Here is a 288,358-nt window from a genome sequence, read left to right as displayed (position 1 = left end):
ATGATTTGATCCCCAACCACCACAGCCATCTTCCTTTGTGTGAATGGTGCGTCTCCAGCCTGTGCTAATTTTTCCCTCTATTCCTCATGGCCTCCATTTTTCCTGTGGTTCCTTGATGCCAGTCTGTCAAATATGGCCTTGATGCCAAGGGCAGTCACTCTCACTTCAGCTTTTGAGTTCCGCTCTCCTGTCCATGTTTAGACCAAGGCTGTAATGAGGTCAGGAACAGACTGACCCTTGCAGAATCCAAACTGAACACCAGTGAGCAGGTTATTGCTGACTACATGCCATTAGCTAGCACTGTCAACAAGACCTTCCATCATGAACTCCTCACATTTGTTGGAGGTGAATGTGGAAAGGAGGAGGAGAAATAGTTGTAGGGAGTGTCATAATATACATCCAGGTATTGATGGTGTGCAGACAGGCAGTGATTGACACACAGGATGACCAGTGAGCACACAGAACACAGCAGCCAATCACCAGACAGGACACGACCACTATAAATCCAGAGGGCACTAGATTTCCCGCTCTCTCGGGATCCAGCCTCTGAGACAGTCAGAGCTCATGAGCAGCAACTAGAACAAACACCATGTGGTCGTAAGATAGTCTGGTCAGATTAGCCTCAGGTCTCCAGTCAAGTCAGCATAGTGTCAACCCACAGTTAAGCATGTATTATAGTTAGTTGTTCAATAAAATCGTGTTGCATTTCTTCAAGTGTTGGAAGCCTGTCTCTCTCTCTACTGCATCAAATGCAGTCTACATAGACCCAGCTTACCCAACACATCATGGTACCAGTGAGTAGTGCTGAAGTTTGCCAGACCTACCTTGACATAATCTGTCTCTGACCAGCGATCAGCCATCCGGTAACATGGACAGCGTTCGCCCTCCTCCGCAGCTCCCATTGCCAGCAACCTCGGTGCAAACTGGAAGATTTTCAAGCAGAAGTTCCAGCTATACCTTGAAGCCATCGACCTGGAGGCCGCATCTGATGCCAGGAAGATCGCACTCTTCCTTTCCACAGGCGGGGACCACGCTATCCACATCTACAACTCCCTCAAATTTGCTGAAGGCGAAGACAAGACGAAGTTTAAAACAGTCCTGCTGAAGTTCTACAGCCTCTGTGACATTGAGGTCAATGAGAACTTTGAACGGTACGTTTTCCTGCAGAGGATTCAGGGTAAGGATGAACCTTTTCAGTCCTTTTTAACCCATCTCCGCATCCTCGCACAGTCATGCAACTATGACTCGACAACTGATTCCATGATCCAGGATCAGATCGTTTTTGGGGTCCACTCCGATTCCCTTCACCAGAAGCTCCTAAAAGTTAAGCAGCTCACCCTTACCATCGCTATCGAAGCCCGCGTCCTCCACGAACACGCTAACAACCGGTACTTCAATATCAGAGCAGCAGAAACGGCACGGCAAAACCCACGAGGCAGGACGGGTGCAGGCCATCAAACAAATGCAGGGCCTGAGTCTGGATGAGAGTGGCCATTTCGCGCGCTTTTCCCGGGCTCCAGCGCATGCGCGCCACGACCGAGGGGATGGCGAGACCGACGACCAGCCCATGCAAGTGCGCACATCGTTCGACCACACTGCGCATGCACGGTGGCGCACGGAGCGTCCTGACGTCGGCGCCACGACGTGTTCCAATTGTCGCTCCGCCCATTTAAAGCAGCAATTTCCCGCAAAATCTCGACGCTGTCACCTGTGTGGCAAGCTTGGCCACGACGCAGCCTTTTGCAGATCTGCTCCACTGCCCAGCACACGGCGATCCCAGCCACAGCGCAGGAGCATCCGGTCAGTACAGCAACCTAACAGACTCTGACCCCGACAGTCTACCAGATCCCGACACTGAGGGCCTCAAATCCCCATTCCGGGTGGGCATCATCACCAAGCATACGCTGCTTTTCTCAACGATGGTGAAATGACTCCCAATAATGAGTGTTGATCCGGACGACGGGTGGTGTGCCACCCTTAAGGTTAACAAGGCTCACATACGTTTCAAGCTGGACACCGGCGCATCAGCAAACCTAATTTCAAAGTCTGACCTTGACATCACCCGTGTCAAGCCAAGCATTCTTCCACTGGCCTGCCAGCTCCTCGACTACAATGGCAATGCCATTGCTGCCACTGGCTCATGCCAGCTTGCGGTGTCCAGTAGGTCATCAAAAGCAACGCTGCGCTTTGAAATCATAGGAACCAACAGAGCTTTCCTGCTTGGTGCTCGGGCCTGCAAACTCCTGAACCTACTGCAGCGGGTTCACACCATGTCGTCCGCACAGGCTCCAACCTCGCCAGATGAAAAGATAACTTCCAGCCTCAACTCAATGACATCATAGCGCAATACCATAGCGTGTTCGAAGGTATGGGTACACTCCCTTACCGATACAAAATCCTATTGAAGCCAAATGCCACCCCTATGGTTCACGCACCACGTCGGGTGCTGGCACCCCTCAAGGACCGTCTCAAGCAGCAGCTGCAAGACCTCCAGGACCAGGGCGCATTTCAAAGGTCACAGAACCGACGGACTGGATTAGCTCCATGGTTTGCATCAAGAAGCCGTCAGGGGAACTTTGAATCTGTATCGACCCCAAAGATTTGAACCGTGACATCATGAGGGAACACTGCCCAATTCCTAAACGTGAAGAGCTAACCAGCGAGGTGGCTCATGCCAAATTCTTCATGAAGCTGGACGCCTCCAGGGGGTTTTGGCAAATACAGCTGGACACATCCAGTCGAAAGCTGTGCACATTCAATACCACATTTGGTCACTACTGTTACAATCAAATGCCCTTTGGCATCATCTCCGCCTTAGATGTGTTCCACCGCATAATGGAACAAATGATGGAGGGCATCGAAGGGGTGCGAGTGTACGTTGGCGATGTAATTATCTGTTCCACAACTCCTCAAGAACACCTCAATCGCCTCAAGCAGGTATTCCACAGGATCCACGAGCATGGCCACCGACTCAACAGGGCCAAATGCTCGTTCAGTCAACCAGAATTTGTCGCCCGCCACAGAGACTGAATTTATAAGCTGTATGTTGCATTACCTTGTTATCTCATCATTTACACATCTGTACATATTGTTTTTTTCTCATGTGTTATCTGCCCTCTATCTGCACTAGACATCTTCCCATGTAAGTTAGCATATTCTGTATATTGTCAGGTTTCTGTACACATATTCACTATTTATTGACCTGAACACATTTTTTTTTAAAAGGGAGGGAGGTGTCATAATATACATCCAGGTATATGATGGTGCACAGACACGCAGTGATTGACACACAGGATGACCAGTGAGCACACAGAACACAGCAGCCAATCACCAGACAGACACGACCACTATAAATCCAGAGGGCACTCGTTTTCCCACCCACTCGGGATCCAACCTCTGAGACAGTCAGAGCTCGTGAGCAGCAACTAGAACAAACACCATGTGGTAGTAAAATAATCTGGTCAGATTAGCCTCAGGTCTCCAGTCAAGTCAGCACAATGTCAACCCACAGTTAAAGTATGTATTATAGTTAGTTGTTCAATAAAAACGTGTTGCATTTCTTCAAGTGTTGGAAGCCTGTCTCTCTCTCTACTGCATCAAACGCAGTCCACGTAGACCCAGCTTACTCAACACATCAGTAAGGAGAGCAGAAAAAAACCCAAAAGGGTGATGCAGGTCTCCATCTTGCTGGGCAGCTTGTCAGTATGAGGTTTTGCCTTGACTTAAGGGTTAATTGCTGGTCACTACAAGCCATCTCAAATAACATTCAACAGCTGCAGTCTTCATTTCTGAAGTTCAGTTGGGAAAGACAACTGATTAATTGAGAGTACATTAGCCTATTAACTTATTTTTAGTTTTGTAATGTATTCCGCTATTCATTCACATATTCTGCTGTGCATTGAACCTTTCACCTTTTCAATAAATGTTTTTTGCTGTCTTTAACTCGACTAAAACTTTAATGGAACTAAATTACAATTATGTCACATAACATTTTTGCAAGTATTGGTATTATGCAACTCCAGTTACAAAAGAGTTGCAAAGAATCAGGCTATCTCTTACTGATTGTGAAAATTCAACTAAGATAAGTGCAGACTTCCCCTTGAATTTACCAGCAGAAACTGGACACATCAAATGGAGATTTTACCTCCTAATCTCTCAGAGAGAGTCATCACTGAGAAAAGTCAGACGTTCAGGAGCTGAGAAGTGAATTCAACTAAAAAAAATCAATAATTTGTCGCACCAATTCTGTGTTCATGTCTGACTTTGAACTGCTTGACAAAGAGTGGAACGAACCCTGCAACACAGGTTACTACAAATGTACCTTGACAGTTGGAAGAGAGCATTACTGTAGATGTGATGTACATTTCTATTTACTGCATGACCCATTGTTAGGAATTTCCTTGCCGATACCTATGCAAGTAAAGAGATCTCTTAAGATATTTGAGGTTGATGTGAAACTGAATAGAAGTGTAGCATTTGGTGCAATGTCATGAGGGATTAGTCATCAAAAGTATGTCCTTCTGTCCCTGCCTGCAGCCATTTGCCATGTGCTTTAGTACTAGCTCTTTCTAACTTATGCCCCCATCAATTTTTAGCACCACAGATAATTAACTGCAGCCTGAATGATGAAAAACGGAGCTTCCTACATCACTCAGAGTGCAAAATATGTGCAGCTTCAGTTCCTTAATGGTGTAATTTTGATCGCATGCTATTAACAGATTACTCCAGCCTAGGGCACTGGAGCATGTGCAACGGAAAGATAACCTTGTGTTCATAATTTAATATTAACTGTTTTCTCTATAGCACCTCTTTCCAGTACATTAACAACAAACCAATATGGCTTGTCCCCTCCAGTAGAATTCATGGACAGAACGGATTACAAGATAGTGAGTTTCTCAATATTTCCAGCGAAGTATTACAAATTGTGCATTGCTTGATCCCTAAAAATCAAGAATAAACAGGCTTAGATTCAATCAAATTTAATTCCAGCAATTTAGCTTTACCACACTTCAAAGAGAGCTGTTATTAATGTCTTGAAGGACAAATTTAACAGTCATTTTCTCCTCTTTATTGAAAGCCTCCAGTTGTGCTTAACATACAACACAATTCAAAAACCGTTTCTACAAAATATTGCAACGTGGTTTGATAAAAAAAATTTTTTGTAAACCTTCAAAGGGCAAAAAAATTCTTCATGGGATTCTTATCCAAATCCATCCCTCAGAGCTAAATGTATATCCTGTATTAACTTTCATAGTGATGCTGCATTTCTCTCCTTCTTTTGCAAGGTGTTCAGGGGAGAATGAAGCCCTATCGCTACTTACCACTCGCACTCACCAGCATTATGGGTTTATCTCATCTCCTGCAGCAAGTAGTGGGTCCGATTTATTCCTTCAGGCTACTTTCCTAATAACCTATTCCTTATCAGGGCCTCTCCACCTCAGTCTGTGATCAAAGAAGCAATTAATGGAGTGGAGAAAGGTGAAGCATTCAAATAATGGAGACAGCTGTTTTCTCTGTCCAAAAAATCCATTTGTATTGTTATCGCGGATCCCAGTTCAGCAGCTCCTGTTTAATTCAGTCTCCCTCTATTTCTGTTGCTGATAAAAAGTCACAATGAACTGCGGAAAGAACAGCAGAAATATCACTGCATTTCAACTCATCGTAAGTTCATCAGCCTTACAGTGGAAACGCAACCAGATAAGGATGGGAAATGTCTACCAAAAGCCATATCAAAACAGTTCTTTAGAACAGCTTTTCTTGATTTGGCCTTTCCTAATTTATTTTTGCTGCATTGATATTCATTCAGAAAAGCAGCTGCCCAGGTCAGTAGAAATAAAACTTATTATAAGCTCAATTCAGTAGCACAAATGAAAATTGAGTGAAAAAGGCTGCAGAACAAATCCAATCACATAAAATGGAGAAATTAAATTGGACTGCAGTATTGTCGAACAGTGTCTTTCAGATGCATTCTTACAACTTGCTGAAGAGCAATAAAGCTTCTCACATGTAGATATATGAAACCTAATTTTTATTGATTAATGCTGATCTGAATGCATCAGCGTACCAATTGAATTTATTTTTAAAGAGATGGTGCTCATTTTTACTGGCCCGCATTTTTGTTATTTTAACCCCAAGTTGAAGTTCATTGAGTAAAATCACGAAAATCATTAACGTTTGATTGCTTTTCAGAACTTTCACGTGTACTTTGTTATACAAGGACAGTGCGCTTGTGATGCAGTCTCCTTTTCTCATCTACAATCAACATACCTTTGTGATCATTCTACTCATGAGTAATTCACTGATCTGCAATTTTAAAATCAATTGATTTGATCTTGTCTCAATTAAATGTGTTTGCTTTTTCCTAGAATGTTGTTCACAAAGTTGCACCTCAATTACTGACCAGCTTTTGTATGACTTTTGGAGGAAGAATGACTTGGTTGAATCAATTTATTGCTAGATATTTTTAAAACAAATTTACTAAAATGTGAATTTTGATAAGGCCCAAAAGCTGATGTGCACAATTAACCCTTGCCATTACGTTTGATGCAGGCTGCACACAAACTTCGTATGCCTGTTCATTTACATGATTGCAGTGCTAAGTGCCCTATTGAGTGACTGCATGACTGAGCAAGGGGCACTATTTCCATGAGGAGCCAGCATGAGTTCAAAACAGCTTATGGAAACAGAAGTCAGCCTCCTACAGGGAAAGTTCATTTTGATTGGAGAAGCTGCAAAAGATCATTCGAGCAGCAAAATTCACCTGAGAAAGAGACCAGATTGGCACAACATGGCAGAGAGTGATCTCCCAGGTTCTCCAACACAGCAATGGAGGCCTTGGTGTAGGAGATCAGCAGGAAAGAGATCTGCTGTCGGCAGGGAATCTGGAGGTCCTCCATACAAACACTGAGAAAGCTGTGTGATTAGCTGATTGCCAGCAGTGTAGCCAGGAGAACCTATGCCAGGAAATGTTCACTGAACTCATACCCTTTGTCAAGGGAATGCATCTTTAAAAGCCATATCCTGATTGCTGAACCAGTAACCACTGGTCAATGGAGCATTCCTCTCCTTCACTTTCAGAGACCTATCAACAATAATCCCTATTAACAATGTCTCATACTTCACTCACCTTGCCCTCACACGATTAGCATTGCTGCAAGCCTCACTCACACACGCCTCACATCTTGTACACATTGTCAGCTATTAAACCATGACAAACACATCACTCAACCATATTTCACGACACTCATTGGCACATTTCCTGCTCTCATTCAGTATAAGTTGGTGCAAAATGCAGGCTACAGTACATAACCAGTGAGAGAGAGGGCACAGCTGCATGCCTTCACTTCAATGGAAGAGATGGTGCTTGTCATCATTGGAAAGACAATGACTGAGATGATGATCAAAGGTGAATTTGAAATCATTGAAGATAAGAGCATCCTCATTCATGATCCTCCTTCTCACATCCCACCCGTCAACATGGGGTGGGGTTTTCATGAGGCAGGCAGGATATCATGGGTACAGCCTTCCATGTGTGTCTCTTAATGGCTCTCATGCCCAATTAAGGGGGATCATCATCCTGTACCACTTGCTCTGTCTCCTCTTCCACATTCTCCTATGGTGAGGCAAGGCTTCACTCCTCTGCAGTGAGAGGAGCACATTGCAGATGACAATGATATGAGATACCCTCCCTGTGCATAGTGCAGCACTCCACTGGCTTGGTGTGAGCACCAGAATATCATCTTTAGGAGGAAAATCACGTGCTTGATCATCACTCCGGTTGACCCTTGGCAGGCATTGTAATGATGCCTGGTTGCAGTCCAATGGTTCATCACTAGCATCAGCAGGCATCTCTCCCGTGGGCATCGCTTGTCCCTGGGGATGCATAGAACATAGAACATATAGTGCAGAAGGAGGCCATTCGGCCCATCGGGTCTGCAATGACCCACTTAAGCCCTCGCTTCCACCCTATCCCCATAACCCAATAACCCCTCCTAACCTTTTTTGGACACTAAGGGCAATTTATCATGGCCAATCCACCTAACCTGCACGTCTTTGGACTGTGGGAGGAAACCGGAGCACCCGGAGGAAACCCATGCAGAGTCGGGGAGAACATGCAAACTCCGCTAAGACAATGACCCAGCAGGGAATTGAACCTGGGACCCTGGCACTGTGAAGCAGCAGTGCTATCCACTTGTGCTACTGTGCTGTCCTACCATGCATCCCTGAAGATATGCGGGAGGCTGAAACAGCTGCAAAATCTGGGAATGGCAAAGCATGTAAGCATTGTGACTATTCCCAGGGGTTGGCACACATCTAGAGGAGGTCATTAGTGAAAGATCAAAAAGTTGAGCAGTGATCAGGGAGGACTGCTTCCCATCTATTCAGCCTTCCTTGGTTGGTCACAATAAGGTTGTAAGTTTCTTTTCATGAGGTTATACCTTTTCCAACATCATTGTACAGTTAAATGTCCTTTGCTTTTCCTTGAGGTATAGATTTGAAACATTGCGACTAATTTATATTAGCTGGTTGTCAGATACGCTCAGATGTGAAAGATGTTGCAATTGTTATTAGACTTTATTCGCTGGTAGGATTCTGATAGTTGGCTTCTTGAACAGCGTGGCACGTACTTTTTTAAAAAGAGGGAGAGGGAGAGAGAGTGCAGTTTTCCATTGCTGAAACATTCCAGACACTATCTGTGCCACTTGCAATCTCTCCTCAGTAGCTGCAACCTGGCCTGTTATACTTCATCCATTGTGTATTTCCAAAGAGTCTTGGGTGTTTCTGTCTGTGAGAGCCATTGTTTCAATATCCAGCACTTTGCATTTTAATGTCTCTTCCTGAGATAGTGATGGGTTTTAACGGATCCTTAGACACTGTAGCAGTCCATGTGCAAATGCAAAAAGACCTGGATAATATCCAGGCTTGGGCTAACAAGTGGCAAGTAACGTTTGTGCCACACAAGTGCCAGGCAATGACCACCTCCAATAAGCGAGAATCAAACCATCGCTTAACATTCAGTGGCATTACAATCACTGAATCCCCCACTATCAACATCCTGGGGGTTCCCATTGACCATAAACTGAACTGGACTAGCCGTATAAATAATGTGGCTACAAGAGTAGGTCAGAGGTTAGGAATCTTGTGGTGAGTAACTCACCTCTTGACTTCCCAAAGCCTGTCCACCACCTACAAGGCACAAGTGCAATGGAATATTCCTCAATTGCCTGGATGAGTGCAACTCCCATAACACTCAACAAGCTCAACACCATCCAGGACAAAGCAGCCCGCTTGATTGGCACACCTTCCACAAGCATTCAGTCCCTCCATCACTGATGCATGGTAGCAGCAATGTGTACCATCTACGAAATGTTTGCAGGAACTCACCAAGGATCCTTAGGCAGCACATTGCAAACTCATGACCACTACCATCTCGAAGGACAAGTGCCGCTTGTCTATATGGGAAAACCACCACTTGGAACTTCCCCTCCAAGCCATTCACCATTCTGACTTGGAAATATATCGCTGTTCCTTCACTGTCACTGGGGCAAATTCCTGGAACTCCCTCCCTAATAGCACAGTGGGTGTTCCTGCACCACATGGTCTGCAGCGGTTCAAGATGCCAGCTTCCTTCTGAAGGGCAATTAGGGATTGGCAACAAATGTTGGCCTCGCCAGTGAAGCCCACAGCCTGTAAAAAAAACGAATGAAAGAAAACACTACTCTGATGGTGTCTTGATTGCTTTTTACCTTCATCTTGGAAGGTGGCCTTGCATTTTTAAGTAGTTTGCTCTGTTCAAATTCAAATTGCAAAATTTCCAGTTTAAAGTTTGAAAATAAACCCATATCTAAGGAAGGATGTGCTGGCCTTGGAAAGGGTCCAGAAGAGGTTCACAAGAATGATCCCTGGAATGAAGAACTTGTCATATGAGGAGCGTTTGAGGACTCTGGGTCTGTACTTGTTGGAGTCAGACGTATGAGGGGGGATCTTATTGAAACTTACAGGATACAGCGAGGCCTGGATAGAGTGGACGTGGAGAGGGTGTTTCCACTTGTAGGAAAAACTAGAACCAGAGGACACAGTCTCAGACCAAAGGGACGATCGCTTAAACTGAGATGAGGAGGAATTTCTTCAGCCAGAGGGTGGTGAATCTGTGGAACTCTTTGCCGCAGAAGGCTGTGGAGGTCAAATCACTGAGTGTCTTTAGGACAGAGATAGATAGGTTCTTGATTAATAAAGGGATCAAGGGCTATGGGGAGAAAGCAGGAGAATGGGGATGAGAAACATATCAGGCATGATTGAATGGCGGAACAGACTCAATGAGCCAAATGGCCTAATTCTGCCCCTATGACTTATGGTCTTATGGTCTAACCCTCTTACTGCTGTTGCTGCTGTGGTTAGGCCTCTGGCACCTAGTCCTCCCCTTTTTGTGTTGCTCCTCCTTCAGGAGGACTAGGTGGATGAGCCCCCATGGCTGTGATATCCCCCATTTATTATGTGTTGCTTTTGGAGGAAAGCACATTGCATTCCTGACCCTGTCAACTGCAGTCGTTCATCTCTGCTCATCCTGCTGGGATGCCATGATCACAATTGGAAACCCCTCAGCTCCTCAGAGCTGACCTACTGGCTCCTGCCACCAGTTGGCACTCTGGCTCCTGCCTCTCAGCTCCTCAGAACCGACCCAATGCCTCTTACGCCTCAGCTAGAGGCTTCCTGATCACTATAAAAATGGTCTCCTCTTCCCTCTCTGCCAATAGTTCAAAGCTTACTGAAGCCAGCTCTAATATGTCTGACTTCCATCTGTGAACCTGAAGCTTTGCCATAGTGCTGATGGTATTAAGCAGTCAGGAGCCTGTGATTCAAAATGCTGGATTGAATTGCAAACAGCATCATTTAAATGAGACTTAATTACCTACATAACAAACACAATAGCCTTGCTGCCACATTGTAGTGGCAACACCAGGGCAGAGCTATCCCACCACTGGGACGTTGCCAACCCAATGTTGTGCTGTTGGTTTTCCACTCCAGTGCATCCCACTCCAATTCTACCGCCCAGTTCCCCTCCCTGCAGCTTACTCACGAGGACGACATTCAATTCTGCCCGAAATGGGCATGAGAATGTCAAAAAAAGCAGTAACCTTTTAAATATTAATCATTTGCATTAAAACTAGTAATGTTGTGCAAATCATCAAAGTATCAAATGCAGTTTATTCATAAAAAATATGACATTAGTGTGGGAGGCGCACTTTATTTGCATGGTTGCTGCAAGATGGGAGTCCATGTGAAAATGGCTTCCTCTATCATAGATATAGCTTGATTTCAACTAACATTTAAGATTAGTACTGCAAAACGTACAGCTTTCTGCTCCTTTGCTTCTGGATTGATACTGCTTGCATAGATATGTGGGGCTGTTATATCTACAAAAACACCTTCAAATGAAGATGGCCTTCATTGTTGTTTTATATGCGATTAATAGCTTGTAATATGCTTGCCTATCTATCCTATACAGACTGCAGGCTTTGAAATCTCAGTTGCTTTATGTGACAGCTGTACAGTTTGTAGCACAGTCATGCAGGAGCCACACACAAAGTATACATCACCACTCATCAGTGACTGTTCAGAGACACTGATGTTGCAATCCTGTATTATTGTATTTTTCTTCTTCTGCCCATATAAGATTGTAATTATTTCAAATTGGATACAAAACTGAAAATCCGCAAATTTTGCAATTGATCATTGAAAACATATTTAATTAAATTCTTGGTTATGTTCCCATAGTTTTAAAATATTTGTTAATGCCATAGATCATTAGTACAGAGCACTCCCATTTCCGCAGCTGTATGTCACAAGAAATGCAGCGGAAACCCCGGGGTGAATTCTCCGTCTCCCCAGCTGCGTGTTTCTCTGCGGCGTGCCATCGCTGGCAGTGGGATTCTCCTTTCCGCCATTGGGATGGGATTTCCCATTGTAACCACCCCACCGGTAAACCAGCAAGCGGGGGTACACTGATAGTGGAATGGAGAATCCCACTGTCGGAGAATTCACCTCCGCATTTACACAGGAATATAGGGCAGGATTCTCCGTCCAGCGATGCTGGAATTGTGAAACGAGATTGGGCAGAAAATTGTACGTTGAGCCGAAAATCTTGGAATGCCATATTCTGATGCTTTGACAATGGCGTCAATGCATTCTACTCCGCATGTACAGTAAATGTCATTGGTATATCCTTAGCGGTCAGGCCCAGTATTCTTTGGGCTCCCGCGCTGCTCTGCCTCAGCCAGGAGAAATTGGCAATGGCAAGTTTCACTTGTGGTTTTAAAAACTGCGAAACAGGTGACGTAGCTGCTGAGGGAGAGAGAGGGGATTGGACATGTTTCCAGAGCCGCAACGTGGGCTGCAGGTCCAGCCGCTGGGAGGGCTGGATGGGGAGGACGGGTGGAGGAGGGAGGGGTCGTCAACTGCAGGGCCCGGGGAGGGCAGGGCGTGGGGTCAACCAGGGGATGGGCCGTCGGGTTGAGGTGACCCTCCCCGGGACCAGGGTGTCCAGGTACGGACCGACATTGCTGTGGCCTGCAAGGCAACCATCTTGCTGCACACCCAAGTGACCGCCCACCATGGCCTGTGACATGCGGAGAGTGACACTGCCCATTTCGGTGCCCCCATCCCACCACCCCGCGCACCACTGCTCCCCTCCCCCACAACCGAGGGCCACCCACCAATGGGGCAATACACGACCCGGTACAGAAGGGAACCGGACAGGTGCTGCAGAGAACACCTCTGGCATGGGTAGGGCAAGCCACCGATACTCAGCTGGCAAGGACAGGTGCAGGGGTCAGGGACCCCCATGGTGCCAGGGGTGCGGAGCGCAAAGTGTCAGAGGAGAGGATGTGAGGATGGGGAAGAATGGGGAGAGGGTCATGCGGGGGCAAGAGCTGCAGTGCAGGGCGGGTATAGTACGTAGCCTATTGGACCTGGTCGGGCACGGGAGTACGCATATTATTAACATGTCTGCCTGTCACCTCCTGCAGACAATGGACTTCGGAATCCAACCAGGAACTGTGGTCTTCATCTTGGCCGCCACAGCTCTAGGGCTCACACTGAGATTTTCGAGCCGGAGCTTCTCGGGGAGTACCCTACAGCAACTGAGCCTGCCCCAGAAGAACAGGAGCCCGCCAGTGAGGATGGAGAGCCGACTGCCCAACAGGACTTGGAGAAAGTGAGAAGGAGGCACCGCATCAGGCCTTGTGTGTACCTGTCATTCGAGGACCTGCCGGTTCAGGCATGCTATGGGAAAACTTCGACTGAGCAGAGGGCTGTGCGATATATCTGCAGATTCATGGCGCACCTAGAACTGCAGGGATTCTTGCACCTTTATGCCACGGGGTCCTTGCAGGCGCCAAGTGGAGACTAGTCTGGGATTTCGCAGACCCCAATGAACAGATGCATTTGCACAGTCACAGAGGCCCTATACTCCCCGATCGGCACAATCTATCAAATTCAATGAGGACAGGTGGGATTTGTGAGGGAGGGAGGCATTCTTTGCACTATGTTTATATTTGTATTTGTACCGTTTACTACTATTATTATAAAATTATAAATGCCTCAATAAAATGTTTTTCAAAAGAAAAATTCAACGTGGACCCAACGTGGAACCACAAGGCGAATGCCCTGCCATTCGCTGCCATGAGGGGCTGGTTTAGCACACTGGGCTAAAGAGCTGGCTTTTAAAACAGACAAAGACAGGCCAGCAGCACGGTTCAATTCCCGTCCCAGCCTCCCCGAAAGGCGCCGGAATGTGGCGACGAGGGACTTTTCACAGTAACATAATTTGAAGCCTACTTGTGACATGCATGTCCCCCTACAAGCATCGGCCCACGACGGACCAGACTTCACAAACTGAAAGCGGTTCCACTCGATGAAAATGCAGCTGGTGTGTGACCATGAGCTGTGGATCATGCACGTCTGCATCAATACCCATGCAGCATGCACAACTCCTTCATCCTGGCACATTAAATGGTTCTTGACACATTCGAGGTGTACCCCGCATGAGGTGTTGGCTGCTGGGCAACAGGGGTTATTCGCTGCGGTCATGGCTGATGACGCCTATCGGGAGGCCTCAGACCAACGCGGAGACCCGCCCATTCAGTGACCGGGACTTGATCAATCGGTGCATCAGCATCCTGAAGATCCGGTTGAGGTGCCTGGACCGCTGTGGAGGGGTCCTCCAGTATAACGCTAGGAGTGTCTCCCACATCATGGTGGCCTGCTGCATCCTCAACAACTTCGCGCAATAGAGGGGAGACATTCTGGAGGAGTGGGATGAATGGCAGACATTTCTCAACAAGGAGGATGCGTAGGATGGTCTGGATGGGGAGTGCACGGGTCCTGGACAGGCACAGGAGGCTGCACAACATCTACACCAGGGCCAGCGCACTGGACACTCTAATAACCTTGAGGTTCACCGGTTGGAGGCCTGGCCGATGGCAGAAACATTCCATCACACCCCACACCCCCCACCCTGCTGACCACTCCCTCCCAGGACTACCCTCGTTGCACCAACATCCCCCACCCTGCAACCCCCTCCGTGTACCCTACCTACCTCACTACAGGGTGGTGGCCCTGAGTTGGCAGTCACAGTGGGTCTGGTCCATGGGATAGAGGATGATGACAACCCGCTCTGCGATGAGCTCTGGTGCTCCACATCGTATGACAATGTCAGATTCCTGCCCACGGTAGCACTTTCCAGCGTCCACCTGGGTGATCCCTGTGGGCGACCTGGCCATTCCATCACACAGTGGGGAGTTGGGGGTTGAGAAGAAGGGAGAGGGTCGAGTTACCAGAACGATGGGCTATATCTGACCTGGGGGCTCCGGCCAGTGCCCATTTCCAACGTCCGCCCTTCTTGACCCCGCCTTCTCAGTGCCCCCTCTGCAGCCAGTCCCGCCCAACCCATCCCTCACAGCCTTCTGAAACAGCACCAAGACAGTTTAGAACTTTTGTGCACTGGTGTTTATATTAAATGTAACAGGTAACCATCTCTATAATGGTTTGTGTCCTAGCCCTTAACGTAATCCTGCCAGGCGTCAAACCAGTCACCAGATTTCCAGCTTGACCACCACCATAACGGGGACATGCAATTATCCCATTAGAGCTGTTCAGCATTTAATTGATGGGCAGGAATAACTTGCTAGCTGGAATGCCAAAGCCCTCCCAGCGGAGAGTCCCGCTAGCGTGAATTGGTGCAAGTCCAGAGGAACATGGATCGTGTGGCTTGAAGTCCGAGGAATGGTACCCTGCCAACAAATGTCTTCAGGATGCCGAGGAGGATTCTTCATGGGAACCAGGGAGGATTTTTCTGGGTAGTAGGTGCTCAGGGCGGGCGTCTTCCCTGGGATGTGGTTGTTTGGCTGCTCTCTCCATCTGCACCCTTAAACAGTAACTCACTATCTAAAAATGTTGGGCAGGAGTCCCGTTTCACAGACTAAAGTGTTGATGCTGGACAGGATCAGCGGACTTTCTAAAACAGCAAAATGGCGGAGCAGATCCAGAAGCATCAATGGGCTCGCACCGGTGCTACATGGAACATGAGCGATTCCAATGGAAAACGGTGTCTGATTTGCCGGAGTTGGGATTGCCACTCGAGATGCTGCCAAGCGACAACCACATATTTGCACTCCACTCCCCACACACACTCATTCCAGCCAACAAGATGGCACTGGTTGCGTTAGAGCCCACCCATCCCGTTGATGGGTTGGCTAGAGCCCACCCATCCCGTTGATGGGTTGGCTTGGGCCAGATGATACCTAGATGGGGAATTCACCCATATAACTTGTGGCACTAAGTTCACAGTGAGCAGTCAGCGTGTGCACTGCCACATGGCTGCCTTACAAGTTCCGGCAACGGTGGTCCATGACCATCCACCCTGACCACAGGTCCACCTCCTAGCAGGCTCTTGCTAGTCACCCCGATCCTGGCAGAAGCCCTCCCTCCAGCCAACAGCACAACTTACAGCACACCATAGCAATGTTGGACACATTTCGAACCCCCTCTCTCTCCCTCAGCAGCCATGGCACCTTTTTGCTGATTTTAAAATCATAAGTGATGTGGTAGTCACCACTGTTGTATTATATTGTATATATTGGTATTACGGTAAGGCCCCTGTACTACAGGTACAGGGGTAGATCCCTCCCTGCTGGCTCCGCCCAGTAGGTGGAGTATAATAATGTGTGCTCTCCGAACAGCAGCCATTTCACCAGCTGCTGCTGGAGGCCACATCTCTCTGTGTAAGCCTCGATTACATTCGATTACATTCGACTCTCGTCTCGCCGTAATTGATAGTGCATCAATTTATTACACAGAGATTTTTCAGAGAATAACCTCCGCATCAAGCCGATTGCCTGCAATTGCATCTCCAAGCAGGCAACGCCAAAAAGGACTTCACACATTGGCTAGCTTGCTTTGAAGCTTACATCGGGTCTGCACCAGACCCAATCTCAGAAGCACAGAAGCTCCAGATTCTGTACACGTGGCTGAGCTCCAACGTCTTTCCTCTCATCCAGGTTGCGCCTACCTACGCAGAGGCCATGGCGCTACTGAAGGAGAATTACGCTTAGCAGACCAACAAGATCTAGGCCAGGCACATCCTGCCCATGCAGCACCAACTTCCCGGTGAGTCTGTGGAAGATTTCTGGCTTGCCCTGTCCGCCCTGGTGAGCGACTGTGACTGCCAGGCAGTTTCGGCCACTGAACATTCAAACCTGCTAATGAGAGACGCGTTCATTACGGGCATAGGGTCTGACTACATCCGCCAGCGTCTCTGAGAAGGGGCCACGCTTGACCTCACGGCGACCAAGAAACTAGCGCTCTTGTTCATTGTTGTGTCACGCAACATACAGGCTTATGCCCCCGACCACACAGCACCCCCCCCCCGTGCATTGTGGACCTCGCCAGCGGTCACCCCATCAGTGACCGCCCCCATCATACCCCACACCTGTGCCACACGGCAGCCAACCAACCCCGGGGGACCCAAGTGCTACTTCTGCGGAAAGATAAAACCCCCGGCAGCGCTGCCCGGCGCAGAGCGTGTTCTGCAAGGCCTGTGGCAAGAAAAGGTATTTCGCTGCAGTGTGCCAGGCCCGCTCAATCGCGCAATTATCCCAGAACCCACCACGTGCGGCCAGTGGGCGCCACCACCTTACTCTCCTCAGACCACATGCAGCTCATTGGCGCCGCCGTCTTGCTCCACCCATGACACATGCGGCCTGTGGGCGCCGGCATCTTGCTCTACTCACAACACGTGCGGCCCGTGGGCACTACAATCTTGCTTGCCTCAGAACCAATGGGCGCTGCCATCTTGCCTGCCCCAGGACCCGTGCGGCCCGAGGGCCCGCCATCTTTCCTGCCCCAGGACACTTGCGGCCAGTGAGCACCGCCATCTTACCCGCCTCAGGACCCCTGCCTGTCGGGCACCTCATCGATCCTCTCATCGCCTGCAACCGCCGACAACCAGCCGTGTCTCGCCTCGGTCACGATTGATCAGTCTCGACCGCCAAACCTCGCGACCGCGTCGACAAAGGTGAAGGTCGACGGGCACGAGATATCCTGCCTTCAGGACTCCGGGAGCACTGAGAGCATCGTCCACCCCGATACGGTAAGGCGCTGCTCCCTCGCGGTACACCCCGCTAACCAAAGAATCTCCCTGGCCTCCGGATCCCACTCTGTGGCGATCCAGGTGTCCTACATCGCCACCCTCACCATCCAGGGCACAGAGTTCAGCGGCTTCCGGCTCTACGTCCTCTTCAACCTCTGCGCTGCCTTGCTACTCGGCCTGGACTTCCAGTGCAACCTCCAGAGCCTAACCCTGAAATTTGGCGGGCCCTTACCACCCCTTACCGTTTGCGGTCTCACAACCCTTAAGGTCGATCCGCCTTCCCTGTTTGCAAACCTCACCACGGATTACAAACCCGTCGTCATCAGGAGCAGACAGTACAGCGGTCCAGCGACTGCTGCGGGAAGGTATTATCGAGGCCAGCAACAGCCCCTGGAGAGCCCAAGTGATAGTGGTGAAAACTGGCGAGAAAAACAGGATGGTCGTTGACTACAGTCAGACCATCAATCGGTACACACAGCTCGACGCATACCCCCTCCCATGCATATCTGCTATGGTTAATCAAATTGCACAGTACCGGGTCTTTTCGACAGTGGACCTGAAATCTGCCGACCACCAGCTCCCCATCCGTAAGGCGGACCGCCCATACACTGCACTTGAAGCAGACGGCCGCCTTTACCATTTACTTAGGGTTTCCTTCGGCGTCACCACCGGGCTCTCGCTCTTCCAACGGGAGATGGACTGAATGTTTGACCGGTATGGGCTGCGGGCCACTTTCCCATACCTGGACAACGTCACCATCTGCGACCACGACCAGCCAGACCATGACACTAACCTTTCCAAATTTCTCCACACCGCCACTCTCCTCAACCTAACTTACAACAAGGAGAAGTGTGTGTTCAGCACGAACCGATTAGCCATCCTCAACTATGTGGTTCAGAATGGAGTTCTAGGGCCTGACCTCGATCGCATGCGCCCCGTCATGGAACTCCCCCTCCCCCACTGCCCCAAGGCCCTCAAATGATGCCTGGGGTTCTTTTCGTACTATGCCCAGTGGGTCCCTAACTATGCGGACAAGGCCCGCCCACTCATCCACTCCACCGCTTTCCCACTGACGGCCGAGGCTCACCAGGCCTTCAACCGTATCAAGGCCGACATCGCCAAGGCCGCGATGCACGCGGTCGACGAGACGCTCCCCTTCCAAGTTGAGAGCGATGCAGCAGATGACGCTCTGGCCGCCACCCTCAACCAGGCAGGCAGGTTTGTGGCATTCTTTTCCCGGACCCTCCATGCGTCCGAAATTCAGCACTCCTCCGTCGAAAAGGAGGCCCAAGCCATCGTTGAAGCTGTGTGATATTGGAGGCATTACCTGGCCGGCAGGAGATTCACTCTCCTTACTGACCAACGGTCGGTTGCCTTCATTTTTAACAACACACAGTAAGATCAAAAATGATAAAATCTTGAGGTGGAGGATCGAGCTTTCCACCTACAATTATGAGATTTTGTATCGCACCGGTAAGCTCAATGAGTCCCCCGATGTCCTGTCCTGAGGTACTTGTGCCAGTGCACAAGTGGACCGACTCCGGACCCTGCACGACGATCTCTGTCACCCAGGAGTTACCCGCTTTTAGCATTTCATTAAGGCCCGCAATCTGCCCTACTCCATCGAGGAAGTCAGGGCGATCACCAGTGACTGCCAGGTCCGCGCGGAGTGAAAACCACACTTCTACCGGCCAGACCGTGCGCGCCTGGTGAAGGCCTCCCGCCCCTTTGAACGCCTTAGCGTGGACTTCAAAGGGCCCCTCCCCTCCACCAACCACAACACGTATTTTCTTAATGTGGTTGACAAGTATTCCCGTTTCCCCTTCGCCATCCCATGCCCCGATATGACATCTGCCACCGTCATCAAAGACCTCAACACCATCTTTGCTCTGTTAGGTTTCCCCGCCTATGTCCACAGCGACCGGGGATCCTCATTTATGAGCGATGAGCTGCACCAGTTCCTGCTCAACAGGGGCATTGCCTGAGCAGGGCGACCAGCTACAACCCCAGGGTCAACGGGCAGGTGGAGCGGGAGAATGGGACAGTCTGGAGGGCCGTCCAGCTGGCCCTATGATCCAGAAATCTCCCGGCTTCCCGCTGGCAGGAGGTCCTCCCCGACGCCCTTCACTCAATCCGATCAGTACTTTGCACCGCGACTAACGAAACCCCCCATGAACGTCTCTTTGCCTTCCCCAGGAAGTCCACCTCCGGGATTTCGCTCCCAACGTGGCTGGCAGCTCCAGGACCTGTTCTCCTCCGCAAGCAGGTGTGGCTCCACAAGGTGGACCGTTGGCTGAGAGGGTACAGCTACTCCACGCAAACCCGCAGTACACCTACCCCAATGGCCACAGTCTCCCTCAGCAACCTGGCACCAGCTGGGTCCCCACACCCACACCCCCCCCTCCCACCGCGGCACCAATCTTCCTCCTCCTAGCGCACCCCACCGCAGCCCCACTCCAGGACAATCCGTCCTCCCATTGCTCCCACCCGGGGATGAAAGGGATTTCGACACGCTCCCGGAGTCACCGAAGACCAAGCCGACGCCTGAGTCGCCACCAGCACTGCGGCGCTCTCAATGACAGATCAAGGCGCCCAATTGTCCAAATTTGTAACCTTCTCTGTAATTTTAAAACCACTCTGTATGTCTATAGTTTCCCACCACCCCCGCTGGACTCATTTTTAACAGGGGGTGAATGTGGTAGTCACCACTGTTATATTATACTGTATATATGGGTATTACGGTAAGGCCCCTGTACTACAGGTACGGGGGTAGATCCCTGCCTGTTGGCTCCACCCAGTAGGCGGAGTATAAATCTGTGTGCTCTCCGAAAAGCAGCCATTTCGCCAGCTGCTGTAGGAGGCCACACAACTCTGTGTAATAAAGCCTCGATTACATTCTACTCTTGTCTCGTTGTAATTGATAGTGCATCAAGTGAAACTCGCTGTCAGTAATTCCTCCTGTCAGAGGCGGAACATCGCGGGAGCCACATTGAATACCGGGTCAGGCCTGCTAATGATATGCCAACCGTGTCTACTGTATAGGCAAAGTAGAATACATTGACGCCGCTGTACCCGCCCCTTTGCGCTTCCCGATTCCGGTGTTGGCCAATGGTGAATCCCTCTTAATAAAGTGAAACTGTGCTCATCTACACTTGAACCCATTAAACAGTCAGTCAGTGGATGATCTTCTCCGATACTGAGACTAAGGGGGGAGTCACCGTTCCCCGACGGCAATGTTGTAATAGGCGATCAGGCGGAGAATGCCTTCTGACCCCAAAATTGGAGACGACGCCAGTTTGATGCGGTTTTGTATCCTCTGCCCCCTCCGAAATTACATCTTCGTGTCACACGCCACACGCCATTGGAACGGCGTTAGCACGTCAGCCCTCCCCCGATGCTCCGCCCCCGATGGGCCAGATTCCCGACTGCACTGTTGACATTTGAGGCGGGATTCTCTGCGAACTGGCAGGGCAGGCCACTCTGGCGCTGAGGAGTGGCGTGAACCACTCCGGCGCAGGCCGCCCCGAAGGTGCTGAATCCTCCGCACCTTCAGGAGCTAAGCCGGCGCCGGAGAGTTTGGCGCCGTGCCAACCGGTGCCGATGTGCTCAGCGCCACACCAACCGGCGCTGAATGGCTTCCGCAGGCAGGCGCGAGTTGCCGCATGCGCTGGAGCGCTAGCCCATCGCCGTGGGGGGGGGGGCACTGCCAGCGGTCGCCAACCGGTGCGCTGCCATTCCTGCCCCCGCCAAAACCCCGCGCCGGAGAATTCCGCAGCTGGTGAGGGCGGGATTCACACCAGCACTCAGCGATACTCCGGCCCGGTGGAGGATTGGAGAATCCCGCCCGTGGTCTCAGCGGTTGGGGACCCAGCATGGTGGCGGTGGATTGTGTCCAGCACCGCCACAGTCGGGTGGGACCATGCTGCTGCCAGGGGTGGGGGGGGGGGGTCTTCCACGAGCGCTGGGGGTACTGTTGGGGGTTGGCCAGCAGGCACTATCTGACACATCAGGTTCGTGTATGGACGGCGTCATGTTTTCCAGCCACTGTAGGTCATTGCCTTGCGTATGCGCGGCCACAGACCTGGACATTCTCTGGTTGTTTACATCGTGGGAGCTGGGGGTTTTACTCAGTGGGGCTGCTAGCCCCTCACCTGTCGCAGGATTGGTGAGGGATCGGCGCAGATGTTTTGACGTAAAACACCACTGATCCACCGCACTTAGTCTCAAAAACGGTGAATACAGCCCTAAGTGTTGACGCCAAAGCAGAATTCATGGTCTTTCATGACAGCAAAACTGGCACCGCACCTGGACCGATTCTGCTCCTGTTAATGGGCTAACACCGGTGCCACGTGGAACACAATCAATGGGATGCGCAGCAAGGTGACTGCCTTGCAGGCTCAGCAATGGCCATCCGAGCCTTGACACCACCGCAGAACCCTGGGGGTCACCCAGGACCCTCGGCCTATTCCCCCATTAACCCCCCTTCCCTGGCCCTGGCAGTCCCCTCCACCCAGCCAGCCTGGCTCACGATCGCACCTCTCTGTGTCCTACCTCCTCTCTCTTCCTCATTAACCATGACACTGGTTACACGATTTTTAAAAGCACCTGCGTCCCCTGAACATTGCAGAGCAGCAGGCACTAGACTTAGGCAGTCGCCGCGGAGAGACGGTAGTTGCCAAGGTGGAGGTTAGAATCAGGCAGCCAAGTGAGCCCCCGCTGATGTCCCTATGGCACGTGTGGCACAACCCCCACTACTCCCACACCACCCACAAACCAACCCTCCACTCCCACACCACCCTACCATTCCCACATAACCCCACCACCCACACAACATCCGCCACTCTTACACCACCGCAACCCGTGATCCAACCATGTGTTATGTCTTGTGTTTTTCAGAAGCACCTGAATCCGAGGCTTGTCCTTCTGGTGTACCGCGCCCCGCCCACAACCCCAAGAAAATATCAGCGGCGAGGCAGCAATGGACAGCGACGCAAGCCCCCAGAAGCCATACCGCGACACCCTGGAGCACCAGTCCGGGGAAGACACCAGCTTTTCATCACAGCTGCCTACAACACCCTCCACCATTCCAGAGACACTCATTTTGGTTGGTGAAGAGGCTCCTGGGGCACTATCTGGCGTGCATCACACACAAGCAGCGGTACAGCAGGTGGATGTAGGTACCCTGAGATATCGAATGGGCAGAGGGTGGCTCAGCCCCAGGGACTAGCTGCCTTCGAGGCAGGTCTCGGGCATCTAGAATCAGTAGTCCCAATGTTGGAGATGCAGTCGCAGAGCTAGGGACTGCATAAGGGGTTGTCAGCAACCACCTTCAGGGGCTGGTCCAGCAAAGGCAGCTATGTACCAGGACGACCTGGACTTTGCAGCGACACTCCAGAGCATGGCCCAGTCACAATGGGTCATGGCTGCAGGCGCCGACAGCATTGCCCTGTCCTGGCTGACCTGAGCCAGTCTGCAGAGGGGATGGGAGGGAGGGGAAGGAGGAGGTGGGGAGATGGGCAGCCATTGTTTGTGGGCACAGGCCAGGGCCCCCATTTCAGGTATGGCTCATGGCCCTGGCACCCAGCACCACCTCCATCTCCACCCCGACCAACACCTCCCCCCACGCACCCGGTCCTTACCTCTGCCACCTCTGCCTCCCCAAGGATTCGATGGGACCGTGAGATGGAATGGCCAGCTCGCATGCAGGGATCACCCAGATGGACGGTGGAAAATGCTACCATGGGCAGGAGACAGCGTCATTGAACGCTGCGAAGCATCAGAGCTCGCGGCAGAGCGGGTTGTCATCATCCTCCATTCCATGGACCTGACCCCCATGTAACTGCCAACTCTGTAGTGAGACAGGTATGAATCACAGATGGGGTTGCTGGTCCAGGGAGGGTGGACATGGAAGGGGTGGTCTTTTGGGAGTGGGGGGGGGGTAGCGTGCAGGGGTGGGTAGGATGTTTATATCGCCAGCTAGGTCTCTTTGTTGGTGAACCTGGAGGTGATTAGAGCATCCCACGTGTACCGCCCAGGCACCATGCCCCACCCATCCAGGCCATCCACCGTGTTGCCGCCTGGGCACCATGCCCTACCTGTCCAGGCCATCCTCCGCATCCAACTTTTCGGACGAGGCCTAATGTTCAACCTCCTCCTCCAGCATGTCGCCCCTCTGCTGTTCGATGTTGTGGAGGACGCAGCAAGCCACCATGATGTGGTGACTCTCCTAATGCTATACTGGAACACCCCCCCCCCCCCCACCCCACCCCCCGCCCAAGTGGTCGAGGTACCTGAACCCCGACCCCACGTCCCATCCCCTGGTCAATCCCTGCTACATCCCCCGACCTTGTCGGACATTCGCCATACCCCCCACCCCCGCCAGGCATGCCAATGGCAGGACTGGCAGCCAACGGTTGTGTCTCTGGAAACATGTCCTACCACCATTCTCCCCCAGCAGCTATGGCGCCTGTTTTCCATTTTTAAAACCGCAAGTGAAACCTGGCATTGGTAATTCCTCCTTGTGAAGTAGGAGCATCGCAGAAGCCTCAGAGAATACTTAATCGGGTCCGTTAATCATATGCCAACGACATTTGCTGAACTTGCGGAGTAGAATGCATTGACGCCCCTGTCGAGGCATTGGAGCATGACGGCCTGGTGGCCGCACGGTGTGATTGGAATGCATTGAAGTCTCTTTCATGTGGTGGATATTTGTAAACATGTGGGGCTGGATTCTCCTATTCTGAGACTAAGTGCTGACGTCGGCTTGGGAACGGTGGCCTTTTACGACCGATAATAAGGCGCAAAACGGCCACTGATCCCCATCTGGTGGGGGGGTTAGAAGGCACGCAGCATAAAGCACCCGGCTCTCGCTGCCGTGTCCGTGGCCACGCATGCACATGGCGATGTCCTGCAGCGGCCACGCCATGAAACATGGCACCTGTCGCGCGTGGACCCGGCCTGCCAAATGCTCACTACCTCCGGACCAGCCCCCACCAGTGCCCCCAGCCCCTGTAAAGGTGCTCCTGACCGCGGATCGGCTCTCCCCTGACAATGCGGCGTTGAACCCAGTCCAGCATCACAAAAGCAGCGATTTCGGAGCCAACGTGGATTCTTCGGCCGATCGCTGAACTCGATTTGACGGTCGGAGACCGGAGAATTCCGCCCATGGTTTCCGCACTTAGACTTACTTATCCATGAAGAAGATCAATGGAACAAGGCTCACAGCTGCTTTGTGGAAGTTGCCACTCACAGACCACCATGAGAAATGAATGAATGGCTTGCAACTAATTGATTCGAGGGGTTAAATCACAGGTCAGTGCTGTTCTCTTTTCAGGAATGGACACACGGTACTTCCAGGTAAGTGTTACCACTGTAATTTCGTAGCCCCTGTCTGCACTGATCCCATGGGGTATCTCTATTTTGTGGATTCTCTGACTGGTCCCTCTAGTAAGGGGTACTCTGTGGGCGGGGGGGGGGGGGGTCCTTTTGTTAGTGGGCCCCTGTGAAATGTCTCCCTAGTTAGAGGGTCTCTGTAGGGGGTTTCTTTAGTTAGGTGGTCTCTATGGGGGGGGGGGTTCCGATAGTTAGGGGTCCCTGAGGGATATCCCTATTAAGGCGGTTCCTGGGGGTCACCGATTTTCTGCCTGATTGCAATTTGCGATCCTGACGCCAAGGGGCAGAGAATTTAGACCAGTGCACCTTAGAAAGATCAGGTGCTCTGTCTGAGCATTGCCCTTGCACATGGTCTTTCAAGGAAGCTCTTCAGAACAAAGAGATATCCTCTTTTTAGAAAATGCTATTGGAAAATCACCTGCTCAAAAGAGGAAGCACTTCAGAGTTAATGGACCCATAGAGCTATAAAAATAAATAATAGTAAACTTTCTTTTGTAATAGCCTGGACCTGTCATTAAAGAGGCTTGTAAATAGCAATGGATAGTGAAATTGAATGCAAACGATGCAGTTCATAATTTTAGGCTTCTAAGCATGCCCAGAAGCATGAAAACGTTAAAGGAGAATGAAATTGACTGTGAAAAAAGCACTTCAAATATTTCCACCGCATTGAAGGGAAGACATTTTACCTTCATCTGACATATCTTTGAACTTGACATGCTGAGAGGGACATCAGTGGTTTCCAACACATCAGAGATAAGACTTTAAGCTGAAACTTGACAAGTTGAAAAACAGTTTAATTATTTTCAAGGCTGCAGATGGGCAGACCAGACAAAAGAACCCCCTCCCAAGAAAGACCCCTGACCTGAGCCCCTCCAACCCATCAAAGCCCCTGACCCCTACCTCCCCTGAAGGATCCCCTTAGCACACTGGGGACAAGTAGAGAGAGGCTACTCCTCTCCTTCCTCTTCCCTTCAGAGAGCAAGTTGCCACATCCCCGCTTGTCAGTGCTTGCAACAACTCACGCCAGCGTGACTCTAGCTGGGGAGTGCTAGAGCATCCCTGGAGGCAGGTGAATCGGGCTTTCTGCCCGATAATGAAATTAAAATTGAGCTACGTTAGGTGTTTGCATGTTCCTGCTTGCTCTGGGCAAGAACCTCATCAAGGCCGGAGGGATGGGCCTGGAGACTCGCAATAGGTTTGAAGCCTTGAGGGAATGCCATTTTTGCCCTCGCGCCCGATTCGGTGGCCATAATGATCCCATCTGTGGCTAGTGGCCCCAGAGAATCACCCCACCTAAGAGTCATTTTGGGTGGGAAAATCCATCACAATTCTCCCACACTTAGTCAACTTCTTGGTACAAGGATGAAACCCATCGGAAAAGTGATGTGTGAGATCTGAAGATGTAGCAAGTCCATCCTTACAGAAATCAGGGCGCTATTTTAACAAAGCACTCCAATCTCAAAGTGAGAGAGTAGGCCCAACTCCAAAATGATTGCTGGTATTAGGGAATCGGTGCCCTTCCAAAGGATTTCCCTTCAGGTACTGTCCCATTTTAGCCAGCATCAGGCTGCAACCCCCCCTCCCCACCATTGTTGGCAACAGCCCCCTTCCCCGAGGTGAGTGACATCCTGATATGGGGTCATCAACTGCCCCCCTTCATGCTCCCCCTTCGTGCCCCCTTTCATGGACCCCTTCATGGCCATGCCCCCTTTTCAGACCCCGCCCCTTGGCAGTATTCCTTGGTAGTATTCCAGTGCCAACCTGACACTGCCAGGTGGTAATTTCAGGGCATCATCTTGCCATGCCCCTGACCTGCGGGGCCTCCAATGACTTCCAAGACCCCTCTAGCATAATCAGCACGTTTGGTCTCCGGAGATGGAGACCAGTAATTATTCCCACCAGCCTCAGGAGCAGTGACAGGGGTGTGGGGAGGATGATCCTGACATCGACCGGTCTGAGCATATTTAAATGCTCATTTAAATATGCTCACCTGGTTCATGCCCAATGAGGGCATGAATCTGATTGCGTCAGGTGCCACGGGCCTGGGCCATCACACACCAATCGGTGCCTGACACAAACCACCTTTGAGGGGCTCTTCACTACTCTCCCAGAATATCAGGACCTGCGCCGGACGCAACACAGGAACACAGGCGGAGAATCCCCCCCCCCCCCCCCCCCCCCCCCCACCCCATGTCTTCTGCTTTACACACTTCTCTTTTGGTGACCTACAATTGGAAAATGGAGCCAGAAGGGCATTCCAGTTTCTCTAAGCTCAACAGGCAGAGACATTACAAAACAAACCTACCATTCCTTTTCAACCTCCAGCCTTTTAAGCACCTGGTTGGCCACTATAAAACTGAAAACCAAAGCAAAATACTACAGCTGCTGGAAATTCCAAATCAAACGAGGTCAGGCAGCAGCTGTAGAGAGAGGAACAGAATTGAGGGAGTGGATTCTCCATTGCCCACCACTGTGAGAGCTCCTCACCACATCAAACGCAGCTCAGTGCTTTGACTTCCTCTTTTTCACAAGAGCACTTGGCTGCTTTTAATGTGATTGGGAGATGTCAATCAGAGCAAGAGTGTTTATAAACATTATGGTTAGCATCAAAGCAGGGCAATGGCGATTCATTTAAGTGCGAAGGGAAAGATAGATCAACAATCCTCCAAGCAGCTGACTCTGCAGTAATAAAAGTGTCAATCATTGGCTAATGCGATATATTGCTGTGAGAAATTGAATGGAAGATTTTTTGCCCTTTGACATGTACTTGACTTTCGAGGAAGTCTCTGGCATTTGTAACAAACAGCTGCTGCTTTAAACACTTTTTCTGAGACAACAAACCCAAGGGAAGTGTAAGTGAAAATGAAGTGATTTTCACCGTACTGCCTGGACTGCTCTTCAGCTTTCAACAGAGGTCTCTGATGGGGGTCTCTGATGGGGGTCTCTGATGGAGCTCTTATGGGGGAGGTCTCTGTTGGGCGGCTGATGGAGGGGTCTCTGATATTGCTCTCTGTTGGGATATGCTAGGGGTCTAATGGGGGGACTGATGGGAGGGTTAGGGGGACTGATGGGGTGTTTGATGGTGGGCTAGGGGTCTGATGCAGGTATCTGATAGGATGCTGGAGGGGGGACTGAAGGGGGGTCTGATGGGGGGCAGGGTGGTCTGAGGTGGGATCTGATGGGGGATTGTTGGGGGTGTAGTTGGGCCAGCCTCATCAGTGCATGCTGTGGGGGCAGTGGATGCCCCCACTTCTCAGTAGAGGAGGTGGGCAGGATTGCACATTGTGGGGGCAAGGGATTCAGACATCAGACCTCAGTATTGGGCCACACCCTCAAAATGGCACCTGATAGCGGCATTCTGACAGAATCCCTCAAGCTCTCCTCCAAACATAAATTTGCATGGAAAAGGAGAGAGAATCGCTCCTGGATGCTGCTTCTTGTTCCAACGGAGACCAGGGGCAATTCTCCACTGGCGGGACCACGTAGGGCTGGAATCACTGATTGCCAACGCCAAAATCGCATTCGGCGATTGGTGGGAGGATCCGATCTGATGCCAAAAGCGATGCCATTTCTCGGATACCCCCTCCAAAATAGCATCATCAGTGAGTATGTCGCACACCATTGGGACAACCTCAGGACGTCACTTAAAGGCCCTTCCCTGATGTTCCGCCCTCGATGGGCTGAAATCCCGACGGCATGGGGCATGGGTGCTCTCAGTTTTCCGGGACCTTGCATGCTGGCTGCGGACTGTATCCAGCGGCGCCACAGTTAGGGGGGGGGCAGCCGTTCCGCTGGCTGGGGGGGCTTCGGTGGGGGCTGGGGGGACTGGTGGGGGTTGGTCTAGGTGTGGCAAGGGGGTTACAGGGCGGCACTATCTGGCAGACCGCGTCTGCTCGCAGCCGTCGCCATCGGGATTCTCTGTTTCGCCAGCTGGTCGATGGGATTTCCCTTTGTAGGGCAGCCCCATGCCGTCGGGAAATCCCCCGGGCTGCCGGTAAAACGGAGAATCCCGACGGCGGAGAATTCAGCCCAATAGCTGCTCGTCGTCATTTGAAGCGCTATTCATCACTTCCAGACAACAATATGAGACAAGAACACAGAACAGAGCATAAAGCAGCCTTCATTAGCAAAAGGCTGAGGAAGTACAACATCGGCATAGCTGCTGTAAGTGAAACAAGGCTCACTGAGGAATCTCTGAAGGAGGTTGGTACAGGCTACACATTCTAGTGGATTGGCAAGTCCAAGTAGCAGCCTCGACAGTCGGGTGTGAGCTTTACTATTCAATCTGAACTGGAACCCATGCCTGATTCCTTTCCTATGTGTGTCAGGTATCAATCAATGGTTCTTCATTTAAGTCTTTACAGCAACAAGAATGCAACGCTCATTCATACCTGTGCGCCAACGTGTTGATGTTGTCAAAGAAGCAACCAGACAAACTCATTATCCTTGGCGATTCCAATGCCCTAATGGGCATAGGCTGTAATACATGGAGAGGAATACTAGGACTCAGGGTATTGGCAGAGCAAAGTCCAATAGTATGCTCCTTCTCTTTAACTGCAGAAAATTTGATCTAATGATTACAAACAATTTTCATGCAAGCAGAGAAACTGAAGGCAATAGTTGGCACATGTTGGATGATGTTATTGTACAACAGAGAGATCTCAAGAGCATGCGTTCTAACTTCTCCCTTCGAGATGCAGAATGCTGGTCTGACCATCAGCTTGTCAGGAATATTAGCCTGAATTCTCTTTCCACTGGGATTCTCCTTTCCCGTTGGCAGCGCACCCCTGCTGATGTGTTGGCTTGTGTAGACTTGAGAGATGAACAGACACTTCCAACACTGATGAAGGTTCAACTCAATTTTATTAACTATTTCCTACTAACTAACACACGATGACTGTGGGTCTAAATGATGCCAACTTAAACTAGAGACCTAAGCCTTGTCCGAACCAGTTGATTCTCTCAGCACGTGTTGTAAGTCTGTGCTGGGCTGGATGAGTTCTTGTTACACTGAGAGGCAGCACCCAGAATGAGCGGGAACCGTGGTGCCCTCTGCCTTTATAGTGTGTGTATTCTAACTGGTGATTGGCTGCGGTGTTTGTACATGTTAATTGGTCCCTGGGTGTGTCCATCAGTGTGTGTCTGCACCATGATATACTGATGTATATTATGACACCTGCTGGTGGGTTTCCCGGCAGCGTGAGGTGACTTCAATGGGAAATTGCATAGACAAGCGGCGGGAAGATAGAATCCCATCACCAGCGAATGGCACGCCACCAAGGAACAGGTGGCTGGAGAGCGGAGAATCCAGTCCATTGTGTTTTTGAAGATGAAATCTAAGGGGCTGGATTTTCCGTGCGTTGAAGGTTACGTTTGTTAGTGGGCAGCACGGTAGCATGGTGGTTAGCATAAATGCTTCACAGCTCCAGGGTCCCAGGTTCGGTTCCCGGCTGGGTCACTGTCTGTGCGGAGTCTGCACGTCCTCCCCGTGTGTGCGTGGGTTTCCTCCGGGTGCTCCGGTTTCCTCCCACAGTCCAAAGATGTGCGGGTTAGGTGGATTGGCCATGCTAAATTGCCCGTAGTGTCCTAAAAAGTAGTAAGGTTGGGGGGGGGGGGGGGGGGGGGTTGTTGGGTTACGGGTATAGGGTGGATACGTGGGCTTGAGTAGGGCGATCATTGCTTGGCACAACATCGAGGGCCGAAGGGCCTGTTCTGTGCTGTACTGTTCTAAGGATTCTAAGAAGGTGAAATCGTGAAACGGGATCGGCTGGAGAATCAGCTCCGACACCAAAATTGGGATTCATGCCAGTTTTGCGTCGATTCTGCATTCCCCGGATCCTCCAACTCTACAAAATCGCAGCGCCCGCCGCGTGGCCCGGAAGTACAGTACACATCTCATTATCTGCCCTGACGACCGATTCTCTGAGGCCTCAGAGATTCTGCGCCCTGAACAGGCCAATTTCCCGACGCCGTGTTTCTAACATCCTTTAAAAAATCGTGATGCTAGCTGAGGCAGCTGCGAGAAGAGGTAGGAGGTGGCGTGGGGGACTGCGGGCTCCCATATCAGACACTGGTCATACTTTCTGCTGGGTGGGGGGGCCTTGCCAGGGCCAGGGAATGGGAGAGGAAGGGGGGGAGAGGACAGGCTGAGCGGCCGGGGCACCCCCGACAGGACAGGGTGATGCCCACGCACCGAGCATCATTTTGGAGGCCACCCTTGCTGGCCACCCACCCCTGCCCCTGGGTGGTCACCGAGAAAACGGCATTATGGGTGGGTGCCGCCACCCTCCCCGGCCACCCCACTGAACATTCAACACCCACCGGGGGATCACCCAGGGCCACACCGATGGCAGCCCCAGTGAGGGCAGTGCCATCAAAAGGTGGCCCTGGCATCAGGGACGGGCACCAGTACTGGGGGCACCGTCGAAGCCGGGGTGCGGGGGTGGGGGACATGTATGGCTGGGGCATGAGGTGCCAACTGGGGCCACCATGTAGCCCACCAATGGTACCTGGTTGTACACGAGTGTATGTGCCATGATGGCATATTTTCCCCTCACCCCCTGCAGATAATCATGTTTGGTCTGCAACCAGCGATGTTGGCCACTTTTGCCATGGGCGCTGCCCTGCATGGAGCCGTGGGGCAGTGTGAGCGAAAGTGGCTCAGGGTGTTGGCGGAGCTTGCAGTAGAGGAGCGGGCTGCAGAGGAGCAGGTGGCAGCCGGTCAGGTTGGAGAACCGGCCGCCCAACAGGACAGGGAGGAGGAGGAGGAGGAGGTTGTGCCAAGGAGGCGCCGGATGAGGCCACGCATTTACCACGACCACATGTCCTTTGAGGACCTCCCGGACCGGGCATGCAGGAGGAGACGGAAGTTGAGCGGACAGACAGTGAGACAAATCTGTCACATGATGGCACACCTGGCACCGCATGGGAATGGGGGAGGATACCCACACCGATGGCCGTCAAGGTGACTGTCGCCCTCAACTTCGACGCGACAAAGTAGAAGATGTAAAAGATGCAGTTATTATGAGATCTCAATTCACCAGTAGATTTTTGGAAAAGTTGGTTTCTCTAATTGGGTGGCACACTTATTCCAAAAGAGAGAAAGGGACGTTGAGCAGCCTTCAGCCTGTTTCCTCTGCTGAAGACTTTCTTGACCACACCTGTGTCATGTGCAATCTCTCTCAAATGCCTGCCAGCTTTGTCTTTTGAAATGCGTCACCCATTGTGTATTTCAAAGATGTTGTCTCAACATTTAATACTTTGCATTTTTAATGTCTCTTCCTCAGACAGTTACGAGTTCCAATGGGTTTTTGAATTATAGTAAATGTCTCTCGCCCAACACTCCTCTGAGGGTGCCTTGGAATCTGCCCTGGCATTTTTCAGCATTTTGCCCTGTCTCAGCTCAGATATATTTCCAATAATTTAAAAGTTGAAAAATTATGGGCGGGATTCTCTGTTGCCCGACGGTGATATCATAATCAGCGATAGGGCAGTGAAAACCCTGTTTATGACTGAATCGGGGGCGGTGCCTGTTTTCAAATGCTCCATCCCTCCAGAACGGGGAAGGAAGCCATGTTGCTGGCTGTGGGGGAGGGGGGGGGGGCTTGGTGAGAGCTGGGGGGTCTGGTGGGGGTTGGCCCAGGGGTGACAAAGAGGTGTCCAGGGGGGCACTATCTGGCAGATCGGGTCAGCACGCAACCGACGCCATGTTGTACAGCGCAACCGGAACAGGTCATCGCTATGCGCATGCGGTGCCACAGACTCGTCAATTCTCCAGCATTTATATCGGGAACGTCGTGGGTTTTATGTGGAGCGGCTGTTCACCCCTCACCAGTCGGAGGATCGGTGCTGGGGCCTCGCCGATTTTCTTTTCGTAAAACCAGATACTTCCTCCAGACAGCCTCAAAAGCGTAGAATCTAGCCCCATATTTTCAAAACTAATAGGGCATAACCTCATTACAAATTGCATGCTCATAAAAAATGAAAGTAGTCCCATGATCCCATTTCACCTTCTGGAAAATGCTTCTGGCCTCACCATATGCTGAATCATACTCCATCTCAGCAGTAGCTCTTAATTGCTCTCTGAAGAAACTTCAAGGACCTTGGGCAGGATTCTCTGTTCCAGAGACAAAGTGTTGATGCTGGGGCAGGATTCGTGGACTTCCACGACAGCTAAATCGGCACCGAAACTGGACGATTTCAGCGACTGTGGAGCACCGGCACCACATAGAACACAATCAATTTCAATGAGAAATGATGCGGGATACACCGGGTTCGTGATTGATACTCAGGAGGCTGACAAGCTGCAGCCGCATATACACATTACAACTCACACTCATCCAGCCAACAAGATGGCACTGGTTCTGCTGGAGCAGGCCTATCCCTCTGTTGGGTTGGCTGGGGCCAGAGGGCACCCAGAGGGGTTTCCCTGGTGGGACACCCAAATGGCCGTTAGCTGAGTGTCTGCACAGCTGCATGGCTGCCTTGCAAGCTACAGCAATAGTGCTCTGTGCCCGTCCACACCGACCCCTCCTCCTGGCCACCCCTCACTACACCACACAGCCCCGGCCAGCAACACAACTGTCAGCAAAATATGGCGATGTTGGACACGTTCTGTATCCCCTCTCTCTCCTCATCAGCCACGACCCAGTTTCAACATTTTTAATAGCTGGTCCCTGTTTCTCAGAAGCGGGCTAGGAGCCGGAGATTTAAAAGCGGGAGAGGAGCCGGAGATTTAAAAGAGCGGGAGAGGAGCCACCTCCTCTAACCTCAGGGGTCGAGTGAATATCAGGTAAGCTCTTTTTTTCTTTCTTTTTCTTGTTTTATCCACAAGTTATCTAGAGGTGACGGCAGGGAAGGCAGTGCAATGTTCTTCCTGCAGAATGTTTGAGGTGAGGGACAGCGTAAGTGTCCCTGCCGATTTCTCCTGTGGGAAGTGCACCCATCTCCAGCTCCTCAAAAACCGCATTAGTGAACTGGAGCTGGAGCTGGATGAACTTCGGATCATTCGGGAGGCAGAGGTGGTCATAGATAGAAGCTTCAAGGATGTAGTTATTCCGAAGAATGAAGATAGATGGGTGATGGCGAGAGGGGCTGGAAGGAAGCAGTCAGCACAGGGATCCCCCGTGTAACAAGTATACCGCTTTGGATACTGGTGGGGGGGACAACTTAACAGGGGTAAGCCATGGGGTACAGATCTCTGGCACAGAGTCTGTCCCTGTTACTCAGAAGGGAAGGGGGGAGAGGAGTAGAGCATTAGTCATTGGGGACTCCATAGTTAGGGGGACAGATAGGAGATTCTGTGGGAATGAAAGAGATTCGCGGTTGGTGTGTTGCCTCCCAGGTGCCAGAGTCCGTGATGTCTTGGATCGTGTTTTCGGGATCATTAAGGTGGAGGAGGAGCAGCCCCAAGTCGTGGTCCACATAGGCACCAACGACATAGGTAGGAAAAGGGATGGGGATGTAAGGCAGGTATTCAGGGAGCTATGGTGGAATCTTAGAGCTAGAACAAACAGGGTTATTATCTCTGGGTTGTTACCCGTGCCACGTGCTAGCGAGATGAGGAATAGGGAGAGAGAACAGTTGAACACGTGGCCACAGGGATGGTGCAGGAGGGAGGGATTCAGATACCTGGATAATTGGGGCTCATTTTGGGGTAGGTGGGACTTCTACAAACGGGATGGTCGACACCTGAACCAGAGGCGTGCCAGTATCCTGCGGGGGAAATTTGCTAATGCTATTCGGGAGGATTTAAACTAATTCAGCAGGGTAATGGGAACCTGAATTGTAGCTCCAGTATACAGGAGGTTGAGAGAAGTGACGCCACCAGTCAGGTTTCAAGGTTGCAGGAGTGTACCGGCAGGCGGGAAGATAGTTTGAAGTGTGTCTACTTCAACGCCAGGAGCATCCGGAATAAGGTGGGTGAACTTGCAGCATGGGTTAGTACCTGGGACTTCAATGTTGTGGCCATTTTGGAGATTTGTATAGAGCAGGGACATGAATGGTTGTTGCAGGTTCCGGAGTTCAGATGTTTCAGTAAGCTCAGGGAAGGTGGTAAAAGAGGGGGAGGTGTGGCATTGTTAGTCAAGGACAGTATTACAGTGACAGAAAGGACGTCTGATGAGGACTCGCCTACTGAGGTAGTATGGGCTGAGGTTAGAAACAGGAAAGGAGAGGTCGCCCTGTTGGGAGTTTTCTATAGGCCTCCAAAAAGTTCGAGAGATGTAGAGGAAAGGATTACAAAGATGATTCTGGATCGGAGTGAAAGTAACAGGGTAGTTGTTATGGAGGACTTTAACTTTCCAAATATTGACTGGAAACGCTATTGTTCGAGTACTTTAGATGGGTCAGTTTTTGTCCAATGTGTGCAGTAGGGTTTCCTGACACATTTGGGGGCGATTCTCCGAGTCCCATGCCGGGCCGGAGAATCGCCGCAACCACGCCACGACACCCCGACGCCGGTGCGCGATTCCCTGAGGTCCGGAGAATCGGCGCCATTTGCGCCGGCACATTTTACGCGCAGCTGGTCGCAGGCCACTGAAATCGGCGGCGCCGATTCTCCAGCCCGGATGGGCCGAGCAGATACAACAGAGTCCCGCTGGCGCCATTCACCCCTGGTCACTGCCGGCGGGAACTCTGCGCAAAGGGCCGGTGGGCAGCCTGTGGGGCGGGGAAAAGCTATCCTTCACCGTGGGGATGGGGGTGGGGGGTGGGGTGGCCTCTGATAGGGTCTGGCCCGCGATCGGGGCCCACCGATCGGTGAGCCGGCCTGGGTCTACTTTCCTGTGAGGCATGCCCCTGAACACCGACGCCATGCTTGGTGTTGGCGGGCGCCCATTTGGCACCGGGGAGGGAAGCTGGAGCGGCGTGAACCGTGCACCATGCTGCCCTCCTGTGGGGGACAGAATCGGTCGTCCCCGTGCCGATTCTGAACGCGACGGCGTTCACGACGACGCGAACACTTGCGCTCCATTTTGGTGAATTGCCCCCAGTATTTAGATAGGCCAACAAGAGGCGAGGCCACATTGCATTTGGTACTGGGTAATGAACCAGGCCAGGTGCAAGATGTGGAGGTAGGTGAGCACTTTGGTGATAGTGACCACAATCGGTTACGTTTACTTTAGCAATGGAAAGGGATAGGTATATACCGCAGGACAAGAGTTACAACTTGGGGAAAGGCAATTATGATGCGATTAGGAAAGACTTAGGATGCATAGGATGGAGAAGTAAACTGCAGGGGATGGGCACAATTGAAATGTGGAGCTTGTTCAAGGAACAGCTACTGTGTGTCCTTGATAAGTATGTACCTGTCAGGCAGGGAGGAAGTGGTCGAGCAAGGGAACCATGGTTTACTAAAGTAGTTGAATCACTTGTCAAGAGGAAGAAGGAGGCTTATGTAAAGGATGAGACGTGAAGGTTCAGTTAGGGCACTTGAGAGTTACAAGTTAGCCAGGAAGGACCTAAAGAGAGAGCTGAGAAGAGCCAGGAGGGGACATGAGAAGTCCTTGGCAGGTAGGAATAAAGAAAACCCTAAATCTTTCTACAGGTATGTCAGGAATGAAAGAATGACTGGGGTAAGCATAGGGCCAGTCAAGGACAGTAGTGGGAAGTTGCGCGTCGAGCCCGAGGAGATAGGAGAAGCGCTAAATTAATATTTTCGTCACTATTCATACAGGAAAAAGACAATGTTGTCGAGGAGAATACTGAGATACAGGCTACTAGACTAGATGGGATTGAGGTTCATAAGGAGGGGGTGTTAGCAATTCTGGAAAGTGTCAAAATAGATAAGTCCCCTGTTCCAGATGGGATTTATCCTAGGATTCTCTGGGAAGCTAGGGAGGAGATTGCAGAGCCTTTAAAGGATCTTTATGCTGTCATTGTCTACAGGAATAGTGCCAGATGACTGGAGGATAGCAAATGTTCTCCCCTTGTTTAAGAAGGGGAGTAGAAACAACCCCGGTAACTATAGACCATTGAGCCTTACTTCTGTTGTGGGCAAAGTCTTGGAAAGGATTATAAGAGATAGGATTTATAATCATCTAGAAAGGAATCATTTGATTAGGGATAGTCAACACGGTTTTGGGAAGGGTAGGTCGTGCCTCACAAACCTTATTGAGTTCTTTGAGAAGGTGACCAAACAGGTGGATGAGGGTAAAGCAGTTGATGTGGTGTATATGGGTTTCAGTAAAGCGTTTGATAAGGTTCCAGACGGTAGGCTATTGCAGAAAATACTGAGGCATGGGATTGAGGGTGATTTAGCGGTTTAGATCAGAAATTGGCTAGCTGGAAGAAGACAGAGGGTACTGGTGATGGGAAATGTTCAGACTGGAGTCCAGTTACTAGTGGTGTACCACAAGGATCTGTTTTGGGGCCACTGCTGTTTGTTATTTTTATTAATGATCTGGAGGAGAGCACAGAAGGATGGGTGAGTAAATTTGCGAATGACACTAAAGTCGGTGGAGTTGTGGACAGTGCGGAAGGATGTTGCAGGTTACAGAGGGACATAGGTAAGCTGCAGAGCTGGGCTGAGAAGTGGCAAATGGAGTTTAATGCAGAAAAGTGTGAGGTGATTCATTTTGGAAGGAGTAACAGGAATACAGAGTACTGGGCTAATGGTAAGATTCTTGATAGTGTGGATGAGCAGAGAGATCTCGGTGTTCATGTTAATAGATCCCTGAAAGTTGCCACCCAGATTGAGAGGGTTGTTAAGAAGGCGTACGGTGTGTTAGCTTTTATTGGTAAAGAGATTGAGTTTCGGAGCCATGAGGTCATGTTGCAGCTGTACAAAACTCTGGTGCGGCCGCATTTGGAGTATTGCGTGCAGTTCTGGTCGCCGCATTATAGGAAAGATGTGGAAGCATTGGAAAGGGTGCAGAGGAGATTTACAAGGATGTTGCCTGGTATGGAGGGAAGATCTTATGAGGAAAGGTTGAGGGACTTGAGGCTGTTTTTATTAGCGAGAAGGTTAAGAGGGGACTTAATAGAGGCATCCAAGGTGATCAGAAGATTAGATAGGGTGGGCAATGAGAGCCTTTTGCCTCGGATGGTGATGGCTAGCATGAGGGAACATAGCTTTAAATTGAGGGGAGATAGATATAGGACAGATGTCAGAGGTAGGTTCTTTACTCAGAGAGTAGTAAGGGCATGGAATGCCCTGGCTGCAATGGTAGTGGACTACCAACATTAAAGGCATTTAAATGGTCATTGGACAAACATATGGATGTTAATTGAATAGTGTAGATGGGCTTTAGATTGGTTTCACAGGTCGTCGCAACATCAAGGACCGGAGGGCCTGTACTTCGCTGTAATGTTCTATTGTTCTATTAATGGGTACACATGATCCAGGGGATTGCATGATGGTGCCTCGAGGGGTTGCCCCCTGTTTGCCCCACCAGCGCCTCCCCCCCCTCCACCTTCCATTGGCAGCCCACCCCTCAGGAGCCCTTCTGCCAGGTTCACGTTTTTCAAAAGGCGTACTAATCGGCGCCATTGTGGGCACTTCCTGGGCAGGTTGCTGAATGACAGGAGATCATTGGATATAGGGTAGTTCCCATTAATTGTACGGAATTTGGTTTAAGTGGTGATAATTGTTTTTCGTCATGCTGCGGCGAGATCCAGATTTCGCTTACAGGAGCGGGTCAGTTGCATCACAAGCTGTTTGGCGTCTGCCATGGTTCTCGTTTTTCGCCTCTCCTGCTAATTACGGGCTTTGTTTCGCTTGCGTGAGAGCATAACGAAGTCGGAGAAAATCGCGCCCTCGGTTTTAGCTTCAGGTTACTTACGATTTTGGGTTCAAATGCAAAGAAATTATTGGCCACATTACAAGCCATTATTTCTCCTTTGTCAGTGTCAAACAAACAGACTCTGTCATCAGAAGTATCTTGAGCGGGATTCTTCGAAAACCGGCGGGGCGGGTAACTCCGGCGCGAAGGAGTGGCGTGAACCCACCGCCGTTGGGACGCCCCAAAGGTGCGGAATCCTCTGCACATTCAGGTGCTAGGCCGGCGCAGGAATGGTTTGCGCTGCGCCGGCCGGCGCGGAAGGGGCTTGGTGCCACGCCAACCAGTGCCAAAGAGCCTCCGTCAGCCGGCGCGAGTTAGTACATGTGTGGGAGCGCGAGCATGTGCTGGCATCATCCCAGTGCATGCGCAGGGTGGTTCATCTCCACGTTGGTCATCGCGGACTGTTACAGCGGCCGCGTAGAGAAATAGAGTGCCCTCATGGCACAGGCCCGCCCGCGGATTGGTGGGCTCCGATCGTGGGCCAGGCCACCATGGGGGCACCCCCCAGGGCCAGATTCCCCCCCTGCCCCCCCCCCCCCCCCCCCCCCCCCCCCCCGAGGAACCTGGAGGCCACCCGCGGAGCCAGGTCCCACCGGTAAATACCTGTCGTAGCATATGACGGCGGGACCGGCTGAAAACAGGCGGCCACTCGGCCCATCGTGGGCCGGTGACTCGCCCGGGGGGGGGGGGGGGGGGGGGGGGCGCAGCACGATTCCCACCCCTGCCAAATCCCCGCCGCCGGAAAACTCAGCAACCGGCGAAGGCGGGATTCACGCCGCAACCCGCCGATTCTCCGACCCAGTCGGGGGTCGGAGAATCCCGCCCCTTACTTCAACCACAGCACCTGAGACTTTCACTTATTGCACCCTGACCTGCCAGTTATCTTTCACCACAAAGCCAACATCCTACCGAACTGACCTGTGAGTTGCCTCCTTAATGAAGAAGGATAGCCTACAAATTATATGAAGCCAGTGACTTTGAGCGATGCAGTTGGAAAGCAAAAGAAATAGCAAGCAATGTGCACTACATTATTAATTGCCGTGCTTCTCTGAAAGCTCAAGTTAAATGCCAAATAATTATCGTTGAGTTATTTGAATTCTGCCAGGAAATGAACTATTTAACAATGCCCATTTGAAACAAAAGGGTCACTTTAACACGCTTGACTGCTATGCATCATGTATATTATCATTTTCTTTCAACGCAACTCTGAAATTTATACTGTGTGTCCTTACAATATTCTCAATCTTAGTTTCAATTTTCACTTTGTGAGATAAAGCCACACTAATCACAAAGAGTTGTATGCCATCTCAGTGCTGAGTGCATGTCAAAAAGCCATTGAGAATGTGCATATTTAGAATCATTTATAATTTTATGCTGGCAGAATTCCAAGTACTCAACTATAATTACATAGTATTGGTATGAGGTTTAGTGCAGCACTGCAATTGATCATGACCAATGTTTCAACATTAAAGTTAGCATGCTTGGCTACTCAGCTGCTGAGAATCTTCTGCATTAGGTCTTCATGTAATTTTGATTTGATTTAACGTTTGAGATTTTAGAAGCATGGTTTGTACCATCTAATTTGGCAGCTTTTCATGGAGCTTCTCCACTCCAAAAGGAGAGCGGCATGTCCCACATATAAATGGCTCATAACTATCAGTTCAGCATGACAATGAAGATTGTTCTCTAATGGATTACAGTACTGTGTAGACATAAGTGCACAATTCTTAACGTCACATGCAGAGAAAAACACCAGAATCATTATAATCATACATCAAGCCCCACTTCACATGAATGTAAGTATCGCAACGCTTCTCACACCAAAGCACAACCTTTCAAAAAGCACTAGGTCTAGTTATTACAATTCATGTTCAAAGCACTACCTGCAACACAGTGGAAGCTCAGTTGCAATTTCATATCCGAAAAAAAGCTGATCTGGGATCACTTAAATAGCTTCACTACATCATTTTGTAATCAAATATCTCAGAAATAATTTATACTATCAATTAAGAGTATTACCAAGAGATGGTTTCACAATTGTTACCATGTCAACTGAACGAAAAAAATTGAGCTAGAGGGTTTAAATGCACCAGCTGGTGATGTATTTATTTGATTCTAAGGACTGTAATAGAATCACAGATGTCCAAAGGTGTGGATGGAATATAATTTAAAACTGGAAACCACTGGAATTATGGAGTAGGGTGATAGGGTGTTGATGACTTGTTGTTCATAATCTAATTTAAATTTTGTCTGTCAGCAGAAAGCTTCAGGGATTTAGAATCTGTAAACTGAAGCAAGAAAGTACTTAACAAACTGATAAAATATCATTTAGAAAAAGAATGTCTTGTTGAATTTTAACATAAGAGAAAAAGATTGATTGAAATGCACATAAATAGAAGCAACTCATCACAAATACTGCTGATAGCCACCAGTGGGGTCCTGCTGTTTCGTGATATTATCTCTGTAGTGCCAGAGCTAAACAAGTAGTTTATTATTTCAAAGCAGGATTTACATAGTGAAAGCCTTTGTACCAACTGAGCATATTAAAGCAGACAGAAGGGAGGGCTGACTGAAAGTCCATTTAAGGGTGTTACATTTTGTCGGTATGCTCCTGGGATTAGCAAAGAGATCTTCATAAATGTAAAATAAACACAAAATTAACTGTGAATTGAATTACTTCGTTGTGGCTAGGTAACTATTGGAAATTCATTTGGATTCATCAGTCAAATTGTTTTTTAATTAATAAATTGTAATTAGCGGTTCGGTATTAAAGTAAAATAGCACCCGTTGCAGTCCAAGATCATCATAGATTCAAGGCCACGGCTGCCCTAATTGCTGTTCACCTTGGGAGATTCAAGATGGCTGCTTAAGCTTGTTTTCTAGGCTGGACTCTCTGCATTCAATTAAATATGTACTTGTTGTTCCCAGAAGAAATGTCACTCACTATGTTGTACAGCGCTTTAGCACTCTCATATTATTGCTGAAAAGATAGATTTTGTTGAAGCGTTTTGCCTTGCACTCAACAGCGAAGAGTAGCAATGTTGGGGGAAACAACAAATTTATAGTGGATGAGCAGAGAGTGCTCTGAAAATTGGCAAGTGGACTTTGATTGGCAGAGGCGTTGTCATAAAGAATGCATCAGTTAATGACGACTGACAGTTAACTGCCAAGAAATGTTGAAATCGAAACCAGGCATCTTGACTTTGATTGGTCACGGCATTGCCCTGAGGAATGAACCAACAAATGGCTGTCACCTGCTTTGTTTATCTAGAACAGGTGGCAAAGGTGCAGTGATGACCGCGGGTGATTTTAATTTACAAATAGATTGGACCAATCAGATTGGCAATGTAGCCTGGATGAAGAGTTCAGAGGGTGCTTGTGGGAGAGTATCTCAGAGAAGCGTATGCCAGAACCAACCGGAAAGCAGGCTATACAAGATCTGCTAATGTGCAATGAGCCACAATTAATTAACAACCTCATTGTGAAGGTGACAGTGATTATAATATGTTTGAATTTCAATGATTTATTCAAAGGTTACTATGTAAAATAGTTGTATAGGGGGTAACATGTTGGCTTGGATATGGATTGGTTAGCTGACAGGAAACAGAGCGAAGGTAAAAGTTGGTCATTTTTAGGTTGGCAAGATGTGACAAGTGGCATGCCACAGGGATCAGCGCTTGGACTTTAATAGTATTATCAACATATATCAATGACTTGGGTGACTGAACTGAATGTGTGGTTACCAAATTTGCTGCTGACACAAAGATAAGTAAGAAAATAGGTATAAAGAGGATATAGGGTAAACATTCTCAATTTTTGAGACTAAGTGCAGTGGCAGGCTGCTCCAGTCAGTGGCACCATTCCCATTTACCAGAATGGCAGGATCCGGCACCAGATTGTGTACTTGGAACCTCATTAATTATGCACAGGCGAGTTCTCTTCCAAGCCACTTGGCAGGCCAGCAGCTGATTTGTCTGCCTGCTGTCATCTGGTGGGTTTGAAGATCCCAGCACCATATTCAAACACCAGTCCAGCACACTCATATCACTCTCTCCAGCCCACCTGTCTTCACCAGACCATGCAGAAAGTCAGCAACCCAGAAGGAAATGCTAGAAGCCTCAAGAAGAAGTCTGTTCCTCGATTTAACCACCTCCCCACCCCCCCAACCCCCTCCCACCCCCTCAGCCCCCTCCCACCACCCGAGCCCAACAAGGGTACCATGCCCTACTTTGATCTATACCCACCACATCTGGAGTCTTCACGCATCTCCTTCCAGTTAAAAATGTGGGGTGGGACTCTCCGGTTTGCCAGTCCCATTTTCCGGTGCGGGGCACCCCTGCTGGCAGCGGGATTATCCATTTCCATAGCCGGCCAATGGGGTTCCTCATTGTGGCCACCCCATGCCCTCAGTAAACGTGTGGGCGTGGGTGCGCTGCCAGAGGACCAGAGGATCCTCCCGACAGAGAATTCAACTGGCGGTATCCCTTTGACCCCTTTGTTTGCAAAATGTTTATGCAGCCTTATTTGGGCCCAGCTTCCCTCCCCTGGTGTTCCCTCTACCTTCCTTGTCTTTATCAGGCTGCACCACTGCCCCCTACCCCCACTCACCTTGTACTCTTCACTGGAAGTGAAGCAAAACCACGTTTCTGCCACATTTCTAGTCCAGTTATGACAGCAGAACAGGGGCAGCTCTGAGGATATTCCTGGAAAATAATACAATTTAAAAAAGAATGAGATAAGTACTCAAAAAAGTATAGAAAAGGATACAGGGAAGGTGCAATGAATGAGTTTGGACAGCTTCAGCTGAAAACCTCGTACTAGCACAGGTTTGATAGGTCAAATGATTTTTATATATGCCGTAAATTCGGCGATGCTGTAATTCTGATGTTGAGTCAGTCAATATTCGCTCTAATCAAAAATTATAAATTTTACTAAATAGGATAAGTATCACGATAGATCACTCCAGAAAATGTGTCATTTCTAACCAATAATTAATCTCTTAATCTGTATCATTGACACAAACTACAGATGAGATAACAAAAATTAAAAGCTGGTTGGGAACATGGCAACATTTTTTCCATCCTGGTGTGTGTCTGAATTGGGTCGCCTGGGGACAGCTCACCAAGGAAAACCAGGCGAAATGGAGGACAGGCCCATAAAGAAGCCTGTCCAATTCTCCTCCATATGCTGCGACCAGGAGATCCAATGCTCACAGCTGGGGTTTGCCTTAAACAGTCTAAAAAATAAAATCACTTGAGATTTCAGTTCGTTTTCAAAGCAAAACTCTTATTCTGTGGAACATGGAAAAATCCAACACTTTAACCTTAAAATGTGATTTTCTGCACATCTGCCATGTCAGCCTGGCACCATCTGGCACACACATGTAATGAAAATTAGGGGCTGAATTCATCTGCCCCTCCTGCTGCAAGAATGCCACGGGAGAGCCACGGACAACGGAGAAGTCCATTGACCTCGGGTGGGATTCTCCGGTCGCCAGGCGGGCATGGCCGGAGAATCCCGCCCTTGAGTTCAGAGTAAGGGGCGATGAAATAGCTGTGATACCCATTTGCAATTAATTTAGTCATTTAAAAGAGCAAAGAAAGATTTGCATTCATATCATGACTTCCATGACCTTAGGATATCCCAAAGTGTTTTACTGTCAATGAAATACTTGTGAAGTATGGTTGCTGTTGTAAAGTATTGCAGCCAATTTGCACACAAGTTCTCACACACAGCAGTGTGATAATAATCGAATAACCTGTTCTGGTAATGTTAGTTGAGGGATTTTTTAAAAAAGTGCTATCTTGCCTTTTACATGCTCCTGAGATAGCAGATGGTGCCTTAGTTTAATCTCTTGTCTATCCCATCTGTAATGCAGCACCACAACAGTGTAGCACTCGCTCAATATTGCACAGACATGTCAGTCTACACTTTGTATTCATGTCCTGGAGTGGTACTTGAACCCACAACCTTCTGACTCAGAGGTAAGAGTGTTTAAACTAAACCACTTTGAGGCAAATGACATTCATTGAATTAAATATTCTACTTATGACATTGCAATGTTCAGGCATTGAAATGTCTCAAAATTCTGTAACAGGTCCCTTTTTGTTCCTGATTCCTTTGAATATTAATTACTTTGTCCGGCTGAAAACATGTCATATATTCCAGCCTTTAAAGGAGATTGGAGAGTTTTGTGTTACAACTGAATTTAGTTCAAAACGTGACATATCAAACAGGTTCCTGGAGCAATCTGAGTGCTTCAGATGTTCCGGAAATCTGAACCATTTGGTTAAAATTGATAGCAACCACGAAATAAATAGATCCTGAAGAAAATAATGAGCTATACTTTACTTCTGGAGATATTAAGCTGAAGAGCCTCCTGGATTGAATTTATCACAATCGCTTTGTATTTCTGCGGTGCTCAATCACAGCCTGTCAATCATGATGTAATTGCATTGCACATCAGGGACTGGAGATGATATCCTTTCCTGTTTTTAGGAGCTGAGTGTGGGTTGCATTAACCAATTATAACAGGAACATCCAGTTCAGAGACAAACCGAAATGTCGCAATTGCAAATGATCTTTACAATTATTCCACATCATTTTTAAGGAGAATGGTGGAAGAGTGAGGACTATTTACATCAAATGGTTAATTAGTCCCAATTTGTAAATGTTAGCAATGCTTTTCGAATGCACATGCCCCCATAACTGTTAGGTCTCTGTGCTTTCCATAAATTGAAAGGTTTGATGGCAAATCTTAGTCCAAGACATCTGTCAGAGCTCAAAATTGACTGTGGTAACCATTCCTCCAACGTTCTCTTCCGCCCTGTTGGACACCATCCAGCCTCTTTTTAGGACTGTGGTATGAAAGCTTTAATACCCAACTCCTTTGATGTAAAACTTTCTCTCCCTCATCCTTCCGATCAAATTTACCAAACAAGAAGGAACATTTTTTTTTACTAATTCCATACTATTGTTTTTTTTATTTTGCAAAAGCAAATTCCCAAAACAAAAATTAGACCACATTAAAGGGCTGGTGCTTTAAAAAGACTATAAACTCCAAACATCTTCTTGTCTTTAATCCATATGGTAGGAAAATAAAGAGTGTGGGACAAGATTTCCTCATATGGAATGAAATCAAAGAATTGCCCTTTAATATATAGCACACAGAAAAATTATTTTCCCCATGACTGGTATTTTAACGGTTAAAGATGTAATCAACATGGTCTGGACACCACAGAATCATAAAGTTAGTGTTGTTAATAATATGTCAAGATCTTTACATTTTGGCTCCTGTACTACCCTAGCACAGACTAGATTGACTGTAGGTCGTTTCACAGAATTAAACATAAAGGTTTTATAGATTTTAAACAAATGAAAACCAGTTGTTGGCAATATACGATTACACTGTGATGACTGCAAAGAAAACTATTACCATCTTGAGCTTATATTCAAAGCAGATTTTCTATCTATTTTTAGTGGAAACATTTCCAAACAAAAACATGATCAAATTGTCAACTGTTTCAGACAACTGAATAAAAAGGGAGAAAAATTATGCTGCAGAGCCCGAGTGAGACCACATCTGGAGTACTGTGTACAGTACTGGTCACCTTATTTGAAGAAGGATGTAAGTACTTTGGAAGCAGTTCAGAGAAGGTTTACCAGACTAATACCTGGAATGGGTGGGTTGTCTTATGAGGAAAATCTGGACAGGCTAGGGTTGTATCCGCTGGAGGTTCAAGGAGTAAGAGGGGACTTGATTGAAACATATAAGATCCTGAAGGACTTTGACAGGGTGGATGTGGAGGGAATATTTCCTCTTGTAAAACAATAAGGGGTTGCCAATTTAAAACGGAGATGAGGAGATATTGTTTCTCTCAAAGAGTCATGAATCTTGGACATTTTCTTTTTGAAAAGACGATGGAAGAAGAGGTTTCAATTTTTTTTTAAATTTGGTGGGGGGGGGGGGGTTTCACATTTTGTATTTCACAACTCATATTTTATACGTCACCGCGCCGGCCAGAGAGAAAAAAACAAAGAAAACAACCTCACAAAAACAAGCAAGAAATAAAAGGAGCTAAAAAGAAAGGCAGATGACCATACAGATATTTACATACAGTTGCTTTCCCTCCTACTGTGACCGTGACCTCCATTTGAATGGTATACCTTTGTTGCCATTCCCAGTTTGGCCCGGGCGCAAATTTACAGATGTCCATCTACAGTTTTAGTCCCTTGTCCCTCTCAGTTTCCTTGTGTGTCCTACCCACCCTTCCATCCCTCTCCACCCTCCTTCCCTTTCCATCTTTATCCCGTGTCCCGCTTGTGTTTGCCCCCTCCCCCTCTTTATCTATTGGTTGCTAGCAATGAACAGATCCTGGAACAAGTTGGTGAACGGTTTCCATGTCCTGCGGAAGCCCTCTTCCGCCCATCGGATGACAAATTTGATTTTCTACAATTTGAGAAATTCCGTCAGGTCGGACAGCCAGTCTGCAGCCTTGGGTGATGCTACCGATCACCAGCCGAACAAGATTCTCCAGCGGACGATCAGGGAGGCAGTGGCTAGGAAATTGGCTCCCCTTCCCATGAAGAGCTCTGGCTGGTTTGAGACTTTAAGGCCACCACTTTTGGGCATAGCTCCACCCTCACTTCCACAACCTTGTAAATGGCCTCAAATAAGGCCGTCCAGTGCCTGGCAAATCTGGGGCAGCCCAGAACATATGGGTACGGTTGGCCGGGGCTCCATGGCACCGTTTACTTTTGTCCTCCTCCTCTGGAAATAACCTACTCATTTGGGTTCTGGTTATGTGCGCTCTGTGCACCATCTTTAGCTGTGTTAGGCTGAGCCTGCGCATGTGGAGGTGGAGTTTGTTCTGTGCAATGCTTCGATCCAAAATCCTCCCCCTATTTCAATGCTGAGTTCCTCCTCCCATCTTTCCCTTGTCTCGCCCGGGGTGGGGGGGGGGGGGGGGAACATCCTCCAACAGTCACCCATACATGTCCCACTGTTTCCCTTCCCAGATTGCCCATATCCAGTAGTTTGTCGACTGACGAATGTCCTGGTATCTACGGGTACATCGTTGTTTCCTTTTGGAGGAAGGTTTTGACCTGTATGTGTCTTAGTTCATTTCCTTTTGGCAGTTGGAACCTCTCTATGAGTTCCCCTAGGGTGGCTATTCTGTCATCTTTGTACATGTCCCTAACAGTTAGTGTTCTGTTGGAGGTGGCGTCCACTGTTGCAGGAGTGAACGTGTAGTTGTTGCAGATGGATGCCATGGTGGACATTTTGGTTAGGCTGAAGTGTTGCCTCATCAGGTACCACATTTGGAGCATGGCCACTGCCACCAGGCTTCTCGAGTGCTTGTTCAGGGGGAATAGGAGTACGGTTGTGACTGGGGCTTGGTGGGACCTCTCCATGCAGAAATTCTGCTCCATCTTCACCCATTCTTCTCCAGGTCCCTTCACCCATCCACTCTTTCTGCTGTGGCCGGCCAATGGTCGAACTGTAAGTTTGGGAGGGCCAGGCCTCCCATGTCCCCCCCCCCTCCCCCCCCCCCATAAAACCCTTGATTAGTTTGTCTACTGTATTGAAGAAGACCTTGGGATGTAGATTGGAAGGGATCTGAACAGGAAGGTAAACTTGGGCTATATGCTCATCTTGAGCATCTGCACTCTCCCTGCAAGGGAGAGTGGGAGTGAGCCCCAGCTCTGCACGCCCTTTTCAATTCTTCCACCAGACTCATCAGGTTCCATTTGTGAATCTGCGTCCAGCTGTGGGCTATTTGGATCCCCAGGTGGCAGAATGTAATCTGGGCCTCTTTGAACGGCAGTCCCCCCGCTCTGTCCCTCCCCCTGCATGTTCACTGGGAAGATCTCACGTTTGCTCAGGTTACATTTGGAACCCAAGAAGGCTCCGAACTCCTTTAGGAATTTCACTATCCCTTCCATGCTACCTCGGGGGTTTGAGATGTAGAGTGAAACTCTATGTTCCTCTGCCTCCCCTTTGGATACCTCTCCACCCCTTTGCCAATTTGAGGGCGATCGCCAGTAGCTTGATTGCAAGAGCAAACAACAGCAGTAATAGTGGACAACCCTGCCTCTTGCCTCTGTGCAGTTGGAAGTAAGCGCAGAGGCGTTTGTCTGTATGCTCACCATGGGAGTACATTAACTTCACCCAGGAGATGGATGGAACCTGGCCCGAACCCAAGCTGTCCCAGTACCTGTCTGAGGTACTTCCACTCGACTCGGTTGAAGGCTTTTTCTGCGTTCAGGGAGATAATCACCTCTGGTGTTCTCTCCCCAAATGGGGTCATTATCATGTTCAGCAGGCACCTGATGTTGAATATTAGCTGCCTGCCTTGACAAAGCCCTTCTAGTCATTTGCGACTACCTCTGACACCCAGCTCTCCAGCAGGGTTTGCTAGGGGCTTTGCCAGGATCTTTGCATCTGCGTTGAGCAGTGAAATGGGCCTGTAGGACCCGCATTCAGTCGGGTCGTTGTCCTTTTTGGGTATCAGCGGCATTGATGCTTGTGCCAGTGTCGGTGGCAGGATGCCCCTTGCTAGAAAGTCTGCGAACATTTCCTCCCGGTACCGGGCCAATGCTAGCACAAATGTTTTGTAGAAATTTGCCGGGAATCCATATGGCCCCAATGCCTTCGTTGCCTGGATGGAGTTAACGCTCTCCATGACTTTTCTCAGTTCTAATGGTGTTTCCAGGCCTCGACTTTTCTCTTCTCCACAATGGGCATATCCAGTGCATCAAGGAACTGCTTCATCCCCAAGTACCCCTTGGGGCTCTAACGGCGCGATTCTCCGCAAATGCGGAGAGTCGTAAAGGCTGCCGTGAAACTGCCCGTGTTTCACGGCAGCCTCCGCGCCCCCTCTCGGGACCCAATTCTCCCCCCGGGCGGGGCTAGCAGCGCGGCCCCGTGAAGCACGGCAGCGCGGCCCCGTGAAGCACGGCATCGCGGGTTTAGCGACCGTCGCTAAGCCCATGCGCCAAGCGTCACGGCGGCTGGCGCACACGATGACGTCAGCCGCGCATGCGCGGGTTGGACGGCTCTAACCCGCGCATGCGCGGATGACGTCATCACGCATATGCGTCAAACCCACGCATGCGCGGGTCGTCATGCCCCTCAGCCGCCCCGCGGACTGATCCTGCAGGGCGGCGGAGGAACAAATAGTGCGCGGGTATCGGACCCGCTGCCCGCGATCGGTGCCCACCGATCGCAGGCCCATGCCACCCTTGGCACGGCCGTGGTGCGGCCGTGCCAATCGGTGCAATGGTTGTCCGGGACGGCACTTTGCTGCCGTTTTCACGAACGGTGAGAGCAGGTGTGTTTGCGTTCGTGAAAACGGCCATAAAGGCCTGGGAACTCGGCCCATCGGCCTAGGGAGAATCGCTGTTCGCTGTAAAAAACGGTGAGCAGCGATTCGTGCCGTGGGGCGGCCGTGGTGGGGGGGGGGGGAGAATAGCGGGAGGTCGGGAAAAATGTCGGGAAGGCCCTCCCGCTATTCTCCGACCCGTCGTGGGCAGCGGAGAATCGCGCCCTTTAAGTTTTCCAAGTATAACTGGACAGAAAAGTTGCTCATTTTCCCGGAGCCAAGCTACCCGCTATTTTCCAAATCATAACAGTCTAGTGACCTCAGCTCACCTACAAAATGTGTTCGTTTGGACGTCTCCATTAAGAAGGCAACTGAACTGATGAAGATTTTTAAGACTTCAGGCTTATGAAGTTCAAACGATACCTAGAAACTGAGTCGGAGGTCAAACAGGTCAGCAGAGCTGAAGCTGGTAACCAGCGTGAAGGTGGCTCTTGATGCCTCTGAAGTCAGCTTTTAAATCTTCATTTACTTCCTCACAGCAATGTCTGTGATGCCTACCACCAGCCCAAATCAGCCCCTCGGCTGTTTTCATTCAATTGCCTCTTCCCTTACTGACCTTTTGCAGTTTAACACAAGTTGCACAATATGGTCACACGACCCTTTCTTGAACTTTCCCTCTGCCTGAAATACATTTGCAGAGACTCGTATAAAGCAGTCAGTGTACGTCTATGTTGGGAATATCTGCCATGGTTTTCTTCATGAATTCCGCATCGTCCCAGTTGGGAGCGCACACGTTTACAATGAGCACTGGTGCCCTTTGCAAAAAGCCACTAACCATGATGTACCATCCCGTTGGACCGTAACCGTTCGCGTCGCTGCAAATGCTGCCTTCTTATTGAGCAGTATTGGCACCCCCCCCCCCCCCCCCCCCCCCCAGCCCACGTCCCGTAGCACGATTGGTACATCTGTCCCACCTAGCTCTTTCATACCCGCAGTAGGTCCTGCTCCCTAAAGTTGGTCCCCTTGAGAAAGACCATGTCGGCTTTTATATTTTGTGGTGGGTGAAGACTCTGGATCTTTTCACTGGGTTGTTAAGTCCCCTGACATTCCAGGTGAGCATTCTGTCAGGAGATTCCTGTCCCCCCACTCCTGCGGGATCAACCATACTCACCTTGGGGCTGTGCCCCTGCATTCTGGGGTTTCCCTTTGTTAGGGGTGATCAAACATGGCCATGGTCACTGTCCTCACCATGTGGCTGACCCCCTGCATTCCAGGGTTTCCCTTTGTCCAGGGTCTGGCCACCTCAGAGAGCGGCCACCATTGTGTATGCCATGTGGATGTGCCCCTGCAGTCTGGTGTTTCCCTTTGCTTGGGAGCCCTCCAAAGTGGCTGTTTGTGGTGCCTTTGTACTCCTTGCTGCCATGTGCGATCCGTCATAGCCAGCCTCGTGCCCACCCCCCCGTTGCTCATCCCTCGGCTCTCTCCCTGGGTCTGTCCCGCCCCCCACTCCTTGTCCCTACGGGTGTCCTCTCCCCCCCAGCCTTTCTCCCTCTGTTTACCCCCCACACTGTTACACCCCCCCCCCCCACCTTGAATATTGTCTCCCCCTCTCTCTGTCGAGAGATGTGCCGCGGCCCCCCTCGCTTGCACTTCCTTGTGCTAGCTCACCCGCTACTGTGGTGGCCGCCTCCAGGGCCGATCAATATCTCCCCCCGACTGATATGTGTCTCTTCCCCCCCTTTCCTCCTCCTCACCCCCTCCATCGTCCAATTGCTCTCACCTTCATCTTTCTGAGACTCAATATCAGATTTGAAGATGTGGCGATTCAGTCCCCCACAAATAGTCTCTACATTTTTGTTGACCAATACAATTAAATATCTGGTTCACTGCAGGTTTTGTTGCCGTTCCAACCCGAGCTTGTGCATGAATTCACCTGCTTCTGAGGGGCGGTGAAATAGTACTCACTGCCCTGGAAAGTCACCTAGAGCTTGGCGGGGCACAGCATCCCAAATTGCATATTGTTCTTGTAAAGGGCCGTCTTGGCTTTGTTAAATTCCACGGTAGGTCTGCCCCAATGTCCTGGTACGCACTGATCGAGTGTCCCTCCCATTTACAGGACCTAATGTGCCTTGCTCAGTTCAGGATCTTTTCACGGCCTTGGTTTAGGTGAAGTTTCGCAATGATGACCCACGGCTGCTCCCCTGCCTTGGACTTTGGCCGAAGTGACTTGTGAGTTCAGTCCACTTCTGGGGGTTTGGGAAAGTTTTCCCCTCCAACCAGTTTGCCCAGCATCTGGGCCATGTACTCCGTTGGGTTCCTGCCCTCAGTGCCCTCCATTAGGCCCATATTGCAGAGGTTTTGGCAGCGCGGTAGATTTTCTTGGTCCTCGACCTCCTCCCTTAGTGTCACTTGCATCGCCACCAATCTTGGCCATCTCTTTTTTTAAATAAATTTAGAGTACCCAATTCATGTTTTCCAATTACCGGGCAATTTAGTATAGCCATTCCACCTACCCTGCACATCTGTGGGTTGTGGAGGCGAAATCCACGCATCACAAGGAGAATGTGCAACTTCCACACAGACAGTTACCCAGAGTCGGGATCAGACCTGGGGCCTCGGTGCCGTGAGGAAGCAGTGCTATCCACTGCGACACCGTGCTGACCTTCAATCTTGGCATCTCTGACTCCAGCGAGGCGATCCGATTGCTCTGGTCGGTTGTGATCTTCTCTAGCTCTCTGATCGTTGACACCTGTGTCTCCAGCCGCCTTTCTCTATTTTCAAGCACTGCTTGCATGGTGACCAGCGCCGCTGCTACCACTTTCACTGTCACCATCATTTCAAGTTTGATTGCATCCTTGAGCTCTTGGAGTTCCTGTGTTAAGAATTCCCTCCATTCGTTCATCGGGAGGTAGCCTGGCATCTGTTCTGGCAGTCTATCCCATTCAGCTGTTGCCGGGACCTCGTCACCCCGCATGTTCACCATTGCTTCAGTCTTTCTCTCTCGGATTCTACTGCCACTGCTGTCTCTTTGGCTCCTTGGCCTGCTGTTGCTTGCCATGTTTCTTGTGTTGTGGTGGTGTTGGAGGTGGGTAAGGGCGTTTTTCCCAGGTTTAGCAGGCTATCTTGTGTTAAAAGTGCCTAATTTCAAGTTTCCAGGAGGAGAGGCACCTTTCGTGTGCCCGCTCAGCACATCCCCGTCACTGGAAGTTTTGAATATTTTGAAAGCAGAGCTGGACAGGTTCTTGGTAAGCAAGTGGATGATAGGTTATCGGGAGTAAGTGAAGTGCAGATTTCAGGTTGCTATCAGATGGGCCATGACCTTATTAAATGGCAAAGCAGGCTTGAAGGACCAAATGTCCGACACTGGCTCACTGTTCGTATGTTGATGTGTTCTGTCAGTGCAAAAATGTATCCAACTGGAGTTTGTACCTGCTAGAGGAGAGACAGCCCCAGATTTCTCAATGACCGTGTAAGAAACCAATCAAGGCCCTAATACTTTCAACACAGAGAATAGGTTCCGACGCCAAAATCGTGGCAGGTGCCGATTTGACCCCAAATCACGACTCTCCATCACCTTGACAGCGGTGTCAATGCTTACGGAATGCACGTACAGTAAATAGCATTTTCCTTTCATTAATGGGCCCAACCTGGTATTCTCTGGGCCTCCGCGATTCTCCTCCTTCGATGGTCTGAGTTCCCGATGGCGCAGTTCACTTGTGCGTTTAAAGATCGTGACACCGGCATCATGGCTGATGAGGGAGAGAGAGGAGTTAGGACAGGGACAGGAGCGACTGTGAGATGCCGGGCTGGACATTGGCTGGGCTGGCTGGAAAGTAGTGGTCCTGCCAGAGCCAGGGGAGAGGAAGGGGTGATGGAGGCACAGGCCAAGTGGCCAGAGTGACCCCCCCCTCCACCATGGGACTGGCGCTGTACCTGGGCATGGACCGCCCAGGTACAGCGCCAGTCCCTGGCATCTTGCTGCGCACCCCACTGACCACCCACCTCAGCCCCTGGCTCTGCAGAGTGACACCAGCCATATGGGTGCCCCCACACCCTCACCCCACTCACGCGCACCACCATCCACCACACCTTCCATCCCCATCCCCGCACCTCTGCCACACACCCCCCAGCCGGCCGCCACCCGCCGGCAGCCCACCCAAGGCAACACCCACAGTAGCCCCTATGGGGGCTGCAGTGCATACACCTGGTGAGGGAAGATCCAGCCAACGGTACCCCTAGTGTCAGGGACGGGCGCCAAGGCCAGAAGCCCCCAAGGTGCCGGCTATCGATGGGGCCAGGGGTGTGGGGAGGCGGGCTTTGGAGGGACTTGCGGGGGCAGAGCCCGCAGTGCCAACTAGAGCCACCATGTAGCCCAGTGGACCTGGTTGGGAACAGGGGTATGCACCATGCTAACATGTCGGTCTTGCAGACAGTGGATATTGGAATTCAGCGGGCGGTGCTCGAGGAGGAGGAGGAAGCTGCAACAGCGGAGTGTGCAGTTGTAAAATCTCAGAGCAATGTCAAGAGACACTGAACAGTTCTGAATTTCCATTACTGACAAAATAAATGCTATATTCTAAACTAAAATTCACAGCCTGTCATGGAGCCCTATAATCATGGAAGTTTCCAGCACACAAGGAGCTTGTTCCACTATTCAGAACGATCATGGCTGATATGGTTGTGATCTCAACTTCACTTTCCTGTCTTCTCCCTATAACTCTTAACTACCTTGTCTATCAAAAATCTAACTAACTCAGCTTTGAATAAATTCAGTGACCCTGCCTCCACTGCTTTCTGGGGAAGAAAATTCCTCAGTCTGGTGATCCTTTGAGAGGAAAGAATTCTCCGCATCTCAGTCTTATAAGGAAACCTCTTATTCTTAAACTGTTTCCCCAGATCTAGTCTCCCTCACAAGTGAAAACATCCTCCTGATATCTAGCCTATCAATTCCCCTCAGGATATTTTATGTGTCAATGAGAACACCTCTCATTCTTCTAAGTTTCAGTGGGTATAGTCCCAACCTCTCCTCAGAAGATAAGCCTTTCAGCCGAGGAAAGAGTCGAGTGAGCCTTCTCTGAATTGCTTCTAATACAATTAAATATTTTTTTCAAACAAGGAGATCACAACTGTACACAGTATTCCAGATGTGGCCTCATCAAAATCCTGCACAGCTGCAGTGAAACATTCCCCATAAACACCAACATCCCTTTTGCCTTCCCAATCACTTACGGTGTCTGCAAACTAACTATTATTCGAGCACCAGGGCCGCCAGTTCCCTCTGCATTATTGGGTTCTGCAATCTCTCTCCGTTTAAATAGTATGCTGCTTTTCTATTCTTCCTGCCAATGTCGAAAAGTTCCCATTTTCCTACATTATATTCCACCTACCAAATTTTTGCCCACTCACTTAACCTGCCTATATCCCTTTGCTGGCCCTCTCCCTCCTTCTGGTAACTTACTTTCCTACCTATCTTGAGGTCATTGGCAAATTTAACTACCATACGTTCAGTCCTTTCATTCAAATCATTGATGTGGTCTGTAAATAGTTGAGGCCCCAGAACTAATCCCAGTGGCACTTCACTAGTTACAACTTGCCAACTCAAAAAAGACCAATTTATCCTTTATTCCCTGCTTCCTGTTATCTAATCAATCTATCCATGCTAATATGTTACCTCTTACACCATGCGTGGGAACATCACCAGCTGCAGGTTCTCCTCCAAGCCACACATCCTTCTGATGGACCATGGGGTGAACTATAAGAGGAACTGGATTTCTTACCACCCCACTCCCACACCCTCTTCCACCAGCTGTCCCACAGTCATCTGACTGCCAATTGGCTATTCGTAGAATTGGGACAGGCTTCCACCCCTCTGGGACAGGATGTCCTGTCTCATAGAGCTGCCAATTAGATGCAATACTTTGAAACAGAGGAGTACAGCATTGCATAATGTATTGGATAACCGTGCGTCTCGCCGAGTGCCAAAATGGCAGGCCCTGCCGAAGGAGGTTTGGGTTTGAGAGACCATGGGGGGAGGGCAAACTGCGGATGTGCAACATTGGTGGGCATCATCTGATAAACCCAGTGGACCCCTAAGGAGGGAGCCCCCCCCCCCCTTCTCCTCACTGACCACCACCGGCCCCCACAGGGAAACCTTGGTGTTAATTGCTCACTTAGGGTGCTCAATTGTTCCAATGACGGGCAGGCTGTCTGCACCCATGCCACTGATATCATAGAATCCCTACAGTACAGAAAGAGGCCATTAGGGCTATCAGGTCTGCACCGACCCTCTGAAAAACCACCTTACCTAGGCCCAATACCCCGCCCTATAACCTCCCCTTAAGGAGCAATTTGGCATGTCCAATCCACCTAACCTGCACATCTTTGGACTGTGGGAGGAAACAGGAGCACCCAAAAGAAACCCACGCAGACACGGGGAGAATGTGCAAACTCCACACATAGTCACCCATGGTGGAAATAAAACCCGAGTCCCTGGCACTGTGAGGCAGCAGTGCTAACCATTGGGCCATCATGATATGCTTATGGTGGGATCCAGAGCAGGGCATCCATTGGACTTATTGAACTTTCAAACCCATTTGAAGGAAAGCATGAAATTCAGCCCCATATTTCTATTCCTTTACTATTACATCGTCAAAAACTTGCAGCTGCTTTACTACCTGCATTCTGGGTGTACCTACAAAGATGAACTGAAGCAGTTCGAGAAGGCAGCTCACCACCACCTGCTGATGCACAATTAGGGATGGGCAACAAATGTTGACATTGCCAGTGATGCTCACATCCCATGAATGAATAAGAACCAAGATGCTTTAGGAGGGCATTCCTGAGGCAGATGCTACATGGAGATGTTATTTTGCTGTACAAGGTTGATGTTATATGGCCCGCTTATCAATCTCTTCTCTACACAGTAAGGTCTATCAACCAAGAGGTCTTCTGGTCATCAGTTCCACAGAAGACTAAAATTCCTCCATCCTCCCAGAGGTAATTGGGGAAATATTTCAACTGCTGTTGAAGACCTACACTTCACTTCTCTCACAAGAACACCATTGTCTGTCCAGGCATGGTTAATACCATCTTGATTTGATTTGAAACAAGATCCTTCTGGGGAGGATTAGGAGCCTCTACCTCCCTAGTCAGATAGCTGTTCAGCATTGCATTCAGTTCTTGAATGCTGCATTCAAGGAAACTGCAGCATTCACCTAGTTCTCAATGGAAGACAACCAGAGGGAAAGAGAAAAATAAAGCTATACAGATATGTAGGGCTCTTATAGATGCAAGGAACAATTAACAGAATGGAAATGTAACCACAGTCCCAAAGACTGCTCCCCCTTTGAGAGCTGACTGGTGATGATGTAATGTGAGGGTCATCACACCTCAGGCAAGGGGAAAGGAGGGGCCTCCATGAATAACCTCAGCCTATACAGGAATTGAGCCCGCGCTGTTGGCACCGCTCAACATCATGAATCAGCCACACAGCCAACTGAGCTAACTGACCCCCCCATGGAATGTTTATTTCGTTCAAAGTCTGATTTAACTAACCACTCTATTTAATGAATAGGAAAGGCTTTCATTCTATTAATGCACAGAAAAAAATGCAATGCCAAATGCATTTTCCTCTACATCATTGTCAGATAGCTGAAGGTTGCCATATGACTATCACCATGGAACTATCCACCATACTAACCCTCATAACTCAGACATATATCACGAAGGTTGATTGGTGAGTATATATTTATCCTCTGCAGCCATGGTTTTGATTACATAGAGGGACAGCAAATTTATTATCAGAAATTTTAAGCGGGATTCTACCGAATCCCCGCGATGGCCCGATGCTGGCGTTAAAAGCGGCGCAAACCACTCCGGCGTTGGGCCGGCCGGAAGTTGCGGAGTCCTCCGCACTTCCAGGCGCTAGGCTGGCGCTGGAGGGGTTGGCGGCGCGCCAACCGGCGCCGAAGGGCCGAAGCGAGTTAGCCCATGTGCAGAAACGTCGACGTGGTTCCACGCATGCGCAGACCGGCCGGTGTACTCTAGCGCATACGCAGGGGGGTATCTTCTCTGCGCTGACCATGGCGGAGCCCTGCAGGGGCCAGCGCAGAAGGAAGGAGTGCCCCCACAGCACAGGCCCGTCCGCAGATCGGTGGGCCCCGATCGCGGGCCAGGCCACCATAGGGGCCCCCGCCGGGGCCTGATCCCCCCCACACCCCCCTGAGGACCGCACTAGCCGGCCTACCAGCCAGGTCCCGCTGAGTGGGACCATGTCCAATCCACACCGGCGGGTCTGGCTAAAAACCAACGGCCGCTCGACCCATCGGGGCCCAGAGATTTGCCGGGGGGGGGGTCGCTGCCAACGGCCCCGACGGGCGCGGCGTGATCCCGCCCCCCCCTCCCGAAAACCGGCGCCGGAGAATACGACAGCCGGCGTCAGAGCGGTGGGGTGGGATTCACGCCGCCTCCTGGGGATTCTCCGACCCGGCGGGGGAGTCGGAGAATCCAGCCCAATTCCAGGAAACAATAGGACAGCTTGGGAATTGTAGTGGCAGGTCCTGTCCATTTTAACTCTGGCCCATGATAGGGAAAAACAGGTCAAGCTTGTGGCTTGCGGAAACTGAGCAGATTGGGCACTGCCATACAAGTGGTTAAGAAAGTGTTTTGGACAGTTTGGGAAGGTTTTATATCAGTTGTGGGGTAAGCCTGGGCAGCAGGTTTTATTTGTTTGCTGGGATCATTCCTGCTCCTCCTGGCCTGTGAAAGCTAAGTTTCAAAGTTGGCTGACACTTTGTTCCCGTGGGTGTCTGCCTGGTTTGACTGTATGGACTGTCCATAGGAAATGCTCTGCCCAGTAGGCAGTGACAATTGTCATAAGAGCTGAGGCAGACAGGTGCCTCAACCACCCAGGATAACATTGATGTTAAAATGGCTGTTGGAGGGCAGCACGGTGGCGCAGTGGTTAGCCCTGCAGCCTCACGGCGCCGAGGTCCCAGGTTCGATCCCGGCTCTGGGTCACTGTCTGTGTGGAGTTTGCACATTCTCCCCGTGTTTGCGTGGGTTTTGCCCCCACAACCCAAAGATGTGCAGACTAGGTGGATTGGCCATGCTAAATTGCCCCTTAATTGGAAAAAATGAATTGGGTACACTAAATTTATAAGAAAAATAAAAAAAAAATGGCTGTTGGGTGCAAAACAAGCAGTAAGTCCACAGTTTGAATTTTAAGTCCTGTTCCATCTGGTTTCAACTGAATGGAGAGAGTTAAAATTTACCCAAATGAAGCTAATGCTGTTGTGTTATGTACTCTGGGATAACACAGGCTGCATCTGGATGCAGCTTTAACCAAAAGATACTCCAGACCTTGAAGTTAATTCAATCTGATTTATTGAACCAATAGCTCAGTTAGCACAGTTCTCTATGAGTTTGACTCTCTGCTAACCTAAGTGTGGTTACTCTGTCTGACTGGACCAGATTAGCTCTTAGCCACGTGCTGGAGGTGTGATACTGTAAATACACCCTGACTCACTCTGTAGATGTTCATCAGTGGAAAGAGGCGGAGTGTGAGCGCCTCGTGCCTTTTATAGTGAGATACCACCCCGAGTGTCCTGCCTGCTCATTGGTCATGTCCTGTTCTCTGTGTTCATTAGCTGCCTGTCTGTGCCTGTCTGTATATCATTATCTGCATATCATGACAAATGCCACCACAGATGTCATAGAGCAAACTACTGGCACCATCAAGTTTCAGCTTAAGCATATGGATAAACCCGGTGGACTGTGCAATATACTCCAGCAAAAGGAAATGGGATGAAAGAATAACTTAGCTAAGAGCTTAAAATAAACATAAAGGTGACACAGCAAAGTGATTTCATGCCTGCCTGTTCACTTCCCACATCTTCAAAATGGTCCTCACTGTCAAAGCCATGTGCTATGTTCCTTCTTGATGCACTATCAATTACCACAAAGACGAGAATAGTGGAACAATCGAGGCTTTATTGAGCAAAGATGTTGTGCCTCCTGTAGCTGGAACCAGAATGGCTGCAGCACTGGCGAGCACACACATTTATATGCCGCCTACTGGGCAGAGCCAGCAGGCAGGGATTTACCCATGTACCTCTACTATACGGTCTTACCGTAATATATGTAACACTACTCAGTGGTGACGACCACATTCACCCCCTGTTTAAAAAAAAGAGTCTGGCGGGGGTGGTGGAAAACATTACAAGTTCAGTCTGTCAGGGGCCTTAACCCTCCTCTGCGATCGCCTCAGTCCTGGTGGTTATATGGGCGCCGACGTGGTCACCTGTGACTCCGGGAGTGTGTTGTCCTCATCTTCGTCACCCCTGAGTGGAATCAGTGGAAGGACGGATCCTGCTGGGGTGGGGGCTGCGGTGAGGTTCGCTGGGGGGAGGGTGAGTGGTGCAGGGGTGGAAGAGGCAGCCTGGGAGGGGGGGAGGAACGGTGTCACGTCGGTCGCCGTGGGTGGGGATCCAGCGGGTTCCAGGTCCCAGAGGGAGGCTGTGTCCTGGCGCCCGCCGGGGTGTGCCACATAGGCGTACTGCGGGTTTGCGTGTAGGAGGTGGACCCTTTTGACCAAGGGGTCCGACTTATGGGTCCGCACATGCTTGTGAAGGAGGACGGGTCCAGGAACTATCAGCCATGTTGGGAGCGAGACCCCAGAGGTGGACTTCCTGGGGAAGGCGAACACACGTTCGTGAGGGGTCTCGTTAGTCGCGGTCAGAGGAGCGACCGGATGGAGTGGAGCGCGTCGGGGAGAACCTCCTGCCAGCCGGAGACCGGGAGATTTTTAGACCACAGGGCCTTCCAGACCGTCCCGTTCTCACTCTCCACCTGCCCGTTTCCCCGGGGGTTGTAGCTAGTCATCCTGCTTGAGGCAATGCCCTTGCTGAGCAGGAACTGATGCAGCTCATCACTCATAAAAGAGGATCCCCGATCACTGTGGATATAAGTGGGGAAACCGAACAGAGTGAAGATACCGTGGAGGGCTTTAATGACCTCCGCAGAAGTCATATCAGGGCATGGGATGGTGAAAGAGAACCGGGAGAACTCGTCAATCACGTTCAGAAAGTACATGTTGCAGTCGGTGGAGAAGCGGGCCCTTTGAAGTCCACGCTGAGGCATTCAAAAGGGCAGGAGGCCTTCACCAGGTGCGCTCGATATGGTCGGAAGAAGTGCGGCTTGCACTCTGCGCAGACCTGGCAGTCTCTGGTGACAGCCATGACCTCCTCAATGGAGTAGGGCAGGTTGCGGGCACATGTACCCTGGGATAAGGCGTCAGGGGGCTCTTTGAGCTTCCCCGGGCGATGCAGAATCTTGTAATTATAGGTGGAGAGCTCGATCCTCCACCTCAAGGATCTTTTTTTGATCTTGCCCCGCTGTGTGTTATTGAACATGAAAGCAACCGACCGTTGGTCATTGAGGAGAGTGAATCTCCTGCCGGCTAGGTAATGCCTCCAATGTCGCACAGCTTCCACAATGGCTTGGGCCTCCTTTTCGACAGAGGAGTGCCGATTTTCGGAGGCATGGAGGGTGCGGGAAAAGATGGCCATGGGCCTGCCCGCCTGTTTGAGGGTTGCGGCCAGAGCTAAGTTTGATGCATCGCTCTCCACCTGAAAGGGGAGGGTCTCGTCGACTGCGTGCATCGTGGCCTTGGCGATGTCTGCCTTGATGCGGTTGAAGGCCTGGTGGGCCTCAGCCGTCAGGGGAAAACTGTGGACTGAATGAGTGGGCGGGCCTTGTCCGCATAATTAGGGACCCACTGGGCATAGTAGGAGAAAAACCCCAGGCATTGTTTCAGGGGCTTGGGACAGTGGCTGAATGGGAGTTCCATGAGGGGGCGCATGCAGTCGGGGTCGGGCCCTAGAACTCCATTTTCCATGACACAGCCAAGGATGGCTAAACAGTTGGTGCGGAACAAGCATCTCTCCTTATTGTATATGAGATTAAGGAGTTTGGCGGTCTGGAGGAATTTTTGGAGGTTTGTGTCGTGGTCCTGCTGATCGTGGCTGCAGATGGTGACGTTATCTAGGTACGGGAAGGTGGCCCGCAGTCCGTACCGGTCAACCATTCGGTCCATCTCTCGCTGGTAGACCGAGACCCCATTAGTGACGCCGAAGGGAATCCTAAGGAAGTGATAGAGGCGGCCATCTGCCTCGAACACAGTATATTGGCGGTCCTCCGGGCGGATGGTGAGCTGGTGGTAGGCGGACTTCAGGTCCACTGTGGAAAAGACCCGATACTGTGCAATCTGATTGACCATGTCAGATATGCATGAGAGCGGGTACGCATCGAGCTGTGTGTACCGATTGATGGTCTGACTGCAGTCAATGACCATCCTGTGCTTCTCCCCAGTCTTTACTACTACCACTTGAGCTCTCCAGGGGCTGTTGCTGGCCTGAATGGCCCCTTCCCTCAGAAGCCGTTGGACCTCCGACCTGATGAAGGTCCTGTCCTGGGCACTGTACCGTCTGCTCCTGGTGGCAACGGGTTTGCAATCCCGTCGCCACCAGGACCTTGCGGGCAACCTTGATGTTCGCAAACAGGGAAGGTGGGTCAACATTAAGGGTTGTGAGGCCGCACACGGTGAGCGGGGGTAGGGATCCACCAAATTTTAAGGTTAAGCTTTGGAGGTGCACTGAAAATCCAGGCCGAGTAACAGGGCAGCGCGGAGGTGGGGGAAGGACATAGAGCCGGAAGTTGCGAAACTCTACGTCTTGGACGGTGAGGGTCGCGATTCAGTACCCTCGGATTTCCACAGAATGGGATCTGGAGGCCAGGGAGATTTTCTGGTCACTGGGTGTACCAGGAGGGAGCAACGCCTTACCGTAGTGGGATGGATGAAGCTCTCCATGCTCCCGGAGTCAAAAAGGCAGGTTGTCTCGTGCCCATCGATCTTCACCGTCGTTGTTGCGGGCGCAAGGTTGCGGGGCCGGGACTGGTCCAGGGTGATCGCGGCAGATGCTGGGAGGCCCCGGGCTGGTCAACGGTGGTGGAGGTAGCGCAGGCGATGAACGGCCAGACGAGCAGGGGTCCTGAGACGCCGTCCAAAATGGCGCCGAAGATTGCGGCACCCACGCCGCACGTGGTTTGCGGTGAAGAAGGTGGCGGCGCCCATGGGCCACACGTGGCTGGCGATGAGGAAATTGGTGGCGCCCCTGGGTCGCACGTAGTGTCCCTTCTTCCCACGTCCATTGTAGGTCGCGCTCCGTGCCGGGCAGCGCTGCCTGGGGTGTTTGTTCTGCCCGCAAAAATAGCACTCGGGGCCCCCCAGGGTTGGCTGGCTGCTGCGCGGCGTAGGCTTGCGGTGAGCTGGAGTCGGCAGCTGGTGGGGCCCATGATGCCCACGAGGATGCCGCGCGGTGGGGGGCAAATGACTGGACGTTACGGGAGGCCACTTCTAACGTGTTAGCGAGCTGCCTAGTTCCCGCAAGATCAAGCGTACCCCCTTCCAGTAGCTGCTGGCGGACATACGCAGACCTCATGCCCGTTACAAAAGTGCCTTGAATTAAAGGTTCTGTGTGCTGGACTGCTGAAACTGCCTAGTAGTCACAGTTCCTACCTTGGGTGTGCAGGGCACGCCAGAAATCGTCCAGAGACTCCCAGGGAAGTTGCTGTCTCGTGGCCAGGAGGTGCCTGGCGTATAGTTGATTGACTGGTCGAAAGTAATGTCCCTTCAGGAGCTCCATCACTTTGGAGGAAGTGGGTGCATCCCGGATGAGAGGAAAAATGTCAGGGCTCACCCGTGAATAAAGGACTTGGAGCTTCTGCGAGTCCGAGGGTTCCTCAGCGGATGCTCGGAGGTAGCTTTCTAAGCAGGCTAGCCAGTGCTCAAAGGCGGATGTAGCAATGGCTGCTTGAGGGCTCAGCTGCAGGCGATCAGGCTTGATGTGGAGATCCATCGTTTAAAAAAAAATTGATGCACTATCAATTACCACAAAGACGAGAGTAGTGGAATAATGGAGGCTTTATTGAGCAAAGGTGTTGTGCCTCCTGTAGCTGGAACCAGAATGGCTGCAGGACCGGCGAGCACACACATTTATACGCCGCCTACTGGGCGGAGCCAGCAGGCAGGGATTTACCCATGTACCTCTACTATACGGTCTTACCGTAATACATGTAATACTACTCAGTGGTGACTCCCACACTTCTTAAGACAGAAACCTATACTTCTGAACCATCAAGAACTGAAAGCATGTACAATAATGAACTCACAACTCTTATGAGCACAAGCTGTATTTATTTTACAAAATGCCATTCATCAAAATGTGCTAAAATCTCCAATAACACTAACCACAACTAATTATTAACACTCTGGAGTTGATTTTAACATGCCCTAACTGGCAGAAATCAGCCTGGCAGTCATTTCCCAATGATTACCCAATTACTGTGTTCAGCAAATTGGCAAGCAACATGCCAATGATGCCTGACCACCAGAATTGGGCATCGGGAGCCCATCCAGGAGTGCCCAGCAGAAGGTAAGTGCTCTGGCAGCTGGGGGAATGACAGGCAGATAGCCAGAGACACCAAAAATAATAACATTGCCAAAATGGCTACAGCGCGAAACAAAGGCTGAGGGCAGAATTAATAGCAGTAAGTTAGCTGCGAACCTACTCGGGTACAGATGGCGTTACTGCTCCATTGCTGAATACCAACTGGAGGGCAAAATGAGCCAATTGTATCAGACTCAGAGCCAATTCTGATCATATCCTCATTCAACATGCGCAAGAGCATTTCCCAGCAAGAGTCATAGGATCAAGAATTTGAATCTTGGCTGACTTTTCCATCCCTAATCCACAGGCACAAAAGCCAATTGCAGCATTCTTACCACTGCCCTTGAACTCATCTAACTCAACACATACTAAGGGTTGAAACCAACCTGTACAGCATAGTTCTCTCAGCAGACAGTGCACATATCAACTGAATCATTGCAGCAACATTCTTTTTTTCATGCTGAGTATTGTACCACAAACTTACAAATATTACTGCTTAATCCTCACTCAATTCTCATGTATCCTCAGAATCTGTTCCCAATCTCCTGCGCCATTTCCGTTTTACTTCATTTATTGTGGATTTGTACTGAAATGGTAAACAAATTCTGAAGGGGAAATTTCAGCAAAAGATTTGAAGAATTATTTTTTAAATAATAGGTTATTGTGAATTATATATATTTTTTAAAATACACTGGACAGTTCTTTATCTCTTATCTCAAATTCTCAGCATTCAAGATGTGGAAAAAAGTACTTTCTTATGGCTAGTGAAGTCGTACTCAGGACTATCTATAAAGGATATTCACTAATGAATGAACTTTAAAAAAATAAAAAAAATTTCCAAAGACCATTAAGTTGTGGATTTTCCAGTTTTGGCACCAAGTTTTGTGTTCTATTAAAATAAATGTTTGTTTACTTGCAAAGAGGTTTAATTTGAATCGCAATGGAACCCAAACATCTGCTGTTAATCATACAGGTTACATGTAGAGATCATTATACGGCAATAAAGAAAGCAGATGGAAAGTACTTTTACTGTAGTCCTAGACTGAGATTTTCTCTACTGGTGCCTTCACCTCCGACGACTTGATTCATGTGGGTTTTTTCTCAGGACTTTGCCCATATTAAGCTTAATTTACATTTTTCTTGCCGGCTTCTCGCAAGATTTCTACCTCTGCTCGAGAGTCTGCCACAGCAAATGGAAAATCCATGCTGATTCTAGACTTTTCTGCAGCTTAACGGGCAACTTTCTCTAGGATATAGTTTTCGGCCTCCGCAACATTCCACCTTGTGTACTGGCAGAGGCATATGGTGACTCATTCTGCAATCAAATGCAGTTCCACTGCCTTTTAACCTTTAAAAGGCTTCCACCAAATTTAGCCAGATTGGACCCATGGTGCATAAGTCCTGAGGTGCTATGGCACCAACAATGGAAAATGTGTCATTTGGTGTCAGATTCTCTTTCAATGGTAGGTTAGTTCTACTTCTCACTCTTGTTCTATGGCCCCTAATCTGCTCAGGATCCCTGGACTGGTGCTATTTCTGTTTTTCGAGCAGGAATACGATACCTATTGGTTTACTCATGCTGAGAGGAGGGAAATTCAGTGCCTTGGTATTCAAAATGCTGCAGCTGATATTAAGCATGTAGCATAGTGGGTAGCACAGTGGGTAGCTTAACAGCCTCCAGGATCCCAGGTTCATTTCCGACTTGGGTCATTGTCTGTGTGGAGTCTGCACATTCTCCTTGCCTGTGTGGGTTTCCTCTGGGTGCTCCGGTTTCCTCCTACAAGTCCCGAAAGATGTGCTGTGAATTCTCCCTCTGTGTATCCGAACAGGCACCGGAATGTGGCGACTAAGGGCTTTTCACAGTAACTTTATTGCAGTGTCAATATCTGCCTACTTGTAACGATAAATATTATTATTATTATAAAGCTGTTTTTGTTGTTGGGAGCAATTGAACAAAACAGAAACTGGTGAAGAAAGATCGGCATCATGTCGTCAGGAAGAGCATTCAGATTGCCCAATGCTTCAGCGAAGTTATGATCTGGAATGCACTGTCAAAAGGGTATTATGATGTGGAGATGCCAGCGTTGGACCTGGGTGAGCACAGTAAGAAGTCTTACAACACCAGGTTAAAGTCCAACAGGTTTGTTTCAAACACTAGCTTTCGGAGCATTGCTCCTTCCTCAGGTGAAAAGGGTATTAGAAATAGATTGAACAGAAATCTTGAAAAGGAAATGGATGCATACCTGAAAAGGAAAGAAAATGCAGGGCAATGGGGAAAGAGCACATCGGGCCAATAGGCTTGCATGATTTTTGTTCAATGATATATAGAAAATAAAGGAACTGCATTTGATTGCAGAATGAGTCCTCCAGAGGACTGAGAGCAGAAAGCACCATAAAGAAATAGAGGGATTGAGTGCAACCTACAAACCACTACAAGCACAGGAAGATATTTAATAACCTCAAAGGTTTGACCATGTTTAGTGGATCACTGTTCATCATGTTTGTTCTGTAGGAGTGATACAGCATCGGCATTTGTATCCAGTGTCACTATCTCACTGGCAGAAGAAGTGATCTACACCAAGGGAACATCTGGAAACAATAATGCACCAGGTTAATTGTATATCACTGTGAAAATTCACATTGCTTACCAAAATGGATTTGGATAGTTTTAAAGAAATAATTTTTAAATGGTTCCTGCACCTGCAAGTCTAATAAGAAATATGTGCAATAACAAAGTTTTCTAGACAGTAATCTTCCTTTAATTGGGTAAAGAAAAGATAGTACACTGCTAGCCCCAAACAACTACAACTTAATGTGCAATAATGATCTAGGAAACTTCAGGCACATGGGATATATAGTCTGAAACCTGTCGACAACCAGACAGGAGAGGCTGTAGGAGATGACCTTTGACAAGTCCCACATGGGTGGCTGATGCAGAAAGTAAAAGCCCTTGGGATTCAGGGCAATTTGGTAATCTGCATCCAAAACTGGCTTAGTAGGAAGTGGGTGATGATTGAAGGTTGTTTTTGTAACTGGGCGCCTGTATCCAGTGGTGTTCACAGGGATCGGTGTTGGGTCCTTTGTTGTTTGTAGTATACATTAATGATCTGGATGTGAATGTATGAGTAATGATAAGTAAGTTTGCAGATGATACAAAAATTGTTGGTGTGGTAAATAGTGAGGAGCAAGGCCTTAGATTACAGGACAATATAGATAGGCTGGTTAGATGGGCAGAAGAGAGGCAAATGGAATTTAACCATGAAAAGTGAGGTAATGCATTTTGGGAGGACTAACAAGTCAAGGGAATATACAATGAATGGTCTGACCCGAGGAAGTACAGAGGATCAAAGGGACCTTGGTGTGCAGGTTTACAGATCTCTGAAGACAGCAGGGCAGGTAAGATAAGGTGGTTAAGGAGGCCTATGGGATAGACATTGACAAGTGCAAGTGCAGCAGGCAATTCAGAAGTGAAATGGTACATTGATCTTTATTGCAAGAGGATTTGGGTACAGGGCTATAAGAGTCTTGCTGCAATTGTATTTAGCCTTGGTGACACCACACCTGGGGCATTGTGTTTTTGGTCTATGTACCAAAGAAAGGATATAATTTCTATGGAGGGAGTGGATCGAAGGTTCAGTGGAGTGATCTTTGGGATGACAGGATTGTCCTATGAAGAGACATTGGGCCGATAGAAAGACAGAAAGTAGGAGTTTCACCATTCAACATGGTCATGGCTGATCCTCTATCTGAACACGGCAGCACGGTAGCATAGTGGTTAGCACAGTTGTTTCAAAGCATCAGGGTCCCAGGTTCGATTCCCGGCTTGCCCACTGTCTGTACGGAGTCTGCACGTTCTCCCCATGTCTGTGTGGGTTTCCTTCGGCTGCTCCGGTTTCCTCCCACAGTCCAAAGATGTGCAGGTTAGGTGGATTGGCCATGCTAAATTGCCCTTAGTTTTCAAAAAAGGTTGGGTGGGGTTACTGTGTTATGGGGATAGGGGTGGAGGTGTAGGCTTGGGTAGGGTGCTCTTTCCAAGGGCTGGTGCAGACATGATGGGTTAAATGGCCTCCTTCTGCACTATGATAATCCTGAGCATTCCCTATACTCCTATATTCTCCCGAGATTATAAGATTGCCAGTCACCGCACAGGTTCGCAGGGCACGGATGGAAAGATTATGCCATGTCGGCTTACACGGGGGCCAGCAAGGGGAACTGCCTAAGGAGCTGTGGGCTTTTGAAACTAAGCAGCAAGAACTCAGCATGGAGGACGGCATCCTCCTGAGCGGAGCTCGGTTTTGATCCCAAGCCAGGACAGACAGGCCATACTCCAAGACCGACAAAATGTACACTCGGGGCTGTCAAAGATGAAAATGCTAGCCAGGAGCTATGCATGGTGGCTAAACCTGGAGAGCGATATTGAGCGATTGGCCCAGCAATGTATCATTTTCCAGGAACATCAGGAGCTGCCTCTCCACCCATGGGAATGGCCGGGCCGCGCCTACATGCAGATTTTGCTAGACCTTTTCAAGACTCAACGTTCTTGCTAATAGTGGACGCCCATTTTGAGTGGCAAGAAATCCATTGAATACTGTCCACCACTTCAAAGGCCACCATCGAGAAGCTATTACTCTCATTCAGTACCCATGGCAACTCAGAGCAACTCAACGGAAAATGGTACCACATTCACTAGCGAGGAGGTTGCACACTTCATGAAGAAAAACGGAGAAAGCACATCCGGACAGCCCCATACAACCCTTCCCCAAATGGCTTGGCTGAGCGAGCAGTGCAGACTTTAAGAAGGATATGAAGAAACAGGTCATGGGATTCATGGAGATGAGGCTGGTGCATTCTTTTGTTCAGCTACCGGACCAGACCACATGCTACGATCAGAGTGGCACCAATGGAACTGTTGATGGGCTGAAGACTGAGAACCCCCCCCTTCGCCTAACATTTCCCAAGTAGAACACAGACAAGACCTTCAGAGGCAGTACAGAACCAGACAGATGCAGGACAGAGGTTTCCGACCGGAGGACACAGTGTACATCCGAGACTTCGGGGAAAGGGGCTGGTGGATTCCAGGGACCTTGGTGAAACAAACTTACATGATAAAAACACGAGAATAGACGGTGCGTAAGCACCAGGACCACCTCGGGAGAAGGGAGCCAGCGTCAAGACAAACCCTGCTGGATACACCATCTTCCAGTCTGCTGGCCTGACACAAGGGGCCCTGGGGACATCATCCCAAGGGACTCCGACACTGAGATGTTTGACATGGAAGATTCAATATCTGACATGGATATTCAAGCACCCGTGTTTTCGGACAACAGTCTCATCAGATAACGGTCGCCCCCTCCCTCCCCCCCCCCCCCCCCCCCCCACCCCCAAAAATCCGGGTAGATCATATTCAGGTGAGGCCGCAGGGACTCTGATTTGATTTGATTTATCATTGTCACATGTATTAGTATACAGTTAAAAGTATTGTTTCTTGCATGCTGTACAAACAATGCATACCGAAAATAGGGAAGGAAGGAGAAACTGCAGAATATAATGTTACAGTTATAGCAAGGTGTAGAGAAAAGATCAACTGAATACGAGGTAGGTCCATTCAAAAGTCTGATGGCAGTAGGGAAGAAGCTGTTCGGTTGCTACGTGACCTCAAACTTTGGTATCTTTTTCCTGATGGAAGAAGATGGAAGAGATGTCCGGGGAGTGTGGGGTCCTTAATTATGCTGGCTGCCTTTCCGAGGCAGCGGGAATTGTAGACAGAGTCAATGGATGGGAGGCTGGTTTGCGTGATGGATTGGGCTACATCCATGACCTTTTGTAATTTCCTGCAGTCTAGGGCAGAGCAGGATCCATACCAAGATGTGATAGAACCAGAAACAATACTTTCTATGGTGCATCTGTAGAAGTTGGTGAGAATCGTAGGTGACATGCCAAATTTCCTTAGTCTTCTGAGAAAATAGAGTCGTTGGTGGGCTTCCTTAACTATAATGTCTGCTTGGGAGTACCAGGACAGGTTGTTGGTGATCTGGACACCTAAAAACTTGCAGCTCTCCACCCTTTCTTCATTCTCATTGATCACAATGGGCTAAATAGCTGGCTTTCAAAGCAGACCAAGGCAGGCCAGCAGCACGGGTTCAATTCCCGTACCAGCCTCCCCGAACAGGCACCGGAATGTGGTGACTCGGAGCTTTTCACAGTAACTTCATTTGAAGCCTACTTGTGACAATAAGCAATTTTTCATTTCATTTCATTTCACATAGACAGGGGCATGTTGTCCACTACACTTCCTGAGGTCGATGACAATCTCCTTTGTTTTGTTGACAATGAGGGAGAGATTATTATCGTCGCACCAATTCACCAGATTCTCTATCTCATTTGTCTGTCTCATCTGACTCGTTATTGTTTGAAATCTAACCCTCTACTGTGGTGTCATCAGCAAATTTGAAAATCGAGTTGGAGGGGAATTTAGCCACACAGTCATAGGTGTACAAGGAGTATAGCAGGGGTCTGAGGATACAGCCTTGTGGGGCACCGGTGTTGAGGATGATCGTGGAGGAGGTGTTGTTGCCTATCCTTACCGATTGTGGCCTGTGGATTAGAAAGTTCAGGATGCAGTAGCAGAGGGAGGAGCCGAGGCCAAGGCCACAGGGTTTGGAGATTCGTTTCATAGGGATGATGGTGTTGAAGACTGAGCTGGAGTCGATAAATAGGAGTCTGACATAGATGTCTTTGTTATTTAGGTGTTCCAGGGTAGAGTGCAGGGCCATGGAGATGGCGTCTGCTGTGGACCTGTTGCAGCGGTAAGCGAACTGTAGTGGATCAAGGCAATCCGGGAGGCTGGAGTTGATTCGTGCCATGACTAACCTTTCGCAACACTTCATGATGATGGATGTCAGAGCCACTGGATGATAGTCATTAAGGCACGCTGCTTGATGTTTTTTTGGTACAGGGATGATGATCATCTTCTTGAAGCAGATAGGGACCTCAGATTGTTGTAAAGAAAGATTGAAGATGTCTGCGAATACCCCCGCCAGCTAATCCGCGCAATACCCGAGTGCCCATCCGGGTACCCAATCTGGGCCAGTGGCTTTCCGAGCGTTGACCTTTGAGAAGGCTGCTCTGACATCTGCAATGGTGACCTCAGATACAAGTTCATCTAAGGCTTCTGGGGTGGAGGGCTTGCTCTCGCTGACCTCTTGTTCAAAGTGTGCATAGAATGCGTTGAGCTCATCAGGGAGGGGAGCATTGGAGCCGGTGATTTTACATGCCTTCACCTTGTAGCCTGTTATGTCTAGAAGAGCTTGCCATAGTCAGCGGGGGTCCGTGTGGCTAGCTTGGGACTGTCTTTTGGCATCTTTGACGGATCTCCTTAGATCATATCTGGCTTTCTTGTATAGGTCAGGGTCGCCTGACTTAAACGCCTCAGACCTAGACTTCAGCAAGAAGTGGATATCCCCGTTCATCCAGGGTTTCCGGTTGGCAAACACGCGGATTTGTTTCTTTGGCACACAGTCTTCTACACACTTACTAATGAAGTCAGTTACTGTGGTGGCGTACTTGTTCAGGCTGGTCGCAGAGTTTTTAAATACTGACCAGTCCACTGACTCTCAGCAATCTGTAGGAGATCATCTGATTTCTCAGACCAACAATGCACAACTTTCTTTGACAGATTCTCCCGCTTCAGTTTTTGCTTGTAAGCCGGGAGCAGGAGTACAGCCTTGTGGTCAGATTTGTCAAACTGTGGGCGGGCGATAGAGCAGTAGGCATGTTTGATATTTGTGTACCAGTGGTCCAGGATGTTTGGGCCTCTGGTGGAACAGGTGAGGGTTGGTGGTAATTTGGAAGTACGCTCTTGAGCTTGGCCTGATTGAAGTCCCCAGCTACAATGAACAAGGCCTCGGGATGTTCCGTTTCAAGGCTATTTGTGGTGGTGAATATTTCGCCCAGTGCGATTTTCATGTTCGCATGAGGTGGGATGTAAACTGCCGTCAGGATAACGGAGCTGAATTCCCGCGGGAGGTAGTATGGGCGGCATTTTAGCGTCAGGTATTCTAGGTCTGGGGAGCAAAACCTTGCCAGTGTTGCTACATCTAGGCACCAGGAGGTGTTGATTAGGAGGCAGACCCCACCTCCCCTTGCCTTGCCTGAGGCTGCCGTACAGTCCATTCGGTGGATTGAGAAGCCCTCTGGTTGTAGGGCACAGTTCGGTGAAGCAGGAGTGAGTCATGTCTCCGTGAAACAGAGCACACAGCAGTCCTTCAGTTCTCTTTGAGAAGTGAGTCTGGCTTTAAGTTTGTCGAGTTTGTTTTCCAGAGATTGGACATTAGCTAGGAGTAAGCTAGGCAGAGGGGCTTTGGGGCCACGTTGTTTGACTCTCACCTGCAGGCCTGCACGTTTTCCACGCTTCCTGGAGTGACGGCTTCTTTTTGAGCCAAGGAGACGGTGAGAGTATTTGGTGTTAAGGGTATAGTTGTGTCCAATGAGGTTCTCCACTCTGGTCGGTGTGTGGATGGAGGATTTGTTGCCTTGCTTGCGGTTCCTGCCTCGGAAGATGGGTCTGCGCGGTCGAGTGTTCCAGGTCACTGTCGGGCTGCGGTTTGTCTTCACAGGTCGGTGGATGTCGAGATCGCACTCTGGCGTGGGTGGGTTGAAGGCCGGTAAGTGGATGATGTCTCTTGGGTCGCGGTTGCGAATGAGGCGATGGCTGGGTCCGTGTGTTGGGGTCCGCAGGGTCCTTTCCAGTTCACGGTCTTCCTTCAGAGGTCAGAGGATCTCTTGACCTGAAGTAAATTTAAAAGAACAATATTAGTGATTGTGAGGCTGTGGGAGCTGATCTTTAGGAGTGTGGGGCGACAGTAGAGAGGGGAGTGGAGGGAGTGGTTGGGGCCTGCAGGAGGCCGCAGTTCTCCGGGTCAGTGGGGTTAGGAGCTCGGGGGGGGGGGAGGGGGGAAGAGGGCTGATGAGACCATCAATTCACGTGACACGTGGTTAGAAGTGAACAGTGGTTTCAATCGTCTTACAACAGAGCCTGCCTGTGACAAGGTGAACTGGCAGGCAGGCTCTCAGCGTCAACCTTTATACGTCCGGTTAGGGGGAGGAGCCGTGGGTGGAGCCAAGTGTGGAGCCCAGTACAAACTCTCGTACACTCCCAGTGCATCTTCACCTAGTGGCAGAGCAGCGCAACTGCTCATGTGCCGAGCTTACAGAGACATAGTACAACATGTGTAATACAGTGTGAATTACGCTACTGTGATTCACCACAAGGGCTCGAGCTGCTGGGATGCTAGTCTGGTCGTTGGAGAGCATCAGAGTGAAGGCCTGGCTTCTGTGGTGTTTTCCAGGTCTCTGGGAGCCTGCAGAGTGAAGGCCCTGGCTTCTAGGGTGTTTTCCTGGTCTCTGGCGGCCACTGAATTTGCAGAACCCTGGGCCTCCTGTAGGGTTGTAACACCTTGAGCACATTCTCCTCCATTAAAATGGCAATCAAGGGTATGCTCATAGGAAATGCCATGCCTGCTCCTGAGAAGCCCTTACAGTCGGTGGGAGTGGGATGAAGGGGAGGTGGGAGAATAGAAGGGCAGCATGGTAGCATTGTGGATAGCACAATCGCTTCACAGCTCCAGGGTCCCAGGTTCGATTCTGGCTTGAGTCATTGCCTGTGCGGAATCTGCACATCCTCCCCGTGTGTGCGTGGGTTTCCTCCGGGTACTCTGGTTTCCTCCCACAGTCCAAAGATGTGCAGGTTAGGTGGATTGGTCATGCTAAATTGCCCTTAGTGTCCAAAATTGCCCTTAGTGTTGGGTGGGTTACTGGGTTATGGGGATAGGGAGGAGGTGTTGACCTTGGGTTGGATGCTCTTTCCAAGAGCCGGTGCAGAATCGATGGGCCGAATGGCCTCCTTCTGCACTGTAAATTCTATGTAAAATCTTCCAGTGTTCTCACACTGTCAGATACAGAAGTGTAAATCCAGGTAGAATGCCAAAAATAATGTGGCGAAACGTCATTCCTAACTGTGGAAATAATTAATGAAACTCTCCGGATTCATAAACGTCTTTGTCGTCTACCTCCCTCAGCTGTCTGGGTAACACTTCTAACACATAATTCTCAGTCTCTCTTCCCATGGGCACATCGGCAGATAAAAAGCAGAAACAATGTCACTGCTACTGGCCCTCATTATAGTTGATATAAGTTAGCTTACTTGGGGCTCATTCGTCAGAATACAGGAAGGATCAAGGAATGCAAAGAAATTCAAGGGAAATCAATTTTAGGGCAAAGCAGCATACGCTCAATTTACCTACTCAGATTTTATGTTGAAAGTACAGCAAAAATGCCGTGGATTTCTTTTAGGCCTAAATCCAGAGGATCCATTTCTGCGGGAGTTCTTCCTATTGTCTACTGTAACTTTGGTGGGCAAATGGCAGTTTCTACAGATTCTCTACCAAGGTTATGGCAGGTTATCAGGAGAACCCCTGTGGAAATTTTGATAATGGAACACTTGACAGAACAGTAACTTCAAATGGACTTCCAGCCATTTTATTTTGCCAAGTCTTTTGCAGTCTGTAAAATAGAAGCTGAGTCCTACTTGTAGTTATTCACAGACAACTACTAATTTACTGATACAGTTCCAGAAAGTATAATTATAGCTTCATGTTAACAATCTTACCATTTTTCAAATCTCCAATTAACATCTGTTTAGCAAAATTGTCTAGACAGTGTGATTGAACGATAACAAATGTGCCTCATACATGTGAATTGGCAGCAGAGGAAAATGATCTTTTTAGGTAGTTGAATGCATTCTTATTTAGCCACCAAAAACCAAAGTTTTTTTTAAGGGTTATATTCTGGCAATTTTATTAATGTGCTTTGGGATAAATGTTTCCATCGTTATTTATTTTTAAAATGATGCATTTCAAACCATAAGTTATTTTAAATCTGCCTGTAGCTACTGCAAAATAACTTGTAGTACAGATTCCTTTCAGGCATTGTGAATTCAGTTACATGATTATAATGACAATGTCCTTGACCAGACACCCTCAGTTACGGTAAAGCTGAGTGCATGCTACATGCAGTCTAGAAGATTCAGTGGGCTAAGCACGTGATGCTATCGTTGTGGGATACATTCTATTGAAGCTGCATATGATACATGTCTGCCAAGTGCATTGGGATAATTTTCAGATAATGTTTCCAATGGGGAACATTGCCTTCAGGGATTACATATCACAGATTTGGGCACATGCGACTAATGATTTTCCCATCATTAATAGTTGCAAACTCATGCGTCAGATGCAAAATCTTTGATATGTACTTCTGGTGGATAAGGCTTGCTGCCAGCTGTGGAAAGAAAATTAGAAATGTGTCCTTTTTATCTAATATGTAGCTGTCTAATTCCATGTTTACTTATATCAGTGTGTGAATTGGAATACACTTTCTTAATGGTAATACTGTTTACAAAATAATCTTCGACAACAACTGAGTTTAGCTCCTACGAAAGCAAGACAAACCTGCCATAAACCAGAGTGAAAAAATGGTGCACATTTTCATTAGGTGGATTTGACATTCTGAATTCTCCCTCAGGCACCAGAATGTGGCGACTAGGAACTTTTCACAGTTACTTTGTTGCGTTAATGTAAGCCTATTTGTGACTATAATAAAGATTATTATTATTATGTGCAATTATTGGATCAGTGATTGTAGGGCCGAGATTTTTGCTCCTAAGGGTGAGCAAGGTCATGAAATCTCCAGATTAATCGCACTGGGAGGCATGGGTGAGGGATGAAGTCAGGCCTGGCGGCCACTGGTAACCAATCAGAGGCAGCCACAGAGGCTGCTGAGTACTGGGATGGGCTGTTTAAAATGTCTGCCTCGATTCTCTTGGACTTCATTCCAGTTGTTTTCTTAAACTTAGGCCTCAAGCCCACAGCCCCTCACCCACTCCCCATGCTCTTACATGCCAACTCATGCCAACTCATGCACTCAACCCACTTGCAATGGCCTTTTAGAGCCTTTATGCCAACTTGGTGCAAACTCTCCACCCCTCCTGTCCACCATCCTTTTGCCTTTATATTCTCCATGTAACTCACTCAGTAAACACCATAGGCAGATCTCAAGAGTCATACTGAGATAAAATGTAATAAAGTTCTAAAACCCTATTAGTCTTCACTGTATAAAAATACTGTAATTCATGAAAGTCTATTTATCTCCCTCAAATACTTAACATTTTACATAAACATTCATATTCATAACCGCACATCTCCCCCCCCCCCCCACCCCAAACCAACCCACCCCACCCCCACCATCCACTGTGATATTGATGGATCCTGTAAAGTAGTCAGGCATTAATAATGATATAATGATTGCACTCAAATGGCTATTGAAACTGTTGGAACAGTTTTTTTCAACTCTCAGATATAGGAAAGCAGTTTTTTTTTATTTTAAAAGGCAGTGGGTTGAAATGCTTTGAGAGCTTACAGTTCTACAGACTTTATCTGTCCTTCAAGAGCATTTACATCTAAGTCTAAAATTTCATAACACACACTGCAGGAATGGCCTATGTTGCAGTGAAAATCTGTGTGCTTGAACTCCGCATGGAGTTCAACTGACATTGCTGAGTTCAGGTGTCGCTTCCTGCCTCTGACTTTGCCAACCACCCAACACCACGCACACCAACTCCACTGTTCACCCCCCCCCCCCCCCCCCACCACTCCCCACCCCCGCCCACCCCTCTCCTCCCCTACCCAGGTCCAGGCGAAAATGGTTTCTGCCAGAAAAGGGGGCGGGCCATTCGGTTCTGGGATTTATCCACTATTTTGGATACACTGTTACACTGGTTACACTGTTGGTTTAGCACAGGGCTAAATCGCTGGCTTTGAAAGCAGACCAAGGCCAGCAGCACGGTTCAATTCCCGTACCAGCCTCCCCGAACAGACGCCGGAATGTGGCGACTAGGGGCTTTTCACAGTAACTTCATTTGAAGATATTTGTGACAATAAGCGATTTTCATTTCATTCATTTTCACTGTTAAGTTGCCATGACATTTCAAAAATCTAGACTGAGATGTTGGCGCTTCAGAAGCATTGTATGTACTCAAGGATGGGGACTTCCAGTTGTAGTGCCACACTTGGTGTCTTTCCAATCTTGGCTACCAGGTCAGAACAAACGACAATGTTTTGCTCACAGAAAAGGTAAATCTCAGATAAGATCAGCCTGCATATCTCACCGGAGCCGGAAAAGCACTGAAAACAAAGGCATGAGAATAGATTGCTTAGCCATTCCCAAGCAAAGGAACAGCTTTTTTCACAAAGAAACATGTAGAGAACTGAGCACGAATATCTCAAAATGGGAGAAAAAGTGTCATATGAAATCAATAATTTAATGTAAACATAGGCTTTTCTTGATGGCAGTGAACAGGGGAGAAATGCAGTTGAGACCCAGATTAGCCAGCTGGGAAATGGCTGACCATATGCATTGCACTCGGGCTGAAAAATTCTGGTTCAATGAAAAATCACATTTGAGACATTAAAACTCTCTGCTGCAGAGGAGCTGGGGAATATGGCTAAAGATCTGCAGATGTTGATTTCGACAACTGTCTTGGCCTAAATCAGGGACATAAAAGCTGGAATGATTGCTAATATCACCAGCTTAATCGCTGAGATGAGTGAAATAAAAGGAGCAGATTGGAGAGCTGGGTTTCCCCTTGAAGTAGCAGGGGACGCCTTTTAGCATCCTCTCATCAGACTTGAAAAAAAAATGGAACTTTTGATGGCCTGAAAAGAAAGACATTGCTTTATTAATATAGGCAATTTTGGCATTTTTGAAGAAGCAACTCAGTGAAATCTATTGGATCCTTGCTGCCAGCTGTAATGGTTCAAGATGCAAAGGTTGGGAGTGTGAGGAAACTTCATAATCCACTTTGCTTTTTTCCCCAGAATGGCAATTAACTCCTCAGAAAAGCAACGGAGGCGGGAGGTCTGGGGCGGGATTCTCCGTCCAGCGACGCCGGAATCACGAAGCCCAATTGGGCGGAGAAGAGCGCATCAGCCGAAAATCGAGGCAGCCGCCGCAAGGAATGCCATGTTCCGGTGCCTCAGCATATCATTAACAGGTCCACCCCGGTACTCTCCGGGCCTCCCACGATGTTCCGCCTTGGCCAGAATGACCGATGGCGAGGTTCACTTGTGGTATTTAAAATCGGGAAACAGGCACCATGACTGCTGAGGGAGAGAGCGCAGGTAGGACATGTTCCTGAAGGTGCAGCAATGGGCTGCCCTGTCCTGCCGCTGACAAGGCTGGCTAGCGGGGGCTCCGCTAGGACCAGGGGAGTAGCGGGGAGGGGATGACCAGGGGTAGGTCGAAGGATTGGGCACTGGGATTTTCTGGGGCTATGTGCTGCGGCTGATCTGGGGCCATGGTCCGTGCCCACCTCTAACCGTCATACATCCCCCCATCAAGCGCCCCTCTGCAGCCCAGCCCAATCCAACCTTCAGCCCTTCTGACAGAGCACCGAAGCATGTTGGAACGTTTGTGAATAGGTATTTATTGTGCACAGATGAACATGTTTCTACAGGTTTGTGCCCTAGCTCCTAACCCTATCCAGTCTGCTGCACCCATGCCAGCTAAACTGGTCTCTAACCTTCTGGCCTTACGGGCCCAAAAGCTACATTTAGGTAGTTCCCCATGTGGTACAGCAGGGATGGAGGTCGCCTGCTGCGATTCCCACCCTGTGACTTGGGCCCCTTTTGCAGCCGGCCTCTGGATCGACTGGGCCTGTTTTCATCACAAAAAGGGCCCTAATGCTTACGACCATGGACCACAGGGACTGGGCCACATCCCTCTGGAACTTTGCCACATCCCTCTGTGGCTGGCTCAGGTCTGCCAAGTAATGACGGTGATACCCGCAGCCATGATCCGCTGTGACTGGGCCAACCTTTGGAGTGCCGCCGCAATGTTCAGATGGCCCTGGTATATAGCTGCCGGTGACAGGGATGCCCTGTCATGTGCCTTGGCCACCACCTGCACAGAATCTCCCAGGCCTTGGACATCTTTCAACATGGCTGACACCTTCGACCCCAAGGCCTCCAACGCGGTTGCCACACGCTCAGTGCTGGCTTGGATAGCATGCATGGTCGGCACCACCTCCTGCCCTTGCAGACGTTTGGACTCCTCGAACTGCATTTGAAGGAACTGGATGGTTGCTGGCAACCCCTCATGTAGTCTGCGACTGCATCTCCAGCAATGATAGGACCATCCTTTCCTGAAGCCTGAGACCAGTCTGGACAGCAGCCAGCCCCTAGGGTTGGGCCACCTTCCGCCTCCTTGGGAGTTCCTACCTTCACCTGTCGTACCGTTGCAGGTGTATGCGGTGTGCCCCAGATAGTGCCCCAGGAGTCTCTCCACTATAATGCTCAGCCGAGGTGAGTGTCAGTATCTCTGGGATGGTAGAGGGTGTTGGAGACAGCTGTGATGGAAAGCTGGTGTGTCCCCGGACTGGTGCTCCGGGGTGTTGCAGGTTGGCATTTCAGGGCACAGCTTGCTGTCCAGTCCCACCTCATCACTTGCATTTCCTGGGGTTCTGGCAGGAGGCGGGAGACACCAGAAGGGCCTCGTCGCCACGTGATCCTGCAAGACACAAGTCATGACGCATGGTTGGATCGCAGGTTGGAGTGGTGGTGGGGCGGTGTGGAATGGTGAGGTGCTGGGCTGGGGTGGTGGAAGGGTGGTATGGAAGTGGTGGCGTCCTGGGGTGGGGGATGTGGTGGTGTGGGGGTGTAGGGGTGGTGGGGTGCTGGAAGGGTGGGGTGGGGGTGTGGGGTGGTGGGGTGCTGGAAGGGTGGTGTAGAAGTGGTGGGGTAAAGGGGTAGTGTGGAGGCAGTGGGGTGCTTGGGGTGGGCACTGGAAGAGATGTGTGGAGGTGGTGAGGTCATGGGGTGAGGGTGATGGAGTGGTGGTGTGGAGGAGTGGGGGTGATGGAGGGGTGGTGTGGAGGCAGCTTGATAGGGGTGGTGAAGGGGCAGTGTGGAGGTGGTGGGGGTAGAGGGGTGGTGCAGAAAAGGCAGTGTGAGGCAGTCGGATGCTGGCAGCACAGGGGGTGGTCAGCTAGTGTCTTGTGTTTGCCGAGTACCCAGCCATAGTGGGCGGTATGGGTGTTGGCATGCGGTGCAGGTTCGGAGGTGAGCAGACTGCCGGCAGGTGGGGCTCGGTCACCCTCTGCATGGGGGGGAGGGGGGAGACAGGTGTGTTGGATGGGGGTTGGTGCCAGGGACACAGTGCTGCCAACTCACCCTGGCTGTCCTGAGGACGACGTGCAGCTTTTTCCGGTACTGCTGGCCGGTCCTGGCATGGGGGTCCACGGAGCTCATGGCCTCTGCCACCTGCATCCGGGCCCGGTGTACGGCAGTGGGTGGCACCCTCCTTCCCACCCTGGAGAACAGGATGCCCGCCTCGCCTCCCCGGCATCCAGCAGGGTCTAGAACTCTGCATCTGCGAAATGGGGTGCCGCTCTTCAGGGTGCCAGCTTCTTGGCTGGAATAACTCTGTGGGGAGTGGAGTAATTATATGTGACTGCAGCTTGTCAGCCTCTCAAGTGCCAATTCAAACCATGCCAAATCAGACACTGTTGGAATTGCTCTAGTTCCACATGGCGCCGGTGCTAGCCCATTAACGGATCCTGAATTGCTCCGGAACCAGCACTTCTTTCGAGGTGGCAGAACATCACAAATTCAGACCCGGCCTCAGCACCTCAACTCTGAAATGGAGAATCTGGCCCCTGAACTGGAGAAGAAGAGAACCTTCCAATATCATGATTTACATCCAAAACGTTATGGGTCACCATATAAATTATAACCTGGTCAAATATGTTTTGTGGGATTAAAATGTTGGGTTAGGTAGGGCACCTGGCACAGCCAAGAAGCTTGATAATAGCTGCATAAAACCTGTGAGATACAATGGCTGATTTGCAACATTAAATTAAATACAGGTTGATGCAGCCATCAGTTTCTTTCCAAAAGAACAGTGAGTTGTAGTGACTGATGACTGGGCATTGATCGACCCCACAAAGTGAATCGCAGCAAATCTGAAGCTCTGAATGTAGATCAGAAGATAGAACCAAACCAATGAGCAGTCAAGTTGGGAGTGAGGACATTAGTTTTCAAATATTTAATAGGAAATTTCATTAAGTTAAGAAAACTTTTTTGTTCGAAATCTGTTCCCAATGCAAAAGGTGGTGAATTCAACAGCCAACTGAATTAAACATTTTACATGAACCAGCTTCGGCATATGCCACAAATCAAGATTAAGACTCTGGGACATCAAAGGGCTACCTTACACATCAAAAGATAAAAGGGTTTTACCTTCTTCCATTCAGGAAGAAAGAAGACAGTGAACAAGGAGTTACTCTCTCGGTTATATATGTGGGTTGTTGTTTTTTTGTTGCGTAGTCACTTTTAAGACTTTAATCAGGTGATAGTCCGTGACCTCATCGGCTACTTTGCGACTATCCCTCGGCCAAGATCAAGCATTTTCAAAGCTCACAACCATCTAATAAACTTCTGTTTCTGTTGGAAATCATATGCAGAAAGATTTCACTACTATATCCTAGCCAACAAGATTTCAGAAGATATTGGGCGTGATTCTCCGGTCTCCGACGCAGAAATCGCGTTTGGCCAGAGAATCCACATTGGCGCCGAAATCGGGGGCGGCGCTGCTTTTGTGAGGCTCCATTCTCTCCAAAACAGCATACTCTCGGACGCTACCTGAGGCCCTCCCCCTGATGCTCCGCCCGCAATGGGCCGAGTTCCCAATGGCGTTGGTCGCTCATCGTATTTATTTTCAGGAACTTGGCGTGGTGGCTGCGGACTAAGTCCAGCGCCACCACAGTCGGGGAGGGGAGGGGCCGATCCGTGGGAAGAGGGGCTTTGGCGGGGCTAGGGGCACTAGTGGGGGTTGGTCTAGGGGTGGCCAAAGGCGGTCATTATTTGGCAGGCCGGATCCGCTCGCGGCCTGCGCCATGTTGCATGGCGGGGGTACTGCAGGCCGCCACCATGCGCATGCACAGCCACGGATTCGGCAATTCTCCGGCCATATCTGCAGCTAGAGTAGGGCGCTCTACGCTGCGTGCCTGCTAGCCCCCTACCAGATGGAGAATCGGTGCCTCATTTGCGCTGTTTTTTCGGTCATAAAACGCCACCGTTCCCACGCCGGCTTCAGCACTTAGTCTCAGAATTGGAGAATCCAGCCCATTATGTTCCCTACTTTCCTTAGTACCATTGGCAGTAAAACTTTTAATTTATTCAGTAAACTGTTGCAACCCAAGAAACCCAATGATAAAACTTATTAATACTTGGTTAAAATATTAGAAAACCATTATGCACCTAAACCATTAGTAATCATGGAGCGATTTTGGTTTCACTGAAGGAATCAGCTGGAAGGGGATAATATAACACAGTTTGTTGCAACCCTAAAATGCCTCGCAGAGTATTGTAAATTTAGTGACTCTCTGGGTGATACAGTTAGAGATCGCTTAGTTTGTGGGTTGAGGAATGAGGCCATTCAGAGGAGATTGCTAAAGGAACAAAGTTTATCTCTGAGAACAGCCTTAGATGTGACAGTTTTGATAGAGCTTGCTGCTTAAGACACTTCTCAACTTGGAGCTGGCACAAGGATCCATAAACTGCTGCCACCCAAAGAAAGCCTACCCAGCAACATACATATCATTGTTGTACAGAAATGGGTCATTCACAGGCTGATTGCTGAGCAAGAATAGCCAATGCAAAGATTATGGCAGAATTGGCCAGTTTTTCCAGAGAAAAAAAACAAAGAACACATCTAAAGGAAGAAACAAAACAAATTCAACCAAGAAAATACACAATGTAGAAGAAAACATTATTAACAACAATGGAGCCACAGCATATCAATCTGATGAGGAGTTGAAGTTAAATCTACTTTCATTTCAAGTTGAAGCGCATGAGTTCTGGGTAGTTCCAAAATTTAACTGACAACCTATAAAAATGGAGGTCGATACAGGTGCTGCCGTCTCCTTAATTCCAGAGACCACCGATTAACAAAATTGAATCACCTTTATTAAAGACAGCAGATGTTTTTCTAGGGACCTACACTGAGGAAATAGTGCCTCGAAGAGGATACATCACAGTCAAAGTAGAGATAAGTGGGCAAACTACTGAACTACCAATCCATGTTGCCAAAGGACGTTTTCCAGGTCCCTTTGGTGGCTCTTGGCAGAAAAGATAAAGTTGAACTGGAGTGCTGTAAACAGCTTAGTTGATTCAAAGACAGATTTACAGACCATCTCAGAAAAATACAGTAGTGTATTCGAGAACACACTGGGTCCATTAAAGGAGTACATGTGTCCTTAAAAATCAAGCAAAACAGCCAGCCTAAGAGTCCAAGGCTAGGACATCACCCTACGCCATGTATCTAGAGGTAGAATCTGAACTTTATTAAAAAATAAATTCAGAGTGCCCAATTATTTTTTCTCCAATTAAGGAGCAATTTAGCTTGGCTAATCCACCTAACCTGCACATCTTTGAGTTGTGGCAGTGAAACCCACACAGACACGGAGAGAATGTGCAAACTCCACATGGACAGTGATCCAGGGCCGGGATCTGAACCTGGGTGGAAGAATCTGAGACTCAGAACCCGACACTACTCGCAACTGGGCAACCTCTATTGTGCTTGTAATTTGGCAGGATGGAACCAAATGCATCTGCAGAGATTTCAAAACAACCGTCAATCTGGTTCTATGCACGGATCAATACCAACCACCATTGATTGAAGATTTATTTGCTGGTCTAGCTGTAGGCCTGAAGTTTGCAACATCAACCTATCTCAGGCCTACCTGGAAATGAATGTGCAGCTGAATCTCTCGACCTGCTCACCACTATAACACATATAAGGCCTGTTCCGCTATAAGAGATGACCTTTTGGAGTAATGTCAGCACCAGCTTTATGGCAGCACGGTAGCGCAGTGGTTAGAACAATGGCTTCACAGCACCAGGGTCACGGGTTCAATTCCCCGCTGGGTCACTGTCTGTATGAGTCTGCATTTTCTCCCTGTGTCTGCGTGGGTTTCCTCCTGGTGCTCCGGTTTCCTCCCACAGTCCAACGATGTACAGGGGTAGGTGGATTGGCTATCCTAAATTGCCCTTCGGGTTCAATAAAGGTAAGGTAAGGTGGGGTTACTGGGATAGGGTGGAAGTGTGGGGATGAGGTGGAGTGCTCTTTCCAAGGGCTGGTGCAGACACGATGGGCCAAATGGCCTCCTTTTGCACTGTAAATTCTGTGATTCTGTGATGTCAACGGTCTGTGGACCTGATCTTTGCCAGTTTACAAGGGGGGGTACAGTGTTACCGTGATTATATTCTAATTACTGCTACCAATGAACAGAAACACTGACATAAACTTAGAAGCCACATTGAAATGCCTTCAGGTGCATGGTCTTCATGTGAGGGAAGGTAACTGTAACTTCTTTCAAACACCAGTCCAATATTTAGACCCTGTGATCGATAGCAACAGTTTACACAAGGCACTTCAGAAGTGGAGGCTAGAATGGAGGGTCCACGACTAACGAATGTAACAGTAAAGATCATTCCCAAGGTTAATTAACTATGTTGGGATATTCATCCCAGATCTAGTAAAACTACATAAACCATTACATACTATGATGGGTGTAAAACAAGCATGGCAATGGAAACCAGAATACGAAAAAGCAATTCAGTCAACTAAACAAGCACTGAAGAAGTCAGAAGTGTTGGTACATTTTAACCCGAACTTGCCTGTGATGCTTCACTCTACGATGTTAGAGTTTTTGTGCTGCATATCTTAATAAGTGATGAATGAAACTACACTCAGTTGGAGAAGGAGACACAAAGTCTTATTTTTGGTGTGAGACAACTTCACCAATACCTATATGGTGTCACTTCATGTTGTTGACAGACCATAGGCCCTTAACAACTATTTTTGGGTCACATAAAGATACTCCTTTTTTGGGAGCAAGTAGACTCCAGCAATAATCTTTGATTTTATCTGCACATTCCGATGAAATCAAATACTGTCACTCAGAGAGCCATGTTAATGCTGATGCATTGTCACATTTGTTTTTCCCTGCTGGTCAGATAACACCCAGTAGTGAACATATCTTCTATTGTGTGCAGATAGAACTCGTTCCAGTGATTGCAGCTCAGGTCCAATGACAACCAGAAATAATCTCGTAATGTGGCAGGTACTGTAAATAGTGTTAAAGGGGAGGATAGCGGGAAAGCATCCTGAATTAAAGTTGTATATTTCCATAAAGCTCGAGCTGACAGTACAAGGCAGATGTCTGATGTGGGGATGTGAGTAAAATTCCTCCTAACCTGCAACAAAAATAATTGGATTGTGTTCAGCTTAATAAAATTATATAGTTAATGGAAGGAGCCAGAGGCTAAAGCAGGTTCTGGAGTTTGAGTTTAGTTTAATGGCCATACGGTAGCTCAGTGGTTAGCACTGTTGCTTCACAGCGCTAGAGTCCCAGGTTCAATTCCCGACTTGGCTCACTGACTGTGCAGAGTCTTCACTTTCTCCCTGTGTCTGTGTGGGTTTCCTCCGGGTGCTCCAGTTTCCTTCCACAAGTCCCAAAATCGTGCTGTTAGGTGAATTGGATATTCTGAATTCTCCCTCAGTGTGCCCGAACAGGCGCGGAATGTGGCGACAAGGGGATTTTCGCAGTAACTACATCATAGTGTTAATGTAAGCCTACTTGTGACAATAATAAAGATTATTATTAGATTATTAGGCTCTGGGTCATTGTCTGTGTGGAGTTTGCACATTCTCCCCGTGTTTGCGTGGGTTTCACCCCACAACCCAAAGATGTGCAGGCTAGGTGGATTGGCTACGCTAAATTTCTCCTTAATTGGCAAAAAATGAATTGGCTACTCTAAATTTTTTTTAAAAATTATTATTAGATTGGGATGGGAACAGACAAGAATCTGTGCTCTCAATACATTGAGGTTAGATCTGCCTGTGGACAGACGAGCAATTTCTTTAAAAACAGTTCAGTTAAATGTTTGACTGGGGACAGACCAGAGCAGCTGATCTCAAAGCAGTGAGTTAAAGGTGTGTTTGTGAACAGAATAGGAGCAATTTCAAAGGCTTGCAGTTTAAACAGTAAGTTGAGACAGGCAAGATTCTGCAAGCTGGGTCCTAAAGGATATCACTTTCTCAAAGTGGTTTATCCAAGATATCCGTTTACAGCAAGTATTTCTGAGTCTGCTAACTGTATTTAAAAGTGGATTTTGAACAGACATGAGTTTTCTTTGAGTGGAAAAAGAGATAGCAGTTAGAATTGTTTCATTGTATTGTTAGAATTGTTTAACTGGTAATTGAAAACTATTTGGCTTTATGGTGTTGAAGTTATTAATAAAGTTTGTTTTAATATGTGTGCATGAAATCACTCCTGAAGCATTCACAGTTTTACAAAATTAGAATAAAATATTGGGATTTCTGTCCGGTATCCTAGCAACTGTTGGATCTGGTCAGGGATCGTAATAGTGATGTATTGCAACACTACACATGCGACTAATCAGACCTCTGCAGCATTACTGCCAATAAAGAGGAAGCTGGGAACTAGGTTTGATCTGCACTTACCACAGGAGACCTCTGAGATAGTAGAACGCAACCAACAGTCGCAGACCTTGAGAAGAGAAGGTGATTCGAGAAGACGCTTGTTTAGACAAGGAGAGCAAGTGTTGGCGCTCAGTGAGAAGTCATGTGATAGTCTGTGCCATCATCGGCTAGTTCGCAGGTTTTCCATCAGTCTGGATCAAGTCTTTGTACAGTTCACAACCATTTGAAGCCTCTGTAGATGCTTGTGTTCAATCCACGTGCTTCAGCGTTTCCATTTCTTTTACACTGCAAGTACAACACACAACACCCTCTGACCTGAATTCCAGTCAAACAGTTCTGAAATTGTTTTCCAGGAGACTAACTGTTATGGCCCAAGCTGAGTCATCCTTTGATATTTTTGCCCTCTGACCTCCACCTGACAACACATTAGGGACATGCCATGTCAAGAATTGTTGGCACAATCCTCTCTCCATACCACTCTGGACTTCAAATGCATTACAGTGCTCAACTGATTGAATTAGTTAAACATGGGGCGAGATTCTCCGCTGCCCACGACGGGTCGGAGAATAGCGGGAGGGCCTTCCCGACATTTTTCCCAACCTCCCGCTATTCTCCCCCCCCCCCCCCCACGGCCGCCCCACGACACGTAAAAAACGGCGAGCAGCGATTCTCCCCAGGCCGATGGGTCGAGTTCCCAGGCCTTTACGGCCGTTTTCACGAACGCAAACACACCTGCTCTCACCGTTCGTGAAAACGGCCGCAAAGTGCCGTCCCGGACAACCATGGCACCGATTGGCACGGCCGCACCACGGCCGTGCCAAGGGTGGCATGGGCCTGTGATCGGTGGGCACCGATCGCGGGCAGTGGGTCCGATACCCGCGCACTCTTTGTTCCTCCGCCGCCCCGCAGGATCAGTCCGCGGGGCGGTTGAGGGGCATGACTGCCCGCGCATGCTCGGCTGACGTCATCGTGCGCGTCAGCCGCCATGACGCTTGGCGCGCAGGCTTAGCGACGGTCGCTAAGCCCGCGATGCCGTGCTTCACAGGGCCGCGCTGCTAGCCCCACCCGGGGGGGAGAATCGGGTCCCGGGAGGGGGCGCGGAGGCTGCCGTGAAACACGGCCAGTTTCACGGCAGTCTTTACAACTCTCCGCATTTGCGGAGAATCGCACCCATGTTCTGAAATTAAATTAAATTATGGGAACTCACTTTCACAATGGTGGTATAGTGCTTGGCACAGTTCGGGATTGTAGTCCCATACAGGTCGTTTGCCGATTTAAATTTCTCAAGGCATAATTTCATACTGGCAGTATTATTGCATAAATAGTGATTCCATTATAATCACTTTGGTTAGAAAGAAAATCTTATCTATCCTGATCCACTGCCAACAACAGGTTTCCAACGTAATATGTCCAGCTCAGAAACTGCACAATCAGATCTCGCCTTATGTCAACTGAATCCTTGTGAGGAGGTTTTTCCTGTGTTGAACATTCAAATTTACTGCTTCAAGAAGTTTGTATTTCAGAGTTCATCACATTAACATTAACAGATGCTTCAGTTAGGCTACTATGGGTTTCATGGTAACGGGCAACAAAAGAATGTAACAAAACTAAATGCACACCTTTCAAAATGTGCACAATTTATTACCAATAGAACCGCTTGTTAATCTTGTACATTCAGAAATAATTGGACATTGCTCCATTCCTTTCACTTTTTGGGTTAATAATAATTCCCATCACATTCTCGACAAAAATGAATAGCTACAACCTCTCAGGTTTTGACTCAGTATAAAGTAAGACCATTTTATTATTCAGAGGAATGGCTTATCAATGCTGTCTCATTAATTTCCTTGCAATATTGCTTCTCATGATGAGTAGAGATAGCCTCAAGCACATTCTCGTGATTGACATAATTTTTGTCCAGCTCTATCAATTACACAGTACACAGAGTGTGCACATTTTCCATCCAAGTCACAAAGCTTTGGCACATACAGAAATCATAATCAAAACATTCATCTATAAAAATTCACCAGTGAAACTTGAATATAAAGAACAAAATCCTGTCCAGGATTGGAAATGCGAGTACCATCAAGTCTTGGCTTAACTTCAGAAATATCCTTCTTGTAGCAAATTACTGGTGATGTAACCCATTGCTTTTTTATTCACTGATGGTCATGTAAGGCAGAGGCTTGGCCATCCATAGGGGTTGCCACTTCATCAAAAATTAATGGGCGAAATTCTCCGCACCCGCGGAAAGTCGGCAAACGGTCGTAAAAATCGGGACCGTTTTACGACGGTCGCGAAGGCTTCGGGCGAAATTCTCCGCACCCGCGGAAAGTCGGCAAACGGTCGTAAAAATCGGGACCGTTTTACGACGGTCGCGAAGGCTTCATTTCCCGACCGATTCACTTCCTGGAAATGGGCTAGCAGCGCGGCCGCGTCAATTACGTGCGTGATGACGACGGAACGCGACGACGACACGAACCCGCCCATGTGACGCCGCCCGACGCCGTAAAAAGGCGCGGGCGACCACAGAATCTGTCGGGCAGGATGTCGGAGCCTAGGCGAGCTGCTCCTCGCTTTATTGATGCAGACGTCGAGGCGCTGCTCGATGCCGTGGAGCAGAGGAGGGGCATCATCCGCCCGCGGAGAGGGCATCGCCAACCTGCCAGCACGGTACGCCAGGCCTGGCGTGACGTGGCTGCTGCCGTCAGTGCTGTGGGGCAGACCCCTCGCTCAGCAGAGCAGTGCCGAAAGAAGCTACACAACCTCACCAGGTCTGCCAGGGTAAGTGCCATGAGGGTGCCCCCTAGTCACAACCATCCCTCCCCCTTAACTGCCCGGGGGGGGGGGGGGGGGGGGGGGGGGAGAGGGATTGGGGCAGAGTTATTTGAGGGTGGTTCACAAAGTTGTCACAGACCCAGCGCTCTGGCCCCGAGGAGAGATGCAATCATCTGATGACAACTTGCCCCCCCCAAACTGTGCCAGTATCAGAACGGACTTCTGATACCTACCGTTTTGTAATGATCTACCTATGTTCCCTCCCCCAACAGGCCAAGGCCGGTCATAACCATCGTGAGCGGCACAAGACTGGAGGGGGTTCGCCCAACATGCACCCCCTCAGCACCTTTGAACAGAGGGCACTGGACCTTGTTGGGGGGTCTGCCACCCGCGATATCGCGCAATGCGAGGTTGGCGGAACTGCAGCAAGTGAGACAAACCTCCCTGACAAACAGCCCCCCCCCCCCATCCTCTGTCCCTTCACACACCCTGCCCACTGGGACACCTCCCCATCCTCTGTCCCTTCACACACCATGCCCACTGGGACACCTCCCCATCCTCTGTCCCTTCACACACCCTGCCCACTGGGACACCTCCCCATCCTCTGTCCCTTCACACACCCTGCCCACTGGGACCGTCCAGCGGCCTGCCGAGCAAATCGAAATAACCCGTCTCATTCTCTTCCCTAGGACGTGATGCCGAACGACCAGGGCCGTCTGGCTGCAGACGGAGACACGAATCTGCCGCCACCTCACCCGGGGCCTCACAACAGAGGGTGCCCGATCAGCGGGCAGCCCTATCCGCCCCAACCCAATCTGCGGACCAGGACGCACAGAGGGTTCGAAGTCCACCACCACCACCAGAAATGGCCAGGGACAACCCTCCTGTCGCTGAGCAGCCCCACACCATGGACGAGGACCTAACCATTGAGAGCGTCGGGCTTGCGGCACTGCTTTCTCCCACCACATCCATCATCCCAGAGATACACACCCCGGCGGGCCTATTTAGTGATGAGTCTCCTGGGGCACAGTCTGGTTGGCACATCACAGATGAGCAGGTACAGCAGGTGGAGGTCGGAGCAACAGAGGGCCCGGACTCGCGGAGGCCAGACCAGGCCCAGGATGCAGCTGGCTCCCAGACGTTTTCGGAGTTCCTGGAGTTTCTCAACCCACCCGCACAGCCGATGCCGCAGGAAACCCAGGGAAACAATGACGGGATGAGGGCTTCCTTCCAGACTCTGCAGACGCTGTTAGAGGAGTCGAACCGCGTCCAAGAGCAGGGAGTGGTGCCGCTCATGGCAGAGACCCAGTCCGACACCGCACGGGTGGCATCCGCGGTGGAGGCAATGGGTCAGGTTATGCAAGACGTTGGGGTTAATGTGCACGCGTCATCCTCGGCCCTGGACAGGGTTGCCCTCTCACAGGCAGCAATGTGCCAGAGCCAAACCGACATTGCCGGCGCCCTGCGGGCCATGGCCGAGTCTCAGCAGGTCATTGGCCAGTCGCAGCAGTCAGTCGCCGAGAGCATCAACCGCCTGACACATGTGCTGGATGGCGTCGTGCACACTCAGGTTGAGATCGCACAGTCCCTGGCGGGAATGTCTAACTCCCTGGACTCCGTCTCTGCAAACCTTCGGATCCTGGTGGATACCGTTGCAGGCCTCCAGGACTGGCAGCGCCAGGTGTCGGTGGTGCGACGGGGAACCTCCCCGCTCGCACCTCTGTCCCAAAGTGAGGCCCTGGGGCCACCGGGCTCCCCGAGGGAGGAGGAGGTTTCGGGGCCCGTCCCATTAACTCCATCACGGGACGTCCCGGAATTCTCGGCCTCCCCCCGTCCCATCCCTGGTGCATCGGGTGGGCAGCAGGCAGAGCAGGGTGGCACAATGTCACCCGAGACGCCCGCAGAGCAGCCTGGCCCATCAAGGCCGGGTCGCCCCAGGAAACGCTTGGCCAAGGAGAAACGAGTCGAGGGGGGCGATTCGCAGCAATCCTCCTCCACTCCTGCTGTATCATCTGGGGATTCACTTAGACGTAGTGGTAGGGCCCGTAAGGCAACTAAGATAGACACTGAGTAAGTTGGCACGGGTGAAGGGCACAGTTTAGTTGTAGGGGCTAGGGCACCTGTAAATAATTGTTAATATTAAACGCACTGTTCCACCTTACTTGTAATACCGTGTGATTGTTCCACAGCCACAGGAATCGTGATGGTGACCGAGTGTCGCTGGGGGTGGCGGGTGGTGAAACCTCGGTGCCGGGTGTGCAGTCCCTGCCCCTACCCCCTCCCACAGCTAGCCCACGCGGGCACGTGATGGAGTGTCAGTGACGAACTCAGCGGCCACCAAGGTGGATGGTTCAGCTATTGCCATGGGTCAGACTCTCTCTAACGATTCTGAGCTCACAGCTCTTCGCAGAGCGGGCTGTCATCATTCCACATGGCACTGATCACACCCGCTGACACAGCCATCAATGTTGTGCCATTCGGTCTGGACCCAGTGATAAGCGTCATGTCGAAGTGGAGCAGTGTACACTGAGGGGGGGGGGGGGGGTTGTGGTGGTGGCAGTTGTGTGGTGACCCTCTGAATGACTAGCGATGCAGGTGGTGGTTTGGTGTTCATCGGGGACGTCACATGCGATGCGTGAACCGTGCTGCCACCATGGCGTCGCGTGCCCGCCGTCCTTGCCGGGTCCGTCGTGCCGCCTCCTGGACATCACCAGCACCTGGGTCGTGTCTGCGTGCTGCGCCCGCCACTCCGCCAGCGTCCTCCTCCTCCTCCTCCTCCTCCTCCTCCTCCTCCTCCTCCTCCTCCTCTGTGCTGGCACCACTGCCACTAGCTTCTCCCTCCGCCTCCTGCAACAGGTCATCTCCCCTCTGCATCGCGATGTTGTGCAGCGCACAGCAGACCACTACAATGCGAGCGACCCTGTCGGCCTGGTACTGCAGGGCCCCTCCGGAGCGGTCCAGGCACCTGAATCTCATCTTCAGGAGGCCAAGGCAGCGCTCCACCACACCCCTGGTTGCTGCATGGGCCTCGTTGTATCGTGTTTCCGCATTGGTCTGAGGCCTCCGTATAGGCGTCATCAGCCAAGACCTCAGCGGATAACCCCTGTCACCTAGCAACCAGCCCCTCAGCCGGGGGGGACGTCCCTCAAACATCGCAGGGATGAACGACTGCGCTAGTATGTAGGAGTCATGCACACTCCCTGGGAACCTTGCACAGACGTTCATGAACCTCATGTGGGGGTCGCATACCACCTGGACATTAATGGAGTATGTCCCCCTCCTGTTTGTGAACACGTCCCTGTCCACAGCAGGCGGGCGCATGGGGACGTGAACACAGTCGATTGACCCCTGAACCCTCGGTATCCCGGCCACACTGGCAAATCCACGGGCTCGTGAGTCTTGACTTGCTCGGTCCTCGGGAAAGGTGATGTAGCGATCGGCGATGGCATAGAGGGCGTCGGTCACATCCCGGATGCACCTGTGCACCGATGACTGGGAGATCCCAGAGACGTCCCCGCTCGGAGACTGGAAGGAGCCGGTAGCATAGAAGTTCAGAGCGACCGTCACCTTGATGGCTACCGGGATCGCGTGTCCTCCCCCCGTTCCACGTGGGGCGAGGTGCGACAGGAGTTCGCAGATATGTATCACCGTCTGCCTACTCAGCCGGAGTCTTCTCCTGCAGGTGATGTCCGGCATTGTTAGGAAAGAGACCCGGACACGGTACACCCTCGGCTTTGGTCGTCGCCTCTGACGCCGTGGCTGCACCCTCACTCTCTCCTCTTCCTCTTCCTCCTCCTCCTCCTCCTCCTCCTCCTCCCCCCCCCCCATGCTGCTCGACGACTGGCAACTCCTCGGCCCTTCCCTCTGCTGCTGCAGCTGGCCCTGCAGCCACTGCGGGTTGTGGGTGTGGATGCTGCTGCATCTCCAAATCCAGTAGAGCTGCCCCAACCACTGCGCAGAACATAGCCGTTCTGTTCCCATGCATCGTGCTAACCTACAGAAGGGTGGTGGGGGGCAGAGAAACGGGACATGTTAGACGGACGTTAGTCGACACCTCGGCAGCCGCCAGCCATGGGATACCAGTGTGTCCCGGTGGCCTGGTCGCGCTGCTGACACGCGGTCAGCCTAACCCCTGGTCACTTTCTGCATCCAACGGCCAGTAAACTATGGCCTCCTCACGGGTGCGTCAGTGGCCTGTGGCCGGAAGCCACAGGGGAACCAGCGGCCGTGTCCCCGTCACCTGCACACCATGGCATGGTGGCAGACATTTTGTTACGGGGTTGGACGGCTCACTCTCTACCTAACCCCCCCCCTCCGTCGCCCCCCACTGCCCCCTCCGTCTCCCCCACTGCCCCCTCCGTCTCCCCCACTGCCTCCCCCGTCTTCCCCCACTGCCCCCTCCGTCTCCCCCACTGCCCCCTCCGTCTCCCCCACTGCCCCCTCCGTCTCCCCCACTGCCACCTCCGTCTCCCCCACTGCCCCCTCCGTCTCCCCCACTGCCACCTCCGTCTCCCCCACTGCCCCCTCCGTCTCCCCCACTGCCCCCTCCGTCTCCCCCACTGCCCCCTCCGTCTCCCCCACTGCCACCTCCGTCTCCCCCACTGCCCCCTCCGTCTCCCCCACTGCCACCTCCGTCTCCCCCACTGCCCCCTCCGTCTCCCCCACTGCCACCTCCGTCTCCCCCACTGCCCCCTCCGTCTCCCCCACTGCCCCCTCCGTCTCCCCCACTGCCACCTCCGTCTCCCCCACTGCCCCCTCCGTCTCCCCCACTGCCCCCTCCGTCCCCCCCACCGCCCCCGTTCTGGACCCTCTCCCGTTCCCAGGGATGCCTTCCCCGTTGTGGCCAGACTCGAGCGGTGCGCTGAGCGGTGCGCTGAGCGGTGCGCAGAGTGGTGCCCTGACCTCCTCCAAGCAGTCGTCAGCCAGGCCGACTGGTTGACGAATTTAAAAAGCAGGTGTGTTTCACGACGTCCAAACAGGGCGCCATGACGTCGGGACTTCGGCCCATCCGGGCCGGTGAATAGCGGGGGGGCTCTCAGTGGCGATTCTGGTCGTGTCAGGGGCGGGAAGGAGGCGTTTGTCGGGAAACGCGTCTCCGACAATTTGCGGGGTTCGGAGAATAGCGGGAGGGCGTCGGAACAGCGTCGCCGTAAAAATTTCCGACGCCCGCTATTCTCCGACCCGTCGTGAGTCCGGAGAATCTCGCCCAATGTTTCTTATGCGACAATAGTAATTTTAAATTTAGTAATTAAGCCCATTAATGTCTTGAAAACTCTATAGAGCGTTTTGCCAAATTAATCAATACAATACGTAAATTCTGTGGCACGGTAAGACCATTTTATTATTCAGAGGAATGGCTTATCAATGCTTTCTCATTAATTTCCTTGCAATATTGCTTCTCATGATGAGTAGAGATAGCCTCAAGCACATTCTCGTGATTGACCTCACAACACCAGGGAACAGGTTCGATTCCGATGTCAGGTGACTGTGTGGACATTCCTCCCATGTCTGCATGGGTTCCCACTGGGTGCCACTGGGTGGATATATGTAGGGTACGTGGGGTTACTAGGATAGGGTGGGGGATTCGGCCTAGGTTAGGGTGCTCGTTCAGAGGGTCGGTACAGACCCGATGGGCTGAATAGCCTCCTTCTGCACTGCAGAAATTCTACGATTCTAATTGAAAAAAATGATATTTAAAGTTAAAGGGCGCGATTCTCCACTCCCCACGATGCGTGGGAGAATCACGGGAGGGCCCCCCGACAAATTTCACGCCCCCCTCGCGCCCCCCGCAATTCTCCCCCCCCCCCCCCAACTCGGCAATTATGAAGGCAATAGATAGGATAGATGCGGGCAGATTATTTCCACTGGCGGGTGAAAGCAAAACTAGGGGGCATAGCCTCAAAATAAGGGGAAGTAGATTTAGGATTGAGTTTAGGAGGAACTTCTTCATCCAAAGGGTTGTGAATCTATGGAATTCCTTTCCCAGTGAAGCAGTTGAGGCTGCTTTGTAAAATGTTTTGAAGATAAAGATAGATAGTTTTTTGAAGAATAAAGGGATTAAGGGTTATGGTGTTTGGGCCAGAAGGTGGAGCTGAGTCCACGAAAGATCAGCCATGATCTCGTTGAATGGCGGAGCAGGCTCGAGGGGCCAGATGGCCTACTCCTGCTCCTAGTTCTTATGTTTCGGGCCAATGACTTTTAATCAGAATAAGCTGAGAGATAGGATTTATGATTATTTAGAAAAACATAGTTTGATTAAAATTAGTCAGCATGGCTTTGCAAGGGGCAAGTCATGCCTCACAAGCCTCATTGAATTATTTGAGGATGTGATGAGACACATTGATGAAGGTCAGGCAGTGGATGTGGTGTATATGGATTTCAGTAAGGCATCTGATAAGGTTCCCTGTGGTAGGCTCATTCAGAAAGTAAGTGGGCATGGGATACAGGGTAATTTGGCTGTCTGGAATACAGAATTGGCTGGCCGAAAGAAGACAGTGAGTGGTAGTGGATGGAAAGTATTCTGCCTAGAGTTCAGTGGCCAGTGTTCTGTGCTGTACTGTTCTATGTTCTAGTGGTGTCCCGCAAGGATCTGTTCTGGGACCTCTGCTCTTTGTGGCTTTTATAAATGACTTGGATGAGGAAGTGGAAGGGTGGATTAGTAAGTTTGCCGATGACACAAAGGTTGGGGCAGTTGTAGATAGTGTTGAGGGTTGTTGCAGGTTACAACAGGACATTGACAGGATGCAGAGCTGGGCTGAGAAGTAGCAGATGGAGTTCAACCTTTATAAATGTGAAGTGATTCAGTTTGGAAGGTCGAATTTGAATGCTGAATACAGGGTTAAAGGCAGGATTCTTGGAAGTGTGCAGGAACAGAGGGATCTTGGGGTCCACGTACATAGATCCCTCAAGGTTGCCACCCAGGTTGATAGGGTTGTTAAGAAGGCGTATGGTGTGTTGGCTTTCATTAACAGGGGGATTGAGTTCAAGAGCTGCGAGGTTTTGCTGCAGGTTTATAAAACTCTAGTTAGACCACACTTGGAATATTGTGTCCAGTTCTGGTCACCTCATTATAGGAAGGACGTGGATGCTTTGGAGAGGGTACGGTGGATATTTACCAGGATGCTGCGTGGACTGGAGGGCATGTCTTATGAAGAAAGGTTGAGGGAGCTAGCGCTTTTCTCACTGGAGTGAAGAAGGAAGAGAGGTGACTTGATAGGGGTGTACAAGGTGATGAGAGGCATGGATAGAGTGGATAGCCAGATACTTTTCCTCAGGGTGGAAATGGCTGTCATGAGGGGACATAATTTTAAGGTGATCGGAGGAAGGTATAGGGGAGATGTCAGAGGTAGGTTCTTTACACAGAGAGTGGTGGGTGTGTGGAATGCACTGCCAGCAGAGGTGGTGGAGTCAGAGTCATTAGGGATATTTAAACGACTCTAAGACAGGCACATGGACAGCAGCAAATTGAAGGGATGTAAGTTAGGTTGATCTTAGATTAGGATGATTGGGCGGCACAACATCATGGACTGAAGGGCCTGTACTGTGCTGTACTGTTCTATGTTTCAGATTTTAGGATCCACGGTATATTTATGAACTCTTTCATGGGATGTTGATGTCACTGGTTAGGCCAACATTTATTGGCCTCCCCTAATTGCCCTTGAGAAGGTGACGGTGGCGAACCAAAGCAGTCCATGTGGTGCAGGTACATCCACACTGCTGCAAATAAAGGTGATCAGGTGTTTTCATAGAATTATCATAGAATTTACAGAGCAGAAGGAGGCCATTCGGCCCATCGAGTCTGCACCGGCTCTTGGAAAGAGCACCCTATCCAAGGTCAAGACCTCCACCCTATCCCCATAACCCAGTAACCCCTCCCAACACTAAGTGAAATTTTGGACACTAAGGGCAATTTATCATGGCCAATCCACCTAACCTGCACATCTTTGGACTGTGGGAGGAAACCAGAGCACCCGGAGGAAACCCACGCACACACGGGGAGGATGTGCAGACTCCGCACAGACAGTGACCCAAGCCGGAATCGAACCTGGGACCCTGGAGCTGTGAAGCAATTGTGCTATCCACAATGCTACCGTGCTGCCCTTTTTGACCCAGAGACAGTGAAGGAATGACAATATAGTTCCAAGTCAGGATGGTGCATGTCATGGAGGTGAATTTGCATAGTGGTGCATTCAGGTAATAGTATAGAATTTCAAGGGCAAATGGTCACATTATCTTTTGTTGGAGATGGCCATTACCTGGTACATGTGCAGCACAAATGGTACTCGCCACTTGTCAACCCAAGCCTGAAATTTGTCCAGGTCTTGAGGTGTATTGACATGGACAGCTTCAGTGTCTGAGGAGTCTGAGGAGTCATGAACGGTGCTGGACATTGTGCAAACAACAAACACCCTAACTTCTGACCTTCAGATGGAGGGACGGACATTGATTAGGCAGCTGAAGATGGTTGGGCCTAGAACTCGAGTCTATAGAACTTCTGCAGTGACGTCTTGAGACTGAGATGATTAACCTTCAACAACCATTACCATCTTCCATTGTGTTAAGTATGACTCCAATCACAAGAGAGATTTCGCATTGATTCTCATTGACTCCAGTTTTGCTGGGGCTCCTTGATGCCACACTTGGTCAAATGTTGCCATGATATCAAGGACCGTCACTCTCACCTCACCTCTGGAGTTCTGGGCCGGGATTCTCCGAAACACCGGCCAAGTGTTGATGCCGACGTCAAAACCAGCATGAGCTAGGCCCAGACATTCATCCCTTCCGAGGGGGCTAGAATGGCGCCAGAATGCTGTGCGCTTCTCCGGGACTGAAAGCCGGCCCGCCATGGCCGGTGCGGGTCCGCGCATGCCGCCACGGCTGTCTCCGCGCCGGCCCCCAGGCAATATGGCAGAGCCCTACAGGGGCCCGGCGCGGAGGAACATAAGCCCCCCACGGAATGAGCCCGCCCGTTGATCGGATGCCACTGATCTCAGACCTGACCACCGTGGAGGTCCATCCTGAGTTGGCTCCCCCCACCCCCCCCCACCAGGACGGCCCCCGCAACCAGAACGCCAAAGTCCCACCGGGTAGGACCATACGCAAACGACGCCGGCGGGTTCTCGGCAGAACTCAACTGGCGCTGTGGTGACCGCGCCGTCGCAATTGCTGCCGATTCTCCAGTCGCCGAAGAATCGGTGGCCCAGCATCGGAGCGTCGTGTTGGGAGTCACCTGCCCCCCCCCCCCCCCCCCCCCCCCCCCCCGCCGGCGATTCTCCGACCCGGTGCGGGATCAGAATCCCGGCCCTGGTCTTTTGTCCACATTTGGACCAAGGCTGTTATAAGATCAGGAACTATGTGGCCCTGCTTTGTGCTGTATTTCATAACTTGTTAATTTTCACCACAAATCTCTCTTCTCCCCTCCCACCCCCCAATCCCTCATCTGAAGGCCTTTGACACAATACTCCTTGTGGTAGAGAAAGGCATTGAGTTAAGACTTTCCTCCCATCCCTCTAACTCTGACCCATTTCCAAGTGTTATGTTTCATTGATTCTGGAGGTTGGGTTCTTGCATGGTCTCAAAGTTCTGACCTTAGTGCTGCACAATCTCTGATACTGCACCAGAAGAGGGGGCTAACACTTTAAAGGAGCAGAGAAGCTCCAAAGGATTAGGTATGTTGCAACCTCATAGGTCCATGTAGAGAGTGGAGCTTCATGAGCTTTGAGACACTACAACTATTACCCCAACACATTGCCACTTCCCACATGTGGATCATGGGACTAGCAGTAATTGGAACAAACAAAATGGAAATGGACCCAGTTGAGGGGTCCCCCTTCATCACCACTTGTTTGCAGCTGTCTTACTAGCAGCAGGAAGTCCGGGAGCAACAGGCTTTACCAGCAGATTTTTGCCCCATTCTTCACTGCGATACAGCCTCATTTCAAATGGTAGTTAGCCCAGTATATCTTTGTGGTGTTGCTGTTTTGTGGGCACTCAGCAAACTTTAAAAATGTGATCATTATTCAGTGTGAGCATTGGCAGTGAATGTAAATTTCAGTGCTCAAATAATCTGCAATGGCAACAAAGCCTATCCCTGTGAAACATCATATTCTCCTCGTTACTAGGAACATACAAATATATGAATTAAGAGCAGGAGCAGTGGCTATTGCAAGGAAGCTTCTGCTCAGGAATCCACACCTCCACCAATACCCTTTCAGATGGCTGGCGGAGTGGAGGGCTGTGACTGCCGGGGTGACCAGGATCAGGGATGTGCTGCGTGACAGAAGAGTGACGCCTCATGAGTTAGTTCAATGGACTGGGGTGAGTGTCTGGCACGTGGCTGATGCCATCTGTGACCTCAAAATGGTCGCGCTCAGACCCGTTGGCGCTCATGGTCTTGAGGCAGTGCTGGTGTGTGGTGGACCCCTGTCTGAGTAGACCCCTACTTGGGCGGAATTCTACATTGGCCCTAGGCCCCGAACCTTCCCTCAGGGACGGTGCCCCACAATCCTAGCTGCTCTGCAGAAATGCCCTCCGAGTTTTTTCGCGCTGAGTGGAGGAGTTTCCTATATGGGCTGCTGCTGCACGCCCTTTACTTCCTTGCCCTCGCTTGTCGCCCAGACATCGCCACCGGACGCCTTGTTGCTGTCCAGCGGCGGAGGTCCCGACAGGAGGTGTCCTCAATCATTCGGACCTGGGGTGGAGAGTGATACATGCATCAGGAAGGAAGGAAGAAAGAAGAAAGACAGGTGCCTTACATCCTCTTTTGCCTGGAGTGAGGCAAGGGGAGGATATTGGCTGGCATACTACTGGGTTGAAGATATAGGAGGGCTTGCTCGAGCAGTTCCTGGATGTCTTTGAAGGCCTGTTTTGTGTGTTTACTTTTGACTGTTTATTCTGTTGTGGACCTGTGGAGTCACCTGTCAATACCCCCTATGTTCCAGTGGCCCAGTCTCCACATTGGGTGGTGGTGGTAGATCTGATGCCGATACTGCAGCAGAGGAGGCCCTGAGGCCCGGCTTGACTGCGCAGCCTGGTAGTTGCGTCAGGTCACCTTCATGGACTACTGTGGGGCCGGAGTGACCCCCATCAGACTTGGGCAGTGTCGAAGCACGGACTGCCATTGTCACGGCCTGCAAGGCAGCCATCTTGTTTCGCAATCTACTGACCACCCACCTTGGCCTTAGTTCAGCAGAATGACACCGGCCTTATGGGTGCCCCCACCCCACCACCCCTGTACTGCAACCCCTCCGTGATACATACCTACTGCACTACATTGTGCGGGACTTGGGTTAGCGGGGCTGGTCCATGGGATGACTGATGATGACGACCCACTCTACTTTGAGCTCTGGTGCTCCACACCATTTGACAATGTCTGTTTCCTGCCCACGGTAGCACTTTCCACCGTCCATCTGGGTGATCCCTGCATGCGAGCTGGCCATTCCATCACATGGTCCCATAATTTCCCTGGGGTGGCAGAGGTGGGGGGTGGGGGGGAGAATGTGGTGAGCATAGGGTGAACTGTGATCCCCAAGCCAAGCCCATCCCTATTGATCGACCATGCCACCCCTCCCTGCGCCCCCTTTGCGGCAGGCCCAGACCAGCCCACTCCTCACACACCTCTTGGAGAGCACAAAGGCAGGTTGTAACATTGTGCACAGGTGTTTAATGTGAAAACATATATACAGATTTGTGCCCTAGCCCATCACTAAACTGTGCCCTGCACACATGCCAACTTAACTGGTGTCTACTTTTCTGGCCTTACAGCCCCTAACGCTACGTATAGGTGGATCCCCAGATGGTACATCAGGAGTGGAGCTGCAATTCCCGCCCTGCGACCTGGATCCTCTTTGGTGGACCACTTCCAGGGTGACTGGACCTAGATGGGCCCAGCTTCTTCTCGGGTGTCCCATCAGGATGGCAGTTACTCCCTGGGGCCCGCCCGACGACTGCCTGCCCCCTTGCGAGTTCCTACCTTCACCTGCTGTACCAGAGCAGCTGTGTGGTGCGCACCAGATAGTGTCCCAGGAGCCTCCTCACTAAAGTGCCCAAGCGAGGTGAGAGTCTCTGGGGTGGGGGAGGGTGTTGGAGACAGCTGTGGTGGGAAATCAGTGTCATCCAGACTCAAGCTCCGAGAGGTCCTGAACCTCGGGCCTATGGCTCGCGTCCGTGTCGGTGTCCTCGTCACTGGTCGGCGCCTGTGATTCAGGCTGTGGCTGGGGGACACCAGAAGGGTGCACCCCATCACCAGCAGCTCATGAAAGACAAGACGCATGATTAGACCACGGGCCAGGGGGTGGGAGGGAATTTCTCTCAGCTCACAAAACTTTCACACTCCGTGGAATCGCTCACGCTCCAGTGACAGAAATAAGTAAAATTGTAACATCGCTGGTATTGTTCCACCTGGGATCAGTTAGGTACGGCAGTAGCCTGTCAATCAAACCTAGACATTTCCTGTTTCATATGGCTCAACTAGTCACTGAAGATGCTCAATTATTGGAGCAGTGTTTTCTTTCAGTTCTTTGCAACACTAACTCTAACACATATTTGTTTGCAAAGCTGATACCACCAAAAAAATAAGAGAAACAATGATTTATAAAGTGATCTCATCTAGTTTAAAGATGTTGAGTAGAAAATAACATCCTATTTCCCTATGCTAGACAATTAATCTGGTGAAATAGTTCAGAAGATGCCAATTTCCGCAGCCGACCCTCGATTCTGTGAAGAATTCTTTCAACCATGAATATAAAGATAGGTACTCACATGGTATATTTTGTAGTTGAAGATCAGTCAGTAGTAACTGGGCAGTAATAGGAAAGAGGGACATAACCTCTGCTGGTTTAGTAGACTAATTGCCAAATAACTATTTGGCAAAGATTTGAAAAGTGCTCTCAGGATAATAAGCCATTCATCTAACTCCTAGAAACCCATTTGGGAAAATGTTGCAGCTTTGTAGTGAGATGACGTCCCATCCCATTGTCACAGGCCACATGTCATTGACCTTATCGTGAATTCTACCCCATCCATTTCACAAAAACAAGCTCAATATGAATATATTAGATGCTCAAAAGTAATTAAGCAATCTATAATCCACCTTGACATCTTACTCAAACCAACGTTACTGCCCTTCACAGGCAGTATTCTCTGTCATCTCGGTCTCAAATGATTGACTCCTTATCCTACCATTATGCCTGATAGTTCTAGACTTTCCAGCCAGTGGAAATAACCTCTCAACATCAAACCTGTTAAGCTCCAACAGAATCCTATTCTTCTACACTCTAGAAATTACAGCCATGATGTGGAGATGCCGGTGTAGGACTGGAGTGGGCACAGTAAGACGTCTTACAACACCAGGTTAAAGTCCAACAGGTTTGTTTGGAATCACTAGCTTTCGGAGCGCAGCTTGATTAAAAAGGCCCCACACCCTGGTTAATAGGGCTCTCAACCATGGCTAACCCATCTCACGTACTTCTGCCCTCCCTCTCAGAACCAGGATAGGGTTCCCCTATCCTCACTTTTCCCCCACCAGCATCTGCATTCAAAGATTCATTCTCGTGCATTTTCACCATCTCCAGCATGATGCCACCACCAAACATATGTTCCCTTCACCTCCACCGTCAGCATTCCATAGGGACTATTCCTTCCGTGACATCCTGTTCCACTCCCACATCACCTCCGATAACTCATCCCCTTCCCACATCACCTTCCCATGCAATCGCAGGGGGTGTAACAGTTGCCCCTTTACCTCCCCGCTGCTCACTGTCCAAGGCCCCAAACATTCCTTCCAGGTGAAGCAGTGATTCACTTGCACATCTTTCAATTGATTTACTGTATTCGCTGCTCACCATACGGTCCCTCCTACATTGAAGAGATCAAACGGAGACTTGGTGACCGTTTTGCAGAACACCTTCACCCTGTCCGTCAGCATGACCCTAACCTTCATGTTGCTTGTCATTTCACTTCACCATCTTGCTCCCGTGCTCACATTTCCATCCTTGGATGCTGAAATGCTTCAGTGAAGCTCAACGCAAACTGGAGGAACAGCACATCATCTTCTGATTCGGCACATTCCTTGTTGACCTTTCAACCCCTTTGTTGGTTTGAGAGTGTATGTTCGTGTATATGGTGGTTTCGGTGAAGGGTGGGTTTATTTTAATTGCTTTTCGGACTAAAAGTACTTCGATTGAAGTTTCCGAGAGGAGAGCCACTTTCCCTGCACATCCCCACCACCAGAAGTCTATTCGGCACTTTCCCGAACATTAAGTTCAACAACTTCACACCATGAACTCTATCCTGCATTTTGATCATTTGTTTCTCTTTTTTATTAATCCCCAAGCCACGACCCCCACAGGACTGGCCGGTAACTTGTTCTTATGTTTTGCTTTCAGATAGCATGTGTGGTGGTATGATTAGCATAGCTGCCTGCCATTGGTGCAGAACACCGGCTTACCATTGGCCCTGGTCGGTCATGTGCCTCTCGACCGGTTGGTTGAGACCAGTCATGTGACGGCCCCCCGATTGGCCGAGAGGCTGAGTTAACCCCGCCTCCAGGGCGGGGTATAAATACCCAGTACTCCTGGCGGTCGTCCTTCTACTGTAATCGACCGCAGGGCTAACATCTAGCAGATTAAAGCCATACTTTTGTTCAGCAACTCGTCTCGCGTTCAATTGATGGTACATCAGCATGGACTCTTGTTCTGCTCTTACACATTCTGTCATCTGACCTTTAAGCCACTATTAGCACCTGCCTTAGTCCTTTTTAGATAACAGCATAATTATCTTCTGAGTACGTCAATTAAACCTGCCCCCACTACTCTCAGGCAGTGCATACCAGAGCTTAACCACTTGTTGCGTGAAAAGGCTTCTCCTCACATCACTTTTATTTATTTTATCAATTGTTTCCAATCTGTGCCCTCTCATTCTCTCCTTCAGCAATGGGAACAGTTTGTCCACATCTGCAGTATCCAGAATTTTGAATAGCTCTGTCAAAATTCTCCTCATCTTTTGTTTCTCTTGGGGGGTAGTGCAGGGATGGTGTTGCATGGGGGGGGGGGGGGGGATGTTCTATTTTTACTTTTGTGGACCAGAGTGGCCTTTAAGAATGGTGCCCCTATTTTTAAATGAACATTGTTGGCTCTGATTAGTGGAACCTACCCCATCAATTGTTTTGACTAAGTCCTGATCAATACGGTGGGGAGAGACGCTGGCACTTTTTCTGCCCACTGCCACACTCAACAAAAAAAAAGGGAATTTCCTCACTTTGCTTCCAATTATTGAGCTGTTTCATGTATGTTAATGTAGCACTTAATGTCAAGTTTTCATTTCAATTATTTTAGTCATAACTTTCGATTTGATTTTCATCTTCAGATGTTAAACTGAAGCTCTCTCAGGAGGATGTAAAAGATTCCATGGCACTGTTTCAAAGAAAAACTGAGGAATTATCCCCAAGGCCTCCTGGCCAATATTTATCCCTCAATCAACTTCATGAAACAGATTATCTGGCCATTATTACACTGCTGTGTGAAAATTAGCTGCCGCATTTCTTATGTTACAATGGCGACACATCAGAAGTACTTTGTTGGCTGTAACGTGTTCCGAGCAGGATCGTGGCTATGAAAGGCACTATATAAATACAAGTATTTCATTGATATTTTCACTTACATCTTCTCAGTCAGCAACCACATGCGAACACCATAGCCTGGGAGCTCCTCCAAGCCACCCACCATCCTGATTTGGAAATATATCGCCGTTCCCTCAGACACTGTGTAAAAATCGTGGAACTCCCTTCCTAGTGGCACTGTGGGTGCACGTACAGCACCGGGGGCTAAAGAGATTCAAGAAGGCAACTCACCAACACCTTCACAAGGGTAAACAGGGATGGGCAATGAATGCTGGTCTAGCCAGCGACAGTCACATCCCGTAAATTAATTTTAATGAAGCAATGCTGCTATTTCTATTCAGGATATTTCAGGAGCCATTTTACCTGCAAAATCTGTCATGGACAGTCAAATTAATTATTTATCAATTCAGCCTTTGGAAAAAGTGTCCAAATACAATTTCCTAGCCTACTACTGAAGCCTAAGCAATGTGAGCCAAAACTCATTATTTGCCTGACTGTCATTCAAACCTGAGTTGCTGTCCCAACTCTGAGATCAATTCAATGAGTAAGCATTATTGGAGCTGGCTCAAATGCTGGCTCTTCAAATTATTCAACATGAACAAATTATTTAGCATGAAACACATAGGCCAGGATTTTTCGGAAGGTGGAGTGTCCCTTCCCACCATCCGAAGAGTCAGCCGAAAACACTTGCCAACCGATTCTCAATGAGACTTACTTGGCTGAAGGCAGGATCTCTTACCCTGATGCAGAGGCAGAGAGCAGACAGCCAATCTAAGCAGCCATTAATTGCCCATTTATAGGCCTCAATTGAGGCAAGAATGGCAGGGAGGGTGCTCTAGGGCTTGCCCGACCACCCTAAAACTGTAAAGAGGTCAGGGCGGTGAGAGCCCAGTGGGAAAGCCACCTAAGAATTTTATGGCCATAACTCACCTACAAAGCTGCTGGAGGGGAACATAAAATTCTGCTCATAAAATAACATGGCTTAAATAAACTATAGTCTACATTTTCCAAATGCGTACAGGTGATGAGGAATTTTGCCATTTTCCACCTGTCTTGTGGCTGAACCTGGCATAATGTCTCGAGTTAATTACCCGCACATAATACAGTAAGAAGTCTTACAACACCAGGTTAAAGTCCAACAGGTTTGTTTCAAACACTAGCTTTCGGAGCACTGCTCCTTCCTCAGGTGAATGAAGAGGTATGTTCCAGAAACACATCTATAGGCAAATTCAAAGATGCCAGACAATGCTTAGAATGCGAGCATTTGCAGGTAATTCAGTCTTTACAGATCCAGAGACAGGGGTAACCCCAGGTTAAAGAGGTGTGAATCATCTCAAGCCAGGACAGTTGGTAGGATTTCGCAAGCCCAGGCCAGATGGTGGGGGGTGAATGTAATGCGACATGAATCCCAGGTCCCGGTTGAGGCCGCACTCATGTGTGCGGACCTTGGCTATAAGTTTCTGCTCAGCGATTCTGCGTTGTCGCGCGTTCTGAAGGCCGTCTTGGGGAACGCTTACCCGGAGATCAGAGGCTGAGTGCCCTTGACTGCTGAAATGTTCCCCGACTGGAAGGGAACATTCCTGCCTGGTGATTGTTGCGCAATGTCCGTTCATTCGTTGTCGCAGCGTCTGCATGGTCTCGCCAATGTACCACGCTTCGGGACATCCTTTCCTGCAGCATATGAGGGAGACACAGTTGGCCGAGTCGCACGAGTATGTACCGTGTACCTGGTGGGTGGTGTTCTCACCTGGAATGGTGGTATCCAGTAGTGGGGGTGCGGGGATGATCTTGGCAAGATGTTCGTCTTCATCGATGACATGTTGAAGGCTGCGAAGAAGATGTCGTAGTTTCTCCGCTCCGGGAAAGTACTGGACGACGAAGGGTACTCTGTCGGTTGTGTCCCGTGTTTGTCTTCTGAGGAAGTCGGTGTGGTTTTTGGCTGTGGCGTGTTGGAACTGTCGATCGATGAGTCGAGCGCCATATCTCGTTTGTACGAGGGCATCTTTCAGCGTCTGTAGATGTCTGTTACGCACCTCCCCTTCTGAGCAGATCCTATGTATACAGAGGGCTTGTCCATAGGAGATGGCTTCTTTAATGTGTTTAGGGTGGAAGCTGGAGAAGTGGAGAATCGTGAGGTTATCCATGGGCTTGCGGTAAAGCGAAGTGCTGAGGTGACCGTCCTTGATGGAGACGAGTAATGGCCAAGAATGCAAGTGATTTTGGAGAGTAGTCCATGGTGAGTCTGATGTTGGATGGAACTTATTGATGTTATCCTGTAGTCATTTCGGTGATTCTTCGCTGTGGGTCCAAAGGAAAAAAATGTTATTGATGTATCTGGTGTATAACATCGGTTGAAGGTCTTGTGCGGTGAGGAGGTCTTGTTCAAACTTGTGCATGAAGATGTTGGCGTATTGAGGTGCGAATTTGGTCCCCATGTCTGTTCCATGCGTCTGGAAGAAGAACTTGTTGTCGAAGGTGAAGATGTTGTGATCCAGAATGAAGAGGATGAGCTGCAGAATTGCGTCTGGAGATTGGCAGTTGTCGGTATTGAGTACTGAGGCTATTGCAGCAATGCCGTTGTCATGGGGATGCTGGTGTAGAGTGCCGAGACATCCATTGTGACGAAGAATCTTCCTGGTTCAACTGGTCCATGAATGCTGAGTTTCTGTAGGAAGTCCGTCGTGTCATGACAGAAGCTGGGCATTCCTTGTACGATGGGTTTCAAGATGCCCTCGATGTAGCCAGAGAGGTTCTCACACAGGGTCCCATTGCCTGAAAGATAGGACGGCCTGGTGTGTTGGCCTTGTGTATTTTTGGGAGGCAGTAGAGATCTCCAATGCGGGGAGTATGTGGGATGAGAGCACATAGGGTGCTCTGAAGGTCGTGATCCAAGGTTCTGATCAGTCTGTTGAGTTGGCGGATGTGTTCCTTGGTCGTATCTGCGGGTAGCTGTCTATAGTGTTCCTGGTTGTTGAGTTGTCGGTATACTTCTTTGCAGTAGTCCGTTCTGTTCAGTATGACAGTGGCCCCGCCTTTGGATCTCCTTTGCCATCCATGGATGGCATTGCATTGTGCTTGGGTGATGTTCGGGGCTGTCTTGTGAATGCGACAGCCCCGAACATCACCCAAGCACAACGCTACACCATCCGCACTCTCAAGACCAACCGCAACATCGTCATCAAACCAGCAGACAAAGGAACACTACAAACAGCTACCCGCAGATCCGTCCAAGGAACACATTCGCCAACTCAACAGACTGATCAAGATCTTGGATCACGACCTTCAGAGCACCCTACGTGCTCTCATCCCACAACTCCCCACATTGGAGATCTCTACTGCCTCCCGAAAATACACAAGGCCAACACACCAGGCCGTCCTATTGTTTCAGGCAATGGGAACCTGTGTGAGAACCTCTCTGGCTACATCGAGGGCATCTTGAAACCCATCGTACAAGGAATGCCCAGCTTCTGTCACGACACGACGGACTTCCTACAGAAACTCAGCACTCATGGACCAGTTGAACCAGGAAGATTCTTCGTCACAATGGATGTCTCGGCACTCTACACCAGCATCCCCCATGACGACGGCATTGCTGCAACAGCCTCAGTCCTCAACACTGACAACTGCCAATCTCCAGACGCAATTCTGCAACTCATCCGCTTCATTCTCGATCACAACGTCTTCACCTTCGATAACAAGTTCTTCATCCAGACGCACGGAACAGACATGGGGACCAAATTCGCACCTCAATACGCCAACATCTTCATGGACAAGTTTGAACAAGACCTCCTCACCGCACAGGACCTTCAACCGATGTTATACACCAGATACATCGATAACATTTTTTTCCTTTGGACCCACAGCGAAGAATCACCAAAACGACTACACGATGACATCAATAAGTTCCATCCCACCATCAGACTCACCTTGGACTACTCTCCAAAATCACTTGCATTCTTGGCCATTACTCGTCTCCATCAAGGACGGTCACCTCAGCACTTCGCTTTACCGCAAGCCCACGGATAACCTCACGATGCTCCACTTCTACAGCTTCCACCCTAAACACATTAAAGAAGCCATCTCCTATGGACAAGCCCTCCGTATACACAGGATCTTCTCAGAAGGGGAGGTGTGTGACAGACATCTACAGACGCTGAAAGATGCCCTCGTACAAACGGGATATGGCGCTCGACTCATCGACCGACAGTTCCACCGCGCCACAGCAAAAAACCACACCGACCTCCTCAGAAGACAAACACTGGACACAACCGACAGAGTACCCTTCGTCGTCCGGTACTTTCCCGGAGCGGAGAAACTACGACATCTTCTTCGCAGCCTTCAACATGTCATCGATGAAGACGAACATCTTGCCAAGATCATCCCCGCACCCCCACTACTTGCCGTCAAACAACCGCGCAACCTCAAACAAACCATTGTTTGCAGCAGACTACCCAGCCTTCAGAACAGTGACCACGGCACCACACAACCCTGCCATGGCAATCTCTGCAAGACGTGCCAGACCATCGACATGGATACCACCATTCCAGGTGAGAACACCACCCACCAGGTACGTGGTACATACTTGTACGACTCGGCCAACGGTGTCTCCCTCATATGCTGCAGGAAAGGATGTTCTGAAGCGTGGTACATTGGCGAGACCATGCAGACGCTGCGACAACGAATGAACGGACATCGTGCAAAAATCACCAGGCAGGAATGTTCCCTTCCAGTCAGGGAACACTTCAGCAGTCAAGGGCATTCAGCCTCTGATCTCCGGGTAAGCGTTCTCCAAGACGGCCTTCAGGACGCGCGACAACGCAGAATCGCTGAGCAGAAACGTATAGCCAAGGTCCGCACACATGAGTACGGCCTCAACCGGGACCTGGGATTCATGTCGCATTACATTCACCCCCCACCATCTGGCCTGGGCTTGCGAAATCCTACCAACTGTCCTGGCTTGAGACAATTCACATCTCTTTAACCTGAGGTTACCCCTATCTCTGGATCTGTAAAGACTGAATTACCTGCAAATGCTCGCATTCGAAGCATTGTCTGGCATCTTTGACTTTGTCTATATATATGTTTCTGGAACAAGCCTCTTCATTCACCTGAGGAAGGAGCAGTGCTCCGAAAGCTAGTGTTTGAAACAAACTTGTTGGACTTTAACCTGGTGTTGTAAGACTTCTTACAGTGCTCACCCCAGTCCAACGCCAGCATCTCCACATCATGGCCGCACATGATAAGCATTCAAAGTATTATGACTATGCAGCAGCATGTACCCTGTAGTGTCGTGTTTCCAAAAAAAAGATAATTAGAAGTACTTTTTTGCTCTAACTATTGAAAGCCCATTTTATTCAGTGCCTTCATGACTCTGATATTATTCTTGATGTAGCTAACCCAGGCAGATCAGAATAGCCTAATTTCGACCTGCAATTTGTCATAAATTGAATGATTTCAGTTGATCAGCAGTAAAGGTCCTAAAATTAATATCAGTAATAGCGAGATGAAAATCAATCATTCCATGGGATAATAGCTCACCTAATAAGTGCCTCTGGTCAAGCATCCTGTTTACATCCACTGCAAGCTTCATATACAAATAAAGGCCAATCCTAAAGCCATCTGTAGAGATTTTAATCCGAAAGAGATTGCACTAAAAACACATCCACAGAGCCAGAAATTCAGTCACGTTATTTTCCAGTCTTGGCATTGAAATAAAGGACCAGAGCAAAGCAAAGCTGAGTGCGCACTGACATCCTGCGGGATCAGATCCTCAGAAATTCGTGCCGTCAGCCCCAATTAGCACGGTGAGCTCTCAGCTGTTATCGAGCCAGGTCTTGGGAGTCTATCAAAGCTAGTGGCTGGTGGTCAGAGTCCTTACAAAGTCTATTAAAAGGTAGTGCCCACGTCTGGAGCCAAAAAATTGTTTCAGCATTTCTAAAGGCTGCAAATATTTGAAAGAGACCTTTCACCCTTTCCCAGAATTGTTAGGAGTGAAATATATGCTTGCCAAAAGTCAGCACAGGCAAAACAAATGCTGAGGCAATAAAGTGAATCTATAAGGCGGTCATGAAATAATGTAGAAGACAAAGGTTTTGAGTCTCCGTTCGAACAACATGGATTACAAAATAACGTGATGGATATGTGTATTTAAATAGATATTAAATCTGACATATTGTCTGAATCTAGGGTGCCCTCGGTAAACACAAAAACAGAAAATGCCAGAAATACTCATTAGGTCAGGCAGCATCTGTGGAGAGAAAAAAAGAGAGTTAACATTCCAGGTCTGGGAGCTTCCATCAGAACGTTTGACCCTTTAGTGGTAGCCCGCTTGCAAAATGGTGCCAGCCACTTTGCCGCTGTAACAGTGCAGGAAGGCTACTGATCTTATTGAAGATGGTTCCCACCCTCTAAATAGCAGAGGAAGATAGTAAAAATCAAACTTGAAATACTTTAATTTAATCATTAAGTCTCCTTAGCAACATCTTATTAAAGCCTTTTAATAGTCTGTATAAAGGACACACTGGGCACGATTGTCAGGTCTCGTTATGCTCTCACTCGAGCACAACGAGGCCGGTGAAGAATGGGAGAGGCCGAAAGCAAGAACCACGCCAGGCGCCAAACAGTTTGCAATGCAACCCGCCCGCTCCCAAAGGCAAAATCGGGATCTCGCCGTAGCGTGGTGAGAAACCAATTATCACCACTTAAGCCCTATTTCCATACAATTAAGAGGGGCAACACCGTATCCAACGACTTCCTGTGATTCAGCGGCCTCCCCAACACATACTCATGCTGGTACGAATTAGTACTCCTTTTGAAAAACATGAACCTGCAGAAGGGTTTCTCTGGGGAGCTGAGGGGGTGAGTCACCATCTTTGCTCACAGGCAAAAAGTCCAGGGGCACTGGGCTTGCCGCCCTGGTGCTCGACAGGGGATGGGGTAACCTCACCTTGGTGGGCACCCTCTGCAGGGTGGGCCACCAAGTGAAAGGGAGGAGGAAGTGGTGCTGGGGGGGTGGGGGGGGGGGGGAACCATTCACGGCATCAGCATGCCAACCCCTGGATTGTGTGTCGCCGTTCCGGCGGCAACCCTAACCACTGCCCGACTACCCAACGACCAGCCATAACCCCCACCGGCTGCCGAGACCTCTGGCCATGTGGCTAACAGGCAATTGGCAATCATGGTTAAGTGAGCACTTCACGCATGCCAAGTGGATTCCCGTGTGTTGGCGCACCATGTAGCATGCGGCAGCAATTGACTAGCATGGACACCGTGCCTGAACACTGTGGGAGGCAACATTACACAAGTAGCAGCCAACATCCTAACATCCAGAGGATGGGACACAACTCTATGGACATGTCCACGGTCAGAGGGTGGGTAAGTGCTACGGGGATGGGGAGATGCGCCAAAGGGTTTGGAGGTCGGAACCGCATTGTGGAAGAAGATGAACGAGGAGTCATACTGCTTAAATGTGTCACAGGTGTCCAGCAATGCCCCACTCTCCCAATGGTGTCATCCTACTCTCCCCACCCCAACCTCATCCCCACCTACCTTCATCCCGCCTTCTCCCCCCGTGCCCACAGTGATCCTCAACGTACTTCGTCTTCCTTGCTCTACCACTACATCTAGGTGTCCCACGAGGATGCACATCTGTGGTGGAGACAGCCAGCTACTTACCACATCCTATGGCCTTTGATGACTTTGGCGAGCATCCTCTGGGACTCTGGGGACGCAGGGCCCGAGTACACCTGTCAATGGCGCATTCATAGCTGTGTCACGGCCCCATCAGAAGAGTGGAACTCGAGTGAGCTGGTGGCCACCATCGCCATTCCATGGGACGGGTCCAGGTTGGCACCCAACGTCCTCTCCTGCTGCGCGTAGGGCCCTGGGGTCCACCTCAGGATGGAGGAGCAGCTGGTCTGTGCCCAGCTGCCCCTGCGTCAATTGGCTGTGCAAGCCCTTGCAGCTCCCCAATGTCTGCATCATGGTGTCGATGCCCTCGGCGATGCTCCCCAGTGATTGGGCTATGCTCTGCATTGCATCTGCAATGCCCACCTGTGACTGGGACAAGCTCAGCAGGCTATGCCCATCTGACAGCAGGTCATGTCCCGCAGTACCTCATCAAGATCAGCCTGGTACTGGGCCACGTCCCCCATCGTGCACCAGGCTCTCCACTGCGGTCGCCACCCTAGCAGTATTGGTCACGTATTGCCGGTGACATCTCCTGTGCCCGTAGCCTCTGGGACTTCTCCAAGCGGATATAGACACTGGATTGTTGCTGACATCTCTTTCGGAATGCCATGGCTGCTCCCTAATGTGTCCATCTTAGCTTAGCATCTGTCTCGGACCCAGATGGGACCTAGAATCGAGCAACCTTCTGACTTCTGTCTCGCCTGGGGGTTCCTGCCACCACCTGATGTACATCAACAACTGTGTGATGCTCAACAGCTTGTGTCCCAGAAGCCTGTCTACTAACATTTCCCACCAAGGTGTGTATATCTGTGCGGGTGGAGGGTGGGGATGAAAGCTGTGACATGTCGATCGTAGCTATCTCAGAGCTCTTCCCCGAGGTATTGTTCTGGAAGGCAGGGGAGGGACCACCCGGGATGGGCCAGTGAGGCCGACTGGAGGACCAGCGGGATAGTGGGCATGTGATCAATGGAAGGGATGGGTCAGTCAGTATGGCAATATCAACTCATGCGTGACAGGTCCTCCGGGTGACGCCCAGCGGATCCTCACCTCTGCGGTGTCCGCCGATCTGCTCATTGGTGACCGCTCTGTCCGCAGCCACCCCAGTCACCTCCAGGAAGGCCCGTTCTTCGAACGTGGTGAGGATTCCTATGTCCGGCACACCTCCGCCAGTCTGGGCCCTCTCCCGGCGATTGTGGGAGAGCTTCTTCTGCACAGAAACAGAGAGGGCACCGTTAGCAGCACGCAAGGTTTACAGTGGTAGGGAGGGGGCGGGTGTGAAGGAAGGGTGGAGGTGTGTTGCTGTCAACCCATTCATGCTGCCTGATGTAGGTCGTTGACCTTCTTGCGACACTGGAGGCCAGTCTGCCTGGTCACACTCCCTAAGCTCACAGCGCCGCAACCTCATCCCAGGCGACACTGACTGCCCTGGGCTCACCCTCCAGGACCCTCGGGGGAACATGACATCCTTCCTGGCATCCACCACATCGAGGAGCCTCCTCAGGTCTGCGTGTCCAAATCTTGTGTCCGGTCATCTCGGCGCCATGGCTGCGGTAGAGTAGGGCTCTGCAAGTGCTATTCAACCTTGTTAGCGTGGAGGGGAGGGGGGGGAGGGGTGCGAGCGTGGTTCCTTCATTATGCGGCGGGAATCCCGTGGGACCTCGTTAAGTGGACCAATTAACGTTGAATAGCATTGACGGCCCTGCCAGGCCGATTGCTCACGGCAGTTCCCGCTCGCTACCACACTCAGGAATGTTTCCGGAGAATTGCGCTCTCTCTTTGTTCATTTCACAACACACTCCATTATTTCCTCAAAAAACTATTCGATATTCCAGATAATAACATACGTCCATATTAATTAGAATCAGGAATTGGCCATTCGGTCCCATGAACGTACTGCATCATTCAATAAGATGGCTATTTAACTCTAACTTTAACTCAATTCCACATTCCTACTCTCCTCCGATAACCTTTCATTCCCTTGCTTATTGTTACGAACCTGCAGGAGTGTCTCAGAACCCCAAAGGATAACTTGAAACATTGTTTCTTAGTGGTGTATTTTTGTTTGAAGTAATGTGAGGAATAATGAACAACCCTGTGAGGAGCCAGCCCAGTAATATTTATCAAAGTAAAAGAAAAGAAATGACAAAAGACTAATATACATCCAATTTTTTTAACTTTATAGGTCAAATCAAATTAATAGTTACCACACAATACCGCATAGGTGAGCAAGTCTGGGAAAATGTCTCTTCCTGGTTCAGTGAAGGCATGAAATTACGTCTTTTAGAGGAGAATATCTGCAATCTTCCACAGTATGTTAGCTGGAACAAGCCTCTTGTGGCTTGGATCAAAGATAAAACTGGCCTGTCTGGCTGTTAGATGGAGAACAAATCTCCTTCCCAACGAGGATGCTAGTAGTTATGCTGATCAGTCTCTTTGATATTCCCTTCTGTGGATTCTACTGTCTACCTCTCACGAATTCCTAGAAGCTATCATTTGTATAGCCCCACTAATCTCTGGTAAACAATGTTTTTGATATGGCCATTCACACCACACTGTCCCTAGGCTCCTGCTAATCTTGTTGCTTTTCTGTTAATTCATTTTCATCTCAAGTTTATGTTAATCTCCTTAACTTCCCACATTCCTGACATTATCAAGAACCCTTTGCCATCTGCCTTAAAGATATTCAAAGACTCTGCCTCAACCACCATTTGAGAAAGAGAATTCCACAGACACACAGAGAAAAAAAAATCCTCATCTCTGTATTAAATGGGTGACCCCTTATTTCTAAAGAGTGGTCCCGGTTCAAATGGTCCCGGTTCAAGTGGGCAGCATGGTAGCATAGTGGTTAGCACAGTTGCTTCACAGCTCTAGGTTCCCAGGTTCAATTCCCGGCTGGGTCACTGTCTGTGCCGAGCCTGCATGTTCTCCCTGTGTCTGCGTGGGTTTCCTCCGGGTGCTCCGGTTTCCTCCCACAGTCCAAAGATCTGCTGGTTAGGTGGATTGGACATGCTAAATTGCCCTTAGTGTCCAACAAAATGTTAAGTGGGTGTTACTGGGATAGGGTAGATATGTGGGCTTCAGTAGGGTGCTCTTTGTAAGGGCCGGTGCAGACTCGATGGGCCAAATGGCCTCCTTCTGCACTGTAAATTCTATGATTCAATGATAAATTCTTCCACATGTGGGACATTCTTTCCACATCCACCCTGTTAAGTCCCCTCAGGATCTTATACATTTCAATCAAATCTCCTCTTACTCTTCTAAACTCTAGTAGGTGGTAACCCTTTTCCCTCAAAAGAAGAGCTTTCCCTCTAATATTTATAATTAAATTTTGACTATCCCAATTCTATTCTGTATCATTTTCTATGGTTCTTAAACAAAAAAGGCTGATTAAAAATATCATACCATTGCACTGTCTTTGTTATTTGTCATTCATCTAGAATTACCACTATTAATCGCTATCAATTATTATGTCAACTGTGTAGTAGGGAAAATGGAGAATCTGAGATACGCATGGGACCGCAGGGAAGGGAATGCCTGGAAATGGTAACCTGACAATCTCTAAAACCTAAAATGTGGACAAACGCAGATTAGCATACTAAACACAGGCATATCTCAGGTAACACATTTTCAAGCCTCAGCAATAGGGACAAATCGAAAATGTTCAGTCTAGCTGCAGCATGTCTGGAAGGGACACTGTGCACCCACCTGTATACAGGTATCCGGGAAATAGAACACTCACCACCTCATTATTGGCTGATTGTACGTTCCTTTGTATTACAAAGCAGATGGACAAGATGTGTCCACCGAAAGATTAGAAGTCAAGTATGTCAGATAATATATCCACACCATCTAAATCAGTAGAATGACTGTAACCTAATCAAACGGTTGGTATCGTTAATCCGTTGTATTGTAGTGTTCTGAATCACTTTGTAGTCCTTTGAATCAGTCTGTACCATCCAAAAAATATAAGATGTGGGGGCAGAGCGACTGGGACCAAGCTGCAGTTACAGCGGCCGAGTTTCGTTCTCCCGCATGCATGTGGCATTAAAAGACGTTTTGTTAAAGTATCATACGGTCTGAAGAACTCGACTCATTTAACTCTGCTAACAGCTGGAACACACAGGTATGTGGACAGTGGGTGAACACTGGATCAGCCTCACCTGGTCAGGCATTATGGTCAAATAGCTTGTTGACATCCTTATCTAGGCACACAAATGAGGATAGCTATTTAGGTGAAGAACTCAAGATGGATAAAATTCTTACTCTAATATTTAAGGAGGGAGAAAAAGAATGCACACTTGGTAATTCTTCTTTGCAATTAATAGTTATTGTAAATGTACTGCACTCAGACTTTGGTTATCATCACTGTTGCAGCATCCTCTGCCCCTTACCAAGCCAGCCAATATTTACATTATTCATTTTTTTTGTGCAGCAACTTTCTTAGAGAGCAATGTCGCCCCTAAATTAGAAAGATGAAGAATTAGATACAGTGAGCTGTCTGAATTTTTAACATTTCGGCATGGCACCAGAATGGAGTTACAGAATCAAAGAATCCCTACAGTGCAGTCGGCCCATTTAGTCAGCATCAACCCTTCAAAAGACCACCCCACATAGACCCAGTGCCCTGCCCTATCTCCGTAACCTCACCCAACTTGCGGGCACTAAGGGGCAATTTAGCATGGCCAATCCACCTAACCTGCTCACCTTTGGACAGTAAGAGGAAACCGGAGCACCCAGAAGAAACCCACACAGACAAGGGGAGAACGTACAAACTCCATACTGTGGTGATATGCATACAGGCATATCTATCTATAATTCTACATAGTTGTATCAATGTATATATTTGTATATAACAGTGCCGCTATATATAGACAATGACCAACACATGTAGTGACAGCTATAACCTCCCGCCAGCAGGTGGAACCAGAACGGACAGATGTGTGTATATATATATTAGAGGAAGGATTGGGGGGGGGGGGGCAGGCACTTGGTAGCAGGACCAACAAGACAACAGACATCAGTAATGGAGACAAAATTGTTTGTATATAGTAATGCATGGTTACCACGAAGAATAAATACTTGTAGCAACTATATCTTTGTGTTCTATGTGTATCTTCATCACCAAGGAACTAACAGAACACAACACACACAGACAGTCACCCAAGGCCGGAATTGGACCCGGGTCCCTGACGCTGTGAAGCAGCAGTGCTAACCACTGTGTCACCATGCCACCCCTCATATTGTAGCCAATGTAAAGCTCACTTTCTTGCTTTTCATACAGATCACAGCAAATTATCATTTTGGTTTCTGATTGGCACTGCCAATTCTGTGGCCATGCGCATGAAACTCCTTCAAATTGATACAAAAGTATAGTATACCTAGTCCATAGAAAAGTACCAAAGGTTATCAGGTCTGTTACCCATATTGGTGTCTTCAGACTCAATGAAGCAACACAAATGCTATTATTCCCACATACATCAGCTGTCTTAGCTTCTGGCCTAGGTGTGTCACCAACTTTAATGAAAATAATGGACTCCAAAACATAGCAAGCCAAAGCTAAACAGAGAACTGCGCAAATCCCGGAAGCTATTTTGCACTGTATGCCATGGGGCAGCAGAGGTGTGATATGTCACCTAATAACATCAAGAAGCCTGGTTTAGTCGGGCTAAGTGAGTTAACTGTGACGCCAATTAGTGGAGGATGAATAGGGCTTCCTACAGGCACTAGGAATTAAATATTCATCTCCTGGTTGGTTAGATGTTTAGAAAGCTGAGAACCCATTGTTATCTTCAAAAACGACTGGAAAATCCAAACAAGTAGAATTTTGTTTTGCGCAACATGGAGCATACCTTCCATAAGGATAAATCCCACATATCTGCTCAGATACTGAGGTGCAGATTTACATGGCCTAGGCTGAAGGGTGTCCCAAGCATGGGAGTACTGCTGGAATATGACCAGTTAAAGCTGCAAATCAATATTCAGCACTGGTAAGACATCCTGTTGCTTGACCAGCCATTGCATGAGAGTTCTGGTTATTTTGATGGGACTTAACAATTTCCAAGAAAAAAAAAGACCCTTGGCAATGAGGCTATGATCGGATTATCCACACATCATAGTAGATCTGATGATGTAACTTAAATATACACAGATCCTGCAGTCTCCACTAGAACCTTATATTTTCACATCATATTTGATCCTGGCTTGGGGAAGTTGCCATGGATATAAAAACTGCACAATTCCCAATCTTCCTCTTCTCTGGCATTCCCTCAGGTTTGAGGATGACTTGTTTCCATTCTGTGGGAGAGCGGGGAGGTGGGGAGGTGGTGTGGGTAGGGTTCTGCGGTGGCTGAACAGACAAATCCTGGAGCCATAGGTGGGTGGGTCACTCTGAATTCTGCGTGGTCTTTCCGCTGCATATGCTTAGCCTCCATGTGTTTTGCTCGGTGATGCTCAAGGTGGCTGGCGTCTTCACGGATGCTTTTTATCTAGCTTGTGCGGTCCAGGGCAAGTGATTCCCACGTGGGGGATGGTTCAGCTCAGTTGGCTGGACAGCTGGCTTGTGATGCAGAGCAAGGTCAACAGGGTGGGTTCAATTCCTGTACCAGCTGAGGTTATTCATGAAGACCTGGCTTGTCCCTTGCCTGACGTGTGTTGATCCTTAGGTTAAATAACCACCTGTCAACTCTCCTCCCAAAGGGGAAATCAGCCTATGATCATTTGGGACTATGGCGACTTTACTTACTTTAGATACATTAACGGTGTTCAAAGGCATCTTGACAAATACATGGATAGGATGGGTATAGAGGGATACGGCACAAGGAAGTGCTGAGTGTTTTGGCCAAGGTTGGTATCATGACTGGTACAGGTTTGGAGGGCCAAAGGGCCTGTTCCTGTGCTGTATTGTTCTTGGTGTCAATGAGGATGCTGCATTTATTTAGGGAGGCTTACAGAGTATCCTTGTCGTATTTCCTCTGACATCCAAATGATTGCTTACCATTGTAGAGCTTGAAGTACAGCATTTGTTTAGGGAACCTTGTCTCAGGGATGTGGACAATGTGGCCTGTCCATCGCAGCTGGTCGAGTGTGACCAGTACCTTGATACCGGGATATTGACTTGGGATACTCACATCGGTATGCCCATCCTGCCAGTGGATGTGCAGGATTTTGCAAAGACAATGTTGGTGAAAACCTTCCAGGGATTTGAGGTGTGTGCTGTATATTGTCCATGTTTCTGATGCATACAGGATGGCGGGGATCACGGCTGCTCTGTAGGCCATGAGCCTGGTGCTGGATTTGAGGTCTCTGTCTTCAAACATTCTGTTCCTCAGGCATTCGAAGACTGCACTGGCACATTGGAGTCGATGCTGGATTTCGGCGATGTCCGCTCCCGCCGAGAGGAGGCACCCGATGTATGGGAAATGGTCCAAGTTTCCAGCCTGTGGCCTTGATGTTCAGATGGCAATGTTGTGTGGCAGGAGCAGGCTGGTAGAGAACCTTTGTTTTCTGAATGTTTAGTCGGAGGCCCATTTTTTCATATACCTCGGATGACAATGGTTTGTAGTTCGGTCTCTGATTATGCGCACACGTGGGCGTCATCTGTGCACTGTAGTTCGAAGACAGAAGTGGGGGTAGTTTTGGTTCTGGCCTGGAGGTGTTCGAGGTTGCACAGGTTCCCGCCTGTCCTGTAGGTTAACTCCACTCCACCGGGAAGCTTCAGGGTGATTGGGCGGAGGGTTACTGCGAGGAGAATGTAGAAGAGCGTTTGTGCAATGACACAGCCCTGCTTGACCCCAGTTTGCACATGTATGGGTCTGTGGTGGATCGTTGGTGAGGATCATGGCTTTCATGTCATCGTGGAGCAGGCAGAGAATAGTGACAAATGTTTCCAGGCAGCCAAATGTGAGGAGGATGTTCCACAATCCCTCATGGTTGACATTGCCGAAGGCCTTTGTGAGATCGAAGAAGGGCGGTGCGGTAGAACAGTGGTTAGCACAGTTGCTTTACAGCTCCAGGGTCCCAGATTCAATTCCAGACTTGAGTCACTGATCATTCTCGTTAATACAGTCCTGATGCTTCCTGGTTGAGAGATCAAAGACAGGATTCTCCTTCCATTTCTGCCCCGACCGGCTGGCGGGATTCTTGGTTACGCCAGCCGGTCAGTAGGGTTTCCCATTGTGGGGCAGCCCCACGCCGTGGGGAAACCCGCAGGCATCGGCATAACAGAGAATCAAGCCGGCGGACAATCCCGGCCCAAGTGTTTCCTCGCAGGTACCAACTATGGCGACTTCTAGGGTGAATCAGGCACTTGGGGCACTCTGGTTTTGGCTGTCCCGCAGTCAGCATTGCTGCAAAGCAGGTGACTGGAGGATGATGAGTTTATGTTAGTCCCTGTCCTACAGTAGAAACAGTAGAAACTGGTCTGCCGTCATCTCGGATTTCCTTGCCATTGGGCGAAGACCTCATTCCACTGGGACTGTGTGGTTATTGGTGTGCAACAACCACCCTATGTTAAAAGAATCCATACAGATGCATCTTTCACACCAACCCTATCCCACACACCCAAATTAATTTCAGAACCTGCAACGTTAGGACCCTTATAAGAACATAAGAACTAGGAGCAGGAGTAGGCCATCTGGCCCCTCGAGCCTGCTCCACCATTCAATTAGATCATGGCTGATCTTTTGTGGACTCAGCTCCACTTTCCGCCCGAACACCATAACCCTTAATCCCTTTATTCTTCAAAAAAACTATCTATCTTTATCTTAAAAACATTTAATGAAGGAGCCTCAACTGCTTCACTGGGCAAGGAATTCCATAGATTCACACTTTGGGTGAAGAAGCTCCTCCTAAACTCAGTCTTAAATCTACTTCCCCTTATTTGAGGCTATGCCCCCTAGTTCTACTTTCAGCCGCCAGTGGAAACAACCTGGCCGCATCTATCCTATCTATTCCCTTCATAATTTTATATGTTTCTATAAGATCCCCCCCGCATCCTTCTAAATTCCAACGAGTACAGTCCCAGTCTACTCAACCTCTCCTCATAATCCAACCCCTTCAGCTCTGGGATTAACCTAGTGAATCTCCTCTGCACACCCTCCAGTGCCCGTACGTCCTTTCTCAAGTAAGGAGACCAAAACTGAACACACTGTTGGACAACCCCAACAGTGGCAGACCCAAATGTCTCATCATCATCGGATCCAGGAACTCCAGGAGGTACGACATTGACATTGCCACCCTGAGCGAGACACGACTGACAGCAGAAGTGCAGTTAAAAAAAACAAGGTGGTGGATACCCCTACTTCGGGAAAGGCAAGCCAGAAAAATGTTCTCTCTACGGGGTCGGCTTCACCGCAAAAACAAATGGGTCGGACGTCTCAACAAATGGCCTGTGATGTAAGTGAGCGCCTCATGAGCCTACGGATCACCCTGGCCCAGAAACAGCATAATACAGTCATCAGTGCTTATTCCCCAACCCTAGACACAACAGACGAGACAAATAGGCATTGTACTCCAGCCTCGACCAAATACTGTTTCAAACCTCAAAGGGAGACAAGCTGATTCTCCACGACGATTTCAATGCCAGAGTCGGGCGCAAACCTTTGGAAAAGCATGTTAGTCAAGGAAGGTATAGGGAAATTAAACCCCAATGGAGTCCTCTTCCTGACAAAATGCCGAGAATATGACCTTGTCACAACAAACACCCTGTTCTACCAGAGACAAGCACAAAGCCTCATGGCAACCTCCCGCTCCAAGCACTGGAAACTAATAAACTACATAAACATCCACGTGCGGGACCGCAAAGATGTCCGCATCACTCGTGCCAAGACTGGAGCCAGCGACGTTCTCCCAGTGTTTGTGTGAGTTTCCTCCACGTGCTCCGGCTTCCACCCAGAGTCCAAAGATGGTCATGTTTGGTAAATTGGCTGTGCTAAATTGCCCCTAAATGTCCAAAGGTTAGGTGGGGTTACAGGGATAGAGCATGGGATTGGGGCTGGGTTGGAGCTCTTTCAGAGGCTCGGTATAGAATCGAAGGCTGAATGGTCCCCTTCTGCATTGTAGGGATTCTATGATTCTATGACTGCTGCACTGATCGCCAACTAATCCGCTCAACCATCTCCATTAACCTGGCCTGAAGCCGGCAGAGGCAGAAAAAGCTCTACTGCAGGACGCTCAATGTTGCTGGACTGAATGACCTGGAGAAGAAAGATCTACTCAGCTGGCGCCTCACAGCCACAATGACCAATGAGCCAGAGCCACAGAGTGCCCATAGCGGCTGCTGCATCATAAAAGCCACCATAGTTAGCACGGGATAGTGGATCTAAAATCTACATAATTCCCATTACTGGATTATTGGTTTAATGGTATAGAAAAACCTGGAATACGCTGCAGTTAATAATTAGTGTGTAATGTATAATAATATTGGTAAACTGCTTCAATCTGTTTCTAATATTAAATGGCTTTGTCATGTGCATGTTCATTATGTAATTTCTTTCCATTAGCAATTGCAAATAAAATGAGGAAGGCATTCTTCAAAAAGAGAAATAAGCAATTCTATTTAGTTTAATTCAGTGGGAATCTTCACATCTTTATAGCTTGTGTGATGAATGTCTTCATTTTGCCTTGTGAACATATAAGGGAAAAATAAGAGGAGTTGCGAAGAATGTAATATTGGAGCAGTGACTGCTGAGATTTCCCACAGCATCACAATTCAGATGAAATAAATATATGCTAGCACAGTAACATCACCCTATACTAGTGTAAACAGCAGAAAGAAATAGCTTACTTGAAGGGGCACTGCTGTGCAATTACTCACAAGGATACATGGCAATGGTTTCAATTATTCACATGGCCAGTTATCGTTAAAATGACAGAAGGGATCATCCACAGTGCCATCAAGGAGCACTTACTCAACAATAACCTGCTCACTGCCACTCAGTTTGGGTTCCATTTAGCTACTGATCTCATTACAATCTTGGTGCAAACATGGACAAAAGAGCTCAATTTAAGAGTGAGAGCGACAACCCTGGTCATTAAGGCAGCATTTGACCATGCTTGTGGCATCAAGGACCTTGAGCAAAACTGAAGTCAATGAGGGGAACTCTTCACTAGTTAAAGTCATACCTGGCACAAAGGAAGATGGTTGTGGTTGTTGGAGGTCAATCATCAAACTCCCAGGCCATTCGTGCAGGAGTTCCTCAGAGTAATGCCCGAGGCCCAACCATCTTCAACTGTTTCATCAATGACCTTCCTTTCATCATAAGGTCAGAAGTGGGGAAGTTTGCAGATAACTGTACAACGTTCAGCATCATTCACAACCTCAGATACCGAAGCATTCTGTGTGCATATGCTGCTTGACCTGGACAGTATCCAGGCTTTGGCTGATAAGCGGCAAATAACATTTGTGCCACACAGGCAGCAACCATGTTCAACAAAGAGAGAAACTAACCATCTCCCCTTGACATTCATTGGCATTCCAATCGTTGAATCCCCCCCCCCCCCCCCACCCACCCCCATTGTCAACAATCTGGAGTTTACCATTGACCAGAAACTGAAATGTCCAGCCATCGGGGCCTCACGGTAGCATGGTGGTTAGCATCAATGCTTCACAGCTCCAGGGTCCCAGGTTCGATTCCCGGCTGGGTCACTGTCTGTGTGGAGTCTGCACGTCCTCCCTGTGTGTGCGTGGGTTTCCTCCGGGTGCTCCGGTTTCCTCCCACAGTCCAAAGATGTGCGGGTTAGGTGGATTGGCCATGCTAAATTGCCCGTAGTGTAAGGTTAATGGGGGGATTGTTGGGATACGGGTTACGTGGGTTTAAGTAGGGTGATCATTGCTCGGCACAACATTGAGGGCCGAAGGGCCTGTTCTGTGCTGTAATGTTCTATTCTATTCTATAAATACTGTGGATACAAGAAAATGTCAGAGATTTCAAATTCTGCAGCTAGTAACTCCCTTCCTGACTCCCCCCCCCCCCCCCCCCCCCCCCCAAAAAGCCTGTCCACCATCTACAAGGCACAAGTCAGGAGTGTAATGGAATACCCTCCACTTGCCTGGGCGAGTGCAACTCCAACAGCACTCAAGAAGCTCAACACCATCCAGAGCAAAGCAGCCTGCTTGATTTCAGCCCTTTCCACAAACATTCAATCCCTCCACCACCATTCACAGTTGCAGCTGTGTGTACCCGCTAAAAGAATCACTGCATAAATTCGCCAAGGTTCCTTAGGCAACACTTTCCAAACCCACAACCACTACCATTTAGAAGGGCAAGAGCAGCTGATACAAGAAACACCACCACCTAAAAATTCCCCTTCACTGTCACCGAGTCAAAATCCTTTCGCTGACCACACTGCGGTGAATCTACACTTCAGGGACTGCAGCAGGTCAATCAGCCTGCCCACCACCACCTTCTCAAGGGCAATTAAGATGGGCAATAAATACTGACCTAGCCAGCGGCACCTGGATCTCGTGACAGAATGAAAAATGTCCACCATATGTGAGACGGGTGTTACTTAAATCTGTTTAAGGCAGTAACTTCTGACAGCCTTTTCATTCCAATGTAGCAGAAAATTGTTATCCATAGGACCACAAGATATAGGGGCAGAATTAGGCCATTCAGCCCATCGAGTCGGCTCCACCATTCAATCATGGCTGATAGATTTCTCATCCTCATTCTCCTGCCTTCTCCCATAACCCTTGATCGCTTTAATAATCAAGAATCTATCTATCTCTGTGTTAAAGACACTAAGTGACTTGGCCTCCATGGCCTTCTGCAGCAGAGTTCCACAGATTCACCAGTCTCTGGCTGAAGAAATTCCTCTTCATTTCTGTTTTAAAGAATCGTCCATTCAAACTGAGGCTGTCCCCTCAGGGTCTAGTTTCTCCTACTAGTGGAAATATCCTCTCCACGTCCACTCTATCCAGGCCTCTCAGTATCCTGTATGTTTCAATTAGATCCCCTTCATCCTTCTAAACTCCAACAAGTACAGACCTCAACCGCCCCTCATGTGACAATACTCCAAATGGGGTCTGGCCAGAGCTTTATGCAGCATCAACAGTACATCCCTTTTCTTGTATTCTCACCCTCTCGACATGAATGCGAACATTGCATTTGCCTTCCTAACTGCCAACTGAACCTGCATGTTAAACTTAAGAGAATCCTGGACTAGGACTCCGAGTGTTTCTGATTTCCGAGGCCTTTCCCATTTAGAACATAGTCTGCACATTTATTCTTCCTACCAATATGCATAACTTCACATTTTTCCACATTGCCTTCCATTTGCCAATCCTTTGCCTCCGTCCAAGTACTTCTGCAGCCTCGCTGCTTCCTTCACGCTACCTGCCCCCCTACATATCTTGGTATCATCTGCAAACTTCACAACAATGCCCTCAGTTCCATCTTCCAGATTGTTAATGTATTTCGTGAATAGTTGTGGTTCCAACACGGACCCCTGCAGAACACCACTTGTCACCAGCTGCCATTCTGAAAATCCCCACTCTCTGCTGCCTGCCAGCCAGCCAATCCTCTATCCATGCCAGTACCTTGCTCCTAATACGTACAATGGGCTCTTATCTTATTGAGCAGCCTCCTGTACAGCACCTTGTCAAAGACCTCCTGGAAATCCAAATGGGCCATGTCCGCTCGTTCTCCTTTGTCTAACTCCCTGTTACTCCTCAAGGAATTCTAACAGATGTGTCAGGCATGACCTCCCCATGACGAATCCGTGCTGATTCTGTCCTATTTTACCATGCACTTCCAAGTGCTCCACAATTCTCATCCTGAATAATAGACTCTAAAGTCTCACCAACAACTGAAGTCAGGCTAACAAGTATATTATTTTCTGTCTTCTGCCTCCCTCCCTTCTTAAACCAGGGGTGTTACATTCACCAAATTAGCCATTTTCCAATCCTCTGGAACTCCTGCCTCCAGTGATTCCTGAAAGATCACCACCAATGCCTTCATAATCTCCTCAGCTATCTCCTTCAGAACTCTGGGTGTAGTCCATCCGGTCCAGGTAATTTATCCACCTTCACACCTTTCAGTTTCCCTAGAACCTTCTCCTTAGTGATGGCCATTACACTCACCTCTACCCCGATTATCTTGAAGTTCTGGTATGCCACTGGTGTCTTCCACTGTGAAGACTGATGCAAAGTACCTATTCAGTTCCTCTGCCATTTCTTTGTTCCCAATTACTGCTTCTCCAGCCTCATTTTCCTGTCATCCAATGTCCATTCTTTCTGGTCTCTTACCGTTTATATAATCGAAAAAAATTCTTGCAATCTTCTTTTATATTACTAGCTAGCTAACATTCATATTTCCTCTTCTCCTTTTTATTAATTTTTTTAGATGTCCTCTGCATGCTTTTAAAGGCTGCTCAACATTGTAGCTTCCCACTAACCCCACAGCTTGCCTGTTCTTTCCTTTGCTTTTAAGCAGTCGTGGACCTCCTTTGTCAGCCATGGTTGCCTTGTCGTCCCCGTAGCATGCTTCTTCCTCCTTGGGGTGAGTTTCTGTTGTGCTTCCCGAATAACCCCCCCAAAACCCCTGCCATTGCTGTTACTGTCTTCCCTGCTAGGCTCCCCTTCCAATCAACCCTGAACAGCTCCTCCCTCATGTCTTTGTAGTTACCTTTACTTAACTGTAAAACCATTACATCTGATTCCAGCTTCTGTCTCTCAAACTGCAGGGTGAATTCAATCATATTGTGGTCACTACCCCCTAGGGTTCCTTCCCCTTAAGTTCCCTAGTCAAGTCTACCTCATTATACAACACAAAATCCAGAATCGCCTGTTCTCTAGAGGGCTCTACCACAAGCCATGCCAAAAAATCATCCCGTAGATATTCCACAAATTCCTATTCTTGGGATCCACTACCAACCTGATTTTCCCAGTCCACCTGCATATTGAAGTCCCCCATGGTTATTGCAATATTGTCTTTCTTATATGCCTTTTCTATCTCCTGATTTACTTTCTGCCTCACATCCTGACTAGTGCTAGGGGGCCTGCATGACTCCCATCAGATCCTTTCTCCTTTGCAATTCCTCAACTCTACCCACAGATTCTTCACCACTCGATTTAAGTTCATTTTTTACCAGCAAGGCAACCCTGCCCCTCTGCCCAGCTGCCTGTCCTTTCAATAGGATATTTACATGCCAGCCTGATCCCCTTGCAGCCACATCTCTGTGATGCCTGCAATAGCATACCCGCCAATTTCAATTTGTACAACAAGCTCATTTACCTTTGTTGCTCGTTCTGGTGAGTGTGCTTTACACTCAATTGGCTCTGTTTTATTACTTAGCTCTAGAGTCACCAGGTATCCTTATGATACCACCACGAGGTTCATGTTCAAGTTCAGATCAATGATTCAATACACCAATTAGTAAGGTTCAAAACAAGGCACGTTTATTAACACATAGTTATTCGCTACTCATGCATATAATACTAAAAGACTAAACTATTCCTACCACTAATAGGCCAATACTTATCTGGATAAGGGAACCCGCCGGACCAGGGAACAATGGCCTCTTGCTCTGTACTGGATCTGCAGGCTTCCAGCTGGTATGGACTAAGGGGTCAGGAGTGTCTATCTCGTAGCATCCGTTGTATGACACTTACTTGGTGGTGCAGCAATTGGCCAGGCCTCTCCTTCTTACGGTCAAGTTCTTCGAGAGCTGCTAAGGTGTTCTGCTGGGAGGGCCGGCTAAGAGAGTGAACTGATCTTGGGACCTGTCTTTTATAGGTCCCAGGGGCTTCGTGCCCTTTTGGGCGGACCCCGGGCCTACTGTCGATTGATTGGATCTCATACCAATCGATTGGTATGAATCCCCCCAATACTGAGGCCGTTTCTCGATCACTGGGCGGTTCTCCCTGGCTTGTTTGTCTGCTTTGTTTCAGACTCCCGTTGGCGCCGAGACGTCTGACCTGCTATAGAATGTCCCAAATGTAGCTAATCGTTGTATCCATTGTTCCCGGGAATCGCTCATTAATATGCAAACTGCTGGTTTTGGTGCTGTCTGCTTTCTTTGCAGGCAGAATACACAGGAACTCTGCAAAACTTGTTGTTTCTCTAGTATTGTCCAATTTTCCCTGCTGTCTTTGTGTTTCTCCATTTTGTGTGGGAAAGTGGCCAACTTAGGTGGCTACACTCCCTCCTTGTGATCCTAACGCGAAGCGTGAAGGATCACATAACTATGTTGTCTTCATTCCCTGACCTCAGCGAGTTCCATGGCCTCTGCACTTTCCTCAACTATGCAGAAAAATCTTACCTAACAATTCCTAAGTGGCGCTATGTCATAAAGGGCCATGCATTACCAAATAACAACTGGAACAGCTAACTGTCCTCAATAAACTACACTTACTCAAAACATCTAAGCATACTAACTTCCTAACAGTACAAATAATAGCAGCATTCATATTTCATTTATCTGGCTTGGCAGTCAAGCTCAGAGTTATGCAATCTTTCAGAAAACGCATTTCTTTATTTATAAATGAACGACAAACGAAAAAGATCTTTATTACATTTCGAGAGGTTCGGGGGCCTGGTGGAAACCGAAGATAGGGGATCTCATCCTATATACCGGGGTACGAGAGCGGTAGGCTCTCCTTCGCCATTTCCTCATTCGAAGGGTCTGCACTATGATGCAGATTATTGCTAATGCCAAAAGTGATTCAACTACGTAGGACAAGGAGTACCAGGTCATAAACTTGGTACACCAGGTCGGGGTACTGCTACTTGTTGCTGGGCTTTGAGTGTTCTGTGGAAGTGAAACATTAACGGCTGGTGGAGTGGGGGTAAGGGGGTTCGTGTCCGAGCGCAACCACATGGATCCTATAATCCATAATACAAAAATGAACTACGTCGTCTTCATCTTTTTCTCTTTTGTTCTCTTGATCTCTTCTCTTCTGTTCCTTTGATCCCTCCTTGGAGCGTCTGGAAATCTATGGGATCAAGCATAGTGTCTGTTAGTATTTTGCTTAATATCTCGAACGTTAGTATGTCTGTCCTCTTGTGCCAAGTTTTTCTTTATGAATGGTCACTCTCTGTGACTCCCCATTTTTTGTTTTTTCAAAAATGAATTTTAGGACCAGACATACTCTTAAATACTGTACCACTGCAAGCCGTCTCACAGGCTTTGCGATTTACCATCCCAATGTTCCTGGATGTAAATAGCATGGGGAGTTGGCAACCAAAGGGTTACCTGAAAACAAAACAAAACAAAATCAAACTTTTAAAACCAAGAGTGCCGAAATGAGTTGCGTATGGGCCGCGACGGGTAAGATTCGGGTGGAATCCCTGGGTAGGGCGTGCTGTGCTGTACCCGAGCTTAGCTGACCAGAGGGGGGGTCCTCAGACAGGGCGGGGACCACTGCCGTTACTCCACTGCCTGAGTGACCTGACAAGAACGGGCAAGAGTGTATTTATCATGGGGGTTGCTGTAATGGTTCTACCTTCGAACCAGAAGAGCAGTTATGAAAGTGTCTCTGGCAAATTCCCAGAGGTTTCGGCCGATAAGACTACCGTCAAATCAGAGGAGCAGTTATGAAGGAGGGTCGGGCAAGCTCTCAGCGGTTCTCAGCTGACAAGGATACCGGCAAGTTCTTAAGAGGTAGCGGCGGACAAATGGAGCGTGTGTCCGCAGAGCTGCTGGCCCTGAAAAAAAACAAACACAAACAAACAAACATGCAACACAAAACTTGCAGGTTCCATCAGAAAAGGACACCGTTTCTCTCTCAAGCGGTTCCTCTTTTTACATCATCTGGACACCTCAATCATCACCTTCTGCGAACAGGGTCGCAAAGGGGTTCTGGTTTTGGGAGTCAGACTCATTGTCATCCTCTTCTCCCGAATGCCATACTCGCGAATGAATAATGGCTGCTAAGGCTGCATGGTGTGACCTTGGGTCCATCTCGTCATTCCGGACGAGCCTGAACAAATTATCGCGGTGCCAAAAAGTCGTGTCCAAATTCGAGTGTGCAAAGTCGGGATCGTCATTGTGGAGCGGGGGCTCTGGGTCTGGGGCCTTTATGTATGTGATCTCAAAGGGATCACTTGAGTCAGGTTCATAGTCGCTGTGTGTGTGGTCTGTTGTGTCGGAGCAGTAGCGAGGAGTGCTGTGGGTTTTGTCAGTCACAGTCGCTTTCGCTGCTGTAGCTGCTTGTGGGCGTGTTGGGGCGGAGTCTAAAGTCAATGGGCGGAGTCGAGGTCGGGTCCGTGGAGGTGCTGGTCTGTGAGGGGGAGTGTGGAAATGCGTCTATTGTGGGCGGGGTGGGGTGTGCTGCGTCAAGCATGACGTGGTGTGCGTGGTGAGACTGCGAGCCATAGGCCTTTAGCTGGTTTATGTGGAGCCACGCAGTCTTTCCGTTGGGATATTTTATTTTATAAACGGAAGGGCTAACTTTGTCCGCAATGGAACACAGACCCAAATATTTTGGTGACAGAAATGTGCTGGGGTTGTAGACAGACAGCACGACCAGCTGTCCTACCTGAAACTCAGTCGCATGAACTGTCCTATCAAAACTGGCCTTGCTCTGTTTCCTTTTCGTGCCTAATTTTACCGCGGCTGCTAACTGAGCCGATTTTACATTGTCTACCAATTGTTTTACTGCAGTCTCCTGGGTGATGGCCGTCACTTCGGGGCTGGTCAAGTCAAGTCCTAAAAGGAATTCAGTACCCTTCATGGGGCATCCGGTCATGAGTATGTGTGGGGTGAAACCTGTAGAAGTCAAAACAGTGTTTCTCAAAAACAGCACGAATGGGAGGACTGAATCCCAAGTTGTGTTATTCTCTTGGACCATTTTCCTAAGGGTTGATTTTAGAGTCCGATTCATGAGCTCCACGATACCACTCGACTGGGGGTGGTATGTGATGTGGAATTTTTGTGTTATGCCAAATATTGTGAGGACGTTCTTCATGACTCGTCCTGTGAAATGGGAACCTTGGTCCGACTCAATGCTTCGGGGGAGTCCCCATCTTGTAAAGATGTGGTGTGTCAAAATCCTTGCCGTTGTTTTCGCTGTATTGGTTCGAGCTGGAAATGCTTCTACCCATTTAGTGAATGTGTCAATCACTACCAAAACGTATTTATAGCCATTCCTGCACGGGGGCAATGGTCCTATAAAATCGATCTGGAGGTTAGTCCAGGGGCCATTAACGGGGCGAGTGTGACTGAGCTGTGCTTTCCTTGAATATCTCTCCGGGTTATTCTGTGCACAGATAAGGCAATTCTCAATGTAATGGGTAACATCGTCTTTTAAATTTGGCCACCAACAGAGCTGTCTCAGGTGGGCTGTGGTGGGGTCTATTCCCTGGTGTCCATGACTGTTATGGAACAAGCAAATCAGTGGGGATATGATCTCACATTCATGGGGTGTTCCTGGGTACTGGAGGTTATCTGCCAAAAAAGTGTGTGTCTTTGTCCGTTTTACAGTGATGTCCCGTCCCTGCAAAAGAAGGGTCCATCTAGCTGCTCTAATTTGACTAACTGTGCCGTCCTTCAGTCGTCCATCTAATAAAAGCTGGGTGGGGGTGTGTTCGGTCAGAATCGTGATGGGGTTCAGTCCGGTTATGTAAGAAAAGTACTGCACTGCCCAGAAAACTGCGAGCAGGTGCCTTTCACAGGCTGAAAATCCTTGTTCCACAGGACCTAAGATTCTGGAGGCATAAGCCACTGGTCTTAGCTGCTCGTGCCGTTCCTGAAGGAGCACGGCCGAAAGGGTCAGATCTGTACTTGCTACCTCAATTGCATAGGGGGAAAGTGCGTCTGGAACTTGAGTGCGGGGGCTGCGATAAGGGCTCTTTTTAAATCATCCACAGCATCCGTGTGCTGCGGAAGCCATTCCCATGGGGCTCCTTTCTTTAGGAGGTCTGTAAGGGGGGCTGCCTTTGTCGCGAAACCGTCAATGTGGTTCCGACAGTACCCAACCAGTCCTAAAAATGACCGGAGGGCTGAAACATTCTGGGGAAGGGGCAATTTAGCAATAGAGTCAATCCTTTTGTGCTCGATCTCGCGTTTTCCTTGCGAGATAATCGTACCAAATATATCACTTTATTATCCAAAATTTGGGCCTTTTTGGGGTTCACTTTACAGCCAATTGTCTGTAGTAGTTCCAGGAGTTCAGACAGAACCGTGATGTGCTCTGCCTTGGTGTCTGCCTGCAATAATAGGTCGTCCACATACTGGACCAGACATTCGGGGTGAGAGAATTTAGACAATCCATTTGCCAGCTGTCGGTGGAAAATGGAGGGGGAGTTGTGGAATCCTTGTGGAAGGCATGTCCACGTGTACTGCTGTCCTTTAAATGTGAAGGCAAATTTGTACTGGCACGCCTTTGCCAATGGAATGGACCAGAAGCCGTTACTGATATCCAAAACCGTAAAGTACTTTGAGTTGAGTCCCTGTTTGAGCATGGTCTCGGGACTTGTGGCTACCGTGGGGGCTACTGCGGGGGTGACTTTATTGAGTTCCTGATAATCGATGGTCCGTCGCCATGATCCATCGGGCTTTCTCACTGGCCAAATTGGGGCATTATTAGTTGAGGCTACTGATCGGAGTACGTCCTGCTCTAATAAGCTGTCTATAACTTTTGAGATTTCGCCCTCTGCCTCCTTGGGAAATCCATATTGCCGTTGGGGTCTAGGGTCAGGTCCTGTAATTTGAACCGATCCAGACATTCTGCCGCATTTGTGCCTGTGACTGGCAAATGCTGATCTGTTGTTTTTCAAAACTGCCCTAACCTGTTTGTCCGTGCTGAGCGTGGTCGGATCAAAACAATACTCTCCGACTGCGCTAATCCTGTTTTTGTACTTACCTACTGTGAGCGTTGCGGGGGCTCTTTCTGACCTTGTCATTCGCCAGACACACTGATTGACTGGGTCGAACGACAGGTTGTGTGTATTCATGAAATCTATGCCTAATATGTGTTCTGCTGTGTGGGGCAAATCTACTAAAACAATGGGGTGTTTGGTGGTAATGGTCCCTAGCTGAATGGTTACAGGGGCTGTAATGTGTCCCTGCTGTGAGTGGCCTGTAAAGCCGGCGAGGGTGATTGCGGCTGTAGTGGGCCACGTGTCCTTTTGATACATATTGGAGGAATTTATGGTCGTGCGGGACCCTCCTTTGTCCCAGAGTAATTCTATGGGCTGTCCCCGGATCTTTGCTGTGACTACCGGTCGTCCGGACCTGTCCCAAAGGGTGTCACAGACCCAAGTGGGGGAGCCCGAACACCGTCAGTCCGTTCCGTCCACATTTGTCTGTCCTGAATGAGTCCCTATACTGTGAATGGGCTTTGCTCTATTTCTGTTCAGGGTGCCTGTCTGTTGGCCTCTCTGTGATTTCTGCGGGGCGTTGCACTCTCTTGCAAAATGTCCTAACTCACCACAGTTGAAACATTCCTGTGGCTTCTGTGGGGGGTTGTTCTTTCCTTCATTCACCCAGGCGGGGCTTTGGTCCACTCTGACTGCCTGAATATCAGCCTCTGCCTGCTGATCTTCGGGTTTCCTAACTGCGGGCTTACTCTGGACAGATTGCTCCCAAGCGCGGGACAACCTTTTTAGTACCCATTTCTCATTGTGAGCGTCTTCTGACGGGTCATAATTTGCGCACACTTTCTGTCCTGCCTCTGTGGCATAGGAGATAAGGGTGCGGGTCCATTTGGCCATGTTGTCTGGGGTCAAATGGGTGCGATCTAAGTTTCCAAACACTGCTGTGAAATGGATCCACAGCCTTCCTGCAAACGCTGTGGGGGGCTCGGTTTTCTTTTGCCTGCACTTGTTCAGGCCTTCTACGGGGTCACCTCTATTATATCCGATCGCATCGAGGATCGATGTGTGCATCTCTTCTAGGGTGCCTCCTCCAACATTCTGTGGGTCTGGAAGGGCTGCTACCACGGAAGAGTCTAAACTCAAAACTGTGAGCTTAACCTGCTCACACTCATCCAGGCCGTACATGGTCGCCTGTTGCTTTACTCTCGCGAAGAATTGGTGGGGGTCTGAGGTGGGGAGGAACGGTGTGATTTTGTTGCACGCGTCCCGTAATTGGGTCACGGTTAAGGGGGTGGTATAAGTGAAATCTGGTGCGCCGTCTGCAGATGCTTTGCGTTGGGTGGTGACTGGATTCATGGGTGCTGGTGCTATCTGTTCTGTGGGGGGTTGGGGTGCTTTCCGCTTCTGTGGTTTCTCTTGCGCACATGTTGCCTGAACGTATCTCTGTGCTGTTTCGTTTAATTCCTGCCAATCGGGGCCTTCTTCCTCATCTAATTGTGTCCCAAAGGTGCTTTGGTACCCATTCTGTACAGAAAGCAGATATTGCAGTTCCGCAATCTGCTTCCGGCATTTAGCGTGGTCCACCGAGCTTTGCCTCTGCTCTGTGGTGGCAGCATGGAGTGCTCTTAAGGCTGCCTTCAGGGTGCTGCATTGCTTCTGCAATGCCTCTACCTGCTTCTCGGATTCTTCTCTTCTCAAGACTGTGCGCTGCATATCCTGATAGGCCTTTTCATATTGTGTTTGGGAGCTGCTTAAGTGCGCCAGACAAGACTGGTGTGCCCTCTTGGCATCATCCACCTCTACATCTTTTGCTGCAAACCTCCGTCTCAACTCTATATTCTCTCTTTCGACATCACTGACATCCACCTTACTTATCCCATTTCTTTCCTCTAAATCTGGGCGGAGCGTCCGAACTACCTCCTCTGTGCCTAGCAATTGTGCCAAACAGGACACGATTGCCATCGGCTTACGTGCTTTATCTAAACTCTTTTTGTGTATCTCACTCAGGTTCTCCCACCAAGTATGTCCTATACTCCTGGGACCTGTTTCCTCATTCGAACAGAATTCGCTCCAAAGGGGCCATCCCTTCCCTTTGAGGTACTTTCTGAACTCGACTTCTCAAACGGGACACTGTCCTACTCTGCTGCTGGTCGCTGCGACCACGAACTCGAGAGTTCATGAGGCATTCCATTGCCTGCATGGCCACCTTTCCTATCTGTGCTCTCTTTAAATTTAGAATGAGGGGTACAAAGGCGGTGCTATAGACACGGGTACGGCTTTCGCTATTTTCCGGAATATAAACTCACGTCAGTTTTTCGCAACAAAATCTATCAGTTTTACCTTATAACCCTGTTAGTTACGCATGCATTAACACACTTCCGAATTATGAGGATTAATCAGAACTGCTTGAACACTTGTGATTATTTCTGTTCCCATTTGGATTTCTAATTTCAAATTGCTGGGTTCTCTCGGAGTGGGGGTGCCACTTCTAGTCGAATCCCATCCGAGTCACCACTAAATGTTGCTCATTCTGGTGAGTGCGCTTTACACTCAATTGGCTCAGTTTTATTACTTAGCTCTAGAGTCGCCAGGTGTCCTTATGATACCACCACGAGGTTCAAGTTCAAGTTCAGATCAATGACTCAATACACCAATTAGTAAGGTTCAAAACAAGACACATTTATTAACACAATTATTCGCTACTCATGCATATAATACTAAAAGACTAAACTATTCCTACCACTAAGAGGCCAATACTTATCTGGATAAGGGAACCCGCCGGATCAGGGAACAATGGCCTCTTGCTCTGTACTGGATCTGCAGGCTTCCAGCTGGTATGGACTAAGGGGTCAGAAGTGTCTATCTCATAGCGTGCGTTGTATGACACTTACTTGGTGGTGCAGCAGTTGGCCAGGCCTCTCCTGCCTACGGTCAAGTTCTTCGAGAGCTGCTAAGGTGTTCTGCTCGAGGGCCGGCTAAGTGAGTGAACTGATCTTGGGACCTGTCTTTTATAGGTCCCAGGGGCTTCGCGCCCTTTTGGGCGGACCCAGAGCGTACTTTCAATCGATTGGATCCTAGGCAGTCAGAGCGCACCAAAACCCCGCCTGGGTGAATGAAAGAAAGAACAACCCCCCGCAGAAGCCACAGGAATGTTTCAACTGTGGCCAGTTAGGACATTTTGCAAGAGAGTGACCCGCAGAAATCACTGACCTACTATAGAATGTCCCAAATGTAGCTATTCGTTGTATCCATTGTTCCCGGGGATCGCTCATTAATATGCAAACTGCTGGTTTCGGTGCTGTCTGCTTTCTTTGCAGACAGAATACAGGAACTCTGCAAAACTGCTTGTTTCTCTAGTATTGTCCAATTTTCCCTGCTGTCTTTGTGTTTCTCCATTTTGTGTGGGGAAGTGGCCAACTCAGGTGGCTACACCTTGTTTCGTATACTGCGCACATTTAGGTACATAACCCTCAGTCCTGCATTGACTGTTCCCCTTCTCAGAGTTGTCCCCCTTTTTGATGTTAGATTCCAGCTTCTTTCTATACTCAGGTTCTGGAAACATTATAAACCTCTCCTGTGCCCCTGACCCCTTTAACTAGTTTAAAGTCCTCATCATTAACCTGCACTCCCACCTTCTCTTTTAACTTTGATTTTTTAATTCTCTGTACAACTGAACCCTCCTCCCATTATTTAGTTTAAAGCCATACTGACAGCTCTGGTTATATGGTTTGCCAGGACTCTAGTCCCAGCATTATTCAGATGAAGCTCGTCCCATCGGAAGAGCTCTCTCCACTCCCAGTACTGATGCCAATGTCCCATGAATTTGAACCCATTTCACCCACACCAACCTTTGAGCCACATATTTACCTCAACCTTATTGACCCCAGTAATCCAGAGATTAACACCTTTTTGGTTCTGCTTTTTAATTTGGCCCCTAGCTGCCCATATTCCTTCAGCAGAACCTCTATCATTGTCCTACCTATATCGTTGGTACCTGTGTGGTCCTCGACAGCTGGATCTTTACCCTCCCACTCCAAGTTCCTCTGCAGCCGAGATGAGATATCCCGAACTGGAGCACTGGGTGCAGGCAACATAACAGTCGGAACTCTCGATCCTGATCACAGTGAACAGTGTCTATGCTCCTAACTTTGCTATCCCCAATTAACACTACATTTTTTATCTCTCCCCCTCCCCCCTCCCCACTTGAATGTCTGGCTCCCTGTACCATGGTACTATGGTCACTTTGCTCATCCTCTCCACAGTCCCTGCTCTTAGCCGGACAGAGAGAAAGAAGCTCAAAGCTGTTCGACAAGGGATGAGGGTCCTGCAACACGACCTCTTTGATCCCTTTATGTACCTCACTCATAGTCACACCCTCCTGTCCCTGACCACTAGCAAATACAAGATACTTAATCTAAGGGGTGTGCCTGCCTCCTGAAACAAAAGTAACTCTCCCCCTCGCTGATGTGTCACAGCGTCCGAAGCCCAGACTCCAGCGCATCATCTCTGAGCTGAAGTTCCTCAAACAACCAACACGTGCTACAGATGTGTTCACTACGAACCACAATGGGGTCCACCAGTTCCCATATCATGCAGGTACAACACACTGCCTTGCACTGCACCTCTATTTTATTTAATTCCTTTTCAAATTTTTTTTTTTTAATTTAAATTTCCATCTGGTTTTTAGTCTTTCTAACCTGTAAAATATTTCTCCATTTTACCTCCGATGAGAATAGGTAATGCAAATTAGCAGTTACCTACCGGCCAATGAACTTACCATTTTCCTATGACATCACTCTTTGTTTTTCCCACTCTATTTATGGGAAGCTCCTCCCACACTGGTCGGGTCCACCACTCTCCCCGGGACCGCCACTCTGCCCAGGTCTGCCACTCTGCCCGGGACCGTCACTCTGCCCAGGTCCGCCACTCTGCCCAGGTCCGCCACTCTGCCCAGGTCCGCCACTCTCAACACTTTCTGGCACTGAAGCTACTCTCACTTTTCCCGCTCTTTTAAATGGCCGTGCGAAAGTAGTGAATGGCTTCACTACTTTTGCACGGTTTCTGACAGCACTTTTTTTTTAAATTAAAAAAAACTACGCCCTGCTGCAACATAATATTGATGAACATTATTCATTTTATTGTAAATAATAGTGCTTTTTAAAAATAAATATATGAATACATAGGACTGACAAATTCCTTTGTTATGCTTGCTGATAGTGAATTTTAAATAGTTAATAATGTTCCACTTCCACAAATTAGATGATATAATTATATTACAAATTGAATGCAGGTAACATAAATTTAAATGTTGAAGGATTGTTGACCAATCCTTTAGGAGATTTGAATCCTCTTGACGTGATCTCAGTTTTATATGGGTAGCACACCACTGTGGAATTATTGATGTACGTGACCCAAAAGGAGAGTCATTATTGTTGTGACATTCAAACCTCTGAAGGCTGCCTAGAAAGCTTGAAAAGGACAAGAATCTTCTTCAGAGCTTCATTTCTAATTAAAACCTGTACCAGAAATCTCTGGCGACTTTTGTTTCCACTTCCAAATTTATTAGAATACTAATTAATATGCAGAAACCTTTACAATCTGTTGTGTCTTACCTACAAGTGGACTGTGTCAATCCTCAGAAAGCAGTTTACCAAGATACCCAATAGAGTACTATTAAAGTAGTATCACCAATTCCCCACAAAGAACCACAACCTTTGGTGAATACAGATATTAAAATTTTTATTACACAGTAAGGAATACAACAATACCTGAATCATACTTTAAAGATTCACAGGTTGACAGACCATACAATACAGTCCAACTAAAGAAAAAAAAAGATAATCAAGGAACCACAGTTTAGACATAGTAGACTTAAAAGCTCAAATATGCTGACAAAAGCATGATGTCTAGACACCCCCCAAAAAGTTAGTCTACCGTTAACTTGTGGTACATGTCTGAATTAAGTATTGCACAACAACTTTCACAATAAAGTTGCAGAACCAAAATTTTTTTTACTTAAATCTGCATTTCAGATTCTCCAATTTTTTGTCCTTTTAGAAACCAGACAATATGGAGTCCCTTTCTTAAGTATTCCAGGCATAGGCATGCTTTGCATAAGTTAACCGGCCTTTGCTTTTTTTTATCCCCATTTTTGTTCCACAACATGCACCTACACAACAAAGACAGGTGATCCTGCCACAAGTACATCTCACAACAGAGAGGACCCCCCCGTTCCTATCAGCAACCAACCTTTAAACTGTAATTAATGAAGTCAATTTTTTATGCGTTTATACCTACAAATTATACTCTCACATAATCTGTATAAGTGACAAGCTTAAAAGGAAACTAACAAAAGTTCAGGTATGAGGTCTGCATTGTTACCAAGTAGTGATATGGTTTGCAGCTGTATGAGCTTACTTTTGGTTTCCTGGTTCTCTTGTGCCCATTTGGTTTGACTATACCAGTTAGTTTAGCTACTGGTGCAATATACATGCTGTCAGAGGTAGAGTGAAACTTTGCCACTGAGGAGTCTGTAGCAAAACAGGAGAAAAGAGAAGAACTCTGAGAATTGGTTTACACAGGGTGCCCTGAATTAAAGTAAGTAGATCAGTAATGTGATGCACTAATCCTTTCACACACTAGTGTTAATAAAACAGTGCTGTTTTCACATACATCACAGCATCCGATATATACGTGTATGACATCTGGTTTTTGGATTATACAATGGATTTACTGAACCTTGCTGAAATCGTTTAACCTGCTGACTGCTTTGAAACAATTATTGGTGCTTTTTTTTTTCTGATTTTGGTCCGTCGGATCAGTCTTTGGCTGACTTCCCTTTTTTAATACTGTTGATACCTGGCATTCAGCAGTGTTAAAGCTGTCAATCTACACCTCAGCATTTGGAGTTTTTTTAAAAAAGTATTTTTTAAATCAGCAATACTTAATGACCTCGCAGTGATATGCATGCACTGTCCTCTTGTATGATCTCATTATATAAAATGCCACTAATTGTAGTGACCAGTTTGTCAAAGAAATGACATTCACAGCTACCCTAACCTATAGCTAACTCTGTGAAATGGCTCTAGCATATTAAGAGTTTGCCCAAATAAGCATGCCTAGGGAGTCATTGTGACAGTGCAAGTACATTTATGTACATCCCTCTTACAAAACACCAATATGTTAGCATTCCGTGACGCATGCTAAGTCTTAGAAATCCTATACAGAGTGAAATAGCAGCTCAGATAGATAGCTCTTTTTTTTTTCTTTTTCTTTTGAGGACAACAAAAAATTCCATTGTGGGAACTACCAGAGAAATATCACTAATACATACAGATATAAAAGCAGCATAGAAAGATACAGGTCTATCACCAACTAGGAATAATAGACTAAATGTGGGCATGGTTAGCTACAATGGATCTTCACGTTTGTCCAACACATTTACAAGAACACCATAGGGAACCTCACAGGACAGAAGTGTTTTAACACCAAGAGAACTACTTCAAATCTGAACAGATGGAGTGGGAACACAGAGTGGGCCAGTGCTGTAGCCACCATTTCATTATCAAAAAAATGAGCAGGAACAGACCTGATTGTCTTACTATGTGGAACCTTGTAAAAGTGTAGAAATGCTCCATTGAGGGCAGCTGGTACACAGTGACTGCCAAAAAATGCAAATCAAATACAGGCTGTTTCTCATTAGGACTGAAAGCCTCTTATTATGGCATTTTCTTTGTTGTTGTATTCATACATCCCACAGCAAAAAAGATTCAATTCTTCATTCTGTTGACCTGGATATTGTTTTTTTTTGAGGAAAGGATGAACATCTGTGCTTCCTTCCAATCTGCTGCACAGCTGCACATTTTGTTGCAGGTCTTCAGAGTTCAGTCGGTAACCCATGAACGCCATTCATCTTCTTGTTAAAATGTCTATGCTGTAGCCAACGCATGTGCCCTTGAGGGTTTTGCACGAGATTTCTTTTTCATTATAGTAGAAAAGAACAATGTGTTCTTTAATATTAGCATTTTTGCTTTGTACAGTAATTAGCAATCCCTTGGTCTGTTGTCTGATAAAGCATCTGTTTATGAGGTTACCTAGTTTTAATCCGAGCTACTGGAAAAATAACGAGGGAAGAGGTCAAATCTACTTTTATGATGCGCACTGCCTTCTCTGCAGTTTTACAAACAAGAAAAAAGATGAACAAATAATATCTTTGTTTTTTCATAGTAAGTAAGTGTGACCCGTTACTGGCCTTTGTAACTCACTACTACTCCCAGATTAGTTTCTACTTTGATAGTGTAAGAGTCTTTTTTTCTTCCTTTTCATCTTTGTGTGACTGAGCAATTTGTATCTTCTAACGGGGGGTTGTTTCTATGGTTGATGGAGTGGCAGGGGTGGTTGACCTGGAGGAGGTTGCTGGTGGAGTGTCCACTGGGCTTCCTGCCTCACTGCTGGGTGTTGCGGATGAACTAGCTGTGGTTGCCTCACCTTGCTGTTGAGCCTGAAGGGTTTGTCCACACACATGATGGTGCTTTTCCCAGTCTTTATGCTGGCAAAATGAACCACAGTATCGTGCTGTATTGCAGCCGCTGCAGGTCTCGCTGGCCTTGCGCCCACAGTTCCAACAACTCTGTGGAGGAAAGAAAAGAAACAACATAAGTACAACATTAGAAGTTGCTGAAAGTTTACTGGAAAAGTCAATACTAAATTACATGTACATAGTAGAAAGACCTAGAACAAAGGCCCTATTCCTATAAACCTGAAAGTTATATAAAAGTAGCAAAGTCAGTATTCATTTGTCCAGCTGCATCGTGGTGCTTATAGCCCATATAAATAGCACACGTCTCTTGTAGACATGAGGTACAGCTTCTGATGTACAAAGCTGTCACCATTACTTTATTGTGATATATATTGTGCTTGAAAAAAGTGCCCACTTCCAAAGCACTGTGGGAAACTGTCATCTCAGAATAAAGTTAATTACATGTCAAAATAAGAGGTCTAAGCAAGCTCCTTTAAATAGTATGCTAAATAGGTTCTAGATTCTTTTCACTGAGCTGTCCATCATTACAAAAACAATGGTGTCTTGTGGTTCACAGGGAAGACAGAGCATTAAATCGGTACTGCAAATAGTGTTAGAACTGCAGAGAAGCTGAAAATCCGAAGTATGGCTGAGACAATTTTATATTCAAATGAGCACTACTCAATTGTAACAGAACAATGTTAACTAATTATTATGCAGTTATTCGATCAGTTGACTAATCACAAAACCTCTGTTCACAGATATTTAAATACTTGAACATCGCTGAATAATTCTATAAGGGGAGCTTTCTGTTTTAGATACAGCCTTGTGCATACACTCTTAAAATACGATGATGATGGTACTCTGTAACTGAGTGAATACTTGAATTAATTGCCACCATATCAGTTTCTGTCAGATTAAATGCAGATGTATGGTAAAACTATTAACACAGGAAGAACCAATTATAGTAACCCTTTAAATACTTTCTCCACATCATGACTACTCAAGGAGCGGAAATGCTGAAATCAATTTTTTCCCCTCTAAACAAATGTCTGTTGCTCCAAGGCCAGAGTGCGATTTAATTCTCCTTTCTCCCTTTATACTCAGAGATTGTGTTTAGTTCTGATCAACCTGATTAAAATAAAATAAAATATGTTTTAAGCATATCTCTTCCCTGTGCCAATTCCTTTGCTATACTTTATATATGTTATTCACAAAGGCCTGCCTTCTCAACCTTGTGGACCTGGGGTGTGATGATCCTCAGGTTAAATCACCACCAGTCAGCTCTCCCCCTTAAAGAGGAAAGCAGCCTGTGGTCATCTGGGACTATGGTGACTTTACCTTTGGTTTATACAATTACCAACTGGGAATGCACTGCTAAACATTTTTATTGGGATAGTAAGGGAACAAATATTTGGAACTAAACAACTTCCACTTGTTGGATGTGATTCATGTTGGTTCACAGAGTTTTCAACTGGTCACGTAGATGCAGATGCAAATTTTGGCAATAAAGAACTGGGCAATATTCATGGTAGACACGGCTTTGTGAATCAGCTACAGATTATATGGTAATGTAATGAGGACTTGAACAGTGGTTTCTTTATCTAACTTTAAGTTTTTGTAAGACAATGTGAATGTGTTTACTTGACACTTTAGATGGGCTTATAAATGGACAAGATTGCTCACACTTGTAAATTTAGGGCATACATTGATTGTATTTTTCCATTTTTAAGACGTCTGATTGCATTTTGTATTTGCACACTAGCTTTAACTGAGCTGTCTTCTTGGGCACCTTTTCAGCTACTTCACTGCCCCTAACCTTTCAGTTATAAAAACAAAACCACACTTTATCATTCACTGATCTGAAGTTGACAACCTCGCATTTCTTCATAGTGAACTTGTCTATAATAGTTTTAACCATTCACTTGATCTATCAATTCCCCCTTCTTTCATATCTTTAATTGTGATTAAAAACCAGAGAACAGTTATTAAATGACTCGATGTCAAATGGCAGGCACCAGAAGCTCCCTCAGAATGGTAGAGTCAGCAACACAACAGATTAAAAAATATAAAATAAATATACGAATGTACCGTCACCATCCTTCTATTCACAGCATTTAAAACACTGCACCCACTGAATGGGGGCTCTGAACAGGGGCTCCACTATTTGGACGTGGCTGTTTTGCTCTGCAACAACCAGGTTGGACCCTGAACCCTGGATATATATGAACAAGAATTGACATTCTCAGCTATCAAGTGATGTCATCCAGCATCAATCAAGAGTTTGCATGTCAACTGTATACTGGACATTTGTCTTCAACATAGTGGAAGACTCCTGTGATGTGCTAACTATTGGGATATTTCAGACATTTGGGCTCACGCTACCAGGTCCTCATGCAAGTGGATTTGGTAAAGGCAAATAAACAAAATCTGTATTTATAGAATTCCATTTCCACCCTCAGCACTACAACAAAACTGATCAGCGGGATTCTCCGTTTCCCCGCGCCAATTTTGTAATCGGCGATCGGGCGGAGAATCCCTTCTTACGATGGAATCGTGGGGGGGGGGGGGGGCTGTTTTCTGATGCTCCGCCCTCTCAAAAATGGCATCATCAAGTAGCACATCGCATGCCACTAGGATGGCCTCAGGATGTTACCTGAAGGCCCTCACCCCCCCCCCCCCCGCTCCATGGGCAGGGTTCCCGACTGCATGGTTGACTCATGGTCTCAGAGGTGGGGAACACGGCGTGGCGGCTTTGGACTGTATCCAGAACCACCGACAGTCAGGTGGAAGCCGTGCTTCTGGCCAGGGGGGCATCCAGGGGGACACTACCTGGCAGGTTGGTTCTGCGCACGGCTGGCGCTATGTTGTACACCACAACTGCTACAAGTCGCCACCATGCGCATGCGTGGCCACGGACCCGGCAATTCTCCAGCCGTTTATATTGGGAAGGCCGTGCATTTTATGTGGCGCAGTTGATAGCCCCTCACCGGTCGATAGCCCCTCACCGGTCGGAGGATCGGTGCTGGAGCTGTGCCGATATTTCCCACGTAAAATGCCAAGGATTCTCCGGTCATAGCCCCAAAATCAGAGAATCCAGCTCGGCCATGGCGGAGGTTGACAGCGACCGGTGTGGAGGGAAAGAGTGCCCCCACGGCACAGGCCCGCCCATGGATCGGTGAGCCCCGATCGCGGGCCAGGCCACCGTGGGGGCACACCTCCGGGGCCAGTTCCCCCCACTCCCCCCTCTCGAGGACTCTGCAGGCTGCCCGTGGAACCAGGTCCCGCCAGTAAGGACCTGTTGTGATTTCGCCGACGGGACTCGCTGAAAACGGGTGGCCACTCTGCCCATCGCGGGCCGGAGAATCGCCGGGGTGGCCACTGCCAGCAGCCAGCGACCAGTGCACCACGATTCCTGCCCCCGTCAAAACCCCGGCGGCGGAGAATTCAGCAGCCGGCGGGGGCAGGATTCACTCCGCACCCCCCCCACCCCGCCGGGCGATTCTCTGAGCCGGCGGGGTGTCGGAGAATCCCGCCCAAGATTTCTACTCACGAAGGTTCCTAATCAACATAGGCAGGCTCTTTTCCGTCCTTTAATCAATCCCCTTCCTTTCATATAGATCCACCTTTCAACTTGGTCCTAAATCTTGTACTTGTGCCAAAGTAAGCCATTTGGTGTAAGCATAAACTGCATGGGAACTTCAGTCATTAAAAAGTGACGAGAAAGACCAAAACAACACGAGAGCTTTATTTATTGAAGACTTGATGACATTACCATAACACAAGTCAGATATTTGAACTGTGGACTTTCTTGACAATCAACACAACTTTCATACTCAGCTTGACTTTGAAAATTATGGCACATATTTTACACATTTCCAAAAAACCAGTGAAGATTTGGTGCTGTTTGTTATACAGTGGGGCAGCATTATAGCACAGTGGTTAGCAATACTGCCTCACAACGCTAGGGACCTGGATTCAAATCTGACCTCGGGTGACTGTCTGTGGAGAGTTTGCACAGTCTCCCAGGGTCTGTTTCCTGCGGATGCTCCGGTTTCCTCCCTCAGTCCAAAGATGTGCTGGTTAGGTGGATTGGCCATGCTAAATTACCTCTAGTGTCCAAAGATTAGGTGGGGTTATGGGATAGGGCTTTGGTCAGCTGCTCTTTTGGAGGTTCGGTGCAGCTTCGCTGGACCAAATGGCCTCCTTTTGCACTGTAGGGATTCGATAAATGGCTTTAGCTCACTGGCAGTGAGCTCACGTTTAAAATCAGAGTACATGGGTTTGTGTCCCACGGTAGGATTTAAACATACAATCCAATCAGGCAATACTAGTTGAGCTGCTGTCATTTGGATGAAAGATTGAAACAAAACCTGTCCACCCTCTCCCGTCAAAGATGGAGTCGTCGGGACTGCAAGTGATCAAGAAGGCAGCTCACCACCTCCTCAAGAGCAATTAGGGATGGGCAATAAAAAATAATTCTTGTTGTTGTACAATAGCGAGGATAACCAAATATGGGTGAGGCTTCAAGAAAGGATATCGAACTGATGGGCAGCATGGCAGGTTCCTACAAACATCTGAAAAGATGATCTAATTTTCAATGGAAGGGATGTGAGCTTTGCTAGCCAGGCCTAATAAAATTCCTGTGTTTAATTTTGTGAAGGGGCGATTGTGTCTCACTAACTATTTTTCTCATAAATTTAGAGTACCCAATTTATTTTTTCCAATGCAGGGCAATTTAGCATGGCCAATCCACCCACACAGCATATCTTTTGGTTGTGGGGGCGAAACCCACACAAACACGGGGAGAATGTGCAAACTCCACAAGGACAATGACCCAGAGCCAGGATCAAACCTGAGACCTCGGGTGTGTCTCACTAACTTGATTGAGTTTTTCGAAGAAGTGGCAAAGATAATTGATGAGGATAGGGCAGTACATGGACTTCTGTAAGGCCTTTGACGAGGACCCTCATGGCAGACTGGTACAGAAGGTGAAGTCTCATGGGATCAGAGGCGAGCTGGCAAAATTGATAAAGAACTGGCTCGGAAGACAGAGGGTATCAGTGGAAGGGTACATTTCTGAATGAAGGACTGTGACTCGTGGTGTTCCTCGGGGATCAGTGCTGGGACCCTTGCTGTTTATATATATTATATATACACATTATATAAATAATATATTTATACAACACAAAGGTTGGCGGAATTGCGGATAGCAATGAGGACTGTCAGAGGGTACAGATCGGTTGGAGACTTGGACGGAGAGATGGCAGATGGAGTTTATCAGGACAAATTTGAGGTAATGCATTTTGGAAGGTCAAATACAGATGGGAAGTATACAGTAAATGGCAGAACCCTTAAGAGTATTGATAGGCGAGGAATCTGGGTGAACAGGAACACAGGTCACTGCAAAGCAGGTGGAGAAGGTAGTCAAGAAGGCATATGGCGGGCAGCACGGTGGCCTAGTGGTTAGCACAACCGCCTCACGGCGCTGAGGTCCCAGGTTCGATCCCGGCTCTGGGTCACTGTCCGTGTGGAGTTTGCACATTCTCCCCGTGTCTGCGTGGGTTTCACCCCCACAACCCAAAAATGTGCAGAGTAGGTGGATTGGCCACGCTAAATTGCCCCCTTAATTGGAAAAAATAATTGGCTAATCTAAATTTAAAAAAAAAAAAGAAGGCATATGGCATGCTTGCCATCATTGGCCAGGGCATTGAGTATAAAATTGGCAAGTCATGTTACAGCTTTATAGAACCTTAGTTAGGCCTCAGTTTGGATATAGGCTGGGATTCTCTGACCCCGCGCCGGGTCGGAGAATCCCCGGGGGGACGCGAGAATCACGCCCCAATGCCGGCTTACCGATTCTTCCCCTCTGATTCTCGGGCACCTGCGGGAATCCCGCTGTGCCGGTCGGAGGCCTTTGAAAGTGCCCCCCGGCGATTCTCCAGGCCCCGACGGGCCGAGTGGCCACTGAGTCCTGCCGGCGTGGTTATTCAGGTCCCACATGGCTAGACCTGGAAGGGGTGTCTGCGGGTGCTGTCCTAGAGTGGTGGGGCGAGGGGGGATCTGACCCGGCCTGGTCCACAATCGGGGCCTACCGATCGGCGGGCAGGCTGGTTCCGTGGGGCCTATGTCCCTCCGCGCCGGGCCCCTGTAGGATTCTGCCATTTTGCCCGGGGGTCGGCATGGGGAAGGGAACCCCGCGCATGCGCGGAATCACTGCGGCCGTAGCGCGTAATCAGGCATGTGCGAACTTGCGCCGGCCATTCCGCGCCGGCTGGAGCTGTGGGGACCATTCCAGCGCCAACCTAGCCCCCTAGGAAGGGGAGTATTCCTCATTATCGGGAACCGTTGACGCCGGAGTGGTTCGCGCCCATTTTCACACGGGTGTGGGGACATAGCCTCGTTATTGGAGAATCCCGGCCATAGTGTTAAATTTTGGCGCCACACTACCAGAAGGATGTGGAGGCTTTGGAGAGGGTACAGAAAAGATTTACCAGGATGTTACCTGGTATGGAGGGCATTAGCTATGAGGAGTGGTTGGAGAAACTTGGTTTGTTCTCACTGGAACGAGGGACATTGAGGGACAACCTGATAGAAGTCTACAAGATTATGAGGGGTATGGACAGAGTGGATAGTCAGAAGCTTTTTCCCAGGGTGGAAGAGTCAATTGAAAAAATGAAAATCGCTTATTGTCACGAGTAGGCTTCAATGAAGTTACTGTGAAAAGCCCCTAGTTGCCACATTCCGGCGCCTGTTCGAGGAGGCTGTTACGGGAATCGAACCGTGCTGTTGGCCTGCTTTCAAAGCCAGCGATTTAGCTCTGTGCTAAACAGCCCCAATTACTAGGGGACATAGGTTTAAGGTGCGAGGGGCAAAGACGCCTCCACAATCATGCTTCGCAATTTTTAATTGATTCTTCATTGGCAATGCTGCTGTGGGAATCCACTCTCAAATATTTAAGTGGACAATGCCTTTTGAAGCAGGAGTCCTAGGATGGGATTCTCTGTCCGTTCATGCCAGCGGGATTCTCTGGTCCTGCAGCAGTGAATGGAGATTTGGCCGAGCGCTGAATTCTTCCTTCTTGCTGGCAGCGGCACGGATTTGCAGCGAAGGACCCTGGCCCTAGTGTTATTACCAAACTATTTCTACTTGAAGCAACTCCATAACACATGCATTAATCACTCAAAAGCAAATTTAATGCAAGCCATGCATTACCATCCACTTACGAGTTGGCACTGAAACAGTGTTCAAATATTTGTATTCTTGTTCATCATTATACCTGCTTTGTAACTTCATCAATATATGATTTCTTAAGTACTCTTAAATGCAGGACTGCATAATATCCACAACTACAATTTAGAGCATTTTCAAAAATGGCAACTGCAAATAAGAGAAAAGCTTATGCACCAGAACAAACAATAATATTTGTGAAACTGATTGATGTGGTTTTAAACCATACAGAAAACTAAGATTCCAGGCACAACCCCAGGTCTTTTGGCGATCTTGTCGGGAGCAGTCATTGGGGTGCTACAATTGGGCATGGCATTGATAAAGAAGCCAGTGTTATCCAAAGACCCATTCAGAATCCTGCTTTTGGGTTGTGAGCGATGCTGGCACGGCCACATTTCCTGCTTATCTTTAATGGCCTTGAAAACACGGTGGTCCGACTTCTTTTAATTTGCTGTGCCGTACTTTAAAAAAAAAAATTTAGATACCCAATTCATTTTTCCAATTAAAAACAAGGAAAGAACAAAGAAAATTACAGCACAGGAATAGGCCCTTCGGCCATCCCAGCCTGCGCCAATCCAGATCCTTTATCTAAACCTGTCGCCTATTTTCCAAGGATCTACTTCCCTCTGTTCCCCGCCCGTTCATATATCTGTCCAGATGCATCTTAAATGATGCATCTTAAAAGAAAATCACAGCACAGGAACAGGCCCTTCGGCCCTCCCAACCTGCCCCGATCCAGATCCTTTATCTGAACCTGACGCCTATTTTCCAAGGATCTAATTCTCTCTGTTCCCCTCCCGTTCATATATCTGTCTTAGTGTCGCCAATCCACCTAGCCTGCACATCTTTGGGTTGTGGGGGCAAAACCCACGCAAACACGGGGAGAATGTGCAAACTCCACACGGACAGTGACCCAGACCCGGTATCGAACCTGGGACCTCGGCGCCGTGAGGCAACAATGCTAGCCACTGCACCACCATGCTGCTCTGCTGTGCCGTAATTTTGCAGGATACAATGTTGAATGAAGTCCATCCAGCAAGGAATTTATATCAGAATTATATGTAAATTGGAAGCAAATGCGTATTCCCATGGTGCTGACACACTTGCTCTTGTTGAAGTAATGGGGAGGTGCCATCAAAGTAATCTTGGTGAGTTGTACCTATCCAACGTGTAGATAGTACATAACGCAGTCACAATGCACGAGTGATGGGTGGGTACATGAAAGAGTCCAGAGGCAGAGGTATCAATTTAGAAAATTACTCATATTTTTTTGAATGTCATTGCCGCAGCACCCACCCAAGTGAGTGGGAGGTTTTCAATCGCACTCTGACTTGAGCACTGTAGATGGTGTACAAAGATAGTGGACAAAGGAGTTAATCCATTTTGTCAAAGAATAACCCAACCTCTGCCCTGCTTTTATAACCAGATTGTTGATGCAGTGATAGCATTGATATTAAACTGGTCATCAAGTATGTCCCTCAATATATTGATGGTTTGGGACTCTGTAATGATGGTGTCATTGAAAGTTGTGGAAGATGACTGGTCTTCCTTTGGTTAAAGGCGATTGGAGCAAGTGTTAAGCTTAACTGTGACACCACAAACACCAAAGGTTGGACTTTTGTGGAAGAGACTGGAAGTGAGCAGGAAAGCTTCCGACTCTGCAACCTCTTCCCTGGCGGTCTCCGTTCCAGTGTTCCCACGCTGCCAGATTTTCATTCTGGTGATGCGGATGTGGAGGTGAGGCGGGGTGGAGGCGGATCGGAGGCGGCAAAGGAGGGGCCAGCAAGCTCGTCTCCATTTACTGGGACATCGGCCCAGTTGCAAACATTATCCTCAGCTCCTCAAGTCCTGAACCAACCCCTGCACCCCTCCAAATCTAAGTCGCCCTCATTTCTCCCATGCCCCCCACATCAAGGGTAATTAGGGATGGGTAATAAAAATGCTAGCATCGCTAATGAAGCCCACATCTCATGAAAGAAAGAAACATTTCCCATGCCACCTCCATGCCCTACATCCACCATGCACACCACCCATATCCCCTATTCCTCTTCTATGCCTAAGTCTGATATGTCATCTCAATGACTTCCCATATCCCCATGACCTCCAGCCATCCACCATGTCACTTTCCCAGAATCCACTATTACAAAACCAACAAGCTATTGGCTAGTTTTTTTTTAAAAATGATCCTGAAATTGACAACGTAAGTAGATACTTTGAAAATATACCGTGGAAAAAAAATCTGAGCTCACAATCTCATGTCAACTAATTCATAGCTTCAATGTCAGAAGCTATTGACAATGTCATACATTTTAATTGAGTAAATAAACACACAAGCATTGAAAACAATAGGAATAACTCCACAATTGTAATAGCGATGTCAATCGAACAGAGATTGAACACCCTTCTGCAGCTGTGGAAACATTGACTAATGCACTTGGCTCAGTAAGCATTCTTGGAGCTCAGCCAAACATTCCTAATGAAGCCACCTGTAAAACCATTGAGTGGAGTGGCCTACTGTTCAGCATGATTTGATGATACAGTTACCAGATGGTCTCATTTTAAATGCTTGGCTGAACTCCACAAATGGCTAATGCACTTATCGCAGCATGCACTATTAACAAATTTGCAGAGGGAAATTCAAGCTTTTTTTGACAGACATCTCTATTACTTGCAATAAGTTATTCTTTCTTGTTTGATTCACAGCTTTATTCAGAGGGGCAATATATTTCAAAGAGAATGTTAAATAGCTGCTTGCTCTTTTGCATAGAAACATACATAGAAAACAGAAGTAGGAGGCCATTCGGCCCTTAAAGCCTGCTCCGCCATTCATTATGATCATAGTTGATCATCAAGTTCAATACCCTGATCCAGCCTCCCCCCCCCCCCATATCCCATGATCCCTTTAGCCTTAAGAGTTTTATCTAACTCCTTCCTGAAATTATACAATGTTTTGGCCTCAACTACTTTTTGTGGTAGTTCCAGATTCACCACTCTCTGGGTGAAGAAATTTCTCCTCACCTCAGTCCTAATCGGTTTACTCCTTGTCCTCAAACTTTGACCCCTAGTTCTGGACTCCCCTACCATCGGGAACATTTTTTCTGAATCTATCCTGTCAAATTCTGTTATAAGTTTCTATGAGATCCCCTCTCACTCTTAAACTCCAATGAATATAATCCTAACTGATTTAGTCTCTCCTCATATGACAGTCCTGCCATCCCAGGAATCAGCCTGGTAAAACTTCGCTGCACCCCTCCATAGCAAGAACATCCTTCCTCAGTTAAGTAAACCAAAACTGCACACAACACTCCATGTGTGGCCTCACTAGGGCTATATACAATTGCAGTAAAACAGCACTATTCCTATACTCAAATCCTGCTGCTATGAAGGCCAACATACCATTTACCTTCTTTACTGCCTGCTGTACCTGCGTGTTTACTTTCAGCAACTGATGCACAAGGACACCCAAGGCATCCACCTCTCTCAACATACACTGATTCAAATAATAATCTGCCTTCCTGTTTTTGCTAGCGAAGCAGATAACCTCACATTTATCCACATTAAACTTCATCTGCCATGCATATGTCCACTCACTCTGCCTGCCCAAATTCTGCTGAAGCATCTCCGCCTTCTCCTCACAGAATACCATCCCACCCAACTTTGTATCATCTGCAAATTGGAGATAATACATTTAGTGCCCTCGTCCAAATCGTTAATATATAATGTGAACAGATGGAGTCCTAGAACAGGTCCCTGTAGTACCCAAATAGTCACTACCTGCCAATTGGAAAAGGACCCACTTATTCCAACTTTTTGCTTCCGTCTGCTAACCTGCTTTCTATTCATTTCAAGACACATCATGCAGTCCCATGCGTTTTAACTTTACATAGTTTTGAGACCTTGTTGAAAGCCTTTTAAAAATCTAAATAAACGTTATCCACCGGTTCTCCCTGGTCAACTCTACTAGTTACATCTTCAAAGAATTCTAGTAGATTTGTCAAGCATGATTTCCTTTTGTTAAGCCATGCTGAATTTGTCTGTTAATACCACTGCTTTCCAAATGCTGTGCTATGAAATCCTTGAAAATGGACTCCAGCAACTTTCCTACTACTGACGTTAGACTTACTGGTCGATAGTTCCCCGTTTTATAAGAACATACAAGAACTAGGAGCAGGAGTAGGCCATCTGGCCCCTCGAGCCTGCTCCGCCATTCAATGAGATCATGGCTGATCTTTTGTGGACTCAGCTCCACTTTCCGGCCCGAACACCATAACCCTTAATCCCTTTATTCTTCAAAAAACTATCTATCTTTACCTTAAAAACATGTAATGAAGGAGCCTCAACTGCTTCACTGGGCAAGGAATTCCATAGATTCACAACCCTTTGGGTGAAGAAGTTCCTCCTAAACTCAGTCCTAAATCTACTTCCCCTTATTTTGAGGCTATGTCCCCTAGTTCTGCTTTCACCCACCAGTGGAAACAACCTGCCCGCATCTATCCTATCTATTCCCTTCATAATTTTAAATGTTTCTATAAGATCCCCCCTCATCCTTCTAAATTCCAACGAGTACAGTCCCAGTCTACTCAACCTCTCCTCATAATCCAACCCCTTCAGCTCTGGGATTAACCTAGTGAATCTCCTCTGCACACCCTCCAGTGCCAATACGTCCTTTCTCAAGTAAGGAGACCAAAACTGAACACAACTGAACACTGTTTTCTCTCTACCTCCCTTGTTGAATAGCTTTTTTGAATCTCTTTTTGGGTTCTAATTCATGATTAGGTTTGTGCCGTGGTTCATGACTCCTCTGGGAAGTTGTGAATCATATCTACAAATCTAATAGGTTCACTGCCATCAAAACTGCAGTCACAGAAGGATTGAAATTTCCACTCACGCAATGGAGCCTACAAGATTCTGCCTGGAGGCTGGTTATCCACAACACTATCCATGCCAGCAAAAACTGCCTGAAATGGGAATGGGGCAGGAATCAGATCCAGCCCACCATTTTTAAAGCCCATTCCTCTCCCTTCTCATACAGAAGTACAAAAATCCAGGCCAAATAGTCCATTGACCCGAATGGTCAAGGTTCACATAAAATGGAGACATGGGTAAGATACCAGAGGGCCATGGATACCTTTATTACTGTGCTGCTGCATAAATCAGCATTTTTATTAAAAAGCGAGCTCCCTCGAATACATAACAAATTCACTTATTTGGAGAGAGATGTGCACATGTTATTTTAAGCTGGATTTATTGGTGTTGGAAATAAATGGAACTTCACCTATTCCAACAGACTTGTGATCTGTCTGACGGTTTGCATTCAGTTGCAGCTGGAGCTTATAATCTTTATATAATCTTTCTATCTGGTAGAGAACGGTACTGGGGCCTCTCCCATGCTTGTTTAATTTTTTACTTTTGGTTCTCCAAGTGTTTTCTAGGAACTCACAATTGCCAAGGCTGATGAGCAGCCAAATCCAACTGCATCCCTCTTTTTACACTGGATACTCTTATGTCAATTTGTAAGATCAATGCCGATCTCCAATATGGTGTACCTACGTTCACTGGAAATGGGTCAGAAGGCTCATCATTATCCAAATCTCACATGAGCATACCATCATGCGTGGAAGGTTTTTTACGCCGAGGGTGGTGGGTGCCTGGAACGCTTTACCAGCGGAGGTGGTAGAGGCGGGCACGATAGCATAATTTAAGAAGCATCTAGACAGGTATATGAATGGGCGGGAACAGAGGGAAGTAGACCTTGGAAAATAGGAGACCGGTTTAGATAAAGGATCTGGATCGGCGCAGACTGGGTGGGCCGAAGGGCCTGTTCCTGTGCTGTAATTTTCTTTGTTCTTTGTTCTTTAAGATCATGCAACCGTCGAACCATTTATGATGAATTTCTCCATTACCTTTGAGGGGTCCTCAGATGACTGTGTCAAAGGTCTTGATCAGGTCAATAAATAAAGTGCGGTGATCCAGCTTCCATTTTTGGCATTTCTCCTGACGTTGACCAACTGTAAACACCATTTCAGTGGTCCCTTTCTTGGCAGCAGAGCATGGTCAAAATATTCCATTAAGCAGTTCAGAAGGATTCTGGCAAAGATTTTACCAGTCTAGGAGAGGAGTGAGATGGGCAGCACAGTAGCAGTGGTAATACAGTTGCTTCACAGCTCCAGGGTCCCAGGTTCGATTCCCGGCTTGGGTCACTGTCTGTGTGGAGCCTGCATGTTCTCCCGTGTGTGCGTGGGTTTTCTCTGGGTGCTCCGGTTTCCTCCCACAGTCCAAGGATGTGCAAGTTAGGTGGATTGGCTATGCTAAATTGCATCCTAGCATCAAACTCAGATAACACATGGACAGGAAACTGCTCAAAGGGAGACAACTCCAGGGATTAGGTGGATTGGCCATATTAGTGTCCAAAATTGCCCTTACTGTTGGGTAGGGTTACTGGGTTATGGGGATAGGATGGAGGTGTGGGCTTCGGTAGGTGCTCTTTCCAAGAGCCGGTGCAGACTCGATGGGCCAAATGGCCTCCTTCTGCACTGTAATTTCTATGATTCTATGAAAAGACCAAGGTCTCCAAGGGCATGCTTTGTGATTTCCTATTTGTTGATGACTGTGCTGGCTCAGAGCAGGATATGCAATGTAGCAGGAACTTGTTCTCCAATGCATGCCACAACTTCAGCCTCATGATCAGCATGAAAAACTGCTCGAAGAGAGCTCTATCATGAGCTCACGGTTTCATTCCATGACCAGAGCTCGTCAGCAGTGGATAAATTCACTCATCTTGATAGTACACTCTCTTAAGCTGTCTGTCTTGATGACTAGACAAATGTAAAGCAAGTAATCTCTAGTAGACTTCGAACATCAATCTGCGAATGAAGAGGAGTGAGTATGCCCGCCAAACTGAAAGCCCTGGTCACTCTGTTCTACGTATGCGAGCCTTGGACTGTGTACTTGGACTTGAGAAGCTCACCCATTTTCACTTCAGCTGACTTTGGATTGTGGGTGGAAACCGGAGCATCCGGAGGAAACCCAGGCAGACAAAGGGAGAAAGTGCAAACTCCACACAGGCAGTCACCCAAGGTCGGATTTGAACTCGGAACACTGGCGCTGTGATGCAGCAGTGCTAACCACTGTGCCACCTTGCAGCCCCATCTGTAGTAGAAGCTACTGAAGACCAGGTGAAGGGCAAACTACCAGACACTAAGGAGCTCACCTCAGCTGGCATGCCAAGCATCCACACAATATCGAGACAATCACAACGGAGTTAGGCTGGTCGTGTAGACAAAATGTCCGATACCAAAAAGTGAATCTTCCATGGAGACTTAAGAGTCTCGGGTGTACTCAGTCAGAGGAAGTGCTACACAAACGCTCTGAAGGTTTCATTTAGGGGTTTTGACACAGACATCGAATCCTGGGAGAGCTCACCAGGATCGCTGCACCTGTGGAAGCAAGAAAAACAAACTCCGCAGCTTCCTTTGAAAACATGCGCACATAAGAGGCAGAGAGAAAATGCAAGCAGAGAAAATGTCGAGCCAGCAATTTTTCCAAAACTCCAAAGTGTCCGAGTTATCCTGTCCCATTTTCAGTGGAAGCTTTAGGACACAGATCAGCCGTTGCTGTCACCTATACCCACCAAACCCTTCCAAACACTACAGACGGGGCTGCAAGGTGGCACAGTGGTTAGCACTTATGCATCACAGCGCCAGGGTTCCGAGTTCAAATCCAACCTTGGGTGACTGCCTGTGTGGAGTTTGCACTTTCTCCCCTTGTCTGCTTGGGTTTCCTCCGGATGCTCCGGTTTCCACCCACAATCCAAAGATCTACAGGTTAGGTGAATTGGCCATGATAAATTGCCCCTTAGTGTCCAAAAGGTTAGGTGGGATTACTGGGTTACAGGGATAGGGTCAGGACGTGGGCCCTAGGTAGGGTGCTCTTTCCAAGGGTCGGTGTAGACTCGATGGATCGACTGGCCTCCTTCTGCACTATAGAGATTCTATGAAGAGCACGATCATCTTCGCCTCAAAAGGAAAAACAAGAGCTTACAGTCAATGAAGGATCTACATCTCATGCATTCTGCCTTTTCTTTTTCATAAATTGCTAGCCAAATCTACTTTCATTTCAGTTTCCCAGATGACTTTTCTTCCTCAATGGTAGAACCACTTTTAAACTTTCAGTCTGTGTAGACACTAAACGGGATACAGAGAGGGAAGTGACCTCAACCTCCTAACATTTAGCCGACTGTAATGATTCAAAATACCTGTCACATTTGGCTTGAGGTAACTGGTTCCACAGTCATTCGGAGTTGTAAACATTGCGTAAATACTGAGCTGGAGTAATTGTGGCAAGATGCATAAAGCACCAATTTTCTTCACTGCATTTAGGGTGGTGATATTTTAAGGCCTTCTGCTGAAGAATCATATGCTACACATTAAATGCTAATGTAAAGAAGATAACCATTCTCCAGTCACTACAGAAACCTTAATTTGCATTCCAGAGTCACAACTCTAATTGTTAATTTTCACTAAGCACCTAATGACCCTGCACTGTCTATAACAGCTATTGGGCACCCCGCTGCTGCTGATGACTGGCTTTTCAGCTTCAAAACACTTACTGGCAGGGATTTTAGCAGTGGTTATCAACATTTGATTTTCAACAAAAGCATCTCAATTGAACTTGCCATTTTCCACGACTGTTGCTATCGGCAACTTTGGGGAGGTGACTTCCCTCTCTTATGCCACTAATTCACAACACTTCTGGTTGCTGGCAAGAAAACAGTGAACCAGAGTTGCACAAAAATAAAATGTAAACAGATGTTCTTTAACGTCAACTGTAAATTTAAATATTTAATTAAAATTGTCCCACATTCTGGTGACAAATACCGTACATTTTTAACCTATTTTCAATGCAAAGATAATGATTAATGGCGATTATAAAGGCTCTTATCCTTCTATAATCACCATGCAAACAGAATTATTATTTAATATGATGCTGCAACAAATAAAATAAGGGGCTGCTCACCTCCAAAGGCTTCCAACCATTATTAAATGAACCTGCGCCCGCAGGATCAAATGCAGCCAGCAGATCCCAGGAGAAGCCTCCCCTGGGATTCCTGATGGCCGTTACACCACAATGGGCAGGACCCAGTTTTGCATGATTGAGTGAGTTTAGAAACCCACTTAGCTGCGCTGACGCCGGATAGAACGGCCACCCGGTATCTAATCGGTTCATCATTGGTCTGCACAAATGAAAACCAGGTGGAAGGGCACTTGGGGTATATCTCCTGGAAGGATGGCACTGCTAGTCCCACCTGGGCACTTTGGCACTGCCAGCCTGGCACCCTGGCAGTGCCACCAACATGCCTGCTTGGCATTGTCAGGCTTCCCAGGTGTCACTGCCATGCTGGCATGTGGACTGGTTGAATGCCAGGCTAGCACTGCCAGGATGTCAGTGCCAAGATGCCAGGTTGGTATTTTGTCCATGCCTGGAACCAGGCCTGGGGGTGTGTTGCCCGTATGAGGCGAGGTGGGGTGGGATGAGCCCTCTCTCCTCTATACCCCCCCCCCCCCATCTTCCGAGGGCTCCCCTTCGAGGTGAGTTGGCACTATGGGGGGCTCCGGGGGTCACATCGGAGGTGTTCGAGAGATTGGGACACCATTTAAAACATGACATCCCTCTCTCTTCCTGCATGGAGGAGCTTCGCTCATCAGAGCTCTTCAGTGCAGGAAATGACACTAAGTGCGGGGGTGATCCCCTCCTGGGCCCGAAATAGCAACAGCGTTGTTAGATAGCAGGGCCGTTCCCAGGTCTATAAGCCCTGGGAATGACCCCACTAATTCCGCCCAAAATAGACTTGGATTTTTGTTGGTTAGATCGTGCCCATTATCTAAGGTTTAGCCACTCTCGAGCCTTCCTTCTCTTCCACTCCCTCATAAAATGAAGGTCTACAGTAATGCATTCCTCAGGAAAATCTTACTGTCTGGGTTTATGTATATATAGACATTCAGAAGTAGAATCGGGAAAAGAATAATGCAGGCCTGAATCCCACATCTGTTGATTTGAAGGCTGCTTGCCCAGTGTAGCAGCCTGCTGTTTTTACCAGATAAGCCCAAGCCTGTCATTCTAAAGGTCTGGCTATATCCTATTTAATGTGGATACCCTTGTTTGTGGTGGTCAGCACTGCCATTCCTATATGGAGGAATTGGCAGGAAGATAAGAACCCAAGAAGACACAAACCTCTGCAACTGAGTCCTCGACTTCTTGACCCATAGACCACAAATCAGTAAGGATAAACAACGCCACCTCCTCCACGGTAGTCCTCAATTCCAGGGCCCCGCAAGGCTAAATACTTAGCCACCTACCCTAATTTGGCTCCAATCACAGCCATCATTGGTCTGTTGACACAGTGGATTGGATCCCGAACAACGATGAGTCAGAGCACAGGAGGGAGATAAAGAACCGAGTGGCATGGTGTAACGACAACAATCTCTCCCTCAACGTCAGCAAAATTAAAGAGCTGGTCATTGACTTCAGAAAGTGAAGTATTGTATACAACGCTATGTGCATCAATGGAGCCGAGGTGGAGATGGTTGACAGCTTCAAATTCCTAGGTGTGCACATCACCAACAATGTATCCTGGTTTAGTCACGTCAGCGCTGTGACCAAGAAAGCACAACAGCACCTATACTTCCTCAGGAAATTCGGCATGCCCACATTGACTCTCACCAATGATGCACCAAAGAAACCATCCTATCTGGCTGCATTGCAGCCTGGTATGGCAATTGCCTGGCCCAAGACCGTAAGAAACTTCAGAGAGACACGAACACAGCCCATCAAGCAAACCCACCTCCCATCTATTGACTATGTCTACACCATCCGCTGCTTTGGGAAAGCGAGCAGCATAATCCAGGACCCCTCCCAACCAGGTTATTCTCTTTTCCAACCTCTCCCATAAGGTAGAGGATACAAAAGTCTGAGAACATGCACCAACAGGTTCATAAACAGCTTCTTCCCTGCTGTTACCAGACGCCTGAATGACCCTCTTATGGGCTGAACTGATCTCTTCACACATCTTCTCGACTTATTACTACACTCCGTATGCTTCACCCAATGCCTGTGTCTATGTATTTACATTGTGTATTTATGTATGTCCTATGTTTTTCATGTATGGAATGATCGGTTTGTCAGTACGCAGAACAATACTTTTCACTGTATCTCGGTACATGTGACAATAAATCAAATCAATCAATCAGTGGTATTCAGGTCCTGCCCTAATTCTCTGCTCTCCCATCACACCATACTGTACTACTGATTTGAGATCTGTTGGAAGAGGGGTGTTTTTTTAAGAAAATTCCCTGTGGAGCCAGGAATGGCATGACAGCTAAATTTGATTTCTCAACAAGAATTGGAAGTAACGGGAGATTCTACCTCACTGGAATCCTCCTGCTGGTTAATAATTGCGAGTGCATCTTCAGCTGCTTGCCTTTTCGCATCTGCTACAGTGCGCTCCATTTTGGCTCTCTCTGTAGCAATCATGTCATGGGCCTTCCTCTCTGCTTCAGACACAGCTTTCTGCAACTCAGACATTGCCTGGCGCTTCACTTCATTCACAGCCTCTTCTGTAAAACATAAAATGCCTAATAAGTTCACACATTCTGTCCAATACAGTTATCACCAAAAATAACGAGGCATCACTCAATAAATATCTTTCATTAAAAATTAACTGGTGTAATTGTCAAAAGGATAGCGCATTTCTCCACAATTACTTTTATCCATTATAATTTCCACACTTACAAAAGCTAAGTGACAATGATGAATGTAATATTTAATAAGAACTAATTATTAGCTGGAATATTGCACAAATTAACGCTCTATTAGAACTGATTATGTCATGTTTTAAGGAAGTGTTTCACTATCTGCTTAATAACTTTTTCATGCCATTTTATTTACTTCAGAAAAACGTATATGTGAAAATTATTTCATAATACATATATCACTGCGGTAGCAGATATAAAATTATATAGGAATTTATGCAATACTCGGCAATTATCAACTACAGTTTAACTTATCAGTTTAGGTTGCACTGCACTGTTGACTTTGTTAAGGTAGGCTTGGCAAGTTGTTTTGATATCATTAAAATTCACACAGTTTTTGCATAAAATATTCACCAGATGCAATCCACACTCATACTTAATATAACCCTGGGTTTGGATCTTTTTGACTCAAATAGTGCATATTATATTGGAAATATTACATTGATATACATTTCATTAAAAAATGTAGACAATATGCACACTTGTCTATCTTGAACACATGGGTTTGAGCTCATTTTGCAGTGACATTTTCTGTAGAGAAAATGTACCATTTTACAATACAGATTCATTCTACACATAAATGGATATGCAGTTTTATTTTAAGAAAAACACCTTCCATCCTCTGCCAATTTTACTGTAAATATTCAAGGTGATTTGAAATTCTCACTCAATGGCAAAACAGAAAAACAATTTTGCTTACGATCAGAACTGTAGCTTGACTAATTGTCTATGCAAATCAGGCAATTTATATTAAAATTATGCATTTCCATTCGAGCCTCACTGGCACATGGGATCAGTAAAGAGATTTGGTGGGATGTCAGTAATGTGCTTGAATAATTCCTGCAAATTACAAATAAGCATTTAACTTTTCTTCAAAATACTGAAGCTACAATTCCATATATAGGCAAACCTTATGCTACAATATGGTATTTTTTTTACAAAGTCAGTATGTCAACATAAATTAAACGTGTACCACTCTCAGACCCATTAAGATTCAGTACGTTACCAAATAAAATCGAAATCTCAATCTAACAATAAATTTTCGTTTAAAATTGATTGTCAGAACAAAAAAAAAGCTGTTCATTTTCTCAGAAAAGACAAATAAATAAAAATGGATGTGGAACATTCTGGATATCTCGGTACCCTGACACCAATAAAAACATACAATGAGAAAGGCACACCAGCACACAAAATCAGTCTGTTATCAATTACAAAAAATATATCTGCAATCACAGATGGAGCAAAGAATTTTTAAAAAATGAAATTAACCAAGTTTGCGGACTTCTTTTGGCAATTTTCTTGGCTTGTGATTCTACCTATCCACTATGGTAATTCATACAAGCACTGGTAGCCCTCCTATAGCTAATCCAAAATTCTTCAGAAGTGTTAATAAGCTGTTAAAAATAGTGATCAACTAACCTACCAGAGACCAACAATTGAACCTGGGACATTGCTGATCTCTACTGGCTCCGCAGCATGCCAGATGGTGACAGTGCTCAATGAGCCACCAGAGAAATGCTAACGTAGGCAATCGTGCTATAAATTAAATATGCAGTTCATGACAATTATGTTTCTTTGTCTGAAAAATCCAGTAAAACCCTTGTGCAGATGAACATTGAAACAAACAATGGAAGCAGCTCCAAACCATGAAAATTCATCGAGAGAAATGATGGGCAGGGACTGAAAGAGTTTGAAGATAACTCCATTTGACAAAAATTAAACTGAATGGAGCAAAACGAGTGGCACTGCACCAATTCCATATCTGCACAGAATCAGTGAAGATGTACAAAGGCAGATTCCATTGTCCGTTGATACAGTTGCTGGTGTACAGTCTCCATGTCCTGCTGTGGACTCTCTTCTTAAACTCCCCTTGGGCCAACCGCACAACCCAGAATCCAGGTTGTTATGTACCAGGTGTACAGCAGAGGGGTTCCAAAACCTCCTGTAATTTAATATGAAATCCCATCCTGTGACAGACTGGGTTGGCCACAAAATCTTCTGACAGTATAGAAAGCTGCAGGTCTCAGAGTAATTATTAGCTGTGTGATTATCACTGACAGTTGTTGGACATTCTTTCCATTGTGATGTCCCAGGACAGATGGGATAAAGTAGCTGACATTGTCTGTGACCCAGGACCCAGTGACAGCAAAGTGCTCATATATCTAGATCTTGCTGAGATTTTGGATATGGTGTATGGCGACTAACTTATCTGGCATAATGCCGCTACTGCCATCCCTCACATGAAACTGAGCATTCACGGCCTATGTAAAGACGAAGTGGGCATCAGTTCCATTAATTGTGAATTACAGGCACTCCAGCAGTGTGAGGGTCTGTTGAATTGTTACATTGGGTATTTTTGATCAGCCTGCCATTGTTACTGGTTATGTAAATGTGAAACCACCATAATTTCAGCGAGATCGTCCCTCATGAGACAGACACTTGATAATTAGAAGTAGCTTCAAATTACAAACCTTCACAGTGAGAAAAGAGGAACAGGCAGAGAGAGAGCTGAAGGATTGATTTTGTCTAATAGTAATCATCTCTATTGTTAATGAACTCTGCCAATATTGAACACAATACCCTGTGTGGAAGTATCCTTGTTTGGGCCTCCATGTTTGTCTGACAGCCAAGCCATTCAAATAATTATTTCCTCCAGGTTACAGATATCTAGATTAGCCTCCCATATTTTGGGGCACTTCGTTACAACAAACCCGGGGTGACATCCTTTTAGTGTCTCTAGCAAAGAGGATGTTCTTTAGCTCCTCGGCTCATTGGGGTCGCAGATGATCAAGAGAAACATTCCTTGCTATTGCAGAAGGAAATTCACAACATATTCAGGTACCCACCGCTCATGTAGTTCATCAACACCAAGGTTCAATCTGTGACCGACGAAGAGGGAAGTTGTGGGAAATATGGCGAGACAGTGTCACAATCTCTCCCTGACCCAAGGAGCTGAAACAGGATGCAGCATGGCCAGTCCATCTTTATAGATACTTTCCAAAAGCTCCCTATTGATAATCAGTCCTGTATTGCACCGAGGGATAGACCACCTCTGGCCAAATTCTCTCTTGACCACAGTGACACAGAAAAAAGATTTATGTCCATTTTTGGGGTGTTTATCGGTGGCTGCAGCACCAAGAAACACCTCACTATTTAACACCACTTTGCCTTTTTGTGGTCTCGGGGAATTTCTCTCCGTCGAGGCTGCACATCATTTCATGCTGGCGAGCCCAGCGAGAAAGGCTCCTTACAGATTGGGGCATCATTCTGTCTGGCTGCCCTGAACTTCGTCCGACCCACCCCCCACTGGGTGCCATTCTGACTGGTCCATGTTTGTGAGGGTTTCGAGCATCACAAATCTCTTGAGAGACCTCTCGCAAGGTTCAACAGCCTTGTCCCAATGCCAGGTCGGATGCAACGAGGCTGTTAAATCGTGCCCACCATTCTGGGCAACAATAATTGTTTTCAAATAGATGAATTAGTCACTTTTGTAAAATCAGAAACATGATGCATATTAGGGGATATTTATGCAACAGTGGACATTCACACAGGCTGTTAACATTATAGTCAACTGTAAATGTTTAACCCCAGGAGCTGGTCTTTGCAGAATAGTGGACTAAAATAAGTCCAGTCTTGATAGGCTACAATTCATGATGGTGCTGATTAGTATTAACAATTAAACTCAAGAAGCTCAAGCATAACTTGATAAAATTTCCACTTTGGAGCCCAGCACCTAGAAATCTATATCCTTTAAATCTGCCTTCATCACTTCTCCTCAAAAAAGACACTTGATATCTGCTTCATTTCAATTTCCATCCCGTCTCCAATCTCTGTTTACTGCACCAAGTCATTGAATGTTTCTTTGTTTCCAAAATCTGTGCCTCTCTTTCCTGGAGCTCCATGTTTGAATCCCTCCAGCCAGATTTTCATCCTGCCACAGTACTGAAACTGCTCTTGTCAGCGTTACAATTCTTCATCTTCTTCATCTTTTTCGGCCCCTTGGCAGCCTTTGACACAGTTGATCACATCATCCTCCTCCAATGCCCTTCCAGTTTTATCTAGCTGGGAGGCAATGCACTTGGTTCCATTCTTATCTACCTAACTGTAGCTAGAGAACCACTTGCAATGACTGCTCTTCCTCCTCCCACACTAATGCCACTTCCCCCAAAGATGTATTCTTGGCCACCTCCCATATTCAATCTACATGCTTTCCTTGATGATAGTCTTAAGTTTTCACATGTACACTGACACCAGCTGACTCTACCTCACTACCACCCTCTTGGCTCCTGCATTGTTGCTAAATTGGCAGGCGCCTCATCTGACCTCAAATAATGAATGAGCAGGAATTTCCTCTAACTAAACATTGAGAAGACTGTTGTGGTGAAATAAAAAGTCTTGGTCGTCATTCCCCACAACAAACTCTGCTTCCCAGCTATCAACTCAATCCCTCTCCCTGACAATTCGAGATTTAACCTGGGAACTGTTTGAGGATGAACTAGACCATCTGCAACCTTGGTCACCTATGTGATCACAAGATGAGGTTCTGATCACATGTTCATGCCATCATTAAGACTGCCTATTTCCACCCCTGTCTGAGTTCATCTACTGCTGAATATCTCACATACTTTTGCGGCCACAGGCTTAACCAATCTAAAACCTCCTGCCTGGCCTCCCACATTCTATGCTCCATAAACTTGAAGTCAGCTAAATGTTGGTTCCCTTTGTCCACAGCAAGTCCCATTCACCCATCTGCACTTATTTAATTCTGGCCTCTAAACAACCCCAATTTTAATCACTCTACTGTTGCTGGTTGCGCCTTCAGCTGCCTAGACTGTAAGCTCTTCAATTTCCTCACTGAAGCTCTCTACTCTCCTTTAAATCTACCTCTATGACCAAGAATTTGGCCATCTGCCTCAATATTATCTTCACTGGCTTGGTGTCCAATTTTGCTTCACAACTCTGAAGCACCTCAAGAGAATGTTAAAAGGGGCTACATGGGACCCCACCACCTTCTTGCCTCAGCCCCAATTATGTTCGCAGTCAGAAGGCCCATCGATGGCCTACAGCCCCCCCATGCCACTAACTGAGCATTCATTGCCCATTTAAGGGCCTTGTCCCACAGCTGCTGGGTCTTGCTTGAGACTTTACAGCAATGGGCTTGCCATGCCGAAAACCCTAGAAACTCTGTTGGGTTGTTTGCAGACCTCCGGAGAGAAGGGCCTTGCTCAAAAGCACTGGATGACTGATTGGAGCACCTAATGTTGGGAACGGGCTGGGGCTTACTGGGAGCCACGTTCCCTGCCCTTGCTGCCAATACTTCCCATGATCAATCACCAGTGTCTGGGTTCATTGGTGATTTGGGATTTGGGTGTGTGCATTATTGGAAGCAGCCACTGCCTCCCTCCCTGCCGAACAATGAAGGCAATGGCGGGGCATGGTAGCACAGTGGTTGGCACGGTTACTTCACAGCACTAGGGACCCAGGTTCGATACCGGCTTGGGTCACTGTCTGTGCGGAGTCTGCACGTTCTCCCGGTGTTTCCTCCAGGTGCTCTAGTTTCCTCACATAAGTCCCAAAATATGTGCTTGTTAGGTGAATTGGACATTTTGAATTCTCCCTCGGTGTATTCGAAGAGGTGACAGAGTGTGGTGCCTAGGGGATTTTCACAGTAACTTTATTGCAGTGCTAATGTAAACCTGCTTGTGACACTAAAAGGGATTATTATCGGACATCTGATTGGCTGGCAGTTCTTGATAGGTGGGATAACTGCCTCCAGCATCTTTATCTCGAGGAAGGTCCTGCTCAGTTAAGTGCCTGCTTGGTACTTGATGCAATGGGCTTTCTGGAGAAGAGGCATGCATAGCTCTTGTTGGTTCTCTAGTCAGCGAACAAGAACCCGGTGCCTGCATTGAATAGGCCCCAGGTTTCAGAACCATGCCTTTCTAGAATTGTGCGACCAAGATCAGACAAGAAATAAATGGGAAATCTTACATCTTTTATTCAAAGAAAAATCATAATATTGACTACTGAAGCCATGGCTTCCTTAAAAAAGGAACACCCCAGTGATTTTTAATGTAGAGACTGAATAAAAGTTCACCATGTTGTAAAGTGACTGAGATCCATATATAACTAACACACACACACACACACACACACCTTTTTCCCCCACCCTTCTATAATAAAAATTACCAGCTTTTTTCCATATTTCCTCTGGCAGGTGGCCAGATGGTCTGTGAAGGAACTCCCGATGGGAATCTGCAACAAAAAAAAATGTACTGTAAGCAAAGTCATTTCTGGATAACTTCATTAGTGTTTTTGGAAACTTCACAACACTCATGAGTGAGAGGCCGCATGGCAAGCAATAAATTATTTCAGTCCATTGTTCTATCTCTGGGAATCTGTTAAGAATGAGACACATTAATGATGCTGACTAACTCATGCCAACAGTTACATGAACGAGCACTAGATTCCTCCATTTTCTGATGTTCTGACCAGCAAAGATATGCACATCCGGCATCAGGTTCAAAGGGAACTAGAGGATCCAGTGTGCGACTGCTTCACATGACTGCAAAGTTTTGATCTGTCAACTGACATGTCTACGAGTCTAAACCAGCAGCATGGTGGGGGGGTGGAGGAGAAGCTTGTTTGGGGGACGGAGCAGAAGCATGTTTGGGGGCGCGGAGCAAAAGCATGGTTGGGGGGGCGGAGCAGAAGCATGGTTGGGGGCGGAGCAGAAGCATGGTTGGGGGCGGAGCAGAAGCATGGTGGGGGCGGAGCAGAAGCATGATTGGGGGCGGAGCAGAAGCATGGTTGTGGGCGGAGCAGAAACATGGTTGGGGGCGGAGCAGAAGCATGGTTGGGGGCGGAGCAGAAGCATGGTTGGGGGGGCAGAGCAGAAGCATGGTTTGGGGGGAGCGGAGCAGAAGCATGGATGGGGGGGCGGAGCAGAAGCATGGTTTGGGGAGAAGCAGAAGCATGGTTGGGGGGCGGAGCAGAAGCACGGTTGGGGGAGAAGCAGAAGCATGATTGGGGGGGGCGGAGCAGAAGCATGGTTGGGGGGGCGGAGCAGAAGCATGGTTGGGGGCGGAGCAGAAGCATGGTTGGGGGGGCGGAGCAGAAGCATGGTTTGGGGGGGCGGAGCAGAAGCATGGTTGGGGGGGCGGAGCAGAAGCATGGTGGGGGGGCGGAGCAGAAGCATGATTAGGGTGGAGCAGAAGCATGATTGGCAGGCGGAGCAGAAGCATGATTGGGGGGGCGGAGCAGAAGCATGATTGGGGGGCGGAGCAAAAGCATGATTGGGGGGGCGGAGCAGAAGCATGATTGGGGGGCGGAGCAATGATGTAAAGATTGCATTTCCAAAGTCCAATGACAGCATCAGCTGTTTTATGGAACCAATACAAAGCAACTACATTGTCAGATCAGCCATTTGGGTGAACAGGGCAGTTTAGGTGAACCGATTATGGATTTTGACATGTTACACCGTGAAATTAAATTAAATTATATTGATATGGAGTCGGTACCAGGTTTACAATGTAACACCAGTATCATAAGCTTAACTGCACCGAATTAAAGAGTAGGTTATGGTACCTAATGACTGTTACCTAGTTGGGCAGCATCTGTAGTCACAGGACTCTGTTGTCTGGAATGGCTGCTGCTGCCACTACCTTTTTTTATATCCTCTGCATCACTGTACCGCCTGATCCAGTAATTAAGTTCCTCACGGTCAGCTTCTTGGCATCGCCGAAGGACCGTAAGTGACCGCCTCGTCTTCTCTACCATGTCCATGATACAGTTTAAAAGCTGAAACAACATATCAGGGTACACCAGTGAGCCACTAAATCTGATCATATAGTTATACACATAGTCACAGAAACAACATCCACAGTTATTAAATGTTAATTATACCATTACTGCCCCTAACTTAGAAGTTGAAACACAAGCTCTAACAAATTTAAATACTGTGCATGCAGGAAGGAGATGCAACTTTTAATACAGTAAAAAATTAGTTTATACAATCCTACATGTTGCATATTTACAGGATATTATTTGCACAGGACTTCCTATATTTAACTCCAAAACATAAATAGCACTAAATTTTATAAATCATTCAAACTTTAAAAAACAAACACTCAAATATCTGTTGCATAAATATAAAATTGCAGTTGTTTCCCTTCAGGTTAGCTTTTCAGTAAATTGATTTATTTTCTTACATGATCAAGGTGCTTCCACTCCTCTGCCCATTCCCTATCCGTTAGTCTATGATCAATCACTTCTTCTTGACGGGTGCCATGCATCCCTGCCAACAGTGGAAAATAATTTCAGACTTCCAAAGCTATTCTGCTGGAAAACATGCCATTTTTTATATTATCCATCAAGTAACTTATCACCATCGCTGCAATTCTCATCACTAACATAAAAGTGACACATCCATCCTTCAGCAAACACACCAGTTTACCACAAATGTCTATAGGCGAGCCTTGGCCCATTGCACTTGCGATGTTCACTAGTAATAATAAACATATATCATCTCAACACGACTCATCCTTTTAGATATCTAGTACATTATTGTGCCTTTGGCAGTTCATCGGACAATAAATCAAGAAAACTGAATAGTTATTTCACATGTTTTTGTGTGAGTTGACAGAAATCCACTCACCGAGAGGTCTGTTCCTGTCCCTGAGGTCTCTGTGGTTGGGATGTCTGTATGAATCCCTGTAGTGGTGAGCCATGGCCATATCATCCAGACGGTAGTGCTGAGGTGGGGGTGGTGTTGGGTGAGGCAGGCCGTTGGGCTGGTAGGATAACCCATTATTTGGACTAAACCGTTGGTTGGGGCTTATAGTGCAGGGCCGCTTGCTAGGATGCTCTGAGTGCAAAGGCTCACGCTCGTAGCCATTCTCTTTGGTTCTGCAAAAAACGCAGGATGTTCAAATATAAATACCCGATAAGTGTCTAGTTGCTATAATGTCAAGCTTCAACAATAACCTGAAATAAGCATTCCTTTATTAGCACAAAACGCTCCGAACTACACTATTGCTACATTATATTTCAAGTAGGTACGATATTTCCTCTTCCATACGGAAGTCAATTTTGTTCGGTACAATTACTGTTGCATCACTATGCTAATGGAGAAACAGAATGATCTTTTTAATGAGCTATTCTAATGGACTCCACCTCACTGCAGCTACTCATCCATAGCTGACCATATGCAGGAAGAAACCCAGCAAACTATCAGTTGTTTCCCTTCAAGCAGCATTTTTCAAGCTACTCATCACTTGCCATCATAAAAAGATTAGAGACAGGATTAAACACAGTACCATGGGTTCATTAATTAACTCTGAACAAAGAAGGAAGGAAAAAAAAGTTCCTGACTCAGAATTTTCACAGTTGACAGCAAGGTGTTGCAATTTAAGAAAGAAAAAGGCACAAGTCAGCATTCACTTGGATGCTTATTTTTGCCCCGATGATGCATCCACAAAGATACATTTTGGCTCTAAAAGAAACCATTCTGTTGATAAATTGCTGCCATTTGTCTCACCTGTCTGGAGTTCGCCTTTTCCCATTTTCATTAACATCAAGCAGCAGCTCGGAGGAGTCGACGGGTGAGGTGGTGCTGGCATCCAGCAGCAGCTGCTCATGCTGTGCGAGGTACTGTGCTGGGTTCTGCTTGGCCAAGCGTGCGCAGTGAAGTAGCTCCCTCTGCAGCAGGGGCAGGTTGGCCTGCAAGAAGAATGACACAAAAAACAATATCACAGTCGGCACAGCCACATGGGAGAACTGCTAGGACCCTGCTGACCTCATAGATGGATGAATAAGCAAATAACAAAAGTGGGGTCTGACAACGCAATGAGTTATTTGCTGCCCTTGGAAGCTATGTTTTTGGACTAGCTTTGCATCGTGACAGGATGCTAGTCATCATGGATTGCTGTAGCATTGTGTTGTAAAGCATAGGTTAAATTTGGCTGCAGTTCAACACTTGGAGCTCTGCAGACATATAATTATGAAAAGGGACAATAACTCTGCAGTAGTAATATACAGCATGGACACAATTGTTCAACTAGGTCTGGAACAGCCAAAATGATTGTTATAGTGATGGTATTGGTAGGAGATTGCCAGGAAAATGAAATAAACATGCATTTATAACATTTGAAAATGAAATGAAATGAAAATCGCTTATTGTCACAAGTAGGCTTCAAATGAAGTTACTGTGAAAAGTCCCCAGTCGCCACATTCCGGCGCCTGTTTGGGGAGGCTGGTAGGGGAATTGAACCGTGCTGCTGGCCTGCCTTGGTCTGCTTTCAAAGCCAGCTCTTTAGCCCTGTGCTAAACCAGTCCCTCTTCAACCACATTTCAACATTGATGAGGCCATGTTTAATTAAAGTACACAAAATCAAAAGATTAGCACACAAAAGGCAAAGGAAGGTGGTGAGATTCCTGGTAGTTTAGAATAAAAGAAAGTTTCACAAATGTACATACATACACACACATTCTATGTAATGTGCTTGAGTTTGAATGCCTTCAGAGTGGCCTAACAAGCTACAATTCAAAAGCAAATAATATAAGAATATCGAACTGCTCCACTGGCACTCATCCAGCATCCGATCAGAAGAATCAGGTAAACCCAGCTCAGCTGCCCCAACAGAATTCTCACGCCAACAAGTGACCATTAGTTGCCAGGTTAGAAATATCAGTCTTGGCCCAAGCTGCCATGGTTGCATTCAGTAATTTCTGTCTGCCAACATCCCAGATTCCTTCTTAAAACTCCGAGACACATTGAATGTTTAACTTGGAGCCACTGGACATCATACCTTATGATAAGGCATGGTACAAGCACAGTGCAAGGAGATGTCAGAGTAACATCCTGTACAAAGGAGTCATACCTGCGACATAGGACGACGGTCACCACAGCCCTAGAATATCACTGCTAGTGCCCTTGGTTCAATGGTCTTCAACTGCTCCATTAATAAGCATCCCGCAAAGGATGAAAGTAAAAAAGTAGGGTTGTCTTCGGATTATTCTAAATTTCGAGCTTCACCCACAATGCTTCAGATATTCAAGCCTGTAGCAGTGCACAGATACCAGATAAATCTGGGTTGGCACGTGGCAGGCAACACTGGCGCAGCACAAGTGGCAGGCAATGATAACCAAAATGAAATGGTCCAACAACCTCACTGATCGGCTGGTTGGTTACCACGAACACCCCTTGGGCTCACCATTGACCAGAACCTTAACTGGACTAGCTAGCCAAAGCGACACCTAGGGCACGATATTCCCGAAAAATGAATCGGGGGAGCGGGGTTTGATTTCCGACAGGTGTATGGGCGTGAACCAGATTGTAATTTACCCTTAGTCATGTTTTTGGAGCTTGAGGACATTCTCACTGAAAAATCCTACACGCAAGGCGCGATCCAACGGCCATGCTGCATCCGAAAAGCAGCTTGAGACGTTGCAATGTAAATCCTGCCCGTTGTCGACGGGATCACTTTTTTGTAAATCTGCCTATCAGAGCGAGGCAGCTAGTCTCACTTTAACATGCAGTTTTTTGAGGCACCCGAGACGTTGGAATCTACCCCCTTTGCTTCAGAGACCTCGGGCGAGTGCCATCCAGTATTGGTCCCCACAAACAGGGACCAGAGGGAACAGCACTCGTGGGGGTCTCCCAGGGGATTGGAGGCCCCCAGGTACATGCGCTTTGGGCACTGCCAGCTGGCAGAGGAACTGCCAGGTGTCAAGCTGGCATTTTGTGTGCTGGCAATTAGTTTGGAGGTGCCCTGGTAAGTGATTGACTTGCCTTGGAGAGGGTCCAGAAGAGGTACACCAGAATGCTCCCGGGAATGAAGGACTTATAATCATAGAATTTACAGTGCAGAAGGAGGCTATTCGGCCCATCGAGTCTGCACCGGCTCTTGGAAAGAGCACCCCATTAAAATCCACACTTTTATCCTCAACTAAACGTTTTGTACTTTAAGGACAATTTAGCATGGCCAATCCACCTAACCTGCGCATCTTTGGACTGCGGGAGGAAACCGGAGCACCCGGAGGAAACCCATGCAGACGTGGGGAGAACGTGCAGACTCTGCACAGACAGTGACCCAAGCCGGGAATCAAACCTGGGACCCTGGAGCTGTGAAGCAACTGTGCTAACCACTATGCTACTGTGCTGCCCGTGCTGTCTCTGGGGAGGGGGGGCCCTCTCATAGTGCATTGGGGCTTGGGAGGTGGGGGGAGGGCTTTTTCGATGGCGTTCAGGTGCCTCGTCACACTTAGGAATTCCAGCAAGCAGAGCTCCTCGGTTTAGAAAACAGGCTATGTGCGACCTTGGCCGCGCGTCCCCACTGAGGCCTCTTATTTAATGCGAATGATGTTTTATAACCATTTGTTTCTCGGTGCTGTGAGTGCCGGCAAACATGTGTCTAAATGTGCTCGCTATGGGACTTTGTTCCCATATAGTTCTCCGCCCCCGTAGAACTTTTCCTGTAGTGGGGAACTAAAGATGCCAGCAAGACCGGCTCCTCAGAGATCAAGACCCCATTTTTACAGGCTGCCCAGAATTCAAAGCTATATTGAAGGATCCCCACAAGACCCACCCACAGAAATAGTGAATCCCCCCCACCCCCCACCCAGAGACATGTGCAGTACCCCCAACCCTTGACCCCATCAGTAAATGTCTGCTTCACCCATACACCCCCACCTGACCCAGGCATGTGGTTAACCCAACCATGCCCCCATCCTTTCTTGGAGACATCGGAGCATTGCTGTCCCCTTCCAAAGTGAGTATACTCTGCTATGGAGTTGCTGAGGGCTGGCCTCCGCATTTAAGGCCACTCCTCCTTTCAAACTGCTCCCCCTACCTTTCATACCCCCTATCCTTCATTCCTCCCCACTCTCGATACACCCGCTCACTCTCAATGAACCCCTGCAGGCTTTCCCCTTTCAGGCTCCCCCTCCACATCCCTCTTTTATAGCCATGGCCCCCCTCAGTCCCTGCCCATTGGCAGTGCCCTTTGGCATTGTGGCAGCCCCCCTGGCACCCAGGCAGTGCCAACTTAGAACACCTGCCATGGCAACCTGGGCACAGCATGGGGGGGGGGGGGGGGGGAGAAGAGGAAGAATTGCTCCCCCCTTGTCTAATAGAAAAAGCAGTGTATGGGTACTCACTGATGAATGGATCATCTTCTGACACCTCAAAGTTTCAATCTATGAGCATGATGAAATCTCACATGCCTGGATGGCTGAAGCCACAACAATATTTGAAAACTTTATTATAGAACCATAGAAGATTTATGGTGCAGAAAGAGGTCATTCAGCCCATCGTGTTTGCACCAGCCAAAAACAAGAAAAAAAAGAAACAAACCACTCTTTTTAATCCCACTTTCCTCATTTGACATCGTGTTAGCTCTTGATTGGCACCCTTGACTCTGAACTCTATGTTCAACCCTTCCGTGCCGACAGCACACGGTGGATGAAGGACATATTATCTACACAATGTACCGCAACAACTCACCAACCTTACTTTCACAGTACCGTCTCGCCTCATGAGCTCTACTGCCAAGTAGAATAAAAGCTACAATGCCAGGGAACATCATTTCTGAGTCATGTACAATCCTGACCTGGATATATCACAGTTTTTTTATCATTGCCGGGTCAATATCCGAGGACTTCTATTTAACACCATTGTGCGAACTTGTCATCACATGGTCTTCAAATCGCTTAAAGCCACCCACCACTTTGTTCTCTAGGCAACTACAGATGAACAATAAAACGTGGCATTGCTGGGGGTCACCAACCACCAAAGGACCAATTTATAAACATCGTAAACAGGTTAACACAGTGCACAGGGAACTGGAAGGTCCAGTTTAAAAAGGGCAACAATACAGGTGCAGGAAACCAAATATCGAATTGTGTTATATAATCGCCAGGCAAAAGAACTGAATCAATGATCAGGAGTAAACTCGAGGATCATATATGCAATAATAAAAAAGCAACACTAATCAGCAGTTAAAATGAATTTAATGAGAAAAGATCCTCATTGTACGACTTCATTGAGGAAGTGACAAAACTGTGGCAAGTACTATGAAATAATACATCTAGAATTCCAAAAGACAGTTCACAACATTTTCAGATGAAAGACTAAAGTTCCAACATCCAGGGCAAAAACTTAGGAATGGATAAATTGACAAGAAATTGGACGAAGGATCAAAAACAACAGGTACTTATTGGAAGAATTAGGTCAGGGTGGTGAGGTAGAAATTAAGAGGTTAAGTTCCAGTCAGACCACTGTTTTCAATTGGGATCATCGACTTGGATTGAGAAATTAAGCAAAAGGTGCAGATAATACCAAAGAAGAATGAAGAGTGGAAAATGGAGTGTGGAACCGGTGGCTCAGGAATTTCAAAGGGAGTGTAGCAAAATATACAATTGTAGGCAGTGCAATCGCAAGTAAATTTCAATGGAGACAAATTAAAAATATTGTACTCAGCAAAGAAAAACGAGCAACATGTGGACGACACAGATTTGGTTGAGACAGCCCAAGTATGAAACACACTTTTAGTTTTCAAGGACTAGGTGTTCAGATTTAACCAGAGTAGCAATGGACAATGTCGATGTAATGTTAAACTACATAGCTAAATTGATCAAATATAGGTTAAAGAAAATTCTTTGCAAACTAAATGGCACTCAGGTTTGATGACATCTTGAGCACTGTGTCCAATTCTAGTCACTGAAGCACAGGGGAGACATTCAAGGGTGCCTAGCCTCCAGTGTCAAAGAGCAGAGTTATGAGAAATGATCAGAGGGACCTGAGCATTTCAGTCCTGACTGAGATGTTTTGACACTGATTTTACCGGTAATGCCGCAGAAGAGAGAAGTAAATCCAGAATAGGACTTCAAAACAAATGACAATGCGGTCGAGTAATACTGAAAATTTAGGACTAATACCATACAGAGAGGAATGGACTCCCAATGGGGAAGACAGAAACAGTGGTATAATTGAAGTAATAAAGTAATAATTAATTGCTACAACGGGGGAGAAGATTGGCCTTCCTTTATGGATGATGGCTCTTCTAATCTGTTTAACTTTAGACAGGTTGGAGCTAAGGAACTGCAGAAGTGCTCAGCACCCTGGTTTTAAAGAGGAAGAAAATCGCCATGATTCATGATAACTAGGATGCCAAGTGCTGTGGGTCAAGTGCCCCCATGACCCCCATGAAAGCAGCAAAAATTTCAGAGTATGGGGAGGGGTAGCAAAGGAAGGAAATAATCAGAAAACGGAAAAAAGAAAATGCTCAGGTTGTGGCAGTGTCACAAGGTCAACGTGAAGTCATTAGTATTTATTCCAGAATTATGCAATAATATTAGCTTGCCTGCAAACAATAGAAAAGATACTGGAAGAACAGTTTTGTGTTGGCCCAACAAGAGGAAAAACAGATTCATTGTCTAAAATTATTGCTCAAATTTGATTTCTTGGAAACACCACACATAAAAAAAGCAATAAAAACTTTGGAAAGGCAAACCATTCAAAATTAATAAAAAGTATGGTACGCAGATAGATAAGTCAATAACAAACATAATTATACACTGGCAGACTTCAAGCAACAATGTAGGAATTGAAGGCTGCTGCTGAAACCCTTTCGTATCTCCATTTCCTCTCGATGTGACTATTTAATGCACCCCTGGCAGGTCTCCTACATTCTACTGTCTGTAAACTGGAGATCATCCAAAATGTTGCTGTCATGCATCTTAACTTGCATCAAGTCCTGTTCACTTATCTCACTTGTCCTCAACTGACAATCTTTTTTATCCTCTCTTGTGGGAGTCTCTCTCCTCTCTCTCTTCCCCCCCCCCCCCCCCCCGCAGTGGCCGAGCCAAAAGTATAATTTCTCAGTCAACACCCTTGAATAGATTCTGTGGAGAGAGATGGGAGCTAATGTTTCGAGTTTGGATGACTCTTTGTCAAAGCTCTTTGTCATCCAGACTCGAAACATTCGCTCCCTTCTCTATCACAGATGCTGTCAGACCTGCTGAGATTGTACAGCATTTTCTGTTTTAGTTTCAGATTCCAGCATCCACCGTAATTTGCTATTCACCCCTGAATGGATTATCTGGTCATCACTATATTTCTGTTTGTGGTACTTTCCTGAATGCAAATTGGCTTCTGCATTTCCTACACAGCAACAGTGACTAGAAGTCAAAAGTACTTAATTTGCAGGAAACACTTGCAAGGTGCTATATAAATGCATAAGAATGATGAACAGGAGTAGAACATATAGCCCTTCGAACACACTGTGCCTTTCAATGACTGACCTCAACCATACAAGTGCCTTCGCCTTATATTCCTTAATATAGAAATCTATCAACCTCAGTGTTAAATTTCCTAATTGATCTCGCATCAATTGTAATCGTGGAAGGGAGTTCCAAGTTCCTGCCACTCTGCGTGTGTAAATATTTTCCAAATTCACCTCTAAAGGGTCTGTCCATATTTTGTAAACTATACTACCTCATCCTAGACTTCCCAACCAGCAGAAATAGATCCTCACTTATTGACATTATTTGTTCCCCTTCATACCTTGACATTTTTGATCAAATCACTCCATCTTCTAAATTCCAAGGAATACCAGTTTGGATTGCAATCTTTATCATAACTTAATCCTTGGAATCCAAATATCATTCCGACTGATCTACACTGCATTTGCTCCAAGGTCAATATACCCTTCTTAAGGCATGATGCCCAGACTGCTCATAGTGCTCCAGGTGTGGTCCAAACAGGGTTTAGTATAGCTGAACCATGACTTCTACACTCTTGTTTCCTCAAATCCTCGATGTAAAGGCCAACATTTCATTAGCTTTTTGATTATTTTCTATACCTTTTCATGACATCTTAATGTATGAAATACTCGAACCTCCAAGTTTCTTTGGACCTCCATTGTGTCTAGATTTTCACCATTTAAAAAGTATCTCGTTTAATCCTTTTTAGGTCAAAAATCAGATGACCTCACATTTGCCTATATTGAAAATAATTTCCCACAGTTTTGCCCAGTCTCTTAATCTCTCAATATCTCTTTGTAATCTTACGCATCCATTCTTAATGCCACCTTTGTGCCTTCAGCAAATATCTGGGTATGTGACTTTCTATCCTATCATCTACATTGTTAATAATTACAGCAAATAGTTGAGGTTCAAACACAGATTCTTGTGGAACAGCACAGTCGCATTCTGCCAATTAGATTACCTGCCTATTTTCCTTACTCACTTCTCATGCAGCTCAGCCTGCTTCCTAGCCGGGTTAATACCCTGCGTTCAATTCCACGTGAGTCAACTTTACCGAAAGTCTGTTATGAGGAACTTTATTTATATGGACATCCAGAAGGCATTTTATAACAGCCAAAGACATTCCCCTGTCCACTACTTTAGTCACCTCGTTAAAACGTTAATCAGTGTCATCAGGCAACCTTTCACAAATCCATGCTGGCTCTCTCTGATCAGCTGAAAACTAGCAAGGTGTTCAGTTATGCCTATCAATAATTACAGACTGAGTAATTTTCTGACAACAGATGTTAGTTTAACGCATCTATAAATACTTTTGCAAAATCATTGATCAACAATACCGCCATTTCCTTATTTTCAGTGGTATCACCATTATCAGGTTGGGGTTATACATTAACTTCCGCTCTGATTGAGAATCCCAATCGGGCGAAGAAGGGCACTAATGAACTGCCCCGCAAAGCAGAGTCCCCCAAGGATCCTGGGGGTTAGGTTCCACTGTCCAGCCTCCAGCCTCCACCCCCCCCCCCCCACCCCCCCACATTCAGAATGCACCCATCAGAACGCACCCATGTCTGAAGAGCAGTCCAGGCAGTAGAGTGAAAAATCACTGCATTTTCACTTACCCCTCCCTAACATCTGCTGCCTCAAACAAAAGTCTTTAAAGCAACAGCTGTTACAAGTGTCAAAGGCTTTCAGGCTTCAAATCCCCCGACAGCCAGCGGAGACCAGTCCCAATACTCTGCTGGTGGGAGCACCTCGGCTCCAGAACAGAGAATCCCTGTCAAGGTTTTCAGTGACCCATTCTCCTCTGTGTTGATTTGAAGTTCCATTCGCAGCTTCTTCCATAATTCCATTTTGAGGCTCTTATTATCTGTTTGTCACCCTTGTTGGATATTCTTTGTACCTTTGCCATTCACCAGGATCTATGCCTTTTCTGCCTTTTTGTGTGCTCTTTCTTTGTCTTTTAGCTCTTTAGTTGTCCCTGACTGTCCATTCTGCTAAATCAAGCTCTTGCTGGTCAGGTTTATAAACTGCTTCACTATCACATCAAAATACTTTTTAAGCACCACTGATGGAGGGGTTGGGGGTAGTGGTATTGTCACTGGACTAGTAATCCAGAGACCCTGGGTCCGAATCCAAACATGGCAGTTGGGGAAATTTGAAATCTCGAATGAAAAGTCTAATGATGAAACCATTGTCGATTGTTGTAAAAACCCTTCTCTGGTTAAATAATGTCCGGAAGGAAATCTGCCATCCTTACCTGGTCTGGCACCTACATGTGACTCCAGACCCACACAGCGTTGAATATTAACCGCCTCCACTGAAATGGCCGAGCAAGCCACTCAGTTCAAGGGCAATTAGGGATGGGCAACAAAAGCTGGTCCAGCTAGTGATGCCCAGGAACGAATAAAAAGAAAAACTATGGACGATCTCGTTCTATGGAAAACAGCCTGACCTTTGGTAACTGGTTTAATGTTCTCCCTTTGAATCCCTGCATTGAAGTCCATTGTGTTATGATTATTATTGAATAAATGTTCAACACTGTTAAATTGATAACTAGGGGCCTCACGGTAGCATGGTGGTTAGCATCAATGCTTCACAGCTCCAGGGTCCCAGGTTCGATTCCCGGCTGGGTCACTGTCTGTGTGGAGTCTGCACGTCCTCCCCGTGTGTGCGTGGGTTTCCTCCGGGTGCTCCGGTTTCCTCCCACAGTCCAAAGATGTGCGGGTTAGGTGGATTGGCTATGCTAAATTGCCCATAGTGTAAGGTTAATGGGGGGATTGTTGGGTTACGGGTATACGGGTTACGTGGGTTTAAGTAGGGTGATCATTTCTCGGCACAACATCGAGGGCCGAAGGGCCTGTTCTGTGCTGTACTGTTCTATTCTATGTTAAATTGCCTGTAGTGTAAGGTTAATGGGGGGATTGTTGGGTTACGGGTATACGGGTTACGTGGGTTTAAGTGGGGTGATCATTGCTCGGCACAACATCGAGGGCCGAAGGGCCTGTTCTGTGCTGTACTGTACTGTTCTAAATATGGTTCATGGCATGCCCCCTTGATGCTGGGGAATATGGCTGCAGAAAGCTAACCTGGCCACTTTTTCACATGTGCTCATTTCCTTATCCCAATCTACATAAAAGTAAACATTTGCCCAGTGAAACCACTCTGCCTTTGCTTCATGCTTATCTAATCTCTGCAGTCATACAATCTACCACATCAGAACTGCTACCTGGGCAGCTAAACACAACTACCGTGATAACCTTAACTCATTTTCCATTTCTTAACCCAACCCATAAAGTAGTCACTGCCTACTTACCAACCAGTATATCCTCTTCTATCATCAAATAATTTCATCTTTAATCCCCAAGATTACTCCTTCCTCTCTGCTATTTTCTCTATCTTTCCTGTAGACCTTAAAACGTTTGTATATTTTGTTTCCCGTCCTGATTGGTAGCCAGGTCTCAGTAATGGCGACTACACCAGTCCCTCAAAGCTGCATTTGTGCCTTCAGTTCATTCAATTTGTTCCTTCAATGCATGTGTATAACAAATGTTTATTTGGGCCACACACCCAAATCTTTCTGCTCTCATGTTTTAGTCACACACTTCTGATCTCTCACTCCTGGTGCATAACTTGATTCCCTGCCCCAAGGGGAGTTTGGAGGTGGGAAGTCATTTACCTGGGCTAGAATGTGCAGTTTGGGGTGCCCCCTGCCTTCCCCATCTATCCTGATCAAATCTGGGAGTAGGGAAGGCTCACAGATGGCTTTCCTGCCCCAATCATAATGGACAGTTAATGCCAATTAAGGCTTTATCCTAATGCCACTGGTTGTCGTAATGCCACCGGTTGTCGTAATGCCACTGGTTGTCGACGATGTCAGAGCAGTCGCTATGCAGGGAAGCCAAAAAGCAAAACTCTATGCTGGGCCTCTGGTGGCTGCATTGCCGGCGGTTTTCACTGTGCCCAGTGAGATTGCCGAGAATGAAGGAGCTGTTGGCCTCCGATTTGCTGGCAGCTCAGCGGGCAAGATTTATGGGTTCCTGATCAGAGAATTCCTGCAGTGCAGAAGGAGGCCATTTGGCCCATTCGAGTCTGCGCCAACCCTCTGAAGGAAAACCTACCCAGGGTCACTCCCCTGCCCATTCCCCGTAACTCCACCTAACCTGCACACTCAGGGTAATCTTAGCATGGCCAACCCACCTAAGCTGCACAATTTTGGACTGTTGGAGGAAACCGCAGCACCTGGAGCAAACCCATGCAGATACGGGGAGGAAGTGCAAACACCACCCAGTCACCCAAGGCTGGAATTGAACCCGGGTCTCTGGCCTTGTGAGGCAGTAGTGCTAACCACTGTGCCGTGCTGCCCCACGATAATGGGGAAAGGCTCACCACCGGCCACTTCCCAGTTGGCACTTAATATAGTGGGTTTTCTCCAATGGATGTTAAGCAGGGCTCTCTCAACTCTCCAGGCAATGGCACGATTGGATTGGATTGGATTTGTTTATTGTCACGTGTACCGAGGTACAGTGAAAAGTATTTTTCTGCAAGCAGCTCAACAGATCATTCAGTACATGGGAAGAAAAGGGGAAGAAAAGATGACACAGTGGTTAGCATTGCTACCTAGTTGGGCTACTCTTTCAGAGGGTAATTGCAAACTCAATGGGCTGAATGACCTCCTTCTGCACTGTAGGGATTCTATGGTTCTATGGCCGAGGCCTAGTTGCCTGGATTAAATTCTGCCCTTGATTTCAGTACTTTTCATTATTTAGTTTTCTTTACCTCTTCAATCTCTTATTTCTGCCATAAACGGAAAACCTAAAGTTATGGCAGATAAAGCAGAAATACCGAATCAAGAAGATCAATGTGTGCAAAAGGAGCTTATAACAGTACCAGATTTGAATGGTGCCAGGCTGTAGGGAAATTTTTAAAATGGCATTAAGTCACCATAAGTCAGTGAGAATGAAAATGATGAACAAGGAGTGTGAAATATAACGGGTGTGATCGTACGGCCTCAACTCGCCCACTCGGTGACACAACAATAACGTGAAATCTCGCCTCTCGAGAGATTTAGGATGCTTGATACCCTGACACCCACGATGCCACCGTGCACCTCAGCAGTGCCACCCAGGAACCCTATCAGTGCCACCCTGGCAGTGCCAGGGTGCCTGGCTGGCAGTGCCAAGCTGCCTAGGTGCTAAGAGTCAGTCACAAAGGTGCGCTGCCCTCGAGATGGGGCTCAAGGAGGACCCCCTAATTGGTAAGTTGGGTCATTGGGGAATTCTGGAGGTCGTGGGGAGGAGGAGGGGGGTTGAGAGTTCGAGACAGCATTTAGAAATGGAAGGGAGGCAAGTGCAGCCTCGACGGGGTGTTCCCCACCGAGGCCAAAAGGTCTTTTTTGATAGTTGGGTCATTCTCAGCGCTGCAGGCTCCAAGCAACACCCTGCAATTCACGCTCCCCGCAATTCGCGGCCAAAAAGGGGCTTATTTTTGTTAAAACACGCCCAACGTAAGGATTGGTGTTTTGGATAAGTGGGAAGTTTTTGAGGGTGCAGGTTGGGAAGTTGAAGAATAAACAAAATCTTGTGGTAACAGAAAGATATAGATGGCTGTGCCCAATCTAGAAAATGCAAGCAGTATTATGGAAATGCTGTGGCATTGAAGCCTAGTGCTGGAAGAAATAGGTATTGAAGTCCAGTGCTGGAACAAATAGGGCATCACATCTGTGAATACTCTGGTTCAGACAAATCCAGGAGCAGATACAAAATCTGCAGGTGCTCCTCATAAATGAGGGTTACATTCACATACTCTACATCTGAACCTTTATCCTAATTTACAAGTGTGTGTACTGGCATTATACAAGTTAGACTGCAGAAAATTCAGTGTGTCATAAATTTAAAAATTTTAAACAGCTGCCTTGAATGAAGTAATACTATGACCTAAATTTTCTGTTATCGCCCGCTGTGGGAATCACCACAGCAGAATGGAAAATTTGACGGACTAGCAATAGGTCTATTGACTGCAGGCAGGTTTTCCGGTTGCACAGCAGGCTGGACTGGACAATTCAGCCCTATGAATTTGATACCTTTATCAGATGCATTATTTGAAATTCTCAGCAAAATCATTTCGGCAGATTAAAAAAAAATAAACATTCAAATCTCCATTGAAAAATCAGTACTCAAAGCGTTAATTCTATTTAAATGTTGCACCAAACCGAAAAATAAGTGACAACAGAAAGTAATGGGGGAGGGTGGAATCTCAGAACCAGAGAAAGTAATTATAATGGTGTCTAATATCTTTCCTGTAAATGATTCTCCATAACATGAAATAGAATCGAGAGTCTGTGGCTTACATTAGCCTAATGAAAACAAGACTTTAATGCATATTGTTACAGCTGGGATTGAATGCAGTTATTAAGGTCCGCGTTCCCACAACCATATGGTTTTTGTCATTAATGTCTCCTTTGAGGAAAGGCACTAAAATTAGAAAAAAAGTTGCATCTTTGATTCCAGTGATCCCCATGAAATGATATGGTAACCATATGGTGTACAGCAGTGAGGGAAGATTCTGGAAGTGTCCTTGTATGCTTTTTTGTTTTTTTCACCGCCAACCTGACCCTAAAGGGAGCTGTTTCCACGATGAAAAAGTCAGTAATATTCACAAAGGAAATGGTATTTGCATGATGCAATTCAAACACAGCATTTATAGTTGGTTGGCCAGAAAGCACGCAACAATTATGTGCTTTTTATTTAAAATTTGACGGACTAGCAATCGGTCTATTGACTGCATGCAGGTTTTCCGGTTGCAAACTGAAGCTTTCAAAAAGATGTTCACATTTCAGAACGTCTGATTGCGGCACAGGAACCTCCCAATTAGTTCATTTTGATATCGCATGCCAGTTCTTGGAAATGAATGCATGTTTACCAAGAAAATATGCACATACAAAAAGTATACTTGCAACAAGTCAATACATTTCAAAAGTACAAGCTTCCTTTATTATTAAAAATTTGTCAGTGATTCATTGTTATTTACCTGCCTATTCCTTTGGTCACGCTACAGAGTTTCATCATTGCCTCATAGAAACACAGAAAATAGAAGCAGGAGTAGGCCACTTGGCCCTTCGAGCCTGCTCCCCCATTCACTCCGTCACGGTAATCATCTATCTCAACACCATTCTCTCGCCCTCTCGCCATACCCCTTGACGCCTTTAGGGTCAAGAAATCTATTTGCTTCTTATTATAGATTGAGTGACTTGGCCTCAAAAGCCTTCTGTGGTAAAGAATCACAGAGGTTCACCATACTCTTGAGTACAGAAATTTCACCCCATCTCAGTCCTAACTGGCTCACCTTGCATTCTGAGACTGTGACCCCTTGTTCCTCCACCAACCTGCTCCCACCCTCCTCACCCCACCATCGTCAGAGGAAACAACAAACATCCCTGCATCCAATCTTCCTGGTGGTTTAGTTAAAGAGACTATTCAGTTGTTCCATTAGGATTTTAATGACAGGAGCTATGTGCACCCAACTCCTGATGAAATAATTTAAAGGTGTTAGCAAGATAAACAAAATGGACACCCAAATTCCTGCAGGAAAAAGGTGGGGATAGATGTGAAACCCTTTGTGGCATTAATAAGTATTTGCTCGGACAGTTTAAGGAAATTATAACACGGATTCAGAAATAGTATCAGAAGTTAAACAATAGATTCAGATACAAATTTTGGACCCTTGGAATAAACTGAATCCTCATTGATATTTTCCTTTATTAAACATTACTTTGAGTTTTGTCAAAAAAATCCTTCACAAACTTTAAAAAAACAATTTTCTGTGTTAAGAACTATTACATAAGAGCATTATTATAATATTCCAGTAACAGAAGGGTTTAACCCAGGAAGTACCTGTTACAGTTTTGCCCACACCAATAGTATACAGGGACAAAAGGTTAGAGGATAAGTGGAAAATGTCACAAATACCTTTAGAAACGGTATAACAAAAGGTCGGAGAGGAAAATTCGTAGCTTCTTGAAGCTTGGAATGAAATTCTTCAATTGTCAAGGTAGAATTCTGCAAAAATAATAAAAAAAAATGAATATATTTTCTTCCAGACTACATTTACAAAGCTAGCATAACAAAATACATTTCTGCATTCTAATAGTATATCGAGTGAGGGCCTTTCAACACATACCAGTACAAAAATTAGTTGTGGGCATTGAGACCATGTGTTCTTTGTACTCACATTTTCACTTCTCTACTCGAAACATCTATGAACAAAAGCTTCTCTTATTATATGTTCCATTGCCTGTGCCGTATATGCTGCCTGGGGTGACTCTAAAATACAGATGTATTTGAAGGTTTGAATTCACCAGTACATTCATTGTCTTCACAGCTTAACCCTTCAACTACTGACAATTTCCTGTTCCTGGTTGTGCTTATTTTTTTCAAAGGAAATGATAGCCCTAAATTGTGCTGCAGAATACTGTAGTGATTGCTTATTCAGTTTATTTGGAATTCTCTTCATCATCACCTAATAAATAAATATAAATGGGTTACTTTCTCTTACCATTGTAGAGGGGAATTCAGAAAAACACTCTAAGAGGGGCAGCACGGTAGCATGGTGGTTAGCATAAATGCTTCACAGCTCCAGGGTCCCAGGTTCGGTTCCCGGCTGGGTCACTGTCTGTGCGGAGTCTGCACGTCCTCCCCGTGTGTGCGTGGGTTTCCTCCGGGTGCTCCGGTTTCCTACCACAGTCTAAAGATGTGCGGGTTAGATGGATTGGCCATGCTAAATTGCCCGTAGTGTCCTAAAAAGTAAGATTAAGGGGGGGTTGTTGGGTTACGGGTATAGGGTGGATACGTGGTTTTGAGTAGGGTGATCATTTCTCAGCACAACATCGAGGGCCGAAGGGCCTGTTCTGTGCTGTACTGTTCTATGTTTTATGTAGTGCACGCTTATTTAACTGCAGAATCTGGTGCAAAGTTTTGTTGTAAATAATGAAGCAGTTGAAGATAATTCTAAAGTTTTATTTCATTTGTTTTGTTTTCAAAGATATAAATAAATTTAAATTTCTAAGATCAATGAATCAATTGACAATATCCACCTAAGTATTGTTATGAATGGGTATTTATTTTAGCTTTCACAATTTTAACTCCCGTAATAAATTAATCTAAATAAGTTACATGAATTTATTTTATACTTTAAGATTTCCAGCAAAAATAAATCGATAGGCGGCATGGTGGTGCAGTGGTTAGCAATGCTGCCCCACGGTGCCGAGGACCCAGAATCGATCCCGCCCCGGGTCACTGTCCATGTGGAGCTTGCACATTCTCCCAGTGTCTGCGTGGGTTTCACCCCCACAACCCCAAAGATGAGCAGGGTAGTTGATTAGGTCACGCTAAATTTCCCCCTAATTAGAAAAAACAATTGGGTGCTCTAAATTTAAAAAAAAATAAATTGACAAATGCATTTTTCATAATAAGTGCAAGCTCTATTGCTTTACTCACTTCAAACTGCAATGATACCTAAACAAATACTGTTATACACACTACAACATTCAGTTTATTTTCTGCTTTCAGGTCCTGCTGCTAAGAACCTGACAAGATAGTTTAAAATTCATTCAGTTCATATAAATGTTCTCATATTGCTTCAACAAAGAAACAAAAGCCATCAGAAATACATAGAATGGACAAAAGAAAAAATGGTAATCCAAGGTACAGTTGATTCCAACAGCTGGATCAGACACTAGATTTGGATCATAACCTCTTATTATGCACACCATGACACTCTCTGGAGGCTAGACAATTTATTATCTAATACCTTATTTTAGTAGCAAATGCATCGTTCATGTCAAAGAAAAACACAAATCTTTTTATTTAAGCTGATGGGGCAATTAGAAAGAGTAAATAAAGTATTATCGTTCAGGAATTTTTCATGCATAGTGCCAATGTTACTGTGGTGGCAAATTGTTTTTAAATAAATATTATTAAATCAACACACTGCCCCCAATAACAAATATATGGTCCTCTGACAATAATCTAGCAATGTTTACCTAGAAGTTCTGGTTTCCAAGGTAACAAGAAAAAGCACACACATTCCCAATGCCGGGAGGAGGGCAAACCAGGAAGAATCGCAATGAATACTTCAAAGAGTTCAATGGTGTTCCAACAGTTGAAGATATACTTTAGATGAGGGAAAGTATGTTTCTAATTACCCTGCCACCAACCCTTTAAAACTCCAGGGCCATCTTAGTAAGAGCAATCTCGCCACACATTGGTTTATTCCAGTTCCACAGCAGAATTGCAGGCATTACTATGCATGGAGAACATTCCTGCCAGATGGGAAAACTGGGCTCATTTAGCTATGCAATTAAGTTTACAAAATATTCCCATACCCAGCAAAACTCAACAATAGTTTGCATTTCCATGGACCATACTTTGTTCCGAAAACATTTGGGACACTTCAGTGGATATATCAAGGAGCTCATTAGTAAAACAAACATTACCATACATAGAGTAAATGGCAAGGATATTTATTGCGCAGCTAAATGACAGGAATCACAGAGTACATGAGAAAAATAATTTCACTGCTTAGTGATCAAAGGAAGGATTAGTCTGGGAAACCCAAAACAAAATAGCTAACGCACATGGGAAGACTGAGTTACAATGCTGAATGATAGAAAATGGCACTAGATAGTATATATAACACACATAAGAACAGCAAGATGCAATGAGCAAGAAATTCTAACAACTGAAATAAGTTGGCCCAGTTTTTGTTACAATGCAAAATTCAGCATGAAATATAACAGAAATTGAACTGGACTAGCGATATAAATACTGTGGCTACCAGAACAGGTCAAATGTTAGGAATCCTGCAGCGAGTAACTCACCTCCGGACTCCCCAAAGCCCGCCTACCATCTACAAGGCACAACTCAGGAGTGTAATGGAACACTCTCCATTTTTCCCGAATGAGTGCAGCCCCAAGAATATTCAAGAAGCTCGACATTATCCAGGACAAAGCAGCCCGCTTGATTGGTACTCCTTCTGCAAGCATTCAATCCCTCCAACACGAATGAACAGTGGCAGCCGTATGTACCATCTACAAGATGCACTTCAGAAACTCACCAAGGTTCGCTAGGCAACACCTTCCAAACCCACGACTGCTACTATTTAGAAGGACAAGAGCAGCAGACACCTTGGAACACCACCACCTGTTCCCCTCCAAGTCACTCACCACACAAATTGGAAATATGGACTGCTCCTTCACTGTTGTTGGGTCAAAATCCTGGAACACCCTCATAAACAGCACTGTGAGTGTATCCACATCTCACGGACTGCAACACTTCAAGCTCACCCCCACCTTCTGAAGGGCAACTGGGGAAGGGCAATAAAAGCTGGCCTAACCAGCAACTCCCCATAAATGAATTTTAAAAATAGCTTGCTGACAGGTTTGACACTCCACTTGACCTCATGTGTCACTGGATCACCATTGCAGTATGCGAACCGAGAGGAGCACCTGGTACTAGGAAGAAGCATTAAACCAAATGACAAAACAGAGTGAATACTTGTGAAATAGTATGCTCATATATTCATTTTATTTTAAATATGCTAGAATTTATCTCGTGGCATTCTCATGATTTAATTCCCATGAATTAATCTTTTTATTTTTCTTGTCTCACATGTTTTCCTCTGCTTTTAACCTTGTTTCATCTTTCTCAATGTTGGTGGTACCTCACCCAATTAGTTATGCCTTCTGCAAAAACCTGAACAGTGACTGTTAACTGACTACTCAATTTTGAAGTCCATCATAACAGGGATCAATTATGTTCTCACCCGACATCAGTATATGCGCATACACTGAGCCACGCATGGTCCAGAATAACAATTAGAAGGAATATATCTGGGAAATATTTCTCTACAGTGCCTATTGCTATGCCCTCTGTACTCCAGAAGTCAACAATTAACACACAAAAGATTAGACCAGAACCTTCCAGGATCTCAACATGATTTTGTGTTGTACACTTACAACTGAAGCATTGTATTTTTATTCTATCCACTTTTTTTTACATTGGAGAATATATCCGTGCTTTCTTCTTAGAGATTTTGTCAGTTTGCTGATCCTCATTTGAGAAGCCAGAGGGCGGGATTCTCTGTCCTGCCACACTGGCCTTCTGGTGCGGCGTGCCCCCCCCCTGCCGGCAGCGGGATTCTCTGTCCTGCCAGCCAGCCAATGGAATTTCCCATTGTAAGCAGCCCCACGCCATCGGGAAATTCCCAGGCATTGTTGTGCTGCTGGCTCAGCGGAGAATCCCGACCAGAGTCTTTAGTCTTGGTTGCACTCAAGTAACTAGGCCTCGAGGGCGGCATGTGGCGCAGTGGTTAGCACTGGGACTGTGGCGCTGAGGACATGGGTTCGAATCCTGGCCCTGCATCATTGTCCATGTGGAGTTTTCACATTCTCCCCATGTCTGCGTGGGTTTCACCCCCACAACCCAAAGTTGTGCAGGTCAGTTGCATTGGCAATGCTAAATTGCCCCTTAAATGGACAAAAAAAATAATTGGGTATTCTAAATTTATAAAAAAGAAAAAAAGTAAGTAGGCCTTGAACAGCACTCATAACTTGCATCAACTTTGGCACTGACTTTACCGCATCAGAAATCATCATTCTTGTGCTTCTCCTTCAACAAGTCCAAAATGTCTATTCTCCTCTCATCAACAAATACTGCAGTTTCAGTAATGAAAATAATGGAGAGAATCTGCTCTCATTCCATGGTGACAAATTTGCATTAAATGGGATTGTGGAACACTCTCCAGTGAAATTATGACAGCAGAGTGGAAGCTGCTCAGAATGATTCTGATTTCAGTAAAGCCTCAAGAGGGAGCAAGTTGCCTACTCATAAAGAGTTGGAAAAACAGAAGAACGCATCAACCCCAGTTATAGGGCAATACTGATAAAGATCAAAGAACTAATTGCTTGTTTTCTTCCTTAACCAATCACAAAGGGGAAAAAAAACACAATCAAATGTACCTTTTTGCAAAAGTCCTCAAATTGTAGTATAATGAAAAGGGTTCAGAGATCTTAAGCTTGGTCTAAAGTGCTGAAATATTCCGTAAAATTCTATTTTTATACCAGTATCAAAGCAAAGCAACCCAAGGGACCTGTTCAGTTAACATCCAATCAGTAATGTGGTGGATTCTCCAAGTAAAGAATTGAGAAAGCTAAGGGGCAGGATTCTTTGACCCTCACACTCGTTTTCTGGCGTGGCGTGCCCCTGCCGGCAGCAGGATTCTCCATCCCACCAGCCAGCTAATGGGGTTTCCCATTGTGGGCAGCCCCACGCCATCAGGAAATCACCAGGCATGGGTGCGCTGCCTGCCGGACGGAGAATCCCGCCAGCGGAGAAGCCAGCGCCAGGTGTTCTTATGTTGAAGGCCTGCAGAACCCAAAGGCTTGCACTTAATTCAGACCATGCTGCAAAAAACATTTGAGTGTGGCTTACTGGGGTAAATTTTTCTATAGATTCTAGTTCAGCACGAGACACCCTCAGAGCATCTCTGATGTGTTGCCCTATGAAGTTGGAAGTAGACTCATTGTCCAACTGAGGCGTTTTACAAAGACATAATAAGATAAGAACAGAAGAGTTGGTAGCAGGAGTAAGCCATTTGGCCCCTTGAGTCTGATCTGCTATTTAATAAGATCATGGCTGATCTAATTATGGTTTTCATAGAATTTACAGTGCAGAAGGAGGCCATTCGGCCCATCAAGTCTGCACCGGCTCTTGGAAAGAGCACCCTACCCAAGCATACCCCACCCCATCCCCATAACCCAGTAACCCCACCTAACACCAAGGCCAATTTTGGACACTAAGGGCAATTTAGCATGGCCAATCTACGTAACCTAACATCTTTGGACTGTGGGAGGAAACCGGAGCACCCGGAGGAAACCCACGCACACACAGGGAAAACATGCAGACTCCGCACAGACAGTGACCCAAGCCGGGAATCAAACCTGGAACTGTGAAGCAATTATGCTAACCACTAACTTCACTTTACTGCCTGCCCCACATAACCCTGGATTCCCTTATAGATGGATCTATCTAACTCAGCCTTGAATATATGCAATGACCTAGGGTGCAATCGAACGGCCTAACTGTGCTCGAAAAGCGTGAAAAGAATCACCAGGTGCTTGTCCTTCGGGCAGGGTGGTACCTTGGTACTGCTGGTGCCACATGGGCACCCTGGAACTGCCAGCCTGGCACCCTGGCAATGTCATCTGTGTGCCAGCCTGGCACTGTCATCGTGCCCAGGTGCCACGATGGCATTTTTTCACATGGTGGTGATCAGGCTGGGGGGGTCCTGCATGAGTGTTGAGGGGGCTGAGGGACCCCCTCATAGTGAGTTGGGGGAAGGGGTGGGGAGGGGTCTCCAGGAATGGGATCGCCACAATCTCTCGCTACACTGAAGAGTAGTGCGGAGCTCCTCAGTGTAGATAACGGGGCTATGTGCGGCCTCCTAATGAGGCCCCCTAACTAACCCAACTGACTTTTCGATAGTATTGTGTTTCTCGGTGCTGAGAGCTGCGGGAAATATGGGGCTAAACGCAACACCAAGCAACTTTGTTCCAATGTAGTTAAATTGCAATCCCAGTCTTAACTGCTCTGCGTGTTGGAGAATTCCAAAGGTGAATGACGCCCAGAGAACAAATTCTTCCTCATCTCCAACTTAAATGGGAGACCAGAGGGGCGGGATTCTCCGGGAAACGGCACGATGGCTCGACTCCGGCGCCAAAAACAGCACCAAACAGTCCGCCGTCGGTCCCCCTGGAATGTCGCGAATTCTCCGGTCGGGAATGGGCTAGCAGCGGCGTGATGCCATTTGCGATGGCGTCACCCAACATGGACGCGCATGCCGTCATTGACGCTGCGCAGCGTTGCAGCACAAAAGACAGGGACAGATCTGGAGCACCAGGTGGATGCCGCCCCCATCTTGTGCAAGTGCGACGACGCCAGCGGGAAATATCCAGCAACGAGGACGGCAGCCACAGCAACAGGCCCCCGTCGCAGTCCACCCAGGTTATGGACGCACGGGACACAAGCACCCAGGAGACCCACACACAGGACACAAGCACCCAGGAGACCCACACACAGGACACAAGCACCCAAGAGACTCGCCCAGGACATACAGGACCCTAACACACAGGACCCCAATGCACAGGACCCCAATGCAGAGGACCACGACGCAGAGGACCCCGACGCAGAGGACCCCGACGCAGAGGACCCCGACGCAGAGGACCCCGACGCAGAGGAATCCCCACTCCAGGGGACCCCGGACTTTGGGTCGGATGAGGAGCACGACATGACGCCACTGCTATCTCCTACACCCTCCACCATCGCAGAGACACTCACAACGGTTGGGCACTTTAGCGATGAGGCATCTGGGACATTAACTGGTGCGCACAACACAGCCGTCCCGGTACAGCAGGTGGAGGCAGGAGCAGCCGAGGGGCTAGGCGGTCAGAGGGAAGCCCGGCACAGGCAACCATCTGCCGCCCAGAGGGGTCCCGGGTTCCTGGAGTTACCACACCCACCCATAGACCCAATGCAGTCACGAACCAAAGGACAATCGAAGGGGGGTGACGGCCGGTTTGCGGCAGCTGCAGACGCAGGTGGAGGAGTCCACCCGCGTTCAGGAGCAGGGAGTGGTTCTGGTCATGTGTGCCACCCAGGCTGAAACCGCACAGGTGGCGTCCGCGGTGGAGGCAATAGGTGTGACGGTGTCAGGCATGGGGTCCAGTAAGCAAGGCCTGGGGCTTTCCGTGCAGACGGCGTCCGTGGCCCAGGACATGACTGTCCTCTCACAGGCAGCCATGAGCCAGAGCCAGCAGCAGATTGCAAAGGCGCTCAATGCCGTGGCGCAGTCTCAGCAGGCCATCACTGAGGGTATTGGCGCTATTGTCCAGGTGCTGGCCGGCGTCGCCTAGACACAGACAGCGATGGTCAACTCCCTGAGCTCCATGGCTGCAAACTTGCAGGCCCTTGTTGATACCAGGCTGGGCCTCCAGAAATGGCAAGCCAGATGCCGGGGGGGGGGGGGGGACGCGGCGGGTTGTTGGATGCTCGGTCTATTCGCATCCCCGACCCATGTAGCGGCCCGGGGCCAATCGGGCACCCCAAGGGAGGAGACTGGGGCCCGTTCCAGGTCCCCCTGTAGGGGAGGTCCCGTAACACCGCGACACCTCGGACTCCCGCCTCCCCCCCCCCCCCTCCTTTCTGTCCCAGGTGCATCTGGTGGGCAACGGGCAGGACAGGCTGACAGCTCGCTATCCCAGTTGCCCGGGCAGCAGCCAGGCCCATCCAGGCCGGATCGCCCAGGAAACGGGCGCCAAATGGGTCCCCAGTCATAGGGCAGGAATCACAGCAGTCCACCTCCAGTTCCGCTGCGCCGTCTGGGGCACCACCTAGACGTAGTCATAGGGCCCGTAAGGCCAGAAAGTTAGACATTGAGTAAGTTGGCATGGGTGCAGGGCACAGATTAGTTATAGGGGCTCGGGCACGTGTATGAACTGTTTATTATTAAAATCACCTTCACACCTACAGAAGCTGCCTCTGTGCTCTGTCCGATACGTGTTGGGGTTGTGTTGTGAGGTGAGTGCCAGTGTGTGTGTAAGGGGTGATAGAACGTTGGCCTCAGGTAAGTGTGCCCCCCCTACCCCTGGGTTGCCCTCGGAATCCCCCCGGGCAGACGACGGGACTGTGCGCTGCAGTGACACGGCCGCATGCAGGGACGGTCCGGGTGGATGGTGGTTCTGTGGCCATGGGTCAGACATTGTCCAACAATGTACAGCCCAGAGCTCATCGCAGAGCGGGTTGTCATCATCCTCCATGGCCTGCAATAGACACGTTTCCACTGGTGACCATGTGAGCCCTGCCCGTTGTTCTGCAGGTGGATGTGCAATGGAGGGGTGGTGTGAGGGTGGTTGGTGGTGGGTGGGTAGGGGGGGTGAGGGAGGTTGGTAATGGATGGGTGGGGGGGTGAGGGTGGTTGGTGGTGTGCATGCGGGTGGGGTGAAGGTGGTAGGCTGGTGCCGTGGTGTGCAGTCTGTGCCCATACTTGGCTATTCCCACGCCCCCCAGTCCGTGAACCGTGCAGCTATCAGCCTGTCCCATCCCGCTGCCCCAGCCAGTAACGGTGGGCAGCCACCCGTCCATGTCCAGCCCGTCTGTGCTGAACATTGCCCCCATCGTATCCTCCTCATCTGGGGAGGGCTGCACCTTGTCCTGCTGCTCCTCCCCTTCCCCCTCCTCTGCCTGCAGCACATCGCCCCTCTGCTGGTCTATGTTGTGCAGGACGCAGCACACCACAACGATGCGGCCGCCCCTATCTGATGGATACTGGCACCTGAAATGCATCTTCAGCAGCCCAAAGCACCTCTATCACACCCCTGGTCGCTGCATGGGCATCGTTGTAGCGGTTCTCCGTGTCAGTCTGTGGCCTCCGAATAGGCATCATCAGCCACGCCCGCAATGGGTAACCCCTCCCCTCTCCTCCCCGGCACGCACCCTCCCCAACCCCTTCCCCGGCACGCACCCTCCCCAACCCCCCTCCCTCCCCAACCCCCTCCCCGGCACACAACCTCCCCAACACCCCCCCTCCCCGGCACGCACCCTCCCCAGCACCCCCCACCCCGGCACGCACCCTCCCCAACCCTCCTCGGCACGCACCCTCCCCAACCCACTCTCCCCTCTCCGGCACGCACCCTGCCCAACACTCCTCCTCCCCAACTCCTCCCCAACCCCTCCCCAACCCCTCCCCAACCCCCTCCCCGGCACGCAACCTCCCCAACAGCCCCCCCTCCCCGGCACGCACCCTCCCCAACCCGCTCCCTGGCACGCACCCTCCCCAACCACCCACCTCTCCTCCCCTGCACGCACCCTCCCTAACCCCCTCCCCTCCCCTCTCCCCGGCCCGCACCCTCCCTAAGCCCCTCCCCCCTCCCCGGCACGCACCCTCCCCAACCCTCCCCGGCACGCACCCTCCCCGACCCCCTCCCCGGCACGCACCCACCCCAATCCCTCCTCTCCCCTCCCCGGCATGCACCCTCCCCCCCCCCCCCCCCGGCACGCACCCTCCCCAACCCTCCCCGGCACGCACCCTCCCCAACCCACTCTCCCCTCTCCGGCACGCACCCTGCCAAACACCCCTCCTCCCCAACCCCCTCCCCTCCCCTCCCCGCACCCTCCCTAACCCCCTCCCCCCTCCCCGGCACGCACCCTCCACAACCGCCCCCCCCCCCCCCCCCCCCCCCCCGGCACGCACCCTCCCCGGCATGCACCCTCCCCTCTCCTCCCCGGCACGCACCCTCGCCAACCCCCTCCACACCCCGGCACACACCCTCCCCAACCCCCCCCTCTCCTCCCCGGCACGCACCCTCTCCAACCCCCTCCACACCCCCCGGCACACACTCTGCCCAACTCCTCCCCTCTCCTCCCCGGCACGCACCCTCTCCAACCCCCTCCACACTCCCCGGCACACACCCTGCCCAACCCCTCCCCTCTCCTCCCCGGCATGCACCGTCCCCAACACCCCCCTCCCCGGCACGCACCCACCCCAACCCCCTCCCCCCCTACCTGGCACGCACCCTACCCAACCCACTCTCCCCTCCCCGGCACGCACCCTCCCCAACCCCTCCCCTCCCCGGCACGCACCCTCCCCAACCCCTCCCCTCTCCCCGGCACGCACCCTTCCCAACCCCTCCCCTCTCCCCGGCACGCACCCTCCCCAACCCCTCCCCTCTCCCCGGCACGCACCCTCCCCAACCCCCTCCACACTGTCCGGCACACACCCTCCCCAACACCCCCCCTCCCAGGCACGCACCCTCCCCAACCCCTCCCCTCTCCTCCCCTGCATGCACCCTCCCCAACCCTCCCTTCCCCTCCCAGGCACGCACCCTCCCCAACCCCCTCCCCCCTACCCGGCATGCACCGTCCCAAACACCCCTCCCCTCTCCGCACGCACTCTGCCCAACAACCCCCGTCCCCAACCCCAACCCCCAACCCGCTCCCCGGCACACACCCTCCCCAACCCGCTCCCCGGCACGCACCCTCCCCAACCCCCCCCCTCTCCTCCCCAGCACGCAGTCTCCCCAACCCCTCCCCTCCCCGGCACGCACCCTCCCCAACCCCCCCCCCCCCTCCCCGGAACGCACCCCCCCCCCCCCCCCCCGCCACGCACTCTCCCCAACCCTCCCCTCCCCTCCCCGGCACTCACCCTCCCCAACTCCTCCCCTCTCCTCCCCGGCACGCACCCTCCCCAGCCCCTCCCCTCTCCCCGGCACGCACCCTCCCCAACCCCCTCCACATTGCCCGGCACACACCCTCCCCAACACCCCCCCTCCCAGGCACGCACCCTCCCCAGATCCACAGCAATGTGGCTGACTTTTTAAATGCTCTCAAGGATGGGCAATGGCCAGCAACATCCACATCCCATGAACAAATTGTAAAAACACTCCATCCCCCTTGCCAATATGTTAAATATTCAATTTACCCTCCAAATTATTTGCTGTACTTGCATGCTTTTTGCTACTAATATACAAAGGCACCCAGATACCTCTATACTGCAGCACTCTGCACTCTCTCGCTATTTAAATAATATCCTGCTTTTATATTGTCAAAGTTGACAAATTTACATTTTCCCATTTTTTACCCCACTTGCCAATTTTTTGCTCACACACTTAACCTATCTATCATTAACCCACCACAGGTTCTTTGCATCTTTCTCACAATATAGGACAGCACGGTGGCAAGCACTGTTGCCTCACAACCGCCAAGGACCCGGCTTCAATCCTGGCCCTGGATGACTGTCCGTTTGGAGTTTGCACATTCTCCCCGAGTTGTGGGTCTCACCCCCACAACTCAAAAGACGTGCAGGCTAGGTGGATTGGCCACACTAAATTGCCCTTAAATGGAAACAAAAATTGGGTACCCTAAATTTATTTTAAAATATTCCTCACAATATGCTTTTCTATTGAAGAATAAAGGGATTAAGGGTTATGGTGTTCGGGCCGGAAAGTGGAGCTGAGTCCACAAAAGATCAGCCATGATCTCATTGAATGGCGGAGCAGGCTCGAGGGGCCAGATGGCCTACTGCTGCTCCTAGTTCTTATGTACTTATGTTCTTATGTACTTATATTCAGGGCAGCACGGTAGCCTTGTGGATAGCACAATTGCTTCACAGCTCCAGGGTCCCAGGTTTGATTCCAGCTTGGGTCACTGTCTGTGTTGAGTCTGCACATCCTCACATCCTCCCAGTGTGTGCGTGTGTTTCCTCCGGGTGCTCCGGTTTCCTCCCACAGTCAAGATGTGCAGGTTAGGTGGATTGGCCATGATAAATTGCCCTTAGTGTCCAAAATTGCCCTTAGTGTTGGGTGGGGTTACTGAGTTATGGGGATAAGGTGGAGGTGTTTACCTTGGGTAGGGTGCTCTTTCCAAGAGCCGGTGCAGACTCGATGGGCTGATTGGCCTTCTTCTGCACTGCAAATTCTATGATATCCATCTTGGTATTGTTGACAAATTTGGCTACAGTAAGCTCAGTCCCCTTATCCACGTCACATAGGCCCCAGCAGTGACACCAGTGGGAACTCACTAGTTCCATTTGCTAACCTGAAAATGACCCATTTATCCTGATTCTCTGTTCAATCCTCTATCCATGCTCATATATCACTTCCAGCACAGTTGTGTGGAACCTTATTCAATGCATTCTGGAAATTAAAACAAATTTCATCTACTGGTTCCCTTTTATCCACCCTGCTTGTTACATCATCAAAGAATGCTAATAAATGTGTCAAACATGATTTCCCTTTCATAAAACCATGCTGACTCTGCTTGTTTGCATCGTGATTCTAAATGTTCTGCTCCCACTTTCTTAATCAATCATGGATTCCACCATTTTCCCCAATGTTAGACTAACTGGCCGATGGTTTCTCGCTTTGTCCCTTACCTTTTTTGAACAGTTGTGCTACATTTGCTGTGCTACATTTGCCGTTTTCCAATCTGTTTAAACTTTCCAGAAACTAGAGAATTTTGGAAGATTACAAGCAATGCTTCCACTATCTCTGCAACTACTTAAAGAACCTCAGGTGCAAGCCCCAGGGGCCTTTAGTACCAGCAATTTACTCCAGTGATAGTGATTGTTCTGAATTCAATCCCCTGTTTGCCTCATATTCTAATTTCTCCCTCTTATTTTTGGTCATCTTTTTTGCGTTCTAAAATTTCCCCAAATTCCTGACCTACCACTAAGCTTCACAGTATTGTACACCTTTTCTTTCAATTTGATACCTTCCTTGACATCCTTGTTCAGCCATGGATAACACACACTTCTCAAGACTTTCTTTCTCAGAGGAATATATATTTGCTGAGTTTTGAAATATCTCTTTAAATGTCTGCCACATCTTATGTAATCTTTTAATTTATTTTGCCAGCCTACACTGTTTTCATACATTTGTATTTGCCTTTATTTAATTTTAAGACACTAATTTCAGGCTCGCATTTCTCAACCCCAAATGAGAAATTCTATCATGTTATGATCACTTTTGCCAAGCGGATCCTTTACCAGGAGATTATTAATTAATCCTATTACCAGGTCTACTAACAGGTTCCCTGGTTGGTCCCAGAATGCATTATTGTAAAAAAAAAGGTCCCGAATACAACCCGTGAAGCCAACCTTAAGGCTACCTTTTATGATCCATCCGATTTATGAATATTAAAATTTCTCATGATTATTGCAGGTCCATTCTTATAAACACCCAATTTTTCTTTGATGTTGACTCCGCTACTGTTAGATGGTCTATAAACTAATCAAACCAGTTACTTATTTTTTTAATAATAATCTTTATTGGAGAATTCAGAATGTCCAAATTACCTAATAGCACGTCTTTCTGGACTTGTGGGAGGAAAACGGAGCATCCGGAGGAAACCCACACAGACACAGGGAGAACGTGCAGACTCCACACAGACAGTGACCCAAGCCGGGAATCGAACCTGGGACCCTGGAGCTGTGAAACAACAGTGCTAACCACTGTGCTACCATGCCACTTGCTCCTGCTATTTCTCATCTCCACCCAGGCGGATTCTTCTTCATCCAAACTGGCAACTACAAGTCCATCAAAACATGTGGGGAAAGTAAACCTGGATACTGATACACCCCTGGCTGCTGGTGGCGCGCCCTTCTGAACTGTTGACTGGGTGCAACATTCTGAAGTCTTTAGGCTGGCAACATTCTCTCTCCCTTCCCCCTCACCCCCCAACCCAGGACAATGATTTGAGAACTGCCCAACTCCCTGAAACTCTTCAGGACCTTTCCTACAGATTACATAAAAAGTGTCAAATGGAAACTAAAAGGGGAATTTGGGAATAAGTGCTCCATATGCATACCACTAGTGGGGGAGGGCATGAAATTGTGAGCTTTCACTTTTTTCCCTCTTCACCATATCTATCCATATATTAGTGACCACTAATGACCATAAAGATAGCTTTCAAGGAATACTCAAGTTAAAGGGGGGGGGGGGGGGGGGTTATGTCCCACCATGTCGGGAGAATTGCGGGAGAGTCCCTAAGCGGGGTTTGCTTCAGGCTAATGAGATCTCGCGATCTGGACCGTGCCCTCGCTGTGCAAGATCCAGATAAAAATATTTAAACCGAGCCATTCAGTTCATTTAAATATGTTGCCGCACGATTCTCCAGAGGCCCGGGAACTACGCCCACAAAACCTCGCCAGGTACAGTTCAGCGCTGGTCCACACAAATGTGGATCAGACATAGCAGCATCGAGCGGGGGTGGGGGGGGGGGGGGGTCTCCCAGGCCATCAGAGGTGATCAGTTTCTGGGAAGGGTGGTACTCTGGCACTCCCGCTGCTACCTAGGCACCTTGGCACTGCCACCCAGGCATGACTAGGGGTCGGGCGGGTGGCGTTGAACTGTCACTTTGAGATGGGGGTGGCCTTTAAAAGCGGTTCCCGGATCTCTGTAAAGCCAGCGTGTTTAGGCTTCGCCCTCTTCAGTGCCGGTGCAAATCATTCCCCGCTCCAAAAAAAATCCCAAAGTGTGGGAAGATCATGATGCGGCTGGTACTGCAACAGCCGGTGCAATTTGCACCGATTTTCTCACCCAAAATGACACTTACTTTTGGTAAATGTTTGGCTCTCATACAAATATCTAAAATTAAACAAAACCAGTTGCTACTTTTATAGATTTTTTTTGTGATTAAAGATACACAACATCACCTCCAAATCCCAGTAAATTATAAATTAACTGTTTGAATTAATTTCACTTCATGGGCTGGATTATATGAAGGAGGCAGAGTGCTCGCCACCAGCCCCCCAATTGAAAAGACCGACTTCAATAACACACTGGGCTGGGCTAAACAGGCTGGGGATCAGGGTTCAGCCCCTCAGTGGACAGCAAGTCTCACCCTCTGTTAACTTAATTGTAACAGTCGCCGTCGAGCAGAGTTCAGTTGTGGGCATTGCAGAGTCCTTGAGAAGTAGATTATGGCAACTGGAGACAGGCAAGTCCCAGGATTTCATGGGCGGACCGGTGGCAAGGTGGTTAGTACTGCTGCCTCACAGCTCCAGAATCCAAGGTTCAATTCCGGCCTTGGGTCACTGTCTGTGCAGAGTCTACTTTCTCCCCATGTCTGCGTGGGTTTCCTCTGGGTGCTCCGGTTTCCTCCCACAGTCCAAAGGTGTGCAGGTGGGGTGGATTGGCCATGCTAAATTTTCCCTTATTTTCCAAAAGGTGGGGTTACTGGGATAGGGTGGAGGCGTAGGATGTTCTTTCCAAGGGCCGGTGCAGACCCGATGGGCCGAATGGCCTCCATCTGTCCTGTAAATTCTATGATTTTATGATTGGAGAATCTAAGGAGGTGGGGGAGAACGGGATGACAGGCTGGGCTTGGAGGGCAGGCACAGAGGAACAAAGCGGAGGTGATATTTGCAGATTTTGCAGGGGGAGGGGGGGTTGAGGATTGGCCACTTAAGGGGTTCAGTAGACCTAATGGCATGCACCCTTGTGGGTAACTTACCCTCATCTTTTGGGAAACAGGTCAGTGGGTGGGTGCAAGGAGGTGGGCTGGGCACCGGACATATTTTATGTTCCCTCTGCCAAAAACACACACGATTTGGAGATGCCGGCGTTGGACTGGGGCGAGCACAGTAAGAAGTCTTACAACACCAGGTTAAAGCCCAACAGGTTTGTTTCAAACACGAGCTTTCGGAGCACTGCTCCTTCCTCAGGTGAATGAAGATACCTCTTGAACATACCTCCTCATTCACCTGAGGAAGGAGCAGTGATCTGAAAGCTAGTGTTTGAAACAAACCTGTTGGACTTTAACTTGGTGCCGAAAAACACACACGACAGAGGGCTCTGAAATCCAGCCCTACATCTCAAATAAGTGGGTGCAGCAGCAAAAGAAATTCCTGCTCTGAAAATTCTTCCCCCCCCCACCCTCCCCTTGATGGATAATGGCCATCAAGGGCGTAAAAATACTTCTCACTGCAATGAATTCAGTAAGAAGTCTTGCCCAACAGGTTTCTTTGGAATCACTAGCTTTCTCACCTGATCAAGGAGCTACACTCCGAAAGCTAGTGATTCCAAAAAAACCTGTTGGACTTTAACCTGGTGCTGCAAGACTTCTTACTGGACTTCTTGCTGGTAAATGGGATTAGTATAGATTGGTATTTGATAGTCGGCATAGACATGGTGAGCCAAATGGCCTGTTTCTGGGCTGTATGACTCTATGGGCGTGATTATACAGAAACATTTCTGAGGCCAGGATTGTACAGCCTCACCTGCCCGACGACCGGAAATTCCCGCCCAAGGTGAATGGACCTGTGCATGATCCGCATCCCATCCTTGGCGCAGCCGAAGAATTCAGCCATAAATAAGTGTCATTTTGGATGCATTTAGCGGAGTGTTTCTTGATGGCGGAGTTGGCGAGATCAAGACCCATATTCAATGGCACCGATGTGCTGAAAATAAGCCCCCACGAGTTTCTCGCCATTATTGGCTACACCCGTCGTGCTGCAGCTTCTTACCACTAATATGGAAGAGCTGCTTTTAAGCGCTTTCTCATCACTCGCCCCCAGTCAACACACAAGCATGGCAGTGCACAGACCTGCTCCTCGCTTTGGAGATGCCGACCTGGTCGGGCTTCTCGATGCTGTGAATGAGAGACGGGGCATCCTATTCTTCCGAGGGTATCAGAGGTCAGCAAACCGCGTTAGAGGCAGTGGCTGTCAGTTCAGGCAGCATGACCAGGTGGGCCGCTGTCCAATGTCGGAAGAAGACCAACGACCTCCACCAAGCTGAGGACGTACGGTAGGGTAGGGTATGTTACCAACTCTCTCCTGACATCAGTTCCACCTGCCACCCCTCAAATCCCCAAACACCACCCCTTCCCCACAGATAACTGGCTGACACCTCCCACATTAGATCTTTGTACTTGTTCCTCAAAATCCTCTGCCACAACCAGCACAACCCCTTCATGTCCAGGTATGGTAACCACACACGCCAGCTGCTATAGACAACCCTCCAACCCATCAAGAGAACCTAGTGGAGTGGTGCAGCGCCAACAATCTACCCCTCAATGCCAGCAAAACTAAAGAGCTGGTCATTGACTTCAGGAAGCAAAGTACTGTACACACCCCCGTCAGCATCAACGGGGCTGAGGTGGAATGGTTAGCAGTTTCAAATTCCTAGGGGTGTACATCTCAAAAAATCTGTCCTGGTCCACCCACGTCGATGCTACCATCAAGAAAGCACAACAGCGCCTATACTTCCTCAGGAAACAAAAGGAAATTCAGCATGTCCACATTGCACCATAGAAAGCATCCTATCTGGCTGCTTCACAGCCTGGCATGGCAACTGCTCGGCCCAAGACCATAAGAAACTACAGAGAGTCGTGAACACAGTCCAGTCCATTACACGAACCTGCCTCCCATCCATTGACTCCATCTACACCTCCCGCTGCCTGGGGAAAGCGGGCAGCATAATCAAAGACCCCTCCCACCCGGCTTACTCACTCTTCCAACTTCTTCCATCGGGCAGGAGATACAGAAGTCTGAGAACACACACAAACAAACTCAAAAACAGCTTCTTCACCGTTGTTACCAGACTCCTAAATAACTCTCTTGTGGACTGACCTGATTAACATTACATCCCTGTATGCTTCACCCGATGCCAGGGTTATGTAGTTACATTGTGTAACCTTATTATGTATTTTCTTTTCATGTACTTAATGATCTGTTGAGTTGCTCGCAGAAAAATACTTTTCACTGTACCTCGGTACACATAACAATAAACAAAAACAAAACCCAGGCGTTCAGCTCACAATGCCCTCTTTGTCCCTGCAAGAGAAGATACCCATAATAAGCAGGAAAGGGCTAATATGGGGTGGGGGATGACGTCTCAGAGATCAGAGTCCTCACCCCCTGAGGAACGGGCTGTGGAGATCGCAGGGCTGTCCAAGGAGAGAGCAGTCACATGACAGCAAGGTTGGTTTGCACCACAGAAGTGAGGATCCACAGCCCCTTCACCCAGATGGCCTGTCTCAAGTTCCTGTCAGACAAAACGATCCTTTCCACTCACTGATCACATGTCCATTGTCCCACAGGATCTCCATCTGATGAGGTCAGGCCATCCGGAGTCGTTTCTCCCCGCCACCCAAGAGACTGCCTCGGAGGAGAGCTCCAAGGAAACCATCATCGAGATATCACAGCCAGCAGTCCCACTTTCCACCAATGCTATCACCCTCACTTTCCACACACCTTGGTAAGCAGCATTACTGGACAGGCTTCTGGGACACAATCTGGTGAGAACCACATAGATGCTGATGCATAGCCGATAGAGGCAGGATCATCCAAGGAAGACAATAGTTGGATCTCAGGACTCAGCCCAGTCAGATGCCAAGCCTCTGGACAAGGTTTTCCTAGGGATGATGCAGATGATAGGCCAGAGCCATGATATTCAGAAGAGGATGCTAGGTACATTCCAGCAAAGGCATGGCCGATTCAAGGAGTTCCAAAGGCTTCAGTCACATGAGATGTTGCCGAAAATGCGTTACATCAAAGCCAACACTGCTAGGGTGGCGACCTCCATGGAAAAGCTGGAGCATGACGTCCGCGTCTTAGTGCCCAAAGTATGCTTCAGTCTGTGACGACCATGGCCTGAGGGTCTCGACATCATTTCCCGGTCAATGAAGAACATGTCTCAGACACAGGTGGATATTGCCGAGGTACTCCAGATCGTGGCCGAGTCACTCAGAAGCATTGCGAAGGGTGTCAACACCATGGTGTAAACAATGGGGAGTCGCCAGGACTGGCAGAGCCAGATGGCGCAGGCCTCTGGAGCTCACACCAGCTGCCCCTCCATCCCATGGAGGTCCCCAAGGTGCCGTCAGGGAGGAAGAAAGCTGGACGCTAGCTCGGGATCTTCTACCAAGCAGACGACGGCGGTCTCAGTTCTTTCAAATTCCGCCCCACCCCCCTCCACCTCCTTATACCAACATATCTCAAGGGAAACAGATAGAAGTGGTAACATGGCACACTTGTGGCATCAGGAAGTCCACTGGGGCCCTTCGGCTCCAGGCCCTCCAGAGGACGTCAACCAAGCGCTTCAAATGTCACAGGTCTTGGAAAGCAGGAGGTTGCCTTCCCCTCTGATGTGCATCCTGGAGACACAGTTAGACATAGCAGTAGACCATGAAATATCAAGAATGTTGAGGAGCACGGAGTGGGCACTGGGGTGGGTTGGGGGTCACTATCTGTAGCTAGGGGTAATGGAAATGTCATATTCACCATTAAAACATGTAACATCTGATACATGTGAAGCCTGTGTCACGATAAATCTTCATAGCGGGCCCGCCTTTACCCCACCCCCTCCACTTCCCGATCTCCGAGTACCCCAGGATATAACTGACATGCACGCTCCCTGGGTAGCAGGCACACACGTGCATGATATGGAGGCGGTGGTTGCACACGACCTGAACATTCCTGTTAATAAAGAGCACTTCACATATCCCACCAGCGTCCAAGGTGCAGTTGAACATCCTTAACTTCCAGCAGGTTTAACTTGTGCCAGTTACGTGCAGCACTCACCACACCAGCAACAAAAGCATCAGCAATCTGCAAAATTATTTCTTCAATGGCATCATCAGGTGGCCCATGTGGAACAATGTCTTGCACCAGGTCCTGCAGTATCTTCTTATCTCAAACCAGATTGCCTTCTGAACTCATACATCCCCCTGAACCCAGTGTTCCAGGACCCAGGTATCTTAGAAAAAATTATCCTTCCTTACAGATACAGCAAACAAAGGAAACAGCAACAGCAGTTTCCAGGCATCTGCAGGCGCAAGCAGCAAACACAAACCTGCAAATATTCCTACATCAGCAGGAGACTGCCAAGAAGCGACTCAAACCACCGGAAAAGGACACTGACATGGGTCCGGAGGAAGAAGAGATAACACCTCACCACCATCAGGAACGTGCGCCGAAAGAAAACCACATCCCCGCCCAGTTAGAGTGCACGTGCGAGAGAACAAGCAGCACAGACCACCAAAAAGGTCATGGGGCATGGGGCGGTAAAAGGAGAGAGTACTTTCCGGGGTCCAGGCTGTAGAATCGAGACGGGTTGCAGCAGACAAGTACACAGCCGCCAGACAAAAGAATACACCGACAACAGTCCAAAAAACGACTCACATCACGCACACCCCCCCCGCCCCCCGCCCCCCTCCCCGACAAACATATACTAAACACAGTACAGAAGGGAAAACAAGGAACACGAGCGACCTGCACGGCACCCATAACGGAAGCAGCAGATGGCTACTGAGCATAAAGTCACCGGTATTCCATGAAAATATCCCGACACAATCTCTGGGCTGTGAAGTCAAGCCGGGCCGCCGCCCCTCCTCCTCTTCTGCAGTATCAGCACCTGATCTTCCATCACCACCCTTTCCCCGAAGACCGGGCTACAGGAACACCGGGGGTAATCCACAGGCCCAGAACAAAATACACAGTCAATACACTAAATATGTTTAAAAACATCCAGACTGCTCGAGGAAGCCCTCCTGCATCCTCAGACTGGCAGTAGGCCCATCAAAATCCTGCCCTCGTCACACTCCAGGTTAAAGAGACCTTCTTTATTCCTTCTCTTCATCCAGAAAGCAGCAATTAAGCCCAAAGGGAAGAGGCAGAAGGCAATTAGAAAGGAAAGCAACAGCGGCCTGCAGGCATTTGCAAGTCACCAACAAGAGCAAGAAGCAAACCAACTCTCAGCTGCAGCAGATTCCAGACATTTGCAAGTCACCAGCAGGAGCAAAAAACCTGCAACTGTGACGTGCTCTCACAACTAACAATGGCAATTCCTTATTACCATTGGTGTGCTGCTGTGAAACCAGAGGTTGGTCATAGTCAAGGAGAGAAAATTGACTTTCAGCATTGAAGCCACAGCAGGGCTCTGACCTGGAAGTGTTTGGTAGAGCAGACAGCCTGCAGTTTGCCTCTGTTATGGGTCTCCACAATGCTTAAAGATGGCTTAAAGACCTCACAGACGCAAAGCCCCTCAACTCCGTCCCCAACCCTGGTGCTCTTGCGCTGCATGCCGGAAAATCAAATGGCTACTCACCCCCTCACTTGCCCTCAACAGCCATTACACCAACTTCACATTTTTGAAAAGGAGTACTAAACGGAGAGTAGGGTAATTCCTGGCATGGCGCTGCACTCAACTTCAATCTTGCTAATGGGATTGAAATGAATGCAAATGAGGGTTTGTGATATTCTCCCCCTTTAGGGAGAGATCCGGAACTCGCCATCGGGAGCAGGCTGGGTGAATTGCAAAGTGCTTCGAGCCTGGCACAAATTTCGATTTTACCCTTTCCTGCTATTCACCCGGTGCATCCAGATCCATGCCGGTTGTAACGTTGCTGTTAAATCGCACCCAATGATTCTTAACATGCCTTAGCCTGCAACCGGTTATATAATGAAAAAAATAAGTTGCAGAAAGAAGCAACACTGGTTTCCAACTCGTCAGACAGAGGAGAGAGAAAAAGGGGCGTGATTCTCCGGAAAGGTTTCAAAGATTTCAAAGAGTAGTGAGCAGGAAGTGCCGAGAGCTCCACGGCGCTTGGCCCAGCGAGGCCGGCAACGCTATTCAATGTTAATTGATTCACTTAACGATGCCCAACGGGCTTCTCGCTGCAAATGAAGGCTCGCCAGCCGAGTCACCGGCACCGCGTTCGCCAGCCCCCCATTAACAAGGTGAAGCAGCATTTAAGTAGCACTTGCTCAGCCAACCCCAGCCAACTCACTACAATGGCATCGAGGAGGCCAGCACAGGATTTAGGGATGCTGACCTAGGGAAGCTCTTGAACGCCATGGAGGCCAGGTGGGATATCCTGTTTCCCCGCAAGGGACCCAGAGGGTTAACCATAAGGCAGCCAGTGCTGCCAAGGATGAGATGGCAGCAGCTGTGAGCATCGGGAATGTGACCAGGAGGACTGGCCTCCAGTGCCGAACAAAAGGTTAACAACCAACACCGGGCAGCACAAGTGAGTAGACACAAACCGCATCCCCCATGGGAGCATCCACCCCCCCAACTATCCATGCGACCCTCAATCCTCCCGCCACTCCCCTTCCCCCTCAATCGCCCCTCCCCCCAAGCCCTCCTTCACACGCTCTCTCCCACCATTGTGAACCACTCATGTGGCTAACGATGCTCTCTCTGTGTCTCCTCAGGAAAAGCTCTCCCATAATCGCCTGGAGAGTCCAGACTGGCTGTGGTGTGCCAGACCTAAGAATCCTCACCACCTTTGAGGAGCAGGCCATGGGGTGATGGGGGCAGCCAAGGACGGAGCGGTCACCCACGCGGAGGCTGGCGGATGGCGCAGAGATGAGGAACCACCGGGCCCCACCCAGGGACCTTTCAAACGCGAGTTGATATTGCCTTACTGACTGACCCATCCCTCCCACTGCCCACATGTCCATTCTCCCGCAGGTCCTCCAGCCGACGGCGCAGGCCAATCCCAGGTGGCCCCCTCTCCAGCCTCCCAGGAGACCACCTCAGAGGAGAGCTCCGAGGAAGATACCGTAATAGTTGCGGCACAGCTGTCATCCCCACCCTCCACCAGCACAGACACACGCACCTCGGTAGAAAATGTTAGTGGACAGGCTTCGGGGGCAAATCTAGTGAACACCACACTGCTGCTGATGTACATCAGGTGGAGGCAGGAACCCCCCAGGCACGTCAGCAGTCGGAGGGCTGCTGGATCCCAGGACCCAGCTGAGTCCCAACCCGACGCTGAGCCTGTGAAACGGATTTAACCAGAGCTGATGGAGGCGATAGGGAGCAGCCAGGACATTGAAAGAGAGATGTCAGTGACACTCCAGCAGGTCCATAGCCGATTGAAGGAGTCCCAGAGGCTACTGGCGCAGGAGATGTCGCTGACAATGTGTGGCACCTAGGCCAACACTGCTAGGGTGGCGACTGCAGTGGAGAGCCTGGTGTACGATGCTGACACCATTAGTAAAGGTGTCCAAGGTGTTGCGCAGTCAGTGATGGCCATGGCTGAGGGTTCTGGCAGACTGTCTGCTCTCTGGCTGATGTTACCCAGTACCAGGCCGACCTTGATTTAAAAAAAAAATTAATTTAGAGTACCCAATTCATTTTTTCTAATTATGGGGCAATTTAGTGTGGCCAATCCATCTAGCCTGCACATCTTGGAGTTGTGGATGCGAAACCACGCAAACACGGGGAGAATGTGCAAACTCCACACGGACAGTGACCCAGAGCCAGGATCGAACCTGGGGCCTCGGCGCCGTGAGGCAGCAATGCTAACCAATGTGACACCATGCTGCCCACCAGGCCGACGTTGATGAGGTTCTGGAGACATGGCCCACTAGCATTGCCAAAGCACTGCAGAGCACGGCCCAATCACGGAGGACCATCACCGAGGGCATCAACACGATGGCGTTGACCCATGGGGAACTGCCAGGGTTGGCAGAGCGAGATGATGCAGAGGCAGTCAGGGCTCAAACCCAGTTGCCCCCCTGTCCACTGGTTAACCCAGGGTCCTATGGGCACTGAGAAGGAGGAGGAGTGCCAACCTGGACCCGTCACCTGGAGTGGCAACGGTGGCCACCAGCTCCCCTGGGTTCCACCACTCTGCTGAGGCCACATTACAGGGACAGGGCAGCGTGACTGTGCATGTACCGCCAAATGAGCCGGGGCCGTCCAGCCTCAAGAGTCCCCAGAGGACGCCCGCCTGGGGCATCAAAGGCCACGGACCGAGGTAAGCAGCTGACTGTCTCCACCTCTGATGTGCACCCTAAGGAAAGACCAAGACATTGCGGTAGCGCCAGGAAGGCCAAGCACATCGAGGATCACAGAGGGCACCAGGAGAGGGGGTGGGTGGACGGGAGAGCGAGGAATTGTGTTACATATTAAACACCCTGTGTACATCTATTATGACAATTCTGTCACTTATTTCCACAATACTGGCTGAACTCTGAACCCTTGACCCATCTCTCCAGGCATCTCCCCCTACCCGTGGCACCCATCCACACTCCGGCCGGAGACATGTCCCGGGAGCTATGTCCCTTCTCTGGGTGTTTGGATGGTGGCTGCTGCGTGTGTGGTATTGCGTCCCGCAGTGTTCAGGCACAGTGTCCAGGTATCAAGGTGTGATTGGGATGCCGAGCAATGGCTCCCACTTGCTACGTGGCCCACCTACCCACGGGAATCAACTTGTGTTGTGTGAAGTGTTCTCTTAAACAGGATTGTTAATTCCCAATTAGCAATTGAATTAGCCACACGGCCAGAGGTCCCAGCAGTCGGCGGGGGTTATGGGTGGTCATTGGGGCAGACGGGCAGGGACAAGGACTGCATGAATATACACGATCCAGGGGTTGGCATGGTGGTGCCACAAGCGGTTGCCCCCCCAGAGCCTCCCACCTCTGCTGGCCCACCCCTGCAGAGGTCTCCCCCCCCCCCCCCCCACAGAGCCGGGGTGCCCCCCTGCCCCCACCGAGTACAGGGGCAGCAAGCCCAGCGCCCCGAGCAAAGGTGGCTCCTCACCTCCTCCACCGAAACACTTCCGCCAAGTTCACGTTTTTCAAAAGGACTACTAATCGGCGCCACAGCGACCAATTGTTAGGGAGGCCACTGAATGAAGGAGGCCGTTGGATATGGGCTGGCTCCCATTAATTGTATGGAATAGGGCTTAAGTAGTGATAATTGGTTTCTCGCCACACTAATGCGAGATTTCGCCTCTGGGAGCTGGCCGTTTGTATCGCATTACCTCTAAGATAGTGATCTCAGGATTGCTACCAGTGCCACATGCTAGTCAGGAGAAAAGTCTGGATATATCGGATAAATATGTGGCTGAAGAGATGGTGTGAGGGGGAGGGTTTCAGATTCCTGGGGCACTGGGACCAGTTCTGGGGGGAGGTGGGACCAGCACAAACTGGACGGATTACACATGGGCAGGACCAGGACTGATGTTCTAAGAAGAGCATTTGCTAGAGTGGTTGGGGAGATTTTAAACTAATATGGCAGAGGGATGGGAACCTATGCAACGGGTCAGAGAAGGAGGAAATAAGGACAAAAAACAAAGACAGAAAGGGGAATAAGTGATCGGCAAATAAACCAAAAGCCAGATTCAAACAGTTCTGCAGTGAAAAATATTGGGAGCGGTACTAGTAATGTTAAAAAGACAAGCTTCAAGGCTTTGTGCCTCAACATGCAGAGCATTCGCAATAAACTGAATGAACTAATCGTACAAATCGACGTGAACGAGTATGATATAGTCGGGATTATGGAGACACGGCTGCAGGGTGACCAGGGATGGGAACTGAATATCCAGGGGTATTCAATATTTGTTCAGGAAAGACAGACAAAGAAGGAAAAAAGCGGTAGGGGTGCATTGGTGGTTAAGGAGGAAATGAACACAGTGTGAGGGAGTATATTAGCTCTGACAATGCAGAATCTGTATGGGTAGAGCTGAGAAACAGCAAGGGGAAAAAATACTCGTGGACGTCATAAAAAGACCCCAAACTGCAGTGATATTTTTGGGAATGGCATTAAACAGCATATCGATTGGGAAAATCAAATTAGCCATCATACCAGAGAGGAGGAATTCCTGGAGTGTATATGGGATGATTTCTGGATCAATATCATAGAATCATAAAATTTACAGTGCAGAAGGTGTCCATTCGGCCCATCAAGCCTGCACCGGCCCATCAAGCCTGCACCGGCCCTTGGAAAGAGCACCCCATTTAAGCCCCCACCTCCACCCTATCCCCGCAACCCCACCTAAACGTTTTGGACACTAAGAGTAATTTATAATGGTCAATCCACCTAACCTGCACATCTTTAGACTGTGGGAGGAAACCAGAGCACCCGGAGGAAACACACGCAGACACGGGAGAACGTGCAGACTCCGTACAGACAGTGACCCAAGCCGGGTATTGAACCTGTGACCCTGAAGCGGTGAAGCAACTGTGCTAACCACTGTGCTACCGGACTATCTGAAAAGCCATAAATTAGAAGAGGGGACCATGTAATGAGACCTGGGTGTCGTTGTATACCAGTCACTGAAGGTAAGCATGCAGCTGCAGAAGGCAGTGAAGAAGGCAAATGGTATGTTGGCCTTTATTGTGAGAGGATTCGAGTACAGGAGCAGGGATGTCTTGTGCAGTTGTACAGGGCCTTGGTGAGACCAGACCTGGAACATTGTGTGCAGTTTTGGTCTCCTTATCTGAGGAAGGATGTTCTAGCTATAGAGGAAGTCAGCGAAGGTGTAGCAGGCTAATTCCTGGGATGGCAGGACTGACATACGAGGAGAGATTCAATCGGTTGATTGTATCGGTTAAGATTGTATTCACTGGAGTTCAATAGAATGAGAGGGGCGGGGGGGGGGGGGGGGGGGGGGGGGGATCTCAGAGAAACCTATAAATTCTATCAGGACTGGATAGGGTAGATGTAGCAAGGATGTTCCCGGTGGTGGGTGTGTCCAGAACCAGGGACAGAGTCTGAGGATATGGGGTAGGCCATTTAGGACAGAGATGAGGAGAACTGTTTTCACCCAGAGAGTGGTGAGCCTGTGAAATTCATTACCACAGGAAGTAGTTGAGTCCAAAACATTGTATGGTTTCAAGAAGCAGTTAGATACAGCACTTCGGGCAAAGGGGATCAAAAGGATATGGAGGAAAGCGGTATCAGGCTCCTGAGTTGGATGATCAGCCATGATCATAACGCTTGAAGGGCTGAATGGCCTCCGTCTGCTCCTATTTTTTTTCCTATGTTTTCTACTAGACTGCTCTTTCTCCAAAGTGCTTTTTTAAGTATATATCCAATTCCATATCAAAAGCCGCCTATGAATTGGTTTCCACCACCTATTCAGGTCGATCATAAGTCGCTGCATAAAAACATTCTCCTCATCCCCTCTCTGGTTCTCAACCAATTACCTTATGTCTGTGTCCTTGGCTTCCTGACTACCAAAAGAAACAGTTTCTCTTTATTTACAATGCTGATCATCAGCAGATGATCTTGTGTGAATGTCAGAAATCAGCCTGCCTTGTGATGGCTGTCACAGTCAAATAGCACAACGCTCATTATCAGATATGAGGAATAGCCAGTGATCCAAAAATAAACACTGGCATGAGTCACTGGGTCCAAAACGCATCTTGAAAAATGAGCAACTCGTTTTGTACCCAGTCCAATTGTTATTTTCCAGGTGGGTACAAAACAGCCTGCTAATTCATTATGACCCATTTTGCACTATCAATTTCTGCCCAGCTACTGGGGTAGGAGGTAGATTTATAAAATCATAATCATCAACCGTGATCGGTTATTCCACATCACTGAAATTAATAATATTCAAAAACAGACAATGTTGGAGACCACTGAATGTTAGGGCTGGATTTTAGGACTGAGGCACTTAGCTCGGATTGTGAAAGTTTCTGACTCAGTAACACTTTGGTTTAAAGGGTTTTCCTCGACCCACCTTTCACTCCATTGAGACAGGTGTGGGATAAAGTCGGACACACCAACCCCTTGAGGAGATGGTAGGTGGCCACAGAGGTGGGCCAGTGCCGAGGTGGGTAGCCTAGAATACCCACCTCAAATTTTCTGGGAATTTGTTCCAGTTGTTTCAGAAACTGTTAGGCCCACTATCCCTCACACTCCTGCATCCACCCATACTCCCTCATAAGGCCCCATATTAATTCCTGTCCTTCACTCATCCCATGCCACTTCATAGCTCCAATCCCACCTCCGTAGCCATTCACCCAGTATTCACCATGGACAGACATCAGCAGCCACGTGGAGGAGAAAACATAAAGTTGTAACAATCTAACACATCACATAACCATTTGTGAAACCTTTTTTATTCAAAGCTTTTTAAATCTCCCCAAGTGGTTAATCCATTATAAAAACAAATGCACTTCTATTCAATGGGCTCAAAGACTTCTAATCCTTTAATAGTCTCTGTAAAAAAATCAATTTGTGAACTCCGAGCTCCTTGCTGAAATGAGTATAGCGTTTGAAACCCTGCCAAAGTTTCTTAATGACACAAAAGCAATTGGAAAAAATCAACAAGAATCTCTAATGTAACTGTTGAACAGGGGGACAGGTTTTTTTCCTAACCTACACCTGATGGCCTGTTGATAAAAGCAGTCAAACAGACTTTTTGAAATTCTCACTGACAGTTAGGTTTTTTTTTTTCAGGTCAGTAGTTTTTATTTTTTCTCAAATTTAGTAGCTTTTCTCAAGTTGAAAGAGCAGAGGATTTAAATACTTGGAGTCTGACAATGAAAAAGATTTTATTCACCATTCAAAAGCTTCAATTTGTGACTCCCAAACTGCAGGTAAAAACCCTTGGAATAGCCAAAAGGGTATCTGTTAGAACTCAGCACTAAGTTTAAATTACCTGCCGATTCTTGGATTTCTCCACTGCATGAATCATGTCCTACCCACCATTTTCAAGTCTTCAGGGTCCTGATGATTCTGGCCGGGATCGTCCGTTTGGGAGACTATGTTCTCCTACAGGAAGAGAATTGCTACAGATTTCCGCTCTGGCTGGCAGCGCAAATCACAAAGCAATTCAGTATCCCTCACCATGCAAATTTATGCAAGGCGAGGAACATGAGGTATTCCCAAGGGAATCCCACTGCCGGGCCGCCATTTTGGGCAGGGAAATCCGACGGCTGGCCATCTCCTCCACACGCCCCCCCCCCCCCCCCCCTCCCCACATCAGCCACCAAAATCCCTCCTACCTCTGGATTTATGGAGTGCCCCCCCCCTTTCCCCAAGTATGGGATTGACCCGACCCACACCTCCCCCCACCCTACCCAGAGATGCCTAAACAGCGAGACCCCCAAAATCGGGTTGGGGTTTGGTCCTCGGATAGACTTTGGGTGCAACTCCCTTAAGGACTTACCCCCTTGGCCCACCGCGGGCACAACACATCAGGTTCATGTTTGGTGATATCTGTATCTGCCCACGTATTCCCGGTCCAGAGAATCGCGAAGGCTCGGAGATTCTGCTGCCGGGCACGCTAAGTGGATGGAAATGTATCATTAGGACCCAATTTGCATCATCCCGCTGGCGCAAGGGCAAGAAATCTGATCCAACCGCCAGCAAGGGAGCTAGAACATAGCAATGGATTGGGCGCCTGGCACAAACCTTGATTTCGGCCAGACGCCCGATTCTCTGCCCGATGTGAGCCACGTTGCTGGCGTCGCCGGTGATGAATCCAGCCCTCTTGTGAAAATCTGGACAAGAGTCTCTCGGTCAGATCATTACAGTGCTGTCTATAAATAAAACAGCTTATGGTTTGGTGTGCGCAGTTTAATGTCACTTGCACCATGAGGGCTGCATTCTCCCCTTCACAGTGCCCATTTAATACTGAGCTGGAGACTTAAAGCCCTATGTCTATCGTACAGGAATGGTGCAGAATCACACACAGTTTGATCAAAACATTAGGGCAGCTTTGCAAGAGGCCAGTGAAAATGCAGTAACCAGAGACTTCTTCTGCGCAAAGCACTACATACTATGTGATGCGTGGCAAAGAGCTTGTGCTCCCTACTTACCACTAACCCAAGCACCAAGGTTCGCACTCTCTCTCCAATTTCTGGTGAAATGTCATTGCCAAATTGTTGCAAGGTCGTTAGAAATCTCTTCAGCTTGCTGAGCTGTCGGGCACCACAGGCTGGTGGCAGCTGCTGATTTGCCAGTGAGGAAGAGGAAGAAGAAGAAGTTCCATTACTGAAGCCATTTGGAGGAGACGGTGCCCCATTCAATGCAGTGGGCGAGTGACTGCTACCATTAGTTACTGTAACAAGAGGAATAAAAAATAAATGTTAGGCCTGCGGCTGTTGAGAATAGACTGCTCCACTCAATACTAACAACAGATACAAAGACCAGGCTTTAAAAGCAATAACCTTGCAAACAATGACAGTGAAGGTTTCTTCCACCATAGGTTAAACAGGCCAGCAACAAATGTGTGCTCTGCAGCATGACTTATTAAGTCGACAGCAAAAAAGTTCTCGAGCAACAATTCTACTTCTTACATGTGCTACCCACAACGGAGTAAGCACAGGCTGAATTCTACTTTGCTTTTACTGGGGAGGACACATTCAGCATGGAAACATCTGAAAATAGCATTGTCAGTCTAAAGTAGAACAGGTGTACAGATCCAATACTAGGCCAAGTACGAAGGTTATATTTATCCAAGCACCTGCCAAAAGAGCTCCAGTGAGACCGTCAGGGTTAAAGCATCACTGGGATTAAAATAAATACATTCAACCCCCAAACCGCAACATAATTTAATTCAAATGACTTTTAGCTGGTCAGACTAACTTAACAATATTACATGAGGAGCCCTAGAGAGGCCACCTAACTTAATAGTACAGCACCCTCTAGGCATCTCACATCTTATGCACTCACGACCCACACTTCAATACCAGCAGGTAGTTTCTCTCCGACTTTCTCTTCCTTGCCCTTCCCTACACAGCACAAACCTAACTTAACCACAATATTTCCAATTACATGTTGTTGGTGTGAATGAGCTAGTTCGAGGTGCTCCTTGATTGGTTGGAGGAGGTGGCATCGTTGGAGGCGTCAACCTGGATTGTGTTTTTACATCTGCAGGAGAGTCTGGCATCGTGGAGCGCTTCTCAGTGCGATCTGTCGGAACAAAAAAAAGAGAATTTGTGTTATTCCTTTCTTCCACTGGGCATCAGTTGCTCAAGAAACTGTTAAATATCTCATTCCATTCCAAAATGGCAATTCTCGTGGCTAAAAACAGAAATTTCATCTTCTAATCATTCCCTGATCAAAACAATTGTAACGAGGCATGTTGCAGATGGTGTCACCTCATTAGTAATGTGGAGAGATTGTCATTTTGTTCTTCGCTCAAAGACGCAAAGATGCTTCCTTGGTACCAAGCATGATCCAAAATTCATTTCAACAGTTTCTTCCAGTTAAGTACTCAAATATTCACAAAAATAAAGGAGGAGGAAAAGGTAATGTAATGAGGACCCTGAAGATAAACGTGACAGAAAAATCTGATGCCCAGGTAGGATACTGGCACAATCTAAACCAAATACACAATATCTCCGAGGCAACACCTGATGCCTGCCAGTTTTGTTTTGGCACAGAAGATACATGTGCTAACTAACTGTATAAGCAGCAGTCTGGAAACTCATGGCTTATGAACACTAAACAGGGAGCTCAATAGTTTCAAAACCACGTTAATATAAAATGCAAAGCCAGTTCCAAATATTTTAAGAAAAAATGCAAGACAGCCTACTAAATGCTGTAAATCTTCAGTAATTTACTGCAGATGAATAGGTGTCTTATTTAATCAGAGCGACTTTTACAAGTCATAATTAATTCTTGAACTCTATTTCTATTAGCAGTTTCACTGTGGTACACTATTTTATCTGTCCTCAGGTAAATATCATACTTCAATTTCCATATGTTGATAGAATGTAAAATAGTTAAAAAAAAGCTTTTAATACCTTTTTACTGCTCAAATACTTAAAGGGCTGAATAGGATTTTAATCAGTACAAGCCCTGGAAAATCTTGGAGCAGATAACACACATTGTTCATTTCCTACCTTTCCCTTTCCAACCCCAGTGTAATTAGTATTACACCTTTTCTGCACAAATAATTCCCCCATTTTTCGCATTCTCTTGTTATTTTCTTCCTTTGCTCCTTTTTCCTTCTTGCCCTCATCTTGGCTTTCTCATATCCAGAACTGAAGCAACCATTCTACTTTACCCAGCAAGAAAACTGGGGAGATGGAACCCAACTGTGGAAAGAATGGAGGTTGGCCAAGATCTTTGCTTTAAATGAATCCAAGGAAAGACTGAGGCTATGATTAGGGGCTCTTGTATTATGCATTTTATTTACAATGTTATTTCTGATCTATATCCATCATCACATACATATAATACATACCTACATTACCGTAAACATAAATAGATTGTATGAAATATTTACTTTTTAAATTTAGAGTACCCAATTATTTTTTCCAATTAAGGGGCAATTTTAGCGTGGCCAATCCACCTAACCTGCACATCTTTTGGGTTGCGGGGGGTGAAATCTACGCAGACACAGGGAGAATGTGCAAACTCCACACAGACAGTGACCCAGGGCCGGGATTCGAACACGAGTCCTCAGTGCCGTAGGCAGCAATGCTAACCACTATGCCACCGTGCTGCCCGTTTGTATGAAATATAATGCCTCTTACTGTCTTGTAGGACAGCTTGTAGCTAATTAAACTTAAATAGGAGATGCCTGCGCGCTGTATAATCACTGTGGAATGTTATTTGATTGACGTTTATTCCAACAATTCATTGGTCGCACACTTCACCGCATTACTGGAAGCTAAGAAAAAGTTTAAAAACAGGGCAATTGGCACAAATATACAATTCAGTAATGTACAGGCCAATACATTAGGCTACAATTTTAACTGAAAATGCTTATTAAAAATCCACATTAATTTTATGAAAGCACATAAGATTGATTGCAAATCAACATTTATCCAAAGATTTGCTTCCACAATTCTTTTTTTTTGCTACTTGATCAGAAGTTGAAGTTTGTAAAACAAAAAAAACAAAAAATTGGTTCTCTCAATATTTGTCACTTCTTTACCTGCCAGGTTTTGTTCTTTATGCCAGTTAATACTTACAGGTTTTGCTATGTTCAAAAGACCATGACTAAGTTCATATTGGAGACCCAACCAGCTCACCAATGTGATGGTGTTTTCCAACCTTATTGCTCAATAGTGCACCCTGTCTATTCACCTCAGTACCTCAAGTGATCAGAATCATATGGAATAAATATTTTATAGTTCCAAAGCCGAAGACTAAAAACCACATGTTACTGCAGAGAGAGAGAGAGAGAGAGAGAGAGAGAAAGAGAGAGAGAGATAGAGAGAGAGCAGTGAACTCAGGCTCTCCTAATAAAAGGAAAATATTCCTGACATGCTGGGGCAGCGAGCTTGCCAGGGCTGGTTGGGAGATAACAGTGGGAACTACGAGCCCATCTGGTTTCCATTCTGCTAACACTCATGCTGTACTGTTAAAAAAGACTGTCCAGATAACCAGCTCCAAAACACATGGGAAAAAAGCCTGTGGAATTAATCTGTTACTTATACAAGGAGGCTCATATCCCTCATGCTTAAATATCACAGCATTCTACAAGTACTGAAGCATAAACTGTAATTATAAATCTGAAATCATGTTACTTTTGTGTATCTCCACACTTTAGCACACACAATTAGTCCTAATACAGAACTTCCTTATGAAATCTTGAAAGCTATCCAAAATAGTCACCCAAGCATCTCCATCTGCAGCACAGCTCTGCTGAGGATTAAAACTGCCTCCCCAACCCGGCAGACACATGCTTCTACTGTGCTGACAGTTTGGTGTCAGCCAGAAGGTTTCATGCACAGCCAACCTGCCTGGATCAGATGGAGCCAGAGCCGAGAGGTCCTCCAAATTAAATGTAATGCCACCATCTGCAACTCATTCAGTGCTGTTTAGCGCAATCAATTCACGATGGAGATAATGTTGAAGTAATGGGCCAGTTCTAATCCATACCCCCCAAAAAAGCAAGCCTCGAGTAAAGCTAGTGACTTGATGTAAACTCAGAAAATGTGGTTTGAGTATTTGTAAATCAGTTCCATTTGTTCTAGGTAGCAGTCAGGCTGAATGAGGATTTTGCAAAGTTACAGTTTTAAGTGGTAATATTTTTTACAATATTTTATTCTGAATTTAAAAGCATAATCGTGAAAATGTTGATTTAAACTTCTCCCTCCAGAAAATGAAAATTAGAGGCAAAAGCACAGTATTTATTAAACGTTAACCTGTTATGCCTATTATTTTCAAATTAAACGCTGTGTGTCAAAGCTTGAATGGAAAAAAAAGCTTGCAAACAATAAGATGAAATCATTTCCATTCAAGATGAAGGCACATACAAGTCAAGATAAGTGACAGAAAAGGTAAAGCAAGCTTGCAAGTTTTGAATTGTTTAAATGGAAGCAGTAATAAAATGACTGCCAAATTCCTTTATCTAACAGTCTCCAATATGTGAAAATCCTCAATGAGGATGACGCTATACAAAGCAAATGGAATTACCTCACTACATGCAGTTTCTATTAATTATTCAGTTTGCTTTAAACAACATGTTCTTTCATATAAAAGAGGCTGGCTTGGTGGGATCTAGTTTCCAGGGATTATGTATTCAAATGCATGAAGTGATGTGTGCATTGTATCTCCAAAAAGTAGATATTTACAGTTTGTGTGTAATAGGTTGAAACATTCAAGGAATCTTGAAAACATTTGCTGAAATACTTCAGATTACCCACACTCACTCCTACATATTTCTCGGAATTTAACAGGCGAGTAACCTGCTTTAGCAAAGCAACAGTACATCTTAATTACAAAGGCAGCACACTGTAATGAAGGTTAATGTTTAGAAATGTTATCACCAACCAAGGGAGATAATTGGAAATGTCCTCAACTGCAAATGAAACTTATGCTGAAATTTAAAACCAATATGTCATGTCATGCCCAAATCCCATGCACGGTGGAATATTGGGGTCTCTTCAATGTGAATGCCTGAGAGTACATTGAAATCTTACTGTGAGCCAAAAAGCTTGGGATGATGATTCTGTAACCAATGCTGAATATGTCTGCACTTGTGACCCAACCCCTTAACTCATGCTGTTTGATAGTAATTATCTCTGTAATTAGGAGGTTGGATAGGAGAATTGGTTTACGATTCTAATAAGCCACTGACTGGTAAGTTTGATTACAATCCAACTTGTGTGTTTACATAAATAAGCTGATCCACCACTGCAGCAGATGCATGGGGTGCACGTCTCTTGTGGTGTGTAAAAAAAAAAATCTCGTCCTGTAGAACACAGGTGGAACATGCAAGACACGATCATCAAGATTCAAAGGCAGTCTTGGGAAGGAGAGCTCACTTGGTATGCAGGAGATGGCTTCTCGCCTTGAATACATTATGAACTTGCAGTACGCTAATATGCCATGCAATCATAAGCACCAGATGGAACAGTGTGCAGTACATGTCCCATCAAACCTCTGCTTGTCAGGAAGATGTATTAGTGTCCCTGTACTGTTTTTTTTCTGCAATCCCCCAGTTGTCCCCTTAGATTTTTCACATTTCTTAGCATTCGGTTCCTCGATCCCTGAAGTACACATCCCCCGGGTTGCCTCATCTGTACCAGGTGGTTCCAAAAGTAGTTTTATTCCGTTATATTAAATAAGGTGAGGGCTATGGGACTGCAGCAGGCTATCTGCACAGTGCCTGCGGGAGCGCTACCAATTGGTGTCGCACAAAAGCCTGCTCTGATATTGTTTTAAAGACAAGGTCAAAGGCCTTTTAATTTAAATCCAACAAAAATTGTGCCAGCATTCTTTTTCTAAAACTATTCTGCGAACTGTATTTTGGAAACATGAAGCAGAAACCACCAACCTTTTATCAAGTTATGCGTCCCCGTTTTAAAACTAATTTAGAAGGGGAAGCCATTACAGTGCAGAAATATATTCCCTACTTGTTTGTTACACTGCACTTTGCATAATGAAGCTGAATTTTTTACAGTATAGAAGCAGTATCCAGTACATTAACCTTTGAATAGCAATTCTTAAACAGTCTTGGAATATCTACAGAAATCTAAGCTCAGAATTAAAATACTGTAATGTAAAATGAAATGTAAGAAACCACAAGGCAATATTTAGGCAAAAGGCAAAATAATGTATGCTTTGGATTTTTGTTTTTGCAGTAAAAGTAAACAAAAAACTCAATTTAATCTCTAAATGGTGATAGTGTGCAGGTTAAAAAAACACTTCAAATTTCAAAATTTATCAGAGCACTTCCTTAGATTTTTCAAAACTAAATATTTCATATTTCGTGCTCTTTGCCCATAGTAGGATGCTGCTTATCCAGAGAAGCCATATGCGACCTGTATGACTCTGTGGTAGACGACTCTTCAGGATGCTGCTGCAACAAAGCTGCCATAGCATATGAGGTCTCTAGACCCATAATATGAAAATCATTTGGTTCATTAGCTTAGTCAGCCTGTTATAAACAAATGGCTAATGTTTTAGTTTGTGTTTCGGGGTGACTGATATTATTCAAGCACTTTATTTTTTAAGAAGAAGTAGATAAATCAACACCTAAATCATTAGCAAGAACCTGAGACAATGGCGAAACTATCAGACTGAACCATAACTAATCTTATGTGAAAGCATTTTTGCAGAAATAATAGCAAGAAAAGAATATGGACTTCTGTCATCTTTCAGGAGTACTGAACAATCTGACATGCCCTCCAGAAAAAAGATTGGACACCTTACAGAACAAAGCATGATCTGCTCATTGATAATGGTCGAAGCACAATAAGTACTTCAATTTCCCGATAACTTTAAATAGGTGTACAGATTTTTAAAAAGCCTTAATTGAATTTAATTGAAAATCCAAGATGCAATAAATTGTTTATTTTCAAAAGGTATTTCAAGCTGTGCAATAGAAATGTGTGCTAAAATAAAGTTTCATTGACAAATAAAATGCAGGTACGTCTTCTATACTTATTTAAAAAAAAGACTGGCGGCAGAATGGCTGTTTATTTCTACTGGGACTTGCTCAGTGCTGTCTGCAAGTGTTTTGAAAATATCACATGACAAAGCCATGTGTTAAAAATTACAGCCAGTTAAGTTCTCTGCTAAGAAAAATATGTGGACAATTTATGAAATGCGCCCCAGGATGGAGATGTCCTAAGTAGAACCAGACTCTGAAAACAGAACCAATTTTTGAAATGTAAAGAAAAAAAGCTGTGGCCACATCTGGACAGCAGAAGTTAAGAGGGTGGTCTGACCTAATGCCAGGCCATTTCTAACAGAACAGTATCATTTTGTACTACAATGACCATGATCACTGATGGTCTTTCACGGAAATGACCCTGAGCAATGCCAGATGCATTAATGGTGCTGTATTTATAAGCCTGCATCTGTTCTTTGGAAGTACTGTACAGGGTTCACAAGATTTGCTTTGTGAAATTGTACACTATAGTAGCGTCTCACTCGAACACTCTCCTATATACACAATAGCCTGACAGATCACATAGTTTATTGCTTGCATATTTATGGCCAAACCATAACCAAATCCAGACTGAAGTACATCTTGTACGGAAATACACACCATATACATACTATTTACATATAAACAATTTAAGTAATGAGACTCACACAAACAAAAATGTTATATTTGTCATGCATTTAAAGTGTTGGGAGAAACACAGGCATAATAACATAACAAGGCCAAGTTAAAGACTTGCCCAAGTTAATGCAGGGAGTGTGATTTTTAACATTTTTAAATAAAATGTTAGTTCCCTTTTGTTAAAACAGTTTTCTTTGTTAAAACAATTTTCTTATGTTGTCGATATTTAACTTTGTAGATTCTGCATCACTGATGATAATGTTAGCTAGAGATTTTGTTTCAACAGTGAAATATGGAAAAGAACATTCTGGGATCTTTATGGCCATTTTGTTGTCAACGTACGGCATCAAGTGTGCAGGTTTATTGGTTAAAAGTTATGAAATTTTAAAAAGAGCATGGAAAACGCTCTGTTATAATCAAACCCAATTTGAAAAGGCTCCTGATATGTCCACATTGCAAAATTGCCTTGTCCATCTGAGCTTTGACAAATATTTTGATTTTGCAAGAGGTTTTCAAATTAACAGTTGTGCAACTAGCGTTTCTGACCTCAGTTACTGTGGGTTTTTTTTCAAATAATTGTACAAATCCTATTCTCAGTGAAGGAATGCAAGTACAGTACTAGGGCAGATTGTGAAGACCATCCTAACAGACAATAGTACAGATGGGTGTCAAGAAAAATAGCCAAGTGTCAGATATGCTCAAGTCGATTAAATCCTGCACATGCTTGCGGTTGCACACATCTGTTATTTGCAGATTATGCACCACATTACAAAGGCTGGCAGTAGAGTACAGCACACAAGCTTTATCATATCGCCAGGAAAACAATACAAAGCATAAGAACGTACTCAGGTGTATAACTGCAGCTTGATTTCCGTGAACAAAAATGCATTTTAAAATTGATAGGATAAATAAGTAATGGTACAGATGTAATGTAGAATTCAATAGCTCTGAAAAATGGACAAAAAACTGCCCTGTTAGTTGGCTTAGACCACACAACAACTCCCCCAAGAAAAATCTTCTTCAACAACTGGCAATACCTACACACAGCAGTACAAGCAAGCAGATACAATTTCAAAACACCATCTGTGAAGTGTACTCCCTTTTAAACTGCAACCACTTCTGGACTCAAATAATCTGCAAACAGACAGCTGCACACTTTTAGTCTCTTGATACATATTTTATCTTAAGAATAAGATAATATAACACTTATCAGTCACATGGCTTAACAGTTATTACACACTGTATGACTAATAAAATGTGACACACTGCACACAAAACAAGACGCTATCATCAAGTCAATAAATGGTTATAATTTCACTTCTAGGTTGACAGCAAGCAAAATAAAATATCCTGTCAATATTAAATATAATTGGTGAACAGGTCACCTCTGTAAGGCTTACCTGGCATTGCTGATTGAGCTACACACCTCTACCATCAAAAAAAATGTAAAACTGGAGTCAGCAGACCTACTGTCTCCTGCTCTGGAATGATTAGAAAAAAAAAACAGACAGCCATAAGGCTTGCTGCGGCACCCTACCTAGAGGCAGGAAACTGGGTGCGTGCTTTTGCCAGGCAGAGACAGATGGAGAGCTGACACTCCGAATTGTACTTGGAGCAGAAATGTGAATGATGACAGGAGCACATGTGGCCTTGAACCAAGCCCAATCTCTTCAGGCAGAACAATGACATGGATGTATGCACAAATTATTTCTGCCCGAGACCCTCATCTGATTTCTTTTACTGTACCTTTCTTACTTGCTCCAACGCAGGAGAGGGCAAGGAAGACGTCAGACACAGGGATATATTGCTGTGAAGTCCTCGGATAAGCTGTATCGTTCCTTACAAAAACAGAAATGTAAACCTTTCCTTCTTTGATTTGTTTCTCCCCACTCTTTGCAATCCTTCCACTATGCTGCTTGTAGCATTCCTTCTGCTTTCCTTACAGCATATGATTCACATGTGTCTGAATGCAGATCCCCCAGCAATCAGCCTCTGTCAATGCAAATGCATTCTTTCCCCGTAGCCGCCTTAAACCGCTGATGAAATCCATGTGGGAACACAGGAAAAACTGACCTTTTTTGAGAGCTATGAATATGCTCTGTTCACATATGGATCAATCCATGGCTCTCTGACAACTGATGTCAGTTAACAAACACTCACAGCAGTGCTGCAGCCAATAAGCTGTTTCCTAATGTAATGCAGCTCTTTAAGAAAAAAAAATCCAGTGTTGTCAGGAGCACCTCAAAGGGTTATGAACAGCAATAATTGTCAGCTCTTGTCCAATGTACACCAACTATCAAAGGATTACACCACAGATGTGCATTTAAGACAACAAGCAATTTCACTTTTTTGTCTTTCTTCTTGAAACAGCTTTTCTAAGTGCCAGGACCATATCCTCACAACAGTAATTGCAGCTTCAAATTGATCCACATTAACATGAACCAATTCCTTAGGGATTCTCACCTAGTGGTCTATCAGTGAAAGGAATGACAAGACAAGGATGCTTGTGCATCGGATACTCCTCCAGTGTTTTCTGTAACCGTCAGCTGCATCAAGCCTTCGTCTTTAGCTTATTTAATTACAGAAAAGGTACCACACATGTGGCAGCACCCCCCAGTTTGGTTTAACCCAAGCGGCTGTGATTTGCAATCAGTGTGATTCACTTCACTTTAACTACTCTTGATATTAGTGGTGGAAAATCATCGTCTGCTGTCTGAAATGCAAGTATAATTCTCTGGCACCCACAAACAGAAGCAGCAATCTTAAATAGTGACAAGGTCAACCCAGGCGCAAATATTTTAATTTTTATTTAAGACAATACCAAAGGATTACAAGACCCTATCATCAAGTCAATAAATGGTTATAATTTCACTTCTAGGTTGACAGTAAGTAAAATAAATTATTCTGTCAATATTAAATATTATTGGTGAACAGGATGAATTTATAGTTTAAATAGTGGACTCAGTTCATGTATTTTGTGTATTTTTTCAATGCTTTGAAACAAAATATTTCAACATGGTTTTGACTATCCTAATCCAAAACATAAAATGTCACTGGTTGAGAAAAGAATTGCAAGTAGTGATTTAATCTGCCAATTAAATAATAGAAACAAATAAAAGTCACATTTGAACTAATCACGAATTATTGAAAGAACTAGCTTAATTCAGATTTTGGGATGTAATTAATTATATAAGCATAAATCAAAGTCTTTAGATGGAAGATCAGGCGATTACACAATATTAAATAACTACGCAATTAAAAACACAAAGGTATTAAAAACACTAAAATTGCTTACCCAGAGAGAGCAAGAAATCCTAAAACGCATTTCACGAGATCACAAATCAGTAATACTGGTTGTGTCAAGACTTTTCTACAGGACAGCTCAACTTCAGTTATCTACTCTTTGGCCACTAATTGCCAACGTGCATCTGATACACTGTGAATTCATGACTTCACACAGTAGGTATTAAGTGAGTTAATTCTAAAGAACTGAAACCTCATTGACACAAATTGAAAGCAACCAAATAGTTTTCTACCCCATCTGCTCCTGCTTCCCATTGGACTTTCATAAAGGAATTAATAGTTTCATATATTCAAACCACCAAATAAAAGGACTCATTTAAGTTGGGCTGCATTAACAAAAGGGGAAAGAGAATAATAATAAAAAGGCAAAATGAATTAAAATAAAGCATTTTACTCTAAGAGCTTGCTTTAACAAAGTTGAATGAAGCCTTTTCTGACTTTTGTGCAAGACTTGATAAACTGAATAACATAGCAGTCAATGATCAGCCAATGATCAATTGATGAATGGTTATTAAGATCCCCTCATCTCATGGTAGGTCTTTCTACAAAATGTCACACCAGCTTGGAGGGCGGATTCACCAATGTACAAATTTCCCTGCTTGCTTGTTTCCCTTTCATTCTCGGACCACTGGCCATCAATTGGGTTGACATATTGGAAAATAATCTTTTATGGCCAAATGGTAGTGAACAGAAATGAAGCATTAGCATGCTTTGAAATTCAAATCTCCCATTTTTGACTCTAAAGAGCCTGATTTTCCACACAGCTGGAAGCTATTAGTGTTTTCTTAAAGCCTCCTGCTGGCAAGGCTGACCCACCCATGTGAAATCTGTCAGGGAGGGACAACTCTTGTGCTTCTTCATAACCAGGCCAACAGTGTTGTTCAGTTTCCTGTGCTTCGACAGTACCACAGCTGAAGTGTTTCTCTACAAGCTTAATCACCCAACCTCTCCCACCCCCCCGCATTATTATCTGACTGATGATGAGTTAGCTCTGTTGAAATGCAAGGGTGATAGTTTATGCTTCAATGAACTTTCCCTCCTCTGCACTAGAGACAAAAAAAAACATAGGGCTGCAGTGTGTTGGTTGCCATCTGGACCACTTTCTCCGAAAGTTACCCTACACCACACTTCAGGCAAAACTTCAAGGCCTTCCCTCATTCTGTTCTATTAATGATGAACTAAAAACTTTTTTGTGGTTGTTTGCACCAGACTGAAATTGTTGTTAAAACTTGCATGATTTGGTCAGAAAGCACATTTTATTCCAATACCTTTAGACGCCGAACATTTATTTCTTCTAACAATTAAGGATTTACCAAAAGCCCACCTGACAAAATGTTTAGGAACAATTTGCCAACAGGAATCAATTAACTGCTCAAATACATTGGAAGTTTATAACCACATATTGGTTGCCTAAAACCTTCAACTATGGTAGAAAAGAAATTATTACTCTGGTATTTTAAGCTCAACAACAAATTTTAGCAAAGCATTTTGCAAGAAATTCTGTGAAGAGGCCACTTATTCCACGGAATAGCATGAAGATAAAACCACTAGATGGAGCTGGTAATACAGCACAACAGACAAATTGTGTTGGCATCAGCTGTTCAGGGGTCTATAGATATTACAGTTTACAAAAAAACGACTAGGAGGCTCATTATCTCCTCATATCTGTAAAATCTTTGCTTCTTACAGCTTTTACTTTCTGGTTCGAAATCTATTTAAGTTGAAGCTGCTTGTATGCCTTTCATACAATATGAACATAAGTGAAAATATATAATAAAACATAAACAAATCCAAATTCATATAAATTGATAATGCAAATACAACCAAGAGCACATTTTAAAAATTCCTGTCCATTTTTTCTTGCAAATAGTTTTTTATTTAGATTCAGTCTCTACAACATATACATTAGTTGATTAAAACATATTTAGCAAGGGTTTTATGGTTTCCTATCATAAATGGCAGAAACAGTGTAAATTCCAATCTCGGATACAAGAAGGAACCGAGGGAGCAAAGAGCCAATTCCTTTGTCCACGACAACAGGCATCTATCAGTGCTGAAGGGGCTGGGAGAGAGCATTACTGGCAGGAACCCGAATTCCTGACCAAACCCTCTTCCACACAATGAATCCTGAATGAAAGGAACCCAGGCCAGGCAGAGATAGCATGCTGTCAGGAACCAGCCCTGACGTTTGTGAACGGACAGGACTGGCTTGCAGGATGTCAGAGCAACAAACTGCGGCCCAAGATACAGAAGTTTCACACACTTGTTACTGGATGTTTTGCTCCTCAGGTTGTTAAACACGGAAGCAGGAATGTAGTGTATGGGTCTGACCCATGATACGGCTCCACAGAAACTCTGATCTGCTTCCGCTAGAACTTGCTGGAGCATCAACAAAAGAAAATATGTTTTTTCTCTAAACCACCCATACATTATAACTTTGTATAAACCAGAAATGTAGTTGTCTGCTGTGTATTTGTAATTTTTTAAAAATCTTATGTTTTAGGCTGAAAATGTTAACAACAGTCGACAAGCAAAAGATAAAACCCATCCTTGGACAACATCTATTTGGAAATTTCAGAAAGCAAACACAATAGAGACATATTGGAGTGTCTTCTAGCCATCAGGTTGGGAAAACTTCCTGCTTTAAGAGAATATTCTTTGGTTCAAAACAGTCATAAATCAGATTCATGTGGGAAGATTTCAAAAGTTTTCCCAGCCTTTACTATTTTCCCAGCATTTACTAAGAAAGCTTGAATGCATGCTATTTATTGAAGCATAGAGTCATGATACATTTTTCAAATTGAAATGATTTGCCTTCTACAATACAGGTATGGTGTTATCAAAACTGCCAACCTCAGAACCGAGCCCATGTCGGATATCGGAACTTGACGGTTTTTGGGCCGGGCAATTTGGACCAGGTTGTGTCATGTCAAAGGTTAATTGGACTACTCAGAGCACAGGAAAAGACAGGTGTGCAAAGCGGATAACCATGGTGTGCCACTGTGCCCGTGCAGTACCTAGCTTAACATGCCAATAAGTTATTTTAATATAGTAATAAAAATGTACCTCGGTACCTCACTGTACCTCGGTACACGTGACAATAAACAAATCCAATCCAAATCCAATCCAAAATGAATGCAGAGCAGCTGAAAAAAAAATTGTTTTTCAGTTTGCTGGATTTTAGTCCTGGGTGGGATTCTCCGGCCCCCCAACCACATGCTTTATCTTACCGCCGCTTGTCAATGGAATTTCCCATTAAAACTGCCCCACGCCACCGTGAAACCCGCTGGTGGGGGTGTGATGCCAGCGGGAAAAGTGAATCCCAACAATCGGAGAATGCCAACCACTATTCTTATGTAAATATCATGCCCCTCAAATTTAAAAGGGCCTCCCGCTATGCTATGACCCACAATAAAACATTAATACCGGGCAAGATCGAACGGCCTCATCACATCCGACTCAGTGACGCGACAAGGCCATTCTGACACTCTGAGTGCCTCGCAAGGGTCGGATCCAGATTTTCATATTCAAGTGCTCCTGCTCCTGGGAGACCTCACCATGGTGCCATTTAGCAGTGGTCCATCCAAACGTCGACTCGATGTAGCGGCATCTGGAGGCTTCTGGGGGATGTCTCCCAGGCCATCAGAGGCCCCCAAGTGGTTGAGCTCTGGGCTGGATGGTATCCTGACACTCCCACTGCCACCCAGACATTGTGGCACTGTCAGTCTGGTGCATTGGCAGAGCCACCTGGGCACCCTGGCAGCACCACCCTGGCATGCATGGGTGCCAGGCTGGCAGTGCCAGTGCCTAGATGGCAGATTGCCAGTGCCAGGGATTGGCCGGGGGTGCTCTGCCCTTAAGAGGTGGAGTGAGGGTGACTCGAGGATCCCCTAACAGATATTTTGTGGCAGTAGGAATGTTCAGAGGCCACCCCATGCAGTGGGGTGCCCGAGGAGGACCGAGAGATCAGGGTGGCATTTTAAAATGGTGCCCCGATCTCTTCCTACACTGACATACTCAGCTCAGCTCGTCAGTGGTGGAAGTGAGGTAAGTGCGGCCTCAGCGAGGCATTCCTGATCGAGGCCAGAAAAAAATGATAGGGGTTCATTCTCAGTGCTGTAGGTTCCGAGAAATACTCCACTGTATGCGTCCAAAACAGGACTCTGTTTTTGCGCGTTAAATCATGCCCACCACTGGGTACTGTAAACTTGTCTATCAACAATTAAAATGGGCATGGCAAAAGGCTTGGAAGATTGCCTTATGAGGAGATTAGGGGCAGTGCCCAACACCTCTCCCCAGTATTTGCTAATTTAAGCATTCTGACTTTTTTTCTGTGGCAAAGAGAGGAAGGGAATTGGGGAATGGGGTGAGGACAGGGGTGCTATGGATAGAACAAAAGAGTAAAGTAGAATTGATTTGTTGAGGGTGTTAATTAAAGAACAAAAGTTAGACCCCAATTTTTAAAGAACATATGAAAATAGAAGCATCAAGTTATAGGATTAAAGCACTTAAGTTTCCTTTTTTATAGAGTTTTGAAAATCAAAAAGACCTGGGGCAGGATTTTATGGCCCTTCCTGCAGGCAGGTTCGTCTAGTCCCGCCGGAGATGACCACAGGCTTCCTGGCGGCATGACAGGCAAGCCATGCAAATTGCCGTGGATTTCGACGGGACTGGAAGATCCCTCCAGCAGCCAATGCCAAGCTGCCAGCCCCATGAGAAAAGTCGCTATGGGGCGGCAACGGGAGCTGTAAAATTCCAACCCATTTTCAATGGTATGACTTAATTTGTAGGGTTACGGGGGAAAGGTGGGGGAGTGACAGGCTGAATGGCCTCTTTCTGTGCTGTGACCCTTCTATTATCCTTTCACTGTGTCTATATAAACATTCTTGTTGTTTCTTCTCTGAAGACTGAACTAATACCAGAAATATATATATTTTAATATCCTGAATGCCAACAATGTCTGCTCATGACGAAGCAGATATCCCTCTTCAAAACATTTTCTTCAACATACAATTAGTCTCACAGTAAAGTCCGCTCAATCAATCTGTGTGGGTATGGTTAAAATAAATAGTATCTAACACAGGGTTAAAAATTCAAAGGAGCTTCCAATACTGCAGTTCCTCTGGGCTGTAGAACAGCTTGTGCAAATTTACTAAAGGCCACTGAATAAAAATAGTACAAATGAGTAACCCCAAAGCAATGGAATGTATAGTATTGATTTTTCTCTTCATCGCCTCCCCGATCACAGATTAAAATAGGTTTGACAGATTATGTAGCAAAGCCCACTTATAATAATTTCTGATATGGTCAAATCTTCCTTCCCTTCAAATATTTCAATGTTGAAAACTATACGCAATGTCACAGTTAAGACTGATTCTAAAACAATGTAAATCTAGTTTGTGTTCTGTACGTTCAGACGCTCCACTTTCACTTTTTCCCCCATTCCAAATTAATGTTAAAATTAGCAGCACCAGCCAATTAACATTGGAAAAATTCTAATTTGTTTTGCTGATAATTATATTAATGGATGCATTGAAGAACATGGCCCAAAAATCCCAAGGGTTGAGAGGCAGAGGGAGTGCACATGGTTCATTAGGAGCTTGAATCCGAGGGCTTGTAACCATCAGGATTCTGCTATGTGCAAAAAGCCAGGAAGTTCTAGTAAGTAGACGGTGGAAGGGGCTTTCGAGATTTGCTGAAGTTCATGGGTGACACAAAGTACTTCCGCCATTGTGTTCTGTAAGAACTATAGATCTAGCTCAGATTTGCAATAAATTCCACCGATACTTTTACAAACGTCTCATAACTGTACTACAGATAATTAATCAATCTCACCTTAGTTTGTTACAGGCAGGGGCCACCCTGATTATGATCTTTATTGTATGTTAATAATTTGGGGCACTGTCTGCATTAATGAATGACCATGGGGAGGAGTTTTTATCTATTTGTTCACATGGGATATGGAAATCACTGGCAACACCAGCATTTGCTGTCCATCTCCAATTGCCCTCGAAAAGATGGCGGCGTGTCCTCTTGGACTGCTATGGTCTTTATGATGCAGCTCCACCGACATTGCTGTTAGGGAGGGAGTTCAATGACTTTGACCGAGCAACAGAGACAGAACTGTTGTGTTGGTGTGTGACTTGGATGGCAAATTGCAGATGGCGGTGTTCTCATGAGCCTACTGCCCTTGTTCTGCTAGTAGAAGTCACAGGTTTAAAAGATGCTATTGAACCAGGTTTGGTGAGTTGCTTTGTTGCGTCTTGTGAATAGTACACACTGTGGCCATTGTGCACCAGTAGTAGCGAGGGTAAAAGTGGTGGGTGGATGCCAATCAAGCAGTTTGCTTTGCTCTTGACACTGTTGAGCTTCTTGAGTGTGTTGAGCAGTGAGTTGTACTCACCAGCAAACTGGAGAATGTTCCGGCACACTCCAAACTTGGGCCTTGTAGCTGATGACAGGAGTTGGGAGGTGAGTTCCTTACCACAGAATTCCCAACCTCTGACCTGTTCTTCTGGTCACCATATTTATAAAATAGAATCATGGAATCTCTACACTGCAGAAAGAGACCGTTCGGGCAATGGAGTCTGCTCCGACTCTTCGGAAGAGCACCCGACCTAGGCCCAATCCCCATGGCTGAGTTCAGTTTCTGATCAATGGAACCACCAGGATTATATACTGGGGATTCAGCAATGGCAATGGTGTTATACATCAAAGGGAGCTAGCTAGATTCCCCCTTGTTGGAGATTGTCGCCATCTGGCATAGCGTGAACGTTATTTGTCATTTCCAAGCTCAATTCCGAATACTGTCAAGGTCTTGCTGCACAGGGTGGCCTTCATTGTGTTGGTGTTTATGGGGCACCACGTCCCCACCACAATCCCACTGACAAAAAGTCAGCCAAAAGCTTGCCCACGAAAAAGCCGGAATCCCGGCAGCCATTTTATGCTAAGCAGAGCAACAATTAGCTCAGATCAAATAGGAGGCCCTGCCTTCGAAACTGGTCAGCTTCTCTGCTGTACCAGCAACACCTGATTCGAGTCCTGGCCACAACTGTGACTACAGTCAGAACCCAAAGAAGAGGAGGTTACGGAAGCCAAGCTGAAGATAAGTCTGGGATATTGGCAGCCCCAGCAAGGAAGACGAGGGAGATGAGGGACTCGTTTTCATGCTGGGGAGCAGCTGAGAAAGGGTTAAAGGAGTTTATAACCTAGGTAAGGGGGGTGCCTAAGATGGACACAGGGAACAACACCCTCCCCCCCCCCCCCCTAACCACCCCCGTCAAAGGTGGTCTGCCTCCACCTTGCTCAACATTAACCCGCCCAGTAAATCACGCCCAGCTACCTGCTTGGCCTGGGCTTCCCACTGTCGCTGGTAAAATAGTGGCAGGGGTAGGATGAGGCATTATAATAGTAATTAATTGGCCACTCGAGGGTCTCAACAGGCCCAAGGATAAGTGCCTGACGGCTCTATTGAAACTCCTCACCCATAAAATGGGAGGCATATCAGGATGGGCAGGGTGGCGACAGGCAAGTGATATGCTGCATTTTACACACTTCCCACTTTCAACCGGAGTGGCAGAGGTCCATTATCTGAAGATTTACAAATGGAATCAACCTCTGAACAACCATCCCCAACTTTCGACCTTATGATGGAAGGAAGGTCATTTGAACCAGTTGGAGATGGCCGGACTAAGGTACTCCTACATTGCTACAGTCCTGGGCTGAAATGATTGGCCTCCAATGAGCACAATCATTTTTCTTTGTGCTAGTGGAGAATAACATTTGCACCGCCACCCACCTCCCTCCCCAGTTTCATTAACTTTAATTTTACTAGGGCTTCTTGATGCTGCACTCAGTTAAATGTTGCCTTGATAGGAAGATCAGTTACTTTTACTTTAAACCTCACGTCTGGAATTGTGCTCCTTTGACCATGTTTAGACCAAGGATGGAATGAGGACTGGAGCTGAAAGGCCCTGGCAAAAGCCAAACTGAGCATCGATGGTTATTGCTACAGTACTTTATTGGGATGTTGACGACACTTTCCATCACATTGCTGATGACTGAGAGTAGACTGCAGGAGTGTTATTGGGGAAGACTGGATTGGTCCTGTATTTGTGCGGACAGGACAAAACCTAGCCAATATTTCTCATGATTGATGTTCCACTCTGCTGAATTGTCAACAGCTCAAATTCTGGGTCTAGAGATCACTCAAATACACATCGGTTTAATGTTTATTTAAAGCTTTGTTCATTGAACTTCCAATTACCACAAAACTGTTTGACGGTTTGTCTGGGGATGCTCATCGAGCTGGTGGGCTAAATTGTTTACCAAGTTAGTTTCTGGTCGATTAGACCAGACAATATATAGCAACATCCACAAGATACATCAGCATATTTCAAAAATACATTTCAGTAGAGGCAACCAATGATTGCTACTAGAAGTAGGTAACAGTAATTATAACATCGGAGGCCATTTGGCCCATTGGACCTTTGTTGGTGCCAGCTGCTTTTACCTGTCTATATCCTGTATCACACCACCCACCCCGCCTAGATACTTACCCAATTTCCTTTCACATGATGCTGCAGTTCGTGCCTCAATTCTGATCTAATAGTGTGAAACAGTGCCTCCAAATTGCCTTTGTTCTTTGAGTGATAATCCTACATTTTGATGATTTTTCTGCCAGAACCACCTTTATTTTCAGTCAAACAAAGCGTCAGGAAAAATAAACAGCTTGTGTGAATAGGAGAAAATTTGAAACTGGCAAATAACAACTTTTAAAAGTTATTCACTGCACAATAAAAGTATGTATCCAGATTATGCACTGTTAAAAAACATTAACTGCAGAAGAAACATATATTTTATTCACAGCAGCATCTGCTTCTATTTTGCTGCTCTTTGTTTTGTTCATTTTAGGAAGAAGTTCATATCCAGAAATTTAAGATAAGAACTCTTGGGAGACAATGCCCTGAGTCAGAAATAGCAGCTGAAGACACAAAGTCACATTTTTGGCCATCTCCCCGTAACTCTATTCAAATGAAAGTTCCTTTCTCCATTTCACCAGCCTTCCTATTCTACTTGACGAATTCCAATTGTTTCGCTGATTAGACCAGGCTGCTTTCTGCCAGTCCTCAGCTAATTTCCTCTGGCTTTTTCTGGCTACAGATGACTTTGGCCTCTAGCCTGGATATCAACCTTTAACTTGACAAAAACAGGCTTAGATCACAATGAGATAATAAACTATACTCTCCCTCTCGTAATTAGGATGATTCTCTGATTTTGCAGATGGAAATATGCACTTATTTAGCTTTCACTTATTTTGCCAATCAAAGCAGCATTTATCACAGCTTTACATTTGATCAATACAAATTCCGCAAATAACTTTATAGTGAAAAAGAAACGTTTCCAGACTGAACTCAAGATCATGCGCAATACTCAAAAGTTTGGGTCTATGAAGCAAGTGTCTGTGACACAAGCACAAGTGTCCAGTTTCCAACTTTGAACAGTTTTGGTCTTCCAGGTAACGTATTTCTCCATCTAAACTTTTAGCAATGATGAAACTTGAATGACCATTTACATTCATGTCCTCATGTAAACACATGCACTCACACCTTGTTCTATCACAACAACTTGCATTTATATAGCATCTTTAATGTAGAAAGCCATCTCACACTACTTCCCAGAGGGAAGAAAAATAGCGGACACAGGGATATAATCCCAGAATGGAAGATTCTGCCCCAAGTCCCGCGGTGGAGGCGGGAACCTGGAGTGTTCCTCACTGCGAAGGCTGGTTTGGAATTCACGCCAAATTGTGAAATGCTGGTCTCATTAATTATGTAGTCAGGAGCTTCTTGATGTTTATCGCGGAGGGGCAATTGAGAGAGGGTGTGCCCTACCATCATATCCAGTCTGAAAATTTCAATGGCTCCCGGACATCAGTCTTACCCGCCGCTGAAGGAGGAGATGGCCTGTGACCACCAGGAACTCTGGCTTCCACATTGCATTACATGTTTCTGGAGATCATTCTCAACGCAGTGAAGCCCAGGAGGACCATCACCTACCCAGAGGTTAGGAGGAGGCTGAGTTGCCATACCAATCCAACATGGACTGAAGTCTCCAAGGAGGTCAGTGCCCAGGGCCTCCACCAGAGGACTTCACTGCAGTGTAGGAAATGGATTAATTACTCAATCTGCTCCGCCAGGGTAAGTGAACCTTCAATTGTTCACACTCACCTCACTGAACAATCGAGGGCACATGGGCCTCAGTGGCAAAGGGGCCCATGCACAGAAGTGCTACTCAACATTATACGGTGATGCCTCAGAGTCCCTAGGCAGTTCTTCGAGTCTGCAGGTGGAAGGCGGCTGCGGCTTCCTGACCCTTCCACACGGAGAGCTCAAATCAGCCTGGAACACGGGGCATCAGGCAGAAAGGGGGTTAGGTGTTAAGCAAGCACCACTAATGAAATGCATCTGTGAGTTTTATCCTTCTATCTGTGAGGGTTCACCACTCTGGGATGTGCTACCCAGAACCTTTCTGTACAGCGTGCAGTGTATCAATCATATGTCACACAGTCCAGTAGTTTATTTGTCAGACTGGACGCATGAGAAAGATGCAGGAAACCCAATTGCTCTCAACTCCATCTTCTCTCTTTGCACAGGAAACATTACGGCACAACAGGAGAGAGAGAGAGAGAGAGAGAGAAAGCAAGAGAAGACAGGAGGGGGCCAGCCTGACTTCAAGAAGTTGTCTGAATTCAAGGAGCAGGCAGCCCAGCTGGCTGGGGAGAAACCAGATCAAGCCCGTTGTGATGGAGAGGTTGGCAGGCAACCTCCATCCATTAAGGATCCATGCATGTTACATAGAAACCGGAGGGTGATGAGTTCCTCCACGTTAGAGGCAGCTTATGCAGTTACCCACTCTCTCCTCTTTAACTTACTGTTGCCAGCAGGAAGAGGGCAAGGGAACAAGAGATCTTGTCCAGAATTTCATGCAGTCCACAGAAGACTGAGGACATTGGAGAGGAGAGGTGAGGAAACACCAGAGAGGTGTCAGGGTCACGCAACAGAGTGGCACATGAGGCAGAGGAGTCAATCCGCCTGGTGTCTAATGAAGTGGTGCCAACATGTGCACATAGAGGTCTCCATGGGTATGGCAACAAGTGCCACGGAGAATCTGGTCCAGCAGAGAGCCCAGTTTCTGACAAAGGTGCACACAGATCTGCATTCCATCACTGTATCCATGGGTGAGTTTTTGCAGTGGCTACGTGAAAGGGGAACGGGATCTTCAACCTCCCTCCAGGAGTAAGGCAGGGCCCTCGGGTACCCAAATGGACAAGGAGCAGCTATTGAACATCCCTAGACTCTGGAAGGATGTTCAGCCCTTCCAAATTCTCCTTGCCTGTGATCCCTTCAGCTTTATCCTCTGTGACCACAGAAGGAGTAGCTGCCACACAGCAGGACAGCTAAAGTAAGCCAAGGCCCTCCACATCTCTGTTCCCCAAATGACACCTGCCAAGGTGATCCAACACAACAGGGAAAATTGGTCAGCAGGTTGCCTCCACCCCTTCTGTGGATGTCGAGTGAGCAACTGGAAGAAGTGGTAGGGAAACAAGATTAAGAAGTTTTGATTTCATATGTGGTTGCACGGTTTCATTGATAGTTAATCTTAGGTCACTTTTATAAATATAGTACACTTGCACTTAAATGAGATCTGATGTAGTTTATTTGTGATCTAGTCCTTAAACCTGTGCATATGTGCTACAACCCCAAGTAACCTCCCAGATTCAACATTTCACCTCCCTCCGGTTACCCTTCAACCCTCCCCTCGCCAGACTCCGTCCTGTGCAGGTGCACACCAAAAGTCCTGACATTGTGAGGAGCCTATCCTTGTGACAGTATATCTCCCATCCTGTCATTCTGTTGAGCCCCAGAATCTGCCCCTCCTTCCGTATCTCCTCCAACTACCCCCAGCGCTGCTTTATCCACCATTGTCGAACTCTCACCTTCCCACCCTAAAGACTCTCTCTGCTGCCTTTAACCCTCACATTTCTTTCCTGCCTTCAATTCCCCGAATATGCTCCCAGGACTCCTCAATTGACACTACAGATCACACCCTTAGAGCCCCTTTTCCCTCACTCCTGCCCAAGCCCATTCCTACCCATGCAAATCCCCATGCCCATGCCCATTCACGCTTGCAACTGCCCCCACTCCCTCGCCGCCTGCACTCCTGTGCCCCGCTCTAGGCCTCTGCACCCACCCCACCTCTTCATTTCTCTACTCACTGTCTAATTCCCATCCCCCCAGCACAGATCATCGCTCAATAGTACCTCCTTCAGTCTTCAATCTGCAGCTTGAAGATCTACCTCCTGAAAGAAACCACTATTTTGAAGCCAACCTTCATTGGCTATCCAATGCAAGGCTGGGCCAATTTGGTTTCGCTGAAGTTTTCAAGAAGGTCCACCACCTGGAAGGCTCTGCAGCTCCAACCACACACTGCTGCATGTGGTCTTCCAGAGTCACCATTCACTCGAGGCCTCCCGCCAATCTCCGCGAGCTGCCCCAGGCCTTCTTCAGGTAAGTGCCGACATTTGTATAGCAGACATGTTCTGGGCGAGTGTGGAAACCCTCTGGTCATGCAGATAATTGGGCAGGAAGTCAATTCCAGTTGGATCTTCATTTGCATTTCATTAACAGGATGCAAAACAGGTTTTCGCGAGCCTCTGGTGGGATTGACAACCCACCATTATAGACGGGAACACCGTCATTTCATGCCAGAGAGATACTAAATTTTCAGCTCCTACCACATTGGTCCTTGCCCACCCACCATTAAACCTGCTGTGAATGGGAACTGTAAAATTCCACCCATAGTTAGAATATTGAGAGTAGTTGCCCAAAATACAAAAATAGTTTAACCTCTCAGAATATTATTTGATTACTGCAGCACAACTAAACTGCATTCAAATCAATATTGTTCATTGAAATACACCATACATTTTTATCTTTCAACATAATGGACTACAAAAGCATGATCTTCCTTTATCTTATAATAAGTTTTTTGGCCCCAACAAAACACTCCTTTTTTGCCACACTGTCTACTACAAATTGTGAAAATATCTCCAAGATCAGTCCTAAGGACTCGTCCAGTTATGCATTCAAGAATAGTGAACACAGATGTATAAACCAAAATCTGAAAGTTATGCTTACAACAGAACAATTCAAGAATAATGCTTACAACACCTAGAAGCTAGGAGACAAACGATCAACAATAGCATCTGCATTGATAAAAAATAATGGGTGCAAACTGCAAAAGTATACAAAATTGCATTTATATAGCACCTTTAATGACCACAGCACATTTTAAGCACATTAAAGCCAATGCGGTACTTCTTGAAGTGTAATCCCTGTTGTAATGTAGAAATTTACCAGTCAATTTGCATACAGCAAGCTTGCACAAATAGCACTATGGTAATGAGTAGATAATCTGTTTTTCTGATGTTGATTGAGGGATAAGTATGGGCCAGGACACGAGAGATAGCTCTCTTTTTATATAATGCTTTGCACTGTTTTGCATCCACCCGAAAGGGCTAACAAAATGCCTCATCCAAAATATGAAAATTACCTGTATGTGGTAGCTAACTGAACAACCTCCACATAAACGAATCAAAAAAAGCTTGAGCTTTCCAAAAACATTAAAGAACAGACTAGGTTATACTGACTATTCACACCATTATAATAGCTGAGTCTTCTTTGCTCCATTTCTGCGGTAACGTAACAATGGAAAGACGGCAACTCCGAAAGAGTTATGAAGGATTTCAAGAGAGTAAACAATGAAAAATCATTCCCACTGGTTAGAAAATCATGAGGGTAAACATTGAAAGATTGTTTCCACTGGGTGGCAAATTGTTGGATGTCAGCTTGTGTTAGTTCATAGAGCCTTGTCTCTAAATCAGGCATTTGTGGATTCAAGCCCCATGATAATCCAGGTTCACGCTTCAGTTCAATACTTCAGATGTGCTGCATTACCAAAGGTGCTGTGTTGCAGGTGAGACCTTAAAGCCAAGTCAAATCTGCCTATTATGTGGGCAGAAATGAGTCCATGTACTATGTGACGAAGATCCCATGAAGAAATAATCCTAATGTTCTGGCCAACATTTCCTTTCGCAGCCAAAAACAGATCATCTTATCATAATTTAATTTTCTGTCAGTGAGAGTTTGCTGTGTGCAAATTGGCTTGTGTGTGAGTACATAATAATGATTGCACTGATTTGAAACACTTTGGTCTGAGAACATGAAAGGTGCTATAAAAAGCATTAGATTGTTCTTCCTTGAACAAGCGGGCATAGATGAACATTGTCATAAGTAGAGCAAAGAAGAATGTGGGATGATATTTTCCCATTCGAGGTTTATTCAACTGCAAGTGACTAGTGAGGCAGATTCTATGTCAAATGGTTTTAGAAATACACTTGAATGAGAATACATAATGGCGACAGAGCAGCAAAAAGGAATCAGAATAAATAACTGCAACACAGTTGCATCAAAACAGGAGCAACATGTTGAATGAGTCTTTTATGCCAGTTCCATGAGTTTAATATCTGGGACAAATAAAATACCACCTTGAGAGATAGTTTTACATATTGTAAAAGGCATAGCACCTCTCATGGCAAACATCAGGAAATATCCAAGACACTATAAATTACCAGTTTATAATGACAAATTCGGAGCAGTGTAATGCACAACTGTTGCAGTGCCGTTGCCAGCTCTCCAATATCCACCCACAATGCAAATGTGGCAAATTCCAGAGCACAAGAAATCAAAACAGATTGCTAAATTGCTTCAAGTAGCAACAATTTCACAATTTAACTGTAACTGAAATTATTTGTGGAATTGTCAAATTCTAATAAATAGCTAAAGGAATGAATCCCTCCTATCAATAATTTTGCCAAAAACCTCAATGTAGGCGCAAAACTAAATTTAGCAACTTGTGAAATTTCACCCCCAGGTTTTTTTACTTGAAAAACATTTTTGAAACTTTAAAAGATAAGTACAGTAGGCCATAACATGAACCAGATATTAGTCAGAAAATGCACATATTGAAATGTTATCATTCTGCCATACAACGGAATCACCATTTTTCTTACCAACTCTTCTGATAGAATGAAAGCCAAGAGCTGAATTTTGGTGGCAACATGGTGCCAGGCTTGGAGGTGGGAGGAAGGAAAACAGCAGGGTATTGCGGAAGACAGCGCCCTGATCTATTCCAGCTATTACAAAGGGGCAGGCTGGGAAGCGGGCCGGCTGTCCATTCCATGAGGCAGGTAGACAATTTACAAACGTAAAAGCCTCAATTTGGGGAAATTGTACAGCCTCTTGACCATTTTACCAGCAGCAACATCAGCCCCCCCCCCCCCCCCCCCCCCGACCCCACCCACTGGCCCCACGATACCCAGAGGCCATCAAACAGAGGCTCCATGCCACAAAGAGGTGCATTTGCAATCGCAGCCAAGACCGATCTAGCATGGAGTTTTTTCCCCTGCTCCAATTCACCTATAGATCTACATGCTAGATATTTTATTTTTAATTACTTGTGGCAGGCCAGTGATCTCGCATTCTCCAGCCTGCATAAGCAGCGCCCAACACCTATGAGTCGGGCTGTGTAGCTCTAGAGCTACTAGCTTTCTGATTGCTGCCTGCTTGTAGACCTTAATAGGAAGGCAAATTTGGAATCAGCCAATTAGCAGTCTAGCTCCTTGATGACTGTGACACCAGCCTCGCTGTCAACATTCCCATTATATCCCAAAGTCAGGGAAGTCTGCGGGAAAATTTGGCTCCATATGTTTATCTAGATTGAAACCCAAGTTTTTCTTACTATAAAGAAACAGCCTATCTTTTTTTTATAAAATGGTTCTTGTAGTTCTGACATTATGTAAAAAAAAGATGCCAACTGAGGACTTTTTATGACAGATGGTAATGTAATCAGTTGCATACACAAGATTTTTTTTTGATTGATTCCAACCATATGCTAAAATGTACTCATTTTGGAAAAGCTTTGCTTTGCCAGACAAGAGCTTTAAAACCGTCTGCACTATTATATATACTCACAATTTAGCTCTGATACATATACATATTGGCTGCACTAACACCAAATTGATTTTATTACAGGAATAAAATTGACAAAAATTGTACACACATTGTTATTTCTTATTCCATTAATATGAAGAATCTAGTCATTGACTGTGTCTGCAGCATACGGTGCTTAAACCATGAATACGTTTGCTTTGTGCAAAATTTTTCTCATCTGATTTCATCTGTGAGAGACTCTCCCTGGAGGATGGGAAGAGAGAACCAATTATATCCACAGGCTGACTTCTCAAAAAAAAATGAAGGCATCTGTTTCATGCCAACAACCTCCACATGCAAGAAAATATAACTTTGAAGGCATCTGCGTTCATGCTCGATAGTCACAGATCTTGGGCACCATTGTAATTGCCCAGCTGCAAACATGATTTTCTGATTTCATCTGCTGAGCATTTGACCATGAAAGCAATGTTGCAAACCAAGTTTTTAAAAGCCTTCGGGCAACTCAATACCAATTAAACACAAAAATATTGTAATTTTTCTTCTCCTGCTTTGGTCTGATGGATCCCACCAAACCTTCCTCCTTCTTTCATAACATTCCTACAAGTATTTTAATTGTACCTGTGCAGTTCATTGTTGTGCTGATTATTTTAAATTGCATTACTAATGCAATCAGTGGACTCGAGCAGCAAGCTAGCAAGGCATTACTGAGGCAAGTGCTCTCCAGCTCAGTGGAGTTTGCCATATTAGAGGGCACTTACTTTTCAAAATTGATTTTTCATATAGTGGGTTGCATTAATATTTTTCATCACCTTTCAATATCTCACATCTTTCACTTAATTTTGAAACAAAATCTTTTTATATCGTTAAATAAAACTGTACAAACTTTGTGAATGTGAAAATGCTTCTACCAGAAAAAAATTGGCAAACTTTTGTGAAATTACAGAATGTATAAGCTATTTAAAAGATAGAAAATCTTTTATTTTCCCAAACTGCAGATGAGAAAAGGAGCACCTATAATTGGAAACTTATAATATTTCTTGGGGATATTAGATTTCAGAATCAGCTGCTTTTATTCTTAGCTCCAATTGTGTTAAGTCACACAATTCAATAAAGTTGTGTTAAGGTACAGTAGGTGAATGCTATAAGACACACACAGCTCACATGCTTCCAATAAGGTACGTCAAGAGCAGAATCCATTTTAAAAACTGGAGCATTTGTGTGAACGCCACTTTAAAACTGAAACTAAATGAATAAATAATCCAGGTGCCAACTTGCAACCTCAGTATTGGCACAGTCAAATACATCATTTCAAACAAATGACAGTGGCATATAAAGAAATGTGCTGCCATTGCCTTCAGATTCTTTCCACGATTATCAATAATGGTACAAGAAAGATACCATGAAGTTACAAGTTACCATCAAGATTCTCAAAGGGTATACTTTGGCAATTTTGAAAACTTGAGCCATTTAAACCAATAAAAAGCACTTTATTTATAGGGGGATTCACTGCAATATTCAAAATGGAACAGATGTGTCAGTTTAGCAGAATAGCTCTTCAAACTTTGCACAAATTGAAAACAGAAAACGGATTGCTCTTTCTTTTATCACATTCATTTTCAATCGACACTTTTTAGCCTTGAAATAATTTGCACATGGCTTTCATCTCAGCAGCACCTGCTGATCAAACAGAAGCTAAACAATTTCATGAAAATCATACAAACCTCAGTCTCAAACATTCTTAAGTCATCCACATATCAACAATTACACGCCAGATAATTCAGACAGTCCAGGATTGCATTTGGCTTTAAATTTCCATCTTGGCTTTTATTGCATAATAAAATACAAGGAACAATTAAAGAAGCTTTAAATTGTTACAAGGTGGTATATTTGTATCTTGAGTAATGTAATACCCTTGTTTAAATAATAACCCCCAAGGAAGAATCTGCAAACATCAAATGGGTTTTCTAAGGACATAAAAGGTCAGTTACAGCAATATTTGTGTACTGTAACCAGTGAGATCCTAAAATATCTCACCACACACCGAGCTAGTCACAAATACAAAATGTCAATATGCACAGAAGTAATGGTTCCTATTTTCTCAACGTATTGACAAGTTACAATTCTTTCCTAAAATACACACACTTACTCCATGCAAATAAAAGATCCCAATTAATCTTTACCCCATTCTATTTTTTGAATTGGAATAAACCCAGATATAAATATTTTTACATGTTTTGTACGATGTTAGTGCACTGTTACCTATATTTAAACAAATCCACACCAGTCTCTTCAGCTTCACTCGCAGACAATATAACAGAGCGAGTGCTATCAAATGTATGCCATCAAAAATAAAAGACAAAGGCTTTCTGCCTCTTCATTCAAGAGCTTTATTGGTTTTCTGTGAGAGGCAAGACTATTTTCAGGCAATTTACACATAATGAAATAGCAAATCAAGTCATTACCCTGACCATATTCTTTAGTATTCTAATGGTTATAAAACCACATCAATAAATAATCCTTTGTTCTCCATTATCATCTCCCAGTACTTAGTTCTACACTATAGAAAGCAGTCGAGATGGAATGCTAAACCCAATTAAAGATAACGACTCTGGTAATCTCACCTTTAGAAGACCTGCAGAAATGGTTTAGGCGATGTCAGATACTGTCAAGACCAGGAATGATACCTAACCTTGTCAAAAGGCAGCTTTTCTTCAGTGTTAATCTTTAAATGTAAATTCACTGCCAGCAAGAGGAGCAGCAGATAACAGGTTACATCTTCACTCCCAGCCTTATCGACTTATGCATCTCCTCCAAATACTGAAAGCACCTATTCATGGAGATTACCTTCTGGCAGAGTGCACACCAGCACAACGGGTTTGTATTCATTAAACACACTTCCTCGGCTTATCTAAAATAAAAGGCTCGTCATGATGGCACATTGTGTGTGAAGGGAAGGCAATGTGCATTAGAGTGATTACAATATCAGCTCAGCCCAGATGGATCCAGGAAAATAAACAGAGGGTGTGTGAGAAGTTAATTGGCAACTCAAAGGGAAAACACGGACTGAGGATTATAGAAAATGGACTCCCGGCCAACTGCAGCCGGGCAGGACACCTGTCACCTGGTGGAAAGCTGCTCAAATTGTGAGAGCAAATTGCCGTAATGTGAGTGGAAAAGCAGAACTGTAATAAAAAAGGAGCTGATGAAAAGCTTGGCACCGCTATGAATATGGTAGATAAAAGAGGTCTGTCACAAATCCTCAACTAATCCAATAACACGGAAGCCTCATTGATATGACTGTGGACATGACAGACTAAAATAATATTCAACTGAAAAAACTGACCTTGTGAGAACAGCTTTTCCCCAGACAAATTATTTCCTTGAATTTTAGGATTACAGTAGCAGCTTTTATTATAAGAAGCTTTTGCTTGTATTGCCAAAAACATTAACCTCAAAATGGAATGAGCATCAAAAATATTAATGTAGCTATCATACGACCACATTGCGCTTTACTGAAAACAAATATGCCCATCCTAAATATTCAGTTTCTAGAAGTGTTGGAGTAATCATCGACAGCAAATACTCATATTTCATTTCTTTGACCCTAATCTATAATTAGTGTGGACTGACAGGTGCAAGCCCTCTACACTTGCAGATGGCTGCTGAAGTTGGGCAAAGTGACTTGTTCTGTTTAAAGACCATGTACATAACCCTATCAAAACTTAGTATGTACAATAAACCATAACAAATTAAACTGATGTTTCCTTAATTATATTACCACCAAACACAAAACCTAACCAATATGCAGTTAAAAGGTATATAAATCAAATTTAAAATAATGTAGTAATATTAAAATAATCATTGGTGTGGTTTAATCATAGAAAACATATATACCCTCATTTAATGAAGTATAAAAATATGAACATTGGATAAAATTTGCAATAGCATGTCATCATTATTAAAGCTTAACCAACGATCAATGTTAATTTCTGTGCCTATAATTTATTTCCTGATCAGAACTCAAATAGTTGCATACAGGATCTACTCCATAGATACCTATATTGTATAGCGACTGAGGCAGCAAAATGTTTTGAAGATATATCTTTCTGAAAAAGTGGTAAATGTCAAATAGTATATTCACAAGTATAATCCTGGAGCCAATGTTATATTGCTATTTTCTGAAAAAGCACCAATTCCAACACTTATTTTCACTAGGGGATGCTGTTCCTTCTCCTTCCTATAGTAAATTCTGGACCCTATGACATCATTGTACTCTGCACTGGCTCATAACATGCAGTATTTACATGCATCAATATTCTGTTCAGTGTTATATGGCACAACTAGAGTTCCAGCAAACTACAGCCATGCAATTGGATCCAAAATACAATGCAGGATGCACAAGAAATGTTAGCTTCCCCCTCTCAGGGGAAGAACATCAATTCTTTGATTCATTTCTTCAAGCAACAGTTTTTGGTGGATCAACTATTGATATTTAGCATTTTATAAAATGTTATATAATTCATAAATTTATGATAAGACTAAAGCAAATTTTCCTGCAATTAGATCTCACACTTATGAAAGAAAGACAATAAAGGATTGCTGCTGATGTGTTAAGATTTTTGTCCCATATGCAATAATTTCTTGAATTGAACAGTTGAGTAATTAAATTAGTGTAGGAATTGTCACATCCAGAGGATGAAATAATCACACCTCTGGCATAAAGGCCACAATCAAATTTTATTTTTAAATAGTGTACGCTCTTTAAATATAATATAAATGTATATATATTTCAGGTAATAGCATTTAACCTCATTGATATGACTGTGGATGCGACAGACTAAAATAACATTTTTTCTGGAAGACCAAACTATTAATTTTTATATCGCTGTGACCCACCATCCAGGAAAACAGAAACAAACTTCATTGAAATGTTTCAGGATACAACAGGTGGGAAACAGGCTTCCTGTCCAAAACCCCCAGAAATATACTTGGAAAGAATTCCAATGCTAGAACTCTCAATGAAAATTGTTATATTATTCTTATTTACAAAATAGGTGAAATTGTGTTAATTTACGCAAGGCTTTGATTAGGCCAAATTAAACAAAAAAAATTGAATCTGTAACTAGTCGAGAATTACAAAATAAGTATTCTCTAAATTTAAATGTCATGTTCTGGTAACACATATCTAATATATATTAATGAAAATATGCCCCTGATTTTTATACAAACTAATGTTCAAATTTTGCCAAACCTCAATTACTTATCCACATGTATCACCTGCTCATGATCAAGAGAACTAGCCTCCCCAAACATACAAGTTCTAAGTCACCTTTTATTTAACTGATAAGGCATCTTGATCACAGCACATGACAAGTTCCCACAGAACAAAGACCAAGCTTTTCAATTGAAATCCGAAGCTCAAAACAATATATTAACCTTCTATTTAACAACCAAAAGATCTCCATTAATGAACTGCATTGGGAAAATCATGAAAGTGAATCAAAAAGATGAAACTGTCAATTGTGACAGCTAATGTTTTCAAATGCAAAACTGCAGATGCCAACTTTCTTTCAGTTTAAGCTGCTCACAAGTGATGCAGTCACTAAGAATCTTAATGAATCGGGCTTTGCATTGAATGCTCTGCATTTGGAACACATCTCTTGTATAAGGGGAAAACAGGATTTGACAGGAAAGGGTGGTCAGAGCTGACTGCCCTGCAACTCACTCTCCAGGTTGAGCCATTTTCTCTATTGCCCTTTCTGTTATTGCTATATCGCATAAGTGTAGCCATTTCAAAACAAAGCCAGATGTAGAGCTTCCTAGATAACAGGATTAAGTGCCAAAAATAGACCAACAAAAGCCCATCAGCGAGCAAGTTAAATAGTAGTTAATAGATCGAATCACTACAAAGATCAGACGAATTAATTGAGGATGCCAACATCATATCCCGTCATGCTTCCAAGCAAATGGACCTTCTGATTTTTGGAAAATTCAAATATGAATGAGACATTTTGATTTGACAGAAGGAGGAAGGTCAAGTGAAGACCCTGATTGTTAGAGGTAATTAATCTAACAGTGCACAATCCTGCTCAGTCTGACTAGACGCCAGACGATGTGTAAGCTTCTTAAATATAGTTTGCTATACAATTTCACAATTACACAATCAATATCTGGTGTCTTATTGCCTCTTTCTTCAAATAACTGGATGAATGGTGTCAACTTACAAGCATCGAATGCATTCTTTAATTCAGATTCATGCAAATATGCTCACGAAATTGATTAAAACAAATGTCACATCTCCAAAAACAACACCCACACCGTCGTTACCATTGCAGCTCGCTTAAGGAACAACTTGCTGCAAAGATAGAAGTGCTGTAAATTAATACGGAGGGGGAGGGGATATCAGTAATAGCAGAGCAAATGCTGCGAATCACACTTACTTTGATAAGATCCAGAGATTCCAACCATTCGCCTATTTATTAAATTATAGAAGTTCCAGAGCTCGGCCACACACAGAAAAAAAACTGAGAGGAAGGAATGCAAGTTTCTCCCTGCAGCCAGGCAGATCCGTCAGCGCCAAAGCAAAAAATGCTGCAAACTTCTGATCTCCCCAACAAGAAGGGCTGACAATGTAAACTTCAGGGATAAGGAGAGGGCAAGAAAACACGAGCGAGTTCTCCCTTCAGATATTTGCAGGCCCCCAGGATCACGATCCTCACGATGTCAGAAGACAGACTGCAGACGGCCGCCCTCCATGGATGTGCACGGCCGGAGAGATAGTCTCGTTTTAACAGCTCCCAGTTGAAATGAGGAGAGTCCTTCCTGTGTGTCTGAGAGGCAGCCTGGACTCTGGAGCGGGTTACTCACTGCCCAGGTGCAGAGTGGGTGGGGTTTAGCCAGGGGGGAGTTGAAAGAGGTAGAGCAGACATCTGTGTGCTGAGGGGGTCAGGAGGTCAAGTATATGTTAACAATAAGCTGGCAGAGTGTCTCTCTCGCTCTCTCTGCGAGCTGTGCGTGCAGCTTGATCTCTGGTGCTGCTTTCCCCCCCACAAGCCCGGCTGCCGAGAGCTCAGTGGGGAAGGGCTGCTGCTGCATTCGGGCTTTCAAACACTTTCCTTCTCTGCTGCCATCTGCTCCAGCCCCGAGAGCTCCTGGCTTCTCTCCCTGTGTCTTATCGCGATCTGCTATTTAAAAACGGGACTTCCAGAACCCAGCTACACTGAAATCTGCATCATAACCACCCCCACCCTCTCTAGCTGGCTTCTTTCCAGCCTCTTCGGTTTATTTCCCCTCTCCCCCTCCCTCTGTCTCCCTAACATTCAGCTCGAGCCAAACCATACGAAACACAGCTGCGCCAATGCTACATGTTCCGTTCTGATTTTTGCATGCACAATAAATACAACGTACGGTCTTTTACAACACGAAACCTGACCTGACCCTAAATCGTACTCAATGCCCTCTCGATGTAGGAGACGCGGGTCATTTGCACAGTACCTCAGCTGCATGGGACAGATGCAGAATTCCACCAAGGTGCATTGACTCTGAAAGCTGGTCCTGGGTTATTCTTTCAGCCAGCAGGGCCGCAAGCTGGCGCGGTTTTGCCGTTCGCCGCGCCCGGCTCTGGGTGTCTGCACACAGGATGCGGCGCTCGCCCCGCCTGCCAGGGGAAGCCGTTGCCCTCGCAGATCCAGGCGCTCACTCCCCACCTGCTGGGCTCTGCCACCTGCTCCAAAAACAACAAGAAAATAACACCCGTTGCTGCCAACTCGGGTCCATCTATCCAGACAATACTGTTCACAACACAAGGGGCCAAACCCTCCAGCTGAACTGACACTGACTTTAACTGCTGCCTCCAGGTTCTGAAGGTACCACACTCCCAGTCCTCCACATACTTTTAAAGTGTTATGTCTCCTGGTGCACCTCGGCAATACCTCCCAAACCAAACAGCAATTTTAAATTGCACTGTGCATTTGTAGGTGATAGTCAATAAACAAAAAGGCATGGGGTGGAACATGCGGTACTGAATAGGCTATCGATTTTAAAGAACTGAATGGGGAGGGGGGGGGGGGTAACATATAAGGGAGATGCTCCCTCCCCAAGATGGATTTCTATCCCATATTACTCAGAAAAGATTGTTTAATCCTTATGAAGCAGCGTGAATTCTCATTAATTGTCTACGGTTATAATAACAGTACTTCAAAAAGAGTGGGATATAAACAGACAGTTGGTGCTCTTTCTATACTGCACGTGTAACAAGGAAGGAATGTTAAAAGTGAATAATTTAACATTTGCTTTTTGATGAATACACACCTGTCAATTGTAGACGGTTTGTTTGCCATCACATTGCAACGACTTGCTACAGATACAGGATACATGTTATATAATACCTCCTGGTATAAAGTTTTATTTAAAATCGTACAACCTAATATATTCAGATGCAACATACTTGCTGCCTGACCTAAATAATCATTCATTTAAGCATATTCAATATTGAGATTTTTAGTTGCAGAATATTTGTATTTTATAAATGGCAAATGGTATATATATGATATTACTTTTAGTGGTCTTTTTGTAAATCAGATAACCATGACATTCTAGTTATTCGTTGAATATTTTATTGAGGATTAGTAAATTTCAAAAATCTGTTAAAAACAGGGCTATTATAACCATGGAGGATTGATTAATACTCAGAATGAGACGCTTTTCTCTGTAACTTCAGATGGAGTGAAATTATGAACACATTTCTAACAATGGCATGGTGGCACAGTGGTTAGCACTAATGCGTCACAGTACCAGGTTCCAATCTAGCCTTGGGTGATTGTGTGGAGTTTGTGTGGGTATCCTCCGGGTGCTCCAGTTTCCTCCCACAGACCAAAGATGTGCAGGTTAGTCGGATTTGCCATTCTAAATGACACCTTAGTGTCCAAAGGTTAGGTGAGGTTACAGATTTGCAGGGTAGTGGACCTAGGTAGGGTGCTTCTTCAGAGGGTCAGTGCAGATTCAATGGGTTGAATGGTCTCCTCCTGCACTGTAGGGATTCTATGATTCTATAAACACATTTGCAAAATTGCTATACCTAGAGTACTGAAGAATTTATTTAAGGTGCCTTTTATCTCTGGCCAGCTGCCATCAGCAAATATTTGAAACACCAATTTTGGTTGATGCATTCAACTTAGCTGTTAATATTTTTACCAATGTGAAATTGAACCATAGACCAAGAGAATTCCAGGTTCCATTCTTGTTTGGTGTTCTGTTATATTTCAACCAGGACAGCAGTAGGGCTGGTGATAAACCAGTGGCCATGGTTCGAGTGAAGTTGAGCCATCAGTCAATAGGTGTGCTCCTAGTTGGTATCCAACAATCCTTCTTGGAAATTTTACATATGGTGACCGTTAAAATTTTTGAGTCTTTTCTACTGTTATCATAGAGTTTTTCAGCTCTCGCATCTGAAATGATTCCCAGGCCAAACCCAAACTCTAAATAACTTCAAAATTGCTGAACCAATAGATTAAGGATGAAATACCAGACAAGATATCAGGAGAACTGACTGTGGTTTGTAATATTGTGTTGTGAATTTTTTGTCCACTGAAGGAATATTAGTACACTATGAGCAAATTAATCCCTATTATTTCATGAGTTTGTTTCAAGACCCTGCTGCACTGAAATAAAACAGAAAATGCTGCAAATACTCAATAGGTCAGTCATATTTGTGGAGAGAGAAAAACAGAGTCAATGTTTCAGGTTGTGATCTTTCATCAGAACCCCCTCCACTGAAACTGCTGAATGATCCCACGAGTGTTATTTATCCTCCGCTATCTCACTAAGGTGGACATTTTTCATGAGTAAAGAGGGAGTACCTGCAAGTTCTGGCCGTGAAGTAGTTTATGGACTAATTGGCAAAATACCTCAGAGAGTTCATTCAAGGAATGCATTCTGGCAGTTTTCTAGAACAGTATTATAAGGAATCAGTCATGAAACAGGTTATCTTAGATCCAGTAATGCACAATTAGCCATAATTAAATTGTGATTGTTACAGTAAAGGAGCTTTGGGAAAGAGTGGTCATACTATAACTGAAATCCATATTAAGTTTGAGAGTGGTATGTTTTGGCGGCACGGTAGCACAGTGGTTGGCACTGTTGCTTCACAGCGCCAGGGCCCCAGGTTCGATTCCCAGCTTGGGTCACTGTCTGTGCAGAGTCCGTACGTTCTCCCCATGTCTGCGTGGTTTTCTCTGCGTGCTCCGGTTTCCTCCCGCAGTCCAAAGATGTGCAGGTTAGGTAGATTGGCTATTCTAAATTGTCCTTAATGTCAAAAATGATTAGGTGGGCAGCATAGTGGAACAGTGGATAGCACTGCTGCCTCACAGTGCCAAGGTCCCAGGTTCGATCCCGGCTCTGAGTCACTGTCCATGTGGAGTTTGCACATTCTCCCCGTGTTGCGTGAGCTTCGCCCCCACAACCCAAAGATTAAGGGCAGCACGGTAGCATGGTGGTTAGCATAAATGCTTCACAGCTCCAGGGTCCCAGGTTCGATTCCCGGCTGGGTCACTGTCTGTGCGGAGTCTGCACGTCCTCCCCGTGTGTGCGTGGGTTTCCTCCGGGTACTCCGGTTTCCTCCCACAGTCCGAAGATGTGTGGGTTAGGTGGATTGGCCATGCTAAATTGCCCGTAGTGTCCTAATAAGTAAGGTTAAGGGGGGGGTTGTTGGGTTACGGGTATAGGGTGGATATTAAAGCATGCCGCTGTTCAGAAAGACTTGGGTGTGCTAGTGCATGAGTCACAGAAGGTTGGTTTACAAGTGCAACAGGTGATTAAGAAGGCAAATGGAATTTTGTCCTTCATTGCTAGAGGGATGGAGTTTAAGACTAGGGAGGTTATGTTGCAATTGTATAAGGTGTTAGTGCGGCCACACCTGGAGTATTGTGTTCAGTTTTGGTCTCCTTACTTGAGAAAGGACGTACTGGCGCTGGAGGGTGTGCAGAGGAGATTCACTAGGTTAATCCCAGAGCTGAAGGGGTTGGATTATGAGGAGAGGTTGAGTAGACTGGGACTGTACTCGTTGGAATTTAGAAGGATGAGGGGGGATCTTATAGAAACATTTAAAATTATGAAGGGAATAGATAGGATAGATGCGGGCAGGTTGTTTCCACTGGCGGGTGACAGCAGAACTAGGCGGCATAGCCTCAAAATAAGGGGAAGTACATTTAGGACTGAGTTTAGGAGGAACTTCTTCACCCAAAGGGTTGTGAATCTATGTTATTCCTTGCCCAGTGAAGCAGTTGAGGCTCCTTCATTACATGTTTTTAAGGTAAAGATAGATAGTTTTTTGAAGAATAAAGGGATTAAGGGTTATGGTGTTCGGGCCGGAAAGTGGACCTGAGTCCACAAAAGATCAGCCATGATCTAATTGAATGGCGGAGCAGGCTCGAGGGGCCAGATGGCCTACTCCTGCTCCTAGTTCTTATGTTCTTATGTGGGTTTGAGTAGGGTGATAGTTGCTCTGCACAACATCAAGGGCCGAAGGGCCTGTTCTGTGCTGTACTATTCTATGTGCAGGTTAGGTGGATTGGCCACGCTAAATTGCCCCTTAATTGGAAAAAATGAATTGGGTACTGTAAATTAAAAAAATAGAAAAAAAATTGTTAGGTGGGGTTGGGTTACAGGGATACGGTGGAGTTGTGGGCTCAAGTAGGGTGCTCTTTCCAAGGGCCGGTGCTAACCTGATGGGCTGGATAACCTCCTTCTGCACTGTACATTCAATGTAAATCCAAAGTTAGAGCTTTAAATTTGTACAAACCAATTTAACATTTATGAGTATGAGATAAATGAGGAAATTAGATTAAAATATATGATGTTATATAAAGAGTGGCAAATATTTCAAGAAAAACTTAATAATTCTTAATTTATATACATTTCCTTGAAGAATAAATCTTTAGAGGAAAAATAGTATAGCCATAGCTAACTAGAGATTTTAAGGGTAGCCTTGGATTAAACGGGGGAAAAAAATCATACCATGTTGCTAAAAAGAATAATAAAACTGAGAATTGAGTGGGGTGGTAATAAATATCAGCAAAGGATGATCAAGAAATTATAAAGCAGGGTAAAATAGGTGTAAACTAGCAAAAACATGTAAAGCAGATCATAGAAGTATGATCTATGATCAAAGGAAGAAATTAGTGAAAGTAAACGTGGGTTACTTAGAGGCAGAGACTGGTGAATTTATAATGGAGAGTCAGGAAATGGCAGGGGCAATAAACACATTTTCAGTCTGTCTTCAAAAACATCATAAATTGTGAAACTGCAAGAGTATATTGTGTTTGGGTATCTCGAAGCAATCAATATTTGTAAAATAAAAAGGTACGGCAAAAATTAATAGGACCGAAAACTGACAGATATCCTGATGACTTACATCCTCGGTTTGTAAAAGAGATGGCTGCTGACAGTGGCTATGATGTTCCAGAATTTCCTGGATTCTAAAGAGTCCCATCGATTTGAAGGTAAAAATGCAATCCACTGATTAAGACAGGAGGGAGAGACGAAACAAGGAACTATAGTCTACTTAATTTGGCATCAGTCATTGGGAAAATTCTGGAATTAAGGACATGGTAACAGGGCACTTGGAAAATCACAATATAGTTAGGCAGAGACAGCAGGCTTTTATGAAAGGGAAATCATGTTTGATAAATCTTTTAGCTTTTTAAATGTATAACTGTGTAGATAATGGAGAACCAGTGGAGGTAGTATATTTGGCTTTTTAGATGGCATGCCTTGCAGATGACGCAACAACTATTCACTTGATTGAGTTGAGGGATGAGAAGGTTATCCTACAAGGAGAGATTGAATAGAGTGGTCGAAATTCAATGAATGAAATTTTTAGAAGGCTTATGATGGTGGATGCTGAGAGGCTGTTTCTCTTGGCTGAAGATTTTGGAAAAGAGGTCACACTTTCAGGATAAGGGGTTGGCTATCTAAGAGATGAGGAGAAAATATCTTTGGGATTCGCTATCCCAGAGAGCAGTGGATGCTCAGTCATTGAGTAAATTTAAAATTGAGATTGATAGATATTTGGGTATTAAGGGGATCAAGGGAGATAAGGATAGGTTAGAAAAGTAGTGTTGCTATGTAGATTCAGTCATTATTTTTTTGAATGATGAAACAGGCTGAATGACCTCCTCCTACTTTTCTCTTTTGTGTCCTAAAGATGGGTGGCACAGTAGCACAGTGGTTCGCACTGCTGCCTCACAGCACCAAGGACCTGGGTTCAATTCCAGCCTTGAGTGTAGCCTTTGGGTTGTTTGCACATTCTCCCTGTGTCTGCGTGGGATTCCTCTGTGTGCTCTGGTTTCCTCCCACAGTCCAAATATGTGTGGTTAGGTGGATTGGCCATACTAAGTTGCCCCTTAGCGTCCAACATTGTGCAAGTTAGATGGGGTTACAGGGATAGGGCAGGGGAGTGGGCCTAGGTGGGGTGCTCTTTTGACTTGATGAGCCAAATGGCCTCCTTCTGCAGTGCAGGGATTCTATGTTTTACAAGTACAATCAAACCAATCTTAACTCACACAATTGATTCAGTATTAAATTCCTAAGACAGGTTGGGATGGGATCACATAAAAAGGTGAAATACAAAAAATCTGGAACAGGAACCAAACCCCTTGAACTATTGTATCCCGCTCCTTGTTTTAACAATGAATGGACAAGAGCCAGGTGACCAGTTGGCTCATGGGAAGTGGGTTGATTATTTAAATATTATAAGGAGGCTGTGTGACACCATTTTGACAGTCATTTGACTTTTAACCACAGGTAGTTGGGTTTCCTCGGCGTCTGAAAACCCAACTGATCTACTTGGCAGCAAGTTTTCTTCCAGGAGCCTGCAAATGTCGGTAATGGCTTAAGCCTCTTCAGGCACTGGTATTTAGACGTATCTAAAAGGGCGATCCTCACTCTGCCTTTTACACTCTGTTTATCGGAAGTGATAACTGCAATTGCACGCTTTTGGTCTTCTGCCTATCCCCTGCAGAGGAAGAGAAGGCTGCTGATCCTACTTGTTATTGATCGGTGATTCTCCCACGGCTGATATTCTAGTGCTGCTGCTCGACATCTATGTTCTCCTCTGAGGTTTCAGCTAAAACATAGGCAGCACCCATGCTGATCAGACATATCACAGATAGCAAGTGGAAATCCAAGACACAAATCTATAAAGTTGGCTTGTGTCAATGCACAGTCGTAGAAAGCGCCTGAAAAGTTTGTACAGTAAACCTGCAGGTCACGTCCCATGAGCAAAAAGGCTTTCTCAAAATTAGGCAGGGAAGCAGGTCTGAGGTTTCTCTATTAATGGCAGTTTTTGTCCATCTGCCCCTTCAATTGCTACTGTGCTTCAATCTGGTTTCATTGCCGTAAGATCAGACACCCAGAATAAAAATTAAAAACTTCTGTTGTAAATTGTCTTTTTCACCTATTAATAGGCTTACCTTGTCAACCCACCACTCCCGAGGAGGTTTCTCGCACACAGCCTAACATGCTGCAATTAAATGCAGAGGTCAATGAACTGGAGCCAGCTTCCAGACATATGTCAACTTCAGCACTTTGTACCATTTCTCCCCTGCCTCCCAAACCCATTTTTTATTGGAAATTAAACATACTCCTAACCCCACCCCACTCTGTATCTCTCTCTCCCTGGCTTCTCTTCCCGTTAACTCTTTCTGCTTCTCCTTTTATTCTCTTTTCTTGACTTACTGGCGGGGACTTTCCACCCACCCATCCAAGCAGCGGGTTCTCCCATGGCCGACTTGGCAAATCTTTCAAATCTCCATTCACTTCGGCAGGACCGGAAGATCTCCCAGGCGGGAGGGTCTACAAAATCCCGCTCTCTGGCCAGAATAATTCACTTGCCAAGTAGGCACAGGATGAACATCAATGGTCCACATGCCAACTCACCGCCTTGTGATATCCCATTCAGAGCCGCTCCGGCTGACACCGGAAGAGCTAATGAAGCCCAGCTAAATACCGGTTGGCAGGTTTTTTAAAAATATTTTTATTCTCCATTCTCACATTTTCTTCAGAAGTTACATCCCACCAACAAACAGTAAACGGTAACGAATACAATGTCAGTCCCCTTATCAACAAAAACGATCTCCTCCTCCCACCACCCCCCAAACAACGGCCCATCTGACAATATAGGCATCAAATAAAACAAACCCTCCCAAGGTGGAAAAAAAGGAAAAAAGAAAAAGGAATCAGGAATCGCCTATGGTCACCATTGACATATATGGTCCACCCCCCAACCACCCCCCTAATATTCAATGCCATCCAATCCCCGAAAGAGGATTGACAACGGTTTTGAGTGTCCCCGTACACTTTTACTTTCAGCACACAGGCCAATCAACCAGGAGGAGTTTTGCTGTTGCCTTAGAGAGTGTTCCTGGCATTTCCTTGGTTCTTTGCAGAGCTCTGATTTTTGAATGTTTGCAAAGGCTTTCGACAGCAAGGCTCCTTCAGTGTAGAAATCTGTGTAACCATCTGGACAAATCTCTGCTGGAGGGACTGCCTCAGAAGAGGAGGAGAGGGCCAGAAGGTAGAGGAAGCCAGTTGCCCGCAGACACTGTCCCAGAGTCTGCCTTATGACACAGCCAGAAGGGGCATGGGGCCAGCAAGAATGGCAAGGCAGAAGAGTCTGTAGAATGTGCCATTACCCAGCAGATAGTGTGTACAGGCAGTGATCATGCTACCTCGACATGTCAGAGGTTCAGTGCTGAAAAAAGTTCTGTCTCTCCAGGGGCACTGCCACCTCCATCTGTGAAATGACTGCCCCAAAATTAGGCATACCAACTGCTAACTGGAGTGAATGGGTCCACCTGGTTGTCTGAGCCAGGAGGTTGGCCTGGATCTCTGAAAAAAGCACCAAAGACATTTTTAAAGAAATAAATGTGGTCATCTTAAGATGGATACCTAATTCTCACTTGTTGAGTGAAGCACTGATACCACCTGCCCCAAAATGGGCCCAATACATTATCATTTGCAACTTTCAGACGAAGGTCTGTGTCTAAGATGTGTTGCTTGTAGTTCTGGCATTCAGCAGAGACATTCACAATTGGGAACTGCTCCTGATCTGTCAGAAGTACTTTGATGAAGGTGAACAATGAGCCTGTTAGTCATATATTGTTGGCATCACAGGCGCAAAAGCCAGCAATACTCTGTAGAAATATTATACTAACATTTTCAGGACTGAATGTCTTCCAGATTTTAGAGCTTGAAAGTCAAATATGATACAATTAAAGTACAGTTAAGTAACCTTTTGCAAATTCAAAGTATTTCCTAATTCAATATGTTTTTGGAATCAAGTGGAAACTGATGAAGGCTCTAAAGCAGGCATTTTCAAAGTCAGGGTTGCGACTAGTGGGTGGGTCGCGGCAGGTGTCAGGAGGGTCATGGTGCCGTCTGTCCCGGCGCTCCCGATTGCGCACATTTGTGCGCACTGATGAGCGGGCACGCACGTGCAGTATGGCCGCATTTTCTATATGGTTGCGCCCACCATTTTGAAGGCCGCTCGCAGTCGGCATTGTTAAAAGCCGGCTGCTGCAGCTGTTGCGGCTGAAGGAAGGCAGAGAGATGGCCACGCCCCCTGAACATTGGTGTCACGTGCTTTGGCCGCCATTGCGATTCCTCCATTTTGTCAGCAGCAAACAAGTAAAATTTAAAATGAATCTTTTTGTTCTAAGGAAGAGAGGGCCAGAGACACAAGCAGGCCAGGGTCTCACAAGTAAACCTGCTGGAGAGAGTGGCTGAGGAGAATCCACAGCAGGACAAAGCAGTGCTGGTGTGAGCTGTTCAGGTGGGTAAGAGAAAATGGTGGGCCGCGAAGGTCGGCCTGCGTGGTTTGGAAGGTCGGCCGGCGCGGTCGCAAAGGTCAGCCGGCATGGGTCGTGAAGGTTGGATGGTTGGTAAAAATGGGTCCCTGGAAAAAAAGTTTGAATAACGCTGTCCTAAAGTATCTTTGATGCAGCCAAGTGGTAAAGGGTTAAGTGCTGACTTGTCAACCTGGCACAGTAATTGTTTCTCCATTAAGCTGCACTTTCTGGTCACAAAGTAATGTAAAAACATGCCTTTCAGCTGGAATATCACTTCAACTTTTACATGAGATGATTCATCCTGAAATTGACTCCAACTGCGTAGGTGGCCACCCTGTGCCAGTAGCTCTAACTGTGACAGTAGCCCTGAATGTTTTTGCTTCAGATTCTTCCCAGGGGTCAGTGGGAGTCTCCGTGGTGTCTCACAGTCTACTGCCCACAGCTGCATCAAGTTGGTTACAAATGCTCTATTCCAAAAGGTTAGTATCTGCATTCACTTCAGGATCGGGAATGCAAATCAAGCAGAGAAATCCAGAGGCTTTGCTGCAATTGCAGCATTTCCCCAAATTCAGCAAGCCATTGACTGCACGCTTTTGCCCACATAGGCGCTAGTGTAGGAACTGGGTGCCTTTGTTAATAGAAAAGGCTTCCACTCTCTAAACATCATATTATTTGTGGCCACAAGAGTCAGTTACTGCAGGTTTGTGCAAGGTATCCAGTAAGCTGCCACGATGCCTACATCCTAGATGCCAAATCTGTTCATTACACCCTTGGATGGCTGGCTACTGGGGAATAAAGGCTACACACTGAAAAAATGGCTGATGGCATCATTGAGACACCAAGGGGCAGAGAATGATTCAAGTGCTGAGTCTGAGGAGAAGCCTGAACAGCCTCAGGGCGAGGAGCAATATCCTGATGTGAGGAAAATTATGGGAGGCAAGGAGAACAGAGGATTTTCAGTCAGGAATCTAAAGGAAGGAGTCAAGGTGATGACAAGGGCAACACCTCTTTACTGATTGGTGCTGATGAGGTACCCCTCTCCCTCTTAAGCCAAGTTCCGACCTCTGAAATGTATTTTGCAGCTCTGGATATGGTGAACACATGAGTACCAGTTGGCCTAGTCCTGCTCCTAGTTCTTATGTACCAGGACACTTCCCTGACAATTGCTTGAAGCACACTAAGACCATTGCACTTTATATTAACATTTTAATATTGAAAGCAGAGATATACATGCACCATTACACATGCCAAGGAAAAATTAATCACCCGTGAGACCACTTAAGTGATCATTGTGGCATAAAATCTGGTTTGTGCGTGTTACGTCTTTGTGCTTCCTCCTCTCTGGCAACTGGATTGGACGCAGCCGGCTGACTCTTATGCCCCATCAGCCTTGATGACTTGAGCAGATATTCTCTATTCACTGAAGCCTTTGTGGGAGAGTCCAGTGCTATGGCTGGGCACTCCACAGCCATCCCGTCCCATCAGAAGCAATGGTCCCTGGCAGAGGCGAAAGAGAAAATACTAGAAAATCTCAGCATGTCTGGCAGCATCTGTAGGGAGAGAAAAGAGCTAACGTTTCGAGTCCGATGACTCTTTGTCAAAGCTAACAGACAGAGAAAGTGGGAAATATTTATATTGTGAAGTGAGAATGAAAGATGAATCATAGCCACAGAAACCCAGGGAAACGGGGTGATAATGGCCACAGAAACCAAGGGGAAAGAGTGCTAATGGCAGTCCACAGAGAGAACAAAAGATGTGAAAGGTCAAACAGCAGGGAAACTAACATCAGCGGATGAACTGTAGATGTGGGGGGAGGGGAAGGGGGAAGCAAAGAGGAGAAAGGTGAAGAAAAAGTGTGTAATATTGGGGGGGAGGGGATTTAAATATATATTAAGAAAGAAAGAAATGGTAAAAGACAGTTAAAATGAAATGGGATGAAAACAAATGGGTCGAGGTGGGGTAGAGCTGATCATCTGAAGTTGTTGAATTCGATGTTCAGGCCGGAAGGCTGTAGCATGTCTAACCGGAAGATGAGATGTTGTTCCTCCAGTTTGTGTTGAGCTTTACTGGAACATTGCAGCAGACCAAGAACAGACATGTGGGCATGGGAGCAGGGTCTTTTGCTAAAATGGCAAGGTCAGGGTCCTGAATGCGCACAGACCGAAGATGCTCAGCAAAGCGATCACGCAGTCTGCGTTTGGTCTCTCCGTCACTGGCAGAGGGGTGGAGGAGCTTCTGCCATCGCAAAGAAGGCCCTGAAAGGAGCCCGCAGCTGTAAGCTGCAGGTTGCTGCCAAACATGAGGTTGTTTTGAATCTCCTTGCAGTGGACGGACAGCCAAGGTTACTAATTACATAATTTATCTCTCACTGGCAGTGAACTGATGACAGCAATAGCAGTCAGGAAAGTGGATAGGGAACACAAAGAAAGATCATGGCCAAGGTGTGATGATTGTTGCTTTAAGGCCAACACAACAGTGTAGGGGTCACATGACCTGTGTAACCGATCGGGACTCAAAGTGTGGAATCACCCCAGTGGGTTAAGTGCTCCAAGGCAGAGACATTTTTGAAGCTAGCTACAGCCATGAGGCTGCTATCTTATTAATAAATAACTTTTGTGTTTCTAATGAAGTCTGTGAAAGTTCAGCTTTCCACAGGGGAAGGGGGTAAAATACAGAGAAGGAAGGGAAGGGAAAGGTTTCCTCATGTGGCCGAGAGGATACTCGTTCCCTCTGGCTCACAGGAAACCTTAAAAAAATTCAAAATTTAAACTTACTTGGGCTTCACCTGAGCCCCGATCCAGCAGGGAATTTAAAACTATTCCCACACTTAAACCTGAGGTTAAAATTGCAGTTGGGCCCAAATGGCATGACTGGAACCTGATATGCATATTTAAAGAAATATCCTGGGCTGGATTCTCCATTTGGGAGACTAAGTCCCCATGCCGGCATGAAAAAAGTGCTCTGGGAAGCTAGGAAGGAGATTGCTGAGCCTTTGGCTTTGATCTTTAAGTCATCTTTGTCTTCAGGAATAGTGCCAGAAGACTGGAGGATAGCAAATGTTGTCACCTTGTTCAAGAAGGGGAGTAGAGACAACCCCGGTAACTATAGACCAGTGAGCCTTACTTCTGTTGTGGGCAAAGTCTTGGAAAGGTTTATAAGAGATAGGATGTATAATCATCTGGAAAGGAATAATTTGATTAGAGATAGTCAACATGGTTTTGTGAAGGGTAGGCCGTGCCTCACAAACCTTATTGAGTTCTTTGAGAAGGTGACCAAACAGGTGGATGAGGGTAAAGCAGTTGATGTGGTGTATATGGATTTCAGTAAAGCGTTTGATAAGGTTCCCCACGGTAGGCTATTGCAGAAAATACGGAGGCATGGGATTCAGGGTGATTTAGCAGTTTGGATCAGAAATTGGCTAGCTGGAAGAAATGGGAAATGTTCTGACTGTTGTCGAGTTACTAGTGGTGTACCACAAGGATCTGTTTTGGGGCCGCTGCTGTTTGTCATTTTTATAAATGACCTGGAGGAGGGCGTAGAAGGATGGGTGAGTAAATTTGCAGATGACACTAAATTCGGTGGAGTTGTGGACAGCGCAGAAGGATGTTACAAGTTACAGAGTGTTCTTGAAAATACAGAAAAATGTGTAATTTGAAACATGGAAGTCTGGCAATATCTGGTCTGAGAGAAACTTGAGAGGATACAGGGAAAGATCCCACAAAAGGTTAATAGCAGCTGCAAAGAGCAGGGTTATAAAATGCAGATTCTTTCTCACAAGCAGGCTTAGCAAACACACAGGATTCATGTATTAAGCTAAAACAATGGCTCACACCTTCATTGAATGTAACTATCTTAGGAAGCATCTGGAAAAGCATGGATGAGAGTTTCAATTGAATTAAGTGATGAATGTTTAAAACAGGCAGGTTTTTCAAGTCATAACCAAGTGAAATTTTAGCATACAGTTTAAAGTAAAGGTTTCACACCTTCATTGAAATTAACTCTCTCAGTAAACAGCTGGAAAGGATGGATGATGTTCAGTTGAATATGATGCCAATTCTAAGTGTGAAATTCTACTAACATCAAGTAAATTAAAGAAAATTGGAGACAACCTGTCTATGAGAAACATAATTTAAAGTCAAAATCAAAGGCAAAGTTATGAGCTGGGGACAATTGGAAAATTAAACTATAGACATCACAGGAATTAAAAGTAACACCTCTTTGGAAACAAAGCATTTTTTGAATATCACAAAGGAACTTTGAACATCACAAAGGACAATGTAATCAGATTATGCCCAAAATGAATACTTAGTTGTATTAAAATGTTTAGATCAAAGATACTTTTTAACAATCAAAGTGAAATAAGTTAATTTACAATAAGGTAATAAAAACTTAATAATTGTTAGAAAGAGAATATAAACCCAGGGAGCAGAACCAAAAGGGAAGGGGAGGAGAACTCAGAGAGAGGAGAGAAGCATATTCAGCTTTCACAGCTCGGTCATGGGAAAGACAAGACGAGCAGCTGAGCTTAAACAGCTATACATCTAAGGAAGACTAGAATTTAAACAGGAGTCAGAGTCAGCTGAGAGATAGCTAGCAGAGCCAGTTCTTATAGCTCAATACATGGGATCGACAAGACACAGCAACAGAGCTAACCAGCGAACACATCTCAAGAAGACCAGACTTTAAAGAAGATTGATCGTCAAGGTGGGCCTGAAGGTCCCTTCAACCAACCAGCAGGATCCAGAAGCAAGATCTTTTTACCTTTCTGTAAAGAAAGTGTTTGCAGCTTTTAAAAGAAAAAGTATAATAATAAAATAACTTAACCTGAAAAAGGGGTTATTCCTAAAGTCTACTTTACTTACTTAGCAAAGCAGGACCCAGGACATCGATGCTACTAAGTGGTAAGTAGATAAAATCTTTGGTGAAGGTATGGGTTATACTGGGGGATAACTTGAAAATATAGTTTGACCTGAATAGCACCCACCGAAGCCTGCATCGGAGTCAGGGAGTGAGAATCCCTGTTCACCATTTAGAATGTCGGCCCTTTTTGGTATAGGGGGAATTCTAAGAATAATGGTGAGTTTTCAAAATCAAGAGGGACATAGATAAGCTGCAGAGCTGGGCTGACAGGTGGCAAATGGAGTTTAATGCAGAAAAGTGTGAGGTGATTCATTTTGGAAGGAATAACAGGAAGACAGAGTACTGGGCTAATGGTAAGATTCTTGGTAATGTGGATGAGCAGAGAGATCTCGGTGTCCATGTCCATAGATCCCTGAAAGTTGCCACCCAGGTTGAGAGGGTTGTTAAGAAGACGTACGGTGTGTTAGCTTTTATTGGTAGAGGAATTGAGTTTCGGAGCCATGAGGTCATGTTGCAGTTGTACAAAACTCTGGTGCGGCCACATTTGGAGTATTGCGTGCAGTTCTGGTCGCCACATTATAGGAAGGATGTGGAAGCATTGGAAAGGGTGCAGAGGAGATTTACCAGGATGTTGCCTGGTATGGAGGGAAGATCTTACGAGGAAACCCTGAGGGACTTGAGGCTGTTTTCATTAGAGAGAAGAATGTTAAGAGGTGACTTAATTGAGGCATACAAGATTATCAGAGGATTAGATAGGGTGGACAGTGAGAGCCTTTTTCCTCGGATGGTGATGTCTAGCATGAAGGGACATAGCTTTAAATTGAGTGGAGATAGATATAGGACAGATGTCAGAGGTATGTTCTTTACTCAGAGTAGTAAGGGCGTGGAATGCCCTGCCTACAACAGTAGTGGACTCGCCAACACTAAACGCATTCAAATGGTCATTGGGTAGGCATATGGACGATAAGGGAATAGTGTAGATGGGCTTTAAAGGGGTTTCATAGGTCGGCACAGCATCGAGGGCTGAAAGGCCTGTACTGTGCTGTAATGTTCTATGTTGTATGTTCTATGTTTCATTAGAAATTTCACCTCAGATGCGTTTGAAATGTGTCCTCTTATTTTTCAAACTTATTTGAAATAAGGCGAGGGAAAGAAAGGCCCAGTAGTAAACAAAAAAGTAATCAGTAAAAACATCTGAACAGCCCTAATGAGTCCTGGAAGAATAAGTGAACAGCACATGCTCAAGCTGCACAATCTAAATTCAGCTCAGTGTCAGAGTTTTGGACAAAAATATGAATTCCAAGTCTCGGTTTTCGGGAGAGACTGAGAGCTTCAATTAAAACATTCAAAAGAGAATTCAATGGATAAAAATCATATTTTGTGAAATATATAATTTGTTTTAATTGTGTTTACAACTTGCACTGGCTGTTAAACATTCTAATGTCTGAGGAACAAAAATGGTAGCCAAAAAAAATCATTGCATAATGCACTTCCAGTAATTTAGGGAATCGTGGTGGTGAGATTGCACAACCGCAGAGCAGAATGCTGCAATTATTAGCAGCAGCTATTGCATGTCATGCCTTTAACACTTACCCATCGCAGCATCAACTATAGGAGTGACAAGTACTGCAGGTAATTAGAATGAGGTTTCAATGAAATGCATTCCCTGTATATCCAAAGTTGATCTTCCGTAGATATGCGTTTTTTCTTTCTCTTGTAATATTTTCTTACTATCAGAATGAATCAGCCTTCCTACTATTTTTCTGTGATGGAGACAGTTCAACAATCTTGTAACTCTGCTTAATAATCAGATTTGGCTATTTATAGATGTGGTAGTGTGGCCCTTCTGAGAGGGCCAGTGAGTTCCACTAGCCACATGACTGGCTCAAGGCCAATCATGTAGGAACACATGAGCCATGGCCAATGAAGAGTTTGCATGGGCCATGGGAGCAGGATCGCAGACAATGTGGACCAGGGATCTGGGGAATTAAGACTTTTTGTACAGTGCTGGTGCCTGTTATCTAACTGCCTTTGCCTCTCATCAATAAACCCCTTTGTTTACTACTGGAAGCTTCTGGTGTACGTCTCAAGGTTCCCCAATATACACTTGCATTATTTGGTATTTGCTTGTTCAATTTTCAAAACAGATTGAAAAGTAATTTTCTCTCATACATTCAACTAAATAAAGTCTACATTTGAAACAGCACTTTGCACGATCCTTGCATCTTTTATCTCAAATTCACCTGGGAGATGGTTTGTTGCATAACTGTTGGTTTTAACTTCTAGTAGACTTAAAGGAACAGATACCAGATCACCAAAATCAAACGGTCTTCTGATAATTGTGCATCACTAGTATTTGGTAATACACACAGGGACACTCAGATTTACTCAATTAGTGCACAACTGGGCAGGGAAGCAAAAATCTAGTGGTGCTGAATCAGATATTATCTCTCTTAATATGCATATAATCACTACAGATAATAGTCAGTGCATTAATCCATTTGTAATATGTGCAAATTGGCATGTTGAATGATGGAAGAAGGCATTGAAAAGCCTTCTTTATTGATGAAATTGCTGTGCATTTTGTGAAGTAATCATAAAATGGTCTATTTTTGTAATAAGGGTAATCCAGAACCAAGAAGAGGGTTGAACAGGCATGGAAGCACTCATCCAGGAACCTAAATCTGTCTTAGTAACTCACTTTGGAAGATATGTCAAAAATATGTTTGATCGGGCAGCACGGTGGCACAGTGGGTTAGCCCTGCAGCCTCACGGCGCCGAGGTCCCAGGTTCGATCCCGGCTCTGGGTCACTGTCCGTGTGGAGTTTGCACATTCTTCCCGTGTTTGCGTGGGTTTCGCCCCCACAACCCAAAAATGTGCAGGGTAGGTGGATTGGCCACACTAAATTGCCCCTTAATTGGAAAAAAATTATTGGGTACACTAAATTTATTTAAAAAAAATAAAAATATGTTTGATCTAACGCTGAAGAAAAAGCAAAATGAACAATGAAAACCACTGTCTATTAGGTGACATTGACATCTCGGAAAATAAATACTAATTACTTCACATTGCCATACATGGAATTGAATAAGCTTTATCTTACATCAATAGGTATGCCTATTGAAAGAAATTACAAGTCTATGTTGGTTACCTGAATACATTCACAGAAATTTAGCCAAAACACATTGCAGTAAAGTGAAGCACAAGAGAGAGAAGAGATTATTTCAGAACTTTTGCAACAGGCTAGAAGTTATAGGCCTGCTTACGAACAGTGGAGAAAGATTGCTGACTTATCTTTGTATCCAGATAGAACTGACTTCCCAATTGGACTCAATATGATTTTCCATCTTCACCAGTAGGATGAAATTTCACGGGTGGGATTCTCTGCTGGCCAATGCCGGAATCGGGAAACGTGCTATGGGCGGACAATCGGTTTCGATGGTGAAATTGTGGCGAGCGCCGTTTTCACGCCATATCTCAATTCTCCATCACCTTGATAGCGGCGTGAACACTCTGCATGTACAGTAAATGCCGTTGACATATCATTAGTGAACCTGACCTGGTATTCCCCTGGGCCTCCGCGATTCTCCGGCTCGACTGGGGGGAATTCCCGACGGCAAGGTTCACTTGTGCTTTTAAAAATCGAGAAACAGGTGCCATGGCTGATGAGAGAAAGCGAAGAGGTAGGATATGAAGAGACGTGACCATGGGCTGCCAGTCCTGACACTGGCTGGGCTGACTTAGGGGAGCAGTCCTACCAGGTAGGGGGTGAACCGTGGGGCCGGGGTGACCCTGCATGGGACTGGGGCAGTGTCCAGGCACAGATCGCCACTGTTGCAGCCTGCAAGGGGTGTGGGGATGGGGGACATGCGGGTGCTAGGGGCTTTTCACAGTAATTTCATTTGAAGCATCCTTGTGACAATAAGCGATTTTCATTTCATTTTTTCATTTCAGGGTCCGCAGTGTCAACTGGGGCCACTGTGCAGCCCGGCGGACCGAGTTTGGCATGGAGGAATGCAGCATGCTAACATGTCTGCCTTTCACCCCCTGCAGACAATGGATATTGGAATACAACCAGCAATGGTGGCCATTCTCCTAGTCACTGCAGCCCCGGGGATGCACGATGGCTGTACGAGCTGGAGCTGCTCGAGGAGGAGGAAGATGGACCCTGCCCCAGAGGAACAGGAGGCAACCGGTAAGGATGGAATGGCAGCCGCCCAACAGGCGAGGAGGAGGAGGAGGTGCAAAGGAGGCCTTGTGTGTACTGGCAGTGCCTGTGCGGGCATGCCGTTGAAGACTCCGGCTGAGCAGAGAGACAGTGCGACATATCTGCCAGATCATGGCGCACCTGGCACCGTGAGGCTATGTGGGGGGAACACCTGCACCCAGTGGCCATCAAGTTGACGGTCGCTCTGAACCTTTATGCCACGGGGTCCTTCCAGGCGCCGAGTGGTGACCTGTCTGGAATCTGTAGCCACCTGTTGCGGATGTATTATAATGTTCTGCGCTCGACTGCCGAGTCAGAAAACGAAATGTAAAGATACTGTTGTATGAATGAGTAAGGGTTTAGAATGTTATAGGATGTTTAAACGTGAGATGAGAATAGTTTATTGCGATAGTTAGAGGTTCCCGATTCAAATTGGTAATGCATGTCCCCTTTGACATAGCGCCAATCAGAAAATGTTAGTTAAATGTTTTGCCATAGTTGAGGAAAGAATAGACGCCATGGAACTCGCTGAGGTCAGGGAACACAAAGACATCGTACTTAGGTGATCCTTCATGATTTCTCATGAGGATCACAAGGAGGGAGTGTAGCCACCTGGGGTGGCCACTGCCCAACACAAAATGGAAGATTGCAAGGAATGCAGGGAAAATGGACATGTTGGAAAGCAAGCAGCTTGCAAGGCGATTGTGTATTGGGACGACTGCAGAAACCGGTTTTGACTGCTGCAGAGACCAGACAGCACTGTGAAAGAAAACCCGTTAACATACTAATGAGGCAATACCGGGCGAGTCCCAGATACAATGGACACAAGTTAAGCACAAATCGATACATTCTATGGAAGGCCAGACCCAGTGGCGCCAGAGAAGCCCAAAACAATAGGTCCCAAGAACCGCCCCAGCAACCAAGGAACTGCCCTATGATTGGGGGGTTCAAACATATCGATTGGGAAGAGACCCAATCGATTCCAAGCAGGTAAGGGAGTCCGCCCAAAGGGGCGCGGACCCCTGGGACTTATAAAAGAAAGGTCCCACACATGGTTCAGTCTCCTGTCTCCGGGCTTCTGTCTCCTACTCCAGCCGTCGAGCAGCAGCCACCAACAAGTAAGTGTCTAACGACGACCGCTACCAGAAATAGGCACTCCTGACCCCCTTTTCAATTGAGAACAATCTGAAGTCTGCAGACCAGAGCAGAACAAGAGGCCTTGTTCCCTGACCCAGCAGTTCCTTTGAGATAAGTATTAGTTGTTTAGTGGTAGGAGTAAGTTTAATCCTTTAGCGTGTGCATGGGTAGTTATTATAATTGTATTATAATAAACTCTAGTTGTTTGGACTTACTAATTGGTGTACGGTTTTATTGCTTTGAACTTCACCTTGAAGCTTGTGGCGGTATCTTAACGGCACCTGGCGACTCCAGAGCTTAGAACGAGAAACAGAGCCAAGGTGAGTGTTAAGCACACTCACCCAGAACGAGCAACATTTAGTGGCGACTCTGGTGGGATTCGATTAGAAGTGCCCCCCCCCCCCCCCCCCATTCCAAATTAGAATTTGGATTCTAATCCCAAATCCAATTGGGAAAAGGAAAAACCACAAGTGTTCAAGGAGTTCAAATCAATAACGATAATTCGGAAGTGTGTTTTTGCATGCGTAACTAACAGGGTTGTAAGGTTAAACTGAGAGATTTTTGTTGCGTCAAACTGTCGGGAGTTTTATAATCGGAACATAGCGAAAGCCGTACCCGTATTTAAAAGCATTACCTGATCATCCCTTGTTCCAAATTAAAGAGAGAAAGAGGAAATGGCCATGCAGGCAATGGAACGCCTCATGAACCCAGAACAGTTCGTGGGCACAGCGACCAGCAGTAGCAGAGTAGGCCAGTGTCCCGTATGGGAGCTGGAACTCAGGAAATATCTCAAAGGGAAAGGATGGCCCCTTTGGAGTGAGTTTTGTGTGAATGAGGAGACAGGTCCCGGGAGTATAGGACATACTTGGTGGGAGAACCTTTCTCAAATTCACAGGAAGAATTTAAGTAAAGCACGCAAGCCGATGGCAATTGCGTCCTGCTTGGCACAATTGCGAGGCACAGAGGAGGTCGTTCGGACGCTCCGAGCAGAATTAGAGGAAAGGAATAGGATGAGCAAAGTGGATGTCAGGGACATCGAAAAGGAAAACCTAGAGTTAAGAAGGAAGCTGGCAGAGAAGGATAGAGAGGTGGCTGATGCCAAGAGGGCACACCAGTCCTGTCTAGCCGATCTGAGCAGTTCCCAAACCCAATACGAAAAAGCCTATCAAGATGTGCAGCGTGCAGTCCTGATAAGAGAAGAGTCAGAAAAGCAGGTAGAGGCACTGCAAAGGCAATGCTCTGACCTAAAGGCAGCTGTAAGAGCACTCCATGCTGCCACCACTGAGCAAAGGCAAAGCACAGTGGATCACGCAAAGTGTAGGAAGCAGATTGCGGAGCTGCAATCTCTACTTTCCGTACAGAATGGGTTCCAAAGCACCTTTGGAACACAGTTAGGTGATGAAAATGCCCCAGATTGGCAAGAACTGAGTGAGACAGCGCAGCGCTATGTTCAGGGAACATGTGCGCCAGCAGCGCAGCAGAAAAGAAAAGCGCCCCAACCCCCAACAGATCAGATAGCACCACCCAGTCACCACCCAAAGAAAGGCAACCACAGAAGGCGCACCCGACATCACCTACACCACCCCCTTAACTGTAACACAACTCAGGGACGCGTGTGAGAAAATCACCCCGTTCCTCCCCACCGCAGACCCCCACCAATTTTTCGCGAAAGTAAAACATGTACGGCCTGGATGAGCGAGAGCAAGTGAAGCTCACAGTTTTGAGTTTAGACTCATCAGTAGTTGCAGCCCTCCCCAACCCACAGAACATTGGAGGAGGCACACTAGAGGAGATGCATACATCTATTTTAGACGCGATAGGGTACAATAGAGAAGACCCAGTCAAAGGCCTAAATAAGTGTAGGCAAAAGAGGACAGAGCATCCCACAGCATTCGCAGGAAGGCTGTGGATTCATTTCACTGCCGTTTTTGGCGATTTAGACCGAGCGCATTTAACCCGCAATAATATGGTTAAATGGACCCGCACCATAATCTCCCACGCCACAGATGCAGGACAGAATGTCTGCAATAGTTATGACCCCTCAGAAGAGGCCCATAATGAAAAATGGGCTTTGAAAAGATTGTCCCGCGCTTGGGAACAATCTGCCCAAGGCAAGGTTGAAGTGAAGACCCCAGAGGAAGCTCAGGCTGCAGCAGATATACAAGCAGTAAGAGCGCACCAAAACCCCGCATGGGTAAACGAAGGAAAGAACAGCCCCCCACAGAAGTTGCAGGAATGCTACAACTGCGGACAGTTAGGACATTTTGCAAGGGAATGCAACGGCCCACAGAGATCTCAGAGAGGCCAGCAGACAGGCACTCTGAACAGGAACAAAGTTAAGCCTATCCACAGTATAGAGACGCAGTCAGGACAGACCAATGTGGACGGAATGGACTGACGGTGTTCGGGCTCCCCCACTTGGGTCTGTGACACCCTCTGGGACCGATCCGGAAGCAAAGATTAGAGAGAAGCCCATAGAATTACTTTGGGACACAGGAGGGTCCCGCACAACAATTAATTCCACCACCACAGCACAGGCAGACACGTGGCCGACCACATCCACAATTACACTCAGCGGATTTACAGGTCACACGCAGCAGGGACACATTACAGCCCCTGTATCAATTCAGCTAGGGAACATCTCCACCAGACACCCCATTGCTTTAGTTAGTCTGCCCCGCACAGCACAACACATACTGGGTATTGATTTTATGAATGCCCACAGCCTGCCGTTCGATCCAGTCAATCAGTGTGTCTGGCGAATGGCAAAATCGGACAGAGCACCCGCAACTCTCACAGTAGGAGAGTATGCAAATAGGATTAGCGCAGTAGGCGACTATTGTTTCGACCCGACCACGCTTAGCACGGATTAACAGGTTAGGGCAGTTTTGAACCGACACAGGACAGCATTTGCCAGTCACCGGTACGACTGCGGCAGAATGACTGGACAAGTTCAAATTACTGGACCTGACCCAAGACCACAGAGACAGTACCGATTTCCCCGAGAAGCAGAGGGAGAAATTGGAAAGGTTATAGAGAGCTTATTAGAGCAGGGTGTACTTAGGACAGTAGCCTCGACTAATAATGCCCCTATTTGGCCAGTGAGGAAGCCCGACGGATCATGGCGTCTGACCATTGATTATTGGGAACTCAACAAAATCACCGCAGCAGTAGCCCCCACGATAGCAACAAGTCCCGAGACCATGCTCAAGCAGGGACTCCACTCCAAATATTTCACGGTATTGGACATTAGCAATGGCTCCTGGTCAATCCCATTGGCAAAGGCGTGCCAGTACAAATTTGCCTTCACATTTAAAGGACAGCAGTATACGTGGACATGCCTCCCACAAGGATTCCACAATTCACCCTCCATTTTCCACTGACAGCTGGAAAATGGATTAGCCAAATTTTCCCGCCTCGAATGTCTGGTACAGTATGTGGACGACCTATTACTGCAGACAGACACCAAGGCAGAGCACATCATGCTTCTGGCCGAGCTCCTGGAAATTTTACAAGAGATTGGATGTAAAGTTAACCCCAGAAAGGCCCAAATATTAGAGAATCAAGTGATGCATTTGGGTACAGTTATCACGCACGGCAAACGCGAGATCGAGTTCAAAAGAATTGAATCGATTGTCAAATTGCCCCTTCCCCAGAATGTTTCAGCCCTCCGGTCATTTTTAGGACTGGTTGGGTACTGTCGGAACCATATCGATGGTTTTGCGACAAAGGCAGCCCCACTCTCAGACCTCCTTAAGAAAGGAGCCCCTTGGGAATGGTTTCCGCAGCATACAGAGGCTGTGGAAGAGTTAAAGAAAGCCCTTAGCGCAGCACCCACGCTACAAGTCCCAGACCAACTTTCCCCCTATGCAATAGAGGTAGCTAGCACTGATCTGACCCTCTCGGCCGTGCTCCTTCAGGAACGGCATGAGCAGCTACGACCCGTGGCTTATGCCTCACGACTTTTAGACCCCGTAGAACAAGGATTTTCAGCCTGCGAGAGGCACCTACTAGCAGTTTTTTGGGAAGTTCAGTACTTCTCGTACATTACCGGACTTAATCCCATCACCATTTTGACCGAGCACACCCCCACACAGTTACTTTTAGACAGTCGACTGAAGGACGGTTCAGTGAGCCAGATAAGAGCAGCTAGGTGGACACTACTGTTACAAGGACGGGACATAACAGTTAAACAGACCAAAACACACACATTTTTAGCGGACAACCTCCAGTATCCAGGACAGCCCCATGAATGCAAGATTGTAGCACCCCACACAACACAGGACCCTTCATTGCAAAGACGCCCCCCAGAAAGATAGGGAATTCAAGCCAGAGCCCCCAGCACACAGATACGTGTGCCCCATTGAAAATATATGTGGACGGTTCATCCACAGTTTTAGATTGAGAACGCATCACTGGATGCGGGATTTATGTTGAGGATGTGCAGGGTCACGCACTAGAAGAGATCGCATTAAAATTACCAGGTCACTTAGACGCGCAGGCAGCAGAGCTCGCGGCCATTGCTTATATAATGGTCCACCCAGATTCGTTCCCCAGCCCAGCAGACATATATTCGGACAGCTTATATGTCTGTAACAGCCTGATCGATTTTCTACCCCTGTGGAGGACAAGAGGTTTTGTCTCCGCAGACGGGAAACCCCTTCCATCAGCCCCATTACTCCGCCATATCCTAGAGAAGGCAAAGGATAGGACGTATGGCATAGTTAAAGTTAGGAGTCACCATAGGTCATCCCCCCCTGGAAATGTAAAAGCCGACGCACTGGCAAAAGCAAGTTCCAGGCGAGGTCACTTTTGGACACCCCCAGCTAGCGCACCAGCTAGCACCCCTGTGAGTGCAGTTCAGGTCTCACAGACAGAAATCAAAGATTTAGTACAGGCACAGAAGCAGGACGAAAATCTCCGGGAGATTTTTAAAGGAAACTTTGTGGCCCAGTACGATAGATTCAAACACGCTTTGACCACACATGAGGGTGTGATCATTAAAGATAAATTGTATGTGGTTCCTGAACAAGACAGGAATCAAATGATTGCCTTATTCCATGACAGTTATGGACACCGAGGGATCGACCCGACCACAAGACACCTTAGACAACTCTGTTGGTGGCCCAACTTACGACAAGATGTAACCCACTACATAGGGAATTGTTTAATTTGTGCACAGAATAACCCGGAGAGGTATTCAAAGAAGGCACAACTCAGCCACACACGCCCCCGTTAATGGCCCCCTGGACAAACCTCCAGATCGATTTTTATAGGACCCATTGCCCCCTTGCAGGAATGGCTATAAATATGTTCTGGTGGTCATAGATACCTTTACCAAATGGGTAGAGGCCTTCCCTTCACGCACCAACACAGCTAAAACAGCTGCAAAGATCCTGACCCACCACATCTTTATGAGATGGGGTCTCCCCAGAAGTATAGAGTCAGATCAGGGATCTCACTTTACAGGACGGGTCATGAAGAACGTCCTGATCATATTCGGCATAAAACAGAACTTCCACATTGCGTATCACCCCCAGTCAAGCGGGATAGTAGAACGCATGAATCGGACCCTAAATCGACCCTTAGGAAGATGGTACAGGAGAACAATTCGACTTGGGATTCAGTGCTCCCATTTGCACTAATGTTCATCCGAAATATAGTTTCATCATCTACAGGTTTCACCCCACACACACTCATGACTGGACGCCCTATGAAAGGATCAGAAATCCTTTTAGGACAGGACATGACCAGCCCAGAAGTGACGGCCCTCACACATGAGAAAGCAGTCAAAGAATTAGTTGAAACTGTGAGGTCTGCACAGTTAGCTGCCACAGTAACATTGGGAAAACGACGGAAACAGAGCACGGCCTGTTTCAACAAGAATGTACACCCCACAGAATTTCAGGTTGGGCAACAGGTTATGCTATCTGTTTATAACCCCAGCACGTTTTTGGCTCCTAAATTTCCAGCCCGTACTCAATTTGGACAAAATCAGCCCCTCAGTTTATAGGATAAAGTACCCCAATGGTAAGACTGCGTGGTTTCATATTAACCAACTGAAGGCTTATGGAACACAGTCAAACCACTCGCACCATGTCCTACTCGATGCAACAGAACACCTCGCCCCGCCCACAAGAGACACATTTCCACCCTCCCCCTCACAGACCAGTTCCTCATCGGACTCGACCTCGACTCCGCCCACTGACTTCAGACCACACCCCGGAACGCCCACAAGCTGCCACAGCAGAGACAGTGACAGTGACTGTGAAACTGAGGACAGCCACAGAACTCCACCCTACAGCCCCCACTTCAGCAACTACGACCCCGACTCCAGTGACCCCATGGAGATCACCTACATTAAAAATCCGGACCCACACCTACACCCACCACCCAACACTGACGACCCCGACAATGCACCTTCAATTTTAGACCCCACGATTTGGCACAAGGACAATTCTTGGCGACTTGTCCGCAATGACGAGAGTGTCACACAATGCAAAGATTGCATGCCTGATCCATACAAGGGTATGGGATCCGGGAGAAGAGGAGGACTTGATGCCTGACTCCCGACACGGCAACCCCTTTGCGACCCTGTTCGCAGAGAATGAGAAGTGAGGTGTCCAGATGATGTAAAAGAGAGAAGCGATGTCCTTTCTGATGGAACCTGCACGGATGTTTGTTTGTTTGTATGTTAAATGTTTGATTGGAGATTGGCCACTTACTTTTCAGCTGAAAAGCTTGGGACCACCTCACATGCACGTTAGTTTATCCGCAGATATTTCTGAGAAATTCACTCAGTGAAATGTCCTCTGGTGAACCGACAATGTTCACGACTTGTCCTTCTGTTTACAGATATTGAGCATCTTGGCTCCTCCCTTTTTTTTTTAGGTGCCCCTCTATTCTGGGACTAGAGGCTGCAATTCCATATGACTACATTCTTGCCCGTTCATTTCAGGTTGCTCAGGCCAGTGGAGAAACGGCATTGAGGACCCACCCTGTCTGAGGACCCCCCTTTGGTCAGCTAAGCTTGGGTACAGCACAGCATGCCCTACCCGGGGATCCCATTCAAATCTTATCCGTAGCGGCCCACACGCAACCCATTCGGATATCTCATTTATAAACTTTGGTTTAATTTTTGTTTAAGGTAGCCCTTCGGCAGCCATCCCATATGCTATTTATATCCAGGAACATTCGGATGGAAAATCACAAAACCTGCGAGACGGCTCGCAGTGGCAAAGTTGTTAGGTGTATGTCTGGTCCTAAATTCGCTTTTGATAAAAAAAATGAGGGGAGTCACAGGGTGTGACTTGGCCATTCATTTAAGGGACAATTGGAATGAGAGGACAGGTACACTAACATTACAGGTATTAACAAATTATTGACAGATACTGTGCTTGATCCCATAGCTTTCGAACAGTCGAAGGAAGGATCAGACCAAGATCAGCAATACAAAAGGACAGAAGGAAGAGAAGGAAGAAGACCACGATGAAGAACTACATGCTTTTAGTTACTGTTTTGTATTTTTGACTTGCGCGGACGCAAACCATTTTTCCCCTATGACCCCCGCCGTTAATGTTTCCCACACACCGACTTCTCAAAGCCCAGTAATGAACAGCAAGGACCAGACCTGGTGCACAAAATTCATGACCTGGTACTCACTTTCGTATGTCATTGAATCACTTTTGGTGACTGCAGTTCTCTGCATCATAGTGCAGACCCTCAGGATGAGGAAATGGAGAAGGAGAGCCTCCCGCTCTTGCGCCTCAACCATTTACAGAATACAATCCCCTATTTTCGGATTCCACCAATCCCCCCAACCCCTTGATGTATAATAATAAAAGATTTAATTTAATACGATCTGTAAATAAGATTATTGCGGATGTATTAAATGTTCTGCGCTCGACTGCCGAGTCAGAAACGAAATGTAAAGATACCTTCGTATGAATGAGTAAGGGTTTAGAATGTTATAGAATGTTTAAACGTGAGATGAGAATAGTTTATTGCGATAGTTAGAGGTTCCCGATTCAAATTGGTAATGCATGTCCCCTTTGACATAGCGCCAATCAGAAAATGTTAGTTAAATGTTTTTGCCATAGTTGAGGAAAGAATAGACGCCATGGAACTCGCTGAGGTCAGGGAACACAAAGACATCGTACTTAGGTGATCCTTCATGATTTCTCATGAGGATCACAAGGAGGGAGTGTAGCCACCTGGGGTGGCCACTACCCAACACAAAATGGAAGATTGTAAGGAATGCAGGGAAAATGGACATGTTGGAAAGCAAGCAGCTTGCAAGGCGATTGTGTATTGGGACGACTGCAGAAACCGGTTTTGACACCTGCAGTGACCAGACAGCACTGTGAAAGAAAACCCGTTAACATACTAATGAGGCAATACCAGGCGAGTCCCAGATACAATGGACACAAGTTAAGCACAAATCGATACATTCTATGGAAGGCCAGACCCAGTGGCGCCAGAGAAGCCCAAAACAATAGGTCCCAAGAACCGCCCCAGCAACCAAGGAACTGCCCTATGATTGGGGGGTTCAAACATATCGATTGGGAAGAGACCCAATCGATTCCAAGCAGGTAAGGGAGTCCGCCCAAAGGGGCGCGGACCCCCTGGGACTTATAAAAGAAAGGTCCCACACATGGTTCAGTCTCCTGTCTCCGGGCTTCTGTCTCCTACTCCAGCCGTCAAGCAGCAGCCACCAACAAGTAAGTGTCTAACGACGACCGCTACCATAAATAGGCACTCCTGACCCCCTTTTCAATTGATAACAATCTGAAGTCTGCAGACCAGAGCAGAGCAAGAGGCCTTGTTCCCTGACCCAGCAGTTCCTTTGAGATAAGTATTAGTTGTTTAGCGGTAGGAGTAAGTTTAATCCTTTAGTGTGTGCATGGGTAGTTATTATAATTGTATTATAATAAACTCTAGTTGTTTGGATTTACTAATTGGTGTACGGTTTTATTGCTTTGAACTTCACCTTGAAGCTTGTGGCGGTATCTTAACGGCACCTGGTGACTCCAGAGCTTAGAACGAGAAACAGAGCCAAAGTGAGTGTTAAGCACACTCACCCAGAACAAGCACAAATCTCACAGAGCTCGGAGTACATGTGCATCTTTGCTGCCACGGAGGCCCTATATGCCCTGTCAGCACAATACATCTATTTCAATGTGAACCGAGCACACCAGGATGCCCGGGCAGTGGGGTTCGCCATCATCGCCAGACCGGGTCCAGGGGAGATCAACGGGATGCATACCCCCTATGAGAACGTGCAGATGACAGGCCGGTCTTCACTCAATGAACGTGCAGCTGGTATGTGACCATCAGAATCGCATCATGCACGCTGCTTCCGATACCTGGGCAGTATGCATGACGCCTTCATTCTGGCACACTTGACAATTCCCGACTTCTTCGAGGTGCACCCTCAGCTTGGGGTTGGCTCCTGTGTGACGGGGGGTGGGGGGGTTTATCCGTTGCGGTCATGGCTGATGAGGCCTATCCGGAGGCCACTGATCGACACGGAGAGCCGCTACAACGATACCCATGGAGCAACCAGGGGCGAGATCGAGCAGTGCTTCGGCATCCTGAAGATGCGTTTCAGGTGCCTGGAGCGCTCTGGAGGGGCCCTCCAGTATGGCGCTGGGAGAGTCGCCTGCACCGTTGCGGCCTGCTGTGTCCTCCACATCATCACGCAGCAGAGGGGCGACGTATGTCAGGAGGAGGATGAACGGCAGGCCGACGAGGAGGATGCTGGGGAGGGTAAGGGTGGGCATGACATGGGACTCAGGCAATCATGGGGAGCCGCACAACGTGATCACCAGGGCCAATGCGCATAGGAGGCTCTGATCACCTTTAGGTTCACTGACTATGGGGGGTTTGGTTAGGGGCCCGGACACCGTATCCCACCCCCACACTACCCCCGTCCGACCGACCACCTCCCCCCCCCCCCCCCCCCCCCCCCACCTGCAACCCCCCTCCATGATATATACCTGACGCACTACGGGATTGGGGCTCTAGGTTGGCTGTAACAGCGGCTCTGGTCCATTTGATGGAGGATTATGACAAACCGCTCTGGAATGAGTCTGGGGCTCCGCACAGAGTGATCTTTGTATACAGGTCCACAAGTCACTGAAAGGGACAACACAGGTGGAGAAGGTAGTCAAGAAGGCATACGGCATGCTTGCCTTCATTGGCCGGGGCATTGAGTACAAAATTGGCAATTCATGTTGCAGCTGTATAGAACCTTAGTTCAGCCACACTTGGAGTACAGTGTTCAATTCTGGTTGTCACACTACCAGAAGGATGTGGAGGCTTTAGAGCGGGTGCAGAAGAGATTTAGCAGGATGTTGCATGGTATGGAGGGCATTAGCTATGAGGAGAGGTTGAATAAACTTGGTTTGTTCTCACTGTGACAACGGAGGTTGAGGGGTGACCTGATAGAGGTCTACAAAATTATGAGGGGCATAGACAGAGTGGATAGTCAGAGACTTTTTCCCAGGGTAGAGGGGTCAATTACTAGGGAGCATAGGTTAAGGTGCGAGGGGCAAGGTTGAGAGGAGATGTACGAGGTAAGTTTTTTTACACAGAGGGTAGTGGGTGCCTGGAACTCGCTGCCGGAGGAGGTGGTGAAAGCAGGGACGATAGTGACATTTAAGGGGCATCTCAACAAATACATGAATAGGATGGGAATAGAGGGATACAGACACCGGTAGTGTAGAAGATTTTAATTTAGACGGGCTGCATGGTCGGCGCAGGCTTCGAGGGCCGAAGGGCCTGTTCCTGTGCTGTACTTTTCTTGTTCTTTGTTTGACAACGTCTGTCTTCTGCCCACGCCAGCACTTTCTGCCGTCCACCTGGGTGATCCCTGCATGCGAGCTGGCCATTCCATCACACAGTGCCATAGGATCATTGCGGTGGCAGAGATGGGGACAGTGGTGGGAAGGGGGTGTTGGGGTGGAACACCAGAGCGGTGAGGGGTGACTGAGCTGCGGTCCCTGAGCCAAGCCCACTTTCACTGTGCCGCCTCTGCACCCATACCAACAAAACTGGTGTCTACATTCCTGGCCTTACGGGCATTAATGCAATGTCTAGGTGGATCCCCAGATGGTACAGTGGGCCTCCAGGACTGCCAGTGCCATGTGGCGGAGAGACTTAGGCACAGGTTCTGCATGCAACCTCGGTCGCTAAGTGCAGGAAGGCGGCCAGATGTGCTAGGGACAGGAGGGGGGAGTCCGAAGTGCTGTGGTGCTCTGGCACTTCCCCTGCTGGAGTCACCGACATGGGCCCCATCACCTCCCCCTCCCTTAAGATGCCCGATGGCCCTGGACTACTCCATGGGACCGGGGGTGCATGCAGAACTGGTGCCTAAGTCACCCCGCCGCCTGGCACTGGCAGTCCTGGAGGCCCGCTGACGTCTTCATGAGGATCCGTATGCTTGCGGCCATGGAGCACAGGGAGTGGACCACCACCTTCTGGGTCTGTGCCACATCGACCAATAGCTATGCCATCTCTCTCTATGACTGGACCACCTCCCTCTGGATCTGCGCCAAGTTGGTCATCACCTGGGGAATGCTGCCGACGCTGTCAGCCATGGCCCGTTGTCATTAGGTCACGTTCAGGAGCACCGCTGCGATGTCAAGGTGACTCTGGCACATGTCTGCCTGTGAGAGGACAGCCCTGACCTGGGCCTCAGTCGCCACCTGCACAGATTACCCTCGGCCTTGGATATGCTGGTCCATAGCCGAAAACATCACCCCCAAGGCCTCCATAGTGTTGGCCTGGGTTGCACGCATGGCCGGCACTGATGGAACCATCAATTTACCAGACACGTGCTTCCGATGTGAATCTAGGCTTTAATCGACTTACTTCAGAGCCAGCCTGTTACCTGTCGATGAACTCGTAGTGACCCAGGCTGACTCTGGACACGGATACTTATACAGCTGCACTAGGGGGAGGAGTCGTGGGCGGAACCAAGGGTGGAGCCCAGTACAAGTTCCTAAGTGCTCCCAGCGGAGCACCGGGGTTGCAGCCTCTTGCGGTGGCTGGACGGGTGTAGTGTGTTGGGGTACGATGGGGGACTCCAGGGAGGGTTGTATCCGAGCTTCATACTCTCCTGGTTTGACCAGGGACTGCAGGCGCTGGGGGCTGGCTGGCGCGGGTGCGCAGGACTGGCGGAGCGAGCTCTTGGGCTCGGGAGCGCAAGGGGGCGGCAGCATGGGGTGTAGGGTGAGAGATCCTTCTGTGGGGGCAGAGGGGGCACTGGATCCGGAGGGATCCTGGAGGGATACAGTGTCCTGACGGCCGTCAGGGAACTCAACGAATGCGTACCGGGGGTTGCAGTGGAGCCGGCGCACCTTCTCAACAAGGGGGTCGGTTTTGTGCCCCCTGACGTGTTTCCTCAGGAGTACGGGGCCCGGCGTCCTCAGCCATTCCGGAAGTGAGACCCCCGTGGTAGTGCCCCTGGAAAAAATGAAGCGCCTCTCATGAGGGGTCTGGTTGGTAGCCGTACACAAGAGGGACCTAATAGCGTGGAGCGTGTCTGGGAGGACTTCCAGCCACTGGGAGACTTGGAGCTTTCTAGACCGGAGGGTCAGTAGGACGGTCTTCCAGACCATCGCGTTCTCCCTTTCCACCTGCCCGTTCCCCCTGGGGTTGTAGCTGGTAGTCCTGCTCGAGGCAATGCCCTTTTCGAGCAGGTACTGACGCAGCTCGTCGCTCATGAAGGACGAACCCCGGCCGCTGTGTACGTAGCTGGGGAAACCAAACAGGGTGAAGATGCTATGCAGGGCCCTAATGACTGTGTGGGAGGTCATGTCGGGGCACGGGATAGCGAATGGAAAGCGGGAGAACTCATCTACGACGTTTAAGAAGTAGATGTTCTTGTTAGTTGAGGGGAGTGGCCCTTTCAAATCAATCGCGAGGCGTTCAAAGGGCCTAGACGCCTTGACCAGGTGGGCCCTGTCTGGTCTATAGAAGTGCGGTTTGCACTCCGCACAGATCGGGCAGTCCCTGGTGATCGCTTTTACCTCCTCGTTGGAGAAAGGCAGGTTTCGGGCCCTGATGTAGTGGGCGAGCCGGGTGACCCCCCGGGTGGCAGAGGTCATTGTGGATACTTTTTAATCGGTCGATCTGTGCGCTGGCGCATGTCCCGCGGGATAGGGCATCCGGAGGCTCGTTGAGCTTCCCGGGTCAATATTTGATATCATAATTGTAGGTGGAGAGTTCGATCCTCCACCTCAGAATTTAATCGTTTTTTATTTTGCCCCTTTGCGAGTTGTCGAACATGAAGGCAACCGAACTTTGGTCGGTCATGAGGGTGAACCTCCTACCTGTGAGGTAGTGCCTCCAGTGACGGATAGCCTCCACAATGGCTTGTGCTTATTTCTCGACTGAGGAGTGTCGGAGTTCTGAAGCGGAGAGGGTACGGGAGAAAAATGCAACGGGTCTCCCTGCCTGGTTTAACGTGACTGCAAGAGCTACCTCTGAGGCATCGCTCTCTACCTGGAATGGGGTGGATTCATCCACTGCCCGCATGGCCGCTTTGGCGATGTCCTCCTTGGTGCCGTCGAAGGCCTGGCGTGCCTCGGCTGACAGGGGAAATCGTGTGGTCCTAAAGAGTGGGCGGGCTTTGTCCGCATATTGAGGGACCCACTGGGCGTAGTAAGAAAAAAATCCCAAGCACCGTTTGAGGGCCTTGGGACAATGAGGGGGAGGGAGTTCTAAGAGGGGCATATGGTCCGGGTCGGGGCCCAGGACTCCGTTTTCCATGACATAGCCGAGGATGGCTAGTCTGGATGTGCGGAAAACGCATTTCTCCTTGTTGTACGTTAGGTTGAGTTTCTGTGCCGTCTGGAGAAAACGTTGGAGGTTGGCATCGTGGTCCTGCTGGTCATAACCGCAGATGGTGGCATTGTCCAAGTACGGAAACGTGGCCCGCAGCCCGTCCTGGTCCACCATTCGGTCCATTGCTCGTTGGAACACCGAGACCCCATTAGTGACGCCGAAGGGGACCCGGAGGAAATGGAAGAGGCGGCCATCGGCCTCGAATGCCATATAGTGGCGGTCCTCCGGGCGGATTGGGAGCTGGTGGTATGCAGACTTCAGATCCACCGTGGAGAAGAGCCGATACTGGGCGATCTGATTTACAATGTCTGCAATCCTGGGGAGGGGATACGCGTTGAGGAGCGTAAATCTATTTATGGTCTGACTGTAGTCGACCACCATACGGAATTTTTCCCCAGTCTTAACGACCACCACCTGAGCTCTCCAGGGACTATTGCTGGCCTCTATAATCCCCTCACTGAGTAGCCTTCGGACCTCTGCTCTGATAAATACCCTATCCTGCAGGCTATACCGCCTGCTACAAGTGGCTACGGGTTTACAGTCCTTAGTGAGATTGGCAAAGAGAGGAGCGGGAGGGATTCACAGCGTAGCGAGGCTGCAGATCGTGAGTGGGGGCAGGGGCTCTCCGAAGCGGAGGGTGAGGCTCTTGAGGTTACACTGGAAGTCTAGGCCTAATAAGAGTGGCGCGCAGAGTTCGGACAAAACGTAGAGTTTAAACTTCGAGTAATTAGTGCCTCGGATTGTGAGTGTCGAGGCGGTGTGCCCCTGGATCTAGACCGAGTGGGAGCCTGAAGCGAGCGCGATAGTTTGCTGCGCGGGGAAAACGGGGAGCGAACAGCGTCTTACCAGGTCTGGATGTATGAAGCTCTCTGTGCTCCCGGAGTCGAAGAGGCATGGCGTCCTGTACCCGTTGATATGGACCTCTGCCATCGAGTTTCGTAGGTTCTTCGGTCGGGATTGGCCTAGGGTGACCGCGCTGAGTTGCGGGTAGTCAGCGGCTCGATCAGCTGCGCTGGAGTGGCCCCGTGATGACTACCCTCTGAGTTCGTAGTCTTGTTCGAATTCCTCCGCTGAGTTGTCTGAGCGCGGCGATGCCGATCGGTCCCGTGGATCGCACGTGGCGGGTGGCGAGGAAGATGGTGTCCAAGATGGCGGCCCCCATGAGTCGCACGTGACCGGCCGCGTGGTGGAGGTTTTCCAAGATGGCGGCCCCCATGAATCGCACGTGGCTGGAGGGGGCGGAGTCAGGGCATAGGCCGCAGCGTTTTGGGCCCCGCGGGGCTGAGAGTGCGGGGAGGGGTTACTGCAAGTCCCTGGGGAGTTGGAAGCTGGGGCCCTTTTTGCGAGGTACACTCTAGCGTAATGGCCTTTTTGCCCGCAGCTGCTGCAGGTTGCGTTGCAGGCCGGGCAGTGCTGCCGCGGGTGCTGGTTCTGGCCGCAGAAATGGCAGGCTGGAGCAGCATAGTGGCTTGCTGGGGCAGCATAGTGGCTGGCTGGGGCATCATGGTGGCTGGGCGGCCGCGTAGCACAGGCCTGGGGGAGCCGCTGGTCGGGGGCCCATGATGGGGTCGCGGGGTCCGCGTGGAACGAGTTAAGGCTGCGGAAGGAGACCTCCATCATGGTCGCAGCTTCCACAGTCGTTTCTAAGTCCTGGGCCCCCTTTTCCAGCAGTCGTTGGCGCACATAGTTAGACCTGAGGCCCGCTGCAAAAACATTGCATACTGCCAATTCTCTGTGTTCAGCCACGGTAACCGCTTGGTAATTACAGTCATTGGACAAATTGTTAAGTTCTCTTAGGAATTCAACGAGTGATTCCATAGGCCGCTGACAGCGAGTTGTAAACACATGGCGAGCGTAAACTTCATTAATTGGCCTTACATACATTTTTTCGAGAACTGCTAGCACCGCAGTATATGAACTGGCCGATTTTAGTTGCATTGAGATTCTATGGCTCACCCTCGCGTGCAGTCGACTCAGCTTCTGATCCTCTGTAGTTTTGGCTGTGCTTGCTTCGGCCAGGTAGGCCTTGAAGCACCGGATCCAATGGGAGAAGATTTCTTTAGCCTCTGTATCCTGCGGGTTGAGTTCCAGGTGTCCAGGCATGAGGGCCGATTCCATAATCAATCTTACTGTTCTTAAGTCGATTAAATTGATGGAGCCATCAATTCACCAGACACGTTTTTCCGATGTGAATCTAGGCTTTAATTGACTTACTTCAGAGCCAGCCTGTTACCTGTCGATGAACTCGTAGTGACCCAGGCTGACTCTGGACATGGATACTTATACAGCTGCACTAGGGGGAGGAGTCGTGGGCGGAACCAAGGGTGGAGCCCAGTACAAGTTCCTAAGTGCTCCCAGCGCTACTCCCCCTCGTGGTAGGATGGCGCTACTGCGCTTACAATAACAGTGTGGATTAGTATATATACATTCATATATTACATTCACCACAGGCGCCAACTCCAGCTCCGGCAGGCGATTCAACTCCTCCATCTGCAAGTGCAGGAGGATACTCGCTGACTACCCTCATGTAGTCCTTGGCTCTCTGACTGCATCTCCACAATCGATGGGACTGTCTGTTTCAGAGGTCCGACGCCCAGCTGGATAGCAGCTAGTACTTAGGGTCGGCTAACCCTCCGACCGTCAACCCCCTCTGGGGTTCCTACTCTATCTGCTGTACCGGAGCAGGTGTGTGCTGCACACCTGATTGTGCCCCAGGAGCCTCTTCACTTACATGCCTAACCAAGGTGAGCAGTACCTGGGATGGTGGAGGGTGTTGAAGACAACTGTGACGAGACGTCAGTGTCATCCTCAGACTCAGGCTCCGGGGTGGCCTGGGTCTCAGGTCTATGGCTCACGTCCATGTTGGTGTCTCCATAGCTGCTCGGCACCTGGGGCTCTGGCTGTGGCTGGGTTCAGGGACGGGGGCAAGGGAACACCAGAAGGGCCTACCCTATCACCAGATGTGTGGCAAGACACAAGACAAGACGCATGATTGGACCATGGGCCGGGGGGTGGAGTAGGAGTGGTGTGGGGGTGAGAGTGGGTGTGAGGATGGTGTTTGTGTGAGGGTGGTGTGGGGGTGAGGGTTGTATTGAGGGGGGGTGACACACATGTCACAGGGAACCAGGACTCAGCGGGGCCTCACTTCCTTTCCCAACGCCGGTCTCCACCCCGGTGACTGCCCTTTCCTCGGGCCCGCCAACCACGCCCCGGGCCCGCTGCTCTGCTGCGGTGATGGGCTGCTGGTCCAGAGGTCCCCCTTCGATCTTCTCCTGCTCCAAGCGGTTATGGGCAGCCTTCTCCTAAGGAGGGGGCTGAAAATAGAAAATGACAGTTTTAGACAGTCCGACACATGCAGCCCAGGGGGTGGGTAGCTGATGGCTTCAATGGCCAGGGCACCCGACCATGACGGCCAGTATGGGTGCTGGCTTGTGGTGCAGGGTGGAAGTTCAGCCACCCGCCTGCTGGGGGCGTGGGGGAGGGGGGGGGGGTAGGGTTACGGATGTGTGGGACAGCGTTTGCTCCATGGAGCACAGTGCTGCCTACTCACCCCGAGGAGGCCATGCAGTTTTTACGGCACTGCTGGCCAGTCCGGATGGTGATGCTCACGGGTGCCACCTGCACCCAGGCACAGCAAACAGCAGCGACTGGCAGTGTCCTTCCCGGGCCAGGTTACAGGGTTGCCTGCCTCACCTCCACGATGTCCAACAGGGTCTCGAGCTCGGCATCCATAAAACGGGGTGCTGCTCTCCTCGCTGCCATCTTGTTTGTATGTGTGGGGAGTGAAGTGTGTATATAGGACTGTAGCTTGTCAGCCTCCTGATGCCAATCGCGCACCGTTTCTCATTGGAATTGATTGTGTTCCATAAGGCGCCAGTCCAAGCCCCTCAAAAGTTGTTGTATCGGCCCAGGTGCCGCACCAGTTTTGCTGCTATAGAACTCCGTGAAACCTGCCTCAGCGTCAACTCTTGGCAATATCTCCAATGATATTGGATGACCTTGGGTGGCACGGTGGCCCAGTGCTTAGCACTGCTGTCTCATGGCACCGTGGACCCGGATTCGATCCCGGCCCCGGGTCACTGTCTGTGTGGAGCTTGCACAGTCTCTCTGTGTTTGCATGGGTCTCACTCCACAACCCAAAGATGTGCAGTCTAGGTGGATTGGCCAAACTAAATTGACTCTGACTTGGAAAAACAAATTCTTTTTAAAAATTGATAGGACAACTTTTCCTTCTGCAACGCTGTCTCTCAGTTTGCACACTGTGCTTCACAGAGGACAACATTCAGCTGGGATGGACATCCACGCGCAATGGGCCAAACCTTTCACTCTTTACAAAAAGGAGGTTATGGATGCCAGTAGACTATGACATTAAAAATTG

The 288,358-nt window shown here is 47.3% G+C and overlaps 1 protein-coding gene across 9 annotated transcripts; it reads right to left on the bottom strand.

The window, feature by feature from the left end:
* Positions 1 to 139,825: 139,825 nt before the first annotated feature.
* On the bottom strand, positions 139,826 to 250,935 carry runx1t1 (RUNX1 partner transcriptional co-repressor 1). 9 transcript variants are annotated; one of them, XM_038809059.1, is made up of 11 exons: positions 250,575 to 250,935; positions 217,005 to 217,142; positions 216,047 to 216,288; positions 185,893 to 185,982; positions 171,201 to 171,382; positions 170,319 to 170,569; positions 169,873 to 169,958; positions 169,264 to 169,462; positions 167,852 to 167,917; positions 161,274 to 161,467; positions 139,826 to 142,736 (listed from the first exon to the last, which is right to left on the bottom strand). In XM_038809059.1, exons 2-11 carry the CDS (start codon positions 217,117 to 217,119, stop codon positions 142,461 to 142,463), a joined length of 1,701 nt encoding a protein of 566 aa, XP_038664987.1. In that variant the 5' UTR covers positions 217,120 to 217,142; positions 250,575 to 250,935; the 3' UTR covers positions 139,826 to 142,460. The 9 variants fall into 9 exon arrangements, with proteins under 9 accessions (XP_038664987.1, XP_038664992.1, XP_038664983.1 ...); XM_038809064.1 differs by lacking the exon at positions 250,575 to 250,935 and adding an exon at positions 249,521 to 250,327 and having other exon boundaries at positions 161,332 to 161,467; XM_038809055.1 differs by lacking the exon at positions 250,575 to 250,935 and adding an exon at positions 249,521 to 250,326.
* Positions 250,936 to 288,358: the final 37,423 nt, after the last annotated feature.

The sequence above is a fragment of the Scyliorhinus canicula genome, chromosome 10 (assembly GCF_902713615.1).
Source record: "Scyliorhinus canicula chromosome 10, sScyCan1.1, whole genome shotgun sequence".
NCBI classification, from domain to species: Eukaryota; Metazoa; Chordata; class Chondrichthyes; order Carcharhiniformes; family Scyliorhinidae; genus Scyliorhinus; species Scyliorhinus canicula.
This window is presented reverse-complemented; position numbering and strand designations above follow the sequence as displayed.

Bases quoted from the DNA above. Each gene is read 5' to 3' on its own strand.
- runx1t1 (XM_038809055.1), bottom strand. From the start codon at position 249,548: ATGGTTGGAATCTCTGGATCTTATCAAA. The intron at 161,468-167,851 runs GTAATTTTTATT...TATGTTTTACAG, and splicing joins GGAAATATGGAAAAAAGCTG to AAGAGGCTGTGAATGAAGTG. The intron at 142,737-161,273 runs GAATCTCCCGTT...TTTCCTCCACAG, and splicing joins AGGAGGATTCCAGTGAGGTA to AGTTGTTGGAACTGTGGGCG.